The following is a 288,358-nucleotide window of genomic DNA, read 5'->3' on the forward strand; positions in this document are numbered from 1 at the left end:
AAAAATATAACACGCTGAGCTCATATTCAGTTCGTTGAAGACGCGTTTTAAAATTCTATTTAATATTCAATACTTGACTATCTCAGCATGCGGTTGAAAATGGCGAAGAGTTAATATCCGGAGATTCTTTAAAATGCTTCATACCCAAGGGGAGATTACTAAGATTAAACAGGAAAACTACGACCTTAGATAATACTAAAGCAACCAACTCACTCAATTACAACTTAGCAAGCGAAAATGAGGCTGTCCCACTAGCCCACTGGTAGGAAAGAAGCATCACAAAATGGCCCCCTGGCGGTGGTCGAAGTAGGTCGCCCGGCTTTAGACTCCGCGTGTTCTTCAGTTCTCTTTCTGAGCGAGGTAGAAAAGGATGAATTAGTGTTTCTTTACGAAAAACAGTTTTTGACAAGTTTTTTACCCCTTCTGCCTCTCCCCCCCAAGAAAATATTTGGGCTTTATCCATGACTGCAAAATTTTAAAGGTAAGGTTAAATTCTGATTTTTTTTTTTCTTTATTTTATTTTCCTGAGAAAATTATTTGCATTTTAGAAATTTATAAAAATGTGAAAAAGAGGGAGATTTAAAGCAAAAAGCTGGCTTTTTGATACAATTTAGAATTATTATATTTATTAAAATATTGTATTATTAAACTTTATTTCTGCTATTTGATTACAAATAAATAATACCTTAATTCATTTAATTAAAAATAGTAGACAAACAAAGGTTTTCTAATGCAAAATTTTTAACTTTATATCTGGTTTTGCTTCATTAAATTAAAGTCATCATATTTAAAACTTTTAGCTAATTGATGTTTTAAATAGTTTGGGAGGTTTTATTCAAAAAATAAACTTAAACTCAACTCCATTTTCTTTCCTATTTTTTCATAAACAAATAAATAAGTAAAAGAAAAATAAAAAATTATTTTTACAACAAGTTAAAAATTATGAAAGTGTTTTTTGAATTACCATAAAATGCTGCGTAATTGTACCAGACCATATAATTTCGGGCGTACCTAAAAAGTGAATCTTAATTTAAATGCTTTATTGTTTCATCAAAACAGAATCTTTTGCTGTTTGCGCTAAATTCCAAACAGCAAACCAGACTGTGAGTCAATAATACACAATCATAGAAAGATATAAATTTATTTACTGAAACAGTTTTAACACACCGGTTCTTATCATAATTAAAGAAATGTTACGAACATTATTTAAATAAAAGCTGAGAAACAAACAAAATTTTGATAATCTCTCAAATAAATTCTGAGTATTTATTTGTAAACTGTTTACTTTAGTACTATTTATAAATAACTACTAATTTGTAAGCTACTTATTTACATTATCTTATCAAAATTGGAATAGCTCTGTTACTCCTAGTGTTTTAAGATTTTTTCATTTTTTAGTCATAACTAAGATTTCAGATAAGCTGTTCTACCGAGTGTCTCATTAGCGAATCATTTTTATTCTTTCCTAAATATACGAGTTAGCATAATATAAAAGAAGAAAAGGAACGCATCAGATTTGAAGTCATAGCTCATGCTTAGCTTGAATTTATGATGAGTTCTACGACAACTTGATGGTACTATTTTTTAGAGTGAATGTTCTTGCTGTTTCGAAGTAACATTTGACCAGTGAGTGACATTAAATTATTTTATTTAGACCGTTGAGTGGAGTGTTTGAAGTTTATATTTTTAGTTTGGCTGTCGAGTTTATAAACATTTTTATAAAAAAATGCAGTTAATAAGTTTGAAGATAATTATTTTTTCCTATTGCAATTCTAAACAATTATTTCCCCCTTGTAGAACATGCAAGTCTGCGATAGATTGTAATTTGCTTCCTCTTCTTATATTATGTTATTTCAGGTTTCGTTTGTCAATATTCTCTTTCTATCTATTTTTTTTTCTTAAGTCCTGTTGAAGGAAGACCCTCCAGGATCTAACTTAAAACGATGTTAAGCCATTCTGTTCACCTAGGCGTAACCTAGGATAAGGTTAAGCCAATTTGGGACCCTAAACATATTTTCAAGGGATCCGATTGCCACTTTTCTTTGTTTTAATGAGGGAAAAATGGATTTTGAGAATCAGGGGTGATGAAGATGATTTGGGATGCTAGACCCGGATTTTTCTTACCTAGGTGGAAATCGTATCCTGGTCTTATCAAATTATAGGCAAATAAGAGTGGAATTCTTAAATGCCTGCGCGATTATTTTTAATATTTTCGCAAACTCAAAGGATTAAGAGACTGCTACCAAAGTAATTTAATTAGTACAGAATTTCGGTTACTCCGAATCTAATAACTCGAAATTTTTTATTAGTCGAACTCTCTCTTTCTGTCTGCATTTTTATAAAGTTAGCATTAAATCAAAATTTAATGATAAGTTGTCTTCTTTATAAGTTGAATTTCTTTAAAACACGAAATGCTCTATAAGTAGATCTTCAATCTAATTAAAATCTTTTATAGAATTCTTAATTTACCGTCTCGGGTTTTGCTGGCTTGTTTAATCACAACAAATAATAAATACGTTCATCTTCTTGTAAGTAACTGAAAATGTATTAATAAAAATTGGAATTTTTTTGAAATGTAATTTATGCGTTTTTTTATTTAGATAAAGCAAAACTGTGCTGTTTAAAACTCTGCATTTTTACTCTATACTTTAAAGCATTTAATATTTTCTTTAAGTAATCGAAAGATAACGCTTTAAAGTATAGTTTTGTAAGAATGTTTAAAATATTTCCTCGTAATATTTCTCTCTCTGAAGGGAAAAACTTGCCACACAGCACAACTTCATGCGACGGTAATATTCCATTTATGCAGTGCCCGTGCGTACCCACAAATTTCTGTAAAGTTACACTTGTGCTTTTAATTTCTGGCCACATAATAGATTAAAAAATACCTACCTAAAAGTATTCATGATAATTTAACAAATTTTTGTTAGTTTTTATTGGGTAATTAAAAAAATCAGGATTTTATATTTAATTATTCCAATAGACAAAAATCTATATTACAGCAATAATTCAGAAAAACGATGAGTGAAATGATTCTCAGTGTATTCTTGCATTCTGTAACTAAGAAAAACTGAAGTAGCATAAGAATATATAAGAATATAGTATAAGTAAGAAGAATATAGTAACTTAGATTCAGTGTTAGTCAAAAAGCAACTATTAAAACTATAATTTGAAATTAATTATTATTTAATGTGAATAGAATGAATGAATAGAATTATAGTTTAAGAATACAAAATGAGAAACAAAATTTATGTATTGGATAAATAATTTTACTTGCCTTCTAAAATTATTATGTTTCTGAAAAAGGTTTTAGCAAAGCACTGACTATAGGGAAAGTTTAAATTTTAAAATTCAGAACTACATATGTAAAGTTTAAAAACAATTCAGTACGGACATAGCTATGGAGTGAAATTATTTGCTTCATCATCGTTATGAAAATTTTTATGTCCTTGCTTTTTATTTTCTTGTTCCTGCCTTGAAAACATCATTGCGCTCTTTCATAACTTGCTTACCTTTCAAAGAAATGACGATTTTCGTAATGACCATTTTCTTTTGATGATGTCATCTGTATTTTTAAGTAACGATGAGCTTTGTAGAGGTCGTCTGCTTTTGTGCTGATTGAAATTCTGATGCTAAAAGAAGTTTTGAATAAAATTTAGATTTTTTTAAATAGGCTAGCTTAAAAAGATGGAAGCTTAATTTGACAGTTGAAATTTGGCTCATTCGTTAATTTTTTTAAAATCAAGAAACATTGAAGTGTTTGATAGAAGATTAACATCTGAAAATGTGGAACTTGATTTTTTAGCATTCTGCTTACATATCGCCTTAAATGCAGCTTAGAAATAAGCGAGAATGTTTCGTTTTTGATTGTAAAAAATTTTTAATTCCTATAACTGAAATTATAAAATGTGAATTTTTCCAAAGTGTGCATATTTACTCAATTTTCTTTTTTATACTCTATTTTTTTCTAAAAATAAAATATTAAGTTAAAATTTATTATCCTTCTCTTAGAGAGGGAAATAGCGCATCACATAATTCTTCCAATATTACTGAAATAGCAATCAAAATCTCATACAATAAATGGAATACATAAATTTATCACATTATTTTGCAATGAAAAACCTTCTAGCATCTGAAAGAATCGTTTCATTGAATTTTGTAATGATATTTGAGTAGAATCTGTGTTATCTCAACGTTCTATTCAAATCTGTTTCAAGTACACATGATTAGGAATTCGTAAATTGGTAATTAATTTGTAATTAGGAAAAGGAGAAATTTGCGATAAGAAAGAAAGAAATGCTATGTTTAAAGATATAGCAGTTATTAATATCGTAAAAAGTTCCGCATATCCTGACAGAATTTAAACTAAAAGAAGACTTGAGCGATAATTAGATTTGCTTTGTTTAACACAAAGCAATATTGGCAAAATTGTTAAAATAACCAAAAACTAAATACCATTAACTTTTTTTTAAAAAAAATTCAATATGCTTTCTCAAAATCTATGAAAAATAAGAATTCTGAGGCATCAAACAAAGTAATATTTCCTAGGAGATAATTTAACATATTTGTTTAGAAATATCAACTTTTAGAATGGAGGGTACCAAAAAAGAATTAAAAAACAAAATTGCACTTTATTCAAAGAAAGGTTACGAGGTAACGATTGTGTCACCTGTTAAAAGCGAGATTTTTAACTTTATTGAGGCATGGAAAGGAAAACAAAATACTGGTATTTATAAATGGAATTTGAAATCATCAGCACGAAACTTTAACCTGCAAAGCAATTCCAAATTTTACCAAGACAACGATTCTGTGATCCTAAGCCTACAGTTAGCGATGTGCGACTTAAGCTATTCTCTTACTTTTCTGAAATTTTCAAAAATCTCAGTTCCCAAACCTTAATATACTTGGAAGAAAATTAAAAATAAAATAAAACAATGAAGAGACTATATATGTGCACAGATACAAAAAATTTGAAAGCTTTCAGATTTTACATTACTCCCAAAGAGGCGTTTATTTAACGTTTAACGACCTTTATTTATTGAATATCATGTTTTTCGCACATAAACCATAAAACTCAGTTCAACAGCAATATCTCAAAATAATTTTAAAATGAGCATATTTTTAGAATTTCCGATACACTGGAGATAAATAAGGTTTTTTCTTTTCCCTCCGTACAATGTTGCCATTTCTCGCTTTAAAATAGTTGCGTTTCTTAATAAAAAATTATTTAATGTCTGACAAAATATGAAATTGATAATAAAGCAAATTCAAAATTATGACTTCCAGATACCCATATTCGGTGGAGGATTACTTTATTCAAAATTTGATGGCCTCTAGATACCGTTGTTTTATCACAATACGAGAAACATTACATACATTTATGCAGATTCTTCATTATTTAATTTCTTTAAATATAATACAGGGCTGTAATGTTTGGTGGCAACAGTTTGAAAAGCGTTAAAGTGCCAAAACGAAATTAATAGCCCTTCTGGCCTAACTCCCTTTGGGCTAATAAATAAAAAAATTATTTACTAAATGTTTTAAGAAATAGCAAGTAATTTAACAAAATATAATAATATTTTCATGGCTATATTTTTATTTGATAGTATCCATCATATATCTGACAGAGCACTGAACATTAAAATAACACAAAGACGGAGAATAAAGCCATAGAAAAAAATAAAGCCATAGAAAAAAGCCATAGAAATAATAAAGCCATAGAAAAAAATCATAATAAAGCCATAGAAAAAAATCATAATAAAGCCATAGAAAAAAATCATTTCAAAGACAGTTTCATTTCTATTGCACTGAAAATTATTTATCCAAAAGTGATCGGAAATGTAAGATATCTGATCACTATTTCAAGACATTATTTTTAGAAATACTAGTTCAAACAAAGTTACTTAAAAAATAAAAATGCGAATTTAAAAATCTTTTTCGTAGAGCGGATTTTTAATCACGTTCTAAAAATACGTTTATCTATCGATACACACCTTTGTCGATGAAGATTATCCATTTAATATTCCCGCTTCTTTCAGCAGGTGGCGACAGGCAATTTAACCTTGAACAAATACCTTGCATAGTTCATGCATGGTATTTGCAAACTGCGTAGGCCCCTGTGTTACTCTTGATACACAATACGTGATTAAAATACTAAAGATGTTTAAGAGGAAGTAATTGATATCGTGCCGATCATGACATTGCTGTGGAATAGTGCTACATATTTTCCGCTGATACATAACCATTGTGTTCGCGAAATTATTTGTCCTTTAAAGAAGTACTTTTTTTATTGAACAAGTTAGCTTTCTTTGTTTTCTTTATATTTTCTATTTTTATTCTCACTGATGTCATGTAAATTAGCATATAAACAATGCGCATTTTAAGGTGTGAACATGACTTGATCTAAAATATGTGTCAGAGCAATATGATCAAAGTTATCTACAATTTTTTTGCCAACAATCATTTGCATGATCTGAGTAGCGTGAACAGGATAGTTTTCTCAAGAATTCTCTCAAAAATAAATATTTTTTATATTAAATCTTCGCATATTTTCAAAAAATTTTTATTCTTAGAATTGACAGATTTTTAGTTTAAACCTTCATTTTGGCTTAGGATTAGAAAATTTAAAAAACATATCAAAAGGAAGAATGTACTTTCCCATACAAAAGATTAAAATTATTCTTCAGGTTGATCCAAAAATGTAAATAGTTTAATTAATTAAGTCCAAAATTGTAAATTATTTTCAAAATGACTTTATTTCGCATTTTTTTAAAGTGTATTAAACAAAGTAATATAAATATTGCGATCTGAAAACATCTGAATTTACAATCAGACCCTTTAAACAACTATTCGCATTAGAAATTAAATATATATTTTTTAGTATATATCTATACGTATATATATTACTGGAAAAGTTTTTTTATATATCGACTCCAAAGAAAATAAATTTAATTAATGCGATGAATTATTGGAACAAATTTGAGTCAGTTTACATAGAATATTTTTACTATATATATATATATATATATATATATAGTATAAAAATATATGTACTATATATATATATATATAAATTTAACAAATATTCTCTATTCGTATAAAGCAAATAAAAAATAAAAATTTTAAATTTTATTAAGAAATTTTAATCGCAAAGAAATAAAAATAATTATATTACATATATGTATGTTTGTGTGTGTTTATAATGGTATAAGAATTTTTTTTTAAATCGTAATGTAGTTTCTTTTCAAATTCTAATTTAATGCCTGAAATACTTTTAAACTAAAGAGTTCTCTTAGTAGTTTAAAAATTAATTCTACCAAAGCTCCAAATACCGAACATAGAATCGTATTTAAAAAACGTAATTCAAAATAGTAATGTCAAACAGTGAGCGGGATACAAAAGTAAAACTCACTGTGGTATTATTCCATGATAAATTAACACTTTCTGAATAATTTTACGCTTCTTTAATTAAAAAAAAAAAAGCAATCTGAATATTTTTTTCACGAGATTCCTTGCCGGGATTGTGTGTTGAGTTATGGCAAAGAACACAAGGCTATCTCTCCCTAAGGGAAGGGATTCCTTCGTGGAGGACGTTCTAAGGGAACTTATTCGCAAACACGTTACACATGGGGAAAAACACGAAAACGGCCATGCAGCCAGCCCGTTCGCGGGATTCGAACCTCGGACCGAACTACCAGAGCTCAGCTACTTTACCGCTCGGCCGCTGGTGGGTCTTCCTTAACCGGATTGAAGCTGGAAACAAGCAGTTTTCTCAAATGAAGAAGAAACAATGTCTATTTCTCTAGGACACTTGATTCGCATTATGAAAACAATAACATCTTCTTTGAAGTGATAAATACTTTATTGGCTGTAAAAACATTTTAAAATAAAGTAAATTACAGTATAAGGCGATGTGTTGTTTGTTCCCTTTTAAAATCTATTTCTAAAAATTATGAATGTCTGAAAAGCAAAACATAGTATTTAAAAACATTTTTTAAATGATTAGTACTTAATTTAAAAAACGGATTAACTTAGTTTTACCTCAAGGTACGGCATTTAAATCCTTTAATGTTCTTTTTTACAGGCACCTTCTATGTATCAAGCTCGTTATATTGGTAGAGTCACCTTACATGCATGCATTTTTATCTTTCTTGTGAAACATTTTCACGAATTTAGAGTCAATTGCACATGATTGTCTCACATTAGGATGCACTAATTGCAATCGAAATTTTATAAATTTAATTCCGTTACTGATGGCAATGAACAGCAATCTTTCATAATACTCTTCAAGACATTTTCATGAAAAAAGGGGGAAGTTTTAAGTATGCAAATTTGCAGAATGATTATTTTAAAATGTTGAATTTCACAACAATTTGGAAATTTGTCAAAAAGTTCATCTGTATATATTTTAATTTTTTTTCTTCTAGAAACTCAAAATAAATTCAATACTCAATACCAGCTTAATAAAGCATTAAAGCTTAATAAACGAAAAAAAATGTTAAAACTTCATTTGAACGGGAATATATAACAAACATACAGCATTTTATTTACTTTAGATTTCGTATTTGATTAAAAGCCAACACATAATTAGTTCCCTTGTAAGGTTACAATTACTATTTTAATTAACCAGTTATCATGATTTAGACCTTTACTATCACTTCTCCTTTCCGCTTCTTCACCAAAATGCAAATCGGCTTGAGAGTATTTAATTCGAGAGTTTTGGATTGTAAGATAGAGCTCGTTTCTGCCTGGAGACCACGTTACTAGGTTTCGCTAACTCAGATAAGATTGTAATTCTTCGTAATATAAAATCCGAAAGCTTTGAGATTTTATTTTTTATATAATTGCTTTATTTATAACTATGCTACATCTTTTACTAATTTTTGAGCAAATGACACTGACCGTTAGTTCTTGGAAATGGCATAAGCATTATAGGTTGCAAAATATCGTAACTAGCACATAATGTTTCCTTTTTTTCATGAGACTCTTTTTTTTTTTTTTTTTTTCCATGAGAATTAGCCGTCTTGATTTCTTCTGCGCAGCAAACGATTTCTACTTGCCGAGAACATAAGCTGTCAGGCTTGATTGGATAAATATGATTTTTTTTCAGCCCTGCAGGAAATAAACTCAAGACAAATCGTTTGCTCAGCATTACATCTATATCTAATTTTAAGGAGGAAATTCGGTATTAAAGGAATTAAAATTCAAAACATAAATGAAAACCGTTATTCCTTCCTGGCTTTGAACCGAATAATTTTCATATTGTATTATTGTTCGTTGTGACTTTGATAGCCATGATGCCACACCTTTGTATAAATGTTTGCTTACAACACGAATAATAGTTAACTATTTTTTTTTTTTTTTTTTTACTCTGCGCTTCAAAGAGGTGTCTTACACTCACACGGAAAAGTAACATAAGAACTCGAAATAATTAGTTAAAACATAAAAATATGTTTCGTTGGGAGCGTTTAATTTTAGAAATCAAGAAATCCTGTATAAGAAAAATTTCTGCAAAATATTGTTTCTCGTTATATCTTTAAAGTCACGGAAGTACGAGCCAGTTTATTTGAAAGTGTAGAATCGGTTATTAGCCCAAAGGGGCGTTAGCTCAGAACAACTGTTCGTCTCAAAACGAGATTTTGCGTAGAAACACTAAAGCCTTGAATCTCTTTCAAATTGTTGCCACCAAATATAATCGATCTGTGTTGAGAGAGAGAACTAGAGCCATCAAATTTTGACTAGCGAAGTCTTCCACCCGAATATGGGCACCTGGAAGTTCGAATTTGTTTTGTTGTCTATTTCATATTTTGAAAAACTTTAAAGAATTTTTGATAAAAAAAATTCAACTATTTCAAAGTGAGCAATGGCAACACTGTACGAGAAAAGAACATTTTTATCTCCAGCGCGTGAGACTGTGTATCGGAAATTATAAAGATATGCTGTTTTTAAATATTTTCAGTCCAAATGCTCTCGGAACGTGCATGTGTGTGTAAATGAAACTCCCCTTTGGACGTAGTATAAAATCTGAAAATAGTTTATTTAATTTTTTTTTCTTACAATTCATTGAACTCTACTAGTTCTACTAGAAATGTTTTAAAGTTATTCAAATACCGTAATCTGAAAAATTGAATAAAAATGTGTTTTGTTTTAGAAAAAAAGAAAAAAACTAAATATCACGTAAAGCTGAGCATAAAAACTAAAATGGTCTTTGGAAGGTTATTTGAGGAAGAAAACATCATTTTAAAATCTAACTAATACGGTACATCATTTATTTGTCAAAATCGTTTATTTTAAGATATAAAAAGGGATTATATATATAGCCGTGCGAAAATTTTCGTCAAAGAAAAATAAAACAAAGAAATCTAGAACTTCTTCGTTCTTGTAAACAAGTGTATATAAATAGTTGAAACATAGGGTTAAAAAAAAAAATCCAACTTAAAAATAAAATCAAGCTTAGAAATGCCATATCGGGAAAACATTCATTTGACTGAGAAAATTTGGCGAACATTGGGAAAATGAAAAACTATCACTTCTACGAGCACGAAATCATTGAATACGAAAATACAAATCCATAACAATGCTAATCTCACGATAAAAACATACAAAAAGTTGTGTGGGAAATAAGAAGACATCGCGGAGAACATTTCTAGTTTTTGAAATCATAGATGCTGTTCTGTGACGTCAATAAACCCGAACGATCAGATGGTAACTTCATCCGAAGCGAAGACAACATTAAAAATGACGAAATATTCGGATAGTTTCTCTGGGAAACACAAAAGCTCGAGCATATTGTTTTCTTTTCTTTTCCTTTTCTCATACGTGTCGTTTAGATCCAGTTTCGAGACGATTTGCTTCGTCAGATGTTAAATTCTCTCAGTTGTGACCCCTTTTTAATGCTAGATATACCACTTGCACAAACTACTCGCTATCCAGCGATCTTAATGCGCCTGTTTTTCTCTTTTTTTAACATGCAAGGAAATGTGTTTCACTCACGTGGAGAGACATTGATCTCCTCTTTTCTCTCGCTTCTTACCAATGCGTAATAAAAAAGATATTATGAATCGTTTTTATTTATTGCATTTTCCAACAAAATCAAAGAACATTCAGATCTCAATAAAATATCACTTTTAGAATTCATTAAAATATTACACATAACGAAGTAAATGAAGTATTGTAATCGCGAAAACTTCAGGTATCAAATTTCACTGAAAATATCTATTTCAACCGCTTTCGAAACCATTTGAATGCTGTTTTTGCGTGACATCTGTACGTACGCACAGATAAAAGGACTGTTTTTCCCAAAAAGGATTGTAAAGTGGATTCAGAAGAGATTTTTTCCTTGACGTCTGTACGTACGTATGTATGTATCTCGCATAACTCAAGAACGAGTAACCGTAGAACCTTTAAATTTTGTATATAGGATTGCTATAACATGTAGTGTGCATTTCCCTTTTTTGTTGCAATTAGCTGCAGCAGTCGTATATAAATATACATAAGCTAACTCTGTTAACCGGGTAACAGAGTGGGAATATCTCTGGCTCGGTGAGCTTAATTTTTTTTATTCTTATCTGTTGGTAAATTGTGCATTTTTTGCTTTAAAACTGATTGAATTGTGTAGTTTTTATATTCCAGTTAAGGTTTTTATGCCTTTATTTAATCTGCATGCAATTGTTGTAGAATTATCAAAAATTTAAAACTTTAAATGGCGAGTTAAGCCTAACGAACCGCCATTTGTTTACATTCTGAACTCGGTAGAATAGTGGATTAAGTCGGTTTCTGCACCTTCAATGCCTTTTTTGCCGAGTGGGACCAAAAGTAAACTTTTAGTAATTCAGAAGTCAAACAACAAAAATCAGCGTTATATTTACAAAATTTTCACAGGACTAGTTTCGATGGCTTTAACGAACCACCATCTTCAGCTGCAAAACCGCAAATGAACAAGATAGGAAATAATGATTAGATAAGATAAGAAAACCTGGACAAGAATAAGCAAGTGGCGCCATCTGTTGGCGAAACCAGAACTAAAACATAATTTTCCTAATTCTTAATTCTTAATTCTTAAAGCCGAAGGCAAATTTGGATTGGAATTAGGATCGTTAACTAGAACAGAAAGATTTTTATGAATGTGAAATGCCTCTAGAAAATCCAGTTCTCCAATGGAAGATGTTTTTTGAATAATTTTAGCAGCAGAAAAATTGAAAGTGTGATTTTCGGACCAACAATGTTGAGCAACAGAAGACTTCTGTGTTTCCTTTTTTCTAACATATGCCTCATGTTCTTTGACGCGAAATTTTAAGGCTCTCTTAGTTTGGCCAATGTAAATTAAACCACACTGGCAAGGACTCCTATAAATACCCCAGGAATTCATATCCGGAATGGGGTCCTTGAGTACAGAAGTCCGAATTTTATTGATGGGAGAATAAACAACCCGAAAGTTAAATTTCTGCAAAATATGTGCAACTTTATAGCTAATTGATGGAAAGAAGGGAATGACAACAGAATTTTTATAATCTCCTAAAATAAGAGTGTGGCTTTTATTGTGTTGAGATGAGAATTTTTTAACTGCTTGATTAATAATGTTGGGTGAAAAGCCCCTGTCAATAGCTATTGCTTTTAAATAATTTAGTTCTTCATCAAGAGCTAGTTTGGAGGAGCAAACTTGAAGAGCATAGAAAACATAGGAATAAAATGAAGCTAACTTTTGTTTAGTCGGATGACATGATTTAAAGTGTGGTGGAAGGCAAACCGATGAAGGTTTACGGTAAACCGTAGTACTGAAGTTGGATGTATTACGTGTGACCAGAATATTGAGAAATGGAAGAGAATTGCATGTCTCAAGTTTAAAAGTGAACTCAATAGCAGGATCAATAGAATTCATTGTTGAAAGAACTTTATTTAAATCATCTTTATTACCTTCAAACAGGGTAAAAGTATCGTCTACATAGCAGAACCATGCCAGGAAGTTTAAAGTTTCAAACAATTTTGATTCATAATAATGCATGTAGATATCAGTCAGGATGGGACTGAGGGGGCTTCCCATGGCTAATCCCTCAGTTTGCTTGTAATGTTTATTTTGGAAAACAAAATGTGTTTGTTTCAAACAGAGTTGAGTGAGAGAAATTAGCTCATCAATTTCGATGCAAGAGAAATGAAATTCGCGAAGTCTGGTTTCTAGACATCTTAATGCACCCTCCACTGGGACATTGGTGAATAATGATTTTACATCAAAAGAAGCCATGAGTAAATTACTAGGAGAAATGTTTTTAACCTTTTTTACAAACTCTATTGAATTTTTTATGGTGTAAATGTTATTGTCTAATAGAGTAGAAAATCTAGAAACTAAATATTTAGCTAATGGATACGAGGCAGTACCTAAATTTGATACAATAGGGCGGAAAGGAATACCACTTTTATGAATTTTGGGAAGAGCATATAATCTGGCACAATTCGCAACAGATGGGATAAGCGAATGTTTTAAGTTGCTTGAAATGATTTGCGAAGATTTGATCGCAGTTTTTATTTTGGACAAGTCCGAAGATGGAGGATCTTTAGGGATCGGATTATTTGTTGTTTGACTTCTGAATTAGTATTTATTCGGCGTGTTAGTATGTCTTAAACTTTTAGTTTTGTGCACCGAAAGATCTGCATTCTTGCCCGCTGGCCGAATTGCTTGTTTTTGCGTAGAAACTCTAATTTTAATTTGTAAAAATGGCTTTTTTAATTGTTTTAACTGTATTTGGTGTTTTATATTTTTTAAATTTCGATAAAGGTATTTTTGCCTTGTCGCGAAGTGGGAACTGAATTAATTGAATGACAAATATATCTCTAATGAAATTTGAGGAAATACGTTTGAGTGAAATGCAGTAAAAAATGTGTGTAATTTAATAGGCCGTGCAAGGAAGTCATATGGTGTCCACATCAGATTTTTTGCATTTAATTTAGAATTTAATCTAAGGAAAGAAAAGGAATGTTTTATTAGCAACTCGAAGGTGGTATTATAGTTTTTAATAAAAACGTGAACTTCATATCCTCACAAAATATAAATTTTTGCAATTTCATTTGCAAAAATATTTTTTGCAGCCCCTTTCGTTATCAGCTTTTAATGGAAAAACAATAAACAAAAAAGCGCTGTTACCTCTTGAATAACTAAATTTTTCCTTTAATTTAATTAAATTGCAAAGTTATCCAAGTGGCGTAGTGTGTTATAGAATAATACAATATTTTATTTTCCTGCTCTTTACAATGCTGTTGTGAAAAACTTGCGTTAAATATTATGTTTCGTATTTATTTACATTATATATACATTAAATTATTTACGTTATTTATTTATTCCGCATTTATTAGTGCAAAGGGGCTTCGTCCCCGAAGGACTTTTGTTTTCGTTTCGCGATTTTGCGTTGAAAACTTTAAAAGACTGTATTACTTTTCAAATCGTTGCCACCAAATACTATCGCCTTGTATGAAGAAATTAAATAATGAAGTATTTGGGTAAATGTATGTATGTTTCTCACATTGTGATAAAACAACGGCACCTAGAGCTATCCAATTTTCAATGACGTAATCCTACTGCGAATATGAGTATTTGAAAGCCCAAATTTGGAATTTGTTTTATGATCGATTTCATATTTCGTAAAACTTTAATGAATTTTTGATTAACAAACTCGAGAATTTCAAAGCGAGCGATCGCAACTTTGTACAAAAAACAAAACAAAAAAAAAAACAAAACAAAAAAAAAAAACAAAAAAAACAAAAAAAAAAAAAAATTATCTCTAGCGCGTGAGCCTGCGTATCGGAAATTCTAAAGTAGTTATGCTCAATTTAAAATTATTTCGCGATATTGCTGTTGAATTGAATTTTATGGTTTAAGTGCGAAAAACTTGATATTTAATAAACAAAGGTAACACACAAAATGTTAAAAAAGCGCCCCTTTGGACGTAATTTAAAATCTGAAACCTTTCAGATTAAAAAAAAAAAAATATTTATTTATTTAATTTTTTTATGTTCCTTATCTTGAATTCTGGGAATGAATTCTCACATTAGCAGCCCTGTTCTGTTTAGCTTAAAACTCTTTCAGATGCTAAACTTTAAACATCTTTTAAAAAAAAAAATAGGAATTTGAATACGAAGATTCGACTGCAAATTAAAAAAAATTATGATTTATTTATATTTATTTAAAATTATATATTTTTAATTTTTTGAATTTTTTTACCCTAAATTCTTTTTTGAGATTTGAGACAGTAACCTGAAGTTTTCTGACTGCAGTTTGTTTATTCTGAATGCTGGTTACAATCTGTCTTAAAATGACTATGGGATGTATTTACCGGTAGCGTACGAAATTCGTTTTTCTTCTCTCACTTGTATCCAATACTTCATAATACGAAGTTGATTTTTCATTCATATATCAAAATACATTAAGTTCTTAATATGTGCCTATGCATTTTAAAATCTTTTTTTTTTTTTTTTCGAGTATTTTCGACCCCTTTTCCTTGCTCAGTATTGCCTTCAGGTTAAATAAAAGATTTTTTTCTTCTGAAACTTCAAACTTCTATTTCAGATATTATTCTTCCACATGAGTAGATAAATACAATCAACTACAATCAAAGCCGTGACTTTTAGAACAAGACTTTCACCCATAGTTCCAAAAGTCACGGCTTTTCTGTTCAGGTGGTCATCTTAGAGAGAAAACGCGCTATGTTATCAGAATCATTTTCAAAAGTTGTCGCTACGACTGGATTCACTTCATGAATGATCTAACTCTACATAAATTTCTGCGTTTAGTTATAAACCACCTATATAAGTTTCTTCATATTTTTCCTCCTTCTTTTGCCCGATTTTTTAGTTACAGTGTATTATATACTCAACTACAATTATGGAAGAGTTGTTTTCTATTTTTAAAAATTATCAAGTATTCAAAGTACTTAGCATCTAAAATAAATTAATGAGGAATAAATCTTAGACAGGATTACAATATAAAAATTCAGTAATAATTGTTTTTATTTGAGAATTTTTCATTCATCAGACAGATGCCACATGAAATTGAAAAACTGGAAGAAAAAAAAAAATTTAAAAGCTAAAGCTTTGAGATTCTATATTACTCCCAAAGGAACTTTTAACGTTTCGTGTGTTAACTATATGTATTAAATATCCTGTTCTTTGCACTTAAACCACATAAAATTCAATTTAATAGCAATATCACAAAATATTTTAAAACAGCATATCTTTAGATATTCTGGTAGATGGTCTCATGCGCTGGAGATAAAAATGTTTCTTTCCGTATACTGTTGCCATTGCTCGCTTTGAAATCGATGAGTTCGCTAATTGAAAATTCCTTAAAGTTTTACAAAATAGTAGATAGTAGTAGATAATAAAAGGAATTTGAAATTAAAAATTTGGGCTTTTTTTTTTTTTATGCCCATGTTCGGGTGGAGGATAGTGTTATTCAAAATTTGATGGCTCTGGGTACCGTCGTTTTTTCACAATGCAAGAAACATACATACATTTATGCAGATTCTTCATTATTATTTAATTTCTTTAAGTATCATATAGGTCGATAATATTTGGTGGCAAAAATTTAAAAAGTGATCCGCTGCTTAATGTGAAACGCCACAAAATGCCGTTTTGAGACTTATAACCTTTCTGGGCTACCGCCCCTTTGGGCTAAAAATCTAATATTGAAGTTGAAAGACATTAACAGATTCTTTCGAAATACACTGAATATTTATTTTAAATTTATTTAAAGCATGATTGAAGTTTTTAAAATGTTAAATGCTGTTATTGTTTTATTGTTTCCATTACTTTCTATCAATAATAAGAAAATGATTTTGATGTATGTCAACTTTGCTACATAAAATAAGGTTGCAGGTTTTGTCTGATATTTTCTTCAAGCTTTTGAAAAATCTAAATTACAGTTTTGTGCTTATGTCATACTGTGTCTTCATACGAGGTCATGCATGATTAGGTTGTTCATGAAAGTCTGTGAAAACACATCAGAATAAAGGATAATCTGTTCTTCAAAGATTAAGGGTAGTATATAATGTAGCAAAAAGAGTCGGAAGTACTTGTTCTGCTAAGCGTAACCATCTCAACATGATGCGAATTATTCATATATGCAAATTGACAACGCACCTAAATTCGCAAGACTTAAGATTAAAAAAAAAAAAAAAAAAAAAAAATACGAATTAGAGTGCGAAGGAGGAAGAGATCTGATGAGAGATTAGATGGTACCATGCGCATTAAAGTAGTTTATCTGTTGAAAATCATATACATTCCTTAAACACAGGGACAATTTTATAATCAAAAAAATTATCCTTCAAGATACTTTCTCTTTTATTTGACTTAAACTAAGCGCTATTTAAATACATTAATTATTATTAATTTATAATAAACGATGATAATAGTTGTTCACTTTCACGCCTCACATAATTAAATTACCTATATTCGTTAAACTACATTGGCAACATGTTTTTGAAATTATCGTCTTTAGAATTAAGCTGTTAAAAAGAAATTGCTTTTCAGAAGTAGTGTATTATGATCATACTGTGTGTCATGAATGAAATTTTACTGTGGGGTTTATGATAAAAAATAACTTTATTAAATAAGCATTCAAACTGATCTAATGATATTCCGGATTGCTGTATTTTGTTTTGACCACATCATTAATGAATATATGACGAAAGTATTTCTTCTTTAATTTTATTGCCATAAAACTAATTTTCAAATCTTGCATTAATTACTTTGATTTTAATTAAGTTATGCTGGATGTACTTTATTTAAATCAGAGATATATTTAAAAATATGGAAACAGGGCTATGAATTCTACTTTTTAATTTTCTAGATGAAATTAATGGCTTTATGTTCTTTCTTATAAAATAAATAATTTTCTTATATTTTTACTCAAGCTGATTTTGTTCGCAGTTTCATTTTGAAAAGGCGTATTTATATGCTAGTGATTTCTTTCCTAGATAATAGCACTATATCTACTGGGCTCCCTTTCTTTCTCTGTGTATTCATATAATGTTATAGAATTTTAATGAAAACACAAATGATATGAAAAAGTACTTATTGCTGAAAGGATACCCTCAATATTCAGGACTTTCATATATAAATTTCACGTAGTACAACTGGAAAGAAAACGTAACACCAGACTACATAATATCTAGACAGAGGCAGGCATGAAAAGTAGAATAGATTATAAAAATTGTTAGATTAAGAGTAAGGAATTGATAGTTCCGTTTTAATTTCATTGGTCTATTGAGGTTTTAGTTTTCAAATTTTAATACTATTATTGGATGAAAGATTTTTTTTTGCTTTATGTAGGTACACACGTCATGGAGTTATATAAAAATAAAATAATGGGGATTAATTTTGAAGTAGTGCATTTCAGGTGGATGGTTTGAATGTATACGGTTGAATATGCTTCAATAACAAAGGGATATATACAATTCATGACCGCCGTATCATTGGAAAATTCAAGTACTACATCACCTGTTCTATATTTCTTATATAAAGTCGTCTCAGAAAGAAAACGCATATAGCGCTCTCTGTGGTCGAATGTAAGCAAAATATATCTTATGAATATATAATAGGAAACGCATAGTTTGATACCTGTTTTGAGCAAAGTACTCTTCTTGTTATATGCTTTTATAGTCGGAGTTATGTAAACTTTACAAAGAAAGAATTAAATAATAAGTTTTTCATTTGTTTACATTTTTCACAATACAACGCACTTATGTCTATTACATTATTAGATTTAGAACGTATTATTAAGCTAGCTAAATCAAAGACCATAGTTATCGTTAGTTAAACGAAAGACCGAAAACAAAGGTGCAGCTGTGAAGCCTCTTTTTATTACCTTAAACTGGCGAACATATTAGTAAATAACTAACACTAGGCATGTTTTTATTATGACCTTACACCGGCAGGCAAACAGTAAAGGCAATTTTGTAATGGAATGTGTGTGCGGAAATGAGGCATTAAGGTGGTACAGAGCGCCTGTTGAGTGGTAGATAAGTGTTCTCATAGTCCTGCTGGCATCAGTGCCATCTTAACAGTATTCTGGACCCCTGGGTTAACCAGAGTGCTGGGGATCCTATCACTCTCAGAAATGAAATGTCAGTGGATTAGCATGGGGCTCCTATGTTCTGGGGCGCCCGACAGCAAGTGCTCAGCGGGCCCATGCTTTAAAAAAGCCATAGCTGGCATAACTTATAACTTTCCATGTGGATTTCAAGTGGTATTCTACACGCATGCGAAACTCGCTTATATAATTTTATTTGTGGAGCTGAGAAAGAAAACGGAGAAGCTGCTCAGAGAAGATTCTCGGAAATCGTTCTCTGTATCTCCCTTGAATAGCTGCTTCGCTTCAGCCAAAGAGCCACAGATAAAATGCATGATAGAGAGTACCGCTCTTCTGTAGAAATGCGTGCCGCTCATAATTCGCACGAAGAAGGATGATTTAGACCAGCTGAATAATTTTTTTCTACCGAATAATTTTTATCTCAATGCGACATTTCTGCAAGTACATTCCCATTAAGTCCACTAAAATCTTCTTATTTCGGTCTACTGTACCTGCTTTTACATTTTTACCAGATGTTTTGAATCATTTTGAATTTAAAAAATAGGGCAGATCCTCTGAGGTAACTTTTTTAATCATTATTTTATTTTCTCTTTTATTCAATATGGTGGTTAGCTCAGGTTGATCCCTAACCTGAAACCAAGAATGCTGGCTCGACTCCAGTTTAAAGCCTAGCTGTAAGTGTGCGTAGTCATTCTCACGCTCTTTAAGGATATAATATCGGCTGTCCTCCGTGGTGCACCTTAGGCAGCGCTCTCTTTGGAGACAACTGACTAATCGTTGGGTTCGGCATCTCCAGTAAATGCTTGAGAATGTATATGGCTGGTCATTTGAAAGAAAATAATAAAATTAATAAAAAATAAATTAAATAAAAAATAAATAAAATGATCATGGTTTATTCAGAGAAACAAATGTTTTTGGTAATAGTTGCATTAAGAAACACAATAACATTCCATTACACACCTCACTAAATCAACAAGTAAAAGCACCTTCTTAATGTGCTTTTACTAATCTGAGATGTTTGATGTTTCTGCCTGACGTACTTTTGGAAAGGTTTCAGAGATTTAATAAAAAGCTAATATCATCTGTGGTCGAATAAAAACTGCATAAATTTTAACTGGTGGAATATGACAACATTTTATTTCTCATGTTGAATGCCAGTTCAGTCATGTGTGATGCCATTATAATTTGCATAGAAATAACATGATTTACTTTACAAAGAATTAAAAATAGTTTTGGCGGCTGGTGATGATGCATTTCTTCTAAATTCAAGCTGAAAAAAACTACCGCTAAAACTGTGCTCCGGAAGAAAGATTTGAATAGAGAATAAGTTAGATCAAGGATGCATAACATCTTTCTAATCTGAGCAACTTCAAATGCATTAATAAAAAACTAAAATGTAATGATTTATTGGCATGCATGTAAACGTATACTCTTATAATTTATTATTTATCTATACGATTCCAATAAATGCGAATATTGACCATAAAATTACAGCAAGTTAATTTTTATGTCACATGGCGTACATGTACCTAATCTGAATTGCATCACAAAAACAAAGCAAAGGGAAAATTCCCATTTTGACCTCAAGATGTACACAATCAAATTACTGTTTCTTACCTCCTTAAAAATATTCCTATGGAGGAAATTTTTCCATAGAATGTTGTCAAAAATATTTTAACTTCTGTATTCTAGAGGATAATGAGTATTAAATTCTAAAAACTTAATTTTCTTTTGAATTTATTTACCAAACTGCTGTTAATTAACTTAGTAGAGAAATGCTATCATTAAAACAGTATCGGAACTTCTTATTTTTAAAAGTATAATTTATGAATTTTAGCAAAGGAAAGGACGTAAATTTTTATTAATTAAACAAGCGCATACTCGTTTTAAACGATATTTACAAAAATTAATTTCATTCCGAAACTTTTGACAGTGTTTTCGTAACGGAGAAAGCTACATCTGAAGTTTTAATTTAATTTGTTGCTTGATACGATTTTATATTTAATTTCTGTGTTTCGAACTTTCATTCTTTCAGTTGCTGCTGTTTATCATAAATATTAATATATCATATAGGCTTTTATTTTTATAGGTACTTCTGATTTTAATCTGAGATTATTGTAGGATAATATGGAGTTTTTTTTTTTTTGTGTAAATGTCTGCGAAGCCTTCAGTACACGAAGTATTTGAGTTTGATCTCGCTTGGGATTTTGTTTCATAAAATGTTGTTTCGAATTAAATAAAATCAAATTTAGGCTGTTTATGTGGAACTGGAGAAATAAATATCGCATACAAGACAATGAGATAAAATTATATAAATACGTTTTTCGTCAACAAAAATTAAGGAATATACCGATAACATTAAAAAATTCGCTTCCGCTGCTTGCGGTGTTATCCCTGCAAATAACAGAAGCAAATTTGTGTTATAATTACAAAACAAGTAGATTCGAATTGCATTTGTATCACAAGTTAAATTCTTTTTTGATGCCTAGCTCGATAAATTTCACGAACTACCTGTAATTACTTGCTGAATAACAGCCAAAAGAGAAACTCACCAGCTCAGATGTTTCCCAGTTGCGTCGGCTATAAATAGAAAAACTGCTTTAAGATTTCGGAAGATGCTATCCTTATTCCTTAACTTTCGTCCTACTTTATTCAGAAATGTTCTGATTGACATAATCTGGTGAAAGCAGAGTGAGCAGTGGGCATACAGAACAGATTTTAACATAAACAAAAATGCATTAATTAAAATAAACCTTATATTCTGAATATATATATATTTGTTTTTCTTCCCCAATAGCGGGCACTAGCCATTAAAGGTGTTGGCTACTACTAAGGCTAGCAGCGGTGGTCACTTTATTGTGGAGGAACATAATAAGTGGGCCACTGTTGTCTCCTGTGAAGGGACAGACAATTTACATCCCATCTCCGGGATTCGAACTCAGGCCCTTCGGTACTGCATTTAGAGTCTCTTTCCAGTCTGGGTCCACTTTTCTAAATATTACCCTGTGTATATAAGACAGAAGTTTTAAGGAAAGTAAAATCACATTCTAACCATTAGAGTATTTGAAACGGTAAAGAAATATTAAAATATTTCAAAATTACGCTTATGTTTTTAGTGATACTTCGTTTTTTTCCCCTTTCTTTATGTATCAAAAACAAAGCGACCTGCGGTTTATATAATTACTGAAAAATTCTATTCTTAAATGAATCGGATATAGTAAGACAAACCACTGTTTCTTATATTTGGCATTTAAAAGCAGGTAATATTTATTTTTCATTTATTCAAAACGGTACTTGAAGAAGAGGACAAAACAAGGATTGATTTCGAGAAGAAAGGCTATTGTTTAACATGCCAGCACAGACCGACAACTCTAAATGCCTGAAAATAGTGTTTGCTTAAGTAATAGAAAGTGAAAATGCATCAATAGCAGCTGTGGACAAAATAACAAACTTAATTAAAACAAAAAAGTGACCTCATTTCGCAAGAAATCCATTTTGATAACAAGGGGTAAAAGGGATATTAAAGAAAATGTTCTCATTTGTAATTCGTTGTGCTTCATCTTAAACGTGATTTTATTGTTAACAGAGCAAAAGGAACGCGCCAAATGGCCTTCAAGTAATGAGCATAGCATGCTAAAGAAATTAAATTTTCTGAAATCGTAAATCTGTTTCCTGTAACTGGAAAGAAAAGTTAAAAATCTTTCGTTACAGATGTGTTGTTATTACTAATTCCTGTTGATTTAGCAAGTGCTTTTTTAAAAACTTCTAATATTCTACTGAAATTGAACTATTATGAAAATTTACATTAGTACAAGCGATAGGTGGCCGCCCAACCGGTATAGTGATTACTGACCCTGATTGCCGTATCGGTGGGCTCGGGTTCGAATTCCAAAGAAGGTATGGTTGTAACTGTCCGTCTCTTCACAAGAGGTAACTGTGGCCACTTATTAGGTGCTTCAATAATGAAATGGTCACCATTTACAGCCCATGTAATGGTATTATATAATACCCTAATGGGTATTAAATAATGCGCTCGACCATAAAAATGAGGTAATAGGGGTAAAGCAATGTTTCACATTCTTTTTTCATTCAAGTACCCCTTGGCTATCATCACTGCTCCCCATAGCCTACCCTCATTATGTATAATTATTAACATCTACATGTACAGGTACAATAATAATACCATGTATTTATAGTGTTTAGGGAGTTCAGAGCGTGTTATAAAGATATTTTTTCCTCATTTACGGAAAAATGGTGTAATTTGGTAATTATACACGTTTAATTAAACTCAAAAATATGAGCGAGTTTAATGGGAGCATTTTTTACACTGTTTGGCAACTCTAATCCGGATCAGAAGATGACAAATGCAGTCTCAAGTCTGAATTTATGATGGAAAATCTGTTCCTGCACATATTTTTAAGTAAGTGTAGGACAAGAAAGCCCTCTTTTCTAATACGGCGTTAGTGAACGATAGTAGAGTAGTGACTGAGCCGCCCAAACGGTATAGTGCAGTTGGGTGGCGATCCTTTTTGGGGCAGTGTGCCCCAAACCTTTTTTTCGGGGAGGGGCGTACCCATAACCTCTTTGATTAAATCCCCATCGGAGAGCGGTTTATCATGTTTTGCAGGAACAGTGAAATTTGAAAGCTGGCCGTTGTTAGATGGTTTGTTTTAGAAAGATAATTGCAAACACCAACTTTCTGGTAATTATAATTCCTCAATATCCGTATTAATTTCGTTCAGCTTCATCAAGTTCGGCAACAATCTTGTGGTTGGTGTTAAAGTACCGTAAGTAAGTGAAAAGGAAACCGTAAGTAAAGATAAGTAAGTAAGTGAACCGTTCAAGAATAGATAAAAACACTTACTTAAATTACACAGTATCATTTTATTGTGATTATTGATTAAAGAAGTAATATTTTAGTCGGGTGCCGGCTGATGAGGCTCTGCGTGCCGACAGTGGCACGCGTGGCATAGGTTCGCTATCAATGGTATAGTGATTAGGGGAGCCTACTGTAGTACCGAAGGGCCCGGGTTCGAATACCGGAGAAGGCATGGATATTTAGAAATGTGTAGTATCCGTGCTGCATAGGAGCACTCTAAATATGCAGCGAGCCGAAAGTCCTGTCGAGAGGTTGATAGTAGGAGAAAAGGTATAGGAGACCCTCGCTCCGTCCCCCTCAGGGTGATGGGGGCTCTCCATCAAAATTGGGGTCGGAACTGAGCGAAGTCGTACTGTCATCTGATTGGTGCTCAAGGCTCTTGCCAACGGCAAGCGCAATCTTGCACTCCTTGGTACGATGGATTTTGTGGGCTTGTTTTGATATTACTCTCAGGCAAGTGAGATAAGTCACCACACACAGCACTGAGTAGTGACACCCTTGTTGAAAGTTCAGGATATTCTTTCAATTCAGCTCAAAATGAGACGAGGGATTTCTTTTCAAACTGTAACTTGAGTGACAACAGCTTTTTAGCTTTTCTCTCTTATTCAATTTAAGCATCAATGTTTATTATTACTTTATTATTACATCTTTATTTCCGCTTGAGATCATGTCACGGATCCCTGTAGGTACACGTACCACAGGTTGAGAAAAGCTGGAGTAAAGTAAAGTGATAAAAGTGGAAGCCTGTGCTCTTAGAACAAAGCTTTTGTCTGTTGATCAATTTTATAATTTTAATGTAGTTTTTTGGGCATTATTAACAGAACACACAATATGTGTTTCATACATCTTTGTGTAAGTAATATTAAAACTGTATAAATATTACACTCATAATCCAATAAGCTATATTATATATTACGTATCTCATGTCCTTGCTACCAACTTATTGTCATATTGAGCTCGTCAAGTGCTACAGTATTTACTGTAGCACTTGACGAGCTCAATATGATCTAATATTCTATATTAGATATAATAATAATCATTCTAATAGCTAGTCTTTAGTTAAGCCATTTCAGTTTATTATATTGATTATTGGTATGCCTGAAAACAAATCGATAATAATATAGCATTAATTTTCCCTGATTATTAATTTTTTATACCATAGCAAAAATACCAGAATATTTTCCTGTGTTGAACTGAAATCATTTTTAATTTTTGCCATTATAGATGGTATTACATTCTGAAGAGTTGTAATTTTGTAGCATATCGCACAGAAAAATTACCATTTTGGGCCTGAATTTTTAAAATGACGTATATTATGAGAAATCGTGTACTGTCAAATTAGAAAACTGCTACCAATGCTGCTGTGGTGCTCATCGTAAGATTTCATTTAACTCCCCCTTGAGCTGTAAGATAGTTGTATGAAGAATTTTCTCAGAAGAACCACTTTTTTATCGTGAATTTTTATTGTTCTAAAAGGCTGCCTATTCAGCACAGCAAACGTAAAAGCGTTCTATAATAAACTCTATATGAAAGTCAGTTTCTGAGGTCTGGATATATTTTATGACATCTGAGTTAGTTTTTTTAGCTTATGATAGTAAATTCTTACTCTCGTAATGATGTAAATGATCTCTTTTTTGCCATGATTTCTCAGACATGTATTTTCAGTTTCAATAAATTTTCTTTGAATTTGGTTTTATATCTAAATTGCATCACTGATAAAAACACATTAAGACCTTTATATTCCTTGGCCAATTCGTCAATTCCTTCTGCTCCAAAAGCCTACTAGTGGGCTAGTAGTAAAACCGCTGAAAATTGGTAGTTTGACCCTGTTCAATCCCGATGAAAAATCTGGTTGCATATGGATATTGGTAGTTGTTTTTATGTGAACCGTGTTTTCATGTGAAGTAGGTCTCCCTTAAAAAGGGATCTTTTTAAAAGGGACCTTTTTTAATCCTTTCTTGCTCCACGAAAGCTTTCCTTCCCTTAGTCATAGAACCCTTGAGGTTTTTCCATGCTGTGAGTAATACCCTTTTTAACTTTGATTTTATCCATATTTAAAAAAAAATTGACAGCAACATATTTTATTAACGGCATTAAATGCCTTAGATGCCATTATGTAATTGTATAAAATTAGGAAAATTGGTAAATGTTGTTCCTAGAGTATATATGAAGTACTTCTTCTGCAACATCTCTGTAAGATACACCTACTGCATATAAACATTATGTTCTATATAAAATTAAAACCTGATGATACTACAGAATCATTAGGCTATTTTTGAAGCTGCAGACGTGAAAAATGTGCAATGCTCTCCCCGGGAATCGAACCTTTACCTCTCGAATATGCACCGAGTTTGCTAGTTACACCACGGAGGCATGCTGGAAGGAGGGAAAAATACCTTATAATACTAATAATTGAATTCTAATTGCATAGAATAATAGTAACATTGCAATTCTACCTGTTTCATTCTTTTATGCTTTTGGTCTATACTTTGATTTAATTTCAATTTGCGATGTTTGTGTTAAAAAAAAGAGCACGAAGCAGATTTTGGATGAAAACGTTTTACTAATCAAAATTTTAAAATTCTTTGGCAGATGAATTAAAAACTGAGATCTCGAAATAAAAAGATATGAAGCGATTTACTAAATAAGAATAGGTATACGAAATGAAATCAGATTTTACAAATAACAAAAATTTCCCCTCTTAATTTCTTATTTTCTGAATTCAAATTTCAGAATGAGTACGTAAGTTTTAAACGAGGCAATTGAGTATATCTAAAAATGGGTCCGAATCATTGAAGTGTTGCCTTCGTTTGCCCTATATTTGCTTTTCTTTGTCTTTATCAGCTCCTTGCGTAACTGGTCGTTAATAGACATTTAAAAACATTTCGCTTTCAGGTAGCAAAACGTGTTTGAGGTGCCATTTCAAAACTACTGAAACGAGGAAAATATTTTAATGATTATGTTATAATTTATAGAATATAGCTTTTCCTTATAATGCTAATTATGCTTCATTCTTGTCTTGCGTTGCATACTAATATTAGCGTTTGCATATGACCTTGTATGTCTCGGTATTTATGTATACTGGTGCGGCAGTTTAAAAAAATGTTTAAAAGGAAAACCCTTCTGGTTTTTCGAGGAAGGAGAGAGCCGAAATTTTCCTAACTATCAAGCAGTTATCTTAAAGTTCATATGCTAAATTTAAGTCCACGAAAATCAAAAGTCAGTTCCTTTAAAATTATAATATCTATTTCATAATTAAATTACTGAGTTTTATTTCTTTGTCCTTTTCTAATTTCATCATTTTGGAAGTTATATTTAAGCTCAAAGACAAAACGAAATCATGAAGAAGAAAAAAATTTAAGATCTTAGTTTTTGTTTATAAATTAAAAAAGCGTACTGATAAATTTTAAAATTGATAAGTCATCAGTTTATAATGCTTTCTAATCCTTTTATCGTCACCTTACACTGAGCTAATAAATGTCTTCAAAATATTATTTTGAACTTGATTTTAATTCGAATAATTAAAAATTTTTAGTTTTTAATTAACTTTCATTTTCTTCTCGCATTTTGTGATATGTCACAATTTCATTTTCTTAATCTCAGGATTTAATTGCAGATATGAAAATATGCTTTAATAAATATGATTAAAAAATACAAAACATTTTAGAGCACATCATTAGTTTTTTGTTTGTTTGTTTGTTTTTGAGTTGTAAAAATATGCACAATTTAATGCAATGAAAGCACAAAAGTGAGAAAACGAGACATAAAATTTTTAGTTTAATGTCGCATGGATGCAGATGCTTGTCGCTAACACTAGCACGGGTTCTAATTTTGATATCGATATTTGTCAAGGAGCTCCTAGAAGAAGCTTCTTGAAGAGGAACCTGTGTTGTTTTCGAAATCGACAGAGATTTATATAGAAGTCTATTAGCTTACCTAAGATTGCTTCTTTCCCTCATTTTATTTAGTAAGAGATGCTCGAAAGTTAGTATATTATCCAGTTTGATCTTTAGGTAGCCTGTCGTCAGTTGTGGTCTTGACAAATAAGTTTACCCTTTAATGTAATTTTATCAAACTGAATCCCTAATACTACATATTCGCACAATACTGCTTTTAAGCTAACCATTACAAATTTTAAGGAAAAAGAAATTGATAACCTTATGACACATATCCTTTACATTTTTTAAACCAAATGGTTGGACATTTGCACTTTTAAATGAATGTGGATAAATACTCAAAATGAAACGGAATTAAAATAAATCACCTTTGTTTAAGCCTTTGATTACTAACGGGACATATCTTTCCCAATAAATGTTTTAAAAGAAGAAGAGAATCAAAATTAATTCAAGAAAAAAAATCATTCAAGAAAAGGAGAAAAAAAAGAATCTCCTTAATGTTGAGGATCATCTTCCAATAGTTAAAAAATCAAGATGCCGCTGTGCTCGTTGTACACAAATGAACATAGAGAAATGAACAAATATGAGTTGTTGTCCAATATGTCATGTTGGGTTATGCAAAGAATGCTTTACCCTGTACCATATGATGTAAATCTATTTCATAAAGTAAAGTTTTCCAGAATAATAGGTGTGCTTATAGTAAGTCGATCGCTACGTTTGGGACAAATGTATCCCACCATTAACTACGTCTGGAACATATGTATCCTAGTCTTTCGCTTGAAAACCGTTTGTCAAAAATATCCCAAATGCTAGATTTACATTTTTTATGACATATTTTGTTCACTTGGATAGAAAATGGGGTAATTTGTTTTTTTAATTCGTATTCAAGGAATTAAGATTCGAACCAATGACTTCTCTTTTTATCGTATGTGGCCTATGAACTGAGCTGTTTAGGCTACTTGGCCAGTACATTCAGAGTTTGCTTGCTTGATTAAAATCCTTTGCGCTGTTTCTAAACAATATATTTGAACGTGTGTAAGTTACTTTCTCCTTTTCATTGTTACTTGCATGCATTTGATTTCGCTATTGTTAGTTGCATTCATACAGCAAAAGCGTTTTGTAATGACACACAGTTCATTGGGACATTAAAAACCAACCCAATAATGACTCATTACGAATTATATCGGTGCACATCTAGCAATGACTTCCGGAGGGCGAATATTCTGCACCCCACTCTTCCACCCCTCTTCACTCATATTTTATTCCCATCACATTCAGAAGACATTGTGAGATACGTTGACTGACAATTGTTGAAAGGGAGAATAGCAACAACAATGAAATGCACGCGTAAATGGGCCGAGCGTTGAATATTTCTCTTCTCAACTTCGGCTCTCGTGGTGTGGAGGGCTTTATTTTGCTTTCATTCCATGACTTCCTTTATTTACTGGAAATTCCTCGAAACCAGTGAGTGAAACAAGCGATATGTAGATTTAGCATTCAAGAAAAGACCATAAAATATTACTTTTTCCACAGGCTGGACATTCCTGGTTTTTGTATGCATTGCCAAATACTGATTTCGGTCATTCATTTATTATACGAAATCATGGAACTTTGTTGCTTAATTTCGTATTATCTGTGTCTGAAAGACGTACGTAGCAAAAAGAGAATTTTTAGCTTATGGTTTCAATGTGAATGCATGCATTTATGTAAATGAAATAATAATTAGCTGGAATAATTTTAGATATATATTACCAAAATTAATTAATTAATTACTCGCAATTATTGTAATTACTCGCAAAATTAATATACACCTTGCACCAACAAAAAAAAAAAAGGGGGGGGGAAATTTCTATACCTTTTCCGTTCTGGGGCGATTTAAGAAATTTAACGTGCGTTTTTCTTGTCTCGAAAGCTCGACTTAGGATTATTAGATTCATATATATATATGCCATTGTCTAACACCGATATTTTGACAAAGAATCGGACTTTTTCTGAAATAACACACTTTATTTTTTCATATTTCGATTTTACTCCTCAAATTATACCTAAATAAAACATTTTGTAAAGTTTGATGACAAACTTACCGAGGAATTTTAAAATTTGTCTTGACGCACTCTTTTCACTTTCTGCCAAGAATAACTAACTCACTTGGCAAAATTCTTAATTTATGGTAACGAGTTTTCCTTTCCCTTTCATTGTACATGAGCAGAATAAAAGGAGCATTGTTCATTCTTCCAAATAATTTTAACACATTGTATGTGAGTATATTTCGCCTCGGACTTTTCCTTGTGTAGCGGGCCTTTTTTTATGAATTTCGCGCGAGTTTGGTCATTTATTAAAATCGCAATAAAGCAATAATACATATTTACAATAATGCACATTTACAATGCCCATTGTATTTATACGATACCCGTTGTCCAGCACAAATCTATTAAATACCTACTTTTATGTAGCTTGCAATGTAGTGATAGACGCAAAATACGTAAAAGTATGTTCTCCGCGTGCAATGTGTTAACGAAGTGCTTTGTGAAAAAATTCTGATTTTTTGCAGGTGTGCTTAAGAATACATTAAGATGGTTACAAAAATTTTACAGGTTGTAATTCAAAAGTGTTTTCGAAAAATTCATAATAAAATTAAAAAAAAAAATAATTACTAAAAAATACAAATTTTAAAAACAAATCAGAAAATATCTGCGAATTTTATTCGAATTGAAGCTAAATTTCGAAGTGTGAAAGAAGGAATACAGTAAGTTTAATTTTAAAAAAAGAATATTGAAAAATATATACCAAATTCATACCATTTATACCGTTCATACACATATCAAATACTCGATCGTTTCACTTAGAACGTGCAAGAAGAGATTTAATGTACCATATTTGAGCTACGTTGCAAAACTTGCGTTTCAAAAAGAATATACGTATTACAAAGTGTTATTTTGTCCAAACTAACGATCACTGCGCCTCGGCTCGGCTATTGACGAAACGAATACACAGTCTAGTTTATATTAATAGCTACTAGATGTCAGTTGTCTTCTGTTTTGCGTGGTAGCCGTCACATGTTTAAAATGGCTATTCCGCAGCAGAAATCATTTTGTGTTTTCCAGTTTGCGAAGTACGTTTCCGTGATTACAGTGAGTGCAAAGATTTTTCAAGTTGAGATACCAAAGTGATCCTCCGAATGGGTGGAACATTCGCAGATGGTATAGACAGTTAGTAAATACAGAATGTGTCTATGTAAAGGAAAGAGTCCTGGCCGTCCTCGTGTTCCCGACGAAAATGTTGCACGAATTCAAACTGCTTTCCAACGTAGTCCTTCAAAATCAACTCGTCGTGCCAGTCGGGAGTTGTAACTGCCTATAACAACAATTTGGCGTGTTTTGAGATCTCGGTTGGTTATGAAGCCGTATAAGTTACATTTCTTACAGGCTCTGTGTCCTGATGACAAACGCAAACGTGTGGCATTTTGTAGCGAGATTATTGATGCTATTGACAATGATAACACTTTCGCACAACGCATCGTGTTCAGTGATGAAGCGACTTTTCATGTTAGTGGTCATGTAAACAAACACAGGGTTCGAATTTGGGGCCTACAGAACCCACATGCAGCCACTATTCGCCCAAAATAAATGTGTTTTGTACGATATCCCGATCATCTATTTATGGCCCATTCTTCTTTAATGGAAACACGGTTAACGGTCAGCAGTATCTCGCTATGTTACAAAACTGGTTGTTCCCGAGGCTGCACGAAGACAACTTCATTTTTCAACAAGACGGGGCACCCCCTCAATGATGTTGCGAAGTGCGTGATTATCTGAATGAGACTCTACCGAATCGTTGGATTGGTTGTCAAGAAGCTGGCGACTTAGCATGCCTCAGCTGGCCTCCACGTTCACCGGATTTGACACCCTGTGACTTCTTCCTGTGAGGTTTCATTAAAGACAACGTTTATGTAACACCACTCCCACAGAACCTGGAAGAGGTGAAGAACCGGATCCGTACTGTCATAACATGAGAGACGACGGACATGCTTGCCCGAAAATGGGAGGAATTTGAATATCGATGTGATATTGTTCTTTTCGCTGATGGAGGACATATTGAACATCTGTAATCAGAACTTGAGAGGTTCGTACATATGTGTGTAAAGTTTCATATTCGTGTTATACAATTTAATAAATATAAGCATTCGAAATACGTATATTCTTTCTGAAACACTGGATTAAACACTGAATTTCTTAATTACGTATGAGTTTTTCTGTATACTGCGCATTTCTTCAGTTCTTTAGCTGCAAATATTATTCTTCTGTCCCAAATTTTTGAGTAAGGTTTAAGTCTGAAATGCCGTTTTCTAAATTTCTGTGTCTTTATTTCCTTTCGAAGTTATACATAGAAAAACTCCACGGTAGGAAAATTCTCCGAATTGCTTGAGAGATTTTCAACAGCTAATCTGCAATGAATCTAACACCAAAGCGTTAATTATCTGCATTTGTAACATCAGTATTTAATATGTATTTAACAATTTACATTAATATTAGAACTTTAATTTCATTTTTATTAACGTAAATTGCTAAATGTAGTTCCTTTTCGACAGCATAGTTATAAATGATATGGCCTTTACTTAATTGCTCACTGCACTGTAAAAAAAAATCTGTAAAGTTACTAAGAAAACTCATGGAAACTGGGATGCCATGGGTTATTTGAGTAACAGAAACAGGTGTTTTCTTTGTAACATTACAAGAGTTTTGCCTGTAATGGTTACAGATCTTTTTCTTGTAATATCACAGCATATAGTTATGTAAGTAGAACATATTTTTCTCATGTAAATTCCCAAACGATATATCTGTAATGGTTACAGATTATTTGCGTGTAATATTACAGCAAATAATTATGTAGAAAGAACATGTTTTTCTCATGTAAAATCTCAACAGATATATCTGTAACCGTTACAGGTTATTTACTTGTATTATTATAGCAAGTTATTATGTGAGTAGAAGATACTTTTCTTACGTAAAATTCCAATGGTTGTATCTGTAAAGGTTTCAGATTATTTCCTTCTAATATCCCATTAAGTAATTATGTGTGTAGAATATATTTTTCATAGATAATACTAAAGGATATGTTTATAAAAGTAGTAGATTTTTTTTGTCTAAAATGATGCTTATTATAATAAAATATATTGAAATCAAGATGTTTTGAGTAAAACAATATTTTCATGTGTATATCATTATACAGATATATGCAAGTGAAGCATAATAGTTTGGCTTTTTAAATTAGTCAATTTGACCTCAGAATAGCATTAATTTAAAAGATGTGCTTTCAACAGCAATGTTCTTTTTACAAAAAGTAACATTAGTCTGTTGCAGAGTATTTTTGTTTTATGAAGAGAAACTTATGTCTGATATTATTGAAAGGCCTTTCATATTATCATTTTGATTAAGTTAAAAGTTCAAATTGATATGCTACTCCTTATATTTGCCCTGTAAAATAGCTGAAAAAAATAGTATGTTTTATTTGCATGTTAGTGTCAGTTAATAAGATATGTTCTAGAACTTTCTTTTTAGTAATTTTAGCTAAAATAGACACATGTTGCTTTAGATTTAACTTATATGAGTAAACGTGTTGCATGTTGATATGATCATATTATTACAGTAAAAGACATTTTGTGAAATATTTCTATGAAGAACTCAGAACAGCTGTTCTTCATATTTCAAAAATATATTCTCTCCTTCTAAAAAATGACATTTTCAGTAAATTGAAGAATTCAACATAGCAATGAACTTCATTTTGTTACTACAAGGAATTCAAATTTTGTTCATACGCTTGAATTACAACGTCTAACTAATTTTTTTATTCTTATCTGCACTCAGTGTTTGTCAGCAGTCTGCTATTGTTTGAAATAATGCATAACTTTTTTACTTACCTTCAAATTATTTCCTTTGCATTAACAGATAGAAGTCTTTCATTAAAAACCTAATGTCATGCTTTTTGAATAAGCATAAAACTTTGCCAACTGACCTTAATTTTTAAAGCCTTGTTTTCCTTAAAATTCTTAATACAATTATGCCTTTAAGAAATTTATTTCTAAAATTAATACTTCAGTTTAGCTTAAAATTTAATGCATTTTAATTTTACCTATAATTTTTTACAAACATAATATGTAATAAATCTAAGCTTAATATTTACCATTTCGAAAGTGATACTAAAAAAGTATTCCTAGATATTATAAATTTCGAGATTAGCATACAAAATTGTGAAATAAACATGTGACAACAGAAAACAAACTTTATGCTCTCTCTATATTACAGCATGTTAATTAAGAAGTTTATTGAATTTATAATTTTATTGTGAAACACTATGAAGCAAATAATATGCTAATTAAAATACAGAAGTAAAAATAATTTATTACTTAATTCATAAACTTTACATAAAACCTGAAAAAAAGAATTAATTAAAAAATAACATAATTTAATAAACATTTCATAAAAATTCGTTTCGACTGCTTGGAAAAAATGAATGGTTTTTCTCCTCTTTGTAAACCATGTCTCCTAAATAAAGAAAAAAACATTTCTTTTAAAATCATAATCATGCTCTTAAAAAGCTTATAAAAATTATTTTAATAGATGTTTTAAACATGTGCTTATATAACACTTTTAATTTTCTTATTGGAATGTAGGTTTCTTTTAAATAATAATACTATGATAGTTACCAGTAGTTCATTCATGAATATTTTTGATTGGTTATGATCTTATTGTAATCACATCCTTCAAAATTAAATTGATTGCTTAATTTCCCCCTTGATTTTCATACTATAATATAAAAAGAGGGAAAAAAAGTCTGCAAGTAAACATAACTCCTCTTTCTCTCTCTGTATATAGACATGTATCTTCGTGTGCAACTAAGCAAAACAAATGTGACTTTTTCTTCTTTAAAAAAATTGTGTAAATAAATAGGATGAGAATTAAGTTCATTTTAAAGACTTATGACACATGAAATATACATGATCAAAATAAATTAGAAAATTAAGTTCAAATAAATTTTAAGCTAAATTACGTGTTGCAATGTAAGTTGCAATAATTCAGTTGTAATAATTAATACTAACAAAACCAATCATCATATTCCCATTCTGCAAAGTATAAAAATTCTTCTGCAAAACTGAAAAAATGACCAACACTTTGGCTTATTTGATAACTTTCAAATTCACTCCTTTGTTTGCATTTAGAATTTATAACTTTAATTTTCCACAGAAATTTGTTTTTGATTTTAAAAAACTTCACTGGCATAATTTCATTCACTTCAGCATATATTAATAGATGCAGAAGGTTTTTGTACCTTACATAATTTTAAATCTTATGTAAGCTAACGTAATTAATAACAAAATCAAAACATAGATCAGAAACAGCATAAAATTTAATTAATAATTACTACTAGTGTCACACAAAATGCTATGAAATTAATTAATAAAATAAGAATGAGATAAAATATATAGAATTAATATTCCACATGTGTGAAGTTTGGAAGTTTTACGTTAAATATTTTTTTTAATTAAGTATTTTTTAAAATGACCCCTTAAAGCATGGGACCTTTCGTAATTAGAACTTGCAAATCTGCTTCGCTAGTCTTTCATAACATTGCTTTTCTTTTATTAACAAGAAATATTGCATTCAGTTATTTAATTTAAGATATCAAAAATAATGCTACTGAAAGGCATGAATACTTACTTAAATTTGAAATTAATTTGGTTGACTTAAAATAATATTTAAAAAAAATAAATCTTCATATATAGGTCTAAAAATCAGACCTTATTAATTTTCTTTTATTTGAACGATATCTGAATTCTGCCTTAGTTTGGACTAGTAAATCATTGGGCAATTAAATGCCAAGCTATAAGAGAACTAATGTAGTTTACAAATGCACTGAATTTTATTTCCGGTATTAACTTTCAAAGAAAGTAAAATTTTCTGCATATTTGCATCATTTGGATTGATAGAATATGGCAAAGCATGCAAAGGCTATCAGCCTTAAGGAAAGTATATATTCATAGGCGGTTTTGTAAGGAAACGTAGCTTGCATTTCCATTTATTCATGTGTATATATATATATATATACATTGTTAATGTTAAAATCAATGCTTCATTAAAAATTCATTATTATTTTATTTTTAATACAACATACAGATACAGAATTGTTTTAAATTCCAATAAACAATAATAATTTATTTTTAAGAAAACTTATTTTATGATTTATATATTATATTACATGAATAAGAGAAACATTTGTCAAGAAATGTATTAAACTTGTATTAGCAGATTCATACTATCCTAGTAACAAGACTATCATACTTCAAAACTGTATTAAAACTGGGCAAAATAAAATCAACATAAATTCTACATTAAATGTTTAAAAACTTATAAGTATGCAATGGTAGTTATATATACAATATAATATATGTTGTCATTTATAAAATATTAATGAAATGATATTTTTGGAAATAATGCACAAAATTTTAGTTTTGTTTTATAATTAGTTTAACGAATTGTTAGAAAAATATTTTAGGTCATTTCCATTTTTCCCCTGTTGATATTGGTATATTAAAATATATGGAATAATTAAGTTGCATCTAGTTAGTAAAACAAAACATTACGAAAAGTATGATACGGCATATTTTTAATCAATATAATTACTTCATTTTGGAATTATAATATTTTCGTAAGAAATTAATACCACTGAAAAAAATATTATTACACTAAAGGAATAAACGAGATTCTCGACCGCGTTGTTCAAGTTTTTGTAATTTTACTTCATAACACACTCGTACATAAACATATTAGACTGAATTATAAACCAGGTATAACTAATTAGGTAATCCTAGAAAAAGAATAAACTAAACCTAGTAAGCAAAAAAATATATACATTACATTCAAGTTCCAAGTTCCAAGTACCGCTGGATGCGCCGCTGATTAACTTGCAGGATTTGCAAGTTTTGTTTACATTACATTCAGAATTCTAAATGTTTATATAAACGTTTCTCGCAAGGCCTGCCGGGAAAAAGATGTCAAACGTTCTTTGGTCAGACGATTGGAAAAGAACGCTAAAATGATTAGTTTTGTTTTCAACAACCACATTACCATTTCAATTATATACCACAAACAGTGATTAAATTTTGGAATAATTAGTTTTAAATAATAATAAGGGCAGTTGAAGGCGTAATTTATCGGATGCACAATGACAAAATACTACTATTAGATCTGCATTTGGAATAAATATTTTGCACTCTTTCAACTCATTAGACATTACGAACACTGATATTAATTAATCGCAAAGCTTAAACGTTTAAATACTTACTCACTACATATAACAGTGCAAAGTGCATGAGAATAATCTGCATAAAATGAACAAAAAATATTTCAAGTAGTAATTGTAAACATTTTATTACCTGCGCTATACAACCAACATGCATTCAGCCATGTTTTTTTCTGCAACTAGCTTTCAAACACTTTTCTCCTGATTGGCTAATTTCCAGTCAGTCCCGTGATTCTTCCGCGCGGCTACTGAAACATTATCTGTAATGTTACAAGCAAATCTGCTGTTACCGCTACAGTTTGCTTTCAACCTGTTACCATTACAGGAAATTCTTCTGTAACTTTTTGATTTCTGTAACTTTACAAAACTTTTGCTTGTAAAGAGCGAACTTTTTTTTTACAGTGTGGCAAGACTTCATATTTAAAGCTAATAACCATACATTTGTTAAGAAATGCTCGGCAGGTGTCTAGAACCACTAGAAATTTGGTCTCGTAGTCCGTAAAACAATGCATGATGGAAGAAATCCAAACAATGTGTAAGCAACGTAAACATGCGGAATTAAATAAAAGTTCTAGTAAGAAAAGTCCTAGGTTTAGTACATCACAGTCTTTGCTGTTTATGCTAGTTGTAATCTAATTTAATTCACATTTGGATTTGAGCGTGGTATCTTAGTGTAGTACTGCATGAAAAGATAAATTACTTCCCCTTATATCAACTTTGTTTTCCCTCCTTCATTTTGAGAACTAATGATCGTTATTCAATCATAACATAGATGTCTGAAAGGCTTAGAGGATTTTTAAAAAATGAAGTGCTTAAAATGAATGAAATGAAATCAACAACAATGTGTTCAATATTTTTTCGCAGGGCTCTCGTCAAACGCCCCATTTCCCAAGGCGAACGTTTTCCAAGCGTGACTTTCTTGCTTCCTTCCGAAGCACTCCCGGATGCATCATGTTGTTCTACCAACTTCTGGATTAAACAAATCGTAGAGAAAGAAGTCAATTTTAAAACTTCCGTTAACAGAACGAAAGATGCAATGTTCCTTCAAGCCATGTGACTGCCATCCTCTGTATGATAACATTCCATTTTTTCCTAATTTTTCAACAAGAAAAGCAATGCTGATTTTAAAACATTCTTTAAACATGGATATAATTTCAAGCGACAAATTATTGGGTTTTTCCTAATTGATGCAAAATGCAGAAAATGGGTTGTATATTAGATTTTATAGCACTCAGATCATTTGCGTAAAGAACAACTAGCTGTTGTATTTGTATTTTGTGGATAAAATCTTCTCATAATACGATCGTGATTAATGAAATTCCGGATCTGTAGATCTAATAATATAGTCATATTAACGATCATATTTTATGAGACCTATAATGCACTTAGTATTCAAGTTTGCGACACTTGACTGATGGATTCTTCTAAGACTTGCTTTTCCTTAGCCAACATTTGAGCATCCTTTCCTTGAATGATTCTTTTTCTCCTTACGTTTTGCTACATCTGAGTTTCCAAATAGCATGAGTTGTGTAAAAGGAATTAAAATCATAATGAACAAAGACATTATGTTTTTAATTAAATAAAAGGCCTGTGATAATATTTAATGCTCATGAAATTAAGTGGCTTAAAATATAGTTTCAATGCTGAGTTGCGACCCACAGTTTAAGAAACCCTGTTCTACTTCATATTTTGTCAAACCTTTCAAGAATTATCAATTAAAAACTCAACATTTTCAAAGCGAGCAGCGGCAACAGTGTAGGGAATAAAACATTTTTATCTCCAGCGCGAGAGACTGTTTCTCAATTCTAAAGATATGCTGTTTTTAAATATTTTTAGCACAATATGGAGTTAGCCCAAATGCTCTCGAAACGTGTATGTGTCTGTAAACGAAAACAAAATTTCCCATTTGGGCGTAATATAAAATCTGAAAGCTTCCAGATTATTTTTATTTATTTTTTCTTAATAATTTTATCAGAAATTAAAACTTTAATTTAGGGGAGAAAATGATGTAATTTATTTCAATATTTTTTACTCTCATCAATAGTCAAGAAATAAGCTCAAATTAAACTTCATTTAAAGTATATTTTATTAGACATTTATGAAATGTTTTAACTACGGAAAAGAATAATTAGAGTTAATATGATGCAAACAATATCGTATGCTGGTAAAATAGGGTATGTTTCTAACTAATATGTCTAGAAATACGAGTTTTCAATCAATCATTTACTAATTAGCATAAAATAACTGTATACCGAACGGTCCATAATATTTTTCAATATTCACGCTCCTGTGATCTTTTTCAACTGTTTACACAATGTATGTATGAGTTAATATTTTGTACTGTTAGAAATACTGATTCGAATTTCCGATCCCCTGTAGAATAAAAATCATAAAAATTTATAACGGTTCTCAGGTGTTAGGTTAAAAGCTGCGAAATAAGACTGCAAGTATTTTTTATTTCACAATTTATTTAACGTGGTTTCTCTATGTGTTTGTTTGGGTCAACTCTTGACATTAAATTTTGTCTTCTACGGATTCAATTCAACAGCAATATCGAAATAATTTGGAATGAAAAAAAATATTCTGCAGGATTTTTCTTAAAATTATTATTTAGACATTTTTTCATTTAATATTTATGATTTCCTTGTTCATTTTTTCTTTAATTATCAACAAATTTATTAATTTTCTATTTTTAATTATTTTTTTATCACAAAGGACGTTAGCCCAGGAAAGGGCTATTAATTTCGTTTTAGCATTTTGCGTTGGTTCACTGTAAATGCCGGCTCACTTTTCAAATTCTTGTCACCAATATTATCGCTCTGTGTTATATTTAAAGAAATTAAATAATGAACAATCTGCATAAATGTATGTATGTTTCTCGCATTGCGATAAAACAACAGTGCTTAAAGCCATCAAATTTTGAATAACGTACGACTAGACCCGAATATGGGCATCTGGAAGCCCGAATTCGAAATTTGAAATTTGTTTTATTATCGATTTCATATTTTGTAACACTTTAACGAATTTTTGATTAACAAACTCAACGATTTCAAAGCGAGCAATGGTAACACTTTACGGGAAAAAAAAAAAAAAAAATTATCTCTAGCGTGTGTATCGAAAATTCTAAAGATATGCTCATTTTAAAATTACTTCGCGATATTGTTGCTGAATTAAATTTTATGGTTTAAATGCGAAGAACTTGATATTTAATAAATACAGGTAACACTTAAAATGTTAAAAAAACGCCTCTTTGGGCGTAATGTAAAATCTGAAGGCTTTCAGATTTTATGTTTTCTAGATTTTTTTAAAATTATTTTTATTAAGTTATTTATTTATTAATTTTCTACTGATTTTTTTTTATTTAATGTTCAAAAATTTCTCATATATCCTTGTTTAACATTAAAACTAAACATTGTAATATTTCAATTTTTACACCATCTTATAGATCGAAAAATGTTCTTCCAAAGTTTTTTCGGAATTGCCTAGCTGAAGAATTTTGAGGTCATCGTTTGTTAATTATCTGGATTTTTAAACCAAAACATCAATCCTCTATTTTTAGTAGCTCCATAATTTTAAGAGATGATGATCTTATTTTCAAACGAAACAGAACTTTAAATGAACTGAATGCAAATTTAGGCCATCTGGCAGATAGCAAAAGTGTGTTGAAAAATGCGTAAGGTATATTTCGCTTCTGCACTGAGTAAAAGTAATAATTATTCGACGCTAAAAGCTGTGGTTTTCAATCTTTCTTTAATTTCTGCAATCTTTAAATTAAAATATGCAAAATAAAATACGTAAAAAGGCTTTCTAAAGTACATAATTTTTGTCAAATGCACTAAAAATAAAAAAATAAATTTTTAAATTTTCCTATTATAAGTGATTAAGAGAAATATACGGTGGCGCCCGTGTAAGAACTACGTTAAGACATTAGAACGATTTCAAGTAATAGTGTAAAAGGGGCTTATGTAATACTGATTACATTCAGCCCACTTAATTTTCTCTTTGACAATTTAAATTTCAAAAAATAATTTTTTTTAAAAATTTTTATTGAATTTAACCATATCTATGTAAAATAAAGAAAGTTTTTTATACATACAATGATTAGTATTATTATTTATATTTTGATAATTATTTCGACTTATTTCATTCGCATGTTGAAATAATAAAACTATGCTGTGTTTGATATTGATAATACAGAATACAGGAAGAAACGATGTGAGCGAAGAATTGAATACAGCCTCTTATGGAAAGAAGTGTGAAAATGTTTTCCCTCAAATCGCTTTATTTGCAAGAAGAAGACATACCGCAACGAGTAAGATCACATTTTTTAACTCAGGGTTCAAACTTGGGGCATATCATGACTGCAAGATGCAGCCCTTTGTTGATGCTCGGCGAAACCTGTTTATGAGTAAAGAGTGGAAGTATTTCCATTATTTTTTAACCTCCCACCCACAAGTGAAAGCTCGGAAGAGGAAATTTATTCAGAAACTCACCTTGGAATATAAGAATGCCAAAGGCCATCTGCTATAATGATAGGAAACATGAAAGCGCCTTTTCACTTGCTATGTACATCCTGGATTTTATTGCCTATAACTAGAGGTTGCGCTTGTAATTGTATCAAGCTACAGCCAGAAAATAAGTTATCATATTACATCAAATAAATACCTGTTAATAAATAAAGACTCTGTCCACTTTTATGCAGCTTACATTTGCGGTAGATATTAATCCAGAATTCAGATTCCTGTAAAACCCCTGCAAAATAGCTTTTGTCCTATAAAACACAAAATTATGTAAAAGGGGAAGCAAGAACAAGCCATGTGTTATAAAACAAAAAAAATTTCATTGGCTTACGTCCAGGTTAGCGTGAAACAGGAAAAAAAAAAAAAAAAAAAAAATGCGTTTTGAAAAACACATCTAATTTAACGACCAGAAATTTCATCACTGATGGTATTACATTAATAACATGATATGTTAAGATTTTTCAGCCCAAAGGAGCGTTAGCTCAGAAAGGCTATTAAAACGGGATTTTGCGTTGGATCACTATAAACGGCTGAATCCCTTTTCAGATTGTTGCCATCAAATATTATCGCACTGTATTATATTTAAAGAAATTAAATAATGAATATTCTACACGAATGCATGTATATTTCTCGCATTGTGAATAAAACGAAGGTACGCTGCGCAAAAAAAAAAAAAAAAACAATGAGACAATTCTGTATCTCCCGTTCTACTGGGCCGATTGACGAAATTCAAATTGCGTTTTTCATGTCTCGAAAGCGCGACTTAGGATATATATTAGAATTATATATAGCAATTTTTCTAATGTAGGTATTTTGACACAAAAACGGCCTTTTTCTGAAATGACATACCATTTTTTTTGCATTTTTCTATTCTACGACTCAAATTACACAGAACTGCCAAGTTTTGTAAAAATAGAAGAACGAGCAGTTTTTAAAAAATAAGTTCTCAAAATTTTAGTTCTTCAATGTTAATAGAGTTTGGTATATATTTATTAATACCTTTTTTTATTTTGATTTTTCCTTTCACATTTCGAAATTTAGTCTTATTCCAAATAAAATTTGTAATTTTTGGTGAGAAATTAAAAAAATTTATCTTGACGCATTTTTTCACTTGATTAAAATAATTTCTAAATTTATAGCAACCTCTTTTCCCTTTTTTTTTTTTTTTTTTTTTTTCATTGTACGCGAGGGGGAAAAGGTCATCTCCCATACTTTCAAATAATTTTAAGAAAGTGCGTAAACCACATTTGACGTTATTATCGTTTATAACAAATATGGCAAATTTCGAAACGCGCCAGTATGTAAATTCACGTATATCTTTGGAAATTTTGAATAAAAAACTCTATTTTTTGGAAGGTATGCTTAGAAATACATTTACTTTGAGAAGATGGTAAAAATTTTACAGGTTATAATCCAAATTTTTCTCGAAAAATTTATAAAACTATTTTAAAATACAAATTTAAAAAATAAATCATAAAAAATGGGAGAATCTTATTTGGAATGAAGCTAAATTTCGAATTCTGGAGGAAGGAATCAAATACGTTTCATAAAAAACGAGATATTAATAAGTGTATACAAAATTTAATTAACACTGAAGAGCTAAAACATTGACAGCTAATTTTTTAAAAACTGCTTGCCCGATTTTTACAAAATTTGGTACTTTGGCATAATTTGAGTCGTAGAATCGAAATATAGAAAAACATTGACATGTCATTTCCGAAAAGTCTGATTTTGTGTCATATATATGCTGTATATGTGTCATATATATGTGTTTGATATATATGCTGTATAATACCTATATAGACTATATATAAACCTAATACATATCCTACCTCGCTCTTTCGAGACATGAGAAATGCAAGTTGAATTTCGTGAATCGGCTCAGTAGAACGGGAGATATAGAACTTTGGCCTCCCCCTCCCGCAGTGTGCGTAGAGTCATCAAATTTTGAATAACGTAATACTCCACCTAAGCATGGGCATTTGGAAGCCCGAAATTTGAATTTCGATTTTTTTTCATTATCTATTTCATATTTTGTAAAACTAAAGAATTTCTGATTAACAAAATCAACGATTTCGAAGCGAGCAAAGGCAACACTGTACGAAAAAAAAATATTTTTATCTCCAGCGCGCAAGACTGTCTATAGAAAATTTGAAAGATATGCTGTTTTTAAATATTTTGTGATTTTGCTGTTGAACTGAATTGTATTTGGTTTAACTGCGAAGAACATGATAAATAAAGATGATACATAAAAGGTTAAAAAAACGCCCTTTTGGGCTTAATATCAAATCCGAAAGCTTTCAGCTTTTATTTATTTTATTTTCTCGAGAAGAAGACGATTCAAAATAGATACATTAATAATATCGCGAAGTAATTATGATTGACACTAAAAATTTTAAATATCTCATTCAAGGAGATTAATCTATTCGAATCACATATTAAGTTGAGGAAATCTGAATTTCTTTTGCATTAAAGTGAAAGGATTACGCTATATTTTATTTTATTTCATATTATTATTAAAAAGTCGCAATCTGCTGTCTAAGAAAATTTTCAAAAAGTTAACAAAACTTCAAATATAAGTCATAAGTTTAAAAAGAAACTGCAGGACTTTTGGCAGATAAATTTCAGTGTAAAACCTGTAATGATTAAGCTAATCGGTTATGATATGCCTACTAGTTTTAGTTTAAAAAAATGGATGCATCAGAAATTAAACATGTAGAACATAAAATCTTGCATTTAAAATGAAAGGTTCCAAACAGTAAAACCAACTGGTAAAAAACAAATTTGGTTCGATATTATTTCATCGTAAATGAACAAACATTACCTGAAGACTTGTGCATTAATTTAAAAATAGAAAGTCTTAACTTAAGATGAAATTGTGCACTCATTCCACTCTATTGCTTGCGCATGAGTTTGCGACAAATATTTCCCTCAAATTAGAAATCCGCTTTATTTTTAAGGACTCCAAATTTGTGCATCGAAAGCAATAAACAGTCGAAATGGATTTCCTTGATGTACTGATAAAGACAATGATATCTTGAAAATGAGATTTTTAAATAAAAGTGCATCGAAAGAAATGTGATTTTACTTTAATTTTAGTATAGCAATACAGTAGTTATTTTTTTTTGAGCGACTTTTTAACGGGATCTAATTTGTGTAATCGAAAATAATAGTTTCAGTTGCAATGATGATTCTAGACGAAAACTTCGAGTATCTATAGTTATCTTGTGTAATTTTCATTTGTTAAAATTTATTGGTTCATTTATTAGCTATAAATTAGGTAAGGAAATGTAACTCTCAGCCTTTTTGGGTTTGAATTTTAAGTTACCTGTTTTATATATGTTTTATAAATATATGCTGTTGTTTAAATTTGGAATTTATATATTTGCTTTACCTACTTAATTTAATCGATTTCAATTTGGTAGTTTAAATGAAGCTCAAAATAAATTTTGTTTGATTTGGTTTAATTTGGCTGTGTATTGAATTAATTAATTGAAACTCGCTGAAAACTTTGTAAGTACTAAAAAGTTAAGACAGTAAGAGTTTAATATAGGTTAAGTAAGAGTTAAAAATTCTTTGCAAACTATCCAGTATTTACTCCGTAATGCTTATCTAAACTATTTTTCTGTTGTTTTAAGACACACAGGTTTTTTTTTTTTTTTTTTTTTTTTTTTTTTTTTTTTAAGCCCAAAGGAGCGTTAGCCCAGAAGCGCTATTAGTCTTTACGAAATTAAATAAGGGAGAATTTGCAGTAATGTATGCATGTTTTTCGCATTGAATAAACAACGACACCAAAGCCATCAAATTTTGAATAACGTAGTCCTCCACGAAAACATGGACCTGGAAGCCCGAATTTTGAATTTCGAATTTGTTTTATTGTGTATTTAATGTTTTGTAAAACTTGAACGAATTTTTGATTAACAAACTCAATGATTTCAATGCGGACAATGGCAAGTCTGTACGGGGGTGGGTGGGAAGCACTTTTAGCTCTAGCACGCGAGACTGCCTATCGGAAATTCTAAGGATACGCTGTTTTTTTTTTTTTTTTTTTTTTTTTTTTTTTTTTAATATTTTATTGTGTTATCCTCGTTTTATAAAACTTTAACGAATTTTTGATAAAAAAATTCAACGATTTTAAAGCGAGCAATGAGTGCACGGAAAAAAAAAAATTTATATCCAGCGCACGAGACCATCTATCGGAAATTCTAAAGACAAGTTATTTTTAAATATTTTTAGCCCAAAGGAACATTAGCCCAAATGCTCTGGAAACGCGTATGCGTATGTGAATGGGAAAATAAAGGCCTCACTGGAAGTAATATAAAATCTGAAAGCTTTCAGAACTTTTTTTTTTTTTTTTTTAAGTTTAAAGAGAGATCACGAAAACTAAAGAAATATCAAACATAATCTTGCTATATTAACGACATAATATCTTCATGATAGTAGAAAGGACACTTGAACCTGATTCAATGCATTATTTTTCCGTCATTAATGTTCTTGATGTAGCGGATAGGGAACTACAGGCAGACGCCCATAACTATGAATAACGGCGATTGTTGAACGAAGGCGACGCTTCCCAATGTATGTCTAGTAAACTATACTGCATTTTATCTGCGATTGTTCTTGAATGCCGAGAAGAGAAATCAAGACAACTTTACCAGCATTCAGAACAAGTTCCGCCGATTCAGTTGTCGACAATGAATGGACTTTGATCTGCGTTTGCAATCCAGCACACTACTTTCATTGCTTGACCACTTTCAATTCCACACCGCCCTCTCCATGTCTGTCCGTCCAGAACTTTCATCTTTTTTTTTTTATCTCCTCCCTGCAAATTTGTTTCTTTTTCTGCTTGCGCGGTGCTAGATGATACCAGTTGCCTTTGATCCAGATACAAGAAAGACAAGTTTGCTATGTTCATTGATCAATGTCACTAAATACTAGTAAAAAGGGTTTTATCTGCAGTTGGAGGGGGAGGCGGAAAGCAGAAAAATGTTAAGCTGTGATAGTTGCAAAGGTTAGGATTTTATGTGAGAATAAGTTTGTATTTATTTATTTAGATTTTCTTCGTGCATGCGTCCTGGAATGTATCACATTTCAGTTCGGTTGTAATCTGTGTTTATTGTGATGTAAAAAATTTTATTTAAAATATTTAGTTTTTTCAATTTAAGTAAAAGCTACGGTCTAAGCATTTTTTTGATTACTAAAGTGAATCCGAGGCCATATATCTTACAAAGTTGATGTTGCAACTGCGCAGTAGAGAACTTTGTCTCTGAGGGACTATTGTTTTCGTTTTGCGATTTTGCGTCGAATCACTCTGAATGTCAGTTTCACTTTTCAAACTGTTGCCACCAAATATTATCGCCCTGTATCATATTTGAAGAAATTAATGAAGAATCTGCATAAATGTTTCTCGCATTGTGATAAAACAACAGTACCTAGAGCCATCCAATTTTGAATGACATAATCTTACTGCAAATATGGGCATCTGGAAACCCAAATTTGAAATTTGGAATTTGTTTTATCATCGATTTCATATTTTGCAAAACTTTAACGAATTTTTGATTAACAAACTCAAGGATTTTAAAGCGGGAAATGACAGCATTGTACAGAAAAACATTTTTATCTCCAGGACGTGCGACTATGTATCGGATATTCTAAAGATCTCTCAATTTAAATTCTTTTTGCGATATTGCTCTTGAACTGAATTTTATGGTTTAAGGGCGAAGAACACGATATTTAATAAATAATGTAACACACAAAATGTTAAAAAAAGTCATTTTGGACACAATTTTCTTTTTTCTTTTTCTTTTCTTTTTTTTTTTTTTTTAAATAGATCTTTCCTGAAAGTCATCAATAATCGATTGACATAGGTAGAAATGTTGATCTTCTGTGGCGTGAGTTTTTCTATATGCAGTTTGATAGAAGTTCAATTTCTTATTCTTTACAAGTTCGCTCATGATTCGTAAATGTATAACACGTTCCATAATTTTACAAAGAATAATAGTGAGTGCAATGGGTCTGTAGTGTTTACACTCAGTGGCCGATTTTCCCGGCTTATGCAGGGGGACAATAACAGATGTTTTCCAGTTTTGGGGCAGTTTTTCCGTTTTCCATGTTGTGTTAACTATATCCAGTAGACATTCAGTAGCGATCTCACCTAGATGTTTCACCATTTCACCAAAAATGAGATCGCTACCAGGGGATCATAGAAAATTAGTTGCCATTGCCTCAAGAAGTTGGACTTCTGCCTGTTGTTCCGCGGAAGGTATTTAATTTCCCTTCTACCACTCGAAGGAGGCATTTCCCTATTCGCTACCTTGGGGACGCGCCCTCTAGGGATTACAGGCTTCCCCAGCTCTGCAAAGCTTGAGGAGTTTCCTTCCAGGCAGAGCTGTATGGTGAAAAGATTCTGGAACTGGCAAAAGCTGTGATTTCCACGTATGGATCCATTTGACTTAGATACCAACCAACCAGATAACTTCTCTCTCTCTCAAGATTCCAAAACCTCAGCTTAAATACAAGGAAATAATTTGCATTCTAGTGAGGAATACGGAAAGGAAAAGTTATAGTAAAGACAAAAACCATAATAGTGGTTAATTTAAAATATTAACCTTACAACATATACTTAATTTCTCCATTCAAGAAAAATATTAGTTGTACAGAATAAAATATTAGTTGTACAGAATAGTATGCCTTTAAAAAGAAAGTACTGAAAAATTTCTCTTCCGTAATGTATAGATGTCTATGAGCAAAATCTGAACTATTGTATATAAATATATTAAATTTTCAATTGTTCTTGATGTGGAACAATTTTTATCAGTTTGATCTTCGGGTATATTACCAACAAGTAGGTGCATGCCAGAACATTCAAAATTTCCTCAAAACAAATGCTGACCAAGCACAACTTCATGTTATTCTAATTCTCAAAAGTCATTTCGGCGATAACGTGATAGAACTATACAATTATGATCTAATTATCCAAGTTAATTATTTTAAACAATGTATTCTTCTTACTGTATGTCTAAGCTGTCATCTATTAGCTTTATTTGTTCAACTTGTTTCCTTTCATTGTCGGTAAAGGGGGTGTGGTCACAGGAAGATAAAAAAGAACACAATGGAATATTTTAAAACGCAATCTTCCGTATGCATAATTGTATTTCTAATCTTATTTCCTCTTAATTTTATTGTATTTACGAAAGAAAAGGAAACTGACAGAAATAAGAATTTTCCTTAAGATTTTATTGGTAAAACTTTGTATAAACAGCTGTTTAGTGATTCAAAATAATATCAATAGAGCAAAATGTGCTTCAGCTTACCGATTCAGTCTCAATGTGCAACGGTTAAGCAAATTAAGACTGAATCGGTAAGCTGAAGCATCTTATAAAGTATTTTCTCCATTCTTTCTGCATGCTTTCGTGGTGTATCGGTAGCACACTCAGCGCGTATTCGAGAAGTCCATGTTTGAGTTCCGGCGAAGGCATTGCTCATTTTTCATGTCTACTGCTTCAAAATAACCTAATGACTATGTACAGTTTGTCATTTCCGACTTTTTAATCTTCCCCCCCTAAATATTATGATTATATAATTGTAAATGATATTTTAAAATATAAAGAAGTGATCGCAGAATACTTATACGCAAAATATTCTTACTACTAATACTTATACCCAAAATACTTATACGCAAATACTTATACGCAAAATACTTATACGCGAATACGAATACTTATACGCAAAATAGACTGTAAAATCTTAGATTTCACAGCCCATTATGCCTCCAAAATGTGTTCTATGCATTATAATTTTTTTAAAAGCTCATAATTGGCTTACAAATCAATTTTCCTTAAAACGTTTTTCCGCGCACTCTTCCCCTTTTTAATCATCTGACTCACCAGTACGTTATCGTTGTTTGGACTTGTCTGACTGTAGCACCAGAAGAAGCTTACAAAGTTTTTCGTGGTAAGGAGTGCAAGATTGCGCCTAAGTGACAGTACGACTTTGCTCAGTTCCGCCCACAGTTTTGATGGAGAGCACAGGTCAGAGGGTCTCCAACCCTTCTTCCCCTACCAACAACCTCTCGAGAGGACTTTCGGCTCTCCGCATATTTAGAGTGCCCCCATGCCTCACAGACACTATACATTTGCAAACATCCATGTCTTCTCGTGGATTCGAACCCGGTCCCTTCGGTATGATAATCAGCGTCGTAAAGCACTATCCCGATTGGGCGGTGCACTTTATCTTAATGGATGAAACGAACAGCTTTTTCATTGTAAATGCTTTTCATTTCACGCATAGAACGAGATGTGGGACAAATCTTAAATTTTGTTGAATGAATCTTGGAAGGTTTTCAAGCATCTCGAATCTTTGACATAATAATAATAATAATATCTTTTTCTTAATATTAAAAATTTTAATAAAAGCAAAATTCAAATTAGTATATAATCAAAAGCGATTTAAAGGCATCCTTTTAAAAATACACTTATACTTCTTAGTAGTACTTCTAGTTAAAATTTAGTGAATTAGGTATGTTAATTAAAATTTTTTAGTTTCATTTTCCTCAACATAATTTGACAAAAAATATTTTAAAAGGCGTTTAAAGTTTTTACATTTCTTCATAATATTATTAAGCTCGTATAGAACAGGGAGAGGACTATTTCATGAGATAATTTAGATAAACACTAAATATGGAAGGGCATTTCTTTCCATAAAATTATGAGTGTGGTATCTAGGATCAGCATAAAGTGATATTGGTGATCCAGTGAAATTGTAATTATTCATGTTCTTTTTAATGATTGCTTCTATTGGATGCCTATCAAGCAAACTTTCCAAAATTTTGAAACAAAACTTTTAATGATTTCAAGTACAGGATTCGGAAAATTTGGAATCTTTTTGAAGGTTGGCGGTATTCGAGGATTCGAAAATCCATCCTTAAATAGAATTTTATGTCATAATAAAAAATTTTTAATGAGAAATACATCCCATACCTATTATACTTTGCGGAAATTTTCAGAAAGTTTTGACGCACGGAATCTGAATTACAAAATTTATGCAAGATGTAAATTTTTTGTTGGTCTCACTTAAGCTTGCTGCTAGGATTTTAAGTTAACTTAAAAATGCTATATGAAAAGATGCTTGTGAAAGTAGCTAATATGCATAAATGATCTATGTCCGTAAACCTACAATCGAAAAGTAATCTATGGAAAACGGCTCTCGGTATGATTGTGTTCAGCCAGTTAACGTTTAAATACTCCATTTGAAAGGTGAAAAGTAATTTCGATTTCGCCTTTCAAATTCTATTGAACGTTTACGTGTAAATTGCGTTAACTGCGAGAAAACGCAAAAGCGAAATAGCTTTCACTTTTAGCACAAAATTTAATAATGCGTTACAGAACAACAGACAACAAAATACCAACCTATGTAAATTAAAATTATCTTCTGCGTTTAGTAAAGTTTTCAGATCCTTTAATAGTCGATTAAATTATCAACTTAAATAGTTCTTAAGCTCTCGCTAGAGAAATTACATTATAAAGTTGTACGTTTTACTTCCCTCCTTTTGTTGACTCTATCTTAAAAATATTCACATATTTCTTGCTATGGTATTCTAGAAATGGTGATTAAAAGCATTATGCTAGAGAATTTTGTTTTATTAAACGAAGTTTGAATAAAATATACATAAATTTTATGCACACGATATTTCCTCTGACACGTTTTTAACCGTGGCTCTCTTTTCTTTTAGTAACAAATCGTATTATTGAGCAATTTAGTCAACACCAACATATCTTACAAGAAATTAAGGCGTTCTTTTTATGCAACCAGTGTCAAATGTAAAGGATTGGATAATCCGAAAACCCCAAGTTCGAATCCAACAATGAAAACATTTAATTTTTGAACAGTGCCACGCCTTAAGGTCTTCTCACCGATTACAGTGCTCGATTTGAAACAATGGGAGATCCGTCATCTAGTGGGACTGGTCGATTAAACTATCTTTACTTTGAGGGGGGGGGTGTAAAAATTCAAGCATTCATTGTATGTTTGAAACGTGTATTCTTAATGAAATAGTCGAAACATCAGCCTGGTATTTGTGAGATCATGAGTTTGACTCCGGGCAAGAGGATGATTAATTTTTCAATGAATTTTCACTCCTAGACTTCTCCTATCTTTAGTACAAAGTTATCCCTTCCATTACTGTGTACTTTGTATGCTGTGACTTCCATTTTGTACTAATAAAAATGTAATATACGAAACATTTTTCTTTCAGTTATCCATCCATGATTTCTAAAATAAAATGAAAATTTATTCATTAATAAAAGTAAGGAATTTTAAAATTATTTTTTACTTGCTCAGTGATATGCCTATTGAATACATGCCTATAAAATCATATTTATACGAAGAGACAGCAAAGCCAATCGGATAACCTTTCTCTTCGGGGAACCCAAGAAAACGTTCATTTTTATAAAAAGAAATGTTAAATGGTGTATTTTCATAAATATCATTCTCGAAAGCAAGGTAATTTTTTTATACATTTTACCTAAAATAAATGTTAAAATTTCTATTTTAAGCTTTTTATTTTGATCCATATTCGCATAAAATAATATGCATCTGTAATTTAAAAATATTTTAATTTTTTTGTTACGATTATTTTTAAGCTATTTTTTACGATTATTTACGATTATTTTTAAGCTACCCTCGAGTGCATGAAACTGAAAAAGCGCGAGACGGAAATTAATATTACTGTAATATAAATGCACAAGGCCTAACTAAAAAGAAAAATAATAAAAAATTATTTTTATTATCAAAAAAAGTATTCTCGTATTAAAAAAAAAAAAAAATGAAAATTTCAGATCGTAGTCTAAGTCCGCAAAGAGTTTACTATTAAAATTTCAAAAAGAGAAAAATATTTGGAAAATATAAAACACAAAAATCATAAGATTAAAAATAAATTGCAATCTTTTCTAGTGTGCCCACCAGCGGCCGAGCGGTAAAGTAGTTCACTGAACGCTGGTAGTTCGGTCCGAGGCTCGAATCCCACGAACGGGTTGGCTGCATGGGCGCTTTCGTGGTTATAACCATGTGTAGCGTCTATACAAACCAGTTTTCCTTACAACGTCCTCCACGAAGGCATCCCTCCCTTTAGGCAAGGAGCTCTCGAGGTTTTGCCGTAATCATATAAACGAAACTATTCTAGTGTACAGCTTTGAAAGAAACTCATGAAAAAAAATTTTTTTTAAAGCTAAGTTACAACAGGCGTACTACTTTAAGAGTTAATCTGCTAGAAATGAGAAGCATAGAACATAAAATCTTCTGCTTAAAATGAAGCGTTCAAAACTAGTTTCTAGGAGTGAAAAGTCATTGAAAAATTAATCATCCTCTTGCCCGGAGTCAAACTCATGATCTCACAAATACCAGGCTGATGTTTCGACTATTTCATTAAGAATACACGTTTCAAACATACAATGAATGCTTGAATTTTTACACCCCCCTCAAAGTAAAGATAGTTTATAGTTTAGACAGCATAGCTAAGTAATTTTTACACCTCCCCTCAAAGTAAAGATAGTTTATAGTTTAGACAGCATAGCTAAGTGGTCGAAAAAAATTTGCTAAGTTGTTATTTCGTAGTAAATTAACTTGACGTAGAAGCTTGCTTATTTCATATATGAAATATTTAATTATTCAAAACTTAATTATGCATTAATTTCGTTGGATCGCTTGAGCATGGTAATTGCAGCAATATTTCTCTAAAGTTGTAATATTTTCTATTTTGTCAAGATACGAAATTCTGAAACTGAAAACAGTGGCACCTCAAACGTATTTCTGTCGAGGAGTTTAAAACGAAATTAAATTTTTATACTATTCCATAAATAACTGTAATTTGTTAGTTCTAGAAATACTTGATTGGAAATGTGTGAGTCATGAGTCACAGATAAACTTCCTCCTAGGATGGTAAAAACTCACTTAAGAGCACTGAAAAAAAATTTTTTTTAATCATCTTGTAGAGGCATTAGATTAATTAGAAAAGCCGGAGAGATGAAAAATGAACAATCGCCTTCGCCGGGAATCGAACCGCGGCCCTCTTGAATACCGGCCCAGTGTGCAGACCACAACAGCACGAAGGCACGCCAAGAAGGTGGGAGGGAGAAATACGTTATAATCTATTTAATTCTTTGGTGTTTCTATTTTAGCAGCTTATCTCTTTTGAGGAAATACAGCTTTGCCAAACAAATTCTCATTATCATAATCCAATCAATTTTTTTTTTACTACTTTATTCATAAAGTAGATACAGGAAAGTCATTTCTTTAGACAGAGGTTTCCCACGTTACTGTTTTTGTCCACAATGTACTGAGATTACTTGCTTGTATTGTAGAATATTTATTTGAAATTTAAAATTTATTAGTTAAACATAAATAAATATAAATTAAAAAAATAACATATTTATGTTTAACTAATGGGACAACAAAAACGATTTGATGGGAAAAAAAAAGTGTTAAATAGGAGAAAATATGTTTGGGAATTCGCCGATTTAGCATTACCTTCCGGCTAGCCTGGATTTCAGCTAAGTAAAGTTTCTATAAGAACGGTTTTCCTATGATGTAAGTGGAGTATGTCAGTAACAGATTATTATTGATTAGAAAAAATTTTAAATGAGAGAAGACTTGTTTTGGAATTCGCCGATTTGGCATTACCATTCGGGTATCCTGGATTTCAGCTAAGCAAACTTCGTACGAGAAGGTTTTCCTATGTTTTAATAATGTTTTTCTATGCTAAGTGGAGTATGTCAGGAGCAGAATATATAAGACCCCTTCGTATTTCGTTTTCGTTTACAATTACTTTTATTTTGACGCTTCTGAAAATTTCTAAGTTTTTAAAATCTGTGCTTGAAATGCCATGAGTCAATCAGCTTCCGTATCATGGGCTCTAGATTTTAATCATCAGTCCATTTAAAATGAAATCCAAGATATCTAATCTTCTGAGCCCAGGTATCGGATATCTGAAGCTTCTGCAATTATATTATTTCAAATTATTCGCTTCATTTACTCTGAAATTATTTGTTAAATCCTGAAGTACTGTATCAGTTCTTGTTCTCTAGTTTAACTGGGGAATTTAATACTTTATTTTATCGATAAGTAGGAGAGGTAAAGCTAAAAGGATAGAGGAAATGTCACGGACATGTAAACAACAATTTTTTGTTTTTTTTCCCACTTTCAAAGAAGTTTTAATTATAGGTTTCTGTTATTACAAAATCTAAAAAAAAAGTTAAGGGATTTTTAATTATTTTATGTATATTTTGTTATATATTATTATTAACTAGGTCAAGTTTATATCATGGGTTACAGTTTATATTATGGATTACAGGCAAAAATACAGTGGCAGAATCACCACGAACGAAAACGTTGCGGAGGAAACAACGCAAGGCGAAAATATTGTCACATAGTAGAAGAAAAGAAAGCAAGGAGAAAACATCGCAGTTCTAAAAAATCGTGGTGCAAAACATCGCGGTCGAAAGTAAAGCGGTTCAAAAACGTCACAGTTTTAAAACAGAGTCGTGGATAATATCGTTGTAAAAAAATAAAGCACCTGGAAATCATCGCATGACAATAACATCGCAAACATGCATTTTTCAGGTTTTAAAGGTTGTATATGCATATTCGCGTAATGATTTAGGATCGCTAGAAGAAATGAGGAATGTTTGTACTTTTATATTACATACCTTTTTATTTATAAAAATAAATATTGCTATAAGTTTTATAAAATTTCATGACAACAAAAGAGTTCTTATTTTCTTTCAAGTACATAATTGTGCGTTAAGAACTGCACGTAATTTTTGAAAAGATTTGCAATCAATAAAAAATCCATAACAGCATAATAAGCTAAAAACTAAATTGTAACAAGTTCTTGAGAATCCTTTGTCGAACTTATAAAAAATTACTTTATATTTTTTACGACAAGAAAATAAGTTAATATTTTATGGAAGCAAGAGAGTGAAATTTTCTGTATTTGTCAAGTATTTTACATTACATAACGAGAATGAAGGAATAAAAAAATAGCAGTAAAATGATTGTAGAGAACTCAATATAAAATCCTTTTAATTTTCTACAAATTATTCAGAAATAACTAAATTAAAATGCATAAAATTGTTCTGTTTTTTACAAAATTCTTTTAAAAAAAGAATTCCAAATGTCAACACAAATTGTAAAAAACCTTTTGTAAGACTGTGACATTGATTTTCGAGTAATCAATGAAAAATTTACGTATCCATCTATCTTTAAATAAAGATTATTAAATACTTAAATTTTTCATGATGACAGATAATTTAGATGATGGATCATCAAAGATGGATGCATTTCTTTAATCTTCCGTTTATATCAAAAAGCAATCCTATCTTTTCACAGTGTTTCATATCATTCGAACATTCTGCACACATTTATATACTAATTAAAAAAAAAACGACTTTCATAGTCAGATCACATGGGGTTCGCATTATGTTGCTCCAATACCGTTTTTTAACAAGCAGAAACTGAAATTGCCTATTGTTTCTTTTGAGGTTCAGAAAACTTCTTTTATTATACCACTAATAATTTTAATGTAAAATACATATATTTTAATAATTACAAAATCAACATCGCCTGACTGCTTCATGAAAAAGCAAGAAGCTTTATATGAATGTAAATATACTTTTCTATATAAGAAACAAACTTAACAGATATGTGTTATAGAAATGTTTAAATTGCGTAATATTCGCTTTATATAGTTGGAATTGAGACATCTGTTGTGCATTTTTCTTCACTGTCCTATTCCTCTTTTTTCTTGAAATATATTTCTGATTCAGCAATGATCCCATTGTGACAAAAAGATAAAATAAATGTTTCTGTAAAGAATCACGAAATGGCATTTAAAATACGAAAGCGAAATAGAAAACTACTGTTTTGAATAGCGCATACTAATACCTGTACGATTGTTAAGTGCACATGCATTTTAAAAAGCTGCTGAATAACTAATTCAAATGAAATTAAATCGTAGGTTTTTGATGAACTGTCAATGACAAAGTATAATAATTGTCGAAAACTAAGGATACTTCTGCAACATTATTTTAAATGAGACAAAAGATTTATATTAACAGCAGTGGGTTTTTAGTATACCGTTTTAATTCAAAATTATGCAAATCAGATCTTCAATCGAACAAAAAATTAACATTCCTTTGTTACACATTTTATTACTTTACTACCGCTAACTTAGAATCCCAGGCAGTTCTCAGACATGTAAACATAGATAAGAAGAGAATATCAACACATCTTTAATTATAACAGTTTTTTTCCCATTAAAAACGCAGAGTTGTGGAGAAGGTTTGAAACAATCTTATTTTTGAACCCTGAATCAAGGTGTTGAGATCGGGCAGGGGGAAGCGTTCCGGTGATCAGGAAGACAGAAACAGTGTGGTGAGGTAAAAATCCAAATTAGTCACACTCCGATACATGGCCATTGGCTTTCACTCAAGTTTGATGAACTCCTATACCTGCGAGCCGTTGGTTAGTAAACGATAAATGTCTGCTAATTGCTGCATCTGCGCTCACTGGTATTGAGGCCAAACATGTATTAATTTAATTTGTAAGCTCATTATGCAAATATGACCCAAATGCAAACTTTCATTATGAACTACTATGTGACAGGCTTTCTTTCTTTTTTATGGTGTTTATTTTCAATCAAAAGAAAAACGCTGTACTATGTTTTTGTTGTTTATTGTAATAAATACTGCTGTACCTGTTGCAGTATGAAGAAGTAAACCTCTTTTACATATAATGCAATTCCTATAACCGTAAGCTTAAGAATGAAGTAACCGATTAGATAGGATAGTAAAAGGATTATAAGTCACGGTTAGTTATGAAATGTTCGGATACCACTGCCAAAATTGCTTTGAGTTATAGGAAGGAAACTCACTGTCTTTTAAAGTCCTATTATGTGTACGCTGTCTGAACACAGAGATTACATTCCATAGATGGCCATTTCCGAAAATGGACATTATTTCTCTCAATATAAATAAATTTCGATATTTAATATCACTGATAGTTACGTTTTGTAAGTAGATCATATCCGCAAAAAGTGAAATCATCTTGAAATGCGGGTACTTTCACTTTAGGATGGTTTAACAATAGGTCGTAAAATTAGCAAAAATCATAGATTCATAGTTCTTAGCATAAATTACAAAAATATTATGCATTGTAATAAAGGGAGCTAATCTTAACAATTGTCATTTTAGAAAAAAGAAATTAGAGTTCCATTTTAATAGCTCGAATTCGAATTAAAGGTATATTAGCAAAAGCTAAAATGTTTACTCTGACTAAATGTTTCCGTAAATGCAAATTGCATTATCTTCTAATTTCAGTTTGTTTAATTTATTGCTACAGCGCAGGGTTCGGATCACAGTTAAGATAATATTGCGTGAGTTTTTCTGGACTTAAAAGATTTTGCAAATTTATTTAGAATGATAATACCCTTATTTGATTGCTATGATTAACTTACTATGTGGTTCCAGTTATCTCCAAATCACTTTAAGCCTACACTGGTGGCAACAGTTTTAGTGCAATGTGTTTACGAGTAAAGAAAAAATTGCCTTTTTAAAATTTTATACAGTCTCCTTCAAAAGCGTAGATGGATACAAAGACTTGCTATAACTTATTGGTAAATTTAGGCATGGATATAAAGCAGTTACAGTTAAACTATAAGTAAAATGCAACTAATCCTTATATGGTTTGCTACAGTGAAAAGAAATTCAGCTTTATACAGGCATTGATAAATTATCATGGCGGGTAGAATACATAAAAAATATCCCATGCTAAATGTTTCTGAGTATGTGTAGATAAACAAATGGCATACTTATTTGTTAAGAAATATGTTATGGGTTTCCATGTATTTTGCAAAAAATAAGTTTGGGTTTTTGAAACGCTTCCAAGTTCCAAGTACCGCTGGATGCGCCGCTGATTAACTTGCAGGATTTGCAAGTTTTGTTCCGGCTGTCTGAGTTAGTTGCTATAGAGCGCTGAAAGTAGGAGAATACATGAGTGAGACCTAAGTCAGGATTGCAGATGTTGAGAGGGCGTGACTACCTTGTCACGTGAGGTGTGAAGAAGTCGTTAATACGTTGCGAGATTTCAGGTTAGAAATGCTGAAGAAAACATTAAATGTACAAATTTGCAGAAATAATTACATAAAAGGGAAATTTTTCTAGTAATCATCAGAGTAACAACATATGCAATAAACCAAATTTCATCATATAACACAGTCTAGCAGTCCTGTAAGTTGAAATTCTGAGTCCATGATAACGTGATGGGGGTGGTGTAAACAGAATCATGGTTTCATTATAACAGTCGAAGATGTTTCAGGAAAGCAATAATTTTAGTAAGAGTTACAAAATAACAAAATAAATGCAGAACAAATGTTAACACAAAATACATATATTACAAATTCAAAATGTCTATCCCAGAGTATACTTAGAATAAGTCACATATAACGTGAGCGGAATCAGGCATTCTGATTCGCTTAGCGTAATCTTGTCCCAAACTGATGAAAAGAGTAAAATAATTAAATAATGGGTTGCAATAGCGAAAAATCACTATTTTTCTCATGTTCTTCAATATGATAAATATAAGGAATACCAGAAATTTCAGTCCTAAAAAATGCAGAAAGTCCTACAACAAAGCTGAACATAGAACTCAAGTTCTTAGGTCACGTGGGAGGTCACTCTCCCAGGCGCTGACTTTTAAAAGTGCTTCTTGAATATTGAAGAAAAGCAGTATTCTGGAGTAAAGTAAAAGAAAATAAGAGTAAAATCACTATGTATAGATCAAAATTTCCACTAACTTAATATTAGGTGAGGAAATTTTCGTTTCCACTGAGTATGTAGGCAGCGAAAGGTCGAAGAAATCGATCATCGGTGAGAACTTCATAATGAAACATGTTGAAATGATTCATAAAGTTACATTCCTGCGCATTTTTGAAGAATTTATCGTTAAGTTTTCGCAGATGTACCGCGATGGTATCAATTTTGAGGTCCTCATGGAGGGTCTTGTTGCGGACATAATAGTGTGCGTTCGTGATAATACGCAGGAGTTTATTTTGAACGATTTGGAGTTCGTTTACATCTGAGTCTTTGGCTGCCGACCAGGCAGGAGATGCATAAGTTAAAATAGGTCTAATTGTGGAGAGATAAACAAGTCTTTTTTTTTCCCAAATCCAATCTAGAGTATTTACCGAGTATAGGAAGCAAACACTTGATAATTTGTATTTTGAAACGCAAATGAAGCACGAAATTATATTCCGTCCCTTATTATCTTTAGACTACTGGATAAAGTAACAACTTCGGCAACTAAAACTCGCTGCTCGAGGCGATGTGATCAGTTTCAGTGTAGAGATTTACCTTGTTGAAAGCAAATTTTAAAGGCTTACCTGTAGGAAACGAAACATTCAAAGCCAAAACATGTTTCCCGTACTTTTCCATGCATCTGATATCACATTATTTGGTTAAATATGATGCTCCAGGGAAGAAAACCTTGCGATGAATAATATAACTTCATTTGCATTATAGCAACAAAAACATTCTAGATTGTTTTTTTGCGCTTTTGGTTCATCGTTTGGGTCACGTGATTTTTAACGTATTTTAATAGTCGAAAACACAAATTGCTTTAAGTTAATCATCCAGAAACAAATCGCGAATAACTGTTGCCTAAAATTTGCGTTTTTCTTAACAGTTGCATAATTTCTGCTAATCTGTCATATCTATATCATATCTTTTTGAACCGATTTTTAGCATTATGTATTTTTATCTTATACTGCTGTCAGTAACACTTAGATAAGCTATACATTTTGGAGTTAAACGACTATTCTTGCAGCAATTTTTTATTCTCTCATTACGAGAAAATCATATTTGTGGCCACACTATTATTTATGCAGAGATATTCTCCTTTGTTTAAGTTCCTTCTCGTTTACCTCCCTTGTTAATACGCAATATTTTAACGATTTATTCTGTCTGTTGGAATAACAGCAATTTAAACAACAATATTTTTTTCATTATGTACAGGTTCCTTTTTGCAAATCAAATATTAAGAATGAGAATAATTCGGTAGAGAAGCTCAAGTGGGAAAGATCTATCAAAAATTTAGTTCAAAATTGATAAAAAGAATTAGTTTATAACAAATCACGATATAGTGAAAGTTTAAAATTCTTTGGAATTATTATTCTCCAGCAACGTACCTATGCGGATCATTTGAAACCTGTAACGTTTCAATTTCCTAGTTCCTCATGGTTTCAAGAATTTTTATTTTAGATAAAATTTTATAGGTATGCGATGGAAATAGGAAATTTCGTTCACCAGTATATTCCGGCATCCTATGTAAGCTACCCTACTCACCAGCAAAGTTTAAACTTACTAGTTCTCTTGAATTTTAAGACTTTTTGCAAGGAATGCGAACTGAAGCTTTAATATTATGTTTGATAATTTCTTTCCAAATGTACTCAGGAGCTAACATTTTCTTTGTATTGGTTTTGCATCGAACTATTTTATATTTTTTAAAATGTACTATTTCTTACCATGATCTTTTATGTGTTTGCTCGTGTTTTGAACAAATTTATAAGTGTTTAACTGTCACAGATTGTTTTAATGGTTATGAAAAAGTTGCAATAAAAATAAATGTTACTTAGTTGTACGAAGTAAAAAAAAGAATTGTAATCGCTAAAAATTTCTGGTATCGTGTTTCAACGAAAATATACATTTGACCGCTCTCGGTTATATTTGAACTAGTATGTTCTTTCGTGACATCTGTACAGAAGGACAGAATAAAGGACTTTTTTTCCCAAAACGGATTGTGAAATGGATTTAAAATGGATTCCGAAGAGGTTTTTTTTTCGTAACGACTGTTCATACATGAGTACGTACGTATGTATGTATCTCGCATAACTCAAAAACGAGTAGCTTCAGAATGCTGAAATTTTGCATATGGGACTGCTATGACATGTAGATCTGTACTGCTCTTTTTGGTTGCAATTGGCCGCACCTAAAGTATATAAATATGTGTATATCCACTCTGTTACTCGGTTCTGTAAACTCAGTTTCTTTATTCTTAGATGTTTATAAATTGTGTATTTTTTGCTTTAAAATGATTGAATTATGTTGTTCTTGTCTTCCGTTTAAGGTTTTTATGCCTTTAGTTAACCTGCATGTGTGAATTTTAAAGAGTGCATTTATTCTATTGTGGTTTATGCGCTGTCGACGATGCAGATTTAATTCAATTCAATAAGTTTAAATGAAATGCAGGAAAAAATGCGTATAATTTAATATTCCACATAAGGAATTCGTGTGGTGTACACATCGGATTTTTTACCCAAGCAACCAAATTTATTTACATTTGAAACTACGGAGAGTAATGAATTAAGTCAGCTTCTGCACCTTCAGTGTCATTTTACCGAGTAGGACCAAAAGTAAACTTTCAGTTTTATGCACTAAAAAACCTGCCTTCCTGCCTGCTGGCCGAATTGCTCGTTTTTGCGAACAAACTCTAATCTTAATTATAAATTTTTTTAAAATTGTTTTAACTGTATTTGGTGTTTCATAGTTTTCTACATTTTTCAATTTTTGATGAAGATATTTTAAGGTTTTATGTATTTTTGACTTGCCGCGAAGTGAGAACTGAATTAATTGAATAAGAATTATATTATATCTCTAATGAATTTCGAGGAAATAAATTTAGATTAAATGCAGAAAAAATGTGTATAGTTTAATATTCTGTGCAAAGATGGGGTATACACATCATATTTTTTTATATAATTTGCAAAGCATTTATATAAAGCAAATCGTTTTGGATTATCAAGGAATGTCTTGTTTTATGACACTTTCACGTGTATGAGCTTGAACTTTTGAAAGTTTTTCTCAAAATAGAATAATTAAATGGTATAAATATTATATCTTAACTATAAACATATTTCCTTTAGAATTCAAACAACAAAAATCAACGTTATATTGGCAAACATAACGCTGATTTTTGTTGTTTGAATTCTAAATTAATACTTGTTCGGCATGTTATTTTATCTTACCTATAAACATGTTATTTTATCTTACCTATAAACATGTTATTTTATCTTACCTATAAACATGCTATTTTTAATGTAAAAATTTGCAGTAAGATCTTTCTTAAATGCTACGCATGTTAGCCGTACCAGTTTATATGCTACGCATATAGATTGGTACGGTTCCCTGAAGGACGTTTTAAAGGAAATTACATAAAGACCATTGCGGTATATGGAATTCTGCATTTTACATTGTTCATATAAACATGAAACGCTACAAACTAAAACTCAAAAGTTTCGGAAACTGATATGTCGTACATTTAACACAGTTAAAGCGTTTGAGTATACTATCCTCTATTTAGCAGTTTTGTTAAGGAATCATAAGTTAGAATAGCTATGAAATCTTTATTTAACAAGTTAGAGAGTTTGCTTAACTCAAATAGAGCACAAACAGAATGCAAATCAAATTTAAGTGTTAACAAACATTTAACTTGAAGTAAAGAACTTACAAGATACTCATTTATAAGTTTTAAATATCTTCAGACTTAGCTATTGGGCAATATTATCAGGAGCATATTCCATAAAAGAAGGCAACATGCTGAAAAGAATGAAGCACAAAAATAATGAAAGTACAATTTTTTAAGACTTCTGAATATAAATAGATGTCTATGTCTATGTCTTATCACTTAATTCATATACATAGATGTCTATGTCTATGTCTTATCACTTAGTAAGAGGCAATCGACCATTAACGGCCTTTACCAATATATGATAATTGACTTTTAAATGCTTGAAGAATCGAGTAAGTTGTATCCAATAATATGGAAATACTTGTACACATGTTGTGCTAGAACTCAGAGATTACTAGCGACGGAGGCTCCTGTGCCGCCGTCCGTAGAATAAGTAAGCTTTGAACAAATGAGGTGTTCGTGTGACTCCATCTATTAGTAGGGGTCAAAAGCATTTTAGTTGACTGGAGCTCTGGTTGCGCCATCTCTTGCAAGATGTATTGTAAGGCATTTTTAGAATTTCATAAAAATTATTCTTCTGATAAGCAATAATTGGTAAGTAAAATGATGAAAAACACAATTTGCAGTATATGTAAATAGAATTCTCTCTCGCCAATATATATCGTTTGGTGCTCGTTTGTTTTTGACGTTGCCAAGTTTCATTATGCAAAAGTGGCACTAATTTATTCTAATAGTAACTATAAGAAAATCTTTGTAATTTTGGTTCGTACATTGTTGATTTTTCATAATTTGAAAGAACTAACAGATAAGTATTAAACTTTCTTACGTTCTAGAAACACATAGCTCTGAAAGGTTTTCTTCGTTATTTTTTGTTTTTAACCAACATAATTTATGAGAAAGCATCAAAAAGCTGGAATTTTTCTCAAGGTTATCATTCTTTCCTTACTTTATTGTTAATTGAAAATTTAAATGACTCAAAACTACATCTTGCGAATATTTTAAGTGCTTATTATATTATAAAGTTTCCTATACCTGTAATCTTAATTGTGTTTTTCAGCTAAATTACAGTACTGCGTAATAATTCCTTGAGAGTTATGATTTTTAAAGAAATTTAAACTAAGGTAAATAGAAACTGATTCTCATTAACATTAGAATAATTTAAGTGCATGAAAAAATATGTGAAGAGTACAAAGGTTTTAAATTTCAAATACAAATAAAAACTCAAATATTTCTCCGGTACAAACAAAGACCTTTGTCAGAAAATTCATTCTTTCAAAATTAGATCTTTGAAAGAAACTTAGTGTATTAATCAAAATGATTTTTTTTTTTTTTTTTTTTTTTGTGTGTGTGTGTGTGTAAGATTAGGTCAAAAAGAATTATGTTCTTGAGAAATACTTTTTATTTGCTAAACATTACGCAGGGTACGTATAAATATAAAATTAAATAATTATAGCAGCTTCGAATGCGCAAATTAGCTTCGTTTTAAATGCTGCGTATTATTAAATTATGCTGTGTTCGAATTTAACTATGATATCCACAGCTGACAATAGTAAGAAGTCCAAAAGATTTACTGAGTTAATCTTCAACGAAGGGCAACCTTGAGAATTTGAAAGAAATTTTAAAAAAGGTATTTTGAATGCCTTTAAGCAGAAAGAGAACATGATGTCTTGAAGATGTCTTGATAAACATGTCACTTGCATAAATATAGAACTTTCTACAAAATTATAAAGCTGCATGACTGTCGCAAGCAATGAATTAGAGAATTATCTAAAAGAATATTAGCTGGCAAATAAAGATTATTATCAACACAGTGTTCTGTGCATTAATTACACATATTTTCAACTCTAAACAGATGTTAATTTTAGTTTTGAGGTAGTGGATGTTGCCGAAATACCATTTAAAAAAATTAAATAAAAAAAAAATGACAGTTTTACGGCACCCTCATTTATTCCCTCATTTTTAGTAACAAAAGTTGCTTAAACATCATTGAAAAATAAAGCAAGATCTGAAGCAATACAACTTTCAAACAATATTTGGCTTATTATTTCAAACAATATTTGACAATATTTGGCAGTTGAACACTAAAGCTTTAATTCCTAACACAAAGTAATTTTTTATGCTCTTTTGATCAGAAAGTATATTTATCAAAAGTTCGTTAAAAATAATTTTTTCGATTCGTTAATTTTTTTAAATTTAATTTAATTCGTTAATTTTTTTAATGCCAAAAAACTTCTAGGTTTCAACTAATTTCTACACAATAACTCGCAAAAGTGATCGGATACTTTTCATTTCCGGAAACAACGACAAAAAATGTAAACGTCTTTAGCTAAAACTATGAAATGGGATTTTGAGGTATACGCGTACTTAGCATTCTTTGTGTACAAAATACATTATAAGGTATTTTCTCCTTCCTTGCTTTCATGGTGATTGCACACGACGAGGACATTGCACATTTTTTACGTCTCCTGCTTCAAAAGTATTTAATAACTCTATAATATTTTATCCAAAATAAAACATTAAGCTTATAATTTAATAATTTTTCTTTTGAGGCGGAGTCATGTCACGTGAATCATCGAATCATCTGACACCTTCTATTTCACCAAACTAAAAAGAATTTAAAAATTCAATATTTCTTTGGATTATTATTAATTCATTCAATTTGACTTTTAGCATGAATTCACCTAAATTTTTTTACCATATTCAGCCTAATATTTCTTCAATAATTTCTACAAGACCTGAGGTAGACATTTTGCAGACCTTTGCGAGTACTAAATTCCGCTCGCCCGTGCTCGCTGAAATGTTTTATTTGAGTTTTATATTCAATTTCTTTCTAAGTATGTTCAGCAGGGCTTAAATTCTAGACACTAAGAATGCATTTTGATTGTTTTAGGTATGTTAAAAAGCATGCAGAACCTCACGTTTTTGGCAGTATGATCATTGTTTTTGTATTATATGGAATTATTTTGAAAGTTCATTATATTTGTGCCGGTAATATCAAATTTTTTTGTAAAAAGGTTAGTATTTCTGCCATTAATTCATTATTAAAATTAATAAACTTAAGAAGATTATGGTTTCAAATAAATTTACCCCATCCGTGTAAATCAACTCTTCCTCTACCGTTTTCTGGGTTTGACAGTAGCAGTAGTAAACGGTGCAGTAAGCCGATTTTCGAAATCTATTAACGTTTCTGTGCGCTAAAAACTGACTATTCTAATAATGGTATCTTAGATCAATATTTGAATTTTGTTTTTATGACTGACAGTTTTTGAGGGAAAAAAATGAGGAAGTTTTTTGTTTTCTTTAGATGCAGAAATTTTACTTGCCACCCAACTATTTTACCAAAAATATCTAACTACTATTTTAACAGCTTTTATTTTATCGATATTGTAAATGGTTGGTCTTCTTCATGTATTAGTCTTAGAATATTTTAATTACTTTTGACAATATTTCGTAGCATTCCTTAGAACATTTTCCATTATTTTCCATAGAATCTTTTCTTTTATGTCGTGTTTAGAGTTATCTTAATGAGTTAAAATACCGTTAAATGCTTTAAAATAACCGTTTCAACAAATTTTTCATATATTTTGTTTTTCTATAAAAAATTAAGCATAACTTTACAGATTTCTAATCACATATGTTTTCTTGAATAAGCCACGATAACAAAACTTTGATATAACACAAAATCTAAGAAAATTTAATCGAAGAATTCAAAGCAACAAAGTTTTTTTTTTTAATGGTTTTCTGTTGCTTCGATGCAAAGTAATGCCATTAATTTACGTACCGCATTCCCTGTATAATATCCCCCCCCCCTCCAGTCTTAGAAGTTTCTAGAAATTTAGAAACGTAGTGCGAAGTGACATAATTTTCCTAAAAAAAGATATTTATTTTTAAATTCAATATTTAATCATTTGAAAAAATATTTAGTGTAAGGAAAAGTACAGTGTAAAGAAAGCGTAAAAGACAATTTAGAGTTCTACGTTCATTTAAACTGTTCGGTACTAAGCTGGCTGGTACTTAAATGTTTGCTGTCCTTATCTGAGGCTTTGCACTTCGGACCTGTCATGTGCAAAGCTTTTTTAAATTCCTCAATTATTAATTCTTAACTTGCTGATCTCCACATGTTTTAGTTTCCATTCTTTGCCACTTAACTAATGTTAACTATTAGAAACAAGCCAGTATACTTTTTTAAGTTATAATTACCCATTTCGCTTTCTTAGATATCAACTAGCTTGGGCTGCGGGCAAAGCAAAGTTTATTAGTTCTTTATATACGTGAAAAGAAAATGCATAAAAGCATTTCGATATGAATGAAATCAGTTCATTTTTTCCAAGCAACAACCAATTCGTAAATAGTTTTTGTGTTACCGAACTAGGAAACAAAAACGTTTGGCACTTCAGGTTAATGCGTATACGTATGACGTCATGATTTAAATTTAATGTAATATAACAACTTTTTCTCAATATCAATAACAGAATTAACGCGGCAATAAAATATCGTGTCAATTTTCCTAGCCCGAAACAAAAAAAACAGCTATCTTTTTTAAATGCTGACATTAACGAAACGTTTTCCACTTACAATGACGTCCCATGCAATCGCTTGCTTTCTTCAACGTCAGAATCTGACTTTATATAATAATAATAATAATATATTTAATGTTTGGTAATGCTATTTTTAGTCCAAAGGGGCGTTAGACCCAAAGGGCTATTAGTCTCAAAACGGCATTTTGCGTTTCACTTTCTTTCGTTCGTTTCATTTTCTGCGTTGGTTCACTTTTAAAACTGTTGCCACCAAATATTATCGCCATGCATTATATTTAAAGAAACTAAATAATGAAGAATCTGCATGACTGTTTCTCCAATTGTGAAAAAAACAATACCTAGAGCCATCAAATTTTGAATAACGTAATCCTCCATCCAAATATGGGCATCTGGAAGCCCTAATTTGAAATTTGTTTGTTATTTCATATTTCGTAAAACTTTAGCAAATTCATGATTAACAAACTCAACGATTTCAGAGCGAGCAATGGCAACACTGTACGGAAAAAACATTTTTATCCCCAGCGTGCGAGGCTGTGTATCGGAAATTCTAAAGATATGCTGTTTTTAAATAATTTGTGATATTGCTGTTAAATTGAATTTTATGTGATTTAATTGCAAATAACATGATATTTAATAAATAAAGGTAACACACAAAACGTTAAAAAAAGCCCATTTGGGCGTAATTATAAAATCTAAAAGCTTTCAGATTATTCTTTTTTTTATTTCATACTTTGTGAAACTTACAAATTTTTTATTAACAAACTATACGATTTGAAAGCGAGCAGTGGCAGCGCCTTTCAAAATAAAGCTGATTTTTACCTTCAGTGCGCGAGACTGTTGCCACTCGGAAAAATGAGTGAGAAAATTAGCGTTGTCAGAGAAGATGATGTTATATATATATAAAAAAAAAAAAAAAAAAAAAAAAAAAAAAAAAAAAAAAACAAGCAGACGTGTACAGATTTTAATAGTACAGCTAGATATTCAATTCTAGATTCTTGCACCATTTCTATTCAGACGTTCATTGACCATGTTAATCTAATTCTTAATCAACAATATAACGAATTTTGTGAGTAATTTAAATAAAAGATGACACTGTGGAAGAAAAAAAAAAAAAAAAAAAAAAAAAAAAAAAAAGTGAAGAACTGTAAAGCAAAGAGGAAGTTATCAAACAGAACAATTGCAAATGGAGCTACAGAGATACGGGGGGGGGGGTAGTTGAGGAAGCCTAAAAGCGTTTTACACCCTTAGAACTAGATTTGAAGAGAAAAGAACCAGATGCTTATTTTGAAAAAAGAAAGGGGGGACCGTGAATGAGGATGCATCATGTAATTGTTTTATGGGTGTTTTCAGAAAACGAGCTATGTCAAAAACATTTGCTTGACCTACATTTCTGCTGCTAAATGAGAAAATATTTAAATGGTAAATTTCTATTGTTCATTTCGACGCTTACTTCATACCTTCTTGATGAGGAATTTTCCAACTGAAAATTTCATTTTAAAGTTGTATTTCAAAATGAATGGACAAGATTAATGAAGATTATGTCGCTTATTCATATTCTTTGTATTGTTTAATTGAGCGTACACGTGAATTTAAGAATGAATGTACAAAACATAAATTATTCATGAAATAAAATAAAAGCAATAGAAAAAAAAAAAAAAAAAAAAAAAAAAAAAAAACACTGAATTTCCTCTTCTTAATAAGCATATGCATTATTTTTTATTAAAAAAAACATTTTATACAACATGCACACATTTAAAAAGTGCACGTTAAAAATGCAAAATACTTTAGTACTTAATTACTCAGAAATGAAATAGGTAGCTAGTTACTATTTTTTTTTAAAGCTGAGTTAAATAGTTTAAAATCCAGTTCCTCTTTTCCTAATTTCTTTTTTTAAAGAAGATGCCTACCAGCGGCCGAGTGTTAAAGTCGCTGAACACTGGTAGTTAGGTCCAGGGTCGAATCCCTGGTTGCATGGGCATTTTCGTGGTTTTCCCCCCATGTGTAAAGTGTATATAGTAAGCCAAATTCCCTTAGAAAGTCCTCTACGAAGGTATCTTCCCCTTAGGCAGATGGCCCTGGAATGCTTTGCCATAATCAAATAAATGAACCAATTTTAAAAGATGTGTTCATTCTTTATAACACTTGTGATCGATCCTGTCCGTTGGAACCAATATGTTTCAAATTCGGTTCTATTAGCTTCTAACTAACGAAAGCTGATTTCGATCTTTATTTTTGAAAAATGAAGAATACTATGTATGAAAAAAGATACGAAGACGTCATAAAGACAATCCAATAATAGCACGGTAACTAATATTTGGAGCGTTTACTAAAGGTGGATTTATGGTTATAAGATAGTTTGGTTTGTTTGAGGCAAACCACTCGATGGCTATCTGGCCAAGGAAAGAGATGCCACACAAGGAGAAAAACACGAAAACGTTTATGCTGGCAGCTCGTTCGCCAGGATATAACTACCAGCGGTCAGAGATTTTACTGCTCTGCTGCTGGCGGGTCTATTGTCATAAGATGACGGTTTCATTATAGCAAAACATGAGACGATTATCTGTCTACATCATCATAAGAAATGAATCGAAGTTGCTTTAATTAATTTAATTAATTACGTTTAAAATGTTGAGTAACTAAGCTTGTAAGTGGAAAAACAAGCATATGAAACTGAACATTTTGAACTTTCTAAATCCTAGAATTTCTACTTTGAGAATAATGTATGTTGATGAAGAACCACGAAAGACTTGCAGTTTATTCCGTACCTAGGTATTAACCAGGTTGCATTAAAGATTAAGAAGAAATTAGCTATTTATTACTATACTATATTTAACTACTTATTTGATATCACAGATTATATTTTGCAAAGTTTTCAGTCACTTATCTCTGTTACGCATTATTGTTTTCCAAAATTTATTTAGATTTGTTTATTTTAATTTTGTGAAAAAAAATTAAGGATTAAAAAAATAAGGATATTTTTTTAAGGATAAAGCATACTTTTTAAAGATTATTTTATTTCTATACTTAGGTGGGGGAAAAGTGCTAGTGTGCATTTCGCAAGTGTTGAGGCCGAGCCATTTTAGTTTTTGTATCATATTCGTAGAATTCAGAGGATTTTCCTCTTAGTTTTGCTTACTTGCAAATAGATATCATTACTTTATTGTAAATATCACTAAAGATGTTAATGTAATAACTCTTTCTGTTTAAACGCAAATATCCTATTAACTTTTTTAACATGTTTATTACTTGGAATACAACAATTCAAAGACCTGGATGTTTTCGATAAGGTGAAATTTATGATTTTATATAACGTGATTGATGAAAAAAATCTCAAATTCAAATATGTTGAACATTTTAAACATTAAGTGTCAGATTTATTAACCCTTTTTTTCTCCCAATAAATAGTATACATTATCTGATCCATTACTGGTTCTGAAAATCAAGGATCAGTAATCAATAAATGATGCGGAAATGCAATGTATAGCACGGCGGCCCGTGTAGTAATAAACAATAGTACCATTTTTAAAATCGTTTTCCAAATCGAAATAAAGTCTTGCTATGACAAACTAAACTAAGCTCAGTGGCGTAACAGCCCTATAATGGGCCAATGTCTGCAATGCCCCGAAATCTGCTTTCTTGATTGTGGGCCCCGGGATGCGTATGCATATGCCCTAAACAAGTGGTCAGCTTGGTCGCAGGACCCCCAGTGTTTAGTCCCCAAGCGAACTTGGTACTCATTTTATCGACCCAAAGGGTGGAAATCAAGGGATGAAAGGCTGAGTCGACCTTGTCCAGCCCGGGGATCGAACCCCGGACCTATGGTGCTGAGCTATGCGCTAGCCACTGCGCTACCGGGCCTCCTTGTTATGACAATAACCATAAATTTTATTTTTTAGCGCAAAGGGGCAGAAAGCCTATTAATTTCATTTTGGTATTTTGCATAGTTCACCATAAAATGGTGTTTCGCTTTTCAAATTGTTGCCACCAAATATCAGAGCCCTGCATTATTAAGTTAAATAATGAAGAATCTGAATGTATGTATGTTTCTCGCACTGGGAAAAAAACAACGGTAATTAGAAACATCAAATTTTGAATAATGAAGTCCTCCACTCGAATATGGGCATCTGAAAGACCCAAATTTGGAATTTGTTTTATTATCTATTTAATATTCTGTAAAACTTAAACGAATTTTTTATTAACAAACTCAACAAATTCGAAGCGAGCAATGGCAACACTGAACAACAACAACAACAACAACAAAAAAAAAAAAAAAAAAAAAAAAAAACATTGTTATCTTTAGTGCGTGAGATTGTGTATCGAAGATTCTAAAGATATGCTGTTTTTAAATATTTTGTGACATTGCTGTTGAATAGAATTTTATGTGGTTTAAATGCGAAGAATGTGATATTTAATAAGTAAAGGTGACACACAAAAGGTTACAAAAATGCCCCTTTTTGCCTAATGTAAAATCTGGAAGCTTTCAGATTTCTTTTTCACAAGACTTTTCTTTTTTTGGAGGGGGAGGAGAGACGGGAATTCCGGATAAAAATAATTTTCATCCTACCATGAAAATAAAACTATTGCATTCTTCCAAGAAAGAGGCATTTTACCCTCCTCCCAAGTTTGCAAAAATGAGCATGAATACAAGCTTTTTTTAGTAGGATTTTATATTTTTGAATGTAAATTGTAATAGTTTTTTTAAAAAAACATTTACGTTAAAATTCCATTATTAACTGCGCTGTCTGGGATAGGTGAGAGAAATGCCATTTGAACTTGGGGATGTTTTTCCTTGGCGCTTTGATCGCTGTTATAACCAATAGTTAGTTATAAATACAATTAATCGTCTCATGGCGACAACTCCGTGATATGATTGCCTATAAAAATGACAATATTTCTGAAATCAATAAATAATATCGTTATTGAATTTATCTTAATATAATACTATCATATCCGTAGAACAGAAAACCATGTGAGATTGTGGATGGCAATCCCAAGAGAGAGTTCGATGGATCTACTTATAGCTATAGATAAATCTAACTGCGATTTATCGAATGTTCTGCGTTATAATATGCGGCTCTTATTAATGTAAAATTTGGCCATCTCTAGTCTAGACTAACAAATCATTAGATTCAGACTAACAAATCATTAGATTCAGACTAACTGGTAGGCATTAATCAAGCAAAAGTATTAAATCATTTTCTTTGTGCTAAATGATGAACAAATGTTTTTGCTTTCTAAATGATTTTTTTTTAGTAAAGTTAAGTTTAGAGTAAAGTTAAATTGTACCATTTATTAAATTATCACGTTGTTTAAGCTGTATTGTTCGTGATCTCTTGTTTTAATGGCTCATTGACTTTCCACAGTTCCTAAGAGCTTTATAAGTTTTCCACACCCTCTGTTTTACGCTCCCGTTCGCAATCTAATTTTATTTTCGTTGTGATTCTCCCTGCGAAATGTGCCACTGAATTGTAAATGAATCTATTTTCATCACAGGTTCCGTTTGGACACGAAAAGAGGACTTCTGTGTGACGATTCGACACGATTTAGAAATGCTCGATTCCGTGTGATTTCGACCTATACGAAGAACAAGTAAGACAAACATTTTCTTTTTCATTTACGTAAGATTAGGGTTCCGGTTGAAATGATTCATTTCAACACGAATTATGCTACTATGTTTCAATATTGTCAAGCAAGTGTTACAGTATACCATAGATTGTCCTTATCATAGCTTTTATACATTGATTTTTAAATTTTGATTGATTATTCGGCATCTTTCTTATGTAATCAGGCTTTCTTTACGGCATAAGACCAAAAGGCCTGTATCTCCGACCCTATATGTCAACAGTTGCTAAATTATGCAATAATTGCTCCAAATGTTAATTTTCTGGATAAAAATCGGAATATATGGAATTTTTGAGGGGAGGGGGGACCGAGCTTAAAGTCACTGACTATCTCAATCAGGCCCTCTGTTACGATTTTAAGGGAAAATATTTTTTCTTAAAATTAAATTTAATGTTAATGCATAAATATTTCTTTTACGTCTGTGAGAGAGGTTGCCAAGTTCCTTCATAAGATCAAGTTAACTTCAAGATACTAAGAAGGTCAGATCTTACAACTTCTGCTCGGAAAACCATATTTTTTTCCAAATACTTAAATTCTAAGCATTGACCAGCCAGTAATTTTGTCACTACAAAATTCATGCGAATAAATAAGCTGTAGGAAATTAATTGCATGAGTTTGAGTCCAACATTCACTCTTCTGAGTTTATTTTATATAGTCTGAGAATCTCTTTTCCTGAAAAGATGTTCATAATCACGATGGTATCTTTCTTTTCGAGAAACACAAAACGGGAGAGTACTCTTTACAGTTATAAATGTAAATGTCTTACGTTGTAAATGTGTGAGTCTAAAGAACATCGGGAAAGCACGATAGGCATTACCTAATTTAGGTTTTACTGGTGTTTCAAAAGAATTTCTAAGACTATATGGGCTGATGTCAGTTCCAATGGCCTTTATGATTTACGTATTTAGAACGTCAGTACTAATACTAAAGTACATCAAGAGGTTACTTCATGGAGCTATTCTTTTATGGTTTACGTTTCCTATGTGATAATGTCAAATGTTTTCAAGTAAAGACAAAAAATACATAGCATAGAAATATTAAACATTCACCATTTTTACCAAGATCCTCGTGTACAAACATGATGCATTATCAATGCGGTCGTATGCTGCCTCCGTCAACGATCATTTGAAAATCGCTGCCACATCACTCACTGCTCTGTCCTTCCTTGGTTGTTAGTAGTAAATGCTACCATGCAGGTTACAATAAGAAGCTGTTTACAGAATCAGATCACGACTCTGAGGATTAAAACTTTCTTAAGCGATTACGAAGTTATTAAGTGTGTAGGTTTTGAAATCCGTAACTATGTTTAATCCAAAGGGGCTGTTATTTAACCCAAATAAGCTATGTTGTGTTTATAACATTCTTCGTTTTTAAGCATCTTTTACTTTCTGTATTCTTTAGTATTTTATGGCATGTTCATAACAATATAATCTCTATTCATCGTTTTCAATGGCACTGAAGATTTAGATTTTGTTAGAATAACCGTAAATACCTATAACCAGTTTATCAAAATGAAAAGCTTATTTGAAAACTTTTACTGTGCGTTGCGAATTTTATTAAACTAATAAACGTATGAAGTGTAAATACTAGGAGTTGAAATTTTAAATACCGGTAATTTAGAAGAAGTAGACATATTCAAAAACTGTGAAATTTGTCTAAGATAGTTCAGTGAAACTATGTTATTCGATTTAAATTACGTTTATTTGGAAAATGACTGGAAAATGAATTAATTATAATTTAGAAATCATTATTATATTATAGCTTTTCCCCTCATTCATCTCAATAATTATTTTAAATACCATTTCCCTTTCAGGAAGAATTTTAAAGTGTCGACTTCCAGTAGTATAATATAATAAATGATTTATAACTTTAAAAACTAAATTTTTCGATTTACAACGTAAAACATAATTATTAAAAAATATTACAGGTTTAGACAGACACAATGAAATCATTTGTATGTTAAATAATTTATTATTCATTACGTATTCTGGGTTTCAATTTCAATCAAATGTTTAAATAAATGGTAAATTATGGTGGCAACCTATTTACTGGTATGGTTCAGAATTCAGTACTCAACTTATGGTTCAGAATGACTAACAGATAACTTGTCCCTGAAACTCGATTAGTCTTGCAAACATTTTAAATAGTAGTCTTGAAAAGGCAGATCAGTATTATCAAATGATAAACAGGATTTAAAATTAAAATCTTTAGAGATTGAAAATTTCGAAAATATTTGTAGGTTCATAAGTTAATATATAGATTTTCTTTCTTTTCTTTTCGCCATCGACAGAACAGTTGGTCTGCTGCTAGGTGTTCATTAATCTGTTGGATTTGATAGTATTTTAACTGCATGTCTTGTTGCATGAAATCAAAGCTAGTGACTTCAGTAATTATTCCTTATTAGCTTACTAGCGACCCAGTCGCTAAACACTATTAGTCCGTGTTCAGATAGATCTCTACGAAACACTGACTGCATAGGCGTTTTGCATTTCCCCTTATGTAATGTAGATACGAGTCTTTTCCTGATGAAATCTCATCGAAGGATCCCTTCCAATAGGCAGACAACCCTCGATTTGCTTTCTCTTAATAGATTATCTAACTTAATATACTCCTTAGCTATTTTGAGGGAAGAAATTATGTCTATTTCAGATATTTAAAGATTGACTTTTAATACAAATACTGACAAAAATCTTCTAGCGCGTCGAACAGCAGCACCACAGGTTTCGGGTTCGATCCCCGCGCTGGGCAAGGTTGACTTGACTCAGCCTTTCATCCCGTGAGTGGGTCGATAAAATGAGTACTAAGTTCGCTTGGGCACTAAACATCGGGGGTCCTGCGATAGCTGGAATCTGACGACTTGTCCAGGGTAGATGACGACTTGTCCAGGATAGATGCTCATGCACCCTGGAGTCCACGGTCTAGAAAGCAGATATCAGAGCACTGCCGGCCATGGTTTAGTTTTAGACAAAAACCTCCGAATATTTGAAACACTCAAAAATCACCTTTCTGGTGACTTTTCATCAACTGTGATTCAATTTTATTTAAGGGCATCTGAGTCTAGTATCGCCAAGCATATGCAACTAAAATTAGGGAAAATTCAATTTTGCTTCTATTATATTATAACTGTGTTATTTAAAACTACCAACTACATTCGAGAAGTATTTTAAGATAAACAACTAAAACGGAACTTAAGCCTATACATGATGTCTAAATATAATATGTAAAGATTCCAAAAATTATAATAGTCAAACAATGATGAAGTACGATGTGCCATCAGTATGAACCGCAAGGAGAGTCTTCCTTTTTGGAGAACAGGATTGCGTTAAATATTTAATTTGTTTCAGGGATAGAAGATGTTTTCTATCTTATCTACACTAATGATTATGGGATCATAATCAGAATTGAAAAAATGTAAAATAGTCCTTGATGGTGGATATCTTGCACAATTACGTGTGGGACTCATGACGGCTTATTTTCCATGTGATTAACCCTTTGCGGCACAGTGTGTCCGGTCTGGACACACCTAAAAATTTCCTTCTGTACTCACAGAAAAATTGAATGAAAACGGATTTATAGGTTATTATAGGTTACTCTGAACCTTCTTTAGTTATAGTAGAACTAAAGAAGTCCATATATTTTAGCCATGCTTAGTTTTTTAAATCCCTCATTTTTCAAAGAAATCTTCCAGATTTTTTAGGGTGTAAAAGGAATTGTTTGAAGAGAAATTTCTATGTTATTTTTTTGGCTGTATGCTAATCTCCTTATTCTATATTAGTTTTAAATTTTTACCTTGAAATGTTGCCTAAAATCAAACGGCGAACCCTAGATGTGCCCAGACCGGGCTCACCGATAATCTAGGACAACTGAGAGTCTGTATTCTTTGTTTCTCCGCATCGGTCTTTCATTGAAAACAATGCTCGTTTCAGCGCTCTTTTCGAAGTTCTATTCAATCAGTGTGCCACTTTGGGCACACCCACAGAATTAAAACGATAAGTGCTATCTTCACGAAATTTTACTTGTGTTCTTCTCTAAGCCTAATTAGACTGCCTACCTTTTTTTTAAATCAGAACTCCGACTTTAAAAGGTAGCGTGACGGAAAGGGTTAAATGGTTTTCAGTGCAGGGAAGTGATTGTGATAGTTACTGTCAATTATGGTACAATACCTTTTCTTGGAAAGAAAGTTGCTCTAAATATTTATTCTCCTCTACCTGGGCAGTAAAAACTCGCGATGGAGCTTGAAACTGCGACATTCCTGCCAAATTCGCGTGAACTCATTTCAATAAAAGTATCTAAACGTGTTTAGAGATTTGCAACAGTTTGAAGACTCGCAAGTGAGCAGCAAAGCCTAGAAATAAAGGAAATAAATATATAAAATGTATAAATATATAATAGATACATAAAATTTGGCTGTGCCATAAACATGTAAAACCATACATGTACATACGAGTCTAGTTTATCATTTTTTCCCATATAATGTTTACAAGTCTGCTGGAAAAGTATTTTTGATGTCTATTGTTAATAATGCATATAAATCTGCAATGTTTTGTAATACACAATAACACAGAAAATCGGGAGCTTTTGAAAACCAATCAAACATACAAGAAATCAGATTTAAAAAAAAAAAAAAATGTGTTGACGGAAATTGAATCTTTACAGCTTGCCATCTCAGATATAGTAATCGAGGTCCTCATTGATGTCTGCAGTATATCAGGTGAAATGGTGTAAATTTCATCTTAACTTCATACTACTTCCTTTCATCTCTTATTTTTCGTCAAGACGTAGTTAAATATAGGTGGAGAATTCGGCGAACACGCTCTAGACTACCTGACCGCAGCTGTTTGTTTCCTTTGGCTGTATAAAGCTGTTTCACAAAAAGCCTCAATACTCTGAAAAGAGTAAACATTTTATTGTCGTTCTCCTTTTATTCTTCATAGCCAATCCAGTCTCTTTTTATTTAAGTTTTTTATCCATGATACCCTAAGCTGAAAACGTTTGAGCTAACTCTCCACAACTTGCATACTATCATTGTTTTCGTAAAGCATTTTAATGGCGAAAGCACTATGTTGATAGTTCCACTGTTCCATGATCACTTTTTTTTTTAAATGGTCAGGTTGCCTGTTGCTATACCGCTATGCAGTGCTGCCACATATCTAGTGTTGCCTGCTACACTTTTAAAAAAATCCCAGCTTCTGTGTCACCCTGCATATAAGACAATATTTGATGTAGGTATTAAAAGACGGATGATTTGCCTTGTGAGTGGAAGACGTATGAGACGGTAGTCCATACAGTACAGTGTCACAAATATATCTTCGCTCATGATTTTCTTAATAACATTCCTTACCACTCTAGCTTGCGTTTATTGTATGAATATAGTATATAACAAATACAGCACGTGAAGCTTGTGCTCATCAACTCATTATAGGTAATTAAGTGTATGTTATTAATAATTAAGTTTCAGGAAGTTAGCAATTACAATAGAATTTTTCTCAGCTGAACGGGTCGTCGCGCCTAACCCTACGCATTCATCAAAGGACAATTACATTCCCATAACATAGAACTTTAAATACCTCCTAGTTCATCACATTCTCTACAAAACCAAACGAGCCATAAACTATTCGGTTTTTGTATGTGGTTAACTTGAACGGCAAGCGGAAACAATTCGGTGTGCTTTTTATATTTATTTCTCTTCAGTAATTTTTACGGAGGTAAAAATAAACAAACAATATATCGGAACACAAATAAAAATCGGCGCAGATAAGCTCTGTCAACAGAGCATGACCGACTGCTTTAATTTCGGTAGAAAGAGTAATAGGGAAAACACGTAACGAAAGCGTGTAGAACAGCACCTTTGTGGTTTCAATTCAACGTTTTTATCAGTAGGGGTCTTTAATCGTTTGATAAATTAATTGCCTTTATTCGCATGCATTTAAAGTACACTATACGTTAATGTTCAATTGTTTTATTTACTTCAGAGCTATCAGCTACCTTTATTAATACATAAAAGCAATTATACTACTAATTACATGTCATTTTTCAATGCAGAAAAACCTTACAAAGTTTGCTTCATTTTTCAGTTTTATAATCGAAAAATCTCAAGTGTATCCTAGTTGTAAAGAAAGCGCATGCTCCTTGAAAATTCACCTCGATTTTTTTATAATGAGAAATATTTATTAGACTGCATTTAAAAAAAAATAATTTTTAATAACGAAGAACAGCAATTACTGTATGCATATAATGCGTACACCTTACCCCCCCCAAAAAAGTTCTATATCTTCCGTTCTACTAGGCCGATAGGCAAAATTTAACTTGCGTTTTTCATGGCTCGAAAGCGCGACTTAGGATATACATTATATTTATTTATAAGATTTTTCTAACATAGGTATTTTGACACAAAATAGGACGTTTTTTAAATGTGTTACCTAATTTTTTCCGTACTTCGATTCTACGACTCAAATTACGCCTAAATATTAAATTTTGTAAAATTTGGTGGGAAAATTTTAAAATTTATCTTGGCGCACTTATTACAGTTTGCACCAAGAATAAGTCACTTGTCGAAATTCTTAATTTATGGTAACCAATTTTCATTACCCTTTCATTGCGCACGTGCGGGATAAAACGTGTATCGTTCATTTTTTTAAATAATTTTAACAAAGCTCGCAAACCATATTTGGCGTGATTATCACTTGTAACAAATATGCCAAATTTTAAAACGTGCCAGTATATAAATTGACGTATATCTTTGGAACTTTTGAATAAAAAATTCTAATCTTTTGCACATATGGCTAGAAATACATCTATTTTAAGAAGATGACAAAAGCTTCGTTTATAATTCAAAAGATTTTTCTAAAAATTTATAAAAATTACTAAAAAATATAAGTTTTATAAGCAAATCAGAAGATTGCTTCGAATTTTATTTGGATTGAACCTAAATTTCAAATTGTGAAAGAAGGAATGAAGTAAGTTTAATAAAAATGATATATTAATAAATATATAACAAATTCAATTAAGATTTAGGAATTAAATTTTGAGAGCTAATTTTTTAAAAACTACTCTTGCGATTTTTACAAAACTTGCCATTTTGGCATAATTAGAGTCGTAAAATCGAAATATGAAAAAAAAAAAAATATGTATGTCATTTTAGAAAAAAAATCCAGTTTTGTGTCAAAATGCCTATATGCTACATATAAATCTAATATATATCCTAAGTCGCATTTTCGAGGGATTAAATCGCAAGTTAAATTTCGTCAATCAGCTCAGTAGAAGGGAAGACATATAACTGTGTCTCCCTTTATTTGTGCTAGGTGTACATTAGATAGGAATTTGAATACTTTCGAACTATAACAGTCGAGGTTTATTATTGCAATTGAAACTTGCTGAAAATCACTATTTCACTTTTTTTCTTAAACAAAAGTGATCCCCTATTGGCATTTAATAAAAGTTCATCTTGATTACATAAATGAAAGAAGGTAACATTCATAGATTCGTAATGTTCCACTTAAGGCTTTCTAGAAATGGGAACAAAAAAATCGTACCACTTTAAAGCTTTTTATTTCCTTCTTCTGGTTAGGAACACCAAAAATCACCCTGCTTCAAACGTTTTTATCATTGCAGTAGCATTCTTTAATAAATAACTGAAAAACAATTATTTATTTAACGTTCTCTGTTCCCAAAAGTTATTTGCTTTTATTAAAGGTGCAGAATTCTGAAAAATTTTTAGTTGTGATTATCATCTAAAAGTGGATGTGTTCTTATCTCAAGAAAGCACTCAATTGGAATCAAACAAAAAAAAATCATGTTTACTGTGTAGAGACATTATATTATTTTGAAGCAGAAAACATGGAAAATGAGCAATGCCCTCGTAGGGACTTGAACGACGGACTTCTCGAATTCGCGTCGAGCGTGTTGACCACTACACCACGAAGGCATGCTAAGAAGGCGGGAGAAATACCTTGTAGAGACTTTAGGATTTTTTTTGGAGGCCGGAGAGATGAAAAATGAGCAATCGGCTTCGCCGGGAATCGAAACACGGACCTCTGGAATACCAGCCCAACGTGCAGAACCACTACACCACGAAAGCGGGAGAAATACCTTATAATCTTATATACTTCCCCTTTCAAAGGGGGTGTTAGGGGACCCAATCGCCAAATCTTGGTGGTGAAGAATTACCATTCTCCACCTTTTAGTTCGGGCGCCACTGCAGAGACATTAGGTTATTTCGAAGCAGGAGGAATGAAAAATGAGCAACGCCTTCGTCGGCAATCGAACCACGGGCCTCTCGAATACGCACTGAGCGTGCTGACCACTACACTACGAAGGCGGGAGAAATACCTTATATATTCCCCCCCTTTTTTTTTAAAAGGCCACTGGGATTTTAGGGTACCCAGTCGCCAAATCCTGGTGGTGAAGATTCATCATTTACCACCTTTTAGTTCTGTCATCACTGTTGAGACATTAGGTTATTTTGAAGCGGGAGACATGAAAAATGAGCAATGCCCTTGCTGGGACTCGAACCACGGACCTCTCGAATTTGCGTCGAGCGTGCTGACATTAAGAACATTAAGAACGCATGCTAAGAAGGCGAAAGAAATACCTTATAACTGTATTAGGCGTCACTATCAGAAATGTTAATATTATGCATCAAAATTATCTGAAAACGAAGTTTAAGGTTAGGATTGTGGTGTTATTCCATACACGTTTTGAAGTCATGTAACCTTAATGACATTTTCGGATTTAGTGTTTGAAAGGGCTAAAATGGGACAATTTTCATAAACATTTGATCTGGGAAAGTCTGGAATAGGACATAACCGTATAGATTATACATAGTTACTCACCAGTTTAGAAATTCATGAAAAATAAACAGCGCAACCGATACCAAGTTATTTTTAAGGCAATTATAATGCAAGCCGAAGTTTACAATGTTATCTGAGTTAGCGAAACCTAGTAACATGGCCAGGAGAGGCAGAAACACACGCCCTGTCTTACAATAAACAAACACACCTTAAATACACTTAACTTAATTTGCATTCTGCTGGGGAAACGGAAGGGAGAAGTGACAGTAAAGATCTAAATCATAATAATTGGTTAAATTAACATAATGTAACATTACAACCTTAGCGACAAATTTTGACTAGGATATTCTTTGAAATGCTCCCTGATTTTGTAGCAGATTTTGATTTAGAGATTCTAACAAATATCCTTTGTGGAGGTGGCTCGAGCATATGTCTTGTTAAAGGAGGTGTCCGCCACCTTTTCATTCAACTCTGGCATCGACCAACTCTACAATATATCCAAGTAAATTCTTCCAGTGACACGTAAGTACCTGCCATATCAACAAAACTAAAGACAATCTTGGGTAATAAATTTAGTATCGGTTGCATAGTTTGTTTTGAATTTTTAAAATGTTTCATAGGCTTATTAATAACCTTAAATAATATGTAGGTAGCACAATATATAACTACAACGTGTAAACATATATAGATTTTACACAGTGTTATATGTATTTGTTACCATATAATTTTATAATGACAAAATGTTTTATTTTTGACATAGATGATAATGTACTGAGAGAAGAATTACGAGAAAATTCTGCAGTCATAAGTGCATCATATGATCGTTAGAGCTATCTTTCTTTAATATTGATGAATATTAACGTACAAATTTGAGGTAATCCAATAATTTAAATATATTTATTTACAGAAGTTTATGCACAGCAGTAAAAATAAGACACGTATATAAAACAGCTTATTTAAACTTACAAACATTTCCTTTAGAATATATATGAAAACTAGTTGCCAAATTCTAAAACGTTACAATTTGAAATGAAATAATAAATACAGAAAACGATTCTTAACAAATATTACTCTTGATATAAATCTTAATAAAATCTATAAGTATCAAAATGGCATCTATAAGTATCAAAATATAATAAACCATTTCAGAAAGTGATCAATATTTGTGAGAACATATATAAATATAGGTATTGAACATTACGTCTCCAAAACGAGCATCTTTACAGAACGGAAGATTAGATCCGTCTGTAAGGCTATAGAGAAGGGTTACTATATGTACTGAGAATTGCTCTTTACTTATAAATATCTAATTTGTTACACTGATAAGCGATATACTGCCATTATTTAGAAAATAAAGAACATTAATACGTTATTTGCAGTTTAAATCTTAAAATTTATTAAACTAATACATCATCAAACAGTATATCTAAAATAAGCCAAGAAAAGTCGTATTGTCTTTTTATTAGTATTTCTTTTCTCCGGCAAATCTTTTTGAAAAAGGTGCAGTTTTCCGCACACCAAGCAAATAACAATAAATTCATGGATTTTATTTAAAATAATTTTCTTAATCTGAGAGCTAGTGAAATAAAATAAATAAAAGTAAGTCAGTCACCCTTAGGCTTCGAGGAACCGGAAAAAGATTTTAGGCAGCGAATGTGTCAGAATTATTTTATACTTTCATATTGCAAACTAAAAGTTAAATTGCGACGGTTATTTTGCTCTGAAGAACAATATAATTTACATGCTGCAGTTATATGTGACATCTTTTTTAAGAGGTGAACTACATAAAACGTGAAGTTTATTTTCAGTTCCGAAACGATGTGACCCAAAAGGTCGCGTTTCTCTTGAAAATGCGTTCTTTTTAGATGACGGAAAAAGAGCCACGACCAAGCTTTCATTATCCAAGGTGAACGGATTCACTTAAATATTCTCCTGATTTTTTTTTTTTTTTTTTTTTTTTTTGGTTTAAAAAAAAGAGAGAGAGAGAAAGAACAGAAAAAAAAATATGATCTTTGCAACGTAAGAGAAAATAACAATGAATGATGTTTGATGTTTTTCTGTCTAAAATGCTGGCTTTTATTAATCTTCGATAATTATCTGCTTTTGATATAAGATCGAATTCACAAGTGAGCATTCCGAATGTGAGTAGGTATAGACTGATTATGCGTTGAGTTCTCTCTAAGAGCATCACCCCCCTTCCTCCAGTCTGGAGCCTCTTAAGTCTTCTGTGGAAGTGGTGAACTTAAAGATGATTGTGTGTTGGTGATTATTTCATTTGCATAGTGGATTTACCCAATTCAAAGCTTTTAAAACCTGCTAAAGAGAAATACTAGAGTAGAAATATGTTGCGTCAGTTTATTAATATCATCATATTAATAAAATTTCAAATAATTACTGAAATAAATAGTGAATATTCAAGTAGAAATAAATAAATAAGTAAATAAATAGCCGATAACTCTATATCCACTTTTCAGAAACACTAAGAATAAGTAATATTTTAAAAACATGGATGATCTTATGGAAAGGGCTTTCAGTGCTTGATTGGTAATGCTGTCAAAAACCTGTCGCTTTTTTTAATGTTAAGGTTTTTCTTCTAATTTCTCTTGGAGAGGCTGATGAGATGATGCTTTTAATATTTCTATTTTTAATGCTGGAGTTTTCGTCATGCTCAATATTTTCAGAGGAGCTAGGCTTGAAAATTTCTGCGAATTCTGCGGCCATAATGTTGCTATTTCTTTTTTGGTCTGATAGGTCCTTCTCGTGTGATTAATGGGGCCGATATGATTGGTCCGTTTCTTTCTAAGGGAATTCGCAATCTTCCAAATTGTGTTAAGTTGAATTTCCATATTTCCTAGAAAGTAATCCTATCTTTTGGAGAGATAATTTTGTATTTCGTAGGAAATCTTCCTAATTAAATAATAAACTTTTTTTTTTATAATGGGGGCTTTGGTGTTTTTCCATTTCCCTGAGATAGTTTCTGTCTTTAATTAAATCACGGATGTAGATTCGAAGACTTAATGGTATATAGTCTTCAGATCTACATACCACTTAGACTCTCAGTCTACCAGTTGACTTTCCATGGCTAAAATGTGTAGGAAAATTCGCATACTAGGTGGTACTTCACTTGTACCTCTGTATTACTTCTCATGTATTTAATTGCTGAAGGATGCCTTACTTGCTGAAATGATGTGATAAAAGCAATGACTTAATACTTCCTAAACAAATATTATAGCCTTTTATAAAGCTTATTAAGTAAATCAGCTGTTTTTAGTAATTTATTCTAAGGTTTTGATACTAAATTTGCATTGAAACATTATTCGCTAACAGAATTTTTATTTCGATAAAAGCGACTTAGAAAATAAAATGGAGACTTTTCAGACACACAATAATAACTTCTCCATTGTTCATTTTCCCTTCTATTTTATGAGTTTAGAAATTAAGGCATTTTTAGTTAATTCTTCATTAAAAAAAACGAAGATAATTTTAAGTAAATATCATGTCCACTGGAGATTCATTTTCATAAATTATATGACAGAAACGTTTATTAATTCAATTTAGACGTGCATGATTAGAGAATAATAAAAATGTGTACGATTAAAGAATAATAAAAATATGTATGAAGATAAAGATACTTAAAAATGATATATTAAATATATTTTTTTCTTTGCTTTCAGAAGCATTCTAAATTTGAGTGTACTATCATGGACAAACAAGGAATTAAAACTCCGGATGGACTATTGGCCTATCACGGAAGACCCTCGCTTTTCTACCCAGCGGTTCGAGCCGAAAGTGAAGATGAAGTTGTGTCATACAGTGGCTTTCCAACTCGACTGGCGAGTGGTTTAGGTACAGCTAAGTTCCTATGTGGAGCATGTTTAGCTCTTTTGGGCGGAATGGCAGTCTACGTACAAGCCTGGTCCGCATGGATGTATGGTGGCATCTGGAGTGGACTTTTTGCCATTTTTACTGGTCTCTGTATAATTTTAACTGCTCGAAAGCAGAAGCCACAGAGAAAATCTCTCTTGGTGGCGTTACTTATCCTGTCCGTATTAGGATTCTTCAATACAGGACTTTTAGCAACATTTACAGCCATGGGGCTTGTTGCCGAAGTTTACATGGAAGATGTCGCAGGAGCCTTAGTATGGCGTGGCGTTGAAAATGCATCGCCATTTGTTGTACAGTTAATGCTGTTGGCTACAGCTACTGCAGACAGTCTTTTATCTCTGGCTTGTTGTGTCATCAGCGGTCGCGAAGTCTGCTGCTGTGGGCGCCCAACACCTGCTCTTCTGAACACTCAAAGAAGAGATCGCTTGATTAGTTGGTTGGGTTCTCAACAAGAACCACTGCCTCAACAGAAAGTACTAAACCTTCCTCCTGTAAGGTTAGTACCTTCAGTTCGTCAGCAGCGACACAGTAGACCAAAGACACCATCAACTCTGCGAGTATTTCCAGTTTCTGCTCCAGATACTAATGGATCATTACCATCATCAAGTGGCGGCACATCAACCAAACTTAACATGCCTTTAGTAAAAGCAGATGAATTAGGAAAGCATTCTGCAGCTATGTCTAGAAGACGTGGGGATAGGCTTGATAACAGAGGGCGTCATCGCTCTTACTCAGAACGAGGGCCATCTTCTCACAGAAATCGAAGGATATCGGAACCAAATGACGTAAATGATGCTAGGAAAAATGCATCAACTCTCAATGAAAAATACTTCGCTCTTGACAAAAAGCTTTCAGAAGATTTTATTGACAGGACATGGAATTTTGAAAGAAACTCTTGAATATGCTTATGGAAGTTCTCATCTGCCAGAATTCAAAATGGCATGGCCAAAAGTAACTCACATAAAAATTGCATTGAAAGTTGGCTACCATTTTCTGAACACGAACTTTTTATACATCACTTGGTCATGATAATACAAGTCATATCTCCTTTTTCCTGCTGTTTTTCAGAGAAACATGACATTTCCATGACTTGTTTCGAAAGCAAGAATTTGCTGTTAAAGACATATTTAAGAAATTTCGTAATAAAAAAAAGTCTGTGGTACTTTATTGAGAAAGATAGGCATATCAAGAAATGAAAGATGAAATTTAAGGCATATTTAATAAAACTAATTTTAATAACGTTCGGTATTCTCATTAGCGCTATTAATATCCCTCATAACATTTTCTGCAAAATTTAATCAATCTAAATATTTTTTAAAATCTATATTTCGGAATTATATTTAAAAATTGTTCGTCTGAAAATAGTCTGAAATATTCGTCGAAACTTTTTCTTTTACTGCATTTGTACCAAGTATCATTACAAGAAATTAGAATGCAGAATTTCAAAGTCTGCTATTTTACATTAGGCCGTTAGAGGTGAGAAACGTGTAGCAAAAATTAAAGTATTTTCCTTAAATAAATTTAGATAAATTGTATTTAAAAACTTCTCTTTCAGCATAATTTTAATTCATTTCCCGTTTTTAGAAATGAGTGTTTGCAACAAGCAATTTTTTTAAATAATCAATGTGGCTTACTTACAAATACTTATCACGATAATTTTTCTCTCTGTTATGAACTTTACCATGATATGCCAGAAAAGATATGCTGTCTTACACGAGTTACACACAGGATGTGGCTTTCCCAGCCTAGGAGCCTGCTGAAGTGCCCAGCACCTGAACCTTACAAATAATTTTCATTAAAAACATATTTCTTCTGGAGAATTTTATAGGTACCTATGTAGAGTCATTAGGTTATTTTGAAGCAGGAGACATGAAAAATGACTGGACATCTCGAATACGCGACGAGTGTGCTACCATTACACTACGAAGGCATGCTGAAAGGAGGGAGAAAATATCTTATATTCTCCCCCCTTTTTAAAAGGCGACTGGGGATTAGGGGGCCCTGTCGCCAAATGCTGGCGAATTATTGTCCATCATCTTCCAGTTCGGGCGCCATTGTAGATTTAATAGGTTATTTTGAAACAGGAGACATGAAACATGAGCAGTGCCCTCGCCGCGACTTGAACCTGGACCTCTCGAATACGCGCCGAGTGGGCCGAAGGCATGCAGGAAGGAGGGAGAAAATACCTTATAAATGGGAAATATTTTTAAACAAGAAACATAACGCAAAATTCAATTGCATGTAACAAATTACCACAGGTTACTGATTACAGAAGTAGCTGGATGAACTTTTCTCTTGATCAAAGATAGAATGATTTTAAATCTAATTAAAAAAGAATGTTATTTCCTTTTCTTACACAGAAGAGTAATGAGTTTCCTTTTTAAACTTCTTTCGCTATACACATAAATAAATTAATTACTGAAATTCTACGGCGCAAACAAAGGGGGAGGGGCTCCAAAGGTTTTAGGGAAAATTTTAAAAGGAAGGTCAAGAATACAAAAACAAATCACGTGGGAATATGTAGTTGTAATGGCACCATTATTTTGGGTTTGTTTTTCTTCTTTTTCTAATAGCTTTTGGTTATATATATATTATATACGTAAGTGTAATTCAAAACACCTGGAACAAATTTAAAGGGATGGCAGAGTCCATTACTACTAAATTTGTTTTTATATGAATGTATAGACGCAAGTGACGCGTTGAGGTTCATACACAAGAAATAAGACATGAAACAAATTTTTTAGTTACAGCATCATTGCCACGGGCTTCTTTACAGCAATGTCTACAATAATTCCTCAAAATTGCATCCACTAACAGTAGTAGCACATGGTCGGGAGCGTCGATGGAGTGACTGATTTATACTATTGACCATATTGAAAGTAGTAGGTGCCTCCTTGTCTAGCATAAATACATAGTCTTTAAAACTGTCATTCACCCCAACGACGCTGCTGAGCATGTATTACTGTTGGTATATGTTAATTCTTAGCAATTACTTTTCTTAGGCTAATTTTATATAAACTTCTACATTTTATGTAATTGTTTTAAATTTGTGCTCTTCTAGTAATTTAAATAAATACTATTATTTCTAAATAAATCTTTTAGTTTTTGCGTGCTTCTTTTACAGTTATACACTCATTGCCATAAAAATTTGCACACTAAGAAATAGGTGTCAGACTTAAACGAAACTTTATATATGTGAGCGATACGTTGATATAAATAATTGATTTCAAAATCAAAGCCATATATATATATATATATTAATAGAGAAGTTATCTCTTCGGAAAATGTAGCTCAAAGTTAAAATGTAGAGTTATACTACTATATATGCACGTAATAAAAGCACAAGTTTGGAAGCACTGATGTAAAAACACTGAGATGTAGATGCGCAGAAATACTGATGGCATGGATACTTAATTTTTAGAGGGTCCATCCATTTTGAAGATAAGATAGTCCAGCCTGATTAAATTCCATATTTATTTAAATTCACATATGTGGCCATAATTCACTTGGCACTCCAATCGTGCCTATTTCTAGAACATTTTTTATACTATTTCGATAGAAGCGAACATAGAAGATTGATGCAGCGTCTTAACAGGATGAAAGCGTAAGCGAGAATAAATGATGGCTCTAGTCCCCTGTCGGACGACCTCTAGCGTAAATACACGATAGGACAAGAGCGGCATTGAGGGATACAGATATCGTATGGTATCCTGCGTCATCTCATTCTCCTAGGCTATCCAACTTGTACCAAATGGTCCGACGCATTATCATTATCAGTATAAGGGCACAGTCCGTAATCCAGGCCGTATGAATGGGCCAACACATATTCGATCGGTGAAAAATTAGGGAATGGGAGTCCCGACATTGTATGTCGCAATATATGTTGCGAAGGATATTACGAACGTAACGTTGGGTTCTCACGGTGCCGAGGCCGAGGATCAACATTGAAAGTAACCAGGTGTCATGTGCGATGGCATCAGCTGAGGAAACTAAGTGCCGCTGTAAATTGAAATTAGGATTGATGGGTTCACCACAAGCTCCATACATGTACACGGTTGTCATCCATGTCGAAAGTGAATCCCTGAAGACTGATTCCATTCGGTTGCGGTTCAGTCCCGTCGAGCGCGAGCGACATCACTCCATATGGAAGAGACGGTCAGTTGGTATTATATTATCCGTAGCATCCATAATAAAGGCATGAATCTCAAATGTCCTTCAGCCATGCGTGATGGTATGTATTGAAAGTGCTGCCTGTGCTTGGATGGCGGACACTGAGGTAGTTGGAGCTGTGTGTGCATGTTGGGTGATGTGACCAATATTTCCTTCCCATCTTGAATTCTAACAGCTAATTATGTTGTCTTTGATGGCGGGGAAACGGCATCCCCGGTGAAAAAGCGACTAAGTAAAGACAAAATGCCTTTGCAAATCTTTTCATGCGTTAGGGAGAACGAAGTTATACGCCCTCTGTGGCAGTACGTAGTGCAATATCACATTGTATTTCTAATCATTTGCATATCTGCCTGACCTGTACTTTCATGTTTTGCTAGGATCTGATAACAACTTCTTGGTGCGCAGATTTTTATAACAATGAGTGTATACCACACCAAAGCTTTTGTAAAAATATTTTAACTTTTGGCATATGAAACAGTTTGATTTAAACATCAAAACTGATTTTCAACACACAGTTCACATGCACTAGGAATAATTAAGTCATCTTTCTTTTTCTTTCCAATTATTTGTAGAAGATACTTATTTGATAAAAAAAAATTTGAAAGATTATTTGAAGAATATACTCTTTATACGCAGTTGAATTCCTTAAGAAATACACTTTGTAATTACTATCATCTGTTTATGGTTTAAATAATCTTGAAGTAATATCTTAGCCACAGCTGTGAATAATGGATATTTCACAAATTTAATGTCTTATGCGTTCTCCGATTCCTATGTTAAAATAAATACCTTTGCAAACGATATTTTAACACATTAAAAAAGATATAATACATAATTTCGACGTCTTAACTTCATTAAAATAATCATATCATTATTATGTATGAATAAATACACATGTAAATGTTTCAAAAACAATTCAATTCATATCCAACCTTAGAAACCCACATTCTGAATATGACCTACCTTAAGATATCATTCGTTTAACAAAAATCCATTCAATTTAATAGTAAAATAATAATTGTAACTGTTTCTTATATGAAAGCACATATAACCAAAAAGTAAAGGATTCACACGAACTCAAATAACTTTCCATTGCACCAGTTAATCACATGATTCTGTTTCAGAGTTTGAGCAAATATATTTCTGTTTCAATAGCTATTTTTTTTTTTTTTTCCATCTGAAACTTTAGTTCATGCAAGTTATATCATACTTCGAACATCTTTGTCCATCCCAGCAAAAAATGAGACTATAATTATGCAGTCTGCACAATTTTCTCAAGAACACTGTTTACATTTATAACTTTCCTTTTCTTACATTCAGTTTACAAATATTCACTGCAATATAAAACAGTATGGTCTTATGAACCTTTTATATACCAAAATCGTATAACCAAACTATTACGATTACTTTGTATGAAAAAAAATTGAGTATTTCTAGGTATTTTTAGTCCAAAGGGGCAATTTTCCCAGAAGGACTATTAATTTCGTTTTGGCATTTTGCGACGATTCACGATAAATGTTGTTTCACTTTTCAAACTATTGCCACCAAATATTATCGCTCAGTATTATATTTAATGAAATTAAATAATGAAGAATCTTGCTGAATGTATGTATGTTTCTCGCATTGTGATAAAACAATGGTACCTAGAGCCATCAAAATTTGAATAATGTAATCTTTAACAGAATATGGGCATGTGGAAGCCCTAATTTGAATTTGAAATTTGTTTTATTATCGACTTCATATTTTGTAATACTTCAATGAATTTTCGATTAAAAAACCAAAAGATTTAAAGGCGTACAATGGCAACACTGTACAGGGCAGGGATTTATCTCCAATGCAGGAGACTCTGTATCAAAAATTCTAAAGATATGCTCATTTTAAAATTGAAAAACATATTTAATAAATAAAGGTAACACACAAAACGTTAAAAAAACGCCACTGCGGACATAATTTAAAATCTGACACTTTTCAGATTTAAAAACTTTTTTATTATAACAACTCTTAAAGCCTAAGAATAATATGATAAATACAAAATCCACATAAACATAAATAATGTAATATAGTTTTACTTTCCAGAATTAAGAGGATAATAAGCACAATGGAAGATCTAAAGTGGTGGTAGGGACAACAGTAGGCTGAGTATTCAAAGATTTGCTCATAAAGAATATTAAAAAGAAATCTTTTTTTTTTTTTTTTTTTTTTTTTTTTTTTTAATTTCTAACGGCAGATTACAAAAACAACTGTAGACAGAACAAGCAAAGATGAAAGAGAACAACAAAACTAGGAGGTTCACAGTATAATCTACAAATCTTATTTTGCGTCTCAATTTCCAACAACTTTCCCAGAGCAATCCAACATTAAGTGCAGAGCAACAACTCGGATATAAGGCATCCATTTCCTCATGAAGGTTGCATAATTTACTAACTGGAGTTGAGAAAAATGTTCACTCAATGCAGACGGTTTAAAAGGCAATCATGGTCAGTAACAAGACCAAAATACAACAGATTTCTTTCTCGGCCATAAAGGAGTGCCAAAAATTCTGTTACTCCATACTTTATGATTGTTCCTTTCATTAATGGCTTTTGAGGAATATAGGGCTGATATAAGATATTATGATATAAGAGACTGAAGACAAAGATCGTCACCTTTTAAGATTTTTCATGCATTTCAACCATCAGATCACAATGTTTACAATCTCTATGCCTGTCTATCCTAATGTCAAAAATTCAGATTTGTTGGTTAAGGAGAGAATAAGAGTGAACATTAGTTTTGGTTTCTGAAAACTAACATAAAAGTTTTGTCCCAACAGAGGACTTTATCATTTGTTTTCGTTTAATGTTTTGTTTGTTTCCTTTCGTTTCGTTTCGTTTCCAGACATGTTCACTTATACTGAATTTTAAAATTCTGTAAGTCTCTCCTATATACATAGCACCACATTCACAAAAATGTTTATAAAAATATCAAGAACAACGGTCTAGCAGTATGGCTTTTAACACTGAGAACTCGATTTTAATACCAAGTTTAAAGCAAACCATATTGTTTGAAGCATTTAAAAATGAGATATTCGAGTTTAGGGACACAGAGGGAAAGACTGAGAGAACTGAAGTGTTTTCACTTTGATGGCTTAAAGCTGAAGAGGATGAGGGAATGTTTCTACATGTGATATTTCCTGTGAGGTTGTTAGAAGAATGAAAAAATTCTGTTTCAAGCTCCATCTCTCTTCTTTCAACCCAGCATTCCAGCCTCAACTGCATTCACCATCACAGCGTTACTTTGTTAAAATTAGACTGAATTCCAATGAAATTACAGTCAGCAATGATTTCTTGCTTATTTTTGTAAGTTTTTATATTGAAGGTTTTGTTTTCTTTATTATTAAACTGCACAAAGTTATTTTTCTCTAATATTTTACCTGCCAGAATTTCTAGTTCTAATAACTTAGTATCAGGGGAAAAAATATATAAAAATAAAATAAATAAATAAATAAATAAAATTACAGCAGTATGATTCAAGTAAAATTTTAAGAGAGGATTATACTTTAGTTTCAATTATTTTTACTAAAAATAGATTACATATAAAGAAAAGATAATTAATTTATGATCAATACAAATATCAACAGCATTTTCAGCAATATACATTTTATTGAGGCAATTTGTACAACTAGCATGTATCAGGACAGGTTAGTCAATACGATATTTCACAAGGAGTTTGAACATATAAATTAATTTTTACATAAGCATTATGCATGTTTAATCTATAAATCATTTGATAAGAGAAAACAGATGACTAACTCAAACAGCAAGGATGCAATTTCAATGAAAATATATATGTTTTTCGCCAATAGCTAGTTTTCATTGATTTTAATTACACTAATTAATATAACGAAATCCTAACATCCAAAAAATGTTATACATATTACTAAAAGTTTAAAAAAATTACAAGTATGCCTTTAGCAGTTGATCGTCTTTTATCAATATATGCATCTTTTTTTATTGGCAGCATTTGTATAGAATACACATGCATATACCAAGTACTTAAATTTTCAGTTTTGAGAACATGATATATGAATTACATAAATCTAAATATCTGAAATTCATAACATAATATTATTTTTGACTTAATATTTTTAATTAAACAAATGCTCAATAAACAAAATAAGTTACTATAAAAGTTTGGCAGAATGTTGAAAACTAATAAAATCTATTCACATACTTTGAAAAAGCTGCATTTTCTTTATAGGGGATGCATATGCACACTCACATATGCATAACATGTGTGTGCATATAAGCAGAGAGAGAGACACGAGTAAAATAGCAGACATAAACACCACTTACTATTATAAATTGTGAAGGAATAAAAGTTTGTTCCTCAAGCAAAAATAAAATTTATATAACAAAAGCTTATAATTAACATAAAATATAAAACATAAATCTTGAATAAAAAATAATAAAAATATGAAATGTGTAAACAAAATGCTCTTATAAATAAAATCGTAAAAACTTGTCAATGAAAGTTGAAAATAAAATCATTACTCAGCCACTTTCAAAATAGATACGAACAAGCACGCTACATGCAGTTTATAACACCACATCTAAAGGTAATAAAAATTTCAGTCTTATTACTTATAAAATTAAAAATAAAAGCATTCACTCTATTTTCAACTTTCAGAATATGAAGATTATGAAAATTAAATAAATATTACTCAACAAATATATCATTAATATTATCAGGATAAAAGCTATACACATTTTTCCCAACACAGAATAAGGTTATACAAGTATCTTCTCAGCCTTATGATTAATATTTAAAATAATTATTATTAAACATTAAGTAGGCATCTATATACACACTTTCATCCCAGTTACACAAAATTTGTTACCTTATTTCAAGGCAGAACAAAGCAGTATGTAGAACTATTCTGAGAAGCTCTTTCAAGTTTCAAAGGCTGATGTGTCATTCAAATCATGTAATTAAACACTCCAATAAAACAAATACAATAAAACTGTTAGTTCAACTACAGTTAAATTAAAAACAGATCCTATCTGAAGACCAGCTTCTACAATGTTTCCAGCAGTTCCACTCACTCACTATTTACATAAAAATAAGATAAAATAAATCACTGCTTTTCATGACTTAGCACAGATAAGTTATTTAACACAACATATAGTGATATCTGTATTTCCTACATTGCAAGATACATTTTACTTTCATCTCAAATGTATTTAAAATGTGCATTTTGTATGAATGTCATTTTTAAAATATTTTTTGAGTTAAATTCTGAAAAAAAAAAAAAAAAAAAAAAAAAAAAACAAATGCTATTAATTTATACTCTATACAAGACACTATTTTCCACTATGCTGTTTAGTTCAACACAACTAAAACTAAAACTTAACACTATAGTCTATGATGATTGAATATACTGCTAAAAATGAAATGAAATGATAAAAAGCTCAATATGAGTTTCCATTTGTGTGCTAAAAAACGTTTTTTGCACTGACTTTTATATGGGAAAAAAAATATGAAAGAACTATGGATAAATTAAATTCTGCTGCTAAAAGCTTTACGTATAATAATAATGACAACAATAATAACAAAAACTCATTTTACAAAGAGATTTACCATATATTGTAACTGAAGGAAATACAGTAATATCACTAATCATCATACTTTCTCTAAATGCATAAAACAATTCTATTTAATTTTATAATTTAAATGCATTTTTTAAAATTTACCAAAAGTAAATATATTCTCTACAAATAAACTATAAAAAAAAGTAAACTACTTTCTAAAAGGCAAATATATATATATATAAATGTACAAAAATTGTTTATATTTTACAAAATATGATTAATATTACATGCAAAATGTACTTATTTCAGAAATATAGTAAACATAAAATATTGAATAACTAATCACAGACAAAAAATAATTCAGTCATTTAAAGTTGATTTTTAATTTCAAAGTTTGTTTAAATACTATTTGTTTTGAATAATAATGATAAAAAATGATTAAATAATATAAATATTTAAAAAATGAAATGCTTATTGAAAATACAGAAAACAATTATCTTGAATTTAAATGATGCAAAAATTTAGAATGACAATACTCTTTTATATCACATCTTCTAAGCTTACTTTTTTAAATAATTTTTATATAAAAATTAGGTCAATCTGACAAAATACATTTAGTAAAATAAAAGTACTAGAACACAGTTACATAATTAATAGTACCAGAAGCAGAAGTTATGTATATTATTTGGCAGTAGTATTACAGGCATATTTTGTGCCTTTGGAAATTTCTGGGTTAATAACCATTTCCACAGCATAGCAAACAATAATGAATTCCTACTTAGGAAACATGGGCTTTCTCTCAGAGTAATATCTGTATACTTAAAAGCTTCATAAAATCATGCAAATATAATTAAATCTAAACTGTGGTGCTATATGAACTGTGACTGTATGTAACTTTTTGATCATCTGGCTCCAGAGTTACATCTTCTGTAGATGCCAAGTTCACAGCAATGCTGTCCCCTGCACTTAACTGTTGGCTGTGACTTCGACTCAAACTCGACCTGCTAAATCGATCATCAGAAGCCATTGTTTCCAGATCAGATGTAACTGCTCTGTACTCATCAGCTGTGGTTGCAACACTTTGTGCATCTATTGGACTATCTTCATATTCATACATTAAAATAGCAGAGCTTTTGGCCCCATCAGCTGTAGCCTGGAAAATGAAATTTCTAATTTTACATTTTAATTTTCTAATTTTAGAAGTGTTTGTTGGAGTTAATGTTACTTTCATTTAAACAGTCTCCAAATTATTAGATATAAGACCTCTGATAATAAATGGTGGGGCTTCTTGAGGTCTCTGTGAAGTAAGTATTAAATTATAGGAACTGAAATTGCTTTTATTTATTACACTTGCTCAGATAAGGTACATGTATTTGTCATGCACATGAGAGGCCAATGGAGGATAAACATGTGCTGTTTTGAATTGCTCAATAGATTTCAGAAGTCCATTTTACACAATCAAATATTTTCTTTCTAAATCACCTGCATATTAAACTATCCATAAGAGACTATGTTACATCTGTATAAAATTCAACTACTGTACTACTCACCTGAACTGCAGCATATAGAGTGTAGAATTATTTGCACTGTTAGCATGCTACAAAGACTTCACAATGAGTTTGAATTTCTTAAAAACATGTGTCTCTAATTAATCTAAGAGGTCATGTTCCACGTAAATCGTTGTGTAAATTGCCACACAAATGTTGAATTTGTAACTCTGAAAACTTGTGTGTAACATATAAATACATTCAAAATTATTTAAAGTCTAGTATGATGTAATGACTAAGAAGTCTTTTAGCCTCTTTTTCTTTGTTGAAATTAATATCAACTTCAGTGTGAATTTGAAGATGCTACAGATCTTTTTGTTTCCTGAGATTCAGCAAATGGAAGAAATAATTACAAATCTGTCAAGATGAAACATTACTCCACTTTACAAATCTTATGAGAGAAAAATTGAATCGGAGAAGTCAAACAACAAGAATCAGTGCAATATCTGTAAATTTTGCAGGACTAGTTTCGATGGTTTCTATACAGAGCTACCTTCCTCAGCTGCCTAAGTGCAAATGAACGAGAATTCATCAAAATAGATTCATGGAAAACTGGAAATTTATAAATATTAGGCTGATTCTTGCTGTTTGACTTCTTCAATAATCATTATTTGGCATGTTATTTTAACCTAAATTACAAGTTGAATTGCTGATTTTGAGAATGACTGATAGGCAAAACGATTCCATGGCCAATCAGTCATTCTCAAAGGATATTTACAATAAAAGAACTGATAATCTTGACCACCATTTGTGTTGTTAAAGATGTGCATACTTATTAATTTTGTTCATAATCATTTAAGTGTCTGAATTAAATAAAAGTACTTTCATTCCCAGGGCCGATCCTAGCAGGGGGCAAGATGGTGCACAGCCCATGAGAGGCCAAACTTATGTGTGGCAAAATGATTATCAAACATTATGCAGTCAAAAGTCATTAATCCGGACTTGTCGGGACTTCGGCGATTCCAGATTATAGATCATCAGTTTAAATCTCGTAAAATGGCATGCAGAAATTCTAAAATTAAAAATATGAAACAGTAATTTATGAAATAAAGAACAATTAAGGTATGAAAATTTACAAAAAAAGCTTAATATTTATTTGTTTACTTTATTAAACATTTCTTTCAATGTAAGTTGTTTAAGTTGCTTCGTTTTATGTGATAATAATTTCTCTTTAATTCTATAAACAGACATAATTTCTTGTTCAGTTACAAAGTTCCACTGTTCAAGTCCCGTAATTGCTGTGCCGAGAATGCAGACTAACTTGTTAATCGAAATTTTTTCGTTTTCACTAACCTCTCTGTCACCTTCTTCATGTCTTTATCCATTTTTTGCAGCAATTCCACTTTTTGTTTGATGGACATCGAAACATACTTTCGTTTTGTAGATCCTCCAGCATCGGAAAGCTCCAGGATCGGAAATTCTATTTGACATAATCGAAAGTTCAAGTTTACTTTTATAAAATTGCTCTTACAGTTTGAAAAAAGCAATAAGCCGGATCCAGTTCGAAGATTAAGGAACAACGCAATCATCAACATTAACTGAAATAGATAATTAGATAATTTTAGCTTATACCGTTCGTTATACGTTAAACGCGCACACAAAAACATATTCTGCACTTGCGCACATGCATATGCGCAGTTGTAAGGGTCTTACGTGCATGCGTAAACGTCTATGCGCGGCGCATGAGCAGAAAGTTTTTATCTTTGAGGTCCGGATTATAGATCATTCCGGATTATGGGTGTCCGAATTAACGACTTTTGACTGTATTTCTGTAGAAAAGAGCAGTCAATTTTAATTTCCCATGTGGACGGCTGACAGTCTAGGACTGGCACTGTTCATTCTATTTCATATATTCTACTTCACAGAGATGTCATAAAATCTCAGCATTCCTTATCAGAGAACCCTGTATAGATAGTATTAAAAATTCACATGAAAAGCTTTGGCAGATCATCAGAAATTTCAAATATTTTTAATTGAAAATTGAATTAAAATAATTTATAGGCTTGAACATAAAATTATTGGGAATTTCTATATTAGAACTTAATTATTTTTTAATATTACCTATTCAATGGATCAATCAAGATTAAAATCTTTGATATGTTGGTTTACTTTTAAAGGGACAAATATACATTTTTTTTACATTTTTCTTTTAATTTAGTTAGATAATACAGCATATGAAAAACATGCTTTCCCACACAATTTTTTAAAGTTAAAACACCAATACATGTCTCTAAAGGTATATGAAACTTTAAGCAAATATATATATATATATAAACGTAAAAGAAAAGAAAATAAATGTGCACCAAAAAATATGTTAACTAAAATAAAAGTTACAGTTTCCCATCTGTTTTATAAGTAATAAAAACAATAAATAAATTTTAGAATTAAAAATTTAAAAAACTTAGTCCAAAGGGGCTTTGTCCCTGAAGGACTATTGTTTTCGTTTTGTGATTTTACGTTGGTGCACTATAAATGCTCGTTTCACTTTTCAAACTGTTGCCACCAAATGTTAAGAGTCCTGTTTTATACGAGGGCCATCCAGGAAGTAGATTACGTTTCCGTCTGTGTCCGCTTAGGGGCGGGGCTAGCGCGGCCATCTTGGGGTCAGAGCGTTGCGCAGCTCAGTCTGCATCTAGCCGTGCTAGTGAGAGGTTCGTGCTGTGCTCCGTTCAGATACTGTGACGGTTTGAAATGTCTGCGTTAATTGAAAATCCCGCGAGGTGCGCTCAGTAATAAGGTTTCTGACTGCAAAAAACTGTAAACCGATAGAAATCTATCGGCAGCTTCGTGAAGTGTATGGGGACAACATTATCACTGAAGGTGGAGTGCGTCAGTGGGTCATAAGATTTCAAAATGGCCGAACCAATGTTCACGACGAAGATCGAAGTGGGAGACCCAGCATAGTGACCGCCGAACTTCTCGAAAAAGTCGATGCTAAAGTCCGTGAAAATCGAAATTTCACAATAACGGAACTTTCTTTGAGTTTTCCACAAATTTCGCGAAGTTTGTTGCACGAAATCATCAGCGAAAAGCTTGGTTACCACAAGTTTTGTGCAAGATGGATTCCAAAAATCTTGACAGAGGACCACAAAAATCAGCGAATGGCTGCAGCGTTGAACTTTTTGGACGCTTACCATAAGGATGGTGACTCTTTACTCGATCGCATCGTTACTGGTGACGAAACATGGGTGAAACATGTGAACTGTGAAACGAAATTGCAATCAATGCAGTGGGGGCACACAAGTTCTCCCCAAAAACCCAAGAAATGCATGCAAACAATGTCGGCAAGGAAGATGATGGCGACTGTTTTTTGGGACAGAAAAGGTGTAATTTTGGTGGACTTCCTGGAAAGAGGCACTACAATAAACTCTCAAAGGTATTGCCAAACTCTCCAAAAACTCAGAAGAGCAATTCAAAACAAGCGCAGAGGAATGTTGAGCTCTAAGATCTTGTTGATTCACGACAACGCCCGGCCCCACACGGCAAATGTCACTCGTAAAGTTCTTGAATAAGTGGGAGTTGTTTCCTCATCCGCCGTACAGTCCCGACCTGGCACCGAGCGACTTCCACCTATTCCCAGCAATGAAGAAGTGGCTGGCTATGCAGCGTTTTGATGACGACGCACAGCTGCAAGAAGAGGTAACGAAGTGGTTGAAGGCGCAGGCGGCCGAATTTTTCGATGAAGGAATTTCCAAGCTCGTACATCGCTACGATAAATGCCTTAATTTGTATGGTGACTATGTAGAAAAGTAGTATTTGAGTGTGGCTTTCATCTGTATATAATAAAATTTGTTTCCTATACTTTATTTATTTTTTTATTCCAAAACGTAATCTACTTTCTGGATAGCCCTCGTATTTGAAGAAATTAAATAATGAAAAATCTGCATAAATGTATGTATATTCTTGCATTGTGATAAAACAACGGTACACAGAAGCATCAAATTTTGAATGAGGTAATCCTACTGCGAATATGGGCCCAAATTTGAAATTTGTTTTATTATCGATTTCATATTTTGTAAAACTTTAACGAATTTTTGATTAACAAACTCAAGGATTTTAAAGCGAGCAATAGCAACGTAGTACAGAAAAAACATTTTTATCTCCAGTACATGAGACTGCGTATCGGAAATTCTGAAGATATGCTCAATTTAAAACTATTTTGCGATATTGCTCTTGAACTGAATTTTTTAGTTTAAGTACGAAGAATGTGATACTTAATAAATAAAGGTAACAGACAAAATGTTAAAAAAATGCCTTTTGGACATAATTTAAAATCCTTTTTTTTTTTTTACACAGACAAATTTTTGAGTTCTTTTTCATATTTGATGTTACAACAGAGAAAGAAAGTTTTATGTTATTTCTAGCTCCTTTTGTACATGGCTAAAACATACTTGGATACAAAATTGTGGTTAAGACAATTTAACATTATTTGTAATATATGGAAAGGGAAACTTTGTTTTTTCATTATTTTAATACAGTTATAACTGAACATTCACATGCTACAGGGTTGCTCTATGAAAATAAATTTTTATAGGAAATATAGGGTGTTTGGGAGCCAAGCTGCCAAACTTCAAATATTATATTCATATATAAGACATTATACGGGATAAGGCAAGCCAAACCAATCAGTGAACATCTTATTTAATGGAAAATAAATTATGATGCCTTGAATATCAGCTATAGTATGATATGGGAGCTAGCTATTTTGGTCATACAGAAAATGCACAATAAGCAATGCTTTGAGTTCCAGCAACAGACAAGATATAAGGGTATCACAGGCAATATAGCAACTGACAAAAGTGCTCCGTAGAATAGCTCTTGTAGGATATTCTACTGAGTAGTAGGAAGCAGTCATTCAAGACCATAATGCAAGTGTCAACTGACGGATGGATTATGCCTTATTTTTCAAATGTGGAACAAGCTGATAATGTCTTCATTTACATATGAGTGAAAAACAATTTGAAGAAAAAGCAACAGAAAACATATTTTTATAAAGATGACCCAACAAAAATATACTCCGCTCAAAAACAAAGATTATATTCACCAAGTTGCTACATCAAATTAATTACAATAGCTACCAATGACAAGTTGTCTCCTATCAACCACCTACTGCTGCTGACATACATCTAAATCATCTCCCTGAGACATATCTAACAATATCCAAATGCTTACTAACTCACAAACTGGTTTAGAGCTAAATTAAAGTTAGAATGTATAAGCAAATGCTATTAGGCATGTGCAATACCATGTGTATTAATTGCAGACTTGTATTAACTGAATTAGATTCAAATTAGCATACATATTTACATTCACAAAGTATTTAACCTTTTAACTGTCATGCCCGAAATAATCTCGGGCACAGCACTGGTATTCCAAAATGTCACGCCCGAATATTACTCGGACTAATTTTTTTTTTGAGTGCATCGTATTGTTATACCCAAATACATATCGTGAGAAGTTTATTTCCACTTTAGTTCAACAGATGGCAGCATTTGAATGAAGGTTTCAAAGGATAGAGGTTCAAGTTCAAAGTGCTCAGCAATTTTTTTTTAATTTTTTTTTTTATTTTTTGACTTTGAGGCAAACATTTCATTTTTAGAATAAAGAAAAAAATTGACAATTTATGCACCCAAATCATCAAACTAACTTGACAGTTAAAAAGTTAATTGATGATAGTGCATTAAAAACTATTTCCCAAGTTATGCTTCAATTTTGCACACCGATATACGAGGGCTATCCAGAAAGTAGATTACGTTTTGGAATAAAAAAATAAACAAAGTATAGGAAACAAATTTTATTATATACAGATGAAAGCCACACTCAAATACTACTTTTCTACATAGTCACCATACAAATTAAGGCATTTATCGGAGCGATGTACGAGCTTGGAAATTCCTTCGTCGAAAAATTCGGCCGCCTGCGCCTTCAACCACTTCGTTACCTCTTCTTGCCTTCCATCTTGCACAAAACTTGTGGTAACCAAGCTTTTCGCTGATGATTTCGTGCAACAAACTTCGCGAAATTTGTGGAAAACTCAAAGAAAGTTCCGTTATTGTGAAATTTCGATTTTCACGGACTTTAGCATCGACTTTTTCGAGAAGTTCGGCAGTCACTATGCTGGGTCTCCCACTTCGATCTTCGTCGTGAACATTGGTTCGGCCATTTTGAAATCTTATGACCCACTGACGCACTCCACCTTCAGTGATAATGTTGTCCCCATACACTTCACGAAGCTGCCGATAGATTTCTATCGGTTTACAGTTTTTTGCAGTCAGAAACCTTATTACTGAGCGCACCTCGCGGGATTTTCAATTAACGCAGACATTTCAAACCGTCACAGTATCTGAACGGAGCACAGCACGAACCTCTCACTAGCACGGCTAGATGCAGACTGAGCTGCGCAACGCTCTGACCCCAAGATGGCCGCGCTAGCCCCGCCCCTAAGCGGACACAGACGGAAACGTAATCTACTTCCTGGATGGCCCTCGTATTATCTTGCATAGATATTTAATAACAGATATATATCTTGGTGATAACAGATAAATAGATATTTAATAAATTGGTGAAAATCTATAATAGCTTTTACAAAGTTATATCACCAAAGTATATAAAAGGAAAAGCTCTAAAGATGACATAGAAACTTTTAATCAACAAATGATGTGGCAGAAACAGGAAGAGTTAAAACCATGAGCTTTTAAAATGGGGGAAAAATTTAAATGAATAACTTCTTTTTATACTGTACATATACATATAAGTAATGTAATAAATACTGACGTATACAAATAAAAAATAAAAATAAAATTTTATAAGAAAATTTTCAAACAATAATTTATAACTTTATGCAAAGAATAAAACAATGATTAGCAATTTTAGTTAACACTCACGAAGCTTTTTAAATAGCATTTTATTACCTTAAGAATCTCAAGACAAAGATCTGTCTCTATAGGTATAGGATCTTCATTCTCCCTATTGAAGATAATGACAGAAATCTGAACTGGATGAGGAAGAGGCAAAGGAATGAAAAGTTTTTCGGGATGACTAATCTTTGACTTCCTTCTCCAATGATATAACTGTCGCCTAGTAAAAACAATGCAAGATGAATTAAGCAATAGAAAACTCAATTGGAAATATACTAAAGGGTAGAGAATTATCTTACTTTTTCTTTTCCTTTTTGTGCACAGTATTGGCGATATTGTTTACAGGATTAAATGTGTTCAAATCCAAGTATGGTGAATGAACATGAATTTTACCTAAATTACCAAAATAATATAGAATTTCTCATACAGTGATTTACAGCAGTTACAATAATTAACATAAACTGAAATTTACACATATAGCCAGTCCTGCTGTCTAAATATGGAATAACAGTCTTACAAATAATTACATATTGTGGCTTAGTCTTAGATTTACTGCAACAGAAGATGCCTGAAAAGCACAGAAAACACGATCACATGATAAGTAAGATATAAGCTCAAGATAAATTGTTCAGCATGAAAGGGGGTTGCAAGATTAAGCAATTCTTTCTTTTTAGATATACACGATGTCAGTCATAAATTTGTAATGCAAGCTGTATTTGTTTGCCCCGACTGTGGCATGTAAATGGAATGCAAGTTAAGGTTACCACAATTTAAATGAAGAATGAAACAGCAACATTTAAAACTACACAGAAAGTTAGTAAGACTGTATCAGTAATGTGGAAAAATGCTGCATAATTCAAGTGAATAAACACTGCAGAAACTTTTGTGGTTTTTTATGCATAACATAAACAGAAGACAGTTTCTCAGAATATATAACATGAAAACATTTCCTTCCAATAATCTTACAAGTTATGAGAAATATGATGCAACATGGTTGCATATCCTGATAATCCACATACCACGAGTTGCATGGATTTTACATTAAATTTGGATTGTTTGCACATAAACAACTTACTGAAACATATTCATACCTTAAGAATTATTGAATTAAGATTTATTGAATACAAAACTGTTATATTTAAAAAAAAATCATATATCCCATTAAAAAATAATTATGTCAGAACAGTGGGAAACAATTAGTGGAGAGGAAAATTGATAAATGACAGGGAAATTATTTAAGGAATTGAAGACTTATTTTTCAAAAATGCATAAATGGAATTCATGTAGAAAAATTGTATATCCACCACTGAAATTACTTTCAAAGCAATTTTTAGCAGGATATAGAATAAAAAATAGGGAATAATAATAAAAAAAGAAAAATATACAGATATTCTAATAAAATTGACAGTACTGACTTTGTCCTAAAAATGTTAAATATCTTTCAAAATAATATAAACTCACTTCTCCAACCAAAATATTTAACTATAGCAAATGTTTGTTAAACATTTATTTACATATACGGAGGGGAAAAAATCCATTAAATTTGTTGTATTATATTTTCTGAAAATTGGATTTTTTTTAATATTAAAAAATGAGCACAGATTACTCGTTTTTAATATGAGATTATCCTATTTTAATATTTTACTGCTATTAAATTGCAATTATCATCATTTCATTGTTATTAATATTATCTAGTGTTCTGCTTTACTTTCGAAAATCCCATGAAAATTCATTAATAAGATATGAATTCTAATTTCTAGTCAAGTTTTCCTGATTCAAACTGATATTGTTAATTTAGCCTATAAATTCTCAGTCACTTCCAAATGTTATGCCCTTTCCACCTGGTGGCATTACCTTACCTAGTAACAACAATTCATTGAAGAAAGTCATTTGGTGAGAAATTTCATTGCATTTCCAGTCTTGGAAGACATGTAGAATGGTTTGAAGTTCAAAATTTGTTCAAAGTTCGCCAACAGCAGAAATAATGTAGCAGTTTTCAGATTAACTATAACCAAGCCAAACTGGCTTTCTTTATTTGTGATTATATTCTTATAACTATTTTCAAACACATTAATATATTATTAAAGAAGAAGCCTGCTCTAAAACTGCATTTTTTACAGCTTTGTTCTGCCATATGATAAGGTACTGCTTACTTTTATATTAATATTAAAATATATATAAGCGTAATCTGTCCTTTCAGCAATAAAATGAATAAAATTTCATTTTCACCTCAGTGAATTTTATGAAAAAATGACATATATAAAACACATTTAACTTTGGAAATATACCAAAATGAGTATCAATTTTACATAAGACATCTGACATTATAATAAGGCTACTTTTACAACCACATATTTCATTTACCTTTTGGTATATGTATAACATGACTAAAATCTACATTAGGTTGTTGTGCAACAGACTGAAGCATTTCTGTGTACCTTGACAAATTTACTCCATGAGCCTGTAAGAAGTAATATTTTAATTAAACATAGTTCCAATTATAGTTAAAATTATTATTTATCTATATATTTATTATAATATTTTTAATGTTTGTAATTACAATTTCATTACTTGATAAGTAATATGCACATAAATAATGCAATAAAGAAGGACACTAATTTCTTTAAAAACAGCATAAATAGTATCGCAGAGTTTCAAGCTGGGAGAAAGAATTAGCTGAGAGGCACTAACTAACGTAGAGGCGTTTCGTACAGGAAAACAATCTATTTTCTAAATTATAGCATATCATAATGTACTTGTGTTCCAGCTCTAAATTTATAGATCTTGGAAAATCCAATGTTTATACATGAAGTTTTGTCATTACATTTTGCTTTTATTTTGGTAAATAGCTGCAATTACTTATGACAATATATAATGTTTCTGTAAGGCAATTCATGCTTCAAGTAGTTTATTAAAAAAATTAAAAATGGACACCAGAGCTCTTAAATGAGTACTGGACTGGCGCTCCTATTACTGCCTTAACAAAATTATCTTGATCAAAGCTTTAAAATTATAATTATTGATGTGTCATGCTTCCATCTCAACTTTATGGGAAAAATATAATAGCTTTATTAAGATAAATACAGGCTACACATTTTTAAAATTGCCCAAGATTTCTCACACAAAGATGATATAATAAATGTGAGCCTCAGCTACATTATAGTCCAGGTAAGTTTTCCATGACTTAAAAAAAAAATTTTTTTTTAATCATATAGCTAAAAAGGAATTTAATAAACATTTTTCTCAAACTAAAATGATGGATGTAAAATCTTTAGAAGCTGTTTTGGGAAGATATGCAAAGAATGGATACAAATATTTAATAGATGACAACAATAACAGGACAATATTATTTCATTCCAAGAAACATCACAGTAATGCAAACACTTTAAATTAAACATGAATATTTTTTTTAGTCTCCCCATGCCAAATTTTATTGAATAACCATTAGAGTATTTACTCTAAGGATTAACAAAGTGCACAATGAAAGACCAGGGAGAGATTTATACAGTTAATCAAAAATAGGCAACATAATTAGTTTAATATTGCTACAGATTTTTCAGCACATTATAGATTTTACAAACATGCATGAATATAATATTTTTTAAATTATATAAAAGTAAAGAGTTTTACTTATTCAAGAAAATGATACTTGATTACATACTTCAAGTAACTATTTGAATATATTAGCTAGTGATTTTATATATAGAATAAATCTTCAAGGGAAATTATATGAAATTATGCTTTAAAGTGAAAGTATATTACTTCATAAATAACATGCAGGATAAGTAAAAACATGTGAATCTGATATTTGATGATGAAATTAAAATTCACATCTGGAACTTAATAATAAATAATAAGTAGCATTTTTTAGACACACACATAAACAAAATAAGTAAACAAAAATATTAATATCAAATAAATAAATAATTTTTGTGTTAATTATAAGCATGCTAATCTTTGAACCTCAATGATTATTTAAGTTTGAATTTTGGTTAATTTAAAGTTGAGTTAAGAGTTTGTGCTGCACAAGGATAAAATAATGAAATGACACCTTTTAAGTGATAATTATTATCTAGCCCCCTCAAAAAAAAAAAAAAAGTTTGATAACTTTTAATTTTTCAGCCAAACAAGCTAAAAATATTTCTTGACACCCTAAAGTCATTATTTCGAATGGTAATACCTACAAATACCTTGAAACATGTTCCATTAAGAGAGAAAAGGAATTGAGTAATAGTTCCATTAAGAAAGAAAAGGAATCTAGTAATATCCAGAGTAATAAAGTATCATGGTCATTATATGGAATTATAATCAAAAACATGCCTCATTCTTATAGGCTTAAGGATTTGAACCCTTGGCCATCTAGAACATGCATGTAGCCAAACAGGATACCCTGAGTGCCCAGGCAACCCCTCACATTACCAAGTTAAACCAACAACAACAACAACAACAAACAAACAAACAAAACAAAAAAAAAAAAAAAAAAAAAAAAGAAAACTTTTAATGAATACAAAATTTTAAAATATTTTTAAATTTTGATATATTTATTTTGTATTTGATATAAATTCAATTGTTTAGCAAGGATCTAACATAAATCTCAATGGCTATCACCTTAGAGATTAAAAGGCAAATGTAAAAAATTAGAAGTATGAGAAATAGAAAAAGGTCACCCGATTTTGAGTCAGAAAAGCTACTGTCATTTTTATAGTGCTTAGGAGATCCCAGCACCTGCTACTTGTATTGTTCTGCCACCTTTAAAAGACTATTTAGCATATGGAAATTTAAGTTGTGACTTTCAGCCAGTAATCCCAAAAATAATTCCACAGTGAAAGAGTTGTACTTTGATCATTTTCAGGCAATTATTTTTTTATTTCAATATCAAATGTATCAGATCAGTAAATAAAGAAAAACATAAAATTTTTTTTTGTTTAATTCTTTTATTTTAACAATGCAATATATTATATTTTATCTATGTCTTTTTAAATATTTAAAATTAGTCATATTTCTGTTAAGTGCAATTTCTTTAAAATTCAGAAACTCATTCAATTATATTTTTTGATATTATAGATTTTAAAAATATCTGTTAACTTGTGGGCTTTCATTGCTTATATTTTTAAACAACTACTGGAGTTAAGCATTATAATATAACAACCACTTCATACAGGTCCATCTAAAATTATTTTCAATATTTTTACTGAGCATACTCTTGCATTAAATGTGAATGTTAATTTCTGAGGTAGTTAAAATCTTTGAAAGGATTCTGATGCATAATAAAATCTAATTAAATCGTGAATAACTTTTGCTCAAGGGCTGGATTAACTATTAAGGTTAGGAATCAAGGCAAGAGGTCCACAAAAAATTCCTTATATATTCAGGGAAGGAAGGAGCAAAAAGTTTTCCACTGTCAGTTTTACCATGGAATGCATGGTACAGCTAAACCAAAACCAAGAGAGAGAAAGAATGACAAAAAACTGTCATAAAGATATGTGGGGGAACTAAAATCGTTTCAGCATTTAGGTTGGTTTGGTTTATTGAAATTACGGCAAAGCAAACTAGCGCTATCTGCCTAAGAGGAGGAATGATTTCATGGAGGACGTCCTAAGGGAAACTGGCTGGTATACACACTACACATGGGAAAAACCACAAAACCGCCCATGCAGCCAGATTGTTCGCCTAGACTATCGAACCCAGGTCAGAACTACCAGTGTTCAGTGACTTTACCGCTTGGCCACTGGTGGGCTTTCAGCATTTAGGATCTCTAAAAGTTTTAATCTGGCCCTGGTAGGCTTCATATCATTCGAGAGCATTGAGTACCTAATTTCAAGCACATGTCACTGGAATTCATATATACAAATTTAGTTTAATTACATTAAACAGTATAAACACTTTACGCTGATTTTGACTTAACCTAACATTTAGAGTGAATACCATTAACATTTAGAATGAATATCAGTAATAACATGTAATAACATTAGAAGTTAAGATTTAGTTATATTAGTATCCAGTTTTAGAATGAATATCTAACTTAGAACATTCTTTCAAAGTTAATTATTTTTACTACTCTTAGACATCTTCTAAGAAGTACTAGGAAATAACAGGTGTAGAGAACCATGCTAATTTCAAAATTAGCATAGAATCGTTCTGTGTTCCTCCTCTGAATAGCTCCTCCATTTTAAGCACAGTCTCATATATAAAATGCATGTTGGCTAACTCTGCCATTTTTTTGCTCCTATGCTAATTTTGAAATCATGGCAAATGTCTATCAATATTGTCATTGGCCACACTGTGATTCCCTAGACAGCAGGTATTTGAAAATGACATAGTGGAATCTCAGTCAGTCAGGAGAAAATCTCTTTTATAGCAGACCTTATTCTCGAGTATTATATTCTCCAGTCCTAGAATTTGTAAGAATTTTTTGTAATTGCTAGTCGTCTGAATATTAGATAATTCTGGATACTGGACCTTATAGTGCACACAATTTTATTTAAATATTATTAGAAAATAAAATATTTTAAATAAAAAATTAATGAAATACATACTTCTAATGAATAGCATGTATCATTTTCTTCAAGCGGAGTGAGAATATCAATAGAAAATACTTCAGTTAAAAGTTGAGCAGCAAATCCTAAAAGATGACGATTTTTTAAATGTTGCATAATAACCATTTTTTCCTTTTATTACATTATATATCTGCTCCAACACAAAAACTCCCAAGCCTTGGAAGTTTTATATGTATTTGAGAATTACAAATTACTTTAAACAGCTAAGAGAAGGACAGCATAAGGACAACGGTCTCAAGCAGATGGCCTGCAGACCACACGCAACACCAGATGCAATTTTATACACCTCACTACAACATTTCAAATATAAATTTGTTGCGAATACAATGCTACAAAGACTTCAAGATTTTAATTATTTGATATCTGAATTTATAGCATTAAAAACTCACTTGAATAATGCATCAGAAAATGTGTACATGAAACAGGTCACTAATTTACAGTGTGATATAAAGCTTATTCAAAGATTTAAAGGTAGAGATTTTATTAATATTTGTCAAAATATAAATAAGTTCAATAATGCATTTTTGAGGTAAGAATAATCTTTTGTTCAGGAATACATTTATATGTGAAAATTAATAAGAAAAACTCGATTAACTGGCATCTACAATTTGTTAAAAGATCTTCATTTCTAGTAATTTCTCTCCAAGACTACAAACTTTATCAAATCAAAATTCCATCAAATGTAAAGATGTAGCAAAAGAAGTTCATAATCATTTGCATGCAAACAATGTATTTTTATTTATGCGTAGGAAAAAAATTAATAACTAAGAGAAGGCGTTTACGTTATCATTATTTATTCTTAAATTTTGTCCTACTCAGAAAATTTCCTCTGAAAAGTTTAAGTTTTCAGAATTTCTTTAAGTTTAAATTAAAGTAAATTATTTAATAACTAATTGAACATGTTAGTATTATTTTAAATAAATATCAGTCTGAAAGTTTAATATTTAGCTGTTAGTATATTTGAATTACAAAGTGTAACCAATCAAAATGTTTTGCAGCTACCAAACTTTAGATTTCAGACACAGAAATAAATTTTAGTTTGAATTTTTTCTTTTGCAAAATTGTTATTGTTTATGCATGTTTTGAAAAATACTTAGTAAGCAAAATTAAAAATTAATTAAAAATATTTTTTTGTTAAAAAAAACTGCCTTGTGAGTTGCTTTCTGATTGGTCATGTGGCCTGCAGGCAATTTGATTTTGAGACCATAGCCTTCAGGCATTCATATATGATCTAAAAGCAATCATATTTAACAGAGTTTAAAATTTTAGACAAAAATTTTTAAATATTTTCATTACATATTTGTTGTAAAATATAAAAACAATCATTTCTATATACTGTAAATAATATATGCATATTATATATAATTTAAGTATTAATATAAATAAGTATAAACATATTTAAGTTATGTACAAGTAAGTTTTAAAACTCAAAGTACCCTTTCTAAACACATTTAACCTTTTTACACTTTTCTATCTAGGTTTTATACTACATTCTCTTCCTTAATTCATAACAATATATCAATAATTTTCAATAAATATAAATCATTTGATTGCATCTGCAAAGTATAATTACAAACACAAACAAAAAGATAAAAATACGCATAAAAAATTGCAATGTTCAGATATGTCAATACAGATATACAGATACATAATTCCATAACATAAATAACAGTCCCAAATTGATTTAGAAATAATACCATACCCAAAAATTATTCAACTTTCCAATCAAGGTAAAAAAAAAAAAAAAAAAAAAAAAAAAAAAAAAAAAAAAAAACACCAACAAATGATAAAATTGCAAAATAATTATGAACCAATTATCTAAACAAAATCAACACAAAGGACTGTTTCTTAATTATGTTTGGCAGCTTATAATCTCAATGACTGCAGCTGCAGTCCTACAGTCATCTTGTTAAATATAACATACTTATATATCTTGAACTATCTAAATTATTATTGCTTAATTGTTAACTGCTTTTTACTGCAATTAAAAGAAGAGAGGTGAGGTGAGAGGGTGCTTATGAATGTTATGTTGCTTGTTTCCTCAAAGCTGGTTGTTGTATTGTGGAATGATGAGAATCATGTACATGTATAATTTGATTCAAGATTTTAATAAATGAATTCCATGCGTTTTAAAATTGTACTTCTACAATCTTCAGAAGCAATTTTCTGCATGCTTCTCTACATATTGTATATGTGAGTGATAATGAAACACAAAATTTTAAAATGTTTTAAATCATTCCAATTCATGCTTTCAAAATCAGTAGGTATGATTATAAATTTCTATACGCATTTCCTCTTCATGGTTTTATTTCATTTTAAGAACTAGCAAACTTTTTTTTTTGATACAATCATGAAGCATTTAATTTTTTACCTATTTCTAATTTAATCTGAGTTTTAGATTATATTAATACTTTAACCCCCTGCCATTAATGGTTTGGCTCTAAAATCCTAAAGTTCCCCCATAGGGCCACAGCAAAATGGTATTTTTCTGATAAGAATTTCAAACTGACCTACCCATTTTGTATCTTGACTTTTTTTTTTTTTTTTTTTCAATATACGAAGGTAATCAACTTTGTAGTGTGGCACTAGCAGTAGTGGTCAGAAAGTCATCTTTGTTACATTACCCAATCTATGGCTTTTATTTGGGCTAGTCAGGGCATTGTACTGCCTTGCATCTGATAGTTATAACATCACAAAATGTGCATAGTATTAAAAATTTAAGCAAATGCAAGGCACATGCAGTGATAACACTTTAGTGGGGGGAAAATCCATCAGTGGCAGTCAATGATTGTGAACTGTGTACTGCATATGATCCAAACATTATGGATGAAAGTGTAGTACATCAGTGCACTCATTCTTACTCTGATCGGTGAATACATGACCTTCACCATCAATTCAAATGGGATGTTTTTTATCTTCCCTCATACAGTCCAGACATGGCTCCCTTGGATTTTCATTTGTTCATTCTTCTAAAAAATTGTATTGGGGGGTAGCATTTTGGTGGCAATGGGGATTTTAAAAATGCTGTGAAAGATTGGTTGAAATTGCAGCCAGCAACATTTTATACAGGAATTTGTAAGTTGAAGTGCTTGGATTTACATAGGGATTATTTAAAAAAATAATTATACTTTTCATATGTAAACAAAAAATTTTTACATTCTTACATGCTTTTTTATTTACTGCCAAACAGAGGTTACTTTTCAAATTATCTTCATATATACTTTCGTAATTATTTGGATACAGACGCATGTCTTAAAAGCATGTCTGCCTACCTTGAAATGAAAAACTTATAGTTCTTGTGCCAGAAACATGGATTTTTTTTTTGGAAGATTTTGATGGTGCACGAAGTCACTATTTCAAAAGAATTTCAGAATGATTTAAATTCATTTTATAATGTATAATTCAGGCTTCTCAACTATATAATGCTGTTCTGACATAAAATATATGAATACTTAATTAGATTTTCTGTATTTTATATTATTCAGTTAATTCCATTTTAAAATTTTGTTACACTTTCATAATGAGAATATGAATAAGGATGGAAAGCTTTTATTGTCAAAGTACTTTTAAATAAAATGAAAATAAAATTAATAATTAATGTACATACTCCTGGGCAGATAAACATGCTAATGGACTATATATCAATGTAAAATAAGAGTTAAATACAAATATTAACTGATTAAGCATTGGTAGAATTTTTATATAAAGTTCACCGAATGTCAAGAATATATTAACACAATTCAGACTAAAACAATTTAATTCAAACAAAAAGAAAAATTATGCAGAAACCACTATCAGGTGGAGAAACGACACTTACAGACTTCCTTAATCCAATAAATTACATTTATTAGTAAAAAGCATTTTCCTAAGTAAAGGTTAAAAATCAGAAATGGGAAGATTCATTGATCTACTAAGAGACATGAAAAACTGAAAAAGAGTTGGCAACTATGTTAAAGGCATCATGATAAATATTCTTGATGTATGTATACAGCTTGGCTACTGAATTAATACTAAGGAAATATCAGATAATATTGATCCCAACACATTCATGCAAAAAATACATATAATGCTCCCAATATCTTCTAAAGCAGTAGATTTTATTCAAAGCAAACTCTGGACCATATTGTTTTACTAAGTAGATACTAAAATTAAATGTATATTTCGCTAGAAGTAAAAAATGGAAAGGTCCAGTTTTCTGTAGAACTAATGCCACAGTAAACCACCTGCACTGAACAAATAGCTGGTCTAAGAACTTGGATTTTCTAAAAAAAATTAATGAAAAAAAACCCCACTTAATGCAATCAATCATTCCATTAACTAATTAAGTATATTGATTAAAATGCTCTAAGGAAATGTAGTGAACAACAGGAACAGTTATAATTCATCTGTTGATAGGCACTAATTTGAAAAAGATATTAAAAGCCATATTAGAGGATAAAATGAATACTATAATAAAAGTTAAAAAATGAATTACTTAAATTTTTATATAATGCCTAAATATTTATTTATTTTTAACCCTCATCCTCCAAAAAGAGTGAAAATGTTTAAATATGACTTGATTGTCTTCATCTTGCTATGTAATGTGTGATAGCTGACAATACATTTATCAAGTTTTCAGGAGACTTCAAAGCTTTGTTTCACGGCAGGATCAGCATCAAACAATACTTCCTTAGCATACTCAGTATGAGAGAACACTCAAATGAGCTGCATATGAAGCTCCTTTTGTAATTTCTGATCCAATTACAGGTTTAAAATTAGATCAGAGAATCTAAGAAAGAAAGCTTTTCCACGTAGCATAAAGGAATGCATCATTTCTTACTGTGTTGATTCTATTTTTACTTCCTTGTACGAAGTAAAAAGGAAGTATTGTAATCGTGAAAAGTTTCAGGCAGCATATTTCAACGAAAATATTCATTTTGACTGCTATCGAATGTAATTTAACGGTGTTTTTGCGTGATATCTGTACGTAAGGACAGAATAAAGTACTCTTTTCCTCCCAAAAAATTATAAAACTGCTTTAAAATTAATTCTGAAGAGAATTTTTCGTGGCGTCTGTACGAACGTATGTACGTACGTACGTATATTGCATAACTCAAAAACGAGTAGCCTCAGAACGTTGAAATTTTGTATATAGGATTGCTATAACATGTAGATGTGCACCTTGTATTTTGGTTGCAATCGGCGGCACCAAACGGATATAAATATATTTATATATATATCCACTCTGTTATCCGGCTCGGTGATCTCAGTTTCTTTACTCTTATATGTTTGTAAATTGTACATTTTTTGCTTTAAAAATGATTGAATTATGTTGTTTTTATCTTTTGGTTAAGGATTTTATGCCTTTAGTAAATCTGTGTGCAATATTTTTAGAATTATCAGCAATTTTAAAGTTGTTTAATTGCCGCTAAGCCTTTTTTAATGGCGGCCATTGATGTTTACATTTGAAACAGGAGACTAGTGGATTTGTTGCCAATCTAGATGCCAATCAATTTATTCCTTTAGTAAATCTGCATGCAATATTTATAATATGCATGCAATATTTATATCTGAGTTGTCAACAATTTAGCAGTTGTTTGAATAGAACATGTGGCATGTTTTATTTGAATAGAACATATGGCAACGATTAGATAATTCTATTCTTTAAATGATATAAATTTTGTGCATTAGGAGTTATAATATGAACGAAATATATAAGTTAACTGCTATATAATTATTGGATTATATAACAGTTAACTTAGTTTCCATTATAAAATTATTGTATAAGTTAACTGTTATATAATTATTAATACTGTTAAGTGAATCTAGCACCAGTGTCGCTATGGTAAACAAATACTAGAGTGAATTTTAAAGAATGCATTTATTCTATTGTGGTTTATACGCTGTCGGCGAAGTAGATTTAATTCAATCCAATAAGTTTAAATGAAATGCAAGAAAAAATGCGTATAATTTAATATTCCAATACAAGGAAGTCATGTGGTGTACACATCAGATTTTTTCATTAAAATTTTAGGTGACAAAAAGAGCAATTTTACTATTTATTAGATTCAGATATATCTAATAAATCTTACTAACAAAATATAATAATCCATAAAACTAAAGTATAATTCAAAATGAAAAGATATTTATTATTTCATTAAATTTTTTTTTTAATATACTGCACAATGTCTCTTTAATTTAACAACTATGTTATTAATTTTAGTAGATTTAAAAGAAACTCACAGCTACAAATTAATGACAACAAATTATGTAATTAAAATATGCTAATTATTTATCAGTCACTTTATAACTTCCATGATCTCAAAATAACCTGGAATGACTTGTCCTTACACTTAACAATTGATCATAGAATATATGTACAAAGATTCGTGAGTTATCACCAGGCAATGTTTAACTGATTCTGCACAAGATATGACTCAAGGTAATATCTAATATAAAACTTTATTAGCCAAAACTTGTGGGTAGTACAAATAAAATGGAAACAAACTGAACTATACGATTTCACATCAACTTAAAATAATAGCTCATTAATATACTAAAGTTAGTATGTGATGAAAACAGCAAAGTCTACATTGATCTACACCACATTTTGAGTTTGGACATAAACTTTCTAACACTCATCAAGAACAGCAAAATTTTGGTGTCTCTAATTCCTACATTGTTAGTACTTTCTGCAATAAGACAGCATTAAATACCAATAAGCACACCAATAAGTTCTCGTTTAAGATTAGATCCTTGTTTTAAACTATGCTACTATCTGTAAAGTTTGAATAAAACTTTGGTATCATGAGTGAGTATCATGATTAAATGGGGAAAATAGCAAAGAAATTATTGTAAAGCAATCTGCTAGTAAAACTTAAATTATAAATGTTACAACCCAAATTGGAAAATATCGGCACACTCATTTACACTAGTGATTTAGATTAAACAGGATTTTCTAGCATGTGTGTTTGATATTCCATACACATAAACATAATTTTTTAAACAATTTTAATCCACACGACTGGGCACCAAAAATGGTTATCAAATTACATAGCAGATTTTCCTGAAGATGTAATTCAGAAACTAATCATAATAAACGCTTTAATGTTGGTGGAAATTTTGGAAATAAATTGCTTAGACCAAGGCTTTTATGAAAAAATAAAATTGTTAAAAAAAGTGTCTTTGTACTTATGTAATATCAAAATGGTACTTATTTAAAAAACATGCCTCATGCTAAAGTATGAAAAAGGAATTAGTGATATTTTTCAAAAGCTAGATAGAAACATATATTATCCTCAATTACATAAATTGCTGAAATAATTCACTTAACAACTAAACTGTTAAACACCAGAGCTGATATCAGACGTTGAAGTTATATTAAGAATTTATAGCAAAATATATTTATTGTTGAGAGGGAAAAAATCTCACAAATCAAGGTATGCCTGCATATAAGTTAATTACACTTACCAGGCCAGTCTCTAAATGAAAGTCCTTTTTTATCCCAAAAATCTTCTTCCTTTATCGGTAAGCGCTTCAGAACATGAACAGGAAAAAATCGCTGAAGAACAGCAGTGGCAACATGAAGAGTAGGCTGTAAAATTATACCCAGTTATTAAAAAGTTTTCATCTGCAATGCAGGATTAAAATGTATTACTAATATATATTGAACACAGGTAACTAAATAGAGGGTGATCATAAGCTATTTGGACAAAAGGAATGGTTTACTATGTACAGACACACGACAGTACATATGATTACATAATAATGATTATACAGACACACAACAGTACATGATTATAAAATAGTGAAACCCACATTTACCATCTTTTATAAATGTTTGATGTCACTATCTTTCATTACTTTGCAGATATCCAATTGATAAAACAATTTTTGCAACATATTTGTCAGCATGTTTACCTTGATTAAACTAAGTGCAGTGATGATTTGCTATTTTAGTTTGGGAATATATTTTAAAAGTGGTGTATTGAAAACCTGATTTTAAATAAAACTCCATATCTCAAAATTTAGGGGTGAGCAGCAACATTATATATCTTAATCATTACAAGGATAAAAAAAGAAAGACAAATATGAACAGCTGCAAACTATATCTCACTCAGATATGGACCTGAAACACTAGTGTCATCTATCTACCTGCAAAATTTGGAGACAATACTATGAATATGCCAATAACATAGTATATTACAATTAATATTTCATAAATTATTCAGTTATGTAATTACCCAATCAATTTGTGTCCACCCTGTATATTTGAACTGTTCTACTATGATTGAATTCTCACACTTCATTCTCCTAATTCTGTTAATTTCTTCATTTACAAATGTAAAGTAGTTAATTTATTGCCATTCAAGACATTCATATTAGAATGAATTTAAGACAAATTCAAAAAAAGCTTGATTATACAGGGAGTTTGGAAATTGCTGAGTTCCAGATACATGAGAATTCCCGATAACTGAGCCTATAAACAATTAAATTCATGTTAAAAAGGCCAATGGGGAAAATTTCCATTCTAAAAGTATAAAAGCAATCATTTTATTTGTTACCAAATGCATAGTATTAAAAGCCTACATTTAAAATTACATAAGGTTTTCCTTTTGGGTGGGACGCATTACAATCATAAAGTCAACATATTTCGTAGGCATTAAACATGAAAGTAAAATCTCTTAAATATCAAAATAATCTGATTCAATTATGAAATGCTGCTCAACATGGAAGTTGATAGACATGTCACCATTTATTCCAGCAGAAGTTTAAATGAACAGGTAGTTCTTTATTTAGTTAAATAATAAGTAGGTACAAATTATGTATGTAGCATATAAAAAATTTTAACTGCATATCATAATTTTTCCATAATTTACCCATTATTTATCAGTTTTCAAAATTGTGTATTGTGGCTTTTTTGATGCCCAGATATTACAACTTTGAAAATATTCCACTTCGTGCGGCCCTTAATATTAACCATTTTTTCAAATGAGAGGAAAAAATAAACTTCCATTATTCTTTACGAAAATTAAACCGGCTCATGGAGAATTAACCGAATTGACATTAAACCAAAAAGAACTTCTTATGATTATGTTGTAATGTCATGCTTATCCATTATTTGTGCAAAATCACACTGTTTGGTGATAATCTGCATGCATTAATAGTATTACGACTCTATAATGGCATTACAAATCTCTCATTTACTAAACTTTTGAGGCATAATCATTCTAAAAATTTCTATAATATTCTGGTTAGTTGAATGCTGGATAGTCAGGCTTATACTTTCTTTGGAAACCAATCTATCTTCCAAATATTTTTTAAAAATGCACACAAAATTACCAAGTGTACAAAATGTGCTTAGATGTTCAACTTACCAGAATGTGCCCAGAATTACAAAGAGAACAATTTGATGAAATCCAATATAAAATAAACAGGCATCAATGCCAGTCATATTCATTCAGAAGATGGAACAAACCATTAGATGCACTATTAAACAGCTTTCCTTTAAAACCATTTTTCACATCGGATTTACAAACAAAAGTATAAATTTAAGAGAAGTCTAGCAGAACTAAAAAACATTAAAATTAAAGTGATCAACAGAATCACCTTTCTTGGCTATAAAGTTTGTTTTTCACAAATACTACAAAACAATGTGTAGGCACCCAATGCTACACAATACCATCAGTTAGAAATTGTCTGCAATTATGACTTCTTAAGAGTCATAAAACCTATTTTTTAAATAAAATTTTATATCCAAAAACTATGAAAAAATTCCCATTTTAGTAAAATGCAGCGAGTTTGCTCAGAAAAGTGGCTCTGAGATATCCACATTTGAAAATAATCCAAATTTCAGATTAGATAAACACTGATACTGAACACAACCTCTTTTAACATAATTACTTCCAATGAAGTCACAAATGAGCTGGAATAATGGGGTCATTTTAGAAAGAATTCATTGTTAAACTGAAATTATCTTCAAAATTTCCAAACTTTAATACTAGGGGAGAAAATAATAACAAATAAAATAAATATATAAATAAGTATCTGGAACTTTTCTAGAAGGACATAAAATAAAAAAAAATATACCTGAAGATCAGAGGAGGTTAATTTAACTTTTGATCTCACATTTACACTTAGACCAGTCTGAAGTTCCTTTTTTCTCCTTCAAAAGAAAGAGGGAAAAAAGCCCATTAAAAATATATATAAGGTTTTAAAGACATATTTAAAAAAATTAGGAATACACTGGATTTTCAAAACTATGAAGATTTGCAAAGCTGCAATGTGATGAAGAAAATAACAGTACTGTTTGCTTTATATAGTTTGCAAAGGAATTCTGTTAGCATATTTTGTAAAATAATTTTAATGGTAAATATTATACCCAGTAGAATAAAAGGCAATACTAGAAATCTAAAAAAAACACCAGACACAATTAAATAAATGATGATTACCACTCAGTTCCATCACACATTTTAATTATTCATTATAATTTCAAAATTAATGAATAAAATAAATCATTAGATAAATCCAATATTGTTTGTTTGACTTTGGAAATAACTTTACTATTTCTTTTTAATTCTACCATAAACTTCCACTAATGCAAAATGCAAAATTAAATTCTTAAAAATATGAAGTTTACCTTTTATACCTGATAGAATTATTAGCATATTTCCTGGCATATTTTCCCTCCTTTTTTTCCCCTAATTTTATCATCCAAAAATCATGAGGGAAAAATCAAAAGAATAATTTAATTTCCAAAGAATGTGTTTACAATTAAAAACATAACAAATGAAAAGCAGTCATGGATAAACTACAAATAACTATCTCAAATTTATTTCTTTAAAAGAAACCCAAATTACAATAAAAATACATAGTAATATTAATGTTACAATATTTAATATGATTTCTTTTTCTCTGTAATTTGAATCTCGCCTGTTCTTTTTATTTTCTCTGCTACTCTTTATGTCTCAAATCATCTATATATAATTAGAGAAAGTGAATATGCAGCTGACTCAGAGAAACTGTAGACTGAATATCAGTTTGTGTTTGCTTTGGTATAATGTGTCGGTTCTTGTATTAGGTTGGCATAAAGTTCAACACTAAGAAGGGAAAGGTTTAGCATGACCTACACAGGTAATGTGGATGTCTTTGTTAGTAAGAAGAAAACAATCACCACATGGAAAAACCCATTTTAAAATTTAGTGGAGCTCATTAAATGAGTGCATTGTAGAAGGGAAAAATTATGTGAATATTTTAACATTTTAGAACTTGCCACTAAAAAAGCTAGAGGGGAAATACATGAGGAAATATGGTACACAGGACACACAAGAATAAGTAAATAAATAATAATAAAAAAAATACTTAGATGTTTTTCTGCACTGACAACTATCTTATTTGTATTTTCATAATTACCTACTAAATATAAAATTAAAATTTGTTTTTATATATTCTAAAATTAAGGCTGAACAATGAGTACATAAAAATGTTAAAAATACTACCTTTTAATTAACTACCAATAAAAGCAACTACTGTCAACTGAAAATGCTGCACCATACTATTTTGGTCACATGAATCTGAACATAGAAACATCTTTCTTGCAGATGTATACAAAGCACACTTCTTTTTTGCTAGGATTATATTATCCTAATTTGTAACTAAATGACGAAAGATAATTCAATAAACATATTTTTCAAAATAAGCCACGTTCATTGGATTATCATTAACTGAAAATTCTGCTTTGAAATTTGCTTAAATGAGCTTTAAATGCATAAAAAGGACAGGAAAAATACAGTGCGAAGTTTGAAATCCGGATATCCAATATCTGGATCTCCTGACCACCACCATTATTTTTTTAGAAACGTTTGGCAAAAAGGGAGAAACAGATTCCAAAAGTAGCAAATGCTTAAAGCATTACGCATATGCTACTTTTGGAATCCAAGCATTTCTCTTAGATTTGCAGTACATATTTTTTTTCATATTAAAGCATGTGGAGGGTCCTGATTCTTTATTTCCCTTTCAGTACTAAATAAAATACCACATCATTGAACAAACACAATGAATTATTAGCATAAATCTGTATGATCAATACTTTGGCTCTGTAGCCGTCTTATTCCTGGACACACATGTAAAATCAAAATATTATGTCAAAGTTTATTGTTGATTTTATGCTTCTGAATGTCATTTTATACTTATGCCAACTTGGCAAATATTTTTTTGTTAGTTTTTGCTTCCATCACCATATGACTATCAACTCACAGCAGCTTCAAAAATTGCTTACACAGCAATGTATAAGACAATTTTTATTTTAAATCTGTAGTATGTTTCCAAAACCAGAAAATATTGCTACCATTAATGAAAAAAGGTGACAGACAAATTTTCAAGAATGAAACAATTTCAATTGATAATTTAGTAAGAATTCTCAACATGATAATTACAGGACTTTTCAACTAAATGAGATATTATGTCTGTCTATAAAATTAAAGAAAGAGAGAGTATTAGCACAAAAAAAAAAAAAAAAAAAAAAAAAAAAAAAAAAAAAAAAAAAAGAAACAACTAACACAATTTACATTGAAAGAAATATTTCATAATGCAAATAAATAAATACAAGCATACTTTTCTTTGTAAATTTTAATTCCTTAAGGTCATCAATGCCTCATTATTTCATAAACAACAATTTCAGATTTTTAATTTTATAATTTCTACATATTTCTTATTAGATATAAACTGGTGATTTAAAATCTGGAATATTCCCAAATACAGAATCTCCAAAGTCCCGATGGGTCCAGATTTCAAACTTTGTATTTTATCATTTGGAATTAGAAAAAGAAAGTTGCTAAAAATAATATATGCATATATTAGGAAATTATCATTAGATGTATGGAAATTCCCAGATTTTGACTACATCAAAAACACATTTTTCCATGAATTTTATTTATTATTCATGCCTTTTTTATGAGTTTTATTGCTACAGATAATGTAAGAATAAAACCTGTCTACCTATCTACTTGATCCCTAAGAGCTGCTAATAGATCTTGAGCTTCCTTTTCTACTTCCTTATATACCCCCTCTTTGCACAATGTTGCAGAAAAGGGATGAAAGCACTGAGCTATAAATTCTCTGAAAAAAAAAAAAAAAAAAAATAGCAGTGTAAATATTTCAGGTCAAAAACATATAAAAAATTAAATATATTAATTTGACGTTTAGTTTAAAAATTATATATGGTCAATAATATCATAATACTAATTTGAAACTTCTAAAATCCACAGTTTTCCATGGAGACACAATTTTGATTAAACATTTAACTCATTAGTTTAAAAAGTAGAACTGAAACAATATATATACATAAGTAAATAAATAAAACTTTTTAATCACCTGAATATCTGTTGAGGAAGTAAAATAATTCGCTCTACTTCTTCTTTGAATGCATTTAATTCTTCAGTTTCAAGCTTAGCTTCAAATGCAGCTAAAGCCTGTTCTGGATGAATCTAAAATCAAAAAATTTCCTCTAACATACAATTTCTTCTAAAATTCCCATCTTTAATGCTTTTCAATTAAATATATAAACACAATTATCAAGAAAATTACACTGAATACAAAACAGCATATAGCTTCAAAAACAAGAAACAAAAAAAATTTTTTTGATTAACTTATTCAAAACGTAATGGACACAATCAAAAGCAAACTCCAAAATGATTGAATATGCTCAAGAGGACAATAATATAAAAGAATATTTTTTTAAACACTCAATTAACAGGTTAAACTATAAATCTTATTCAAAGGCACACAAGAGTACACATAACTGTATCTGTAAAAGAGAAAGGGCTAACTACAACCAACCCCAAATACAGCATAAAATTGAAATTCAATCAGTTAATTGATTTCAAGTTCTGTTCTATACACGTATATTATACCCTTCGTGGAAACAATATGACATTCTAAATTTTCATTAAATAAATAAATACAGATCTATTTAAAGGTAAAATTCATAATTGGATTAAATGATTACATTCTTTGCACCAGCATGTTTCTGATTCCTGCTCTGCATAATGAGATAACTTAATATAACTTAAAAAAATTATTATACTGTGAAATTATGAAATATCCACTACAAAGTTTTTTAGATACTTTCCCTCACAATTTCATTCTACTTGGTTAATAGAAACCACATTTGCAAATTTTCCCTTTGTCTGATAATCATACCAATGCATTTTAGGAGATAGCTAAAGTTATCTTTTCATAGATAAAAATAATAATAGTTCATGAAATAATCAATAATTATCACCCATTTTCATTGGAATAAATAAATGTGAAACCTCATCATTAATATTCAATCCAATTTGATCAATATATTTCTGAAATACAAACATAAAATACAGTTTCACCTAAAGCATGCTTCTCTATGAATTTCCATAATTCAGGATCTCATTTCAGTGTTTTAAATTTTACAGACTTTAACGGCACCAAATTATCACTTGGAAGAACTTTTGAGTCACCCAGAGGGCATAGTGATTATGAGAGCTTACTGTGATACTGAAGGGCATGGGTTCAAATCCCAGAAAAGGGGCATAGACTTTTGTAAATGTATAGTGTCTGTGCGGCACCAGGCCACTATAAATATGCAGTGAGCCGGAAGGCCTCTCGAGAGGTTGATTGTAGGGGAAGAGGGGTGGAGCAAAGTCATACTGTTACCTGTATGGAGTTCAGGCTCTTGGCAACGACAGGTGCAATTTTGCTGTCCTTGCTATGATGAATTTCAGAGGCTTGTCCTGATGTTACTGTCAGACAAGTGAGATAAGTCACAACAACACAACTTTTGACGTGAACAGTTGTTACCCATTTAGAAAAATGACAGATATCAGCCTTCTAAGAAAATTTAAGGTCTGGAATCTTTATTAGAAAAGCGACGCTTTCTGATATTTTATTGTGGCAGGGGATTAAGAATTTAAGTTTTCTAGCTCTAAACAAGGAAATCTAAATCTAACCATCTACATTGATTTATAAAATATCTTCCATTATGCTGTATGATAAGCTTCTTACATATCCAGCCATAATTTTTCAATTTTCTGATGCAACTTTTATCAGCCGAAGAAGACCATTCTTAGCTTTAAGTTAACATACATTTCCTCATTTCCAAAATCAGATATTTTCTCTATACTTCAGCAATATTTAAAAAAATAACTCAGCAAATTTTTTATAATGTTTTAATGATAACTTTTGCTTTCAGTACAAATAATACTCATATTTTTTAGTCCTGTTTATAAGTCATCCTTTAAAATCCACCAGTAAAACATATATGATGGTCTACAAGTTTTTTTAACTCATTTAAACACATACTCAGTTGGAAAAAACAAAATCAAAGAATATATTTTAATCTGAAATAATTTTGAACATTTTTCATAAATGGACATTAATAATTACAAACAAACTTTTTTTAATAAACTTTGAATAAACTTTTAAAGTCAAATATGAAGGAAACCAATGCAAGTCCCTTGTATCACTATATTTGATAAAATTAAATGCGACTGAGTAATGTTATTCCAGTATCAATTATTTCCTTTTAATTTAATTCAATGAATTGGTACTTTTCTTCTTTTCAGCTTCTACTTGTAATGTAATATAAGTTCACAATCTTTCCAGTCTCATTTATACTGGTATAACATTAAAGATATGGAAAATTAAAAACATTTTTTTTTTGAAAAATAAGAATATATATTTTATTTCTATATTATTTGAATATTAATGCTATGAAAAATAACAAGATATGCAATAATAACTATTGTAACATATTTGTGTTACTATGCTACCAACATAATTCCACTAAGAAATGTAAATTACCACAGACAATTATCTGTAGATGGTGCGCACGCTTAAAAATGTTTTTCAGTTATTCTGTAAGTTTTGACTACTAAAGTTTTGCTGTTCATTCAAAAATGGCGAGAGTTCTTTAAACTTCATTACAGACGTATATGTTATATCTAAAAAAATTTGTTTTTAATGTTTTTTTTAATACTTTTAACTTTGCTGCAAGGTGCCGGACAAAATTAACAAAAAAAAAAAAAACAAAAAAAAAAAAAAAAAAAACAATATCAAATAATTCAAAACATTCAAAATCTAATTCATAATATTCATATATCATATCGACATTCTTATAAACATTCGTATAGTAAATCTATCAATCAATCGTATATCATATCTATCAATCAATCGTATAGTGGTAGAACAATCTAACTTTTAGGTTTGCGTTGTGAGTAACCTATGCCAAGGAAAAATCAATAACCCAAAATTCAATTAAATTCCAGGTTTCTTAAAAGCTTCCCGGCTCAAACAAATGGAGGGGCATGACAGACCACAGAAACTACACTAAATTAAACAAATGAAACATAAAATACATATCAAACACATTTATTAATTTCTAGAATATTCAAACATATGATAACTAGGTAAACTGATCAGTCCCCTACAAATTAACCTTAAGAGGTAAATTAACATATATATCATTTTAAATCTTATACTCAAGTTAGGTGTACTAAGTTTTTTTTTTTAACATTACATAACTCACAATTTAGGCAGTTGTACCACACGTATATTAATATAGTATCATTACTTGGCTACAATTTAAATACAAAAGACAGAAAAAAAAATTCACTCACAGGGTGAAGTTCATACATTCAACTCCTATGCCATCATCGACTGATTAATATGGAGTGCTGATAGTTCAACAGGTCGTCCTAATCATTGCGATGACCATTCGAAGAGATCGAGAATGCCATCATCGACGGATTAATATGGAGTTTTAGAGAGTTCAACAGATTGTCCTACTCATTTTATTCACCATTCGAAGAGATCGAGAATGCCATCATTGACGGATTAATACGGAGTTTTAGATAGTTCAACAGCTAGTCCAACTGCTTTTAAATCAGGAACGCTAACGCTACAACAAAATCTGTATTAAGGTAACCTCGAGAATGTCAAATTAAAGTTCTTGGGAAAATATAACGAAGCAGCAGCAAAGCTATATTTTGCATAAGCACTTAGTCTCAACTTGAGCAAAATTCTCATCAGCTGAAAGCCGACAGAAATTCAAGACTGCTGCCCGCTGGTACACGGCATTCGCGAGAGCAAGACCCGCAAAGGGGTCAAGCCCCCACCACTTGTTTTCTTCTTACTCTTAGCTTGAAAGAATCAGGAAACAGAATCAGAATGAACTCTATCCTGGTGCAAGCACCCAGGAAATCTCGGTTTCTTTGCCTCTGTGAGTTCAGAGGCTTTCAAAAAAAAAATCATAAAATTAAATCTTACCAATCCCGGAATTTTATGTTATCTAATTTGAGAAAATGACACACCCATGACGAATCAAACACCAGAAAATCTGACAATGAAATCCGAAAAACATCTGCACACATAACGTGAGAAAAAGAAGTAGACCCCCCAACTAACAAGGAAACTAGCTTTTATGAGCATCCAATTATCTAACTTAGTACACCTCCCACTGTCTTGAAGTAAGCAAAACTGCAAGCTTTACAAAGCGACAGGAAGAACAATTTCCGTTTCACACGCATTAGCTAAAAAGGACCCTACTGCCTCCATTGTTAGTAGAAAAAAAGCTATAACCAATAAACCAGATGTGTGTCCTCGCAACTGTCTCCCGCCTTTGTTACAATTCCTACTCAAGAATAACAAGTTAAATAACACCTTAAGAGTTTAAGAATACTTTTTTTCCTGATTAAAATACACATGAATACGGAAAAAAATATTAGAATAATAATGACTTAAAACATATTAATAATTGAAATTCGCGACATAACATATACAAGAATAAATATCTGGTGGTAGTCGCTGGGAACAGTTTTGTAAAAACAGTGTTTATGTAAAAACAAAAGAAAATACAGTACTTGTGAGTATAAGTTTTAATTAATACTGTGCCATTTTGTAATAAAATGTTGCATCTTATTTTTGAATTCAACTAAAAGAACGATAGTTTAAGCTTTTGGATTAATGTGTCAAAATATTGAATGTTTTTTTAAAATTTGAGCTCTTGTATTAGAGTGGCAAATTTATTACGTTGATATTAGAATATTTCTATTATGAAATTTGAGCTCTTGTATTAGAGTCGCAAATTTACTACGTTAATATTAGAATATTGCTATTATAAAATTTCAGCTTTTGTATTAAAGTCGCGAATCAAGAATTTTGTTTCGTGAATCAAGTTAGAGACTTGAATTCTTTTTTTATTTACTCTAGTATAATTTATTAAGAGCAATTGCAGATTTTTGTTTATCGGAAAGCACATACGTCTTATTGCATTAAGTGTTTTAGGTGGAAAAAAAATACGTTGTGTCTACTTGAATTTCTAATAAAAAAACGTTAGATTGAGCAAGTTGATTTGAATTTTTTAGTATTGTCTAAAAGCCTTTTAAAATGAATTTTGAAAATGCTGTCGAAGAGTTTTTCTATTTTCAAACATGTCATTTCTTGCCAAGGGTAGAAAACAAGACTTAATAGAGATAGCCAAAGAATTAGGTGAGGAAATGCTGCTAACTAGTAAGATCCCAGAAATAAAAAAAATAATCACCGAAACTCAGTTTTATGATGAGGAAGAAGTTAAATTAATTCTAGACCAAATAATTGCTGAACACCTGGCTTGAGAAGCGAGAGAAGAACACCTAGCTCAAGAAGCGAGAAAAGAACACCTAGCTCAAGAAGCGAGAGAACATCTGGTTCAGGAAGTGAGAGAAGAACGTCTGGCTCGAGAAGCAAGGGCATACGAATTGGAAATAAAGCAGCTTGAAATTAAAAATCAAGTAATACGAGCTAGAGAATCAACATCGAATACAGTAGAATCAAGCAACAAAATCCAGTTGTCACAAATTACTCCAAAGTTTGATGAAAAAAGGGATGAAATGGGACTATATTTGATCAATTTTTGAGAGAAAAGCTGAAATGGCTCAAGTACCTAAGAAAGATTGGCTGGCTTATCTTTTGGGTGTTTTACCCACCGAAATCTCAAATATGTTAGCCAGAGAACTATCTGAAGATGCGAATAAGTATGAATATGTGAAAAATCTAATCTTAAGAGATATAAACTTAACAGTGAAAAGCTGAAACAGTGCTTTTATCGACATAAAAAAAAACTCCTGAAAAATCTTGGAGAAATTATGCTAATGAATTTTACAATTATTTTTTGGAGTGGATTGCGGATTTAGAAATTAAGACATTTGAAAATCTGAAAGATTTAATAGTTACTGAGCAAATTAAATATAGGGTTTCCATGGGAGTAAAGAATCCTTTTCTCAACAAATGAATGAAATTAAAGTCTCCATATGAGTTAGCAGAAAAATTACACTCATGTCCATAAATTAAGGATAATTCGGAGTCATGCGGAAATCGAACTCTAAAATAAATATATCACCTGTAAAATCACTACACACATCTTCAAGAATCATATGCAAATTTCAGGAAGTAACCAGATGACACCGATAGTACGTCACAATGACGAGAGTGTAAGAGAGTGATACATAAGGAATACAGGAAAGAAGTAAAATTGTTTGCAGGCGCTTTATAAGCATTTCAGTGCAATAACCGAATAGTTATGACACAAAGGACGCATTTAGATGATTTTTTACGTGGTAGAATTATCGGCCGTCTGGAATGTGGGCGTACCCAACTGAAAGTATCAGACGAACTTGGAATTGCCCAGAGTGTCATCTCCAGCCTTTGGCAACGATTCCAAATTGATGGTAATGTGAGTAGACATTACAGCACAGGTCGGCCCAGAGTTACAACGCCGAATGAGGACCGGTATTTGGCAGTTACTGCCAAAAGAAACAGGCGGAGCACAGCCTCAGACCTGTCTCGTCAGCTCTCTTCAGCCACTGGTACGACAATTTCAAGGCAGACCATGTACAGACGGTTAGGGCAGATTGGTCTATATGCTCATAGACCTGTCAGATGCGTTCCACTTACTGCAACTCACTGTCGCCTGCGGTTAGCCTGGAGTAGAGAGCATGCATTGTGGACACCGCAACAGTGGGCTTGTGTGATTTTTCCGATGAGTCCAAGTTTAGCTTGCAGTCTGATTTTCGCCGGACTTTCATATGGAGAGCTTCAGGTACCCGTTACCACCAAGAAAACATCATTGAATGACACCGTTACGGTGGTGCAGGAGTGCTCGTTTGGAGTGGAATTATTCTGGGTTCCAGAAATGACCTGCATGTTCAAATTGGAACCATGACAAGCCAAATCTATCGGGACATTCTGGAACAACATGCACGTTTCTTTCGGGGCGCCATGGGCCCACAATTTGTGTTTATGGATGACAACGCCTGTCCTCACCGTGCAAACATCGTAAGCGAATGCCTTCAATCGGAGGATATCACCCATATGGACCAGCCAGCATTCTCATCGGACTTGAATCCAGTAGAGCACGTGTGGGACATGCTTGGCCGACGAGTTGCAGCCTGTCAACCTCCTCCTACATGTCTACCGGAACTTCAGAGAGCATTGCCTTTTGAGTGGTGTAATATGCCCCAAGATCAGATTGATAATTTGATACTCAGCATGCATAGGCGTTGTACGGACTGTATTGCATCGTCTGGGAGACATACAATGTATTAACAATCATACCAACCATGTAATATTGGTTTTTTGTAAATAGGTTTTTTTTTTTTGTAATTTGCTCCAGGAAGAAAAATCACTAATTTGTTTAATAATAACATATAGCATTTTTTTTGCTCTTTACCTTTTGTTTAATAAATAAGCTTTACAAATAAGTCAAATTTGTTTTGCTTCTAACTCTTCCTTTGCCTGATGTTGCATTATCCTTAATTTATGGACATGAGTGTAGATGAGTACGAGAGTATGAAACAGAGCTTTAAGAGGAAAAATCCTAGAAAACAAGGTCTGAAACTTCAAGTCATCAAAACGTGAACAAAATACAAAGTGGTTATGAAAATAGACATAATGCTAAAATCTCGAAAGATTTTAATCATAAACCTATAATTAGGACAGAATGTTCTAATAAAATTGATAAAAAGGAATTTGAGAAACTTAGACAACCTTGTTGTTATGAATGCGGATCCTACTCGCATCTTCGACTTCAGTGTGATAAACTAAACAAAAATTTAGAAACTGTAGCATTCAATAAAACTGTACCCTCAAATGAATTTTCCAAAAATACACTCTTTAAAAAAAAAAAAAAAAAAAAAAAAAAAAAGAAAGAAAGAAAGAAAGAAAAAGAAAAAAAAAAAAAAAAAACCCACAACGTACCCCGATGCACCGAGAAGATATAAAGCAAATTGGACACAAATTGATATGCATACAGGTTTCGACGGAAAATGCAAAATTTTACATTTTAGCTGCCAATGAATGAACGGTTGTTGCTACAGCTCATCTGATCTGCACAACTGGCACGATATTTAAGGGGAGAAATTATGATTCTACGTCATAAATTCTTCACGAATTTCATTCCGTGTACTCTGGTAGACAGTAACTATGCCTCGAATACAGGTGCGCGAACGATATGCGCAAATGTCAGAATTTGAGAGAGGTCGTGTAGTTGGGTTCAAAGAAGATGGTTAGTCTTATTGGCGAATAGCTCGACATTTGAGCAGGAGCAATGGCACTGTTAGACAATGCTGGCAGGAATGGGTGAACCATGGCCACACACAGCATCAAGAATGAAGTGGTAGACCTAGAGAAACAACAGAATGTGAAGACCACGCAATCGTCAGAGAGGCACTCACAGCCCCAGATGCATCATTATCATCGATTGTACATGCAACTAGTGCTTCAGTGACCACAAGGACCATTCAGAGACGGCTCACAGAAAGGGGGCTGAGGTCACGATGCCCCTTGCGCCCACTACCATTGACATCTGTACAACGTCAAGCCCCATTGCAGTGGTGTTGGGCTCATTCGCACTGGAATGTCACTGACTGGAGTAGAATAGTCTTCAGTGATGAGTCCCACTTTGAACTGAGCTCCGATGACCAGTGAAGGCAAGCCTGGAGATGCCCTCAGACAGCGGTGTGATACCAACCTGACTGCCTTCCGGCAGACAGGCCGACAACCAGGTGTGATGGTGTGGGGTGCCATTTCATTTCATAGTAGATTGTCATCCGTCGCAAGCTTACAACGTAGCGGTACGTCGACAAAGTTCTATGGCCCGTTGTGTTGCCCTTCATGTCACACCACACTGGGCTTACATTTTAGCAAGATAATGCCCTCCCACACTGCACATGTTTCTACTGCTTCCCTTAGGGCTTGCCGAACATTACCTTGGCTAGCAAGGCCGCTGGATCTCTCTCCTATTGAGCACGTTTGGAGCACTATGGGCAGGGCCCTCGAACTAACTCAGGATGTTGATGGTCTAACGCACCAGTTGGACAGAATTTGGCATGATATTCCTCAGGAGGATATCTGCAACCTCTATCAATCAATGCCAAGCCAAATAAATGCTTGCATAAGGACCAGAGGTGGACAAATGCATTACTTAACTTTGTGAAGCTCTATCATCCAATAAAAATACATAAAAGTATTTTTATTGGATGATATATATTTGAGAAAAATTAGATGATCAATAAATTATCCAATTTTTCTCAAACTGTAATCATCTATTTTTCTGTACATGTACCTCACTTCTACCGATTTTCGTCCCATTCGGATAACACCTTCTTGGTGCGTCATTTTTTTTTGTCTAAGAGTGTAGTTTTAATGATATTATGGCTCCATATACCAGCCTAGGTAAAGTAAATGGCTGTAAAATGCCCATACTTAGAGATACCGGTGCAACTTTGGATTTAATCTTGGTGCAACAAAGACCAAAGATGCATTATTCAAAAATTTTTATTGGCTAAATTGTTACAAAGATGTCGAGAATTTTGTTAAAACTTGTGACAAATGTCAAAGATTTGGAAAGCCGCAAGATAAAAAGAAAGCCCCTTTGAAAATTGTCCCTGTTAACACAGAAATATTTTCAAAAAGAAATGTTGATGCTTGTGGGCCTCTGCTCGTGACACCTTCCGAAAATAAGTATCTTATAACTGCAATCTGCATGTCTTCAAAAATATGCGGATGCAGATCCTATTGCAAATCTTTGTTCAACCACGATTGTTGATGTTTTCCTTCAAATTTTTAGTCGAGTGGTATTTCCAAAGGAGGTCCAAACCGACCAAGCTACATCTTCCACAAGTGCGCTGATATTGAATTTCCTAGAAAAATTTGAAATTAAAGTTGTACGAAGTTCTGTTTACCACCCACAAAGCAATAAAAAGAATTCTTCGAGTCCTATGTTTAGAATCTGGTTTAGACTGGAATAAAATCTTACCTCAGGCTTTATTTGCTCTTCGAACGACTACTTATGACAGTACTGGTTTCTCGTCCATAGAATTAGTTCATGGCCGAAACTTTAGAATTCCAATTATGCTATTGTATGAAAAATTATTTGATAAAGAAGAGGAAAAAAATATCAAGAACTAGCTGTCCAGCATATGGAAGAAACTAAAGAAAAACAAAAACCCTACAATGATTTCAAAGCAGTAGAATGTAATTTCAAGAAGGAGACTTAGTTCTAGTTGTAGCTCTATCCAAACAAACTGTCAGTTAAATGGGTAGGTTCTGTAAAAATAATTTAACAGTTATCAGAGACAAATCATGTAGTCAAGTTTCCCGAGAAAAATAAAACTCAGGTGCACCACATTAATATGCTGAAACCGTATTTTCAACGAGCAGAAAATATAAACTTGCTATGTTTAGAAGACAGGATAAACGGCTATGAAGATGAAATATCGAGTCTAAATTATAGCGCAGAGATTGAAATGTCTGAAGTTTTGAAAGGCATCCAGTTGAATTCACTATATCTGAAGACCAATGAAAAGATTTAAAGCAGTTGATATACAAATATTCCTGTATTACATCTAATGAACCAGGATGTACTGACCTTAATGAACATGATATAGAATTAGAAGCAGAGAGACCAATATGTGCAAAACCTTATCAGATGTCTGCCAGACAAACCAAGATTTTAAAAACGGAAGTAGAAAAGATGATGAAACTCAAAGTTATAGAACCAGGTGAATCGGATTTTACCTCTCCACTCATATTGGTTGAAGTTCCTGGAAAAGAAGCAAGACCACGAATTGATTACCGTCGCTTGAACAAGGCAACTACGACACAATATTTTTCCTTGCTAAACATTGAACATTTAGTGTAAAAAGTGTCATCTGCCAGATATATAACTGTTCTAGATCTTACTTGAGGTTACTGGCAGATCCCACTAACTAAAACAGCTCAGCGTTATGCTGCTTTTGTGACAAGTTTTGGAACATTTAAACCCTTAAGGTTACCTTTCGGGCTAAAAAATGCACCATATGATTTTAGCCGCTGGATATCAGTATTATTAAGAAACTGTAAAGAATTTGCTGTACCCTATATTGACGATGTTGCGGTATTCTCGCAAACCTGAGAAGAATATTTGAAGCACTTTGAAATTATTCTGGAAAAGATGAAAATTGCTAAAATGCATATTAAACCTTCGAAATGTCAGTTTGCTCAAACGACCATCAAATATCTAAGTCATGTAGTAGGACAAGGTCAAAGAAGACCAGCAGAAATAAAAATCCAAGCCATAAAAGACTTCCCTAAAACTATCATGAAAACACAGGTCCAGTCAATTTTAGGACTTGCGAGGTATTATCGAAGGCACATATCTGAATTTTCTGTGATTTTTGCACCACTGACAGATTTGTTAAATGGAAAATGTTGCAAATCAACCATAAATTGGACTGATGATTGCCAAAACGCTTTTGATGAACTTGAGAAACGGTTAACACAAAATCCAGTCTTAGACAGTCCAAACTTTTCTCACCCATTTATCGTTAAGTGCGACACTTCGAATAATGGTATTGGTGTTCTATTATCACAGATAAATGCGAAAGGCGAAGAACATACAATAATATTTCTTAGCAAAAAGTTTTTACCTACTGAACAGAAGTACATACAATCGAAAGGGAGTGTGCTGCCATTGTCTTTGAAGTACAAAGGTTAAAATTCTACCTAGATGGACTTCATAAGTTCATTATTCAGACTGATCATAATCCTCTAGTATGGTTGGATAAAAACACTGGGACTAATCCTAGACTATTACGATGGGCTTTGCTCTTACAACTTTTAACTATGAAGTTGCACATAGAAAGGGGAAGCACCATCAAAATGTTGACAGTTTAAGTCATTGTATCCAAACATCTCACAACTAAAAATATACATTCTAGGAAGTTTAAAACTTCAATGTTTAAATTTTTGTAATATTAGAATATTACATTTTATATGCTTATTTTAAAGTACTTGTACTCATTTGGTCAGGTATCTAATTGTATTTGTTATGTACAGGTTTGGAAATCTTTCTCTTGTAAAATAAAAAAATAAAATTAAAATAAATAAATAAATAATAAATAAATAAAAAAAATTAATGCATTTAAACTGAAACTTTTTTTGAAAGATCCATCAATTTGAAAGAAAAAACTTTTCTTCGGAAAGTTCCCCGAGAGGGGAGGAATTTAAGACTGTAACGTATTTGCTTTGCTACGCTACCAACATATTTCCACAAAGAAATGTAAATTACCGAAGACGATTATCCGCAGACAATGCGCGTGCTTAAAAATGTTTTTGAGTTATTCTGTAAGTTTTGACTAGTAAAGTTTTGTTGTTCATTCAAAAATGGCGAGAGTTCTTTAAACTTCATTACACTATCTTTGATTAAAAAATACTTATTTTCCATTTTACCAAATGAAAATTGTACAATTTCTCAGCTATAACGAGAAAATGCTTTCTGAAAGTTACTTGACATACTTGAAAATAATGATCATTAGAAAGACCAGGCCCAGATATACGTTTAACAAGCCAGCTATCACTGGATGGCACCCGACCCCGTCTCTTGATTAGAATATGGTACATTGCAACATCCCAGATGATTCTACAGCTACAACGCAAAATAGAAGCTGCAAGAGAAAAACACACATTAACCAATGCTCTTGACAGAAAATAAGAAAAGAATTAATTAAAGAAATAAAATAATAATAATATTAAATCAATAAATGAGAGAGAACATTAACAAAGAACTTGAATAATGAAATATTCTACCTAAAAATACAATGAGTGAAGCTACAGGACAGATGAAAAAAGCAACTGCCACAGCAAGAGAAGGCTGCAAGATGCCTTGTAAACATATGTGCCATAAAAGTGCTTCCATAATTATACACACTTTGTTTCTTGGAAGACCTTAAAAAAGTTACTGAGCAATGAGCATAATAATTTTTAAAATTGTTATCAATGGCATTAAAAAGAAAAAATTTAAATACACAAAACATAAAATAGAAATAGTAGCAGATCATTATGTAATCATAATGCATAATCACTAAAATCTCATTAGGCAAGAAAAATATAATGAAATTGATTTTAAAATATGAGATTTAAATTAAAGAGAAGTTCAAAGTTCATATTTCATAATCAACTTTTTTGTTTTTAAATATCTTTTACTTATTGCCCAAATTTCAATAACTCCTCCATGCTCCCTAAATTTTTATTAAAATCATAACAAAATTAATCACTTGACAGTAATTAAGTTTCACAATGAACTATAAATAAAATCACATACAAGCTTGTTACAATCTAGTTTCTCTAACCTAAATCATCATAAATTTTACTGGCTATGACATTGCATTCTTCAGTATATAATTCTCCTGTGTTTCAGCTAGTAAACATCACTGATGCAAGAAACAGAAAGTGACTCTTCAACCCACCATAATAAAGGAGCAAGCGGCAAGAAACTAATAAAAACAAGACAGATATTTTAAGATTGCTTTTTAAATATACCACAACTGAAAAATTATACAGTCAAAAGTCGTTAATCCGGACTCGTCGGGACTTCGGCAATTCCGGATTATAGATCATCAGTTTAAATCTGGTAATATGGAATGCAGAAATTATAAAATTAAAAATATGAAACCGTAATTTATGAAATAAAGAACAATTATGATCTAAAGGGTATCAAAATTTACAAAAAAAAAAAAAAAAAAAAAAAAAAACATTTCTTTCAATGTAAGTTGTTTAAGTTGCTTCGTTTTATGTGATACTTTCTCTTTAATTCTATAAGCAGACATAATTTCTTCTTCAGTTACAAAGTTCCGCTGTTAAAGTCCTATAATTGCTGTGTCTAGAATACCGACTAATTTGTCAATCGAAATTTTTTCGTTTTCAATAACCTCTGTATCACTTTCTTCTTTATCAGAAGCGAATTATAATGACGAGGAATTTGATTTAAATCATATCAAAGATGGAGTACATTGAGATGAAATACTACATTCAGTAACGAATTATAAGCGAAATAAAATAAAAACATCTGCCCTGAAGATAAGGATAGTGCTGACAGATTAACTTTCAATTCATTGCGCGCCACGGCGTTTTGGCATTTTCCGCCCCGGGCCGCAGAGCAGCTTGAAATTGATAAACAGATTTCGGAATGGTTTGAGAAACGAAGGATATACCTTTATCCGTTTTTTGCAGCAATTCCACTTTTTGTTTGATGGACTTCTAAACATACTTTCGCTTTGTAGATCCTTTACATATTAGTAAATACATATCGAAAATTCTATTTCACATAATCGAAAGTTCAAACTTACTTTTATAAAATTGCTCTAACAGTTTGCAAAAAATAATAAGCCGGATCCAATTCGAAGATTCAGAAACAACACAATCTACAACATTAACTGAATTAGATAATTTTAGCTTAGCTTATACCCTCTGTTATACATTAAACGCGCAAGCGTAAACGTATTACGCACATGCGTATTCGCAGCCGTAAATGTCTTACGCGCATGCGTCAACGCGATGCATGCGCGGAAAGTTTGTAGCTTTGAGGTCCGGATTATAGATCATTCCGGATTATGGGTGTCCGAATTAATGACTTTTGACTATATTTAGGTATCCTCTTATTTGAAGTTCAGGAATAACATCATTGCCAAAAACTTACAAATGACTGACATGTAAATCCACCGCTCTTCGGTTAACAAAACATTAACTAAAGTATTATATAGGGCACCTACTGAAAACATTGTGGATGAAACAGTACATGACGAAAACAAGGGGTGGGAGAAAAGAGTGCAAGGAAAAACACTGCAGTTCAAAGATATCATGGTATAAATCATTACCATAAAAAATAAAGCAGAAAAAATCATTGTAGTTTTAAAAACTGTCATAAAAAGTATCACGGTAAAAAATAAAGCACCTACAGATGATAACATTACAGACATGTTTTTCACGTTTGAAAAGTTGTAAATGTGTATTTGCATAATGATTTGTAAGCACAAGTAGGAATGAGGAATACTTTCATCTCTATATTTCATATTTTTGGATTAATTAATATATATATATATATATATATATATATTGCTTACAAAGCAAGACAGAAACTTAAGCATTCAGAAGCTGGATATGAATAGAAAATTAATGTAAAATATAGCAGTTAATAAAATTTTTAATTTATGTACTTAACTATTAAAAGTCATCATTTAATTAATCTCATTTGCAAAGTTGTACTGGCAATTTTTCATGAAAAATATAGTCTAAAAATTTAGAAAAGGGAACATAAACAACGGAATGAAGTTACTTATATTAAAACTGTTCAATTAATTATCAAACTGTATTTTCTTTAATCTTCGTTAATTTTATAATTCTATTAGCAGAAATTAAGCTTGTTTTATTTCAATTTATTCCTCATGTTAAAATGTCATTAAAATTTTTATATACAGCCTGCAGTTAATTGTTTGAATGCTGATTCGAAACATGTCAGGAGGAAACTTCATAATATTTCAGCAGAAAATTTGGATTTGTGGAAAGTCCGTGGTCCGAAGTTGATTCACTGCTCACCTCTGTGTGATGCTTTCTATGTTCCTAGTGGTAGCTTTGCTTGTGGTGACATCTATGGGTCCAAATCAGAAGTACAGTGTGAGAAACTATATTGGCATTGGATAGAACCTGGGTCTGTTTCATGCAAATAGAATTCTCTACCATTAGCACTAAAGAGCTCTTGTGCACCATGTTCAAGAATTCTGACTCTTGCAACTTGCGAGCATTGAGTGGTTACAAAGACACCACAGATTTATTGGATTATTACCAAGCACATTAGAAATATCTGCTTAAGGTGATAGAAGACTTTGTGGAAGACTTTCTAAGAACTGCCTTGTATCCATGTTATATATTAGGAAAACCACAAAATCTAAAGCAGTCAGTTCATTTGCTGGGGTTTATCTATCAGTGTTCAGTGACTTTACATCTTAGTCATTTCTGGCCATTTCTCCAAGAGAATACTAACAAAAACTTATTCAATTTCACATCATTCACTGAGAAGATTGAAATTTAAAATTATACCTAAAAAATTTATATGCAGGTTTTTTTCATAAAGAATATATAATTACAGTGAATCCTCTTTGTAACTATCTTTCTAAGATGACCAGTTCTTCTGAGAATATAAACAAAGACAATTATTAAACAATACTTCTCTAAGATGATGACTTCCATGGAAGATTAAAACAAGATTTGGAATTGTGAATGGTCACTTTAAAGAGAATTTGTTTACACTTAACTTTGCATTTAAATATTTTTATAAATAATTTAAGAATATTATTTAATTTTTTCAGATATATTTTATTTGTATTTTTTAGCCCAAAGGGTGTTAGCCTAGAAGGGCTATTAATTTCAAAGCAGCATTTTGTGTCGATTTACTTTTCAAACTGTTGCCTCTAAATGTTATTGCCATGTATTTTAAGTATTATTATTATTGCCAAATACTTAAAGAAACTAAACAATGAACAATCTGCATGAATGCATCTCACATTGTGAAAAACCAACAGTACCTAGAGCTTTCAAATTTTGAATAACGTAGTCTTCTAACTGAACATGGGCACTTGGAAGCCCGAATTTTGAATTTGCTTTGTCTATTTCAAATTTTGGAAAACGTTAACGAATTTTTGATTAACAAACTCAATGATTTCAAAGCAAGCAGTGGCAACATTGTACAGAAAAAAAAAAAAAAAAAATTATCTCCAGCACATGAGACTGTATCGGAAATTCTTTTAAAGTATTTTGTTATATTGCTGTTGAATAGAATTTTATGTGTTTTAATTGAAAGGAACATGATATTTAAAAAATAAAGGTAACACACAAAATGTTAAAAAAATGCCCTTTTGGGTGTAATATAAAATATTTCAGATTTTCTTTCTTTCTCTTTTTTTGGGGGAGGGGGGTTACAGCTTGAACATTTATAATGTACAGTGAACAATCTTCCTAAATTTATAACTTTTTCTAAAAGTGACGAGTATATCTATGAAATTTTGGTATTAAATCTTATCTTTAAGGCAACCAGTTTCATAGAAGGTTAAATCATTTAGAGCATAAACGGTTATTTTAGAATGAGTTCACTCTATTTAGTTTTCCCACTCAGACAATTTTCATTTCCTTTAGTAAGCATGTAACTTTTTTTAATTGGAAAGATTTTGAACTGTTTCTTGTTATTTCTTAGCATACAGTGAATCATCTCATAGGGACATTCTTTGAAAGTGACCAATAATCAGTTTAGCAGCACACAGGCATATGTTATCTACTAATTGTCAAACACTTTTTTCTCCAGGTACAAACCATCTATTTCTGATTCTGGCCCAAACAACATTTTATATTTTGTTAATTACCAATAGTCACTAGAGTCACTACATAGTTAAATGGGAAGTTTTCCACGAGCTGAAAAATATCAGTTAAGATATTCGCAATTTATAGGGACATTCTTTGAAAATGACCACTAATCCATTTAGATGCATACAGGTATATGTTATCTAGTAATTGTCAAACACTTTGAAAGATGTTTTTAAAGATTAGAACATCATGATATTTAACTCAAAGTTTACCACAAGTCATCAATCCATTAATTCAGCATAATACATTTTTTTCTCATCCCGAAAATTTGATCCTTGCGATATCTATGGATGAAAAATATATGAGAGAACTACAGCTGTTCTGATTGCCAATCACTTTCAAAGGGAAAGACTATTTGATACTTCACCATGCTAAACCTCAACTTCAAAACAACAGACTGCATCAACATCATTTGGTGGGATAGTTGCAATATCTTTCTTGCACTATTAAGGCACATTACAATTCAGGACATGGAAAATATATTAAAGACTGGAACATTATTGTACGAGGGTTGGAACTTTAATAGCGGCAACACAGCTGAAAAAACACTACACAACAAAACCAAAGAATATTACGTATACCACACGTAAACTACATACCTACCTTACCTCTCAGCAAAAAGACTCGTCCTGCCTACGTCACGCGCATGCGGAGTGACGCGAAGAACGAATCCTTGTATTAGCTCGCGGTCTAAAATAAGTGTTGTCAGGATGTTTTCAAAACAAGAACAACGATGTTGGATAAAAATTGAATGTGCCAGAGGTCGTACAGTACGACAGTGTCATCAAGGGCTTCAAGAGGCTTGCGGGGAACCTGCATTGCCTTACAGAACCGTAGCAAGATGGGTGAAAGCATTCAATGAAGGACGCCAAAAGTGGCAGACATGCTGCGGCCAAGTCGTCCGAGTGTCAGTGATGCAGACATGCAAGCTGTTGCCGCACTAATGGACAGTGATCGCCGCCAAACGATTTGTCAGCTGGCCAGACAAACACGATTAGCTCATACAACTGTGCTGCACATTCTGAAGGAACGCCTGTCCAGGAGAAAAATTGCTACACGATGGGTTCCACATCAATTGACGGAAATGCAGAAATGGCTACGATATGATGCTGCCCGAACTCACCTGGAGCACGAAGGAGATGCTTTTGTACGCCGTATCATTACGCTGGATGAGACTTGGCCCGATCGTACCAGCCAGAACTGAAACGCCAATCAAACGAATGGCATCATCACGGGTTACCACGACGTTCGAAATTTCGTCAGAACCCCAGCAATGTGAAAGTTATGGTGATTCTCGTGTACGACTGTGATGGTGTCATCCTAACGCATACCATTCCCCCACAGCAGACCGTCACTGCGCAAAATTACTGTTCATTTTTGGAGCACAATCTCCGACCAGCTTTGAGAAAAAAACGGCGACACTTTCTGCAGAATGCTCCTCTCATTTTGCATGACAATGCTCGGCCACATGCAGCGCAAGCTGTGATTGATTTGTTCACGCGATGGGGCTGGGAAGTGCTTTACCATCCACCATACTCCCCAGATCTAAGCCCTTGTGACTATGACTTAATTCCTAAGATGAAGGAACCACTTCGTAGCACTCGCTTCCAAACTGTTCCTGAGATTCTTGCGGCAGTAGACTGGTGCATTCAAACTATGAACAAAACAGGCGCTGCTGCAGGTATTCTGTGACTTCCACATCGTTGGAAATGGGTTGTACACAATGCTGGCGACTATATTGAAGGACTGTAAAACATGGTGACATGAATCACTTTTGTATTCCTTGTAAATAAATGGTTGCCACTATTAAAGTTCCAACCCTCGTAATTGGATTTCCAAAGCCTCAATTGTCACATCCAGGCTGTAGGACAGTGTGTCAATTTTGTGACCAAAGCATCTAGAAAGGTGTGTGGCATTGACACAACAGACGGCTCGATTAGGATGACCCTCTTATCAAGATGTATTATGCCAGCATTTTTCCAAACAACTAACTAAAGTATAATCTTTTGAATAAAAAAATTCAAAATGATAAATAAATTCACTGTTTGTTAACTAAAAATGAAAAGTAAAATGATTAGAAATTATGAAGTGCTATTGTTACCAAAAAACTGAGCTTTTTATGCAATCAATAAATAATTTGAAATTACAAGTTAAAAAAATTTTTCTCATTCCTCATGAAAATTCCCATTAGGAACATAATAATGAGTTTAGTAATTATAAAAAATGGCAAAATTTAACTATTTTTTAAAATTTTGAGCATGATGCAAGCATGATAAAAGGTATATTCCTATATGAAAACACTTTTTTTTTGGTATAGTTAGGCTTTGGACAACTTTTTTTAGGGCATAGTAATAGACAAGTTTTTTTTTTCAGCCCATCTAATTATGCATTTTTTAATCATTAACATTTCCTTTAGTAACAATGTTATATTTCTTCTTTTGATATTTTTTAACAGTTTATGAAATATCAAAGTTTTAAACATATAGGTTGATAAGGTTTTCTAGGTTAATAACATAAATTTTCATTCATCAAATTTTGCATGAACATTAAATGTAAATATTTCTTACCAGGACTATCAAAATCATACACAAATATCATACTTAAGTGGAAAAGCAATGTTGCAGATGGCACCCTAAAATAAGAAAATAGTATCAGATAAATGTTCAGAAAATGTGAAATTGAAATTCTCAGATCAATAAATACTTAAAAAATATGATGTAAATTATTTTATATGTAATAATTTCAGCTACTCTAAAGAATAGGTTATTTATAAATTGCATGCTACTTAAAAAACATCAAGCAAAATTAAGATGCACTGCTATCCAGAAAAAAACATCAAATTTCATTAGTTTACTCAGCTCTAATGAAAAAAAAAAAAAAAAAAAAGTGAAGTGACAGGAAACTGAAAATATTTGAAACAGAAGTACCTTTCTCTATAAATACATTAGTGTCCAGTACATGCTCATTTTTAATTACATTCAAATTGGAATAGGTCCTGTTTGAACATTTTTTTTTGGGGGGGGGAGGGGAGTATACAACATTTGTTTGAAATACAACTCAAGTTCCTTGAGATATGACTGTGCACACTACAATTGTTTACCTCTTTTGAGATAATGCTACAACTTTCCATGAGCATCAGAATGCTTTTTGCTACTATTCAGTAAATAACCCACACCATAACTCTGAATTTTTCAAGTGATTGTGTGCTTTTTTTCACATAAATATTTTGTAAATTCATTAACTATGAGTTTTAGGAAAGCTAATGGGAAGATTATAGTGATGAAGGGGATCACCATGGAAGTGAAAAAAAATTGTTGAAAATTATGAAGACGGCATACATATCCAAGACTTGGCTACTGCATACTGTAGCATCAAATATGATTGGACAAAGATGTCATTAAATAAACTATGTTTCGAAGAGGGCGAAATTGATTACCAAACCAAGATCAGAGATTTTGGATCATGTGAAAAAATTGCTTTTGATCTGAAAAGCATCTACATACAGGCATTTCACATTCAAAAAAATCTTTCTGTTCTAGTTAACGACAGTAATTCCAATCCATCTTTGCCTTCAGCCTTTATGGAAATTATGTTTTAGTTCTCGTTTCATCAATAGATGGTGCCAGTACCTTAACTGATGTCCAGCCATTCTTATCTTATCTAATCACTATATCCCGTTCATTTGCACTTTGGCAGCTGAGGATGATTGCTTGGTAAAACCATCGAAACTAGTCTTGTGAAAATTTGAAAATATAATGCTGATTTTTGTTGTTTGAATTCTAAATTAATATCTACATACAGTATTATGCAGTACTTCATTTATGTACAGTATATATTTTATACAATGCATTTGTATTTTAGTGTCAATTGGTGTTATAATAATACCAAAACTTTTTTTCTACATGAATGGATTAATTATTTTCCCTTTATTCCTTACTGAAAAAGTTCATTTGTTACACATTCAAGGATCTGGAATGGATTGATGACCAAAGATTAATGACTACTGTATATATATATATATAATGTGTGTGTGTACCACTGTTTATAATTAACATATATATATATATATATATATATATATTCTAATAGATTATTTAATACATTATCTCCTTTGACAAGGTAGTTAGAATTCTATTGAAATGAAGTAACTCATTAACATTTTTTAAAAACTGAATCTTGAATAAATTTAAAATGGAAACATCAAAAATGAATCTTGAATAAATATAAAGTAAAAACTTTAAAAAGGTATAATTAAATGTGAAAATGCAATCAATAAACTAAGTAATTATCATCACTAACCGGAAATTAGTTGACTTTTCAAAGGGAACAAACCAACCTCCGATCAATTAACAATAATTAATAAATGTGAAGGTGTTTCATATTTTTCTCAAGTAAGAATTATTACTTGTTAAAGACAAAAATGCTTTTTAGTAAAATGAGTTAAAGCTAAGTAAGTTGAGTTTAAGTGGGATGAATAGAAGTAAAAGAGCTGTTTAGAATTCAGTAAGAAAGTGGCTGTTCCCTTAAGTTTTAAAATCAATCTTAAAATCATGATATATTTTTGTAAGTGATGTTCTGTAAGTTTTGTAAGTTTTATTTTCTTACTTGAGAAAAATGCCCCCACCCTGGCAGAATAGCCACTTTCTTACTAAATTCTAAGTGGCCATTTCTTATTATGTTCTAACAGCCACATTTATTAATGAAATGGCCAAATGCAAGAAGCTCTATAGCAATCACAAAAGAGCTACTGAAACCATGTGCATTAGAAATGATAACAAATGTTCTGAAAAAGAAGCCTCAGACAAGCTTAAATGTGTGCTGTTATCAAATAAAGTAACTCAAGTCAAATTAGTGACTGGACATTTTAAAACCAGACCCTTAAAAAATTCTCTCTCCAGCTGGACAAACTAACAGATGAAAATTGCAATCAGCTCATTGCATTGGTGAGGCATGTTCATGTAATGCCATAATGGACTATTTCCTGTTTTGTAGAGACATGAGAACAACCACAAAAGAAAAAAGACATCTTCCATTAAGTGAAGGATTTCTTTGTTGCTTCTTCATAAAGCATGACTTAAATATAGAAATTTTTGGTTCTGTGTGTACTGATGATGTTCCTGCTATGCTAGGAATTAAATCAAAGATTTCTGCACTGATAAAACAAGAGATTCCATACTTAGAAGGTACCAAAATTTTCTTTATCAACATGGTTCAGCATCAAAAAGATGAAAACTCCAAAGATGAAAAAAGTTCTTGACACTTCAGTAACGGTCATCAAATTGATCAAGGGTTGTGCTCTGAACAATCTTTGATGAATTTGGAAGCAAACATTTGGTTCTGGTTTTCCATATAGAAGTCTGCCGGCTGTCATGTGGGATGCTTTAACATTGAGAGAAGTCAAAGCTTTTCTAAAGGAATGAGACTTTTTGAATTGAGAGAAGTCAAAGCTTTTCTAAAGGAATGAGACTGCAGACTGGTTGGAAAAATGGAATCACAACAATTCAACCAAATGATAGTCTATATGAGCAATATGTTCACTCATATGAATGAATCCGTCCAAGGGAAAATGTGTGTATCTATCCAAGGGCAAAATTAAAACATACTGACATGCTGCAAGAAAATAAATAGTTTCAAAGAAAAGTTTCAACTTTAGTTTTGATGAGCTAGAAAAGTGAATCTTTTTAAATTTCCATTATTCAAAGAAATAGTTGATAACAATAAGTCTCTAATTTCAAGTATATGTGCAGAAACTGTGGACCATTTGAAAATATTATCAAAGTCATTGAATGGTATTTTAAAGAAGCTAAACTGAAAATTTCAGAAATATGGATTAAAAACCCATACTTATTCAATTTGGATGATAAAGAACTGAAGGAAGATCTTACACAAATTGTGTTCTTGAAATGCAGTTTTAAAGTAATACTTTGGAACAATATTCATTTTGAGCAATGAACATGTTCCTAAAACTTAGTGAAAAGTCACTAACTATGCTCTTCCCATTTGTGATGATGTACTTCAGTGAGTCTAGATTTAGTACCTTTTTGCCAATCAACACAAAATTCAAAGTTTGGATGCATAAACAGATAGGTGAATGATTTAAAAAAAAGGTTATCCAATAAACAGGAAGAATTCATTAATGTTTTTTGGAAGATTTACACAAATGTTAATTTTTTAATAATTTTTTAGTTTCCAAATTTCACCTTTCTTTATTATTAAAATTTGATTATACAAATATCATTATTTTTTTAGAAACTTCTTTAGAAGGTGTGAAAACATATTAATAGTTTTTTAGAGGTGGAGGACATTAAAAATGTTGGGAAAGTGTGTGATGATGGGATAACCAAAGATCATATTGTAAGCGTTGGTTTATAAAAGTTTCCATATGAATATTACTGGGTAAAAAATTTTTGCTATTATTCAGGTGCAGCAATAGCATTATACTAGCTGATCTAAAGTCATGTATATCAAACCTTCAGATTCCTAGAAATTCGAAAATGATATTAATGGCACATTGTTTCAATGAATAATATCTTTATACAAGCAATGTAACACTTTAACTTTCAGTTGCAGTTTATGCAGTTAGCTTTAAAAACCGCTTATTTGGTAGAAGATGGAGATGAGCTTCTTGAAACACTAAGCAGAACAAATTTTAAGATTGAGCATCACTTTGCAGTGTGTAAATTTGCTTGCGATACAGTCTTACAAAATGCTTTGTTGGTGATTGCAACTTTGTCCCCTATGTCCGAACTCAAAAGAGAAGGACGGATTTTTTTTTTTTTTCTTATGATGAATGCTTACAGTTTCTTAAAATCAGGTTATCAAGCAGAAAATCACTGTTTTGTTCGGGAACATATCAGAATTTTTTTAAAAAATGCTTCAATAACTTTTCTGTAAGAATGCAATCTGAAGTAACGCTCAGTCATAAAAATTTGTTCTGCTACACAAAAACTCATCATCATCTTGAATTAAGCAAATTATTTTTAAAATTAACAGCATAAACTGAATTAAAATTTTAAAGAATAATCACTTATAACAGTATAGGGTGTATGGCCATTGAAATATTTGCTATTAATACCTAGGAACTTCTAAAACTTTTGAAAGTTTGATGTCTGTGACTTTTGGATCACTCACTACAAGAATCATTAATCATTTGACAGGTATTAATTTTTAAATGATGTTATTCAGAAAATTTTATAAGCATTTTATTATTTTTAGGACTGAAAAAGGAAATCAAATTAAAAAAGGAGAATTTAGAGCTATTAAAAATACACCTTCATCTTGCATATACAAAATATTTTTTTTAACCTTATTGTGATAAGATATCAGCCTAGCCTACATTCCAGATGTGCACTATAATATGCACATCCAAGTTCAGTCTGCCAAAATGATTTTTGTTTAATGAGATGATACAAGCAAGCTTCTATTTACAAAAAAATCTTTTCCTTATCTCACATAAATAAACTGATTTTGTTTTTGGAAATAATTCAATGTTCTATGATTAGCATCTGAATAATAATTCATGGAAACTAATATACCCAACAAAGGTAACATTGCAGGTTCAGGAAAGTTAAGACTATTTCTTTACATCTGATTTTTTTTCAAGTTTTGTTGGTAATTTGTATATGAAATGCAAATGTGGAAGTTTACTAGCTAGACTTAGCTAAGGATGATTTTTTATGCATAATAATGAAAGACTTTAATTATGATATGCCCATAAATGCAGATGATGAAAAAAGAATATAATTTCAACAACAGAATAAAGTATTATAAAACTGCTAAATATCTACCTCAAATCTATTCTTTTTGCTGACTCTCAAAATATGACTGAAAATTAGGTGCACACAAATTTATGGCCTTCAAGTTATAGAAAGTTAATAATTCCGGGCATTTATTCTCACAAGTGCTGAGATTACAGTATTTACTGAACTTAGCGGAAAAAACTGGCTTATTAGAAATGTTTTTTACAAATAGAAAAGTATCAACTTTTCTTGTTGTTTAAAACAACAGTGCTTGAGATTTAGATACTTTGCACCTAATGTAATGAGGCTTCCTTTAAGCATTTATTTTGAATTAATTTTACATTTAAATTCATATCTGATATAGCTTTCAAAGTAAAACTTACTATAACTTTTACAAGTTTTTAAAAATAAATATTACTGTACAGATTTAAAAAGACTATTTACAGATGAAAACTAAGAATATTCTTTTGTTAGGAAAATATTTTCCTTTTATTGTATAATTCTTATTTATTTAACTTGGAAAAAAGGTTCTTTTTTAAGATTTCCCAGTTTACAGTTATTAGCAAGAACTCTATTTTGACTTTCTAAGTTTAGTAATTTCTGTTTCTCAGTTTTTTTGGGAAGCATATACTAATTTATGATATTAATAATTATTTTTCAGAAAATAATGTACTACACACTAAACTTGAAGTCTAGATAAAAATTTATGTAATTTTTCTTTAAAAATAATAATAATAAAACTTTTTAGATAATAATATTGGGAAGAGGACTGGCTAGTTACTTTAATGCTAAAGTGGTTTAATTAAGAAAACAGTTATGGCAGATCATGAGCAAATATCCTGCATGCTTGTTCATTATACAACACTATATTATATTATATGATTATGTAATATTTTGAACTGACTCGCTTTAATTCAGAAATTTAATGTAATGCAAATTTTTAAATGTACAGTAAAATGCTATTATTCCAAAACTTCAACTTTAAAATCAAAACACAAATCAGAATGATTTATGCAGAAAAAGAAAAGCCCCCCTTTTTTTTCATGTTGATGCAATCTTTGTTATTAAATTTTAAGCAGTGATGATATTAAATCATCTGTGCCAGATGAACTAAAAAAATTTAAATGCCTTTTAGGATAAAGATCTAAGCTTATCAAATACAGAAGATATGATGTAGTTAGAGGGGCAAGAAAGCTCTGATTTAGTTTTAACTCCTAATTTGACCTGAACAAAATTTGCAAAATGATTGCAATGTTTGTTTCAATAATAGAAACTCTAATTTGGAGCTGCAGGTCCAAAAAGATTCATATAATCAGTATATAATGGTATAGTTAAAAATTCTTGAGTAAAATGAATGACTGTTTAGAATAAAATGATAAATGTTTACAGATATATACATTATTTAACTTACCATAGTGGAGCAAAGACTGCAATACATATTGACAGGAATGATATGGAAAGACAAATTATGGGGAAAAACAGTGCAATTAGCAGTGTTCCCAGAGCACCTTTTACCAAATAGTTCCAAATACGATTCAAATGTCGACTAAATCCTTTTCCAATGAAACCTAATAATAAATCATTTATAATTTTTCTTCAAATGTAAAATAAAGAATGGGTGATAAACAATAATTATCATAAAAAAGTACAGCATTTTTATTAAAATGACCAAAAATAATTTCATTTTCTTTTAAGCAATACAAAATTATGATTCAGCTACATTTGCTGCACTTCCTTTTATAAAGAAGCAAGTTACCAGTGTCTGGTCTTGATTCAAATTCAGTTCTAGACTTAGATATATGCCTCCATAGCAAAATTAATCTTGAGCATAGTGTATGAGAAATGGATGACTTTCGAGGATATAATGTACCCTGTATAGAGAAATAATAAATAAAATTTTACAGAGTAATATTTTAAAAACAAATAACACTTTTTTATAAATCATCTAAAAGTATTTGATAAATAAAAGCATTTAACAAAATAAGAAAATTATTATGCTATGACTATTACCATAAGTAAAGCATTTTCAAATATCAAAATATAAAATTAAAAAAAAAACTTAAATGTTCAGAGCTGCCAAAATGGGATAATGGTTAGTGACACTGACTGCCATATTGAAGGGCCCAGGTTTGAATCCTGGAGAAGGCAAGGATGTTTGTAAATGTAAATGTGTTTGTGGGGCATTGAGGCACTCTAAATATGCAACGAGCAGATAGTCCTCTTGAGAAGTTGGTGGTATGGGAAGAGGGGCGAATGACCCTCGGATTTCCCCCCCTCCACCCCGAGATGGTGCCCATCTAAAGACTGGAGGCAGAACTGAGCTAAAGTTGGGCTGTCACCTATATAGTGCTCAAAGCTCTTGCCAATGGCAGGCACATTTGACTTCTCGCCACGATGAATTTTGTGAGCTTGTGCTGACCATTGTCAGACAAGTGAGATTGGTAACAACAACAAATGTTTGGAAAGCTTACATTTATTCTAAATAGACTAAATAAATAAAAAAAAAAAAAAAAAAAAAAAAAAAAATTCTTTTAAAATTGCATTTGCAAATAAATTATGGTTTAAATTATAACTATAGCAAATAGATATGCTTTCTTTATTTCTAAATGCTACGAGAAATTTTTGTTTAAAATTATCTTTTTTCCATACTGTACAATACTTCAGCATTTAGATATACACAATAAAGCAATTGCCATTTTTGTATTTTATAAGTTTTCTTATTAATAAAATTAGCAGAAACATGAAATGTCAAGTATGTAAAACTATAGAATGAAGAAGACAAACATAGAAAAATACTATCCATGCTGATAAAATGATGGCAACCAAGTTTAAAATAAGAGAATTAAATTTTAATGACATGGAACGTGATCTTTCCCTTCAATTTTAGTTCTTCCAAAAGAAACTATCTCATAGTAATTACCATCTGAATTCAGAATATAATTTGGATATTTTAGCATAGATAAAAAATATAGAAACAAAATTAATAGATTTATAGTGTTATTCTTAATCTTGTACTCAGTATTACATATAACTATTCATAAAAACCAGATTTATTAGTAATTATAAATAATTTCAACAGATGTACTGTCTGATAAGTTCACAGAACTCTAGTCATAGCTCAAATCCAAACTTTCTCCAATATTATTTATATGCTTATTAATTGAAATCTAATTTTTTAATACTTGACGAATATTCATAAATGCTAAAACAGATGAATACGCACATCAATTTGATTTACTTCCAGATCTGGTATGAAAGGGCGAATACAAAACAATGCTCTTAAGCTAACTGGACTGCACCATGGGATGACAACCTGAAAGAAAGGAAATTTTAAAGCAATAAAACAATAAATGTTTAATTGTAACTTTTAAAGCAATATGTAATATCCCTCCCTCAAAGATAACACATTAATTTCACGTAATTACAAAGGTGATGGAAGTTTCATACTTACTCCAAAAATAAACATAGCATTCCAAAGCCAAGAATATGTGCGGTAACAGTAGTTAATCCACCTCCAGAAGGTAGATCTGGTGGTCGTTGTCTGCAAGCGCTGCTTTTCCACTAAATATACTGGCTGCAAAATAAAAGTATAATGTAATAAAAGATACTGACACCTGTCATGGGGGAAAAAAAAAAGGAAATTAACATGGTAATATTTGCATTCTTTTTCAAATTTATAATAAATTATTACCGTAATTTCTGGAAGACACGCACCGGCGTTTACGTGTTTAAAACTTAAATTTTCAGCTGGTGCGGCGTTTAGGTGCACTAAAAATAAAATATTTCCTATGATGGTCATTGTACATAGTTTGGATGGCCTTGTCATTGTGCATAGATTGGTGCTGTTCCCACACAAAAGACCACTCAGTTGCTTTTTGCGAACGTTATTTTGCTTACATTCTTTTCCTTGAACGGACCGACATGCCTTATTCACCCTAAACGAGATCTCAGAAAAATAACATTCTTCCCCCTTTCAAATCAACATTCTCATCAGTTCGAATAGTCTCTCTCCTCTGCCATTCGATGAATCTTCCAGGACCCATCCTCTTCCCACCCCTGCCTTTTCTGCAATTTTTTTCAAAGGCGGACATGACTCCACCTGCCTCGCAATAACGAACTCTGACGTATTTCCCCTTCAGCATGAATGGATTTTTCTTGGCATTCTGCCAGATACAGATCCCATCAGTTTGGGTACAAGTACTTGTTGGATAGTTTTTAAGTAAGAAGGGAGCGGAAAATTTTTGAAAATGTCCCTAAACGGCACAGAAGCTATACTGCTGGTTTTAAGCTTAATGTAATTTCACGTGCTGAACAAATTGGAAATCGAGCGGCAGCTCGAGAGTTTGAAGCGGACGACAGATGTATTCGACGTTGGAGAGCTGAAAAAGAACTTCTTAAAAATATGCCACAACAGAAACGTGCCAAAAGAAGTGGTACTGTAAGGTGGCCAAATCTAGAGGACGACCTTGCAAACTGGTGGTGTGGTGTATTTAATTATGGCAAAGCACACTAGGGCTATCTGCCTAAGGGGAGGGATGCCTTTGTGGAGGACTTTCTAAGGGAAACTGGCTTGTATACACGTTACACATGGGGAAAACCACGAAAACGCCCATGCAGCCAGCCCGTTCACGGGATTCGAACCTCGGACCGAACTACCAGCCTTGCAAACTGGATAAAGGAGCAACGAGGAAAGGGAATGGCAATTTCAACTGTAAAAATTCACTTACAAGCAAAATTTATAGCAAAACAAATGAACATAAATGATTTCAAAGGAGGTGTAGCAGATTTATGAAAAGAAAAAATATTTTTGTGCATACTAGAACAACAGTCGGGCAACAATTACCAATGGACTGGCAGGATAAAAAGTCATCTTTTCTAAAATATGTGACAGCTATTATTGACAAAAGAAAACTTCTTCGGTCGCAGATAATAAATATGGATGAAACGCCGTTAGCTTTCGACTCTCCTGCAAACAGAACTGTTGATGAAACTGGTGCAAAAACTGTATCTGTGTTTATGACGGGGCATGAAAGAACGTCATTTACATGTGTGTTAGCTTGTGCCGCAAACGGTGACAAGCTAAAGCCGATGATCATTTTTAAGCGAAAGACTATTCCGAAGGGAGATTTTCCTAATGACGTAATTATTTGTGCAAACGAGAATGGCTAGATGTGTGAAGCAATCATGCATGAGTGGCTACAAAAAGTTTGGCAGTGTCGTATGGGATCTTTTTTCCAACCAAAGGGGTTATTGATAATGGATTCCATGCGTGCTCATTTCTTTGAGCCAGTAAAAACCAGATGTCAAAAATTGTCTACGACCGAAGCAATAATTTCTGGTGGTTTGACAAAAATCTTACAACCGTTAGATTTGTCACATAATAAATCCTTCAAAGCTGAAGTCCGAAAGCGGTGGGAGTGTTGGATGAGTGAAGGATTGCATACGTAAACCAAAAGCGGTAAAATGCGTAGAGCATCTTATGAAGAAATTGCAAAGTGGGCAGGAAGTGCGTGGAAATCGGTAGAAACATCGTCAATAATAGCAGAGTTCAAAGAAGCTGAAATTATATCCTTAGATAAAGAGACTGTAAACCAAGAGGATGAATGTGACGATCTGGAAGACTTAGATCAGGCTTTACTAAATCTTTTTAATTCAGATTTTGATGGCTTCATATGATGTATAGTTTGCTGTAATTCGTAAGTAAAATTTAAAATTTCTTTTTGTCATCCAAATTTAATATTTTGTTGTTGCAACATTTTTTATAATATAGTCTGAGTATTACAAATATGGACTTCTTTAGTGGGTAAATATAAGTATATACGTGAAGGTAAATATTTTTTCCACATTTCTTACCTTTAATTTATTTTCGAGTTATGGTTTCATTTCATGCATTTTTCTTAACTGGTATGTCATATATCAGGACTTAGGTTGAGTTTTTGCATCTATACAGCCCATGACGATGTCAAGCGCAATTTAATCTATTGCGGCGTTTCTGTGCAATTTTAATTTTTTTCCCGCCATTTTTCTCGAGTGCGGCGTTTACGCTGATGCGGCCCTTCTTCCGGAAATTACGGTAGTAATACAAATAACAAAATAATACTTTCATCATTTATAAAATATTTTCTTGACAGAAAACCCTTCAATGCTTAAAAAAAAAATACAAAATGCAGCAGAAAAGTAATGAGACAGCCATTAAGAAACTCTATATTGTCTGCAATGTGAATATTCTAGAATGTGATATATGTATATCTAACTTTAGAAGGCTGCAAGTGTAACTTTAAACTCACACATTTATTAACTTTAAACTCACACATCTATTTTTTAAAAATTATCATTCTTATTATTGTGAATGCAAATCATTATGTAATGACATATGTACTATGTCAGAACATAAAGATTTGCATTCATGACATACGTAGACTATCTGAAACATTTCTGACCAAACAAAGAAAATCATTTATCTTTAGTTTTTGACATAGTCTCCTCATAAGTCTATACATTTTTGCCAGCGATACTCTCATTCTTTTAACCTGTGTCCAAACAATATGTGCAATTTTTCTCTGCAGAGTAGTTACTAAAGAAGTTCATAACCACATCATTTGATAAAAATCTTTGTCCTCCGAGTGCTTCTTTTAGCTCAGGCAAAAAAAAAAAAAAAAAAAAAAAAAAGTTCACTTGGTGCTAAGTCTGGTGAGTAGGGTGGGTGGTCAAGCAGTTCAAACCGTAATTCGTGGATTTTTGCCAATACAATCGCTGAGGTGCGAGACAGAGCATTTTCTTTGTGGAAAAAATTTTTTTTTCAAATGTAGCCATTTTTTCGCAATTTCTGCCTTCAGTAATGTCATAGCATGCTCCAGTAATGGTTTTTCACTTTTCAAGATAATCTATTAAGACAATTCGATGCCTATGCTTATGCCTATCTCAGAAAAGTGTCGCCATCACTTCCATAAGGAACTATCTCATTATAAATCCAGCAGAAGGAACAGTTTTTGCCTTTTTTTGACCCGATTCTCCCTTTGCAGTTCACTGTTTTGATTCTTTTTGTTTCTGGACTGTAACGATGAATCAAAGTTTCATCTACAATGATTACAGTAGAAAAAACTCCAGTTTATTGCACTAACAGAGCGGTGCAAATGTTCATTTGGACATGTTTTTTGCCCAAAGTAAATAATTGTGGCACCCAATGTGCAGTCAGCTTGTACATATAAATCTTGGTTTAGCATATGGTAAACACATTCTTTGAACATGCTCACAGCCTCTGCTATCTCTCTAACCTTGATTTGATGACCGTCCAGAAACATTTTATGTATTTCAGCAATGTTTTCATCAGCGGTTGCAGTTTTTGGCCACTCTGAATGTTCATCATTATCCCAGCTGGTACGGCCAAGTTTAAATTCAGCTGTCCAAAATTTCACAATAGTAAATGATGTTACAGAGTCCCTATATACTGCATCCAACTCCTCTTGAATCACAAGCAAGTGTTTTACCTTTCAAAAACAAGTATTTAATAACAGCACAATACTCAATTTTTTTTTTTTTTTTCATTTTTGCAAAAAATGGTCACATCAACTCATAAAAATAATTCTCAAACACAAAATTTGCATTCAAAACAGCTGAAATTTTGATTGGTAGTTATCAAGTGACACCCAAACAAGTTGCCCCCATTTTGTGCTGCCGTCTACATACCAAGGTCAGAAATTTTTCAGACAGCTCACGTATTACAAAATGGAAACTTTCAACTACTGTCACAATGATGCAATTCTTACCATAAACTGCTTCAAACATTATATAAAAGGGCTTATTGTTAGAGATGAGGTGAGTCCTAGATTTTCTTGAATTAAAATCCAGATCTTTCATATAATAAAAGAATAACGGAAAGATGGAAGAAAAGCACTTTAGTTAACAATAATTTTTTTTTTTTTTTTTTTTAACTGAAGAAAGATGTGAATTCAGAACTTAATGAAACATAATGTTAAGATCACAGATTTTGAAAATACACACCTATTTATTGAGATATAAATTAAATTTAATAACAGAAATACATAGTTCAAAGTTTTTGAACCTTTTTCTCTAAATAATGTTTTTAAAGCATCTGAGTAACATTTAAAATTTTTTACAATTTTCTAGGTTCTAAGGTATTTAAGAAAAAGCAAAGGTAAAATGGAAGGATATATTTTACAAGCATATATAGATATACATCGAACACGAAATGTAAATTCTCTCCAGAAAATTCAGAAAAATCAAACACTTGTTTATTTTAGGCATTTATAGCACATTTGCAGTGTGCCAATTAGGTTTGCCATAAGATCATATTGGTGATCTAAGTATCACTCAAACTACATTAATTGTGTTTGTTTTCAATTGACTGCTTTTGGTGAACTTCAATAAAACTATGTTTTTCCAATTTTGAGCCAAAACATTTAATAGTTTTTAGGTTGGGTTTCCAAGAGTAAAAAATGCATGAAGATTCAAGTTTTCAAATATCAGTTTCTTTGGAGGATTTGATAATCTGTACAATTTTTAATTTATTGTGTCCAGGCATTTCTCTATCATGCTGGATTGCCTGAATATTTGCCCAGAAAGGGCAATCCAGTGGCCTCAGACTAACAACCCTCTAATTCACCCAAAATTAATCTCGCAGACTTTTCTCAAATGGGTTAAATTTTATCTTGAAATGCTCCTGTTATAGTAATATGGATGTCACACAAAAGATACTGCAAACTAGAAGGAAAAAAAAAAAAAAAATATTGGATAATTTACAACACTGCTACTAAAGATGGAAGCTATGTCTCTGATAATACGTAACTCCTAAGGGGACTATTTTATAAGTTATTATATAAATCTTCCAAATATAGAGTCTCAATGCAATACGGAGCCCACAACAATATGTAGTTCTTATATATCCTTTATTATTCCTTCGCATTCTTTGTCAAACCACAATGTGAGGTGGATTTTAATACAGTAGGATGCATGGGACTATATTTGTATAACCATCAAAGGCGACAGCAAAGTATACCAGTGTTCATCTTTTGTTACCTTCTTCTAAGTTTATGGCATATCAACAGATACAGATGTGTTGAGGTTGTATGACATCTTACCGTTATATGAAAGAATATAAGATAAAAGTTTGTACCTAGGATAGTAAAGTTATTTAAGAATTATCACTATATTCTACTACTATTTTATCTACTTGTTGCATTTACAATATGCATAAACCTAAATAAAACTATTTGATCAATTTATACATTCCTGGAACACAGAGGATCATAGCAGTAAGTAAAATTTAGCATCTTTGACATTTTAACCACTTCACCATCACTATTTGCTACATTTCTTCCCCTCCCTTAAAAATAAACATTTTGTCTCTGAAAGTGGTCTTGGTTTAAGATAGAAAGTTTATTCCCTCTTTCACCAGCTATCAAGACCTATTTAGAAGTTTGTGCCAAGTCAACATAAACCATCTACTTGCCACATTTAAGGATGTTGAATAGTATCACCCTAACCAGGAGGGGGGGAAAATGTTTTTGAGCTCCTTAGTCTCTTATTTGAAATCTTTAATCCTTAGTCTCTTATCTTTAATAGAGACAATCTTCTAAAGGCATGCTTTCAAATGAGCAGTAGTTCCCATTGCAGTGTCAACCAAAAGAAAATAGAAAATATATTCCTGTTTCCCATCTTTTAAAGTGAACTTGCTTTGTATGATCCTGATACAACCTTGCTCTAGAGAAAGCATGACTAATTAAAGTATAAATTTCCTCTTTTCATTTTCAAATATATTCCGCAGATAAGAAAACATAAAAAACACAAAGCGACTTTTTCTCAGGGGTGTTGCTGGGGTTAATGATCCATGCTATATTTAACCCTGATGAGCATGTCTTGTTGCTGATACTTGACAACACTTTTCAAATTGACAAGACTCTCAGGAAAAATTAAGTGGTTAAATAACTGACATAACTATAACACATAAATTATTTAAGAAAATTTTTGTATGCAATTAATCATTTACATCCAGTAATAATTATCTGATACTTGATGTATACCTTAAAATTACAAAACTGCATTATGCCAATTTTCCTCTTTATATTCATAACTTTACTTAATAACTCTTAAAGATGTTTGGAAAACTTTACAGTTTCAAATCAAATAATGCTGGATCCATGTATATATGAAAACAAATCACACCTAACATACTGTACCTCATTCTATGTTCAACTTTCAGCAGCTGAAGAAGCTGACTACATGAAGTACTGTAATTTACTCAATAAATGCAAGGCAGTTTCCCTTACTTGTAGATAAAGACATTTCTCCTGAAAAGCACAGAGCCCTTGAATTTTTTCCTATTGATTAATTAAGAGGGCCATTTTGAAATATTTGAGATACATGAAGGCGTTTAAAAGTCATACTACGAAATTGTAGGAGTATTTAAAGCAGTTTCCTCCAGCATCAATGCACGTCTGTAGGCGAATTTTCCAGAGATTAAATACCTTAAGCCATTCATTGCTAGGAATTGATAAAAAAAAGTGCATTTATAGCCCCATTCAATCTCATCTTCGGAATAAAACGACATCCAGGTAAGTTCATTTTTAGATTAAAAAATAGCCAGAAGTCACACATTGCTAGATCAGGTGAATAGGGTGGATGTTCTATGACTCTGATGTGTTTATGTTCAAAAACCTCAACTGTTGATCTTGCTGAATGAGAAGATGCATTATCATAGTGTAGCACGAGTCCTCTAACATTCACTTTTTGAAGAATTCTGGAAGACATTTATTGGTGTACAGTTAACTGTGACTGTTTTCCCAGCTTCATATCTTTGACCAGTCCTGCACTTCTGAAGAAAATGGCATACATTACTTTTTTATGGCCCGTTGTCTTTTTACCATTGTGGGCATGGAATCATATTCAAAGCCCCATTTTTTACTTTTTTAACCTGTTGGAATGTAATGTCAAAAAATGTTATTTGTGTTTCATCACCAGTTACGATTTTAGAAATAATACGGTGGTCAACATCCTGGAAATCCAATGGCAAATTAGTTTTTTCATATGCAATTCTTCATGAACAATTTCATGTATGGCAGTAGATCCAATGCTAAGTTTCTTCTGTATCATTTGGTAGGTGCAGTGATTATCAGTGATAAATATTTTCAATATGGCAGGCACATTATACAGGATTACTGCTGACAAAGGCCTTCCTCAGAGTTTTTCATCCTGAAGAGAGTTGCAATCTCTGTGAAATTCTGTAAATCATCTGAATACAGTTGCACAAGATGGAGCTTCATTTTCAAATGTTAACTGTAGATGTTGAATGTATTCTTGATTTAATCCCACATTAAAATCATAGCACAATAATGTTCTCATGTCATCTCCATTTTATTTTCTTCCTAACATTTATTATAATCTAAACTACTTGCAGTTGGCTGATAAAAAGTCATCTGCTAGGCTAAAATAGTTCATATTTTCAATTCAAACTGTAATTTTTTCCTGCCACTTATCATCTGCACGAATTTCAAAATTTCAGAGTGACCTCTGTACAATCAGCAACTGCTCTGGATAACTTCCTTAACTTTCGTAGCCAATATTTAATGTAAAAAAAAAAAAAATTACTTACTCAGTGTTTCCAAAAGATTTCATACAAGTTTAATAATTATAGTGTTCAGCAGTCAAAGTATGCTTTTTCTTTTTAAAAATTGTTGAATTTTATAGGCATTATAAAATTTACTAGAATACGCAGAATTTTTTTTTAATATATGGATATATTATACTTCAGCTATCAATCAGATGAAAATATAAGGTAATACAGAATCTTAAAGGTAATATGTTAAATTATGAAATGCAGAGAATTACCTGATTAGGGTCCGAACGTGGTTGAGCAAGTGAAGAGGATGTACGACTTATTACAGTAGGGACTATTTCTGATTCCCCTTGGAAAACCTTACGGACATTCCAATGGTGAGGGAACCAAATCTGAGTTCTCCAATGAAAAGAACGATTTGGATTACGGTCTCTGCTAAGTTCTTGCTTAAGAACAGGTTCTCGCTATTTAGAAATAAAAAGATAAAATGCAGGTCAGTTAAAAATTTCAAAAACAGTGTATGTTTTGTAATTAAGCAACAATAAAAAAGGGGAAAAAAGAAATTCTGAAAGATTCAGATTTTAACACTGCACCAGAGGATTTGTTAAGATTTTTTTTTAATGCTCTCATTGGGCTCACAGTTTATCTATCTGCTTTTGGACTCACTTCTGCTGATATTACTTTGTCTTTTCATTTTTATCATTAAACATCACTTTCTTCACACTTAAAATTGCCACATAAAATTCAATAGCAAAATTATAAAAATTTTTAAAACAGCATAACTTTAGAATTTCTGACACAGTGCCATACATTTTTACCCCAGAATGTTGTTGCCATACATTTTTAGCCCAGAATAGACTTTATAAAAAAGAAAAAATACGTAATGCTTTAATAAATCTTAGCTAGTACAATTTCATGGATCCAGCTGTAATTAAAAAATAAATAAACAGATTCATTCATTGTTTTCAAATCCCTCATTTTGTTAATCAGTAATAGGCAGATTAAATAAATAAATAAATAAAAAAAAAAAAAAAAAAAAAAAAGAAATATTTTACATTTTGGCAAATGGCGACAAAATGATGCATGGAAGTTAAAAACATTTTATAATAGCAGCTTCGCTGCCAGCCTTCGTCTGGCTTTTAAATGTACCGGAAAAATGGCTGAAGAGAACACCAAACGTTAAATTAAAAAACTGCATAGAATTTTACTCTGCAGAACAACTTCATAAAAAAAGTTATTACGTATAACAAAATTACAATGAAATAAGCAATATCCCTTAATACAAATATTAATTATCGTAATAAATAAATTAACCAACTTCCCTTTGCAAAATCTTAAGAACTCAAATGGTATAAAGGAGGTTAAGAACTTTGTTTCCTAAAAAAATCACTCAAAACTTTTCAATATCTTAAAAACAGTGAAATGAGCAATAAATAACATAAAAGAATAAAAAAAAAAAAAAAAAAAAAAAAAAATTCTGAAAAGCAAAGTATAATTAAAGATATTTTCAAGAGAAAAAAATTAGGGGCTACTTTGGTAGACGGTTGCACGGATTTTTGGCGATTTACATTGGCGCAATTGTTGGCGCGGTTTTTATGGTCATCAGCCATCTTGAAAAATGCTATTTTTACGTATTTTACACATATTTTTACGTATTTACGCATATAGTTACGTATTTTATGCATAAGTATTAGAAACTTTAAAAAAATAAATACCGTTAAAAAGAAGGAATTAATTTTTGTTGAAAACTTTGTTTTTAAGATGGCTGGCAAATGTAAAAAAATACATTTACTAAGAGTATAAAATGCTAAAGTAAGGTTAAATTATTACTTTCATATAATAGAATAAAAACACCGCTATAAAAACATTGCGCCAACATTTAATTGGATTAAAATATTGCTTAAATTGAATATCGAATTAAAAACATCATACGAACGTTTAAAAGAATTAAAATATTACTTAAATACTTTAAAATAAGTTTCTTAGGATTTAATTATTTAACATTAAAACATATGTAGCAATAAATATCTCAGGATTTTTGAAAACATTGTATTAATTTTTTAATAAAAGTTGAATTATACAATTATAAAGAAAAAGAAAATTATGTACTTACATTTTTTAAAGTATTTTACCTGTCATATATTGATAAGTACCAGAAAAAAAAAAAAAAAAAAAAAAAAAAAAACGATCTTCATCTGTGATCCACATCTCTCGCACTTCATTGGAGAAGCAATTAGCAAGGTTTTCTCCAAAAATTTAAAATAAATTTCCTCTGACGCTATTAACAATTTATAAATAAATCTTTGATTAGGAGAGCCAGGTTGGCCAAAATAAGTTCTCAAAAGGCAATTTTTTTATTCCGATACCAATAATTCTTGGTAATTACCAATAAAAACATTCATCTTCGAAACGGACATATCCATTCCATTTGAAATCTGAGGAATTCAAAGAGATGAATAATAAAATTTTAAAATGGCGCGGTAATGCACAAACATTCAGTAACCAATAAGAGAGCTGATTACATTATGCATAGAATTAAAATTATTTAAATAATCATTCATAATAAAATCATTTTTAAAACAAATGCAAAATTAAATTGTATTTTAATATTTAACAGCCTTAAATAATGTTTAAAACATTAGATTAAATTTATAGATATTAATAAAACCAATTATGTTTTAAGTAAGGTGACGTCATTGATTACATCATCCACAACATAATATTATATAAAATATTATAAACAACAAAATTTTTATTTCAAATAAAAATGCAAAATTAAATTGATTTTTAATATTTAGAAGCGATAAATAATATTTAAAACATTGAATTTATGCATAATAAAATGCATTATTTTTTAAATAAAATGACAACAAAGTATCGGTTACCATAAATAACTTATCCAGCAATGGGTTTATCATAAGTCGTATTACTCGCCAAAAGAAAACTTGCCAAAATCCGTGCAACCGTCTACCAAAGTAGCACCAAAAACTACAATGAAATAAGCTATATCCCTTAATACAAATATTAATTATCCTAATAAAAAAAATTAACCAACTTTTCGTTGAAGAAAAAAAATGATGCAAAACTTTTCAATATCTTACAAACAGTGAAATAAGCAAAAAATAACATGAAAGAAACTCAAAAAACAAAAAATTCCGTGCAGAATTTTACTCTGCAGAACAACTTTATAAAAAATCAATAAAAATGTATTATATATATAAAAAATGGCAATGAAATATGCCAATCTCTTAAAAACAGTCACATAAGAAATACGATGAAAAATTGTTGACAACCCATATTTCTAAAAGAATGAAACTATTAAAAATGATGCGATTTCATCAAAAATCTATCAACAACAATAAGAAAGGAAAATTGTTGCCAATATCACATTTGTAAAGATGTGAGATGTGAGAAGTTTCGGAAGCTTCTTTAAAATTTTTTTTAAAAATGCAAAATATTATCATTTTTCCAAAATTCTTTTTGCATAAGCAGTCGCAAGGATGAAAGTTTAACTTGTACAAAAATCAAAGAAAAATAAACTGTACATTTTTAAACATAAACGTTTTTAGAAAACATCCCGTTGAAAAGGTGTTAAGCTCACTTTGTTAAATAAATTCATATTTAATTGATTTATTGAAACAAAAAAATTTTTTTAACTACGTAAAATAGCTAAGTGCTTACATTTCATGACGATGTGAAAATGGAGTGCGTAGAGTAAAATCTCGCTTTCCTATAGCCCATTATGTCTCAAAATTACGCGATTTCGTCACAATACATAAAATAAAAAAAATTCGAATTTCGAAAAAAAAAATCGCTTCGATGTGCACTGGCTCTTGTCTAGATGCACTTATGTACCAAATTTCGTAGCCGTGGGTATATTAGTTTACGCGCAGCGAGAATGAAAGACACACACAGACAGACTCTTTGTTTTATTATATGTAGAGGTAGGATATCTTTAGAGTTCTCGTTAAAGTGTTAAAAGCTGTTGTACACTTTTTTATGTTACTTATATTATTTCTTTAAAAATAATACATGGTGATAACATTTGGTGGCAATATCATTTTATTTGTGCTGTCATATATTTTACTATATTCACTACTTTATTTCCTTTAAAATAATACATAAAGATAACAACTGGTGGCAACATCCTTTTACACGTGTTGTCATATACTTTTTATTGCTATATTATGCCTTTAAAAATAATACATAGCATTTGAAACTTGATACAGTCACAAAAGTGAGATCCGAGACTAATAAAACGTCTGGTGTTAAATACAGTAGACTCATGATTATCCGCGGCTGCCGCACAAAGTTTTTTTTTTTTTTTTTTTTTTTTTTGCCGCACAAAGTAAAGCAAAGAAAATGAAAATGTTCATGAAACTTAGCGAAAAGTTACATTTGCTAACATCGTGCTTATTTATACCAAAAATATCCCAGGCCTTCTCAGAACCTTCCCCTCTGACGAGTAAGTGATTTCTTACTCACCCTTGCAGTGCCCGCTCCACCCCCTGTCTCGTCTTAATCTTACTGACACGTCCACTTCCTCCCACTCGCCATTGTTAGTTTAAGCCTGATAGTGTTTGTGAACCAGTCGGAGTTAATTATTATGTTCAGTGCTTGTGCTTTTTGGTTTTGTTTTTTCATTACCGATTTAAAATGTCAGGAAAATGAAAGAAGGTTGTGTTGACGATTGCGCAAAAACTAGAATTAATTTCCAAAGTAGCAAACGGCGCTAGAAGGCAGCAGATGGAATTGGATTACGGAATCACGGAAACAACAATGCGTGAGATTCTAAAGCAAAGAGACAAACTGGTGAACTTTGCCTCAATGTTGGACAGTGCTTCCGCAATGAAAATGCAAAAAACTATGAAGGGTTCTATCTATGATGAGCTAGACACACTGACAGAGCGGTTAGCTGAAGTTCAAAAAGAGGGTACTCCTGTAAATGGTCCCATCATTGCGGCGAAGGCAAAAAGGAAATTTTGATGTGTCTTCTGGCTGGTTGACTCATTTTAAGCAGCGACATGGAATTCGAGAAATTGGACTTCATGGGGAGAAACTTAGTGGTGACCAACAAGCAGCCAACGATTTCCACCATGGATTTGAAGAATTTGTTTTAAAAGAAGAGCTATCTTTTGAACAAATTTACAATACCGACGAATCGGGACTTTTGTGGAAATGTCTTCCCACTCACACTTTAGCATTTGAAAATGAAAGTAAAATGGCGGGTCACAAAAGCAGCAAGGAAAGAATCACTATCATGTCTTGCAGTAACACTACCGATGGACATAAACCTAGACTTGTCATTGGAAAGTAAAAAAAAACCGAGATCTTTCAAAGGCGTAAGGATAGAAAAGTTGCCTGTTGATTACTTTATTACTTTAACGAAAAAAAAAAAAAAAAAAAAAAAAGGATGGATAAACTGAAACATTTTTCAAGAATGGTTCAAAAAAATCTTTGTTCTTCAAGTGCGTAAAAATCTTAAATTGAAAAACCTGCCTGAAAAAGCTGTGCTACTGATCGACAACGCACCTTCTCAGCCAGCAACAAGCGTGCTAAAGTCTTCTGATGGACAAATTTTTGCAAAGTTTCTCCCAGCAAACGTTACTGCGCTAATCCAACCCATGGACCAAGGAATCATTGCAACAATGAAAAGAACATACCGAACCAAGCTGCTAATGACCAAAATTGAAGAAGGTTATGATCTGAAAGAGTTTTGGAAACACTAAATAATCTTGGACAGCATCTACGATATTGCACCTGCATGGGACTCTGTGAAAGTGTCAACCCTCATAAAATCATGGAAAAAACTCATGCCTAATGTTGAAGCCAGCAACAATCTAACCCCTTTAATTTAAAATTAATTAGATTAATTAATTAAAAATTAGAATTAGAATAAATAGAAAATTAATTAAAAAATGAGATTAAAATATCTATCATTTCTGCTGTGAAAAAAATAATTTTCTAATAAAATCAGTTCTTTCATCAATTGATTCTTGAAAATCTGATTTATTAACCTTATAAAGGTATTTTTCCCACCTTCTTAGCATGCCTTCATGGTGTAGTAGTCAGCATACTCGGCGCATATTCGAGAAATAAGTGATTCGAGTGCCGGTTAGGGCATTGCTCATTTTTCATCTCTTCTGCTTCTAAATAACCTAATGCCTCTACAGTGACACCTGGTGGTGGATGATGATTCTCCACGGCCAGGATTTGGCAACTGGGTCCCCTAATCCCCAGTCGCCCTTTAAAAGGGGAGTATATAAGGTATTTCTCCCATCTTCTTAGCATGCCTTCATGGTATAGTGGTCAGCACACTTGGCATGTATTTGAGAGGTTTGTGGTTCGAGTCCCAGCAAGGTCACTGCTCATTTTTCTTCTCTCCTGCTTCAAAATAACCTAACATCTTTACAACCTTTTCCCCCTCTACTTCTCATCATGTTCTGTTAAAAATTCAGTTTGAAAGTTAATTTTTCACATTTCTCAAGAATATTTTCTCTCATTTTTCCTAAAAGAGATATTCTTTTTTATTGTACTTACACATTTAATTTAATATGCAAAACATATAAAGATTATTTTTATTTGTCTAAGGAGAAGGATACCCTCATGCAGGATATTTTAGAGCAAATTACTGATTTTTACATTTGGAGAAGGGGAAACATGAAACATAGATAACCCATTCACTAGGATTTGATTCCCCTGCTACGGAAGAATTTTGTATCATTAAAATTTTTATTGCAAGAATTTACCTTTTTTTGTAATAAATTTGATGAAGACATAATGCAAAATTATAAACTGATTTGTTTAAAGAGATTACCAATTTCAACCCACAGCACTGACTTATCACCATCAACAATAAATCATATATATCTGAAATTTGTATAAAATAATAACAACAAACTGAAAGTTATATAAAATGCATCACAATGATTTTTCTATCTCATTTAAATATTTAATCATTACCAATTAATTGTTTGATTTGGTTCGGCTAAATAATTACGAAAGAGCATGCTAATGTGATAGTACTGAAGAATATAGCACCCTTTTTATTACGTTAAATGTGCTATTTCTAAACGGTGTTTCTTGATATATTTTAAAATATTGACAAATTGAATAAAAATTTATATATGAAAACAAGATTAAATGTTCTTTCTAAAACATTGTATGTAATATGCCTAGTCATGAAATGAATTAAACAGCGTTCATACATGATGCACCCCACCATGAGATAACATTTGCTGAATATGAACAACTGACACATTCGTCCCAAACAGGGTAAGAAGTACAGCTTTGTGAAGTGTAAATTTTTCTATTCTCTGTTGTTGAAAGTTTACAATCAGAATTTTCTTTTTTACAAGTGTTTCTAAAATTCTGCAGCTAATTTGGTGCTTCACTTTGCCCTCAACTGAGGCAAGTGATGTATTTGCCTTACCCTTGTCTTGGTTCTCAATATCAGTACAGTATATAATGAGTAGTAGAATTTCTTTGTCAACATTATAGTAAATTATACTTTATATACTTTAGATCAGTGGGTCTGAACCTGTTTTGTCCCCTGCATTCCTTTCACCACTGTTACAAGATTCTTCCCCCTCATCTCCAAAATTTGAATACATATATACATTTATTTAAATTTAGATTATTTTTTAACCTGTTTTATAAATTAAACATAAATTACAAAAACGTTGATGAATACCATAACTTGAATAAAACTCATTTTCATACTCATAAAATAAAACTTAATACTTAACAACTAAATAAAAGGCTGACTGCATTCCTCTCCCCAAAGCAGTAAAATCCCCCCCCCAGGCTGAGAACCCCTGCTTTAGATCTTAAAGTAGCCAATATTGCAAAAATATCACTGGAAACAAGATATAAATAATACAAATAATACAAATAATTTATACCTTTTCTTGTATTAAAATTCACTTTTTTAATTGTTTTTAATAACAAAATAAAATATATTTGCTAAACTAATCCTCACCACCATATGTTTCTATAAAAAGTATAATTCAAGAATAACAATAATTTTTATTGCATTATTCAGATTTTTCATGGCAGGGAAAGGAAATTAGTGGGAGGAGCCAAATGGTCTTGTAAGGGAAAGAATGTAACATGATGTGATGAGTAAAATAGTAATAAAACGTAAAGGTATGAGAAATTTGAAAGCATTTGAAAGAGCAAGATTGGAAAACTAATATCATTAAGTAAACAAGAAAAATTATTAATGATGTAAAAGTGTTCAAAAGAACCCAGTTGATTAAATGAAGAATCTTTACGGATAATTTTTGAAGATCATATTAAAATGTAATTGACCAGCATACTTAGCTAAAAAAATTCTTTTTTCCTTTCGAAATTTAATTCATATTCCCCCGACGAGAAATTTCAGGGCTTTTTCAATTTGACCAATGTACACCAAACAGCACAATAGATATCACACAATGCTAAATTATCTCAATGATTAAAAGCACATATGAGATCTTTAAGAATCGAGAATGAATTTTACTGATAGTGAAAAAATAACTTAAATATTGAGCTTATGGAGAAGTCGAGAAATTTTGTAATTGATAGTAAGTTTGAATAATTATTGGGTACGTGTCAGCTAAACATCACTGTTGGCTTAGTGTCCTGTTGACTAAATGTGTTGACAGCCAAGTGTCCCGTAGCTAAATGTCCTAACGGCTAACTCTCTGTGTTGGCAAAATGTCCTGTTGGCTAAATGTCCTGCTGGCTACCTGTCCGTGTCATCTAAACGTCCTATCCGCTATTTGTCCTTGTTGGCTAACTGTCTGTGTTGGCTAAATGTCCATGTTGGCTAAGTGTCTGTGTCGGTTAAATGTCCTGTCGGCGAAATGTCCATATCAGCTAAGTGTCTCTGTCGGCTAAGTGTCTTATCGGCTAACTAGTGTCGGCTAAGTGTCCACGACCGGTCCTTTCCCTGGGTAAAGAAATAATCGGTTTTCCATTCTGAATGAAAATGATAAATTTTTGGCTTTTTACTTGAAAATGCCATTATAAGAACTGACCTGCTTAGCACCAATGTATAAATCAAACTATCCAAGCTAGCAAATATCTAATATACACACAAAAAATAGAACGTGCACAACCTCACACGTATACAATTAGGAAGAATCAAGATTAGCCAACTAGATCATTAACGTGAACTATTGAAAATGTCCCCGTAAGCTACTAGTAGCTCGCGATCGACAGTTTGCCGATCACTGGTATATTGCATTGTAAAGATTTGCGTATTATCTATAATCTTTTATTTTCTCTATGCATTTTCGTTTATTACAATGTAAAGGTTATGTACCTTGGAATACTCTATTGTTTTATCTAGAACAATAAAATATTCTAAGCTCTATTATTATTCTATTGATACATGTTATCTCTATATCTCCCCTATTTGCACCTTATCTCTATTATTATTCCATTTATGCATTTTGGTATAAGGCATTATAATGATATATGAAATTTTTGGACAGGATACTGTAATCCTACAAACATATCCTACAATGTTTTAAGTAGGAAAGGAAAAAGTAAACTGCAATTAACTTTCAAGTTAATGTTTAAAGATGCATTTGATCAAATAATGCATAGCAATCATTTGTAAGTATTTTAAGCGAGAGGCGTGATCAATAAAATGTTACAGAAATTTTATTTCAATAATGGTGGCATGAACAGAAAATTATAGAGGTCACAAATAATTTATACCTTTGCTTGTCTTAAAATTCACTTTTTTTAATTGTTTTTAATTACAAAATAAAATATATTTGCTAAACTAATCCTCACCACCATATGTTTCTATAAAAGGTATAATTCAAGAATAACAATAATTTTTATTGCATTATTCAGATTTTTCATGAGAGGGAAAGGAAATTAGTGGGAGGAGCCTAACAGTCTTGTAAAGGAAAGAATGTAGCATGATGTGATGAGTAAAATAGTAATGAAACATAAAGGTATGAGAAATTTGAAAGCATTTGGAAGAGCGAGCTTGGAAAATTAATATCGTTAAATAAACAAGAAAAATTATTAATGATGTGAAAGTGTTCAAAAGAACCCAGTTGATTAAATGAAGAAGCTTTTAATTCATATTCGAAAAAGAAATTCGAGAAAAATATTCGAAAAAAATATTCGAGAAATTTCAGCGCTTTTTCAATTTGACCAATGTACACCAAACAGCACGATAGATATCAAACAATGCTAAGTTATCTCTGATTAAAAGCACATATGAGATCTTTAAGAATCGAAAATGAATTTTACTGATAGTGAAAAAATAACCTAAATATTGAACTTATGGAGAAGTTGAGAAATTTTGTAATTGATAGTAAGTTTGAGTAATTATTGGGTACATGTCAGCTAAACGTCACTGTGGGCTTAGTGTCCTGTTGACTAAATGTGTTGACAGACAAGTATCCCGTAGCTAAATGTCCTAATGGCTAACTCTCTGTGTTGGCAAAATGCCCCGTCGGCTGAATGTCATGCTGGCTAATTGTCCATGTCGTCTAAGTGTCCTTGTCCAAAATCAACCATTGTAACGTACAGAATTCATAATTTTTAATGTTTAGAATGCAAAACACTTGTATTCTAAGCATTAAAAATAATATTAACATTCCACAAAAATTACTGCAGTAGCTCATTAATAAATAAGATCTCAAAGATAAAAAGTAGCTATTTCACATAACCTCACTTTCTGCCTACAAGAACATAAAAAAAATTATGTTAATTTCAATGTAATATTATCTGTAAACTAATAAAGATGAAAAATAATCTTTTCACAGGATAAGTCTTCTCCTTTTTTTTTTAAACGTTTTTGCTAACAGCTTTAAAGTTTAAGTTTCTTCACACAAAATAGCCAGACATTGTTTCTAGCTTGCAGCAGGCACAGATCTGTTGCTCTTTCCTAATTAAGTTACATAAACTATTGGCCTTAACTAGGAATTTTAATCAGTTGTTTTTAATTAAATAATGTAAAAAAGTTTAAAAAGTAAAGTATTCTGAAGATAATAAACCAAAATGATTTATTCCAACACAATAAAATGAACATTACTTTCTGATTATCCTCACCCCCCAACGAAAGTTGAAAACTTATTGTTGACATTGGAGAGCATTCACGAATTTATTGGTGACTATTTTTTGTCAAGCTAATGTACAAAAGGCAACAAACATTTTCAAAACACTGCATTAAGAATTTCATATTAGAGCAATTAATTAAAAAAAATTAAAAAACCAAGAAACACTGGTAATAAAACACTTTTCTTATTTGAGAAATCCTTGTTTTTCATGCTATTGTTCTCCCCATGCACAGAGTGATCTGTTTTGTTTAAAAAGGAAAATTGTACAAACTCACCATCTGTGCAATTCAGTATTGCACACTGGCCAAAACAGGTATGTACTACAAGCATACCTGGGTTGCAACATAAATACTTTTTGGTTACATCATGGGTTGGCCACACAGCTATTTTGGGTACATCATGCTTTGCCACATGAATACCTTTTCACTATATTTTGGTGGGTGGGTGGGAAGATGCAGATTATCAGAAAATATCAAAGTAACTATTATCTTTTATAATTCCTTTCATCCGAAAAAAAATGTTCCACAGTACCTCTCTCATAAAAGTTAAATCTCTCTGCAAAAAATATGAAGTTTGCTCTAAATGACTTTGACGGCAAAGAGCTAAAGCTTCTTCATGAGCATCCCAGCGATGATCCAGTATAAATTCTTCCTAAAGACGAAACATGTTAATTATAATGCTGATAAAAATTATCTGCCAATGCGTAATGGAAAGGCGGAATGGAAAGTTCCACATCATAAAAGTCATTAGAGAAACATAAACAAGAACTGCTTTTGACTTATGTAACTATTCTACCTGACAAAATAGTTTATTTTAATGCAAGATGCAAACTATTATTTTCAGTCATACAAAATTACAAATAAGAGACAATGAAAATAAATTATTAAATATCAATAACAATAAAAATTTACAGGAATGTAACCAATTCAACGACTTACAAATATTAATAAATCTATAAAACAATTATATTTAAAAACTTTTTTTTCTATTTTATATAATGCTACTGCTCATTTTATATGGATAATTTTGAATTCACAACTCATAAAGAGAACATCATAAGGCGTGATTCAAAAAGTGAGAATATAATTTATTTACCAATCCTGGTTTAAAATTAATAACTACCATCTACTTATTGTCATAACAACAAATGCATACCTCAGCTATTTTCAATTTTTCTTCCACCCATGGCTGAATCCGGGAAAGAACTGGATTTAATTGCTCCAGAGAACGTTTAAGCTGAAAAAGAGTCATAAATTAAGACACAGCAAAAAATATATTCGGAAGACACTTGTCATACCTTAAAGCAGAAAAGCTGAAGGAATTCTTTTGCAATACACATACCTGAGAAAGAGTTTGCTTTAAGCGTCGATGCATATTTTCTACTGCCCTATGCATTAAGATTACAGATTGAGCTTGCTCTATTAACAAGGTACCTAAATTAAATATATGTCAGTCTTTATGATATCTAAATAAATAAGATTAGCAAAAAGGTGGGGGGAAAAAGAAAATTATACATCCCAAATGGGACTAAAATGCAAAATATTTTTCTTAAAATTTCATACCTGTTCCAGGTCCAAGTTCTTGAATTTGTGGATGAGCTAAAATAGCTGAAAACACTCTTTTGGTATACTCATCCAGAACTAAGATGTTAGCTTGCTAAAATTTATTATTATACATTGCATCAAAGGGGGGAAAAGAAATCAATTATATTATTAAAATGTATATACTGTTATTACTATACTAATAAATATATATATATTTTTAATGGATACTTTACCCTTTCCAATTCTTCTTCTGAAAGTTTCTTGGCTAAAAAAATTAAGAAAACATCATAGACACTTATTAGCCTATAACTATACATGAAACAAAATGACAATAATAATATGGGATACTCATCTGAAGTAACAATAAATGTTTATTCATTTAAACATAAATTATAAAGAAGATATAATTTATTTAGTCTTAAACAGTTTGATTTAATATCAAAGGAAAGGGGGAAGGTATACTTTTACATATGTAAATAGAATAAAAATTACCAATAGGAAATGCATCACTAACAACAACCAGAGGGAACAACAACCTTTTAAATAACTTAATATTGTAAATGGCAGTATTCCAAAGGGAAAAAGAAGAGCATGTGGAAGATATATATAACATCAATGCCTGTTTCTTAAATTTAGATATTTTACACAGTATGAAAAATAAGCATATTTTAAAAACCTATTTAAAGCTCACTTTTCAGTTCGGTTATGACTTTCTCCCTGAAAGGCAGAAACCAACCACGGGATTCCTTTTCTAAAATACTTGCAATAACTGGAAGTGCTTTACGAATTATTTCTGGAATTCATAAAATATAAATTGATATTTTAAAATATCATGTAATAGAACTGATAAAAAAGTAAAATATAAATTTCAAATATGGAAGAAAATTTTATTATTTTTATTTTATTCTTCAAAACATTATTTCTACTATTATTTATTAACACATTTTTAATTTACTCTTAAAGATTCTGTATTAATTTTGATTTTTCTAATAATTTAAAAAAAACCCTCTTCTTTATGATAAAACAGAAATACTGAAAGAAAAATAGAGTTATTAACCTTTATTGAATAACCGCAGGTCAATATCATGACCTTTGGGTGTTTGAAATAGATATGGGACAGGTGGAGGCTTTTCATTCTCCTGTGGAGAAAATTCAACAAATTAGTATAGTAGTAACAATAAAAATAATTTTAATAAATAATAAAATTATTCTTCATCAAATATGCATCAAGTATAACAACTCAGTATCTTTCATTCAGCAAGACTGAAAAGTCAACCTTTTCAGATCATTCTTCAGAACAACAAACATTTTATATTTTATTTATATTATCTACCGAATTTTCTTTTTGAAATGCAAATGAATTTTGAGTACTTAAAAAATGCCTGATTAGTTTTTTTATACTGGTACCTGTGATTGATAAAAATGAATAAATTCTACCATAGCCATACAATAACAACATATTTTCCATTACTACTTTATTTTTACTACCAGACTGTTATCACTCTAACACTTTTACTCAGATGATCTTGATAATAATGCTTTAAATATAGATAAGATCAAAGTACTGCTTAATGGTGAAAACTCTTGCAAATATTATATAAATATATTTTAATATAAATTAACTATGTTTCAAAGTATTAATTAAAAATAATAAGTCACAAAATCTTCGGTACAATAATAAAAATAGTAAAAAAGTTTTGCAGTCCATAAAAAACTGAAGGAAAAAAATTAAACATGATTAAATATAAGGCTTAGTTAAATATAAGATATTTACAAAAATCTAGAACTGATGGGGGTTCAAACTCATAATCTTGAGATCTTCAGTATACATAGTACAGTATATAAGTATAATATGAGAGCAGTTACCCAACAAATTTGCTTTTTAAAATGTGAATGAATTTGATTACTTAAATGCCTGATTAGTTTTTATAACGGTTTTTGAAATTAATAAAAATGAATAAAACCTACCATAGCCATAGAATAACTATATATTATAATATATACTTTATTTTTTATCTGTTACTGCCATTTCAACTATATTTTATATATAAAGGTTAAAAAATAATGCATTTGAAAACATTTTTTTTTTTTTCAAAAATATCCATACATACTTTTACAAGGAGAAGAGGAAAACAAAATCTCCAGTTATTTAAAGTTCATTCACATTTCTGATATTTTTAACCAAATCATAACAAACTGTTCAATGAATTGTACTGGAACTGACACATGCATAAATGCCCAAAACTCGGCTTTTGGTTGCTGCTGCATCAACATGAAACATATATTGTAATGAGAGAACAATATGCAGTGTCTGGGCAGACCTGAAAGGTTTCGGTGAAAGACTGAACATGCAAATTTACATCACAGTATGTCAATATGATCACATTCATCCCTTACTTTGAGAAATGGACTAGCAGCATAAAAAATGCATTTACAATCCAATGCTACTCTACAAACTGTATATTATTTTATAGTCATTTTTATACATCGCTCATATGTTCTCTATGACTGGCAGCACCACTTATTAACTCTTTGACTGTAATACGTGGCGACACCTTTTCATGGCCATTTTTTGTTATTCCATAACAGCTTATAATCTATTTGCAAACTTTCCCTATACAATAACATAAACATACAAAGAGGCTGAATTTGTCATATTTTCTTTTTGCATTTTTATCATCTTTATCTAGCAATTTTTTATAAACCCTGGAAAAATATACTTGTAAAAACAAAATTATATTTTTATGACTTGATAACAATGGTCCCATTTACTTATTTATGTAAATAATAATAATAATAAAATATTCATGACCTCTAAAAAGTTTCTAGTATCTATTGAAAACAAATGCTTCAAAGACACACTAACTAAAAACAAGCCAAAAATAAATACATACAAAGCAGTATTTTTCCATTGTTTGCTTCCTAATTTGATGTTTGACAAATTGGCACAAATTATCAATGTCGTCTTCAAAACTGGGCTGCATATAAAGAATGAAATAGTCTGATTTTACATCATCCCATAATTGTCAAATATTTTTAATTTGTAAGTTAAAAAATGCTAGTTGTTTTACCCTAACAGTAAGTTCTGCAACTAAATACTTGCTCCGTTCTTCTTGAATTCTGACATCTAGGTTTTTTGCTGACAAGGATGGAATTCCTATACATGCATCTAAACAAAAGAAACAAAAGATAAGACTGTTTAACAGGCACTACATGCTATCTAAAAGATCTGCTTATTCTTACCTAATAGAATTGCTAACCCATGAATAAAGGCACGTACAGATTGCGAAACACTGAAGAAGTCTGACAAAAGCCTGTTCCGAGCAGTGACAATTATTAAATGTACCGAAAGTGCTAAATCCTGTATGAAAGATAAAAATTATTTAAAAACTATTTCAACTAATTACAAGTATGCTATATAGATTAAACTCAAAAATTTTATACAGAAATCAAAATGTAGAAATTTTTATTTTCAAATCAACATAGATTAACAGTAGAATTTTCAAAAAACTTCTCAGAATCATTACTTTCCGAAAACAGTACAGTACTTAGAAGTGGTATAGCTAAAATATAAGACAATTTATTCTTGATGATTTTTTAACTTGTGTTGATGAGAAATTTTTGTTATTTCATTAATTATTTGTTTTTAACAACTATAGTTATAATTAAAGGGTATACAGACATGACAACTAAAACTGCTACATTTTCCTATCATACTATAATTCAAATTTTTAAACATAAAATAATAGCTAGGCAATTTTTTTATTACTTATACAATGGCAGCTGCATTTCAAAAGTACATCATGCAATTATTTTCAGTACACATAATGAAAATTCACAGACTTTTCCCTCCCCTTTTCTAAAATGCCCGATTCCTTGTTAGCTTTTTTAACTTGTTGCACATTTATACTAATGGTTATATCTAATGGATCAATATCATTATTGCATTGCAACAGCTATACAATTTTTAAATCCTAATAGTCAGTCCCAATATATATAATACAGTTTTAAAATAAAGATTTAAAAAAAAATGTCTGAATACAGGCTTTTAGAATTGATTATTTACCAGGAAAGATAAAGACCTTCTCCAAAAACATTACCAACAACTGTAAGAAATGTCAATTTGCTAGGTCACATGGATGATTAATGCTGCAACAGCATTAATAATGTGACATGACCCTAACAAAAGAGAGGTTTCATTATAGACATTTGTGATGTAGAAAATATATATATTCCCTATAATTTGAATTTTACATCTAATTTTCTACAAGTAACATTTGGGGTTAATACAGGACTGAATTCTCGAGGAACCCAACAATGTCTTGCTAGTGTGATTTATTTTATACAAGGAAAATTTTAATTTTTTTAAATTAAATAATACCAATTTTATGCATTATTTAACTGGGGAGTTAACTATCTGTTATGCAAATCATTAATGGGCCTAAAAATTTGTTAAATTTAATTAAAGAAATATTTCCAATACTCGTCATTCACATTCTTGTCTTACTTCATGAATACCTATACTTTTAAAGATCTCAAAGGGAACTTCTTCAAGATGTTCTTTGCTTTATGTTCATATATCTGGTTTATCATCAAAATAGAAAGCATCACCATTTAAAGGTAATATGTATTACATGCCTCATCTAATAAAATAAATGCATATTTAGATCTTGAACAATTAAATCATTCCTTTATTAAACAAATACACAACTCTCTATGCAACATTAATTAATGATAAAGTATACAGAATAATGCCCAGCTATGGCTTGAATAATTAAGTTCTTTCTATATTAAGTGCAGAAGATTCCAAATAGCTTTGCATTACAATGAAATAATATTACAGCTACATCTTGAATCACATTTTGAAAAAACAATGGTACTTAAAGCTGCATCTTAAATACTTGCATTTTCTTTATTAAATAAGTGCATAAATCTTCGCATGGCATTAATTTATGATGAAACAATACTGTAGCGTTTTCTTTTTTCTACACCAGTTGTTATGTTATTTTCTTTCTTCACGTTCGTACAGGGTTCGTGTGGATTTGGAGTGAATAACGATGACACTTGATGAAGTATTGAATTACATTTTATTTAGCCAATATTAATCAGGACAGCTCCAAAACCCTTTTACAGTTGTCCACTATACACTCGCTGGAAAAATCAGCGACAGAGCCTTCAGGCTATCAAGCTATAATGGTGAAGACAACTTCACTGCAAAGCACCAAGGTACAGCTCCCAACTCTGCTTGGTTGTTCTCGGAACTCCATGTACTCTCAAGACCCTCCATGCTACAACTTGCGATGCAGTCGATGACACACAGAGCACAGCTCTCGACTCTTTGGTTCAGTCGTTCCCGGAGCTCAACACACTCTCTCGACGATGCACTAATCGCGATACACTAAGAGATGCTTCGATGCACTCGACGACCCACCGACCCACTCGGCACTCGCTGGCTGGCTGTCAACTCGATTGTCTCCGCACGGACTAACTAGATGAGACACACTAACTCGTCCTCTCGACAAGGCACTCTGACTGCGAACCTGCAGGTTTTATATAGCTTTTGGCTTGTGTTCGAGAATATTCTGGGCTAAACCAGTAAGAATTCATTCCAGAAGGTTTCCCATCCATCCATGGCATATCGCCAAATGGACGATTTCTTGCCAAATGTGGCAACCCTGCTTTCCATTGCCATTTTATGGCATCCCTAAACCTGTTTTGCGGGGAAGCTATCTTACCGCGCCTGGACATTTCGTAACAATACCAAAGTTAATTCTCACCCCCTACAACACACACAACTTTGCTTTACCATTTTTGAACAGTTTATCATAAATATGAAATTTTATGGTACTTGCATATTACCCTGTCGACTACGAAACTGTCACCATGCAACACAATTTAGCACCAGTTGTGGATAAATGTGATGTAAGAGCACACTCATAACACCTGAATTTTTCTTTAACGTAACCTCGATATTCTTGATAAACCACCAATTGTTTTTATGAACAAGAATATAAATTAACTGTTATTCTTGTTTTTTTTTTTTTTTTTTTTTTTTTGTAAATTTTGAAAAAAATCATTAAAATTTGCAACCTGCTTTCTACAAAATAGCAAGAAATGGATTATTTTCAAAGTTATCGTATTCTACCATAAAAAAAAAAAAAAAAAAAAAACTTTACATTAATTAATTGAAAAGTTACGGTTGGCTGAATATGGCCAACAAAATAGTCACAGACTGAAACTATTACCAGTCAGAAGTTTGTACATAAAGTGTTATAAATATTGCTTTCGGTAAAATAGAGGGCCTAGCAAAATAATAGAAATCAACAAAAGGCTTTTTAGTAAGTGCAAAAATAAAATGGGTCAAATACTGATTGTTCATTAATTAAAGAGGTGTCAGTTCTTTAGAATGTCACAGGAACACAGCTTTGACAGGATCTTTGCTAACTTTCATATTTTGATGGTAGCCATGAAATGCACACATCAAAATTAAATTACAGTTTCTTTTTAATCTTAAAATTTTTATATTATTTAACTTTTTTAAACTTTAATAGCAAACTCTTCAAGGTATTAGACTGCAAACTGCAATTTATTATTGCTTTCTTTCTATTTCTTTCCAAAAGATGGCAGAAAGTGCTCACTGTACCTTTATTTAAAATTTAAGAAAAGCACTGGAATGCAAGACTTAAGATATGAAGAGACTGCACCAGGCTGCAAAATAACTAGCACTGATCCTGGATAAGCCTTCAGTATATGTGGGAATTTATTTATTCAGGACTTGGATAAGTCAGACTACTTACATGGACTCATATCCCTTGTAAGCAGGAAATAGGTTTAAATATAATAAATAACTACACTAATATAATTCAGGTAAACTAATATAATTTGTCAGCATGCATACTGTAGTGGAATAACATGTCTTTGGTCACTAATTTCATGATATATCATCAACAGTGTATAGCAGATGGTAGCTAAACTTTACGATGATAGCTGCAAATTTAAGGGTTTTCAGATATAAACTAAATGCAAAATTTTCCAATTTATGAAATTTGTAAAGAGATCTGGAGAAATGGTAATAAATGAAAGATGGTATGACAGATGTTTTTCATTGCCTCAATCAACTAATGGACTCAATCAACTAATGGACTCAATCAACTAATGGATAATGCCTCAATCAACTAATGAATGGGAAAATCTGTAGTATGTTCTAAATTCAGAAAATATCACTACTGATAGTGAAGAAAGAGATAGACAGGTTGTTCAGAATGAAAAAATTTTGATTGACAATTCAGTGGGAATTCTCAACACAGCAATTATAGGACTTGAGCATAACTTTTAACAAATAATAATAATAAAAAAGTATTATTATTAAAGAGAAAGTATTAGCACAAAAAATGAAGAAACTTCAACAATTTACATAAAAATAAATATTTAATGAAACAAATAAATAAATATTGAGCTTTTTTTGGGGGGGATTTCCTTAAGATCATAAATACTTCATTATATTATAACCTGTTATTTCATATTTTTAATTCTATGATTTCTATGTCCCAGAATCGCCGAAGAGGAGTCCACATTAAGGACTTTGTACTGTACTATTAAAAGGAAAGCGAATTATAAATGGCAAAACAAAATAAAACATTGTGCTACAAATAAAAAAATTAAGTTTCAAAGCTTTTTATCATATTTGGTATCACCATTCACAGTGTTAAATACAATCAAAAATAGTTCCAAAGTTAAACATTTACCCGAAGAAGAGTATCATGAATATTCTGAATTCCTTTTTGTAGCAGCTGGCTAAGGTGCCATTTGTGCACTTGGCCTGCAAAATTCATACTCTCCACTTCAAAGTCTCTACAATTCAAAAATAATTAAATGTTAGTATACACACAAGACATATATGACACTTTATGGTAATATACAGACAGACAAGACATTTTATGGTAATATAACGCAGAAAGAATAAATTTCTACCCATCTTGAGTCAAAAATTTAAATTTCACTGAAGATTTCAAAACTGAAATGCAAATATAGTGAAACCCCTCATGATGACTAGGAAAGTGATCAGTATGTTTATGAATATAAACAAACATTGATAATTAACATCAGCAATAGTGATGTTCTTTACAATGAACTCCACAAAATACTAATAATAATAATTTAGAATCCTTGTTGTTGCTCATGTAAGTTGCTTACTGTAAGTATTTAAATATTAGACAGAAATTCTTATTCAGTTTTGAACTGCTAATTTAATTATTGTAAATTTCGACAAATAATATTTTTTTAAATTATTCTGCATATTTTATGAGAATATAGTGATTATTAAAAACTCAACAGATAAAATTAACCACTTGAGCTAAAAAGACGTGCCACACACATCGAGATGCTTTTGTTTCAAACCGCAAGCGATGTGATCACCACGTCGATAGGCATTTATCGCAAGAATGAAAATAACATGGTGCACATGTCGCCTAACAACGAGATTGTTTATTTATGAAGTTACAGCTCTGGATTGCACTTGTAGATGCGGAGTGGTGTAAATGAGACACTTTACCGCTTGTTATATTGTAGTGCACAGCACCGCAACCGTGAAGTTTAGTCGCAGTCCAAGTGGTTAAAGTACTTTTCAATGTCAATATGCAGACATTTCATAGGCAATATTTTTGTTTACTTCTTGCAGTATTCAAATAATTTCCTAGTCATACTGTTTCAATTTTGAGCTTCTTTGTTCTTATATAACTGCAAGTCTGCTTTTCTGAATTTTAGAACTTTTTCTGCTTTTCTGAATTTAGAAGTTTTGAGTTGGGTGCCAACCTATTATCCTAATTTTGTGCATTTCTTGGCAACAAATTTTTAGAAATGGGCACACATCAAATTTTCTTTGGCTGCAGATAGCTCTATATAAATTTTGTTTCAGAAGACATTTCATTCAGAATATTTTCTCACATGCCGTTGATTTAAAGGCAACAGAATTCACATAAATTTAGACTATTTGATATGTGCGGAGGGTGGGCAGAAGGATGGCAGATTATCATTGTGAAACCTCAAAAGCTTTTTAAACAGAATATGTTGTTGTTGCATGGTTTTATTGGAAAGATTAATTCAAACATATAAAGCAGTTCAGGTATCATACAAGAAAAATAATAAATAATAAAAAAGAACAAGCATTTATAAAGTAAGAATCAGAATAAATGAACATGGGAACAAAAGTAAAAAGTTAAACATTTAAACAACAAGGTAAGGAACACAAGAGATGTAGTCTTTACAAGGTGTGTGTATTGAAAATACGGCAAAGCACACTAGGGCTATCTGCCTAAGGGGAGGGATGCCTTTCGTGGAGGACTTTCTAAGGGAAACTGGCTCGTATACACGTTACACATGGGGAAAACCACGAAAACGCCCATGCAGCCAGCCCGTTCGTGGGATTCGAACCTCGGACCGAACTACCAGCGTTCAGCGACTTTACCGCTCGGCCGCTGGTGGGCTAGTCTTTACAAGGAGTTCATGAAAGCTCTGGAATTCCAACATAGTTTACTTAACTCACTACATTTCTGAGACTCCTTATAGAACTCTTTATAGACATAGAACTTTATTTTGGCTGTGGCCAATTGTTGTTTCTCAATTTGTTGTGTACCAGTTCTACCCAGTTTCTCAATATGTTGTGTGCAATTCCAAGAGTAAAAAATCTGATGCATACATCACATGTCTTCCTTGTACAGAATATTAAATTATATACATTTTTTTCTTGAATTTCATTTAAACTTATTGGATTGAATTAAATCTACTTTTCAATAGTGCATAAACCACAATAGAATAAGTGCACTCTTTAAAATTCATTATATTTGTTTACCATAGAGACGCTCTGGCGCTAGGTTCACTTAACAGCTTTACATCTCATTCATTTTATAACTCAGAATGCATAAAATTTGTATCATTTGAAGAATTATCTAATCATTGCCACACATTCTATTCAAATACTATAAAAATCTAAAACGTGAGCTCGAAATAGCTACATTAAAAATTGCGAAGTATATCTCAAACACTTATTTCGCCGAATAAATTTCAGAATGAATTAAGCATGATTTAATTTGCAATAATAAAAGATGGCATTATCTTTGTTGTTGTGAAGCTTAGTTTCTCTAGATTGGCAACAAATCCGTTATTTTGTCATGTTTCAAATGTGAATAAGCATGGCCGCCATCGCAAAAATAATTAGGCTTAGCCGCACTTAAACAACTGTTAAATTGTTGACAACTCAGATATAAATATTGCATGCATATTATAAATATTGCACGCAGATTTACTAAAGGCATAAAAACCTTAATCAGAAGATAAGAACAACATAATTCAATCATTTTGAAAACAAAAAATGCACAATTTACAAACATATAAGAATAAAGAAACTGAGATCACTGAGCCGAGTAACAGAGTGGATATATATGTACGCATACTTACATACTTTTGGTGTGGCCAATTGCAACCAAAATACGAGGTGCACATCTACACGTTATAGCAGTCCTATATACAAAATTTCACCACCCTGAGCCTACTCGTTTTTGAGTTATGTGAGATATATACATTTGTACGCACATATTCCATGAAAAATTCTCTTCAGAATTCATTTTAAATTAGTTTTATAATTTTTTTTTGGGGGGGGGGAGTCCTTACGTACAGATGTCATGCAAAAACATCATTAAATTGCATTGGATAGGGGTCAAAATGGATATTTTCGTTCAAATATGATACCTGAAATTTTTCACGATTATAATACTTCGTTTTTACTTCATACAAGGAAGTAAAAACATCCTTTGAACTCTTTATGATGAAGCTCTTGCTGTTTCTAACATTTCAATGACTTTCAATTATTTTTCTACTATGTATTCTTTTATTAGAGGTAGTGAATTCTAACATTCAAGTATAGTCAGTGACTTAACTCTACTTCTACAAATGATTCCAGAGTAAGGTGAAACATGAATTAAAAACTTCTATGTAATGCTGAATAAATCCTGTGAAATTAATGAAACAAAAATGTGTAGATACACATTTTTGTTTCATGAATTCTAATATTTGTTTGCACTTGCTAGCAAGATGTCAGCTTTATGTTTTCGTAATAAAATTTCGAAACATAAAATATTAAAAATGTGCTGATGATTACAATGGGTATTCGTATTATGTTTCAAATAATTTCATGCATGTTTTATCAAGAATTTTGTGAAGATCTTTTCAAACTTACACAGCTTCAGTGATGTTGCAATTATCCTTATGGATTTTATCCAAAATGAAGAAAACTGCTTCAAATGAAGTAAGAGGTACCTTACATTTTATCTGATTACTATATTAAGAACTTTTGACTGAATTTTCTTGTTCATTACACCTTGATTTTCTTCCACAATGCACACAAATACTGATCAGTTCTTATTCAGCTTTCAAGAAAGCTGCATAATGGGTTTTTGCTTACTTCAGATGATGCATCTTAATTATTTCTATTGTATTCACTAAATATTGCTTGCGTATGCTGGTGATTTCAAAAACATTTTATGAATTCAGTACATGATATATTTAAATCTTAAGACCAGTATATGTACTGAACAATCATAAGATATATGCTGAAAATTATTTTCTCATTTTTGATATATTTTCTGCATTAATGATTACAAAACAGCAGATTTTACATTAAAATTTGCTTTTAGCTTTTCCAATGACATCAACAGCAAGGATAAGTAAATTTTCTCTTGCATGTGGTATTAATGCTATACCAACAGTTTCCACTAAAAATACAGTTTCTTCTACACAGACTAATTCAAAGATTACTGGTAAATTGTGGATATTAAACCAATTGTTAAGTATCAAACACAGTGTTTGATTGACTTAAACATTACTGAATTTCTCTGTTTGATATAATCTAATAATAATATTACTTTAATAATTTATCACTCAAGTCTTATTAAATGGAGGCAGCATCTGTATTAATTTTATGAAATGAAGGTTTTCTACATTATGAAATGACATATTTGCTTACTTGATAAACTATTTTAGATTTTTGTGAAGATGTCAACCTATTTACTTGTATGATCCATCGTTTTGAATTAGTGCACTCATCATCGGATTTATGCTTCAGATTAGAAGACCATATAAGTGAGATAGTTTCTGGTCTTGTACTAACAGGCTTGTTTAAAACACTTTAAATAATTTTACTTCCTTAAAGTGCTTTTATTTTCTGCATTCAGTGAATAAGTTCTTGTAAAAAGCACTATAGATTATCCTAATCTTTGATTTTAACACATTTCCCACCATTAAAAAAAATGGCAGAATATGTGATTTTAATCATTGAGGGAAACAGTTTTTTTAGGGGGGGATCTTATCCAGTTTTGTACACAATAAGTGAAGCATAAAGATCTATGCTTACTTGGAGTGGATACTTTTTGTTTTCCATAGTAGGAAAGAAGGTAGCTCAGATAGCATTGTGAACTGTGCTGTTCGTTAACTTTCTGAATTGATGCAGCTTTTTGCTTTGTTCAGGCTATTATAATTAATCAAAACAAAAGGTACTTTTCTGTTTTGCCAAGCAGACTTTATTGGCAACAACATACAGTATATACATAAAAAATGTTAACAAATGTTAGTTCTTAAGAATTTTTTATTTTGAAGGCATAAAAATTTTAATATCGTTTGAAATTTTGTAAAAAACCCAATAAATAAAGACACTAAATTTGTAAAAAGACATTAATTTAAGAATTTACTATGACAACATCCTGATTCGCCAGTTCATATCATGTGACCCCAAGTGATCTCACCTCATGTAAACTATGCTACAAAAATCCAATTCTCTCAGTAATTAATTATCTACATTAATTTCAAGTTAAATCTTAATTTCCAATACAAGTTTAAATGAAAGAATTATTTCAATTCGTACAAATAGCTTACTCAAATTATGTAAAACCGCAGTGCTTTACTTCGTTAGTGCATTCTCATTAGAATTGACGAATTTAAGCCTTGGTTTTTTATTTTCACCTTTGGATGAGCGTTGTGATTGCATCTTAATTGACTTAATTACTGCGAATGGCCTTAGGGCATAAAATTGAACTATCTGGTAAAAATTCTATGTAACTGTGTGCCAGTATTGAAAGAAACAATCAATCTGATAAGAAATGGCTGTGACTTGTTTTGAAAATGAGGCGTAAGAAGTTACCAGCCAGGATATTCCTTTTGGCATCAATTGTTGGCAACTTTATCGCCTGCGCCGGCAAAACAGAAAAGTACTAAACAAAAAAAAAAAAAAAAAATTTAATGGATGACACCATTTTTCTCTTTCCTTGAAACTGTACATCAAACATTCAGTCTCTGGAAATCAGAAGTTTATATGCACTTAAATGCAGATATAAACTAAACTTTTCACAATGCAACTTTAATTTTTTAAATATTTTAATATAAAATCTGTTATGTGTAACATTGATTAGTCATGGCAGGAATGTCTGGAGATATTTTAAAAAATGCTTAACATATTTTATAATGAGCTAAGAAATTTTATTCTGATGACAGCTGTGAATCTGAAGGTTTTCGGATATCATATGTAAAAAGCAAAATTTTAAGATTAATAAAATATGTGAAGAAAATGGTAAATGAAAACATATAACTAATGTCTTCCACTTTCAATGACACTGTCCCAATCATCAATAAATTTACATCCACATAGTTTCAAATTACGAAATAAATACATCAAAACAAAAATTGCTGATTGGTATGGCTTTAACGAAAAACAGTAGCAAATATTTCTGATTAACAGAATATGTGAAGAAATGCAATTATATACTGAACTATAGTGATATAACTGATGTTTTCATTGCAATGACAATATGCCAATCATTAACCCTTTGTGGCATGGAGTGCCTGGTATGGGCACACCTAAAACTTTCCTTCTGTACGCACAGAAAAATTGAATGAAAAAGAATTTAGATGTTACTATAGGTTACTCTGAACCTTCTTTATTTATAGTAGATGGCAGCTCAGCACAAACCAGTCCATATATTTTAGCCAAGTTTAGTTTTTTAAGACCCTCATTTTTCAAAGAAATCTTCCAGATTATTTTGAGGGTATAAAAAGAATTGTTTGAAAAGAAATTTCTATGTTATTTTTTTGGCTGTATACTAATCTCTTTATTCTTTATTGGTTTTAAATTTTTACCTTGAAATTTTGCCTAAAATCGAACAGGCGAACCCAAGGTGTTCCCAGACAGGGCACACGAAGACTCTAGGAAAACTGAGAGATTGTATTCTTTGTTTCTCCGCATCTCATCAGCCAGTTCATTAACAATGAAAAGGTGGGTCCACATCGGTGTTTCATTTTTTTCTCTTTCTTCTTTTCTCTCTCTCTCTCCTTTTTTTTTTTTTTTTTTTTTGAGGAGACGTTTGGTTATTAATTAACAATTATTTTATAGTTTAAAATTTCTAATTATGGATATAATATTAGTTTTTTTATTTTTAATTATTTTACAAATGGATCGGAGAGGCCTGACCAATTTCTGAAGCACTGAAAGTAATACACGGATTGATTCAGATAGTGAATCTGATACGGATCCCGGCACATATGCAAAACATACAATATTAGGTTGTGCTTTTTTAAAGGTGGTGTCACTTTCTTTGAAAAGTACCACCATGAAAAAATAAACTTAAAAGTAAATATGAAATCTAAATAATGTAAATATCATATATCCAAGTTACTTTTTATCCCCATTCATATGCATGTAATCATCATATAAGCAAAAAAGAGCTTTTTTGGGGGTTGTAGAGTAGATCTCCCCGTGGCACACCCTAAGTAATGCTAAATCTGCTACAGTATTCAGAATCTAGTGTTTTTTAATCATAGGCAAAATCTCTTACTCTTTTACGTGCTTCCCAGCAATGCTCGTTTCAGCACACTTTTCAAAGCTCTATTCAATCTGTGTGCCCGCTTCGGGTACACCCACAGAATTAAAACGATAAGTGCTATCTTCACAAAATTTTACTTGTGTACTCCTCTAGGCCTAATTAGACTGCCTACCTTTTTTTACCCGGAAAGGGTTAATCAATTAATGGATGGTGAAATCTGTAGCATGGTTTTAAATCCTCAAAATTTTGGCACTGGTAATGAAGAAAGTGGTAAAGATGTCAAAAATGAAAAAAAAAAATTTCCACTTTCTATTTTGTAGGAATTCTCATTATGGCAATTACATAAACTGGACAAGAAATTGACTCTAATATAATAATAAATCTCTTTAGGTATTAACACCAAAAAAAATCTACTGCTTGGATTACTTATCACTGTTAATAATTTTACTTTCAAGGCAGGCTGGTAAGCTAAGAAATGCAAATACTTCAGTGAAAAATCACATTCTGTGGAAGGCTTCAATACCTTTTACATTGTCTTTAGCAATACACTATACAGTGTGGTTAGTGTAAGATATATTTTTTTATTATTTGGTAATGCCTTAGTAGTAAAGCATATAGCAGAAAAGCATAATTTATCAATTAAACTTGACCATATTTTTTTTATTATGTCCCATGTACACTGTCATTTTTTTAGCATTTGTTATCATCAGAAGTTTCTGATTAAGTACTGGAATGCATTACCTGTAGATACAAGGACACTATTTATGAACTTTGCTTGATGATCTAAGAGCAGTATCATACTGAATTTTTTGTTGATAGACACATATAACTGAATTGTTATTTTAAAGCAAGCATAAACATCAAAAGTTGAAAAACAGGCTTTAGGTTTCATGACTATTTCTTGGATATGATGCACATGTTAATTATAGAAAATAGACAAAAACCGATAAGCAAGCTATAGATTCTTCATCAGTTTAATAAAATTTAAAAAAATCTGTTCTTCACTGGCGTTATCAAATTTACCCAATCTATGAGCAGATAGTTGTTTACTAAGTTTTAATTACTATAAATACTTACAGTTAACTCATTTTCTTTCCTCTTGTTTACATTATTATTTTTTTTTTTTTTTTGCAAATGATACATTAAATAAGTTTGCCCCTTTTTTTTAAGTGTTTCCTAATGTGAATGTAATCATGTTTTGTAACATAATCAGGTGTAACTTTAACTAGTTAAAGTGGTTGTGAACTTCTAACACACTGATAGTGATTATGAACTTATCACAATCTTCAACCAGTACTACAACCAGTACTACAATCTGGTACTACAATCAAACTATAATGAGGTATAAAAACTTCTATAAATTATGTTTGGTACTTATGCATTATCCCATTGAACATGAAAGCTGACAGATATCCTGACAAAATTGAACCTATCATCCCTGTGGAATTCTGAAAGAATTGATACCTCTTTATTTAATAAACAATCAGTGTTCCACCTACTTCATTTTTGTGCTTTGTTAAAAGGCTTTGATTTCTATTTTGTTAGGTTCTCCAATTTTACCTGAAGAAATGTTTGAAATGCTTTGAGAACACAGTTCCCGCATGTAATTGTTCCAATCTATTACCTTTTTGTCAGCCATACTGAGCTGATCATATCCTATCCCATATAAAAAGAGGGTGTGCCCCCCTTTTTTATGGTAAGATACCATAAAAATAAACCACTACCTGCTGTTTGGTAGAAGAACTTAGAACATAAACCACTGCCTGCTGTTTTCTAGAAGCCAGTCCCAAATTTTAATAATTTCATTCAAAATGGAAAGGGGGGAATAAGCAATAGAGTTAATTTATAGCCTTGTTCAGGAACACAAATGGTGGCTTATTGAGAATCAGCTGGGCTTACATTAAATGAAAATGCAGATGTTATGAGTATGCTGCTATGTTATGTTATGCATATCCATAATTGGCACTAAATTATGTTGCATGGCAACAGTTTCACGGTTGATAAAATAATACATATGTAACTTATATTCAAGTGAAATAAAAGAATGGATATTAAGAAGCTTGTCTTCTTTTCCAAAGAAATTTTTTATTTATTCCTTTTCTTCAAATTAATGATTTCAATTTAATTGAATTATAATGTACGAATAACAGCATTAAAAAAGTAAAAATAAGTTTATTATAATATGCACTGAGAGAAAAGTACATTTTTAGTAACAATTTTAAATGACTACTTTTAACTACAAATAATTTTTTAACACAAGTTTAGAAAATAGTACTTAATCAAAATACTAGACTAAAATTTAAAATAAATATAAAATCAGGTAAAATATACAAGAAATAAGATATGATAAAAAGTACTCACCCACTTTCTCGTATGCTCAATAACTGTTTTTCAGACAATGGTTGAGGATCACCTTTTGCATCTAAAGAAACTATATTTAGTTCTTCAAATGTAGGTGCTACAAAAAGATCGTGCACCACAAGAGGCTTACACTGGAAAGCAAAATAATATATAATAAATATTGAGAAGTATTTTATTGAAAATTAATGAAGCAAAACTTTTACAGTATTATAATCGAAAAACTTTACACATTTACAATAATTAAAAGAATACCAATATACAGACAGAAGTACAACTGAATTAAAGATATAGAGTGTTATGTAAATGATGTGGCGCTGCTGCCTCATTTCTGCACATGTGAGGATACTGTCATAGAATACATAAAGTTTGATCTGTGGTTCTCTTTGAGCAAGTGTTAAAAATAACTTGATGGGTAAAACTCACTATTTACGTAGCGTATTCGGAAACTAAGTACCGTTTCATTCTAGTGCCATCGCAGCGCTGTGGTAGGCGTCCTGCGCATGCGCACTAGTCTTTCTTGTTCACTGACTTTCAATTGTCACCATTTTGGTTGCTCTATGTTGTGTTTTCAGTTTGCTGTGCACATTCAAAATGTTTAAGACAATTAGTTCTCCCGCTGACTGTGAGATTCGTGCCGTGGTTAAATTTTTGAACGCGAGGAATGTTAAACCGGAAAAAAATTATCGTCAAGTGACAGAAGTTTACGGTGAATACGCGATAAGTGATAAATTGGTGAGAAAGTGGGTAAGAATGTTTAATGCAGGTCGAACAAATGTCCACGCCGAGGCTCAGAGTGGTCCGCCTTCTGTTGTCACTGATGATTTCGTAAGGAAAGTTGATGAAGCAATTCATGAGAACAGACTCTTCACAATGACAACTCGTTCAGAGGCATTTCCACAAATTTCACGTACTGTTTTGTTCGAAATTGTGTCTGACCGCTTGAATTATCGCAAACTGTGTTCCCGATGGGTTCCAAAAATGCTTACTGATGTTCACAAAACAAAGCGAATTGGTAGTGCCCTGACATTTCTCATGCAGTACACTGATGAGGGAGAAAACTGAAACTTGGGTGTGTCATTTCACACCAGAATCGAAACAACAATCGATGGAGTGGAGACACACTCATTCTCCGAAAAAACAAAAGTTCAAAGTGACAATGTCATCACAAAAAATCATGTGCACTGTCTTCTGGGATAGGAAAGGCATTTTGCTTACTGAATTTCTTCTCAGACGTGAAACGATTAATGCAGCACGATATTGTGAGACTTTAACAAAACTAAGGCATGCTATTCAAAACAAACGAAGAGGAATGCTCAGTAAAGGAATTGTGTTGCTCCATGACAATGCTCGGCACCATACTGCTGGTGTCACTCAATCGTTAATTCAACAGTTTCATCGGGAGCAGTTCGATCACCCACCGTACAGCCTGGACTTGGCGCCGTCCGACTATCACTTGTTCCTGCACATGAAGCGCGAGCTTGGTGGCAAGTGCTTTGGATCTGACGATGACACGAAAAATGCTGTGGAGTCGTGGTTATCGAAACTGGCGGGAAGTTTCTTTGACGATGGTATACGAAAACTGGTCACCCGCTATGACAAGTGTTTGATCATTGGCGGAAACTATGTTGAAAAATAGTTTAAGACATGTATTTTCATGTAAAAATAAAATTGGATTCGAAAAAATTGTTTTACTTTTTTTTTTTTTTTTTTTCAAAACGGTACTTAGTTTCCGAATACGCCTCATAGAAGCTCTCAACTGAAGACGTGAGTCAATGCATATTTCATATAATTTCAAAAATTAAAGTTTGTTTCCTCATTCCACAGTATCAAGACTATGGTGGCAGTAGAGACAGTGAGGAAAAAATGAATAATCAGGCAAATTGCAAGGGACAAGCAACCTTTAATGACCATGATCTTCAAAGACAGCCATGTTGTACATAGCCAGTGACACTAAAACTTAGTTCAAGTGAGTACCCAACTGAATGAGGTTCCAGTTGAATGGTTGGTAGATAGACTGTGAAGTGCTTGCTTCATTACGTGCTTCAGATACCAAAGATTTGTGAAAGTACCACTTCTTATTGCATGCCATGGCACTCAGTGTCTTCCACGAGCCACAAAACATTATAACTAAACTACTGACAACTAGAAGTGAGTAGCATGACTGATGAATTTTGATTCCAACTGTATCACACTCATGACAGGCTAAGAATAGAGCACCAGTCTCATGAATATTTGGACTCAAGTTAGAGTTGTATGAAGTCACAGTAGTTCAGTTATAGTTTGAGATGTTTATTCTCGGCAATGTTTAGGACTGCTAGTGCCTGTGCCAAGCATCTTCCCTTCATCTAAGTACATAAAGCTGCTTGCAATCACTTACATCCCTTCATGCTTTTTTTTGCCATACTGATGGAAGTGGGTGTATCAGCAGGACAACTGTTCCTGTCGTAGATTCTGGTTGACTACCACCCAGTTTGAAGGGCATTCCAGTGAAGTCTCCATGCTGAAATATCCACTGAAAAGCCTGGATTTCGATCCCATAGTTGGGATATACTAGAAAAAGGTGTGTAAGCACATCATTCACTGCCAGTGTCATCAACTAATTTATCGTAAATCCTAGAAGACATTTGATAGGCTATAACTTCTTGAGCACTTTCTTTAAAGTTAATGAAACCAGGCCTCATTGCATGGCAGCCATTATTAAGGCCAAAGGAACAGCAACTTGTTACTAATCAGATATCCTTAATTCAATGGCATTTCAGCACTAAAACTTCCAAGCTGTCAAGGCTTAGATCATAAATTTTTAAGTTTCCGAAAAGACCATACATAAAAGTATTTTCTTGGTTATAATTCTAAACTGGCCTTCTAACTTAGTATCTTGACATTTAATTTCTGATATATGTACTATAACTGTCTGCACGCATTTCAAGATGCATGTCTTTGTGTTTAAAAATATTAAGAATTATAGTTTTCAATATATATACTATATATATATATTACAAAGTTTAAACTCTTTAAGCTAGTAACTCCTCCCTAAAAATCTTATATTATTGACTAACAGCAATTCGCTATTTATTTTATTTTGTACATTTGCCTAACCATACCAGTTTGTATAGTTTTTTCTTACACCGTTAATGTGTTTTTCATTTACTTTTACAAGCGGATGCATCGGGAAATGAAACAGAGAAATTGAGACTAAAGTTTTTATCTAGGTTATTTTATCAGTTAAATATTCAAAAAGTTTTGTGTACAGCCTCGATTTTTTGTTTTGACGAAATGCGATATGGAATTAGCTGGATTTGAAAACCATTATGCATTTCCCCTGAAGAGTCAATAATGAGATTCGAATTGGGCTAATTTACCATTTACAGCTTTTTTGTATTTTTGTTGCCTAACTTTAAACTAAGAGTTGCCTAACTTTAAACATTAACTATTTTCAAATACTAAAAACATGAGCATATTTAAATGACACATAACAGCACACTAAAGCTCCAAATATGAATTTCACTACTCAAATCAATAAAAACTAAACAAAAATTACCTTTTTATTTCCATCATTTTCTGTTGTAATTACTGTAAGTGGAGGAGGTAATACTATAGGAAAGACTTCCCAGTGATACAGCACTCTTTCTGCAACCTTAAACAAAGAAAGCAAGAAAATAACTACAAGTGCATAAGCTAATAAATATCCAAGCACATATGAAAATAAAAAAATTAAATAAATAAATAAGTAATAGAAAGAAATATACATAAATAAAATAAAAATTAAACAGACCAAAAGCTTCCTTACTAAAAATAAACATAGTTAAAAAAAGAAAAAAAAGACAGAGAGAATTCTGCACTTGAGGAATACAATATAGTATATAATATATGTATTAGAAACAGTTTTTATGAATTATGATAATGTTGTAAATGTTCAAAATTTTTAAATTGGACATTGAGTCAAACCCCAGTATACAGAACATAGTCTGTAACTTTCACTTTGCAGAATGAGCATATAAAAATTTTATAACAATAATTTTTGGATGGTTAAAAGCATGAAAATACACACATATTCAGAAATCTGTGGTCAGTAATAATAAATTTGATTAGCCTAGCCAATGGCCACAGAAATATAGCTTATATGTTACATGTGACCTGAATGCCACTAGTTGGTTATAAATCTGTCTATCATAAAACAATTTTTTCTAATTTTAATAAGAAACAGTTTATTATATAACTTTCTCTACTGCAAAAAATATATACATAAAAACTTCTAATTTAAATTAATTTTCCTAACAGTGTTCACATGACCAAAACTGTTATAGTCTAAATCAAATTGTTAAATTTCTTAAAATGTGGATTGCCAAAAATTTTAGCTGTTTTGATATTTCTTTAAGTTATTGTAATAATTTTACAATTACCAAATATTTTTTACACAATGTATCTTAAAATAGATAAAGATAAGATAATACAGACAAAGAAAGATGAAAAGATTTCGAAGCATCCTTTTTTTATAAAATAACCGTTTATTTTACTTGCTTTGCATGTGATGCTGCCATTTCATCTGCTACTTATTTAAAATTTCTCATTGTTCTATGTCTTAAAATTAGAAATTGTAGTTAATGAGCTAAAACTGCAATAGAATATTACAGTACAAGTGAAAAAATTGACAGTTTCACTCCAGGGTTCGTACACATTTCCTTACATGAAAATTAAGGACTTTTAAGGACCATCAATGAAAAAATTAAGGACCTATCAGCAAACAAAAAAACGAATAGAATAAAACAATTATCCATACAACCGACTTCATGCTTGTAATTTCACTTTAAGAAACTAACAGAAGTGTGTATTATGCACTATTATTAAATTCAAGTTAATACTTACCATAAAACAATTTTGAAAATTAAACTAACTCCCTACAAGTTATGAAGTAGATAACATTAAATTAGGAACATAATTTCTTGAAAAACATGTATAAGTGTATTTTACACTAATAACAGTCACAGATATTTTAGAGATTTATATGATTATTATTTAACTTATTTGATATTTATTTAAACACAGTCAACTACTATTATAATCACAACATAAGAATATTTTGCAGATTAAAATAGCAGATTTGTTAACATACAATTTATTTCCTTGGTTTTTTGAAAGATACTAGAATAATAAACTGTACAATAAAAGATACAAAACATTTATGCTTTTTTTAAATCTGAAATTTTTTCAGCTATTTTAACATCTAATTTATTTATGTCTATTTCCTTTTCTTTAACTATTCTTCTAAGTTCATTTGCTTTGATAAACAAATCAATGTTCCTGCTGGTCTCGGCTTCATATGCTAAAGCATCTACTTTTTCATTAATATCTTTAATGTCCCTTTGAAGAAAATTTTTCTTCTACTCCATATAATCAATTTCTTTCTCAATAATATTTCTTGCCCTCTTTGAATTTTCAGATTTAGTTAAAGATTTTTGTTCTTCTAAATACTGCATATATTTAGACCTTGCAGAAGCTGCTGCTGATCTCATTTCTTTATTAATTTTGATATTAAGAATACCTCCAAAAAATTTTATGCAATCAAATACTGTGCATTGAAAAATGTATGATGAGTCACTTAAATTTTCAATTTCAATTGCTTTATTTACAGAGAAGCCCCTTCCCACAGAGGCCTGTCCATGTGACAAGATAAGAATCATATTCACCATTTTCCATACTTTTTCGAATAGTGAAAATCATGAAAATAAGAAGTGAGAAATGTGTCAAGAGAAAGATTTTGAGGATCAAAAGTAGAAAATTCATGTAAATTTGTCTTAACTACTTTGTCTAGAAACTCTCCAAACTGCAGCAGAATTTCATCACAAACATCTGGTAAAACACGTTTATTCCGCATTAATACCGTTAGAACTATTTTCATTTTGTTCTGGGCTTTTTTTGGACTTTTAACCATCAATCGTGGGTCTATACAAGATGCATTTCGAATAAGAGAATAATTTATTGGACATTTAGACATTAAGTGTTGTACATTGTTAAGACACATTGTTGACCTTGTTTCAATGCAAAACTTTCATCTTGTGAAATGTACTTCTTGCGGCATTTATCATTCATTAACTGCTGAGCCATGAATCCCAAATAAACTTTACTTTTATCATTATAACAATTTGGATCATTAAAATTAAATTTATAAAGATTTTCTGCTTTAGTTATTTTTGAATATTCTAGTTTCAAAATTTTAAAGTGCTGTCATTTACAAGTTTTAAGATATCTTCAGCAAAAAAGGGAATAAGTGGTTTATCACTTTGATAATATTGAAGGAAAGGCAATAATATTTTCGACAGTGAGAGAAAAAAAAATTAATTTTATAAGAAATGTTTTATCTTTAGTTGCCTCCAAAATATTTGAGAAGGATTTCGATGAATTTTTTTTAAACTTCCCCATTTCAACTTTTTTAACGTACAGTAGCAAGTCATCCCATACTTGAATGGCTCTTTCAACTGCTGGGACATTTTGCAACCATTGGTAAAAGCAGAACTTCACAGGAAGCTTTTTTAAGCCAGATATACTTAAAAAATCTTCAAGTCTTGCAGGAGAATCTTTAAAAATCCAATATAAGGAGGATAAGAATGATGGAATGTCCCAGCCAGTGGATGACATCCCATGCTTGAAAGCACATGTCCCTAATGCCAAGCGTTGAATGTTATATTCCTTTGTCAAGTCCTATTGCAAAAGATCATAAAATTTCCAGTTTACTGCAGGACCATCCATCGATATTTGTAAGAGTTTTGACAAGTCTAGTTTTTCAACACATTCATAAAATTTGGATAAAATAATTTCACTTGTTGCATGCCCTATAAATGCAGAAGTAAGGTACTGAGTTCTGACCTTATTTTCGTATTGCCAGTACCTCACATGAATATCTAGTTGCTTCTTTTGATTTGTCAGATTAAGAGTATCATCAAATAGTATTGTAAAAAAGTCAGCATTTTTATAATGCTTTAGTAACAAAGTTTTAAAATAAGGGCCGAGGTCAAAATAACAGATATAAGCACATTTCTTTTCACCACATGAAAACTGTTTTGCTATGGAACAATCCAGGAACATTTTAGTGAATAACGGCCCAATATCATTGCACGATTTAAAAGAATAGTGGCTTTTGATGCACTTAAAAGCCCACAGTATTTCTGCATCTGTAACTTCAGATTTCAAAAGAAAAGAATTGATTTTATTATTTTCTACACTTATTGATTTTGAATTAGCAGTTGCATCTTTTCCTGAAGTAAATGGTTTTTCTAATTCATGATACTGTTAGACGAAACTCTGCAGTTGAGAAGGGAGAGATGTTTTGCACCTAAAAGGGGCATTACATGCAAGGCATTAGTAAAATTAAGTATCGCATATATATATAATGTATATATATATAATAAGAAATCTATATATATAATAAGAAATGTATACTGAAAATATATACATACAGTACAAAGTCCGAGATCTGGACATCCAATATCTGAAATGATCTAAAATCCGGACCTTAAAGCCACCACCAATTTTTTAGGGCTTTTTTGAAGGGAAGGGGTATGCTTTACGCATGGGCATTAGATTTTTTTCCTCATTGTAAAAAAACATGCCAGAAATCTCGATTCTTAATCTCAGTTTGGCACTAAATAAAATATCTCATTATTGACGAAATAATTATTTTAGCATAAATTTGTGTGATTAGTAACTTGACTCCATAGCTGCGTATCTGCTTGGCATAATCTCAAACCGAAACATTTGTTAATTTTACAACCAACTAATATTTTATATCCTTGATGCCGAAATCGCGAATCATTATTTATTGTATTTTGCTTTCATCACCGCATGTTTATCAACGGATGACAACTTGAGTGATGACTCATGCAGCGACACCAAATAACAGAGTATTATCCAATTACAGATTTAAGTTTAATGCGCTAAAAAGTTGACAAGGGTAGATTTAACAGAAATTTTTTTCCTTATGCTAAAAATAGATTTTGTTAATGATACTCATAGGACAAACAATTATATTTAGTGCTATTTGAATTAAGAATAACTGATTTGTTAGTCACATAAAGCCAGAACCAGCGCCAGAGCTCGCATGGCCGCACCAGATGGCAGAATTTAAGGAAGTAAAACAGACGTTTTTCATTGCAATGACAATGCCCCAATCATCAATCGATTAACGGATGGCGAAATCTGTAGTATGGTTCTAAATCCAGAAAATACAGCTACCCATAGTGAAGAAAGTAACAGAGAGGTTACTGAAAGAGAAAAAATTTTGATTGACAAGTTATTCGGAATTCTCGACATAGCAATTACAGGACTTGAACAATGGAACTTAATAAGTGAACAAGAAATTATATGTCTATAGTATTAGTCTAAAGTATTAGCAGAGAAAACAAATCAAACAACTCACATTGAAAGAAATGTTTAATAAAGTAAACATATAAATATTAAGCTCTTTTCTTTTGTAAATTTTGATGCCCTTTAAATCATAAATGCTTCATTATTTCATAAATCACAATTTCATATTTTCAATTTTATAATTTCTGCATGCCATTTTAGTAGATTTAAAATGATCTTATATCCAGAAAAATCTCAAATCTGGAATCGCCGAAGTCCCAACGAGTCCACACCTTGGACTTTGTACTGTATAAATATATATATATATATATATATATATATAATACGGAATGTATATTTTCAGTTAAACTTCTACCCAATAACTTTAGTAATTCATGAAAGTTAATTTTGCGTCTAGCTAATTCAGGAAAATTAGTTTCAATTAGTTGTTTTCAGCTTTAAAAATATTAAAAATTTTTTAATTAGTTAGTTGTTTTCAACTAATAATTGTATCGCCATTAGCAAAAATAATGCATTAAAATCAACAGCATAGGATTAAACCAAATAATTGTCTATTGAAGCTTCAAAACATATTTCCGAACTTCACTTTTCCTTGGCTAGCAATACCGAATTTGCTCTTGGCGACATAAAACCGAAATGGAGCCAACAGATTTCCCGCGAAATCAATAACAGACCCTCTGCAGAAATAAACTCATAATCCTGATATCCCATACATATATATATGTGCAAAAGAGAATAAACTCCGTAGAAGGTGATAAAAATTAATTTATGGCTTAATTGAAACAAACACAGAAATTAAGCTTAGCAAAATCGTGTAAAAACAAATTGAAATGATAAAATGAAACTTACCTTTCATGTGAATTTTCAGCGCTGACTCTACCATTCTCGAAATTTCAACTTGTTTTAAAGACTACATTTAGCTTTATAAGGATTGCCATCCATCAATATCCAGTCTATGTAGTCAGTTTGATGAAGCCACAGTTGATTGGAAATGCACTTTCCAGGCATCTCGTTCCTATTGGCGTCGGAAGGGTTGTGGCCTTCCAGGTTGGGATTGTTCTAATTTTGGTAAATATTTTCAGAATCCCCCTCCTTTTTTTATTTTCTCGAGCACCTTCATCATCATTTTCGCTTCTTAAAAAACTTGCAGCTTCACGCTTTCATCACAATCTGCCTAAATTTATGGATAAAACCTGTTTCGAAAGATTGGGTGAATAGCCAATCAGACACCGATACTTTCATTCTAGGGCAGTTAATTGTTTTTTTATCGTTTGCAACGCAAATCCGCCAACAGATTGGTTAAGAGCCGTGTAATTTTAATTCCATATTCATGAGAAATCGCAATTCACACTTAGAATGGCAATCATTAGAAATGATAAGAAATGTCAAATGAGCAAAATTAAGGACCGTTTATTCATTTTGGCCAAAATTAAGGACTTTTAAGGACCAAAAATCATTTTTGAAAAAATTAAGGACTTTTAAGGACCGTACAAACCCTGTCACTCCTATGTGTGTCAGATTTGCGCAATGCTTATGGGAACCCACAAAATTTTCACAAATATTATGGGGTCCTGGAGTTGCAAAACAAATCTCAGTGACAAAAAGGGATCACAAGTGAAAAAAGTTTAAGAAGCCCTGGTCTAAATAATGGAACCAAAAGTCTATGGGCAATCATTCATGAGATATATATTTATGCATTCCTTTTCAAAGCCTCTTATATGTGTGTGTATAAAGAAGAGTTTAGAAATTTCAAAATTAAGATTATTACTTATTCAAGTAGTGTGGTTAAGTCATGATATATATATATACACACAAAATTATAAATAAAGGGAATACTCCTCTTAAAATTCGCATATATATACACACACACATACTGAATATAAGACAGATTACAATAAAAGAAATAACCTTTTTAATAGCTTGGACTACTTCCACGACTTCCAATGGAGCTCCATTTAAATCAACAGGAAATTCAAGAGGAGCCCTCTATAATTAATGAAAAAAATGGTACTATATTATAAGAAAAATTTACTCTTTCAAAAATTAAAACAGTTATTAAAAAGAGAATTGCTAGCATAGGATTTTACCTGAGGCTCAATTATTTCTATTTCCATATTCAGTTAAATTGCAGCATTTGTCAATCCAGTGACAATAAAACAAATACAGAACTTTAAACACAGGAATTTTACCTCCCTAAATAAAAAAAAAGTACAAAAGTGAATGACAAACTACAAATGTGAATCACCGTACAACAATAATAGAACTTAATCAGGTATTTCAAAATTAAAATAAAAATTTGATAAAAATCTTTAAACTTGTAAAAACTCAATAAAATAAAAAAAGACATTTCAACAAATAAACAAATCTATTTTAATATGTGCAGCTGAAGTTCCTTAAACAAAAAGTGCTTCAACTTCTTTTTAAAAACTAAAATAAAAAAAAAGGGGATATTTAAAAACAATTTCTACTAATTAATTTTAAACACACTCCATACTAAATTAGATCAAATATAGGAAACGATTGTTAACACGAATCCCAATTAATAAAAAAATCAAGAGTTCATGTTAAAAAAAGTTTTTGTTAACTGGATACTCAAATTTTATTTTTGAAAGTTTTTCTATGCATTAACAATTTACAGTACACAGATACAAATGTACTACAGTATATTATGCACATCATCATAGAAAACTTTACAGTACTATATTAATTACTTTACTGTAAGTTGAAAAATGTACTCGTAGATAATTTTATGGTGAAAAATTTCTGTATTTTTCACCATAAAATTTCTGTTTATTGCACAATTGCAGATGGAATTCATGGCGAATCTACAAATGGCTTCCAAAAAACTAGCAGGCCATTTGGATGCTGTAGCAAAACATTTTCCAGAGTTCAAGGCATGTAACACTTCTTGGTGAGTGGGCAAAATACTACTATCCCTCTCACTTTCTTCTGATGACGTTTCTTGCCCATCAAACTCAACTGAATAGTATTGGTTAAGTTCAGATTATGTATGTTATAGGCTGTTCACCAGTCCAATGTTATAAGAACATACATATTCTGAGCCACTATTCATCTATTAAAACGAAGAAGCCAGTTATGAAATGATGAGCTGTCGATCCAAACTTTCTTGTCGTGAGAGTACATGCAATGTAAAATACTACTTATGTTCTTAAAACAACATATTTCTTGGACTTAACTGTTACCCAAGAACAGTGTTAATCAATGCTGTTTTCATTACATACAAGGACAATAGTTAAAACGTTTAGTGTGTGCTCCACAATGGCACTTACCACCTTTTATTCTGAGGATACAATTCAGCGAAAGATAATAAAAATGTCCAGTTTCAACAATATTGTAGACATCACATGAGACATACTTTTCTTCACTTAGTCAAATTCATGCAACAAGGTGTTTGCTCCTTCTACATCAACTTTATTTGCTTTATCACAAATCACTAATGATGACATTGAGTGTTCTTTTGGAACCGGTGCAGCCAACCAGTGGAACAAATGGAATCTTGAATGACTAAATTCTTTGCAATCCTATTTGCTTTTGACTAAATTATACTAACTGATTCAGAAAGTAAGTGTCATTTGCTCATATCTCCCACAAGTCCCTCAGCGCAAAATTTGTGCATACGTGGTTACATATTTCAACTCAAGAACGAATTACCATAGCCATTTTGTTTTTTATGCCAATATTTTAAATCACTGTTTGTCAGTAATCACGTTTAAAACAATTGATCGGCCAATCAGTTGTGAAATAAGAGCCATTATCAAGTTTTGGAACGTGAGAAATGTTCAACCTTCTGAAATTTATTGTCAGAAAAGCAAAACTTACAGAGAGAACATGATGAGTGTAGGTATAGTGCGGAAGTGGGTTAGGATGTTTAATGAAGGAAGAGAAAATGTCCACGACAAGAAGTGCAGTGGACATCCGTTTCTGAAAAGAACTGGAAAAGAAACTTTCCAAAAACTGGTGCTCAGCATCTATGAAAAAGTTTGTTCCAAAAGGTGATTCAGGATTTCTGATTTGTCAATGCATTTTCAAAACATTTAATGATTTTTATAACATGAAATCGTAACTAAACATCTGCACAACAAAAAATTGTGTTTACGATGGGTGCCGAAAACTCTAACGGACATTCAAAAACAAAAATGCATGAGAGCATGCTTGAAATTTTTGCAGAAAGAAATTCTTTTTTTTTTAAAAGGATTCTCACAGGTGATGAAACATGGATTTATTACAAGACATTTGAAACAAAACGACAGTCACTTGAATGGTAACATATTGGTTTCCTGAAATCCAAGAAAGCAAATCTATAAAAGAATCTCTTTAAAAAAAAAAAAAAAAAAAAAAAAAAAAAAAAAAAAAATGTGCACCATGTTTTGAGACTGCAATTAATTCTGCTAGCGTATTGGAAAGAACGAGATTCTACTGACCTCTGGTATTGTGTTTGAGCATGACAATGTGCGACCACATACTGCATGCGTAACGATGAAGCTGCTTGATTCATTTCATTGGGAACAATTCTGTCACCCTCCTTAAAGTCCAGACCTAGCTCCATCCAACTTTCATTTATTTTTCTTACCTTACGAAATTTTTTGCCAGCAAGCACTTTGCAAGTGATGATGAGATCAAGTTAAATGTCCAAAACTATTTCGGGTCTCAGGTAGGTGAACTCTACAAACTGGATTTGTTGCTATTAGTGCCAAAATATGACAGGTCTTAATTCGCATGATGAATATGCCAAAAAGTAGTTTGAAGTATGTATAGAGTTTTCGGTAATAAAATACAAATGAACACAAATTGCTCATCTATTTTAATATCTAAATGGTACTTACTGGATAAGCCTTATAGGTACACTTAAAGGAACACTGGAAGCATGCATATGTTTCAACTATTCAAGAAGTAAAGCTTTAATGTATTCATACTTAACAATACAAAGTTGCTTAGATTTGTTTCCAGAATCCAATTAAGTAGCATTAAGATCTAACATTAGTCATACCTACTAAATTTTAAAGAATAAAAAAGCACATTTTAATACAGAATTGCATTTATTGATTGGAACTCGCTGTTGACATGAGTGAAGATCACTGTTGATGCAAATGAAACTTATTGCTGATGTGAAAATTGCAACTTTTGAGCAATGTTACTCTGTGCTGGCTATTTTTTAAAGAACACAGTGTATACTGTGAGGTTTTCAATTAAACTTTTCTGAAAGTAGCTCTTGCAGAAACATAACAAGGAAAAAATATGAAAAACTTTCACTGTTCATGTTAAATGAAAAATCTAATAATGCAATGAACTAAAAAAACAGTTCATAATTTGTGTTAATTGATTAAACTTCCTATCAGATCATGTACATTATTGCCAGCACTAAAATTTTGTTCATGTTAATAAAATGTTTGCCTTAAGTTTATGTTAAAAAGGGGGTTAAGGAGGGTGAGTACACAGTCAACTTTACAGACCTGATTAATTAAGGCTTAATTTCAAATATGGGTATTTATGTATTGGTCAAATTGTGTACTTATGTAAATAATATTTGTAAAATTATATGAAAATTATGGTATCTCTTGCATAATGTAACATGAAAGGAATCAAAACTATGAAGTTCCACCTGTAAAACAAGATTACAGAAGCATGACAATTTAACATCAAGTTGAACTGCCAAGATGGCAATGGTTTTGGTGACTAATTTTTGTCGCTTGGCCAGGTGTCTAAAACTGCAGTTGGCTCAGTGCATATGTAAATGTAACTGCATATGACTTCCAGCAATGTGGAGAAATCAAAGGTACTGGAAATTTTTTGGCAGTCTGGGGAAAACTATATAAGCCCGGAGAGAATACCAGTTCTCAGTCTTTAGTTCAGAGTTGATTTCGGAGTACTAAGAGATCTCCGTGAGAGCTTTGCTCTTTAGATGCATCCTGCATTACATTGTGTTTAATGTACTCAGCAGTTTGGAGTGGTATCTACTGATTGTGATTTGTCATATTGAGAAGATCTGTATGAGTACTTTTGTGAAAAGTTCCAGTATTGTAGAGTTTTTCTTTTAAGAAAATAAAATTTATCAAGTTATCATTGGTTCCATGTGCATCCAATCCATTACAAACCTGTATACATGTAACAGTATTTTCCTGTCAAAATGCAAGTCACTATGAAAGTCGGAGAAGATCTTACCACACGTATGCCAATCATTCCAACAGAAATTTAAAGCTAAAAATGGCAAAACCTTTAGGTACCCCATTATTATTATGGTTCCCATTTTGTAAACTCAAGCTGGCACCAGTATTACAATCAGGTTCAGGTTTACTTCTCACATATATTTTGTGGTCATTGTATTTCTGCGCCTAGTTTTAATATGATATCAGGAACATTTTCTCATTCTAGGAATTTCCACGTCACGAACTGTGAACTCATGATGATACCGAATTGTGCCTCACTGATTTTTATTCCACCACTTAGCAGAACATCACAGTCTAACACTTAAAGTACAAAGAGTTAGTGTTGGATCAACAAAATGAAATTTATGGTGCACAATAAAATATCTCTAACCTGCATCTTTCAGTTTCTTTGCTTATATGCTCACCAACAATAGAAATAAATTGTTGATCCCTCTTGTGTACGATTGACTACTTTTGTCATGAGGGTGATTGCCTCTCTACCCGAACCTCTACTGGAGCAGAAAATGTTTCACCAGTTTCTTGGCATAACCCACCAAATATCCAGTATTGTGGAAGTACCTTGCAGGCTTTGTTTTTGCTATATACAAAGAGATTTTTGCTTATGTCCACAATGTTTTCTGGAACATCTCTTTTTTTTTTATTAGGTTGTCAGATTAGACATAGAAAATGCATCTCTCTCATAAAACTCTTCCAGCCCATAGTTATGTTTTTCTATAGGCTGAGTTGTTTCTTCTACCAATTCAATAACATCATTTCCTCTGCCCAACAGTAAATAAATCACTGCCCTGAACAAATAGCGTTCTGAAATCAGAGAATCAGTAGTAAAAAAGTATGCTTTTTCTTCGCTGAAACTTTTAATGCTGCACTTTCAAATACTTTCATTGATATACAGTTTTATTTAATGGTCATTTTCACATATACGAACACAATTTCAAATGTGTCTTTCTTGAGAGAATGATATAGCATCTTCATCATTTCTAAGCAAATCGAACATTTTAAATATTAAAAAAAAAAAGAGAGAGAGAGAAAGAAAATGAGTTAACACATAGAATATTCAGAACTTTTCTCATGGCAAGAAAATTATGAGTCATAATGAATTCTTAATATTTTTTATGGGAAAAAAAGAAAATATAAATGAGCTTCATTAGGAAAGCTGATTCTAATTACAAAACAAGTGCCATAATAATAGGGAAGTACAGCTTTTTATTTCGTTAGCTATGAAATAGCTATATGGATACAGTATATAAAAAAAATTAATAAGAGCTAAAACTTGCACCAGTCACTCCAGAAGTTTGAAAGAAACAGATAAATTGGCTTATTGATTAATAATCAACGTTACATAAAACCAAGATGAAGACAAGTTTTGAGACAACATGTCTTATCTGTTATGGGTGATCACTTTGACAACAGATTTTGTTCATCAAAAATGGTCAATAGAAAATACATAATATGCAAATATGCAATGAATTTTTAAGTAGGTCAAATCATATGCTAGAAATCTATCCCAAAATAATTTAATGGCCCTCATGTAACTGTAAATTATTAAAAGTCTAAAGTAAAATAGAAATCTTGCAGCATTTTAGAGATTCCAACTTCATCAAAATTGGTATCATGGTTTTTATCCAACATATACACGGAAGAACTGTGCTTCTGTTATTAACACATCATTATCCTAGAAGACAGTATCTTTTACATAGAAAAACCTATTTAAATTTCCCTTTTCTGTGGGTTTTTACTTGACTTACAGTTTATGTTCCAGTATTGTAGAGTTTTTGAAATGAAAGAAATTCCAACTAATTAAGCAAGAAAAGAAATTGTTACGTTCTTATAATAAAGAAATCTATGCATTTGTAAAAAGAATAAAAAATGTTCATTATTTAGTCAAGATCAAGACCATTTCTATCAAGCCCATTTTCAAATTTTACTTATACAGTCAAAAGTCGTTAATCCGGACTCGTCGGGACTTCGACAATTCCGGATTATAGAGCATCAGTTTAAATCTGGTAAGATGGCATGCAGAAATTATAAAATTAAAAATATGAAACCGTAATTTATGAAATAAAGAACAATTATGATCTAAAGGGTATCAAAATTTACAAAAAAAAAAAAAGCTTAATATTTATTTGTTTACTTTACTTTCTTTGCTATCGGAAGATAATTATAATGACGAGGAATTTGATTTAAATCATACCAAAGATGGAGAGTACATCAAGATAAAATACTAAATTTAGTAAGGAATTATCAGCCAAATAAAATAAAAACATCTGCCCTGAAGATAACGATAGTGCTGACAGATCAACATCCAATTCATTGCGCGCCGCAGCGTCCCCCCGCCACAGAGCAGCGTGAAATTGATAAACAGATTTCGGAATGGTTAGATAAACAAAGGATATGTCTTTATCCATTTTTTGCAGCAATTCCACTTTTTGTTTAATGGACTTCGAAACATACTTTTGCTTTGTAGATCCTTTACATATTAGTAAATATATATCGGAAATTCTATTTGACATAATCGAAAGTTCAAGCTTACTTTTATAAAATTGCTTTAACAGTCTGCAAAAAATAATAAGAAGGATCCAATTCGAAGATTAAGGAACAACGCAATCTGCAACATTAACTGAATTAGATAATTTTAGCGTTATACATTAAACGCGCATGCGTAAACGTATTTTGGGCATGCGCACACACATATTCGCAGCCGTAAAGGTCCTACGCGCATGCGTCAACGCGATGCATGAGCAGTAAGTTTGTAGCTTTAAAGTCCGGATTATAGATCATTCCGGATTATGGGTGTCCGAATTAACGACTTTTGACTGTATATGCTATTCCAGAGGAAAAGAAAGAAAATTCAAACAGCAGGACCCCTTCATCTTTTCAGGATGAAGTTCACAGCAGAAGACTTCCTTAATCTGCACGGAGCTTGGCTCCTGTGCTATTGCTGCTGCCTGCAGAGGCATAGTAAAAATTGAAGCACATATTTTTTGCATCTGCGTCCCAAGCAGTAAAGCCTCTTGATGCTGATGGCATGCAGAACATAGTAAAAGCAGGAGGTAAGATTACATGCATGTGAAGTAAAAGAAGAAGCCTTAAAGTTTAATGAGCAATGCAATATATTTCTACAATTAATTTTTACAATATATTTCTACAATTAAAAATATATGTAAAAAAAATTCAATTGAAACTTTTGAGATATAAATCTTAAAAACTGTGATTATAGGCAAAAATGCTAGTCCTTTTCAAATTTTATGTAATTCAACCTTTGTTTTGTAACTTAATTTAATTTTTTTAAATTAATTTTAATTATTTTAAGTATGAGCTATTAATGTGTTATATTCAAGACCAAAATTAATTACAGAAGGTTTTTTTGGTACTTTTCCGTTTCGCCGGCGCAAATCTCGCCAAGCAGACTTTATTGGCGACAACATACAGTATACACATAAAAAATATTTTAAAAAATGTTAGTTTTAAGAATTCTTTTTTTAAAGGCATAAACATTTTAATATCGCTTAAAATTTTATAAAAAACCGATAAATAAAGACAATAAATTTGTAAAAAGACATTAATTTAGGAATTTACTACGCTTTCATGGTTCAGCATCCTGATTCGCCGGTTCATATCACGTAACCCCAAGCGATCTCATCTCACGTAAACTACTCTCTACAAAAATCTAATGCTCTCAGTAATTATCTACATTAATTTCAAGTTAAATCTTAATTTGGAACACAAGTTTAAATGCAAGAAATATTTCAATTCGTACGAATAGCTTACTCAGAAATTATGTAAAACTGCAGTACTTTACTTCGCTAATGCATTCTTATTAGAATTGATGAATTTAACTCTTGACTTTACCTTTTCTATATTTTCGGCTTCGGGTAAGCGCTGTGATTGCATCCTAATTGACTTAATTACCGAAAATGGCCTTGGACATAAAACTGAACTATCTGATAAAAATTCTATGTAATTATATGTCAGTATTGAAAGAAACAATCAATCTGATAAGAAAAAGCTGCGACTTGTTTTGAAAATGAGGCGTAAAAGGTTACCAGCGAGAATATTCCGTTTGGCATCGGTTGCACCATTATTAGCGACTTTATCGCTTGCGCCGGCAAAACGGAAAAGTACCGTTTTTTTTTATAGCAAATTGATAAAAATCATTTATTTTCCACCTCCGAGTCAAGTCCGTTACTTTGAGATTATTTTATCTGCAAATAATTTGTAAATCTTCTCTAAAGATGGCAGCACATACTCTGTGACATAGTTAAGCTAATCAAGCAACTATTTCTTTTTGAGATTTGTTTTTCTTTAGTTGAGAAGTATTGCAGGACTGGCAAGAATCAGCTTTCTTCAAGTGAGTATTTTTTTCCCTTTTTTCTGTTGTCAAAATTTTTAGAATTAAAATAGTACTTTTTCACTTAAGTTTTTGTTTAACAATGAAATATATAGTTATTACCATGCAGAAAATAACTTACTCTTGTTTCATTAGTCACGATTTCATCTTAATTAATTTAGATAACTAGCATTTTTCTGTCTATCAGTGTAGTGAATGTTTTTCACTGCCAGGTTTATGTGCCCACCAGCGGCCGAGCGGTAAAGTCGCTGAACACTGGTAGTTCGGTTTGAGGTTCAAATCCCGTGAACAGGCTGGTTGCATGGTTGTTTTCATGGGTTTTCCCATGTGTAATGTATATATGAGCCAGTTTCCCTTTGAAATTCCTCCACGAAGGCATCCCTCCCCTTAGGCAGATAGTCCTCTAGGCTTTGCTGTCATTAAATAACCTATCCTAACTTTCATATAAATATATGGATTTTTTACATTCTTTTTTTAAGCTAAGAAATAATGATATAACTTTCTTAAAATTTCATAACTTAAATAAACAAATTTTTATTAGAAAATGTTTTAGCATAAATTTTGATGTAGTTAAAAATAGTGGCTGTAAATGTCATTCATATAAATTTAAGTATTACAGACAGATAACCTGTTTTGAACTTTGGGAACAAAGGACACTTCATAGTAAATTAATTTTGGAAGCTTTAATAAAATTTACAAGTAAGAAATTTGATTAATTTTGTATGGTAATAAACTTGGCAACTTATCTTGCAACTTAACACTGTAACAGCATTCAATTACAGACAATGTGCATAACCCATTAGTTTTCAGGGTGAAAGTATATTTATGGCTATCCCTTTGCGATTTTCGGCAGTACATGGATAGATATCGAGCTTGTGCAGTTCTTTGACTTGTTATTTTGTCTTTGTGTAGCGACGATTTTTGTACACATTGACCTATTTTCACTTAAAAAAAAAATCACAGAATTGCACAAACTAGGTATTGTGCACTCCCTTGACTTTATCCATGTACATGTCGACCTTTTTTCACTTAAAAAAACATCAGAGAATTGCACAAATTAGGCATTGCCTACTCCCTTGACTTTGTCCATGTACATATTGATATACTTTCAGGTAAAAGTCAAGGAGCACCCAATTCTAGGAAAAAATACTTTTACGGAACATTCAACTACTCAGGTTACAATAAATGAAACAACAACTTGGCAATAAACGAAACAACTTAACGATAAATGAAACACAACTTTGCAATAATACAAGGGGTACCTTTCAGTCTACTCTATTTTTCAGTTATCTTAAACATATATAATAACACTTGCTTTCATTTTTAAAGGAAATTATACACTTTGGGGAAAAAATATGAAATGTAAGCTTTTGGTGAAAATGGCCCATTAAATGATTGAAATTATCCAAATATCTTTAGCTAAATTATACACAATAACTTGTAATTGCATAAAAGACAAAGGCTAAAAAAAAAACAAAGCAAGAAGTTTTATTACGTAAAGATGCTAGTAAATGAAAAATTTTAAATACATGCCAATTACTTAAAATGGGTTCTTGCAATAATAGCAAGTAATGTGGGAAAATGAAAAATGCAAAGTACAGGAAAATAAGAAAGTGGTTTTACCATACACAGTACAAAGTCCAAGATCAAGAATTGTTGGGATTTCAGCGATTCCAGATTTTGGAAATTTCTGAATTTTAGATCAGCAATTTAAATCTAGTAAGATGATACATGGACAGGATAGCACTGGGACCATTTATTGTTCAGGTCAGATAGAAAAATGGGTAAAAGTATAGTTTAGGGTACCCCTTGGCGAAACTTGGCAATTTTGGGTGGTACATGGATATGGATTTTGTGCAATTCTTTGACTCATTATTTTGGCTTGCAAAGCATCGCTGCTACACAAAACAAACAATTGCACAAACTCGGTATCCATGTACACATCGACTTATTTTCACTAAAAAAAAATCCCCGAATTGTACAAAAATGGCATTGCGCACTCCTTTGACTTTATCCATGTACACTTCGATATACTTTCACTTAAAAAGTCAAAGGAGCACCAAATTCTACAATATAGGAAAAACAAAAAATACATAATCTCAATAAAATGTATTTTAAACCAAATAATAAAATAACATAAAAAAGGAAGAACATGTTATACATTTAAGCACTACCAAAAGCAAATATTCATTTACCATGATTTTCGAGTTTGCTTCGTACACCCAGAGGCACGTAAAAATCAAAATATCAGTCATACTCAAATGACTTTTTTCAAACCAGGTATTCTTTCTGATCGAATGCGTCACATAGTGACCATCTGAACATTTCTTCCTACAAACCCATTCAAGTCCATCTAAATGGTTTTTACGTTCGACTAGATGCATATCCTTTCTACATACAGGACACTTATAATGACTACTAAGTAAACTTTCATTTACACACCAGTCAATTAAAGCTCTTTTCCACTTTCGCTCCAAATTGTACAGAAACTTCAAATTAATCTTACTACATTTGGCCATTCTACCATCTAAAGAATCAAACCAACACACACCACAAAAACGCTTACAAAACAACGCTTCAAAATTTCCCAGAATCATGCACCCGATTACGCCACAATAGGGTTTCCATAACATTCAACTACTCAGGCTACCATAAATAAAACAACAACTTCGCCATAATACAAGGGGTACCTTAAAGTCTACTCTACCCGAAAAATGATATAACATTCAACAGCCACAGGTGCAATCATGGACAACATCAATACAAAATAAATCAAGATGATATTGGCCATGGTGCAATTTCCTAGCCAGCAGATATTCAAAAGTGGCATGCACAAATCTCAGTTGGGAGAAAAGTCACATTTACGGCAGACCTGAAATTTTTTTTTTTGGTTAAATATTATATTTTCCATTTCTAAACTTCGTAGAGAAAATCCTTCCCACCTCCTGATGACAGAGGTTGAAATATTAGATCATTCTTGATACTGAATGTCCCGATTTCAGATTTTCTATTGTATATAAATTAACATATATTACAACTGCCTACAGACACTCCTTTACACTGTCATTTTATGAAGTAACAAAATTTTTTAATTACAGAAATTAGGCTGAAATATTTATTTACATAATCAAACAACCATCTAAAATGACCACTGCTGAGAGTGGGTCTTACTGAGAATGTAAATAAATATGAGTATTGAAACTTCAAAACAATCGCCTTTCCAGAAAACAAAAATAATCTACAGCGATGGATAATTACCTCAGAAAAGCTTCACTATATCCTTTAATTTTTTTAAAAACTATTTCTAGAATTAAGACACAATAACACACCGAATAAATACTAATTCAGAAGTCAAACAACAAAAATCAGCGTTATATTTACAAAATTTTCACAGGACTAGTTTCGATGGTTTTACCGAACTACCATCCTCAGCTGCAAAACCGCAAATGAACAAGATAAGAAATAATGATTAGATAAGATAAGAAAGCCTGGACAAGAAAAAGCAAGTGGCGCCATCTGTACAGATGTTAAAAGTAGATGCAGAAAACACCCATAAAATGTATAGAATTTTAAAATTTTAATTTTTAGATTATGCCTTAAAAATAAACTATACAAATTGTTTTATTATAAAGTTTTGTTATCCTCAAACCAAAAGGAAAATATGGCAAAAGAAATCTTGGAAGTCTGCATCACATACCAAGCATAGCAGAAAGAAAATTTATGTTTCTCAACGTTTACAAAAATTAAAACTTGGGACAGTTTGACATCGAGTTTAGAACAATGCAATGATCTAATATATTATTTCTAAAAATCAAAATCCATTGCTTGTTACAGATAGCCAAAAATGCTAGTTTTCAGTAACTTCCTCTTCTATGAATAAAAAAATATGTGCAATAACATGTTTAGAAATGGATTGCTAGAGAAAGATTTAAAAATGATTCTAGCTAATGCGATTCATAAACAAACTATGGCCTTATTAATTATTTTAAAATATTTTTCTGCTCTGACATCACAAATTAGAATAACTTACAAAAACTTCAATTTTGGAGTTAAAAATTCTCTCTAAAAATTCATAAAAATAGTTGTTGAATGCTACTTCTGTGCCTATACCATTAAAAAAACGCCCGATTAAAAAATTGTCACAAGTGAAAAATTTTATTATTATTTTCAATGTAATCTATTGGAGTAACAATGATGCTCTACAGATCGGTTCATTCATCTGTAGGATGATAAATCCTGACTGCTTTTAAAATATAATAGAAATAAACACAAGCAGTGTACATTTACAATTGAAATAATTCTCTCTTAAATAAAGAATCGTCTATGTCATTTAACATCAAAGACATTAAGATATCCAGGCCAAATTAAGAAAAAAAAAAAAAAAAAGAGAACACACACAGCATTTGAAATGAATAAAATAATTTTGAGATGGAACATTTACATGCAAGCTGAAACAGAGAACCCGATATCAACAAGCGAATATTAAAGTGCCTCAGCCCATTTATTCTATAAATGATCTGCCATAATAAAAATCAGCTACAGGCATTCAAAGAAAATCAGTTTCTATTTTGCCTTACCATAATTTTGAACCCTCATTTAGAAAACTTCATATAAGTAACGGAAAACGGGCACTTATTAAAACACTACGATGACAGCTACCCGTAATACTTTCGTAGTCTGCAAACACAAACTCCAGTCACCTATCTAAACATTCCTGACAAATTTTTAATTCACCTTTCCTCAGTGTGGAGTGCAACTTTTGCTTCTGATTAAAAAAAAATTATTTCATATTACAGAAGGTAAACAACATTGACATGAACAAATATAAGTACTATATTATTTAATTTTTAAGCAAAAAAGATCTTCATAAAAATTAAGAAATATAACTTTTATTAGTAACTCTTCAAAAAATGAAAATAAGTACATAATTTGCTATATCGATAAATGTTTGCCTCATTTTATAACCACAAAATTTATTCTTTTATTATAAATAGTAAATTGTTTATTTAATACTCATAGATTGATAAATAATAATCTTAAATAACGCAATTTAAAATATAGATACGAATGTAGACAAACGCCTAGACATTGGGTTCTCATCTATCCCAGAGCTCCCCACTCTCGGCTGCTCGCCAGACGTCATTTCCGTTTGAGAAGATGTAAATAAGTTGGGAGGGGGGTTGAACCAAAGATAACGTGGTTGTCGTCTTTCTAAGAGCCGTATTATTCCATGCAGCTCTTAAATATCGTGTCCTCTCAAAATATACATTTTTAAATGGTTAATGAAGTAGTGTTTTTTACTTCTGTTGTTATAATGTTACCTATAATATTAAGCAGATAAGTTTTTATGAGTAACATTATAATGAAATAATATATTTCAAATGATATATATATATATTTTTTTAATATTTACCTTTCGGAAGATGTTAGGTGTTACATCCAATAAATGATTTCTGTAAAATAAAGATTATTATCATTTTATTGGCTCTGTGAGATGACTGAGAAGTTTTATGCACTCCCAGAGTCACCAAAATTAACAAACTGGTGTGGTGTAATCTAAATTCAAATGACTTCAAACTGCATAAAGAAAAATGTCTTTAAAATATAGTTTGGGAAAAATGAATATGTTAACTGTGTTAAGTTGTGAATTCATTAACGCACTTCATGTACAGTCGGTCACAAAAGTATTCGAACACCGGTACCCTATCAGAAAATGACAAGATGGCGTTTTTTTTTCTCTTTCTCTCTGTGTGTCGTGTTATTCCATCCTAGGTTTTCTTCTCCCCCCCCCATCTTGGAAAAAACTGGAAAAAATTGGTTACGATCTCTTTTTGAATGGGGAGATGCCATTTTGAGAAAAAGCTGACGACCCTATCTTGGAGAATGAACATGACCGCTCTACACACCCTTTCACTCTCTCTCTTTGAATTGGGAAGCCATTTTGGGAAAAATGCAGACGACCCTATCTTGGAGAATGGAAATGAACGCCTCTCCCTCTTTCTTTGAAATGGAAAGCCATTTTGGGACCTTCTATTCTTGGGGAGGGAGAAAACTGAAGTCTGCACTTCGCTGTCTCTGAAAAGCGGACTCTCTTCTTCTGATCTTGAAGAACTGAAAATGAACGCTCTACACTATCTCTCTTTGAATTCAGAAGGTATTTTGGGACCTTCTAATGTTGGAAAACTGAAATGAACGCTCTACGCATTTCTCTCTCTCTCTCTCTCTCTTTGAGATGGGTAGCCATTTTGGAGGATTCTCCACCACCATCCTAACCTTGGAAAACTGAAATGAACGCTCTACACCTTCTCTCTCTCTTTCTCTGAAATGGGTAGTCATTTGAAAACTCCCTAACTTTGGAAAAAAACAGAAATGAACGCTCTACACCATCTCTCTTTGAAAATGGGGGGGTGTCATTTTGAGACCTCCCTCCCCTAAACTTGGAAAACAAAAACTGAAATGAACGCTCTACACTTTCTCTCTTTGGACATGGGTAGCCCTTTTTGGACCCTCTCCTCTTGGTAGGAAAAAAAAAAGAACTGAAGTGAAGGCTCTACACAATCTCTCTTGGAATGGGATCCATATTTCGGGAAACGTGGATCACCTCATGCTGGAAAACTGAAGTGAACCACCAAGATTGGACTCTATATAATATTTTTTTAAATTGACATCATGACCCTCCTCCAATTTGTTATTAAAAAAAATTGTTTTCTTTTGCTTTGGTTTTTATCCCAATTCCGATGTGATTTCAGAAATGCAATTCCATAACAGTTCAATTTCATTCGAGGTTAAATGATCTAAACAGTCTTTGACCCACCCATCCGTATGATTATTTTCTTCTCCTTCCTGTTGCACCAAATTTTGTAAGTCCATATAATCATTCCATACGGGAAGGGCTGGATCCTCACAAGGCTGTCTTGAAACACTTGGAGTCTCTTTGGGATGAGTGGAGGGATCTAGGATGTCTGGACCCGGCTGCGATTCTACCTCCATGATTTCTGGACCCGTTGGAACTTGTTTACCCGGCTGAAATTCTGCCTCTACGATTTCTGGACCCGTTGGAACTTGTTTACCCGGCTGTGATTCTGCCTCCATGATTTCTGGACCTGTTGGAACTTGTGGACCCGGCTGACATTCTACCTCTACGATGTCGGGACTTTTTGAAGCTTGTGGACCCGTCTGACATTCTACCTCTACGATGTCGGGACAGGTTGGAGGAGAAGAAGAAGAAGAAGAGGATACTAGAAGAGGTTCTGTCTGTGAGGAGTCCGAAAGAGGTTGCCTGTTTGAACAAGTCGGGGAAGAAGAAGAAGAAGAAGAAGCTTCTGGATTCTGAAGCGGATCTTGCACGCCAGGTAGGTTCCGGTAAGTCGACCGTTTTTTAAGAGGTAATTTTTTTTCTTGCTCCTCATCTTCAATTGTGATGACTTCAATTTCATTCCGTTGCCGGGTCGATTTTGTTTCGGGCCATGACGACGGTTTGGTCCAGCTCCTCTTATCATCTAAGGAAGGGATGGGTAAAGGTGGCGGAGGGTTTTCTTCTTCTTTTTCTTGAAACATCATCGGCGATTGGAAAGAAATCTCCTCTTTCAATTGTTTCCAAAGCGAGTACGAGCACCGATCGACGAGAAAGAGACTCTTCTGGGTTGTGACGATGAGATATTGCGTTTTCGGGGGAACGACATAGTTTTGAAAAGGTCTTAGAATATATATCTTATATTTCATCCTGTCGCTGACTTTAAAACTTCTTTCCTTCAGATTGAGGGACGATGATTCGTAATAGGCGAGAGGAGCGGCTGTGGTTTGAACAATATGAACTTCGTCCTCAGCCGTCGTTCTCACTCCAAACGTAAAATATCGTTTCGTGAGAAAAATATTCTTCCACCGAAAACTCGCGCGGATCCGTATATCGCCGGTCTGTTTGAATGGGCCGTCTCAAAGCTCGATCCATCCGATTCCAAGAGAAGGGAGATTCCTCTTTCGTTTGTTGCGATTCGAATAAATTTCTGTATATATTCTGAACGAGCAGGTTGGAGGATTCGACATCTTGGTTGAAAGAAACGATCGCTTGATGAGGTGGTAAATGCGGAATAAATGTCGCACAATGACACGCCAAAGAAATTTTCAAGTTGGAGATTTACTTTAGCGTCTTCAAATCCTCCCCGTTCGAAATCCGTTGAGTTGGAAAAACGTCTAATAGCGACATGGCTCCCAATGGAAAAGAAATGATCTCGCCCAGTACTCTCGTCTTTTTATATATCTATATAGACACACACAGACACATGTAGAGGCTCTATGACGTCCGTTTTATTTGTTTTTTTTGTTTCTCTCTCTCTTCTTTCCAAGAAATCTCATCTCCATGACCTCTTTTTCTTTTCTTAAAAAGATGAATGTGTGTGGGAATGAGGAAGTGAAAGTAATAATTTAATAAACAAAAAATTATCCAACCATGACCTTCTTTTTTTTTCAAAGTCACCCTTTCCAATCCAAGGACGTCCAGAGATAGAGGAAGCAGGGAGAGAGGAGGAGGAGGGAAGGGAAGGTCACACTCTCTTTCTCTCTATAAATAAAAGGGCAGAGCCCCAAAGTAGTATTTTTGTCCAAGTGGATCATGAGGAGGCATCCCCAGCTCACTACGTGTATTCCTTTCAAATATAAATATGTTGATCTTTCCTTTTATATCATCCAAGGAGTCGTTTACCTGAAAGCCTCCGATTTTTCAAAATGTGCGGGTTATTATACCGTGGGGAGTTATCAAAAGATGCGGGACGAATTTTTGTCCGACGAAAACTTGTTGATGGCTCGTGACATTCCACCTTTGGATGCACAAATTTTGTTAATGAAACGAGCCAAATATTTTTACACGTCCCACTTTCTAACCGTCTCGCAAATGAATAGGATTATGGATCGTCTTGAGAAGACAAAAGGGATTCTCGTTCATTTTAGTGAATGGTTGCATAAATGTTTGCGCGAACCTCTCTCGATCGAGAAGACTGGGAAGAATACCTATTATATTCTTCTCGAGGACTCTCCTCGTTCGTCTCGTCTTAGAGAAGCTACGACTTTTGAAAAAATCCTCGAGCAAGAAAAAATAGAATGGTGGAACAACTACCCCATCCCTCTCCCCGAGCATCAAGAGGAGCGTGTTCAGAAGAAAAAGAAAAAACCTTTCCAAAAGCCTATCCTCATCCTCCTCGATAATGATGGGGATGAGGAGAAGCCTGTTCAGATTCCTCTCCGTTTGTCAAAACCCGTCGAGGATGAAAAACCTCTCCCTTCCTCAAAACCCCTTGAGGAAGAGAGACCCCTCGAGAAGGAGAGATCTCTCCCATTGTCAAACCTCCTCGAGAAGGAGAGATCTCTCCCATTGTCAAACCTCCTCGAAGATGAAAAACCTCTCCATTTATCAAGACCCCTCGAAAATGAGGGACCTCTCGATTTGTCAAAACCCCTCGAGGATAAGGGAACCAAAACTTCTCTCTCTTTCGAAGAGGAGGGACCTCTCAATTTGTCAAGACCCCTCGAGAATAAGGGAACCGAAAATCCTCTCCCTTTCTCAAGACTTCTCGAGGAGGAGGAGGAGGAGAGACCGCTTCATGTCTCAAGACAGGACCCCCCTCTATCTCTTGAGGATCCGAGGGAAACGATTCCTATTGAAAAACCATCTATCGACGATCCCCAGAAAAGGTCTTCGGAGGAGATTAGACTTCCATGTAGAAAACGAATCTGCCACAATCATAATAATAATAATAATAATAATAATAATAATAATAATATACCCCCTTCTCAACAACAGAATCCTACAACATTTGCAGATAAATGCATTCAATCCAATCCCTTTATAGTAACCCTTTTGATTGGAGAACCCGTGCATTAGCCTCGAAAAATAAAATGAGACTCTAGACTGTTTCTATGACCAGAATGTTAAGCCAATAGATAGGTCTAGCTCAGAATTTTTCTTTTTAAAAGAAAATAAATAAATTATCATGTCTTAGACATGATAAAAATTAACGACCCTCTTCCCTTTTCGTCTGGGAATGTTGTCTCACTCTTTTGAAAAACAAATCGTGATTCATTCATGGAATGATTGCCATTAGAGAAAGGATGAGTCATGGTCTATTTTTAAAAAGGGTGAGACATCCTTCCCAGACAAAAAGGGAGGGTCATTAATTTTTATCATGTCTAAGACATGATAAAAATTAACCAAAAGTTTTTTTTTTTTTTTTTTTTTTCCATTAGAGAATTTTTATCTCACCTCTGAGAAATTTTTTTTCTCCCACCCGATTCGAGACTTTACCATTTGTTTTTAAGAATGATTTCTCTCTGATCTATTATTTCAAAATTCCAAGTTTCACTTCAGAACCATCTATGCTGTTGAAGAAGTAACGTGATATATGTATTTGTTTTTAATGAGTTCTGTCAAGATTGAATTGTGCAGGATCGACCTTGCGAATTTCTTCTCTGTGTCTTTAAATAATAATGATACCGAACTGCTTTTTGTAGAGCGCAATGGAAAAAACCTTTTGTATGGTTAGGACAATTCATGTGTTCGATCCCATTGTATTTGAGAATCTCTTGCGTCGATCCCGAAATGCAATAAATGGATCTTTGCAACCATTTCTCTAAAAACCGCCGTTTCATTTCTCCTCGCACCCAAATCATGGAAAAAGGTTCCGTCAACATCGCTAACACCCATGGAAAATAACTGTACGGAATTTCTCCTTCGTACCACGACAAGCCGTGATAATAATCACTCACCCACACAGCGGTTCGTTTTTCTTTCTCGGTGAGCATTTGCCATGGAAACGGGGGTTTAAAAACAAATACCCCTCGAGAAGTACCGTCCAATGTGACGTAAGCCAATTCTTTCACAATAAAGGCTCCTTGAGAATCGTAGAAACCTTCAAAGTCGAGCACGAGTTCCATGTTTTTTATTTCTTTTTCTTTCCAAGGTGACCTTTATTATTATTATGATGGATGTGTATTGAGATACGCACGATATTATTCAAAAAACAAATATATATATACGAATGTGACCTTTCCCAGAATTCATACGACCTGTCACGTGCAACCTTCTCTCTCTCTTTATATATAAAAGAGGAGACGGCGAGAGAACGCTATCCATTTTTTCCTTCAGGACACACAGCGAGAGAGAGAGAGAATTTTGTTTTCTTTTTTTCCTCAATTGAAGAAGATGGACATTTTGAGTACCAAACCTCTCAAAGATTCCTACATTGTTCTGGACATGGAATACTTTCACTGTTATGATCCAAAGACGGGAGATATATGTTTCATCTTGAAAGAACTGGGCTACATCACTTGCGATTTAACCTTATGCGGATCCATGATTTTTCTCCCTCCTGTCCATTACGATGACTTATCATCCCGCAATCAAGCTGTGGTCAACCAGACTACAAATAACCGACACGGCCTGCAATGGACCGAGGGTCGTCTTTCCTACGAGCATCTTCCTACGATCCTGAAAATACTGACCGAAAATGTGGAGGTGATCTACGTCAATGGATACGATAAAGCCGAATTTTTCAGCAAGCTCTGCCAGCGATCCGTTTATGAGTTTTACATCCCAGGGAAAACCGAGTGGCGGAACAAGTCGAAATGCACGCGACACCAATATTTCCAAAAGATGATTCATTGTGCCGAGAACAAGGTGAGAAATTTTCGATACCATTTGATGGAGGGTAGTTACGTTTTCCGGAAATTACATTGTTACGCCTCCGAGAGCAAAGCTGTCGAAGAGGAGGCGGAAGAATCTCCCCAGGAAAACTCGTGCGACGATGATGAGGAGGAGGAGGATGAACTTTCTAATAATAATAATAATAAATGTCTAAGTTGGGATGCTTTAGAGACCCAAGAATATTGGTCTCAACCCTTATCTCACCTAGACCTGAAAGAGGATCCTCAAGTGTACTCTTTGTGGTCCTCTTCTAAAATTTGGTCTTGGAGAGAACCCTTGAATGTTCATAAATGAAATGGTATGTAAATCCCTAGAGAAAAAAAATAAAAAAAAAGTTCCTTTTTTTGTAATATGTTGATTTCTTTCCAATCCCATTTCTTTTCCATAACTCCAGCCCAATCGACGAGAAGAAGAAGATCGACGAGACGAGAGAATTTTCCAAGTTACACAAGGCGAATCTTCCAAGTTACACAAGACGTAGAAAGATTTCACAAGGATTTATAAATCACACGCTCTCACATGATATATGTATAGAGAAAAAAAACCCTCTGTTCTCTAGCCAATACGTCAAGACTTCCCTAAACTAAGAGAGATCATGAGTACCGAGGAAACCTTAGCAGAGCAAGTGGAAAGACTTTCAAAGAGATTAGAAGAGTTAAGACGGGATAGATTTACAGTTCCGCCGAGTAAAGAGGAAACTATCATCGATTTCAACAAACCGCTGTACTTTCATCCCCTACCCCAAAGAATGAGACGAATGGACTCGCCGTTGAACAGTTCCAATGAGAAACAAAATGTCACTTATTTGAATAGTCAATTTCAACACATGAATATTTCATAAGTATTTTTTCCCTAAAGCGTAGGGAGATCGGATCAGTAGTTTTTCCCTTTTCATCGTCGAAAAAGATTGGGAGGAAAAATCTTTCTCAGCTCTCTCAGAAAAATTTTTCTGCCTTTAAAAAAAAAAAAACTTTTTGTTAATTTTTATCATGTCTTAGACATGATAAAAATTAACTCTACCCCCTTTTTGTCTGGGAATGTTGTCTCACACTTTCTAAAAATAGACCATCACTCCTCCTTTCTTAAAGAATAGAATTCCAAGAATGGGATCTGGTCTATTTTTAGAAACGGTGAGAACCTATTCCGAGACAAAAGGCGGGTAGAGTTAATTTTTATCATGTCTAAAGTTCAGGGTCCATCCATCTTCTTATGTGAAACGGTGACCCTGACGAGATCGAGATAAACAAGTCATGTGAGTTGTTTTGTAATCTTGACGCGATCCAAGAAAGACGTTTTATTTTTTTTTGAAAAAGGTGGGGGGTGGGGACAGAAAATGTTCTCACGACCCTCAGATATCTTTTCATAAATATATTTTTTATCAAAGTGTTTCTTTCATTCCGATCCTTTTAAGAGGTTGGAATGACCCTGACATTTAGATGGGGTCGCGATCCCGACAGATGTCGCGCGAGTATAAAAGTGTGTGTCCTCCGCGAGATTTCTTCATAGAACAGAAGAAGACGTGAACTGAGCTGGTAAGTCCCTTTGGTCCTATGAATATGGTTATCTATAAACTCGATTTGATTCTTAGTTTTTTTAATAATCATAATAATCATAACTTCATTTAAAAAGACCTTTGAAACTTCTTAACCCTTTGAAAAGAAAAATGTCTCTTTCAAGACGACGACTCTAAAACGTTTTATTGTTTTTCCCCCCCTTTCTAGATCTTCCCTGTTATACATATATACCTTTTCGATTCTCTTTTTTGCTCCTGTTTGTGGAAGACATCACCGTATTCATCGCCATGGCGTGTTCAGAAAACTTTATCGTGCTCGATCTAGAGGGTTTCCAGTCCTACAACCACAAGAAGGGTGAATTTACCTACGTTTTAAAAGAATTGGGCTATGCGACAAAAGATTTTTTGACCGTGGGATCGTTGACGTTTACTCCTCCTCACCCCTTCCACCAACTGAGTGAAAAAAACCAAAAGACAAATGCCTGGCTGACAAGAAACCGGCATGGACTTCGTTGGAACGAGGGTCATATTCCCTACAACCATTTAGGACGCATTCTCCAATCGCTCACTCACAGCTTCTCCACGATTTATGTGGTGGGATGCCAGAAAGCTAAATCCTTTGCTAAAGCCTTGGATTATCAAAAACCCGTGACGGAAATTTATGTGCCAGATGGAATCATTTGGAAGTATCGGGAAAAATGTGCCCGACATCATCAAAGGATGAAATATTTCCATTGTGCCGAAAACAAAGTGCGCAACTATCGATGGCATATTATGGAAGGAGATTTTCATATCAATCACGTCTATCCAGACGGAACGGAGAAAGAGGAGAGGATTCAGGAGGAATCAGACAATCCTCTGCAAGCTTTTGATAAGGCCTACGATCAGTTAGAGAAGGATCCGTCCCCAAAAGCGTACGATAACCTCATCCAGAAATGGGATAATCTGTCCTGTTTCCAAGTGATGGAACATCCGGATAAGCATACGCCTTTAAACTTGATGGGCTCTTCTACTTCTTCTTCTTTGTCGTCAACTTCCTCCAATAACTCGAGGAAGACGGAGGGTTGGGGAGACATACCTGAAAATATTCCCCATTACGATCCAGCAGCCTGTTGGGACGAACCTTCCAAAGAATCTCATGAGACCCCCAAAATATCTTCAGAGGATCCAAAGACAAAATCTACTGAGTGTTGGGACGATGAACGGACGACTCATGCTCCAAAATCCACTAAGACTATGTCCACTGAGTGTTGGGACAATGAACAGACGACCCATGCTCCAAAATCCACTGAGACTATGTCCACTGAGTGTTGGGACAATGAACAGACGACCCATGCTCCAAAATCTACTGAAACTATGCCCACTGAATGTTGGGACAATGAAACCGAAAAGACGACAGAGAATTGGGATGACCGTTCTCAAAAGTATTTGAATTGATATATACATAAACTCAGGAGAAAAAAAATAAAGAAAAGATTTTTAGAAATAAGTAGGGAAAGGTTCTCCGCTTTCCCTATATTTATGGAAATGGACTGAGAAGAGAGAGAGAGAGAGACGAATCAGGAGACCAAAAAAAAAAAAAATGGGTCTTGGAAGGAATGAGTGCAAATGCATTCGATTCCTTCCAAGACCCATTTTTTTTGGGTCCCTCTCTCATCCAATATTGGAAAAGAACTTTGTCCTATTTTTCTAGGTCCATTCAAAAAGAAATGAATCTATCCATAAATTTTCTTAAAAGAAAAAAAACAAAAAGATCCATTACCTCTTGACGGTCCAAAGTCGAGAATTTTGGAAAACGTTATCCACTCTCTCCATCCAGTCAAGCTTCTCTGTAGAAAATCTAGTAGGTGCATCTGCATTCTCGAATACCCGGCAGTTATTATTGGACGCGAAACGTCGAATGCTGAAATAGTTAACAGTGAGCCCATTCTTAAAGAAACGGGGATGTTTTATTCATCCAGTCGAGTGCGGAAAAATTTCTGAGAGCCGGAGAAAAATTTCTCTGGCTGGAAAAAAAAAAAAAAATACCCCCTTTTAGTCTGAAAATTGATGTCTTCAATTTTTCAAAAATTGAAGACATCAATTTTCAAATTTTCAGAGTAAAAAGGGGGTATTTTTTTTTTTTTTTTTTTTTTTTTTTTTTTTTTAATATCTAACTTTGAACCACAGAAATTTTTTCCGGCTCTCAGAAACTTCTCCCAGCCGACTCGATGTGAATAAAACTTTACTGTTTGTTAAGAATGTTATTTAATGGATCGATTTCAACCTATCGAGTTTTGCTTGAGTTCCGGCCGTGCTGTGGGCCCACCTGGATACAAGTTTTCCCCTTTTGGAATAGAATAAAACTTTACTGTTTGTTAAGAATGTTATTTAATGGATCGATTTCAACCTATCGAGTTTCGCTTGAGTTCTGGCCGTGCTGTGGGCAAACCTGGATACAACTTTTCCCCTTTTGGAATAGAATTTCCGTCAAGGTAGGCTACTTTTCCTCTTTTTGCATTTTTCATGTCATTTCATTTGTATTACAATATACTGAAAACGGGCGTTCGAACTGATTTCTAGGCTATTTCTATACAAATGGAGCTCGATCCAAGAAAGAAATGATGTCTTTTTTTTATTTTGTGGACTGCCAGTTTGTATTGGAATATACTAAAAACGGGTGTTTGAGTCGGTTTTCAGTATATTTCAATACAAATAGATCTCGATCCAAGAAAGAAATGATGTCTTTCTTTTTATTTTGTGAACTGCCAATTTGTATTGGAATATACTGAAAACGGGTGTTTGAGTCGGTTTTCAGTATATTTCAATACAAATAGAGCTCGATCCAAGAAAAAAATGATGTCTTTTTTTTATTTTGTGGACTGCCAATTTGTATTGGAATATACTGAAAACGGGTGTTTGAGTCGGTTTTCAGTATATTTCAATACAAATGGAGCTGGATCCAAGAAAAAATGATGTCTTTTTTTTATTTTGTGGACTGCCAATTTTGTATTGGAATATACTGAAAACGGGCGTTCACGTCGGGTTTCAGTATATTTCAATACAAATGGAGCTCGATCCAAGAAAAAAATGATGTCTTTTTTTTATTTTGTGGACAACCAATTTTGTATTGGAATATACTGAAAACAGGCATTCACGTCGGTTTTCAGTATATTACAATACAAATGGAGCTGGATCCAAGAAAAAAATGATGTCTTTTTTTTATGTTGTGGACAGCCAATTTTGTATTGGAATATACTGAAAACGGGCATTCACGTCGGTTTTCAGTATATTACAATACAAATGGAGCTGGATCCAAGAAAAAAATGATGTCTTTTTTTTATGTTGTGGACAGGCAATTTTGTATTGGAATATACTGAAAACGGGCATTCACGTCGGTTTTCAGTATATTCCAATACAAATGGAGCTGGATCCAAGAAAAAAATGATGTCTTTTTTTTATGTTGTGGACAGCCAATTTTGTATTGGAATATACTGAAAACGGGTGTTCACGTTGGTTTTCAGTATATTACAATACAAGTGGAGCTCGATCCAAGAAAAAATTGATGTCTTTTTTTATTTTGTGGACTGCCAATTTTGTATTGGAATATACTGAAAACGGGCGTTCACGTCGGTTTTCAGTATATTACAATACAAGTGGAGCTCGATCCAAGAAAAAAATGATGTCTTTTTTTTATTTTGTGGACTGTCCTATTTGTATTGGAATATACTGAAAACGGGCGTTCACGTCGGTTTTCAGTATATTCCAATACAAGTGGAGCTCGATCCAAGAAAAAAATGATGTCTTTTTTTTATGTTGTGGACTGCCCTATTTTGTATTAGAATGTACTGAAAACGGGCGTTCACGTCGGTTTTCAGTATATTACAATACAAGTGGAGCTCCATCCAAGAAAAAAATGATGTCTTTTTTTTTATTTTGTGGACAGCCAATTTTGTATTGGAATATACTGAAAACGGGCGTTCACGTCGGTTTTCAGTATATTACAATACAAGTGGAGCTCCATCCAAGAAAAAAATGATGTCTTTTTTTTATTTTGTGGACAGCCAATTTTGTATTGGAATATACTGAAAACGGGCGTTCACGTCGGTTTTCAGTATATTACAATACAAGTGGAGCTCCATCCAAGAAAAAAATGATGTCTTTTTTTTATTTTGTGGACAGCCAATTTTGTATTGGAATATACTGAAAACGGGCGTTCACGTCGGTTTTCAGTAGATTTCAATACAAGTGGAGCTCCATCCAAGAAAAAAAAGATGTCTTTTTTTTTATTTTGTGGACAGCCAATTTTGTATTGGAATATACTGAAAACGGGCGTTCACGTCGGTTTTCAGTATATTCCAATACAAGTGAAGCTCCATCCAAGAAAAAAATGATGTCTTTTTTTTATGTTGTGGACTGCCCTATTTTGTATTGGAATATACTGAAAACGGGCGTTCGAGTCCGTTTTCAGTATATTCAAATACAAATGGAGCTCTATCCAAGAAAAAAATAATGTCTTCTTTTATGTTGTGGACAATCAATTTTGTATTGGAATATACTGAAAACGGGCGTTCGAGTCCTTTTTCCGACTATTTCTACACACATTCCACTATATTAAAATGATGTCATGGTTGAGTCCAAACAGAGTCGTCCCCGGACAGAGTCGTCTCCGGACAAAGTCGTCCCCGGACAATTTTATACCGAATTTGTATAGAGATATACTTAAAATGGGCTTGGAGGGGAGGGCGCTTTCTAGTATATTCCTATATACATTCGGTTGCATTCAGAAACAAAAAGAATGGACAGGATGACTATGGAAACCGGATCTCTCTCTCTCTCCCAAGATTGGATGAGAGAGTGCCTCCTATTTGTATTGTAATATACTGAAAACGGGCTTTCGAGTCAATTTCTAGACTATTTCTATACAAATGGAGCTCTATTTACGAAAAAAATGATGTCTTTTTTTATTGTGTGGACAGCCCTATTTGTATTGCAATATACTGAAAACAGGCGTTCGAGTCGGTTTCTAAACTCTTCCTATACAAATTCCACCATCTATATAGAAATGATGTCATCGTTGAGTCTAAACAAAGTCGTCCCCGGACCATCTTGATGACCAGACATATTGCCTTTTCAACAGCCCACATTATTCTGAACAAAAACGTGGAATACTTTTATAGAAAAGAGAAGAACTGAAAGTGAAAGTCATAAAGCAAAATGGGATCGGCTGGGAAAAATTTCTGAGAGCCGAGAAAAAATTCTGAGTCAGAAAAAAAAAAGAAAAAATATATAATATATATATTATATAATATATATGTTATATAATATATATTATATAATATATATTATATTATATATATTATATAATATATATTATATTATATATATTATATAATATATATTATATAATATATATTATAAATACTTTTTGTTAATTTTTATCATGTCTTCTAGACATGATAAAAATTAACTAATCCCTTTTGTCTAGGAATGTTATCTCACCGTTTCTAAAGAAATAGACCATGATTCATTCTTTCTAAAGAATAGAATTCCAAGAAAAGAATGGGTTCTGGTCTATTTTTAGAAACGGTGAGACTACATTCCCAGACAAAAGGGGGTACATTGAGTCTGTGCTGTAGACCCTGAACAACCTATCGGTTACCGGTAATATATCTGGAAGGACCCCAAAAAGCTATCCACTGTCGTTGGAATTGTGTTCCCTGGAGGCTATTTCTTTTTTTCGCAATCTCGCTTTTAGTTTTCTCTGAGATTCTTTAGAAATGGGTGAAGATGGGTAGCGTGAAGCGGGGGAGACCTGGATCAGGATTCCCGATTAGGGTAGAGTGGGAGGCGTGTTGCCTTTTAAACAGCCCACAGTGTTCTGAACAGAAACGTGGAATGCTTTTATAGAAAAGAGAAGAGTTGAAAGTGAAATTAACTCACCCTCTTTTGTGTGGGTATGTTGTCTGACCGTTTCTAAAAATAGACCAGAACCCAGTCTTTTCTTGGAATTCTATTCTTTAAAAGGATGAGTCATGGTCTATTTTTAGAAAGTGGGAGACAACATTCCCAGACAAAAGGGGGGTGAGTTAATTTTTATCATGTCTAGAAGACATGATAAAAATTGTGTCTAGAAGACATGATACAAAAAGTGTTTTTTTTTTTTTTTTTTTTTTTTTTACATCTCAGAATTTTTTTCTGAGCTCTGAGAAATGTTTCCTAGCCGATCCCATTTCGTTTTTCGACTTTCACTTTCATCTCTTCACTTTTCCTATCCACTGTCGTTGGAATTGTGTTCACTGGAGGCTATTTCTTTTTTTGCAATCTCGCTTTTAGTTTTCTCTGAGATTCTTTAGAAATGGCTATACAAATTTCACCATCTATATAGAAATGATTTCCAAACAAAGTCGTCCCCGGACCATCTTGATGACCGAATATGTATAGAAGTAGTCTGAAAATGGGCTTGAGGGCCGGTTTCTGGACGATTCATCTACAAATTCGGCCGCATCCAGAAAAACAAAAATACATAATTTCTTTTTGGGTGGACAGGAGATGATAAATGTCTTTTCTCTCTCTTTCTCTCTCCCAAGATTGGAGGAGAGAGTGGCCCAAAAAAATGGGTCTTGGAAGGAATCGAATGCATTTTGAAATGCACTCATTCCTTCCAAGACCCATTTTTTTGGTCTCCTGATTCAACTCTCCAGTCTATGGAATAGGGAAAGCGGAGAACGTTTATCTTCTTTAAGCGACTGGAGACCATATCGCATCATCATCATCATCATCATCACCATCACCATCATCGTCCTCTTTCTGATACTTTTCAACGAAGGCTTGATGTCTCTGGATGATTTTGGGGAGATGATGGATCCCGAATTGAGTGATGAAAAAGAGAGGACTCTTTTTCCTTTCTTGTTCGTCTTGCACAGTCTCTCGGAGGGTGATATACGTTTCCCCGTCCTCCTCAATTTTCGTCAGAGGTCTCATGAATATTTTACACATCCAAGGGAAGAGCGACTTGTTATGCAGGGATTTCGAAGCGACGAAAGCCGCTTCATTCGAAGTGAGGACAATCTGGTTCGGTTGACCCCATTCTTTGGAGTAGTTGTCCAAATCGCCTAGTCGAAGAAAATGGTGTCGATTAGGAAAAAAGACTTGGAGAACACTCGTCGTATGCGAGACGTTCGTAGGCAAGAGAGTCAAGATATCTCTGGCATTCCAGTACAGGAATCCTAGATCCACATACGCGTGCACGTAATAGTCATCGTTATATTCCAGTTTGAGCAGCATGGCTTTTGTATTTTTTTTTCCGTTCTCAAGGCGAAACACTCGTCTGATATGAACAAGAGCTCGCTGGCGATCCGTTTATATAGACTCCTCAGAGAGAGAGAGAGAGAGGGGAGGAGGAGGAACAAGGTTGATGAATTCTAAAATAAAAAAATGATAACGAAATGAGTGTTTGTGAAGGTCATAGAGAGATGATTATAGAGTTGTTTTATTTTTTATTTTCTCAAAAGAAAAAACCAAAAGGGTCCCATTCCATACGACATGGCCTTTGAGAAGGTGACGGGGTCATGTGTCTACAAAGTTGATAAACTTTAGAATAAAAAAAAAGCTTTCATCACGTAGCTCTCGAGAAGAAAATGACAGGGGTCTCTAGGAGAAGGTCATAGGTAGTATACAAAGATGGTTGTTTTTTTTTTCTTTCGTTCCTCTCAATCCCATGACCTTTGAAAAGGTGACGGGGTGTTCTTTAGGAAAAACATAGAATGTCATAGAGAGAGAGAGATAGACAAAGTTGATTTTTTTTTCTAGAAGTCAACCGTCACGTCGCCCATCACGTGGTCTTCTCGTATATATATAGAGGCGAGTGGAAGACAGCCTCTATTTCCCAGAGAGAGAGACTGCTGTGCGTATCCATATTTCTACTCAAGATGATGATCCGCGTCTTATATAATGAGTTTGTGAGCATTCGCTGTTATGTGGATGACGGAAGATTGTTTTGGAACGCTACGGACATTTTGCCTCTGATTCATACTTCCAGCAAAAGAACCTGGGACATTCTCTCCGTGTTTTTCGACGAACACCACGTCTTCAGGAAAATAAAAGATCTTGAGAGTCTCGGCAGTTCTCAAGAGGGATATGTCCTCTCCAGCGAAGAAATGTTACATCTGGCCGAAAATAATCCGAAAAATAATCAGCTTCTGGCCTGGGTGTATAGCATTTTAACTCAGCCGCTGGTTCGAGTTGTACCCAATCAACCCGTTTACCGACTGCTCTATCCGGGGGAGAAATTTCCCTTCATCACCCTCTTTAATCTGGGAGTGCGCTACATACCGCCTCATCCAGGCATGACGGACTCTTCTACTTACCCTAAACAATATGCCAGCGCTTATTGCCAGACAGACCCCCGTCAAGAAAAGGTCGTCGAGACTCAAACGGATCCTCTGGTGGTCTCTTTAAATGTCACTAAAGTTATCACCTTCTAAAAAAAACAACCACCACCACCCAAAAAAAAAATTTGCTCCTCCTCCAAATTTTTTTTTATCTTCTCGAAAGAAAAAAAAAAGAAACTTTTCCATCTAGCCTCTTTCTTTCAATCCCTCTTAAGAGAGAGGGGGAGGAGAAAAGAAAGAGAGTTCTGAGGAGGCAAAAGATATGGGTCTGGAAGGAAACGGGTGCATTGCGAGAAAAAGAGGGTCCTCTTTTCTTTTCTCGAAATGCACCCTTTTCCTTCCAGACCCATTTTTTTTGATCACTTCTTCAAACCAATCTTGGAAAGGTGGGGATACAATAAATTGTGCGTAAAGTCCATTTCGATCAAGACTGGATTTTTTTTGAAAAGAAAACATAATGTTATATATAGATAGCTAAATCTTTATCATGATATTCTTTAAGAATTTCTTAGCCATTTGTCAAAGAAGGGGACTATAATTGAAGAATTTATGAATTTGGGAACATGTCACCCATGACAAATCTAAAATCTTGGAAGTGGATACTGGAAAGCCCCGCTCTGATTATAATTCTGAGTTCTAGCATGGGACATTTTTTAGATCAATAAGCTAAACTATTTTTCTAGTCTCATATTCTCTCGTGACTAGGGTTTCAGATTTGGGTAGAGAGAGACACTGTTCTGAACAGAAACGTGGAATGCTTTTATAGAAAAGTGAAGAGATGAAAGTGAAAGTCGAAAAACGAAATGAGATCGGCTAGGAAAAATTTCTCAGAGCTCAGAAAAAAATTCTGAAATGTAAAAAAAAAAAAAAAAAAAAAAAAAAAAAACTTTTTGTTAATTTTTATCATGTCTTCTAGACATGATAAAAATTAACTCACCCCCCTTTTTGTCTGGGAATGTTGTCTCCCACTTTCTAAAAATAAACCATGACTCATCCTTTTAAAGAATAGAATCCAAGAAAAGACTGGGTTCTGGTCTATTTTTAGAAACGGTGAGACAACATACCCAGACAAAAATTAAAAAAAAGTTTTTTTTTTTTTTTTTTACATCTCAGAATTTTTTTCTGAGCTCTGAAAATATTTTGCCAGCCGATCTCATTTCGTTATCATTTTTTTTTATTTTAGAATTCATCAACCTTGTTCCTCCTCCTCTCTCTCTCTGAGGAGTCTATATAAACGGATCGCCAGCGAGCTCTTGTTCATATCAGACGAGTGTTTCGCCTTGAGAACGGAAAAAAAAATACAAAAGCCATGCTGCTCAAACTGGAATATAACGATGACTATTACGTGCACGCGTATGTGGATCTAGGATTCCTGTACTGGAATGCCAAAGATATCTTGACTCTCTTGCCTACGAACGTCTCGCATACGACGAGTGTTCTCCAAGTCTTTTTTCCTTATCGACACCATTTTCTTCGACTAGGCGATTTGGACAACTACTCCAAAAAATGGGGTCAACCGAACCAGATTGTCCTCACTTCGAATGAAGCGGCTTTCGTCGCTTCGAAATCCCTGCATAACAAGTCGCTCTTCCCTTGGATGTGTAAAATATTCATGAGACCTCTGACGAAAATTGAGGAGGACGGGGAAACGTATATCACCCTCCGAGAGACTGTGCAAGACGAACAAGAAAGGAAAAAGAGTCCTCTCTTTTTCATCACTCAATTCGGGATCCATCATCTCCCCAAAATCATCCAGAGACATCAAGCCTTCGTTGAAAAGTATCAGAAAGAGGACGATGATGGTGATGGTGATGATGATGATGATGATGATGCGATATGGTCTTCAGTCGCTTAAAGAAGGGGAAACGTTCTCCGCTTTCCCTATTCCATAGACTGGAGAGTTGAATCAGGAGACCAAAAAAATGGGTCTTGGAAGGAATGAGTGCGTTTCAAAATGCATTCGATTCCTTCCAAGACCCATTTTTTTGGGCCACTCTCTCCTCCAATCTTGGGAGAGAGAGAGAGAGAAAAGAAATTTATCATCTCCTGTCCACCCAAAAAGAAATTATGTATTTTTGTTTTTCTGGATGCGGCCGAATTTGTAGATGAATCGTCCAGAAACCGGCCCTCAAGCCCATTTTCAGACTACTTCTATACATATTCGGTCATCAAGATGGTCCGGGGACGACTTTGTTTGGAAATCATTTCTATATAGATGGTGAAATTTGTATAGCCATTTCTAAAGAATCTCAGAGAAAACTAAAAGCGAGATTGCAAAAAAAGAAATAGCCTCCAGTGAACACAATTCCAACGACAGTGGATAGGAAAAGTGAAGAGTTGAAAGTGAAAGTCGAAAAACGAAATGGGATCGGCTAGGAAAAATTTCACAGAGATCAGAAAAAAATTCTGAGATGTAAAAAAAAAAAAAAAAAAGAAAGAACTTTTTGTTAATTTTTATCATGTCTTCTAGACATGATAAAAATTAACTCACCCCCCTTTTGTCTGGGAATGTTGTCTCCCACTTTCTAAAAATAGACCATGACTCATCCTTTTAAAGAATAGAATTCCAAGAAAAGACTGGGTTCTGGTCTATTTTTAGAAACGGTGAGACAACATACCCAGACAAAAGGGGGTGAGTTAATTTCACTTTCAACTCTTCTCTTTTCTATAAAAGCATTCCACGTTTCTGTTCAGAACACTGTGGGCTGTTGAAAAGGCAACACGCCTCCCTCTCTACCCTAATCGGGAATCCTGATCCAGGTGTCCCCCGCTTCACGCTACCCATCTTCACCCATTTCTAAAGAATCTCAGAGAAAACTAAAAGCGAGATTGCGAAAAACGAAATAGCTTTCAGTGAACACAATTCCAACGACAGTGGATAGCTTTTTGGGGTCCTTCCAGATATATTACCGGTAACCGATAGGTTGTTCAGGGTCTACAGCACAGACTCAATGTACCCCCTTTTGTCTGGGAATGTAGTCTCACCGTTTCTAAAAATAGACCAGAACCCATTCTTTTCTTGGAATTCTATTCTTTAGAAAGAATGAATCATGGTCTATTTCTTTAGAAACGGTGAGACAACATTCCTAGACAAAAGGGATTAGTTAATTTTTATCATGTCTAGAAGACATGATAAAAATTAACAAAAAGTATTTATAATATATATTATATAATATATCTTATATAATATATATATTATATATTTTTTCTTTTTTTTCTGACTCAGAATTTTTTCTCGGCTCTCAGAAATTTTTCCCAGCCGATCCCATTTTGCTTTTTGACTTTCACTTTCAATTCTTCTCTTTTCTATAAAAGTATTCCACGTTTTTGTTCAGAATAATGTGGGCTGTTGAAGAGGCAATATGTCTGGTCATCAAGATGGTCCGGGGACGACTTTGTTTAGACTCAACGATGACATCATTTCTATACAGATGGTGGAATTTGTATAGGAAGAGTTTAGAAACCGACTCGAACGCCTGTTTTCAGTATATTGCAATACAAATAGGGCTGTCCACACAATAAAAAAAAGACATCATTTTTTTCGTAAATAGAGCTCCATTTGTATAGAAATAGTCTAGAAATTGACTCGAAAGCCCGTTTTCAGTATATTACAATACAAATAGGAGGCACTCTCTCATCCAATCTTGGGAGAGAGAGAGAGAGAGAGAGAGATCCGGTTTCCATAGTCATCCTGTCCATTCAAAAAGACATTCTTTTTGTTTCTGAATGCAACCGAATGTATATAGGAATATACTAGAAAGCGCCCTCCCCTCCAAGCCTATTTTAAGTATATCTCTATACAAATTCGGTATAAAATTGTCCGGGGACGACTTTGTCCGGAGACGACTCTGTCCGGGGACGACTCTGTTTGGACTCAACCATGACGTCATTTTAATATAGTGGAATGTGTGTAGAAATAGTCGGAAAAAGGACTCGAACGCCCGTTTTCAGTATATTCCAATACAAAATTGATTGTCCACAACATAAAAAAAGACATCATTTTTTTCTTGGATGGAGCTCCACTTGTATTGAAATATACTGAAAACCGACGTGAACGCCCGTTTTCAGTATATTCCAATACAAAATTGGCTGTCCACAAAATAAAAAAAAGACATCATTTTTTTCTTGGATGGAGCTCCACTTGTATTGTAATATACTGAAAACCGACGTGAACGCCCGTTTTCAGTATATTCCAATACAAAATTGGCTGTCCACAACATAAAAAAAAAAGACATCATTTTTTTCTTGGATGGAGCTCCATTTGTATTGGAATATACTGAAAACCGACTCGAACGCCTGTTTTCAGTATATTCCAATACAAAATAGGGCTGTCCACAACATAAAAAAAAGACATCATTTTTTTCTTGGATCCAGCTCCATTTGTATTGTAATATACTGAAAACCGACGTGAATGCCTGTTTTCAGTATATTCCAATACAAAATTTGTTGTCCACAAAATAAAAAAAAGACATCATTTTTTTCTTGGATCGAGCTCCATTTGTATTGAAATATGCTGAAAACCGACGTGAACGCCCGTTTTCAGTATATTCCAATACAAAATTGGCAGTCCACAAAATAAAAAAAAGACATCATTTTTTTCTTGGATCCAGCTCCATTTGTATTGAAATATACTGAAAACCGACTCAAACACCCGTTTTCAGTATATTCCAATACAAATTGGCAGTCCACAAAATAAAAAAAAGACATCATTTTTTTCTTGGATCGAGCTCTATTTGTATTGAAATATACTGAAAACCGACTCAAACACCCGTTTTCAGTATATTCCAATACAAATTGGCAGTCCACAAAATAAAAAAAAAGACATCATTTCTTTCTTGGATCGAGCTCTATTTGTATTGAAATATACTGAAAACCGACTCAAACACCCGTTTTCAGTATATTCCAATACAAATTGGCAGTTCACAAAATAAAAGAAAAGACATCATTTCTTTCTTGGATCGAGCTCTATTTGTATTGAAATATACTGAAAACCGACTCAAACACCCGTTTTCAGTATATTCCAATACAAATTGGCAGTCCACAAAATAAAAAAAAGACATGATTTCTTTCTTGGATCGAGCTCCATTTGTATAGAAATAGTCTAGAAATCAGTTCGAACGCCCGTTTTCAGTATATTGTAATACAAATGAAATGACATGAAAAATGCAAAAAGAGGAAAAGTAGCCTACCTTGACGGAAATTCTATTCCAAAAGGGCAAAACTTGTATCCAGGTTTGCCCACAGCACGGCCGGAACTCAAGCGAAACTCGATAGGTTGAAATCGATCCATTAAATAACATTCTTAAAAAACAGTAAAGTTTTATTCTATTCCAAAAGGGGAAAACTTGTATCCAGGTGGGCCCACAGCACGGCCGGAACTCAAGCGAAACTCGATAGGTTGAAATCGATCCATTAAATAACATTCTTAACAAACAGTAAAGTTTTATTCACATCGAGTCGGCTGGGAAAAGTTTCTGAGAGCCGGAAAAAATTTCTGTGGTTCAAAGTTAGATATTAAAAAAAAAAAAAAAAAAAGAAGGGGGGGTTATTTTTTTTTTCAGCCAGAGAAATTTTTCTCCGGCTCTCAGAAATTTTTCCGCACTCGACTGGATGAATAAAACATCCCCGTTTCTTTAAGAATGGGCTCACTGTTAACTATTTCAGCATTCGACGTTTCGCGTCCAATAATAACTGCCGGGTATTCGAGAATGCAGATGCACCTACTAGATTTTCTACAGAGAAGCTTGACTAGATGGAGAGACTGGATAACTTTTTCCAAAATTCTCGACTTTGGACCGTCAAGAGGTAATGGATCTTTTTGTTTTTTTTTCTTTTAAGAAAATTTATGGATAGATTCATTTCTTTTTGAATGGACCTAGAAAAATAGGACAAAGTTCTTTTCCAAGATTGGATGAGAGAGGGACCCAAAAAAATGGGTCTTGGAAGGAATCGAATGCATTTGCACTCATTCCTTCCAAGACCCATTTTTTTTGGTCTCCTGATTCGTCTCTCTCTCTCTTCTCAGTCCATTTCCATAAATATAGGGAAAGCGGAGAACCTTTCCCTACTTATTTCTAAAAATCTTTTCTTTATTTTTTTTCTCCTGAGTTTATGTATATATCAATTCAAATACTTTTGAGAACGGTCATCCCAATTCTCTGTCGTCTTTTCGGTTTCATTGTCCCAACATTCAGTGGACATAGTTTTAGTAGATTTTGGAGCATGGGTCGTCTGTTCATTGTCCCAACACTCAGTGGACATAGTCTCAGTGGATTTTGGAGCATGGGTCGTCTGTTCATTGTCCCAACACTCAGTGGACATAGTCTTAGTGGATTTTGGAGCATGAGTCGTCCGTTCATCGTCCCAACACTCAGTGGATTTTGTCTTTGGATCCTCTGAAGATATTTTGGGGGTCTCATGAGATTCTTTGGAAGGTTCGTCCCAACAGGCTGCTGGATCGTAATGGGGAATATTTTCAGGTATGTCTCCCCAACCCTCCGTCTTCCTCGAGTTATTGGAGGAAGTTGATGACAAAGAAGAAGAAGTAGAAGAGCCCATCAAGTTTAAAGGCGTATGCTCATCCGGATGTTCCATCACTTGGAAACAGGACAGATTATCCCATTTCTGGATGAGGTTATCGTACGCTTTTGGGGACGGATCCTTCTCTAACTGATCGTAGGCCTTATCAAAAGCTTGCAGAGGATTGTCTGCTTCCTCCTGAATCCTCTCCTCTTTCTCCGTTCCGTCTGGATAGACGTGATTGATATGAAAATCTCCTTCCATAATATGCCATCGATAGTTGCGCACTTTGTTTTCGGCACAATGGAAATATTTCATCCTTTGATGATGTCGGGCACATTTTTCCCGATACTTCCAAATGATTCCATCTGGCACATAAATTTCCGTCACGGGTTTTTGATAATCCAAGGCTTTAGCAAAGAATTTAGCTTTCTGGCATCCCACCACATAAATCGTGGAGAAGCTGTGAGTGAGCGATTGGAGAATGCGTCCTAAATGGTTGTAGGGAATATGACCCTCGTTCCAACGAAGTCCGTGCCGGTTTCTTGTCAGCCAGGCATTTGTCTTTTGGTTTTTTTCACTCAGTTGGTGGAAGGGGTGAGGAGGAGTAAACGTCAACGATCCCACGGTCAAAAAATCTTTTGTCGCATAGCCCAATTCTTTTAAAACGTAGGTAAATTCACCCTTCTTGTGGTTGTAGGACTGGAAACCCTCTAGATCGAGCACGATAAAGTTTTCTGAACACGCCATGGCGATGAATACGGTGATGTCTTCCACAAACAGGAGCAAAAAAGAGAATCGAAAAGGTATATATGTATAACAGGGAAGATCTAGAAAGGGGGGGAAAAACAATAAAACGTTTTAGAGTCGTCGTCTTGAAAGAGACATTTTTCTTTTCAAAGTGTTAAGAAGTTTCAAAAGTCTTTTTAAATGAAGTTATGATTATTATGATTATTAAAAAAAACTAAGAATCAAATCGAGTTTATAGATAACCATATTCATAGGACCAAAGGGACTTACCAGCTCAGTTCACGTCTTCTTCTGTTCTATGAAGAAATTTCGCGGAGGACACACACTTTTATACTCGCGCGACATCAGTCGGGATCGCGACCCCATCTAAATGTCAGGGTCATTCCAACCTCTTAAAAGGATCGGAATGAAAGAAACACTTTGATAAAAAATATATTTATGAAAAGATATCTGAGGGTCATGAGAACATTTTCTCTCCCCATCCCCCGCCTATTTCAAAAAAAAAAAAAATAAAAAAAAATAAAAAGTCTTTCTTGGATCGCGTCAAGATTACAAAACAACTCACATGACTTGTTTATCTCGATCTCGTCAGGGTCACCGTTTCACATAAGAAGATGGATGGACCCTGAACTTTAGACATGATAAAAATTAACTCTACGCGCCTTTTGTCTGGGAATAGGGTCTCACCGTTTCTAAAAATAGACCAGATCCCATTCTTGGAATTCTATTCTTTAAGAAAGGAGGAGTGATGGTCTATTTTTAGAAAGTGTGAGACAACATTCCCAGACAAAGGGGGGGTAGAGTTAATTTTTATCATGTCTAAGACATGATAAAAATTAACAAAATTTTTTTTTTTTTTTTTTTTTTTTTTTTTTTAAGGCTGAAAATTTTTTCTGAGAGAGCTGAGAAAGATTTTTCCTCCCAATCTTTTTCGACGATGAAAAGGGAAAAACTACTGATCCGATCTCCCTACACTTTAGGGAAAAAAATACTTATGAAATATTCATGTGTTGAAATTGACTATTCAAAGAAGTGACATTTTGTTTCTCATTGGAACTGTTCAACGGCGAGTCCACTCGTCTCATTCTTTGGGGTAGGGGATGAAAGTACAGCGGTTTGTTGAAATCGATGATAGTTTCCTCTTTAGTCGGCGGAACTGTAAATCTATCCCGTCTTAACTCTTCTAATCTCTTTGAAAGTCTTTCCACTTGCTCTGCTAAGGTTTCCTCGGTACTCATGGTCTCTCTTAGTTTAGGGAAGTCTTGACGTATTGGCTAGAGAACAGAGGGTCTTTTTCTCTCTATACATATATCATGTGGGAGAGTGTGATTTATAAATCCTTGTGAAATCTTTCTACGTCTAGTGTAACTTGGAAGATTCGTCTTGTGTAACTTGGAAAATTCGTCTTCTTCTCGTCGATTGGGCTGGAGTTATAGAAAAGAAATGGGATTGGAAAGAAATCAACATATTACAAAAAAAAGGAACTTTTTTTTTCTATTTTTTTTTCTAGATATTTACATACCATTTCATTCATGAACATTCAAGGGTTCTCTCCAAGACCAAATTTTAGAAGAGGACCACAAAGAGTACACTTGAGGATCCTCTTTCAGGTCTAGGTGAGATAAGGGTTGAGACCAATATTCTTGGGTCTCTAAAGCATCCCAACTTAGACATTTCTTATTATTATTATTAGAAAGTTCATCCTCCTCCTCCTCCTCCTCCTCCTCATCGTCGCACGAGTTCTCCTGGGGAGATTCTTCCGCCTCCTCTTCGACAGCTTTGCTCTCGGAGGGGTAACAATGTAATTTCCGGAAAACGTAACTACCCTCCATCAAATGGTATCGAAAATTTCTCACCTTGTTCTCGGCACAATGAATCATCTTTTGGAAATATTGGTGTCGCGTGCATTTCGACTTGTTCCGCCACTCGGTTTTCCCTGGGATGTAAAACTCATAAACGGATCGCTGGCAGAGCTTGCTGAAAAATTCGGCTTTATCGTATCCATTGACGTAGATCACCTCCACATTTTCGGTCAGTATTTTCAGGATCGTAGGAAGATGCTCGTAGGAAAGACGACCCTCGGTCCATTGCAGGCCGTGTCGGTTATTTGTAGTCTTGTTGACCACAGCTTGATTGCGGGACGATAAGTCATCGTAATGGACAGGAGGGAGAAAAATCATGGATCCGCATAAGGTTAAATCGCAAGTGATGTAGCCCAGTTCTTTCAAGATGAAACATATATCTCCCGTCTTTGGATCATAACAGTGAAAGTATTCCACGTCCAGAACAATGTAGGAATCTTTGAGAGGTTTGGTACTCAAAATGTCCATCTTCTTCAATTGAGGAAAAAAAGAAAACAAAATTCTCTCTCTCTCTCGCTGTGTGTCCTGAAGGAAAAAATGGATAGCGTTCTCTCGCCGTCTCCTCTTTTATATATAAAGAGAGAGAGAAGGTTGCACGTGACAGGTCGTATGAATTCTGGGAAAGGTCACATTCGTATATATATATTTGTTTTTTGAATAATATCGTGCGTATCTCAATACACATCCATCATAATAATAATAAAGGTCACCTTGGAAAGAAAAAGAAATAAAAAACATGGAACTCGTGCTCGACTTTGAAGGTTTCTACGATTCTCAAGGAGCCTTTATTGTGAAAGAATTGGCTTACGTCACATTGGACGGTACTTCTCGAGGGGTATTTGTTTTTAAACCCCCGTTTCCATGGCAAATGCTCACCGAGAAAGAAAAACGAACCGCTGTGTGGGCGAGTGATTATTATCACGGCTTGTCGTGGTACGAAGGAGAAATTCCGTACAGTTATTTTCCATGGGTGTTAACGATGTTGACGGAACCTTTTTCCATGATTTGGGTGCGAGGAGAAATGAAACGGCGGTTTTTAGAGAAATGGTTGCAAAGATCCATTTATTGCATTTCGGGATCGACGCAAGAGATTCTCAAATACAATGGGATCGAACACATGAATTGTCCTAACCATACAAAAGGTTTTTTCCATTGCGCTCTACAAAAAGCAGTTCGGTATCATTATTATTTAAAGACACAGAGAAGAAATTCGCAAGGTCGATCCTGCACAATTCAATCTTGACAGAACTCATTAAAAAAAAATACATATATCACGTTACTTCTTCAACAGCATAGATGGTTCTGAAGTGAAACTTGGAATTTTGAAATAATAGATCAGAGAGAAATCATTCTTAAGAACAAATGGTAAAGTCTCGAATCGGGTGGGAGAAAAAAAATTTCTCAGAGGTGAGATAAAAATTCTCTAATGGAAAAAAAAAACCTTTTGGTTAATTTTTATCATGTCTTAGACATGATAAAAATTAATGACCCTCCCTTTTTGTCTGGGAAGGATGTCTCATCCTTTCTAAAAATAGACCATGACTCATCCTTTCTCTAATGGCAATCATTCCATGAATGAATCACGATTTGTTTTTCAAAAGAGTGAGATAACATTCCCAGACGAAAAGGGAAGAGGGTCGTTAATTTTTATCATGTTTAAGACATGATAAAAATTAACCAAAAGTTTTTTTTTTTTTTTTTGAGTTGTAGAATTTTTCTCAGCTCTGAAAATTTTTTTCCAGCCGACTCAAGACTTTACCATTTATATTTACGAATAGTCTTTGGATTATTTATTTATTTTCTTTTAAAAAGAAAAATTCTGAGCTAGACCTATCTATTGGCTTAACATTCTGGTCATAGAAACAGTCTAGAATCTCATTTTATTTTTCGAGGCTAATGCACGGGTTCTCCAATCAAAAGGGTTACTATAAAGGGATTGGTTTGAATGCATTTATCTGCAAATGTTGTAGGATTCTGTTGTTGAGAAGGGGGTATATTATTATTATGATGATGATGATGATGATGATGATGATTGTGGCAGATTCGTTTTCTACATGGAAGTCTAATCTCCTCCGAAGACCTTTTCTGGGGATCGTCGATAGATGGTTTTTCAATAGGAATCGTTTCCCTCGGATCCTCAAGAGATAGAGGGGGGTCCTGTCTTGAGACATGAAGCGGTCTCTCCTCCTCCTCCTCCTCGAGAAGTCTTGAGAAAGGGAGAGGATTTTCGGTTCCCTTATTCTCGAGGGGTCTTGACAAATTGAGAGGTCCCTCCTCTTCGAAAGAGAGAGAAGTTTTGGTTCCCTTATCCTCGAGGGGTTTTGACAAATCGAGAGGTCCCTCATTTTCGAGGGCTCTTGATAAATGGAGAGGTTTTTCATCTTCGAGGGGTCTTGAGAAAGGAAGAGGTTTTTCATCTTCGAGGAGGTTTGACAATGGGAGAGATCTCTCCTTCTCGAGGGGTCTCTCTTCCTCAAGGGGATTTGAGGAAGGGAGAGGTTTTTCATCCTCGACGGGTTTTGACAAACGGAGAGGAATCTGAACAGGCTTCTCCTCATCCCCATCATTATCGAGGAGGATGAGGATAGGCTTTTGGAAAGGTTTTTTCTTTTTCTTCTGAACACGCTCATCTTGATGCTCGGGGAGAGGGATGGGGTAGTTGTTCCACCATTCTATTTTTTCTTGCTCGAGGATTTTTTCAAAAGTCGTAGCTTCTCTAAGATGAGACGAACGAGGAGAGTCCTCGAGAAGAATATAATAGGTATTCTTCCCAGTCTTCTCGATCGAGAGAGGTTCGTGCAAACATTTATGCAACCATTCACTAAAATGAACGAGAATCCCTTTTGTCTTCTCAAGACGATCCATAATCCTATTCATTTGCGAGACGGTTAGAAAGTGGGACGTGTAAAAATATTTGGCTCGTTTCATTAACAAAATTTGTGCATACAAAGGTGGAATGTCACGAGCCATCAACACGTTTTCGTCGGACAAAAATTCGTCCCGCATCTTTTGATAACTCCCCACGGTACAATAACCCGCACATTTTGAAAAATCGGAGGCTTTCAGGTAAACGACTCCTTGGATGATATAAAAGGAAAGATCAACATATTTATATTTGAAAGGAATACACGTAGTGAGCTGGGGATGCCTCCTCATGATCCACTTGGACAAAAATACTACTTTGGGGCTCTCCCCTTTTATTTATAGAGAGAAAGAGAGTGTGACCTTCCCTTCCCTCCTCCTCCTCTCTCCCTGCTTCCTCTATCTCTGGACGTCCTTGGATTGGAAAGGGTGACTTTGAAAAAAAAAAGAAGGTCATGGTTGGATAATTTTTTGTTTATTAAATTATTACTTTCACTTCCTCATTCCCACACACATTCATCTTTTTAAGAAAAGAAAAAGAGGTCATGGATATAAGATTTCTTGGAAAGAAGAGAGAGAGAAACAAAAAAAAACAAATAAAACGGACGTCATAGAGCCTCTACATGTGTCTGTGTGTGTCTATATAGATATATAAAAAGACGAGAGTACTGGGCGAGATCATTTCTTTTCCATTGGGAGCCATGTCGCTATTAGACGTTTTTCCAACTCAACGGATTTCGAACGGGGAGGATTTGAAGACGCTAAAGCAAATCTCCAACTTGAAAATTTTTTTGGCGTGTCATTGTGCGACATTTATTCCGCATTTACCACCTCATCAAGCGATTGTTTCTTTCAACCAAGATGTCGAATCCTCCAACCTGCTCGTTCAGAATATATACAGAAATTTATTCGAATCGCAACAAACGAAAGAGGAATCTCCCTTCTCTTGGAATCGGATGGATCGAGCTTTGAGACGGCCCATTCAAACAGACCGGCGATATACGGATCCGCGCACGAGTTTTCGGTGGAAGAATATTTTTGTCACGAAACGATATTTTACGTTTGGAGTGAGAACGACGGCTGAGGACGAAGTTCATATTGTTCAAACCACAGCCGCTCCTCTCGCCTATTACGAATCATCGTCCCCCAATCTGAAGGAAAGAAGTTTTAAAGTCAGCGACAGGATGAAATATAAGAAATATATTCTAAGACCTTTTCAAAACTATGTCGTTCCCCCGAAAACGCAATATCTCATCGTCACAACCCAGAAGAGTCTCTTTCTCGTCGATCGGTGCTCGTACTCGCTTTGGAAACAATTGAAAGAGGAGATTTCTTTCCAATCGCCGATGATGTTTCAAGAAAAAGAAGAAGAAAACCCTCCGCCACCTTTACCCATCCCTTCCTTAGATGATAAGAGGAGCTGGACCAAACCGTCGTCATGGCCCGAAACAAAATCGACCCGGCAACGGAATGAAATTGAAGTCATCACAATTGAAGATGAGGAGCAAGAAAAAAAATTACCTCTTAAAAAACGGTCGACTTACCGGAACCTACCTGGCGTGCAAGATCCGCTTCAGAATCCAGAAGCTTCTTCTTCTTCTTCTTCTTCCCCGACTTGTTCAAACAGGCAACCTCTTTCGGACTCCTCACAGACAGAACCTCTTCTAGTATCCTCTTCTTCTTCTTCTTCTCCTCCAACCTGTCCCGACATCGTAGAGGTAGAATGTCAGCCGGGTCCACAAGTTCCAACAGGTCCAGAAATCATGGAGGCAGAATCACAGCCGGGTAAACAAGTTCCAACGGGTCCAGAAATCGTAGAGGCAGAATTTCAGCCGGGTAAACAAGTTCCAACGGGTCCAGAAATCATGGAGGTAGAATCGCAGCCGGGTCCAGACATCCTAGATCCCTCCACTCATCCCAAAGAGACTCCAAGTGTTTCAAGACAGCCTTGTGAGGATCCAGCCCTTCCCGTATGGAATGATTATATGGACTTACAAAATTTGGTGCAACAGGAAGGAGAAGAAAATAATCATACGGATGGGTGGGTCAAAGACTGTTTAGATCATTTAACCTCGAATGAAATTGAACTGTTATGGAATTGCATTTCTGAAATCACATCGGAAATGGGATAAAAAGCAAAACAAAAAAAAAAAACAATTTTTTTTAATAACAAATTGGAGGAGGGTCATGATGTCAATTAAAAAAAATATTATATAGAGTCCAATCTTGGTGGTTCACTTCAGTTTTCCAGCATGAGGTGATCCACGTTTCCCGAAATATGGATCCCATTCCAAGAGAGATTGTGTAGAGCCTTCACTTCAGTTCTTTTTTTTTCTACCAAGAGGAGAGGGTCCAAAAAGGGCTACCCATGTCCAAAGAGAGAAAGTGTAGAGCGTTCATTTCAGTTTTTGTTTTCCAAGTTTAGGGGAGGGAGGTCTCAAAATGACACCCCCCCATTTTCAAAGAGAGATGGTGTAGAGCGTTCATTTCTGTTTTTTTCCAAAGTTAGGGAGTTTTCAAATGACTACCCATTTCAGAGAAAGAGAGAAAGAGAGAGAGAAGGTGTAGAGCGTTCATTTCAGTTTTCCAAGGTTAGGATGGTGGTGGAGAATCCTCCAAAATGGCTACTCATCTCAAAGAGAGAGAGAGAGAGAGAGAAATGCGTAGAGCATTCATTTCAGTTTTCCAACATTAGAAGGTCCCAAAATACCTTCTGAATTCAAAGAGAGATCGTGTAGAGCGTTCATTTTCAGTTCTTCGAGATCAGAAGAAGAGGGTCCGCTTTTCAGAGACAGCGAAGTGCAGACTTCAGTTTTCTCCCTCCCCAAGAATAGAAGGTCCCAAAATGGCTTTCCATTTCAAAGAAAGAGGGAGAGGCGTTCATTTCCGTTCTCCAAGATAGGGTCGTCTGCATTTTTCCCAAAATGGCTTCCCAATTCAAAGAGAGAGAGTGAAAGGGTGTGTAGAGCGGTCATGTTCATTCTCCAAGATAGGGTCGTCAGCTTTTTCTCAAAATGACGTCTCCCCATTCAAAAAGAGATCGTAACCAATTTTTTCCAGTTTTTTCCAAGATGGGGGGAGAAGAAAACCTAGGATGGAATAACACGACACACAGAGAGAAAGAGAAAAAAAAACGCCATCTTGTCATTTTCTGATAGGGTACCGGTGTTCGAATACTTTTGTGACCGACTGTCTGATTATACTGGGAGAACCATAAAATCGGAAAAGCGATGGGTTTCAAAGTTAACGAGGCAATCGAAGACAGACTGGGAAAGAGAGATCCTTTTTTTTAGCTGAGAAGCAGATTGCCCTGGAAATCCGTGACTCTGACCATATAATTTCTCCATAGACTCTTTGAACGGTATTCAGGAGACATCCTCCATGAGGGAAAAAAAATCTCCCCTTCCCCTTCTAATTCGACTGGAAAGGGAATGAGGTGGAAGAGATCCATCCACGAGAGATCATACTCTTGAACGTCAGACAAATATGAAGTCGAAGATCTTAAACAAAAAATGCTTGAAATGTCATCGAGTCTCGAAAATCTAGGCCTCTCTCTCTCTCTGAAGAAAATGAGAAAATGGGAATCTGTGTTTTTCTTCCTCAACGGCTGACATTCATCTGAAGTGACACTCGAAATGCTTAAATAGATAAACGAGAATCCATTCTTAAAAAAAATGGCGCTGTGTCGTCAATTGGAGAATCGAGTCGGCTCGGAAAATATTTTGAGAGCCAGGAAAAAAAATTTTCTAACTCTGAAAAAAAAAAAAAACTTTTTGTTAATTTTTATCATGTCTTTAGACATGATAAAAATTAACTACCTTCCCCTTTTGTCTGGGAATGTTGTCTCGCCGTTTCTAAAAATAGACCATCACTCATCCTTTCTGAAAAGAATAAAATTCCAAGAATGGGTTCTGGTCTATTTTTAGAAACGGAGAGACAACATTCCCAGACAAAAGGAGGGTAGAGTTAATTTTTATCATGTCTAGAAGACATGATAAAAATTAACCAAAAGTTTTTTTTTTTTTTTTTCAGGCTCTCAAAATTTTTTCCCAGCCGACTCGATTCTCCATTGACAAGACAGCGCCATTTTTTTTAAGAATAAACTCTCGCTTATCTATTTAAGCATTTCCAGTTTGGCTTTAGATGAGTGTCAGCCGTTGAAGAAGAAGCATCCTGTCACTTGGGAGAGACATACTTTGAGGAGTCAACATGTTGTGTGGACCGTTGAGATAGATTTTTCTCTTCCCATTGTGTGGACATTGTTGAGCGTTTTGTGAAGCTTTGAAAGAATGGAGGGGTTTTGATGGAGAATATTTCTTTTTATTGAATTTTTAAAAAAAGATTTAAGATTCACATTTTATAACACGTTTTACATGGAAAGAAGGTTTTTCTTCTAGTTTGCCGACTTCTTTTTCTTGGGAGATGTTTCTATTGGAAAGATGGAAGGAAAGACGATTCCCACATTGAAGAAGGTTCATGAGAAACTCGTACGGATCTTGGTCTCTTCTGGAGCCGATATATCATACGGAATCCGGGACATGTTTTGCAATCGCTCCAGTTCCTCCTCGTATTTTTGCTTGCTCGCCAATTTCATGCGGGGACGAAACTGGTCCAGAATATACAATCCCTGGGGTTGAGTCACTCGAGAAAAAACGACATATTGCTGAAATCGATTAAAAGCTCCGTGCATGTAAATTGCGATCGACGGAAAGGTGGCTCATTGGGCTTTATGAGCCGTGATCGCTTCGGCTAACATCAAAGGAAACTGTTCGCGATAAAATGCGAGTGTTTTTGTCGAACAGGTGTCAATACGAATGGAGACGCGATCGATAGGAGCTAGACTATTCGAAAATTGCAGCCAGACACGCGTCACAACTCCGTCTTCATCCTGGTCTATTTGGTGTAGTGTTCCAATTGCTCCATTCATCCATCCTTTGGATCTGTCGAGCGTTTTAGTCAATTGATATCGCGCTCCTCTTTGTAAATGGAGGACGGATTCGAGATTCGCCATCTGAGATCGATGTAAATGTTGACTCCGTTTCATCATCCTCTTCCGCAATTTTTCGCTCTCGGAATAAATCACGTCTCGAGCCAGACACGAACAGTACGTCCCTCGGGATTGGAGACGTTTCATATTATATTTCTCTGCATCCTTGCTCGAAAAACAGAGAATAATAGCTTCGCGAGGAATTTCGTCGAAACTGCGAACGCGGGACTGAAAAAATGCCACATCGTCCGGTTCTAAAAAGTGATTTCTCGTTAAACGATCGAGTCTCTCCTCGTAATCCAGAGAGAATCGCATACATTCGACTAGTTCATAGTAGAGCGTGGATTGAGGCGTCCACCACCCTTCAGAATAAAAAATGGGCATGTCGCGAATCGGTTGGAGCTGCTGCAAATCTCCGAATTTAATCATATGCACATTCCCAAACGGCTTATCCGGCACATGACACAATTGTCGAAGTTGCTGGTCGAGGCGCGAAAATAAATTGGATCCGATTGTGGAAACGTCATCCAAAATCACCATCCGTAAAGGAGCATACAGGGGTCTGTAATAGTCTAAAGTCTCTTGGGTCAGAGGTCGAACAAAAGTCCCGTTCATTTGAAGACGCAGGGCATGATGCAAAGTATCTCCCGTAATGTAGACCGCTCCTTGAGCACTGAGTGCGAGTTTGAGAACCGAGCACGCTTCGCTAAAAAGAGGCGTTCGAATCAGAGTTTGGTATAAAGCTTGGATCAGGAAAGATTTACCCGTTCCGGCAGATCCTTGCACAATAATATCCAGAGGAGGGGGACGTTTCGATTCAGGTAACGCGTAATAGGTGTACAAACGGACGAGAACGTAGATCAGGAAATTGTATTGCTCTTTATTACATTGTCGAATACATTTTTGATAGGCTTCTTCGGACCACATATCCTTATACTGCAAATTCATATAGCTTTCCCACTGCTTGGGAGGAAGATGTTTCTTTCGCGGTCGGGAGTTCTTTTTAAGAACAGCATAACGTTCCTTTTGAAGTATTCGTTCTCGCTCTCGATTAGCTGAATTGCTTCGCCAGCGTCGTTTCTGTTCACGCATTCTTTCCCTAAGACGTTCTCTACTGGATAGGCTCATCGTGACACCACTCAAAAAGTTGAAGTGTGTGTATAGAAAATCACTTCCTTTAATTTATATACATACACTTTTTGAGGAGGGGGGATGTGAAATGACCTCGTCTCGAAACGAACCAATAGCACTTCGAGAAGACTTGGAACGAGATAGGTTTCTTAGAAAGAGAGAGAGGGACACAAAAAAAATGTATAAAAAATCAGAATGATTTATCCGTCGACCTCTGGGCTAAAAGTAAACAAACAAAATTTGAAAAGGTCAAGGTGAACTCACTGAATTCATCTTAGAAATCAGATAGGAAAAAAAAAATGAGGGTACCCATGTTTCCTCTTCAACAACATAGACTCATCTAAAACGAAACTCGGAATGCTTACACAAATAAACAAGAATCCATTCTTAAATAAAAAATGGGGACGTCTTGTCGATCGAATCGGCTGGAAAAAATTTCTGTTACTCTGAAAAAAAAAAAAAAAAAAAAAAAACTTTTGGTTAATTTTTATTATGTCTTCTAGACATGATAAAAATTAATGAACCCCCTTTTTGTCTGGGAAGAATGTCTCACTCTTTCTAAAAATAGACCATCACTCACCCTTTCTAATAGCAACAATTTCAAGAATGAGTCATGGTTTGTTTTTTCGAATTTTCGAATGGGTGAGACATCCTTCCCAGACAAAAAGTGGGGACAGTTAATTTTTATCATGTCTATAAGACATAATAAAAATTAACCAAAAGTTTTTTTTTTTTTTTTTTTTTAAAGCTTTGAGAATTTTTTTCCCAGTCAACTTGGCTGGACAAGACATCTCCGGATTCTTTCTGGAATGGACTCTATGATCTATTTAAACATTTCGAGTTCCGAGTTTCGCTTCAGTTGAGTGTGAGCCGTTCAAGAAGAAGAAACCATCCTGTGAGTGGAGAGAGAGAACTATTCCTTTTTCCATTCACCCATTGTGTTAAACCGTTCAGATATTTGCTTTTATTAATATTTTTTTTCCTAACCCACCCGTCTTTAAACAATAGAATAGTTTGAAAGGGTCAACCCATTTTATAGATATCAACCCCATACCCTCATCTCAACGGGTCTCGAGTGGGAGGAAGGAAGGAGCAGGCGACGAGAACTAAGCATGTCTGTTTATCGAGTAGACGCATCGGGGAAAGAACGATACCCGACCGACCCCCAACATCCTCATTACGAATTATACGTTACGGATCCTGAAGGAAATCCTATCTTGGCTCGAGACGAAAATGGTCATGAGTATTACGCGGTAGATTTAAACGGAAACCAAATACATTTTAGCTCCTCGACGGTATGCCCGAACGGCTTTTGGACGAGAATACTACCCGAAATTTCAAAATGGGGACGAGTATTCGCTTTATACGTCTGTTTTATTCCCTTATGCCAAAGACGAATCGGGGCATGAAATGTATCCTAAAAAGGCGGATGGAGTCGAATATTGTTTAACGGCCGGCGATCGAATTCGTTATGCTCGCGATGCTTGGGGAAACGAGTTTTATCCTCGAAGAGCGGATCAGCAAACGGAATACCTCTGTGAAGAAGTGGGGTATGCGAAAAGAGCGGACGGATCCGAAACGTATCCTAAATTTTATATCTACACTTCTGGTTAAGATTTCTCTCTCTCTATCGAAAGAGAAGAAAATAATAAAGAGTGTGTTACTGCAATGGAGCATTCTGACGCGGAACCTGTTTCGTATTCCATTTGGTGTGTGAAATGCCGAACCAAGACCGATACGGTCGACGTCCACTATCGCATGTCGAAAAATCGACGGCCGATGGTCACGGGAAAATGTCAGGCGTGTGGAACCAAGAAACAACAGTTTATTACAAATGCTTCCGTTCCACCTGGAATTCAGTTCCTGGATGAGGAGGAAGAAAAAGGAAAATGTTCCGAGTAAGAAGAAAAAAGTATATTCAAATCAAAAATTGGAAAAAGATGGATCTTACTATTATCTGCTCTCCTAAAGCGGGTGGTTCACCTTTACAGTTTGGCATACAGACGGATTCGCATAATCCGGTTCCAAGACTCGTGAATTTTCCTCAACCGGCAACTCCACCCTTAGATACTTCTTCTTTGAATGAGTTTTCTAGCATTCTGAAAGAATATCTAAACGTCGTGAGAGAATTCATTCTTCCCATGCATCGAAATGTTGAAGAAAAGAGCTCTGAATGTGGAAGCAAGGACACGGATCCAAAGCCAAATTCGGAGGGTTGAAAGGGATAGGTGAAAATCCATTATTAAAAAAAAGAAACAATGGTCATGTCATGTCTTGTCGATCGAGTCGGCTAGAAAAAATTCTCTAGATCAGATTGAAAAAAAAAAAAAAAAAAAAAAAACTTTTGGTTATCATGTCTTACAGACATGATAAAAATTAACTCTCTCTTCTTTTTTGTCTGGGAAGGATGTCTCACCCTTTCTAAAAATAGACCATCACTCACCCTTTTTCAAGGCAATTATTCCAAGAATGAGTCATGATCTATTTTTAGAAACGGTGAGACAACCTTCCTTGACAAAAAGGAGGGACAGTTAATTTTTATCATGTCTAGAAGACATGATAAAAATTAACCAAAAGTTTTTTTTTTTTTTTTTTTTTTTGAGCTTTGAGAATTTTTTTCCCAGTCGACTCGATGATCCAAACAACAAGACATCCAAAATTGTTTCTAGAAGAAACTCTCGCTTCTCTATTTAAACCCCTCGCGTTTCCAACTTCAGATCCGTGTGTGCTGTGCACTCAACCTAGAATTGCGCTTCTGCTCCCTCCTGGAAAAAGCGTTTTTTTTTCTGAGCTCTTAGCATTTTTTCTCAGCTTCATTTCCATTCTCCAGGTTTCTGTCTCCTCCTTTCCGTTAACACTGCAAAATTTCTAAATTTCTCATCACTCGGAGCTTGGAAATCTGTCATCAAAAAAAAACATGACATAGCTCTGCTTTCAAGGAGTCGGTTTAGATTCGTCAGGATCATGGCTGATTTTCCATGACGGCTCTCCAACCGCAATATTAGAGTTTGAAAGGAATAAGGTAGAAAAGTTAGTCCTAGATATCCAACGAAACGTAAAAAGAGCGACGAGGATCTAAAAAAGCTACTACCCTTTCCAGAAGGGGGAGGGAGCAATGGATATTCAGGTGAGTCCACAGCATGGACTGCACGAAAATGAAACGGCTTCCGCAGATAACAGAATGTTCGAGATGTCTCTCGTCGATCAAGTCAGCTGGTAAAATTTTCTAAGAGCTGAGAAAAATGTTCGCATACCTTCACAGAAATTCTTTCCAAGAGGCAGAAGTGTGTATCCAGGTCGAATTCACAGCACAGACTGAACTGAAGTTGGAAACACGAGTGGTTTAAATAGAGAAGGGAGAGTTCCTTCTAGAAACAATTTGGATCTGTCTTGTTTGGATCATTGAGTCGGCTGGGAAAAAATTCTCAGAGCTTTGGAAAAAATTTCTGAGTGATAAAAAAAAAAAAAAACTTTTTGTTAATTTTTATCATGTCTTCTAGACATGATAAAAATTAACTCTCTCTTCTTTTTTGTCTGGGAAGGATGTCTCACCCTTTCTAAAAATAGACCATCACTCACCCTTTTTCAAGGCAATTATTCCAAGAATGAGTCATGATCTATTTTTAGAAACGGTGAGACATCCTTCCTTGACAAAAAGGAGGGACAGTTAATTTTTATCATGTCTAGAAGACATGATAAAAATTAACCAAAAGTTTTTTTTTTTTTTTTTTTTTTTTGAGCTTTGAGAATTTTTTTTCCAGTCGACTCGATGATCCAAACAACAAGACATCCAAAATTGTTTCTAGAAGAAACTCTCGCTTCTCTATTTAAACCCCTCGCGTTTCCAACTTCAGATCCGTGTGTGCTGTGCACTCAACCTAGAATTGCGCTTCTGCTCCCTCCTGGAAAAAGCCTTTTTTTTTGAGCTCTTAGCATTTTTTCTCAGCTTCATTTCCATTCTCCAGGTTTCTGTCTCCTCCTTTCCGTTAACACTGCAAAATTTCTAAATTTCTCATCACTCGGAGCTTGGAAATCTGTCATAAAAAAAAAACATGACATAGCTCTGCTTTCAAGGACTCGGTTTAGATTCGTCAGGATCATGGCTGATTTTCCATGACGGCTCTCCAACCGCAATATTAGAGTTTGAAAGGAATAAGGTAAAAAAGTTAGTCCTAGATATCCAACGAAACGTAAAAAGAGCGACGAGGATCTAAAAAAGCTACTACCCTTTCCAGAAGGGGGAGGGAGCAATGGATATTCAGGTGAGTCCACAGCATGGACTGCACGAAAATGAAACGGCTTCCGCAGATAACAGAATGTTCGAGATGTCTCTCGTCGATCAAGTCAGCTGGTAAAATTTTCTAAGAGCTGAGAAAAATGTTCGCATACCTTCACAGAAATTCTTTCCAAGAGGGAGAAGTGTGTATCCAGGTCGAATTCACAGCACAGACTGAACTGAAGTTGGAAACACGAGTGGTTTAAATAGAGAAGGGAGAGTTCCTTCTAGAAACAATTTGGATCTGTCTTGTTTGGATCATTGAGTCGGCTGGAAAAAAATTCTCAGAGCTTTGGAAAAAATTTCTGAGTGATAAAAAAAAAAAAAAAAAAAAAAAAACCTTTTTGTTAATTTTTATCATGTCTTCTAGACATGATAAAAATTAACTCTCTCTTCTTTTTTGTCTGGGAAGGATGTCTCACCGTTTCGAAAAACAAACCGTGACTCATTCTTGGAATAATTGCCATGAGAAGGATGAGTTTTGGTTTCGTTTTCGAAACGGTGAGACATCCTTCCTTGACAAAAAGAGGGGACAGTTAATTTTTATCATGTCTATAAGACATGATAAAAATTAACAAAAAGTTTTTTTTTTATTTTTATTTTATTGCTCAGAAATGTTTTCTCCCCCTCCAACCAACTCAATGGACTAGACGATGAGTTTTTAAGAATGGACGTTTTGTTATTTATGCAGATATTCCGAGTTTCGCGTCAGGTAAATGCGCGCTCACCTTAGATTGGATTCCCTTCAGACAGGTCTAGAGATTGGATAACCCATCAAGAATTCTTCAACAGGTTTTTGGAAAAAAGAAATCGTCAAGAAGTGAGTATTGATTTTGATATTTTCTTTTCAACCTTGGGTCAGTTTCTAGTACATTCCTATACTAATTCCATTGTATTTAAAAAAAATAATGTCAGCACGGACTGATCTGACCCGAAACGCTTGCCCATCCAGTTGGCTGCTGGAGGGAATGAAAAAAAAGAAATTTGTTTTGAAGGATATGTCAATTCTTTTCTAAAAATAGATTTCTAAGAAAAGAATGAACCTTTGTTGGAAATCTATTTTTAGAAACATGTCTAGACAACATGTTGACAAGAAAAAAAATTCTTTTTTTTTTCCTGAGAGTGAAATGATTTTTTTCTTTCCACCCACTTTTCTTATTCTTTGGGAGGAAGGAAGAACTTCCCTTCCCCCCGCCTTTTTTCCTCTAGTATTTATATAGATCCGAGTTTTTCTGCTTACAGGGTTCATTCTCGTTCTTCCTTCTCAACCGAGCAAAACTAAAATGTCGACCGATGCCGTTGCAGTTCTACCTATCCTGGTGGAAATCACGCCCGTCTGTCATCTCGATGTAGCTGATCAATGGGAACCTCTCTCCCGTTTCGAAGAATGGTTTCGGGACCCGGAGCGTATGGAACAAATCGTCCAAGAAACCATGTGCTATTTATCCTGTTACGATGGAAAAATCCTGCATTATTTTTCGTCCATCGAAGTTTTCAAGCACTTTGCTTTCCAATCGATGATAGAGGCAGGAACCTTTCGCTTACACGCTTATCTGCGATGGGAAAATGTGATCGCTGTCGATGCTGGAACCTTTTTAAAACTGTTTTACGTTTCACCCGAGTGGGTTCATATTCTTCAAACCGGAGAAGCTTCTATCCGTCTTTATGGATGGGAAATGGAATCAGAAGCCGACGGGTATCGTATGATTCCCTATCGACTGCGAGCTCGCTCCGTGTATATTATTCACGGACCTCTTTACTACCAACTCCAATTTCATGACAAGACGGTGTTTGCAGTAGACGCCCTCTCCAGGAAGAAAATGGAGTCTTTACGAGCGTTGCATCCTGAACAGCATTTTCAATTCCCTGCTCGCGAGGAAGAGAGGAGAAGGAAAAGATCCAGAAGGAGGAGACACCTAAAGAGGTACTAAAAAGAAGTCGGAAGGTAGAAGCATATTTTTTTTTTCATTAACGGAAAAAAAAACTGTGGATCATTCTTTGTATATTTCTTGGAAAAAAAAAGAAGAAAAGACTAATAGTCATAATAGAGGGAGTTAGGAGGGACCCTATCTATATATAACTCTCTATATAAATCGGAAGCGTCAACAGGACGGTCCACCGAAAACAATCTACCTTATCTTTCTCAGAGCAGAGTGGAAAAAAGGCCAAGATGCGTGGACTCATTGGAAGCAAAAAAATTCGAGTAGTTTAAATAGATAAGTGAGAAAAGATTTTGAGAGGTGTTGTTTTATGGATGGAGCTGGCTGGGAAAAAAATTGGCAAAGCTCAGAGAAAAATTTCCTAAATTGAAAAAAAAAAAAAAAAAAAAAAAAACTTTTTGTTAATTTTTATCATGTCTTATAGACATGATAAAAATTAACTCTCTCTTCTTTTTGTCTGGGAATGATGTCTCACCGTTTCGAAAAATAGACCATCACTCATCATCCTTTCTAAAATAATAGAATTTCAAGAATGGGATATGTTCTATTTTTCGAAACGGTGAGACATCATAAGACATGATAAAAATTAACCAAAAGTTTTTTTTTTTTTTTTTTTTAACTCAAATTTTTTTCCACAGCGCTGAGAAATTTTTCCCAGTCGACTCACTCATCCAAACAAGACATCTAAAATTGTTTCTAGAAGGAGCTCTCATTTTTTTCTATTTAAGGAACTTGAGTTTCGGCTTCCCATCAGTCTGTACTCTGCATTCAACCTGGATACCCATTCTTTGGAGATAGCGGGGAAACTTTCGCAGTTTTTTTTTCTGAAACTCTCTATGGATCAGAGAATCTCACACATATCCTCCTCCGTGGATCGAAATGGACTGACCGCCATATCTGTTTTAGATAATAATTTTGAATTTTTCCACCTCCTCCACAAGATTGGACTATCTCAATATTTTTTTTAAAGAAAAACAAAATTATTTTTTTATGATTATTCTACAATTTTTAGGTTTTCTTCCCCCCCACTCCTCTTTAAGAAAAATAAAAACATAAAGCACATTGAAACAGTTCCGATAAATTTTGAAACTGAAAGTCCATCACTTTGTTCTCCACGGGACTAAAATAAGTTTCCCCGGTCTGAAAATCTTCTTGGATTTAAAGAGGTTCTCTCATCACACTCTGAAGCCAGGTCGAAAAGAGGAGAGCGTCTGGACCCAAATCGTTGAGCAGTCTTTCCAGGGAATCGAAGGTGATAAAAGGGGTATAGCGGAGAATCCGGCTAGGGCGGTCCAACGTATCGATCCAGAGATCCGTCGTTAAGGATCGGTAAGGGCGAAAAGGGGCTCGAGAGATCCATTGCTGAATAGTCCGTTGACTTTTCGGACTCATCCAAGTCCCTTGCTGGGAAAGGCAAGTCACGAGTTCCGATCCTCGAAAATAGAGCGTGCCCGACCCCAAGTAAAACGTGAGGGGAATTGTCTTGGCGAAAGGGAAACGAATCGCGAGGGAAAAAGACTCTCGCCGTAACCACTCCATGGCATTTGGTTTTCTCTCTCTCTTTCTCCTGAGGACGAGATGGAAAAAAAAAGAAAAGACAACTTTTCTCTCGGTTTCTTTTATATATAGGAAGAGAGAGGAGAAGGAGTGTTCTCGAAAAGACTCATGGGAAATTTCTTCTTCTTCTTCTTTTTGGGGTAGGTGGGAGGAACTCGTTTTTTTTTGGTGGAGAGAATGCGTCGGATGACATCCCGAGACATTAAAAAAAAGAATAGATAGGATGGATTCTTCAAGTGGGAAATGCGGGGTGGCTAAGGGATCTTATTCCATTTTTTTTACTTTTCTAAGTAACAAATAGAATCGGGTGGATTCCATTTATCTCCTTCTAAAAAATATAGCAACACTTGATCCTTCCCGTCCTTTTTCATTTCCTGTTGACGTGTTAGATACTTTAGAGCCTCTTCGATTTTAATTAAGTAACCCCGATAGACCATCCGATCATCAATACTCCCGATATTGCGTTCGAGAGCCATTCTATAAGCAGCTTGAGATTGGAAAGGAGAATAATTATCAAAGTAGGTATTACGGTGTAAATGTTTAGGATGTTCGACTATAAAAAAATATTGTGTATAAATGCATTGATCTAATCCCGTAAATTCTAGTTTGATTAAGGGATACTGAGCCACGTCCGAGGGTTGGTAGGCGAATCGATAGCCGGACTCTTCTTCAAATTCCTGATACGCGACTCTGAACCATTTGAATCGAGGGTCGTCGTCTTTCTTGAAGCGTCTTTTATCCATTTGTCCATGCGGGAAATCCCATTCATCTTCATAAGCTAATTTAGCCTTGTACCGATCATAATCGTCTTGTAAATTGGGATGGAGAGTCGGATAAATATGGTTTTCAAATTCATCTTGAAGCACCGATATTTTTTCCAAATCGAAGGGTGGTTCGATACGTTTATTTTTTAAAAGCTGAATTAAATAATTTTGAAAACAGTATGGCATTTTTCGATGAATCATCACCACCTGTCCTGATGAGGTCTTTACCACTAAACCATATGAAGTAGAGTATTTGTTTCTCTGGATCATCTGAAAAAAGGAAAAAGAGAGAAAAATTCCTTGATTACCTATCCACTCAATGAATACATTTATGAACAGCAAATTTCACTAATTGTTGGAGCGCTAGTAATGGCCATAAATCGATGACAAGATTTCGATCGACAAGATGGACATTGCTGTGGCTGACGATGTTGAGGTTTGTAAATAACAGTCCATAAAAACTTGAGATGTACCTTTTGATGAATTTTTTCTCGAGTGGGTTCATTCGCCACGTACAGTTTTTCAATATGAAGTCGTTCCAGATCCGCATTCAATTGCTGAATAAATTCCTTCGTATGTGTTTTCAGGTCTCTGGCTATAAACCGGACGCAGTTCGTAAGAGTATATCCATCAGAGGTGACAGCCAACACACCAACAATTTTTTGGTGGAGCTTGGTCTGTGAGGACTTCTTTTTCTAGAGCACTGATGAGTGGATGACGAGGGAGGAGAAGACAGTATTTCCAAAGAATGAGTTGGAGAAGGAGAAGACTTTTTCGGTACTCTAAAAACGGGTGAAAATGGTCCATAAAAAGTGGGTTCCGTATCTGGAATATCCTCAAAGGGATCTTCTTCACATGAAATGACTAAGTTATCCGTTGCCATGTGTTCGCTATCTTTTTACGAAACAGAATGAACCCCGATTTCTTTTTCAACCATTTATATACTAAGAGAGGAGGGGAATAAAATAGGTAGAGGTATCGAGATATCGTTGAAAAATATTTTTAAGAACTAGGAGAAAAAATTCTTCAGTAAAAAAAAAAAAAAAAAAAAAAAAAAAAATTTTTTGTTAATTTTTATCATGTCTTTTAGACATGATAAAAATTAACTCTACCCTCCTTTTCGTTTTGAATGATGTCAACATGTTGTCTACACATGTTTGTAAACAATAGACTTCCAAGAAAAACATGATCATTCTTAGAAATCTATTTTTAAGAAAGGTGAGACATCATTCAAAACAAAAAGGAGGGTAGAGTTAATTTTTATCATGTCTAAAGACATGATAAAAATTAACAAAAAGTTTTTTTTTTTTCACCCGATTCGATTGACAAGAAATCCCAGTTTTTTTTTTTTTAAGAATGGAATTTCTCTTCTATATATTTCAGCATTTCAATTTTTGATTCAGATCCCTCTGTGCTGTTGAAAAAGCCTGCACTTCAACTCTTCTGGAAACAGTTTAAGCCATGTCTTTACTCAAGATTCTCTTTAGATCCAGCAAAGATGTGGATTGAGTCTCGTGAAAACAGTTCATTGTTCAAGAAATTCATAGAAGGATGGGGAGGTCTTTTTAAATGTATTATTTCTTTTTATTAACTCTTTTCTTATGTTTACGACCTTGACAACTTGTTGCTTTCTCAACTTCAGGTTTTTTTGCCGGCTGTCTAAAATCAGCTCTTACCTCAGTGGACGATGCATCAAATTCCATTGTACTGAATTCTCCATTTCCCGAAAAGACTTCTTTCAACATGTGAATGGCTTCTTTGGTCAATTCTAATGTTTTATCTATCGTCTTATTCTTTTCATTTTCTCTACGTTGGAGGATAGCGGGAGTTAAAAAAGGATTTTGACAACAGGGTTCAAATTCTTTCGTTTTGTCTTTGCGATTATGACGATGTATTTTTATAATCTTGTCATCCGTATCATCGGGGTTTATCCATATTTCCAAATCTAACTCTTTACCTTCAGAATTTTTGGGAGATAGATGAATAAGTACAGGATCCATCGCCATGGTTAAATTATTGCTTCTTCCTTTTTTATTACTTTTCTCCCTCTTCATTTTTTTTCAAAGTTTTTTTTTGTATAATCCACTCTTCAAGTCCCATATTCAACGAATATATTTCTGGCTTTCTTTAAAAGCTTGCAATAGCCACTGAAATCGGTATCGTATCAAGTAGGCCAGAGCTCCAAAGTAAAATAATAGAATTAAACAGACGACATAATAATGAATCTTCAATACGTTGCCCAGTAAAGCGAAAAGAATCGTAGGACCTGCCGTTACCAGTAGTAAATGAATGGCGAACGTTTGTCTCTTCGACCATCCTTCCTCTTTGGGGCTTTCGTCTTCCTTTTCAAACCGACTCAATTCTTGGTCCGTTTGGAAATTTTTTTCGATTCGTTTGAAATGAGATGTCATTCTTGACCTCTCGAAATTTTAGGAACACTTGTTCCATGTACAATGACATAATCGTACGCTGTGTTGCCTCGCAAGACCCGTTTTGTGAACCGTAAAACCGACTGATTCTCTGGACAATAAATCTGTCGGAATTCAACAGATTGGTCGGTCATACATTCTCGTTTTCCCGTTAACCTATGCTTTTCGTCTATGTGTGTATATTCCAAAACACAGGGGGAAGATAGATCGCCCAGAACTCGATGCACGTAGGGTCCACATTCACAGACGTGTCGTTCGGCGTCCCATCCTAGTCCGGGCACGTTCCACAAATCTCGAACGCAATAATCGACAGAACAGACCCACGGAGATGTTTGAATCATTCGATTACCTCGTCGATCTAAAGAATGGCATTGACATTGGTATCGGAACGATCCATCTTCTAACGTTTCGTAATAATCGGCTACTTCTTGCGCGGGTTGTTGGGTTTGACGATCTATTAAAAGATTGAGAGAAGGATCACGGGCTTCTGGATGTTGACAGAGATGGGTGAAAGAGGAACGAGGAGCACAGAGCCATCCCGAGGCCGAAAAAATAGGAATTTCCGAGGAAGAAAGACAAGCGGTCCGGATTCCTTGGGGAATACAATAAGTACCCGGTTCGAGATGATTCCATGTTTTATCAGAAAGAGTGAGTTTTTCGTAAAACGTGGGATTTGTTTCACAGAGCTGAGAACAATCGCAATGGCTATCGGGACACTGAAAGATTTGGAAAGGGCAATACGTCTCGGTTGAAATTTCTGGTAAGGCTAATGATGATGAGGGAGGAATAGAAGGCATCCGGAGATCGGGTTTATAAAAAAGATTCAAGAGAGTCACTAGAAATACAATGCATAGAATGATCGCGCTTGGGTGTATCATTTTTCTTTCTTTCCTCCTTTATAAATTAGAACCGGTTCCAATCCCTACGAGTTCTCATTATACTGTGATTCGACACTTTTCCAAGGACAAGTCGCTTCTGCAACTGTTTCCTCAAGACGTTTACGTGTTCGTCGATCAAGGTATTTGTTATTTGTACGAGAAAACCAACGAAGAAGAAACCTATATTTCAGCTATCCGGCTCGATACGCTGAGACGGCACGATCTTTTACATTATAAATACATGATAAAATGGCCTCATACGATTGAAATCGTGTCGTATCCGAATCATCTCACCCATCCGATGGATATTTTAAATTACAGAGCTTGAGGTTCGGTTTTGATGAAAGGAGCCGTATTCTTCACGGCAATATCGTTTTTATTCTCCGTAGTATACCAATGAGCATCGACCTCCCAAATATTTTGAATAGCCTTGCGTTGTGTTTCATAGACGGGATCGTCGAGCGATTTGAGAGGTAATAACGCGTTCGGTTGTAACCGTTGTTTGGCATTCAAACCTTGGTGAACGATCCGTTTCAACATAAACGTAAGAAACAAGCGACGTTTTCCAAAGAAAACCAGCGACTCTTCTGTATGGGTATCCATAGCCGGATGAAAAAGTGTGAAATGGCGTCCTTTTTGGGGATCCATCACGTATTGGATGACGATATGATGATACCAATCGCGTTGCCGCATTTGCGAGAGGAAGTGAAGCCGTTGCAATTGACGAAAATAACGTCGGGTTAGACGATACGAATCCATTCTGACTTACTTTTTTATCGCGCCAAGATTTTTCTTTTTTGTTGACAGGATAAACATTCACGATTTTCATCCAACGCGCGATCTTGTTTTAAAAAATGTCGATAATTCGGTTTGGAACAACACGCTGCTGCGTCCTTTTTCGGAATTTTTTGCTCTTTCCATAATTGGCACATCTCGTTTATGAATAAAGGCTGGATGCTCGCCATACTTTTATTCGTTTTGGGTTTATACTACTGCTACTTGTATTTCTATAATTTTTCGGTCCCGTCCCCGAAAGTTCCTTCTTCTCCTCCGACGACAACGACGCGTTTCCAATATCAGATCGAGACCTCAAACGACAACGAGGTTTCATTTCACACCTCCACGGGAAAAACATGGACGTTTCCTCTCCCACCCGAATATTATTTCGCGGAAGGACGGATTTGGGAAAAAGATGAATGTTTTGGACAGCCCGATGATACTCAGCTCCCCGCAACGGAGAAAAACCTCTACCTGTTTTTATTACGATCGCAGAGTTTTGTACCCCGCGAAAAGTCCATGATGTATTATTATTATCGATGTCGGCACGGTCGTGTTCTAGACGTGCTCATGTGTCAAGAAGAACATTCTCCTTCTACCTGCATTCCTGTCAATCCCTGCATCGATCAGCATGACGGATCGGTTTTACCTGATCCAACCAATCGACGTTTTTATTACGAATGCGAGAACGAACAACCGATTCGAATCGCCTGTCCGCCCAAGACATTTTTCTACTACGACGCTTGCACTTCGCGAAAACATTTCGTATCTTACTGTGAAGACGGTCAACATTTTCCGATTGACGAGGTGACGTATATCGAGTGTCGTGGCCATCGACCGAAAATGATTCGATGTTCGCCCGGAGAAAAATATTCGACACATTATCGGCGATGCGTGTCTAATCTCTGCGACGGATTTCCGGATAATACGCAACGACCTCTCCCCATCGTCCAAAAAGGATCTTTTCTGTACTCTCCGGGTTACGCGATTTGTGAAAACGGAATGGTTCGAGACACTATATCCTGTCCTCTTTCCTGGGACACATGGATCGGCGATGCCTTATTCCATTTACCGATGGTGTACGACGAAACGTCCCAAACATGCCAACCGCCTCTTTTCTGTGAAAATGTTCAACCGAGCTCAAAAGAAACTGTCGTTCCCGCTCACGAGTATACGAAACATCTCCCGTCCTATCCATTTTCAACATCTTTGGATCGAGCTGTAGCTTACACGTGTGATCCAACCCGAAAACGTACGGTTCTAGAACCAGGCTATCGAGTGTCGGATCAATATACGGTTGAATGGGCTTGTGAGGATAAGTCGTCATCGTCGAAACTCGCGATAGGCGATACGAGCGATCGATATTTTGATTGCGCTCGGAGGGAAATTCAAACGTGTCCTCCTCAAACATTTTTTGACGGAAATGAATGTCGACCGCGCATCCCCGGCGCGTTTCAGTATCGGCATCTCGATGTGTTTAAATTCGATCATTTATCGATCGTTGCGAATTGGATTCGGCCCTGGACGACTCTTGATCATGAACCTCGTGCCTCTTGTGACGAAACCAACGAAGAAGTTTATATTCCCGGCTATAATATTTGTTCTCATCCCGACTGCACGCCGTACCCATTCCTCAAACAATTGAAAACAGCTATTTATTTACCCACTTCTCCTCACATGTGTCTTTTCGAAAAGGGAAAAATTCGAAAGAAACGCGTTCGACGGCAAGGTTTGAAATTTTGGTCGCAGCGATTCGTGAAACAGGCTTCGACTTATAGTGTTCCCGAAACGTGTCGTGAAGGCCATCGCATACGATCGGGACGATTTATTCCCGATTCCGTATTATACGCCACTTGTAATTGGCGTCAACCTTTTGTCTTTTGTCCTTCTTCCTCCACAGAAGGAATTCGAGCCACTCCGTACGGGTATCACGTATGCGTACCCAAAGAAGAAGCCTATGAAGGGATTTTACCGGCTGGATTAACCCTTCGACTTGAAGTTCAAGAGCTGAGTCGTATTATACCGGAACATGGAGCGCGATATAAAATAGATGGACGAGAAGCTGTTTTTGATGCGACGCAGCATCCCGAAGGTACTCCCCTCCTTACCTCAGTCTATGAAATTTGGACCGAGCGCGACATGAAATTGTTTTTTAGAATTCTCGTCACGCATCCTCGTTCAGCTTACTGGGAAGACCGAAAATTAAAAGCCCTCCCCGATCCTGACATGACGTTGTTGTACACAGGTGAAATGACCGAAAAGCCCGTCACGACCGATGACTATCCGGTTTCGGCCGACTCGTTGATTCAAATGGAATAAAGTAGAAAAAAAATGGATCGTTATTTAGGTCAAGGCATATTGTTTTACTCTACGGTTTATATCAGCATCATCCTAGTCGCAGTCACCCTCTTAACGAACCGGCTCATCTTTTTATTTTTATTAGTCCTCACGTTTGGTCTAGCTGCTTACATGGCTTATTTGACCGTTCATAATTCCGAACATCTCAAAACGACGGGCCAATCGATTGAAGACTGGATTCGAAAGATGTATCAAAAGATAACTGGATAATCGGAGGTAACTCATGTAAATATCAAGATCGGTAAAGGAAAAAAACATGGTTTCGGTTTACACCATAGATGAATTTGGAAAAGAACGATATCCAAAAGATCCTAAAAAACCTAAACAGGAGCTGTATTATTTCGATAATGACAATCGACCTATTTTTGCCAAAGACGAGCATGGAAATGAATATTACGCTGTGGAATATCGGGGTCATGAATATATAGCGCTTCCTCGTCGGTACGCCAAATCCAATTCCGGAGACGAATTTTATCCTAAATTAAACAATGGAGGAGAATACCCGTTAAATTCATTGGATGTAAATGTGAAAACGCATGCTGTCAATGCGAGGGGAGGAGAGATTTATCCTAAATCCAGCATTGGAAAAGAATGTTATATACAGGATAGAATTCGGGAAAAGCCAGAGACGAATTACATCCGATATGCACGAGACGAAAATGGAAATGAGTATTACCCGAAAGATCATAAAAACGAGGAATTTCTCTATATCTATCTAAGTTATGCTAAAAAAGCGAATGGTGATGAATTTTATCCGAGAAAGTGGTATTATTGAAAGATCTTCAGGAGAACAGTATCCGCAGCACGGACTCATCTGAAACGAAACTTGGAAAGCTTAAATAGGTAAACGAGAGTCCATTATTAAAAAATGGTATCTTGTCCATCGAGTCGGCTGGGAAAAAATTTTTCACAGCTGAAAAAAAAAAAAAAACTTTTTGTTAATTTTTATTATGTCTTATAGACATGATAAAAATTAACTGTCCCCTCTGTTTGTCTGGGAAGGATGTCTCACCCATTCGAAAAAACAAACCAGGACTCATTCTTGGAATTCTATTCTTTAGAAAGGAGTGATGGTCTATTTTTAGAAAGTGTGAGACAACATTCCCAGACAAAAGGGGGAGGTAGTTAATTTTTATCATGTCTAAAGACATGATAAAAATTAACAAAAAGTTTTTTTTTTTTTTTTTTTAATCATTTAGAAATTTTTTTCAGCTCTTACAGTTTTTCCCCAGCCGACTTGATCCACAAAACCAGACATGTCAAAATTGTTTCTGGAAGGGATTCTTGCTTATCTATTTAAACTCCAAGTTTCACTTCAGATCACTCTGTGCTGTGAAAGAAGAAACATCTTGTAATTTGTAAGTACTAACTGATTTTTTAGTTTATTCACTGGTTAGTTACTCTCCCTCCAAGTCATTCGTTTTTTTCCCCTCCAAAAATCTTTAGCTTTCATTTAGAATGACGATAAAAATAAAACACAAATAGGAAAAAGATGGTCACGCATAAGTAATGCATGTAGGGTTGAAATAGGAAGGTGAATCCTGTTAACAAATAAACAATTATCGTGAAATAAATCCAATTTTTCGAAGCTCTTTCGTCTGTTCGTGATTTTTGGAGAAATGACATTCGCGTTTGTTGTCGATCGGTCATGGGTACTTTATGGATAGCATCTAAATATTCTTGCACTTTCTCGGCAAAGAAGAGGTATCGATCGCTCGCATCTTCTTCTAACACGTCCCATAGAAGATCGGGTGTGATTTCTAGAACATGGTCCGTTTCCGATTGATAAAACTGAATGTCTAATCGCCAGTCGATATCGTAAAGAGTTCGAGCGGTCAGCACTTTATTGAAATGAAACGGATCCAATATATCGAGTACGGCGGACAGAATACTTATACCCGTCAGCACATTGGAAGTAACCGAGAATCCTGTCGCGGCGATTCTGGAAAGTGTTGCGAGCGTACTTAATTGGGTCCGAACGACAGCTTGAAGGATGGCCGATTGAATGGGAAGAGACTGCATACTCAATTTGGTTAAGAGTTTAGGCATCCGTTTTTCAAGGATTTTTTGCTCGGCTTCTAATCCGATATCGATCCTTACATCAATCGCCAATTCATGAACCAAGGACCGTTTCACATGTTTCTTGGGCCAGTTTTGTACAAAGTCGGGAAGATGAGGAGGATATGGTGGTAACGTATGATTTTTTTGCAGAGTGGAAATAGATCGATAGATACTGCTTCCCAAGAAAAATTCGCCAATATCTTGCCCCGTCGTCGTCACACAATCAGACCCGTTGAAAACAAGACCGTACGCTTCACAATAAGGCTGGTTGAGTCGTAAATGACCCTCGACGAGATTGAGGCCGGCATGATGACGAGGAAGAGAAGGATGATTTGATTGAAAGAAAACTTGTTCGGGCAAGAGAGCTAATAATTTCTTGGCGAGATTTACGGCTACACATTTTCCATTTCGATATTCCGTGTCCATACTCTGCTGCGTGTTGGAATATAAACGATCGCAGGCGGGTTGGCAAGCTAAACGGAAACCCGTTCCGAGTCGAATCCATCGCGGTTCATCTTCCAGGGAACACGATTCTAAATTTTCTTGGAAAGGGAAGCAGGCAATCATGTCACATCCCGTTTGCGTAAAAACAAATTTTTCGACGACGTGACATTGTTCCGGATCGAGGGTTTTAGGAATGTAGTAATCCCGTTTGGAGTCGGCTTTTCTTATTTGGAAGGTGGTATGTTTAAAAATAAAAGCGTACCGACTTTGAAGAGCTTGTTCGTAAATATAGAGTTGAGTCGCTTCTTGAGCATACCGAATAGCGTGATCGAGATCGTAAGAAGTGACAGTATATTCATTTCTATTTTGAAACGAATTCCATTTCATCTTGGAGGAGGGCTTTGTTCCTATATATTGAAAAAATGTTCGATGTTGTTGCTTTTTTTTAACAACAAAAATAAAAGGATTCTTTTTTTTATATAGTAACAAGTATAAAATGAGATTCAATTCAGTATTTAGAGTTGCGTATGGAACATATACAAAAACCAGTTCCAAAAAAAAATTTTTTTTAATTAAAAAATAAATTGTCTCAACTATAAAATCCTATAAATTTTAGTTTTTACAGTTGCGTATGGAATAGCGATAAAAACCAGTTCTCAAAATTTTTTTTAATTAACTATCTTATCTATAAAATCTTGTCAAAATCAGTTTTTACAGTTGAGGATGGAACCTGATGAAAAAATATTTTGGAAAGGATGTTATTCGAAAAACATTTTATCATGGTTAGTAGTTCTTCTTGTAAAGGACAAAAACAAGTTCATTTCGTCTAATATTTGTGCATCTAAAGTATTTAAATCTATTCCAAAAAAAATATATATAGTCTCCCACATACCTTCAATGTATTATTGGACTGTCCACTCTTTATATTCCATTAAAGAGCCATGGAAAAAATGTTCCGAGTCTCTAGGGGTTCATTTTGCCTTGTTCACTACTTGTAGTTTCTACATTTTCGTCTTCACACTCTAGTCTTTCGAAGGAAGCTTCTACAGGATCTTCTCCTCCTCTTTCCGATGGAGGTGGACTCTCGGGAGAAATAGGATCTTCTCCCCCCTTTTCCGATGGAGGTGGACTCTTGGGAGAAGGATAACGAACAGGTTGCAAATCGACAATCGAAGGGTCGAAATAATCACTCGAAGCTAAAGTAAGGTCCGACATATTATTTCTGTTTTTCTTCTTGATTCTAGGATCCTCTCTCACATTCTTTCTCTTTTGAGAATTATTTTCTTGTTGATTCTTTTTCGCTTGGTATTGTTCCAATTCTTTCGTCTTCCAGACTTTAATTTCGTAAAATATATTTGAAAATAGATCCTCTCCAAGATACTTTAAATACAATGCACCCCATTCGCTTACTTCATCACTGGTAGAAGGTGTAGTGTTTATTATTTTTTCTATAGTACGTCGAATCACATCCACGTAGAGAAGAGATTCCGATCGTTTGGAAACTTCGTGATATAAACAACGGACGATTCGAGCATGAACTGCTTTAAAATCTAGAACTTCTTGTTCGTTTAAAGGTGTTTTTTCATCTCCTCCGTACTGTAGATTAAAAACATACTTTTGCAGATCCTCGCCCAGCAATCCGTCTACGGCAAATAATTTATACACTTCTATCTTAGGTATTTCCTGTCGTTTGAATAAGATGTTGGAAAGTCTTATTAGATCGGTCGATCTAGAATAGTCTTTAGATAAAACTTTCTCGATCATATTCCATTCATCTGGCGTGGAGATGGTTTTATTTTGTACCAACTGCTGTTGCACATCCATCCATAAACGCCAAATGGTATTTAAACAGTATCGATGGACGGGTACAAGAGGTTTCAAATCTTGAATCAAGGTCCACGGAAACATCATCATATTAGCTATTCTTTTTAAAACTCTCAACTGAACGGTGGTTTTAGTCGTAAACAAATTAGATTGATTAAATTCTTCCAGCACGACTTCATCCAATACGTACTTGAGACGATCCTTCAAGGGTAATGTCAAAGGCTCCAGGGTTACAGTGTTTTCCTGATCCATCTTGTCCTCAGTATGAAATGAGAAAATCGTCTCAGCTCCAGCTGTTTATATACTGTGAAACGAAAGGGGGGGAGGTAGAAAGGAGAAGCAAAAGTTGGGTAGTAGGAAAAAATTTAGCTTCGAAAAAAAAAAAAAACTTTTTGTTAATTTTTATCATGTCTTTAGACATGATAAAAATTAACTCTCTCTTCTTTTTGTCTGGGAATGATGTCTCATCTTTTCGAACATATTTCTAAAAATAAATTTCCAAGAAAGAAATGAGTCATGTTCTATTTTTAGAAACATATTGAGACAACAGATTAACATCATTTGAACAAAAGGGGGATAGTTAATTTTTATCATGTCTGAAAACATGATTAAAATTAACAAAATGTTTTTTTTTTTTTTTTTTTTTTTAATACGGCTCTGGAAATTTTTCCCAGTTGGTTCGATCGATAAAACCAGAAAAAGGATTTCCACTTAACTATTTAAATTACTCGAGTTTCGGTTTCAGATCAGTTTGTGCTTTGGATACCAGCCTCGAAAGATCTTCAGTTAAAGTCTATTATATACACATTTTGGTAAGTGAACTTTATTATTTTGTTGAATTGTTTTTTGGCTTTTGTGAATTGCTTGGATATTGTTTCTTTTTCAACTCGTTGTGTTTAAGCTCTTTTCTTTCTCAAAACAATACGAGCTTGTCGTGGCAATCGATCTCGAGCTGTTGGATGCCGTCGTGAGCAATGACTTAATAGATATCGACAAGCTTTATTGGGAATTTTCTTATTTCGTATGTGGGCCCCACCTTCGGTCACAAACGTAATGGAATGGTTACCATATTTATGAAGCAATCGATTAGGACCCACACGAACGGTTCGAGATCCAAGAACGTATCCTCGACGTTTTCTCATAGGTCTTTTACGAATGGGTCTTTGTGTTCCTCTACGATTGATATTGGAAGGAGAAGAAGAAGATGCAGACGATGAAAAGGAAGCCGAACGACTTCTTCTTACAGGACTTCTTCTTCTAGAATGACGTATTTCTAAACTACGACTACGATTTCTCTGACTTTTTCTTCTTCTTGGACTTGGACTTCTGCTCCTGCTTAGACTTGGACTTCTGCTCCTTCTTGGACTCGGACTGCGTTTTCTTGGACTTCTTCTTGAACTTGGACTCGAACTTCGAGAAGAAGGAGAAACGGACGGTCGAATAATGTAAGGGCTAGTGGTTACATCGGATTTGGCATACGTGTGGAGAGGAAATTGAAGTTCGAAATCGTCGGGAAGGTCGACTTGGTTTTGAATTTGTGAAGGTAGAATATCGTCATAATAAATAACTTCGGGTGTTCCAAGAGGTGGAATTTCCTTCGAAACATCATCCTCGTTAGGATCATTCATTCTGACTTTATTTCAATCGAAACACGGATCCGACGACAGGATCTAAGTTATATCGCATAGAAGCTCGATACGCATCTTGAACCGATGTGCAAAGAATATATTCCAAAGGTCCGAATCGTTTCTTTTCTAAAATAATGGAAAGATCGACCGTCCCTGCTCGATAAAAAGGCGTGAGGGAGAGAATTTCATTCAATTGTAACACGTTCCCGTGCTGGAATTCCCTACAACAGAGATAATCGATCCATTTCTGAACGAGTTTCTTATAAGCACGAGCTTCCGCGGACGTTTTAAAACACAATTGCCAGCCTTCAATGCAATCGATATGATTCAGCATGTAATCAAAAGCTGTCCAAAAATGAAATAACAGTGACGACGTATTCCGGAAGGACGTGAGATCGATTAAAATCCATGACATGTTTTCTAAGGGAGTCGGATCGGGATTCTCGGGACTGATCCATCGATCCAGGGTAGGACTAGGACCGATCGAAAGAGCTTTCTTGGACTCTTTAACTTCGGGTAGATCCGTTTTGTAAAGGAACGTCTGTTCCAAATCCATCAGCTGTTTGGTTTTTTCCATATACCTTTCTAAACTTCCCGGGAAATGAAAATAGGATAAATAGGAACACGTATGGTATCGATCGATAAAAATCATGTGGCTCGTTAAAATGACGAGGTGTTGAGCCGTTTTAATGTCGTGGTGTAAAACGGCATGCGGAAAAGGTTCAATGTAGAATAATAAATCGCACGTGTTCGTGCTCAATTCTTCCGGTTTAATTACACGCACATGAGGGGAAGACGGGTACGTATAAAAGGGACAAATGACAAAAATGGTGAGGTGGGATAAATGTTTGGAAATGTAATCGTTGATCACATAGGGTAATCGACTCAGGTTCCCAAACACAATTGTTTTCTTGTGTTGGAGAAGGTACTGAAACAATTCGTCTAAATGATTCATTCTTTGCTCTTCTTTTTCTTTTTCTGAAATAAATGAAAAAAATATTTAAAAATAAGGAACCATGAATTCAGAAACGATTATGAAACAAACTGTAGCTTGCATTTCTTGGTTTTTGAATGAAACGTTCGGTCCCTCAATTGCCGATCAGTTCAACCAAGAAATTCAATGTTGGCCCGAGACGTGGAACCGGTTACGCGAATGGTTAGTTCATACGCCGATGCAGAATCCCAAAGACTGTATTTTATCGTTTGCTCAAACTCTGCCTCAGTACGAAACGTTCCAGGCCTCTTTAGAAAATTCGCTCGCTATTCACGAAGAATTTTGGAATAAAGTATTTACTAACTTGAGAGTTGCCCAGTCGCTTTTAGGATCCCCATGAATATTTCGAAGCTAGAACCGTTCGGTATCTTTGCTTTAGCGGGCGGATTACTCTATTCCATTTGCGTGTTGATTGTGCATGAGGAAGAAACTCACTTTAAATTTCATTTCACGGTCTTAACGCTCGTCATTTTTCTAGCGCTCATGGCCATCACATCTTTCAAATATTTAAAATACCGCTATCAATGTGAGAGAATGGAAGATATAATGTCCGCTTTGAAAATTCAATAATAATAATAAGAAGAAAAAAGCACTTCCATCATGAATTTTGTCGAACAGTTATACGAAATGACATTGGATGAAATGGCCACTTATTTAAGTGAGAAAGATCCTATTTTCCGGAAATTGTTCACTGAATATGTGGAGTATGCCAATTTATTACCCGAAGAACAAACTCAAGCCGAAACGCTTTACCGACAATATTTTCCAGAATCGGAGGATACTCTCGACGCATTTATTGACAATTGGCGACGGTTTAAATTACAGTATCGTTCCGACAATGGCCGACAGGTCGAAGAAGATGTCGAACCGGACGAGGTGGAAGTTCGTTCTCAAAAAGGTGGACCTTGTCCGGGTTTCGTCTTTGATCCGAAGGGGAAAGGACTTTACAGTCCGAGAGTCCTGAAACCGTTCAAATCAGATCGCCGGCCAAATGAATTTGATGTGTTCAAGTTTCTCATGGACAAAGAACGCAATCATGAAGTGTATCACCTAAATATTGAACCGAACGCCAATGAGCTGTATTTAGATATGTCTTATGAAGATAGACGCAACATGGACACTCGAGCAGATCAAGCGCTACGGAAAATGGCAAAAATGGTGACCATCTTAAATCAAAATTGCCATTATAAAATATTGGATCTCTATAGCGAAAGACGAATCACATAAACTAAACGCGAAAAGCCAAAGAAACAAAAAATATATTATTAACATACCTGAACAGAAGCTTGTATTCAAGCACAAACTGATTTGAAGTGAAACTGGGATGGTTTAAATAAATAAGTGAAAGTTCATTATTGTAAGAAAATGGTGATGTCTGGTCAATCGAGTTGGCTGGGAAAATTTCTGAGAGCTGAGAAAAATATTTTCTAGTAGTGAAAAAAAAAAAAAAAAAAAAACTTTTTGTTAATTTTTATCATGTCTTCTAGACATGATAAAAATTAACTCTACCCTCCTTTTCGTTTTGAATGATGTCAACATGTGTCTAAAAATAGATTTCCAAGAAAAGTATGATTCATTCTTAGAGATCTATTTTTAGAAACATGTTGACATCATTCAAAACGAAAAGGAGGGTAGAGTGAATTTTTATCATGTCTAGAAGACATGATAAAAATTAACAAAAAGTTTTTTTTTTTTTTTTCTTTTTTTTTTTCAGCTTTTGGGAAATTTTTCTAGCTGACTCTGATCATTCTTGTTCTTCCTTCTTGAGTGGGCAAGATGTCAATAAAAGCAGTTGTTGGTATATTTCTTCTTGGATTTAAGTTACGCCCGTCCATCACCTTGAACGTGCTTATGAATACGAGTGACTCATCGTTATGTATGAAAGTATTTCTCTGAAAGATTTTGGATTCATCTTGGGTAGGTCTTGTCATATTTTTTTAAATTAAATCATTACTTTTTCATAAAAATGCCTCCACCTAGCATCAGAGCTATAATATGTAACATTATATTTCCGTAAAACATCCAGTTGCGTTGATTAAAATGTTCGGCTCCTGTTTTGGGTGTCGCATCACTGTAAATAGCTGTTGCCAGGTAGCCGAAATTGAGTAACGAGACAAATACAATTCCTAATAAGATAATTACCATGATAGCCTTTGTATCCATCGTGATGTATTTTTGAATCTAGTCTTTATTCTCTTTTCGGTTACACGTAAATTAATAAACCGACCATTAGTATATTGATCACGTTGACAACCGTTGGAGCAATGAGCAACATTTTATTGTTGGCCCAGAAATCGCTCGCTGTCGTTCCTTTGGTCGTGACTTTATTCGGATCAGCAGCATCGTAAACGAAAGCCACACTGCCGTAGCAGAGACGATATACGATGAGGGCCATGATGACCAGTGTTGTCACCAGACATATTAAAATGGTTATGGCGAGAGTCGAACGAAGATTAAAACCAAACATTGTTTTATCCACTAATGATTCCTTTATTATGTGATTTCTTGATGGACTTGTCGATACCATTGAAGAAGATTGAAATGTAAAGGGATCGATTGTCCCGAATAATAGACGAGTAAATTTCGGTACATGAAACATTGGAATAGGTAAAGAAGGAAAAAACAGAGTAGATGAAATAATATCATGATGGAAACGATTCTTGATCGTTCATCAGCTTGGATGCCTTATCAGGAAGAATTTCTAAGAAGTCAATTGTTATTAACGTATCCCAAAAATATTATTTTTACAGCTCAACTCTTAGATGCGCATTTACGATATGTAACGGAACATGTTTATCCCAATTACCCCTCGGCAGAAAAATTCAACGTGGATTCTTTAAATGAGGTGGATTGGGCTCATTCCGTGATTCTGGTGAATCAAGACAGACAATTATTAATCGCTCCTGAACCGGTTAAACAGCTCGTCAACCTTGATCGGCGTTTACGGTATCATGAAGCGGCCGAAACTATATTTCATGGATTTCATTTCTTTCCTAAACTCTTCTATATATTTCAGTTTCGATGGATCGTGTTTCTGGTGTTGGTTGCGTGGTTTATCGAATGGGGAATAGACATTCAAAAAAAGAAATTCTTTTAAGAATATGGACCCAAATAAGAAGGATTTTTCCTATGATGGAGTATAAGCTTGGATCCAGTCCACAGCACTGACTGACGATTTAAATAGTTAAGTGAAAGTTTATTCTGGTTAAAAAAGGGTAACTTCTTGTCCACGTCGAATTGACTAAAAAAAAAAAAAAAGAAAAAAAAAGAAAGAAAAAAAAAAACTTTTTGTTAATTTTTATCATGTCTTTAGACATGATAAAAATTAACTTTATTACCCCTCACCCCTTATTTTGGTTTGAATCAGGTGTCAACATGTTTCTAAAATAAATTTCCAAGAACGATATGACTCATTCTTTTGCTTAGAAATCTAGTTTTAGAAAGTGTGAGACATCATTCACAACAAAAAAGGAAAAGGGGGTAGAGTTAATTTTTATCATGTCTAAAGACATGATAAAAATTAACAAAAAGTTTTTTTTTTTTTTTTTTTTTTTTTTTCAGCTCTTAGAAAATTTTTCCAACTGACATTGTCATGTTTTGCTACTAATGGACTTTCGTATTCCTAAGCTTTTTTTTTCATTGGTTATTTTTCTCCTTTTCTAGGTGTTCCGATCATTTCAAAGTCAGGCGTAGATGCAGTTGCATGATTCGCTGCGATCGCCATTAATATACTTGTCACGTATTTACTGACGGCATACATTTGCTGCGTGAAACGATTATACAAAGGATTGGGGACTTTGAGAGGTTCCTTCTTTGACAATTCGTCTTGAATCAAAAACGAAACGCAATGGAGTTCCGTGGATACGTTCGTATCGTCTGCTTGCAGAGTTTCTTGGAATACGGCAAAAGCCCGATTCAAATCGTGATCGGTGACGAGTTTCGTTAAATATGGAGCGATATATTTATCGTGAATGACTTTCCCGATCACGCCATTCAACATGTCAAAGATGGAATTAAACGCCATCAATTTTTTTAACTGAATTTCCGAATGGACGCATGTTTTAGCGATACTGTACATTTTTAAAAGAAACGAGATATTTTTCGCGAGCCGTTTCCAATTCTCGATTCATTTGCTGACCGGGATCTGTGTGTTTATTTTGAAGCTCTAATAATAGAGACACGTCCGACTGTTTAATTCGTTTATGGGTAGGTTCTTCTTCCTCCTTCTCCCCCTCTTCATGGTCCATTTCCTTTTCGGATTCTTCATGAGCGCGTTTCATTTTTATTTTGATTATATGTCTCCCTTTCTTTTATTTTGATTTTATCTCTCTTTCTCTTTAAAAGAAATGACCTTTTTCCAACGCTTTCGTGGGTTCTCCTTTAATATCGGGAAAGACGGCTGGATATGTTTCTACATAAGGAGCTCGAGCAAACGTGACGTGCCACATGCCTTCCTCATTCGGTTTCATCTGAATACCGTTCGATCGAAGAAGGTTTGGGAGGGCTTTCAACAGTAAATGGAAAGGATTGAGAACGACATGGCCTTGATAAATTTCGGGAACGCGTCGATCCTCCTCTGAAAAGAGACATACGGGATATCGATACAGGAGCGTGTAGGCGTTCGCGTGTTGACTTAATTTTCCATCCAGTTCTTGCTCGATCAACTGGCAACGCGTGAGCTGGTTTTGTCGAATAATGGTTTCGTAGCACGTTTTAACATGAAAAACAGGATCTTCGTGGCAGTGACGCGTATGCACCGTAAAGGGAAGGTACTTAAAAACATATTGCATGTAGTCAAAAGGCCACGTTTCTTCGATTTGTAGATGGTGTTTCTTGGATTGGACCACGTAATAATTGAAAGGATAGGATAATTGAATCGGGTCTAAATTCTCAAATTCGATGAACGCGACCGGCGAATAATCAAACATGTAGAAATAGGCAAACAGTTTCACATGATGGATCGGGGAATCGGGTTCGCTTTTAAAAATATTCGCGCAAGCATTATAGCCCTTATCGTTATTTTTCAAATAATAGGGATGATCGAGTCGCACCCCGATATTCCCATACGTCGGATCACACACACAACTTCCAAATTCTGCATGATAAAAAGTATGCTTTAAAGGCTGACCTGTAAAAGCATCGAAGGAACAGGGCTGCTGGAAGTAACCGGGTTTTTGGAAAGACGCGAGATACTTTTCGGAAAATACAGTCGGATCCCATACGTTGTTTTTTTCTTCTTCCTTCGAAAACGCTAATCGTTCGTGAGCGGTCATTTCTTCACACCCGAAACCTTGCAAAAGCGGCTTGTATCCAAAATCGCAAACACATTTACCTTCTTTCAAAGGATCTTTGTCTAAACTTTCTAATCGGCCGTGAGGTCCGCAAGCAATGTCTACGTCACAATTCCCCCCGCGTTCTTTTTGCGTGACGAGATGAGGGTATTTACAAAAACAGGTCGCGAATTTCAATCCTTTTTGATTCACCAGAACCCACTCTCCCGTAGCTGAAGAACAAGTAGCATGGGGAAGGAGTTTGGGAAGACATTCACCCCGAAAACATATTTGATCGTCGTCACAATCGGTTGCGTGAATGCAAGTCGAATAAAGCGTCGTCCGCTGAGGAGGGTGGTAAGAAATGGATTGCCAAGGAGGGGTTGTAGTCGTTTGGGACTCGTTTCGAAACAGGTAGATCATGATCAGGTGAAGATAAAAGACGAGAAGAAATATCCAAAGCGTCATCTTCTTTTTTTCAATAGAGGTTCACAACTTTTATTTTATCGCCTCGATCTTCATGCACCAGACCGGCATTATCTCGTTGGGCCCCTATTTGTTCAAAATATTGCAAAAATTTATATTTGGTTTGTAGATTCTGGATCGATAATAAATACTTTCGAACACTGTAGACCATATCGTTTCGTTGAACCTTCACCATTTTGACAGGGTCGTCCATTATTTTTTAAATTACTTGTTTACGCCAAACATTTGATTCAGTGCATCCTCCGTGGAGGTTCCTGGACCCCCCTTAATAACACTTACTTTCCTAGCATTTGGATCCTCTATTGGGTCTTTAGGAAGTCCTCTTGTGTCCATCGGTAATTCTTTCTGTTCCGTTTTCACCTTTTCCGCGATCGAGGTGGCTATTAACTGAAGGAGGAGAGGTTGATTAAAATTGCGGCATTCAAATATTGACTGTACTAAGGATCAATATTATCTTTTCGGTGTATAATGCTGGAAAGCATATGATCGGTAATCACAAAACTGTTACTCAACAGCGATTCCGATAAACCTCGATGAATAAACATATTATGAGGGGTGAGATAGGGAAGTTGATCCATTTCTTTTTGAGCCATCTTGGCAAAAAATCGGTAACGTCGTTTGGATAATAAATGTCGACGATGGATTTTCCATAAATCCATTTCTAAATGCTTTCTTCTTATTTAAAAATGAGTAACGGGTTTGAAGTAATTGGGAATGCCGATAATTTCGGGACACTTCTCTTCCCCTTCTTCCATCTCTTCGACTACAGGGAGGGAAAGAGGAGTTTCAATATCCAGATGGGTCGAGAACAGGACAGATTCTTTAAATAAGATAAATTCGCGAACTAAACCTCCTACCTTGTACGAATTTTCTGCGAACGTGTACCGGTTAGAAATTTGAAGGTTTAGAATACCTAGAAAAGAAGTCGTCGTACCAAACATATTTTCAATCGAACACTGAAAAGTATTTTTTAAAACCCTCTCCATTAAAGATCCGACTCTTTCGTATACACCACATATTTCTATGAATTTGAAATTTATCTTGGGCTCCTTTACAAGCAGAGCAAAACGCGGGATCGCAACGGTCCATGAAAAAACGACAATTCTCCGCAAATTTGTGTTGCGGATTCTCTTTCATGCTTTCGCCAATTTTAGTTAAAGGAGCACACAGTCGAGTCATGAACGAAGTTCCTGTTTTATTATTCTCCCCCGGTTTCAAATACCAATAACCAGCCACGAGAACATTATAGCAATTTTGTAAACCAATAATGTTTCGGATGTGAACAGTATCTTTTCGAGTTCCTTTGGAAAATTGAACTTTTTGTTGACAATGTGTCTCGTACAGCGGATCGTGATTTAAAACATCTTCCCAGTCGGGACATATTAAGTTGAGAGCACCTTGACGTTCTTTTAATTCGTCGATAGCTTTCTCAAGGATGGGAGAAGAAAGAATATTCTTGATAATCAACGAATAATCCATTCTTACTCAATAGATTTCTTTTTTTCGAACAAAGTAGAATGTAGTATCTTGGTTATTAGACTACTGGCCTTAGGAGATATTACCTCTTCAGCAGCACAAACTGATTTGAAGCGAAAATGGGATGACTTAAATAGATAAGCGAGAATTCATTCTAGAAAGAATTTTGCAATGTCTTGTTTGGTTGATGAAGTCGAGTGAAAAAAAAAAAAAATTTGTGAGAGCTGGAAGAAAAATATCTGGAGAGTAAAAAAAAAAAAAAAAAAAAAAACTTTTTGTTAATTTTTATCATGTCTTAAGACACCCTTTTGTCTCTGAATGATGTCTTACCATTTCTAAAAATAAACTATGACTCATTCTTTTCTTGGAATTTTATTTTTAGAAATGGTGAGTCATGGTGTATTTTAGAAACATGGTGCTGAGACATCATTGAAAACAAAAAAGGGGGGTCATTAATTTTTATCATGTCTAGAAGACATAATAAAAATTAACAAAAAGTTTTTTTTTTTTTTTTTTTTTTTTTTTTTTTTTTTTTTTTTAAAGTTGTAAATTTTTACTGACAGATTTTTTTCCAGCCAGATTTTCAACCGACCTTTTCCCAATCATCATTTTTTAAAACTGGCTTACTATTGGTTTGTTTAAAAATGACGTCATTGCTTCAAGAACTATATACACATAACTTTCTCGTACTCACTTCTCTATACGGAATGGGGTTCCCAGCTGACATAGCAAAAACCCTATCTCGCTTCATCTACAACTCTCGTTGATGATCTATACAAAATTGGGTAATTTTTTCCACGACTTTATACAGTTCTTGATCACGGGGATCTATCTGCTTGTACGGCTTCACGTGAATTCTTAAATCATAGCGCTCGTCCATATTTTCATTGACGTTATCATCGACCCCAATTAAAAGAATGTCGTAATCGTACAAGACTCTGATATGTTCCGAACATTTTGAAATATTATACTTTCGACACGACTTTTCACATTGTGTGCGGCCAAATATCCGATACGCATATCGTGCAATATCGTGCAATGAACTGTTGATCACTCGCTCGACATAATCATCCGAACCTTTACCCCACAAAATGATATCGATATTGCAAAGACGTAAAAACTGGATCAGGAAATTGGTTTTGGGTCGAATTTGAAATGTTTCTCCTTCAAAGTATCCAAGCGTCTCATCCATATCTAAGACACAGACCACCACCATCTTTCTTTTTTTAAAGAAAGAAGAAGATGAGTCGATCCACCACTCATACTATTATTGAACACGTGAAAGAAATTGTTTATTATGCTCCTTCCAAATGTCCTTGGCATTTTGATTATGCCTGTTTCCTCATTTTAAATAATTTCAAGCAAAGACGATTCCACTGTCTGTTTACTTCCCACTCGATGCAATGGAGATCTTACAGTGCCAGCAGCTCTTGTGACTTGCTCGAACATTTTTTCGATTTGATCCTTCTTCATCGACAATTGAGTTCGGAGTATGTGTTGCCTTTTGCAACACATTTCCGAGAACGTTCGGGATATACAATAGGTCTCTTTGAAATGAATCCTGGACTTTATAGTGCTCGCATTCTTCAACCGGAATATTTAGCAGAAACGTTTTACACGTTCATTGTTTTCTTGTGTAGTATTTGTTATCGACTCGGAGGAACGGCTCCCGTTTTAAAATTATGTTCTTTTGTGTACACGGACCATCATCCCGTGCTCGTGGATATTGGAGCTCTGAATGTGGAAAAGAGAGAACGCATCGGTCATCGAGAATTTTTAAACGAGAAGAAATGGCATCGGTTCCTGAAACGACGAACGACTCGAGACATTATTCGGTACGTGAAACTCATGCATCCGGATTATTTTAAGAAGAAATGTCGTGGTCAATGCATTCTCTCCGAGAAAGTCGTCTTCAACGATGTAACGCATCAACTGATTTGTAAAAGTCGACAACGCAGTCTGGCCGAGGTTTTAGATACTTTTCAAGAACTCATGCCCCATGAGCCTATTCGTCAACTCATTCGAACGTGGCTTTCTGCGAGATAAACAAGAAGATGGATTATAAACAACTCGTCCTCGATTTATTGAAACAGAAAAAATATCCCATTTTAGTGGGTTATGTGGTCATGGATATTTATTACAAAGAGGTTTATAAATCAGACGGGAAAGTAAAACGATTTGACTCCCCATGTTTCGAGTTGAATCAAAGATATTTAGAAGAACCCAATCCATATAAACTGGAATTTATCACTTCGGACGAGAGTAGTAAATTGGTTATTCGACGACAAATCGATCCTAAAGATTTTAATATAAATCAATATCCGGAAAAATGTTTTCGTGTTAAACTGTCCAGTCACCATCTTGCTGAATTTGATATGTTTAAATACAAGATGTTCGAAGAACAAATTTATAATTTCATAATGTATCTGAATAGTAACATTCCTGCCATTCGAGAATTTTTGAACTTAACTCACGACGAAAGTACTCGATATTTACCCCAGTCCATACGACTATGGGTGTATAACTATAAAACGGCCAAGATCACTCATCAAATTATGGATCCCGAATATTTTGGACCCCGTTCATCTCTTTTACTGGAAACACGCATGATTCAAGGTTTATTGTCACCGTGCACTTCTAAATCAGTATTATTGTCCCTTCGAGATGATTATGCTTGGAAGAATCATACCGATAAAGCCATTTTACCGTCTTATGTATATGATTACGATCCTTATAATTTATATTATTCGGATCACTGGAAGGCTCTTGTCCCGCTGGCTTTTAATCCGTTAGAAAATCCCATCATTTGTTAATATTCCAGTTGCAGCACGTACTCATCATCTTCACTCCCGTCACGAACAAAATTGATGTAACGTTTCGTTTGAGGATCCTTGTAGCGACAGACTTGGCGAATACCCCGACAAATAGATCCTGGCAAATTTAAATCTCGATCCATTCCTCGAGTCGGTTTTAGAATCAGACCTGATTCGTTTGTCTCGAGGGCTTTTATAAACTTTTGATCGTAGCCAACACGAGCTTTGAGTTTAGACTTTCTCTTTCTCCCTCTTTTTTTGGGTAGAGGAGCCAAGTAATGCCGAATGGGTATATCTATACTCGAAGAGCGACTTCGGGATCGATTTCGGACTCTTGTTAGACTTGGAGATCGACTTCGGACTCTTGTTGGACTTTGAGATCGTGTTCGGACTCTCGTTGGACTTTGAGATCGACTTCTCGATCGACTTCTAGAACGTTGACGTTGAGATCCACGCCGCATATTTGGAGTTATTTCTACTTTATTACGGTTTAAGAAACGTTTTACATAGTCTTGGACACGAGGTTCTTCACTCATAGCGTCATACCAGTAATTTCCCGGAATGATTATAAATTTATCGTCTCGAAACTTTATAAACTCTTCTGGACTATAGCGGGGAAAAAATTTTTGTAAATGAGACAAGTCGAATAAAACGTGCCCCAACGAACATGTCCCTGTCAATTCAGAACGATGCACGTTTCGATTTAATTTCTCTTCTAACACTTTTTGAACATACTCAATAGGAACTTTGGAAGGATAAGACATTTTTTTTTTTTGCTTTATATTCCCCAAATGACTTGTCCATAGAAATATAATCGGAAAAAAACTGAATCTCGAACGTGCTGGTGTGTATCATAGTAAGCGTGATCGTATAAATCAAACACATCTAAATGAGCCAAGGCATGTAAAGTAAAAATGAATAATAATTGCCATGTCGTTTCATTACGATAAAATCGAGTTTGATCTACATTGACCTGATTAGCATAATAGGTGTTCATATTGATCGTGCCCCTGTTTTGATCTACTAGCATCTTGTTCGAAGTGGAATAGTTTAAGCAGTAGTTGCGATGAATTTTAATAAACTCGAAAAGATTAAAAATAACGTAGACGGGAATTTTTCCTTCCTCGGTTTCGGTTTCATTAATATATAACTGAATAACCTCTTTGGGTCCTCCTGGCTCTTCACAATAATACATGGACATTTCGTAACGGTCCAATCGACGAATTGGATTTTCCAAGATACGATTGAGAATCGAGACCCATCGTTCAAATATGAAATGGAATTTTTTAAAATCGATCGTGGCCCAATCATCCATGATTTTAAAGCATGCCGTACAAGCATCTCGCCAAGTATTAATTTTAGACTGAAGAGCCGTTTGACGACAAGATCGACGTTCTTCGTGTTGATCAACTCGTCTTTCCATATCCTTATCCTTTGTTTTTTTTTCCAAAGAAAAAAAAAGATGGCTGAAATGTATATATTCTTGATGATGTTTGGTCTCTTTCTATTTTTCTTTCCTACTTCTGTCATAGAATCGGATTCCATCCCCATGAACGAATCTATACCGCTTAAAGATTGTCGACGAGAAAAAGTCTGGTGTGTGGATACATGTGATTTTCTTTGCACAAACGGGGAAGAAATGCAATGTGTTCGAGGACTCTGTATGCCCAAACTGAATCCTTACCCGTGTCAAACTGAAAAAGGGGGTATGATTATTCTTACCGAAAAAAATGGATTCTATCAGTGGTCGTGTTACTGTACGGATCCAGCTTTTTACAATGGACCGGATTGTGGAGAATTGGCGAAAGACGTTTGTCAAAATGGTACATTTATCTATAGGGGGTTCAATCAGCATGAATGCATGTGTCAATTTCCACAAGTAAAGGCTATGATTCAAGGAAAACCTCAGTGTGTGCATAGGAATATAGCTCGGTTTTATCGGGATCCGTAATGAACTGGATCATTAAAAAATGTACGTCTGAAAATGTCTCAAATTTTTTTAAAAAAAAAAACAAACCGTGACTCTATCTTACATTGGGTGCAATTAGAAATTACCCCTCTTTTCGTCCGAAAATGATGTCTCAAAATTTCGAAAAATTGAAGACATCAATTTTGGACGAAAAAGAGAGATTTTTTTTTTTTTTTTTTTTTTACCAATTCAATCGATTTGATCCTTATGGTTTTTTAATTATCCAGACTCTCACTTATCTATTTAAACACTTCGACATTCCCTACAGATCAGTCTGTACTGCTGAAGAGGTAACATCTTTCAACGCAGCTTCTACGTTACGACAAATGCTTCAATAAAGGTAAGAGATTTTTCCTTCTTAATTATTTTTCGTTTTACTAGAAAGAAATGATTATCCTATTTTTTTTTGAACCTATCTAAATGTTTTGAGTTCTACTTCAGATTACGAAGTGCTTTTGAAGATCCAATCTGGTTATCTTTTTCAATCCATAAAAGCAATGATCCCTATATTTTTTGAAAGTTTTTTAAAGAATAGACTCTTGTGTTACTGATTCCATCTCTTTTTTAGCTTCTTCTCGTATATATTTACGATATTTTGCAATTTTCATGGAACGTTTAATGATAGTATAGGAAGGATTAAAGGGTCGATACGGAAAATACTTTCGAAAGAATCGTTTTAATTTTCTTAAGCAACCATCTAATGATCGAGGGAAAAGTGGGCCGGCAATAACCCAAGCCAAAAATTCATACAAAAACCGATTACGTTGATCCCATATATTGGACGATGCCAATTTCTTTTCTGCATAATGTCGTCGAAGATCTGTTTCGTTCAGAAGTTTTAAAATTTCGTTTAAGTCAGTTTCAAGAATGACAAGAATAAATAAAGCCATCTCTTCATATTCATAGCGATCTATAACTATTTTTCTAAGTTTTTTGAGATCATTTAATGTAAGAAGAGGACCTTGACATCTTTTAATATGAATTTGTTTCAAGCGCTCCCTTTTTACACCGAGCAAACGGTATAAAAACACGATTTTATTTTTTATTTTATTATACGATTTCCTCTTTTCCTCAGTCAGATACTTTTCATATATCTCTAGTGCTCTTTTATAATGATATTTTATACCGTCACCATGTTTTTGATACCAATCATAGAATTCATTAAAATAAAATTCATACTTACCTCGTGTTCCTTCCGAAATATTCATACGTTTAATAATATTTTGACATTCCTCCATCGACGGACATTGTTTGAATACTGTATTATCAGGCTTATGTCTATGTTTAGGAAGAGCGTTATCCCAACATTTCCATCGTCTCATTCGTTGGTATTCTTTTTCTTTGAATCGAAAGTTTGGATCTTTTCGCCTTTCTCGTTTTCTCCATCGATTTGCTTCTTTTCCTCGTTCCAGTGACCAATAATGTTTCAAATATGCTTTTCTTTTTCTTTTCCTTTCAGATAAAGTTGTAGGTTCCTCAGTATCCATCTTGATTCCTACCCTTCATTATTAATTATTATCTATTATTTTTCACTTCGTCTTATATTTTTTAATCTAATCCTTTTTTGGTACCTAAAAAGTAAATTGATTAAAAAAATATAAGGATTCCATAAAACTTTTAAATTTTCCTTGACCGTAAAATAACAAAGATCCTAAAATCCTTACCTTTTAAATGTAGTGTGTCCCATAGGACAAACCGGTTTGTCCTATGGGACACACTAGATTTAAAAGGTAAGGATTTTAGGATCTTTGTTATTTTACTAAAAATTTGATAAAAAGGTTTATACTAGAAGGTTTCAAAATTTTATTAATGATATTAAATTATTATTAATGATTTTTTGAATGGGTGCCAGGATCTGACGCTATTGATAAAGAAATAACTTAATCCATAATATATATGTCTGAAAAACAAATACCATGAAGGGGGAACATAGTTTTCCTAATATTTATCTTGCTGTGTTTCATAAATCATGTAGATGGTCAGACAAATTACTAATGTAATGACAAATAAACAGTAAAGCTGAATAGTATGAATAAAAGGCATAAATGTCTTATAATTAGATCCAAAAACGGATCGGAGAAATGATTCATAACTCATTTTATCTTGTTCATTCCTTTCTCTCTAATTACATACAAGTTCTATCAATATCCTTAATGGATCCAAGATTCTACTTCAACTATAAAATTGACTCATCGTAAGATTTTTTACTTGCAGATACTCAAGGCAGCTTGGTCTGTTTATTAGAATTCCAAATACATTTCCCGCATCTGTTCTAACCAATGGATTCTGGATTTACAACGAGCGGTTTTTATCAGAAGCATAAAAGACTTTCCCCATCTATTCTCTAGCCATGGATTTTAGATTTTATTAGACCCCTTAGCGAATGTCAGTTCGGATACTACGCCAACTATAAAATCTGCTCATCGTAAGCTTTTCCACTTGCGGATACTTTCTCAGATGTCTATTTTCTTCTTTTTTTAATCCGACCCTCTCAAAAACAAAGGATAATGAATATTCATAAATACGCTACACTTTACAGCCAATTTCATGGCTTGCATTTAGGAGGATTCAATGTGATTCAAGATACGATTTTTTTCCCTTAGCCCATATGCGGCTTCAACCTTCTGTGATTCGAAAACTCGTTCATTTCGATAAAGTCGTCCCGAGTCAGAAACCACTCGTTCTCGCCCTAGCCGCCTATTGTAAAATGTCGGACTTGTCGTGTACAGTTTTTCTTCAACGCAATGCGTCATGGATCCTTCTTTTAGAAAACGAACGGGTCATTTTCCCCACGATCCCGAATTCATCGGAATCCTCCCACAATCTTTTCAAACTTTTCGCCACACCATTTTTTGTGAAAGATCCTAAAACGATCGAACGGTATTTACAAAATCCCGTGTTCGAAAACGTGTACCGCTCCCAAAATAACCATACAATTCTATATTTAGACGAATGGGATATACCGTATCCAGGAGGACATTACTTTGATGATGATAACGGGCCCAGATTACATTTACCAGAAGATGACGGAGGGAAAAGGTATCGTCTTTGTTTTTTGTCCAACCAGGTCCATCACGAGAATGACCTCGTCCATAATTTCATCAACGAATGGAAAGATCGACCGGACGTTTATTACGATCCTCTGAAAACGCGAACGGCTTTTCTGTCTTCCTTTATTGAATTTTTACCGTCCGTGAATCCTGAGAAACCCATCCCGTTTCCCATTGAGTACAATAAGAGTACGGCGCTCATTCAAAAACAATGGACGTATCAGCACCATCCTCAATATATTGTCCAAGATATTTTGAATACGTACGATCAGAGAAATTCGCTTGAGAAGGTCGGACTCTTGATCGAATACCCGTTTCAAATCGGGTTCGAAAATGCTACTCGATCGAATCCTAACGGGAAATGCATTGGACTCGTCGTCAACGGTTCTGAACCGGAAACGATTTTATATGTTCGATCACCGTATCAGCGGTACATGGAATATCAAGCCATTCCCACGACCGTGCTCTGGATTCCTATTCTTTACGAACCAGAAACCACGTATCCACTTCAACCGGTCGTACTCTGTTCGACGATCATCGGGTTTGAATACAAAAAGGCTTTCTTATGTTTAAGTTATGTCATGCTCGAATCTCATCCGAAACAACCTGCTAATAGAAACACAGCGTGTCTGTTCCATCCCGTCACAGATGTGAGCGAATTGACGTTTCTCGAGAGTTACGAATACGATTGTCAGCATGCGCTTCACCGAGTTCGATATGCTTCCATTCCTCATGATTTATGGTGTCTGACCAAAATCGAAGAAGAAAAACCAGTTCCACTTGCTAAACCCTATGCTCATCTACCTTACCTGGTTCAATCATGGCTGGAATTTTATCATCAGAATCGTTCCACGGATCCAGAAATCAGGTACGGCAATCTGAAACTCTTTCAATTGGCTCTAACTTTGGCTCGACATAAAATATGCTTTTCGGCCGAAACGGTCGAAACCGAAGAAGAAGAAGGTATCATTGTACCAAGAAATTCATCGTCCCCGATCGTCATTCGCCTAAGTCGGGAAGCTCGAAAATTTCTCGATATTGTCCGGTTAAGAATTGAATTTATGGAACGACCAGTTTCCTCTCCATGTGTTCTGTTGTAAAGAGAAAAAAAACGAAGCAAATATCTGTAGATTGAGAGATGGTGATTCCCTTAGCTCAGCTAGGAACTCAACTCACAAGAAGTGCGAAAGTTCGAAAGTTATCCACTGATATACACAATTCTTGAAACGATGACGTCATCTTGAAATGTCTTGTGAATCGAGTCAACTGGAAAAAATTTCTGAGAGCTAAAAAAAAAAAAAAAAAAAAAAAAAAAAAAAAAACCCACTTTTTGTTAATTTTTATCATGTCTTTAAGACATGATAAAAATTAACTCTCTCTTCTTTTTGGCTGGGAAGGATGTCTCACCGTTTCGAAAAACAAACCGTGACTCATTCTTGCAATGATTGCCATGAGAAAGGATGAGTTATGATTTGTTTTTTTCAAACGGTGAGACATCCTTCCCAGACAAAAAGAAGAGAGAGTTAATTTTTATCATGTCTTAAAACATAATAAAAATTAACAAAAAGTTTTTTTTTTTTTTTTTCATCTACAGAAATTTTTCTGGGCTCTCAGAAATTTTTCCTAGCCGACTCGATTGGCAAGACATCTCAAAATTCTTTCTAGAATGGGCTCTCGCTTATCTATTTAAACATTTCAAGTTTTACTTCAGATCGCTCAGGAGGGTTGAAGAAGAAGCATTTCGTAACTTGGAGATCATATTGTATTCTTTTCCATTTCGGAATTGGTCAAGATTCGATTAGGAGCAGCAATCAAGTAATCATACATCTGATTACATCGTAGCAAATAATCGACCGTGATCCAATTGAGTTGAATATTCACAATCAACACTAAAAGATAGAGTATTTCAACGCGAGTTATTTCGTACGTCATATCTCCCCGTTGAGCGAACTGGTCGGCTATCTGATCTATTTCCGTAATGATAGTAAAAAAGTTCAGTGGATCCACGACCAATTCTGTATTCCATTGAATTGTAAATGGAAGTACGAGGTTTTGTTCACTCAAAAAATACAAATAGCCGTATTTCTCTTTTTCTCGAAACAGCGTTTGAATATAGTCTCGCACCGCTTCCCGTACTTCTGGATCGCGCACCAGTTCGAGCGTGACGAGGCTCGTGAAGGGCGGAAATTTATGAAATTTGATATATTGAG

The 288,358-nt window shown here is 33.2% G+C and overlaps 2 protein-coding genes and 1 long non-coding RNA gene across 10 annotated transcripts; 1 reads left to right on the top strand and 2 right to left on the bottom strand.

The window, feature by feature from the left end:
- Window positions 1-326: 326 nt before the first annotated feature.
- LOC118201159 (uncharacterized) lies at window positions 327-95,494 on the top strand. Of its 8 annotated transcripts, XM_085814018.1 has the most exons (5): window positions 341-481; window positions 41,345-41,459; window positions 73,212-73,307; window positions 82,890-83,003; window positions 85,804-95,494. In XM_085814018.1, the coding sequence occupies exon 5, from the start codon at window positions 85,831-85,833 to the stop codon at window positions 86,911-86,913; it is 1,083 nt and encodes a 360-aa protein (XP_085670144.1). In that variant the 5' UTR covers window positions 341-481; window positions 41,345-41,459; window positions 73,212-73,307; window positions 82,890-83,003; window positions 85,804-85,830; the 3' UTR covers window positions 86,914-95,494. The 8 variants fall into 8 exon arrangements, with proteins under 8 accessions (XP_035229094.1, XP_035229085.1, XP_035229113.1 ...); XM_035373203.2 differs by lacking the exon at window positions 41,345-41,459 and having other exon boundaries at window positions 327-481; XM_085814017.1 differs by lacking the exon at window positions 82,890-83,003 and having other exon boundaries at window positions 342-481.
- On the bottom strand, window positions 34,229-37,337 carry LOC146998310 (uncharacterized). The gene is made up of 2 exons (XR_015040060.1): window positions 37,281-37,337; window positions 34,229-34,392 (listed from the first exon to the last, which is right to left on the bottom strand). It is a non-coding gene; the product is annotated as an uncharacterized LOC146998310 (long non-coding RNA).
- Window positions 93,803-214,200, bottom strand: LOC118201180 (uncharacterized). Its single transcript, XM_035373233.2, has 33 exons — window positions 214,044-214,200; window positions 201,021-201,126; window positions 200,842-200,919; window positions 194,114-194,209; window positions 190,576-190,706; window positions 181,099-181,204; window positions 176,597-176,714; window positions 176,425-176,522; window positions 176,248-176,331; window positions 174,411-174,492; window positions 174,045-174,146; window positions 173,587-173,618; window positions 173,372-173,465; window positions 173,151-173,242; window positions 172,965-173,045; window positions 172,341-172,460; window positions 161,010-161,201; window positions 152,617-152,739; window positions 152,389-152,478; window positions 150,922-151,036; window positions 150,577-150,733; window positions 143,994-144,058; window positions 136,825-136,962; window positions 136,534-136,682; window positions 124,063-124,175; window positions 123,688-123,807; window positions 120,781-120,856; window positions 118,162-118,285; window positions 110,692-110,777; window positions 106,520-106,616; window positions 104,455-104,548; window positions 104,210-104,375; window positions 93,803-96,904 (listed from the first exon to the last, which is right to left on the bottom strand). The coding sequence occupies exons 2-33, from the start codon at window positions 201,045-201,047 to the stop codon at window positions 96,608-96,610; spliced, it is 3,543 nt and encodes a 1,180-aa protein (XP_035229124.2). The 5' UTR covers window positions 201,048-201,126; window positions 214,044-214,200; the 3' UTR covers window positions 93,803-96,607.
- Window positions 214,201-288,358: the final 74,158 nt, after the last annotated feature.

The sequence above is a fragment of the Stegodyphus dumicola genome, chromosome 3 (assembly GCF_044657685.1).
Source record: "Stegodyphus dumicola isolate Sdum_Otavi_A_Nest chromosome 3, ASM4465768v1".
Lineage (NCBI taxonomy): Eukaryota > Metazoa > Arthropoda > Arachnida > Araneae > Eresidae > Stegodyphus > Stegodyphus dumicola.

What these genes read in the sequence shown, in the direction of transcription:
- LOC118201159 (XM_035373203.2), top strand. Translation starts at nt 85,831, where the DNA reads ATGGACAAACAAGGAATTAAAACTCCGGATGGACTATTGGCCTATCAC.
- LOC118201180 (XM_035373233.2), bottom strand. Translation starts at nt 201,047, where the DNA reads ATGGAAATAGAAATAATTGAGCCTCAG. An exon ending in AGAACTTGGACCTGGAACAG is followed by an intron (nt 173,243 to 173,371) that starts GTATGAAATTTT and finishes TATTTAATTTAG; the next exon opens with GTACCTTGTTAATAGAGCAA. An exon ending in ATGCTATGTTTATTTTTGGA is followed by an intron (nt 152,479 to 152,616) that starts GTAAGTATGAAA and finishes CCTTTCTTTCAG; the next exon opens with GTTGTCATCCCATGGTGCAG.